A 288,358-nucleotide genomic window follows, 5' to 3' on the forward strand; every position below is an offset into this window, starting at 1 on the left:
TCCCAGGACTCAATCCAGTATGTTTGTGTCTCTCTAGTACCAGAGAGGCCACACCTGAACCTAGCACTCCAGGTATGGTCACCAGTGCTGAGGAAAAGGATCACCTGCCTCATCCTGCTGGGAATGCTTAGTTCTATTACAGCATAGGGTAACGTTGGCTTTCTTTGTCCCAAGGGCTCACTGTTAGCTCATGTTCATTTTGGTGCCCACCAGGACCCCCAGGCCCTTTTCGGTCAACTTGCCTTCGAGTTGGTCAGACCGAATCTAACACTGGTGCAGGACTTTGTGTTTCCTTTTTGACCTTGATGTTCCTGCCAGCCCATTTTCACAGTCCTCTGGAGAGCAGCGTAATCCTCTGGTGTATCAGCCACTTCTCCCTGTTTTGTACTGTCTGCACGAAATGGGCAGAGATTTGACATCAAAGGAGGTGAGCAGCCCTCCTCAGCCCATGCAAGAAGGCTGGGTAAAACCAGAAACTGGTTTTAATCAGAAATTAACCTTTTGTGTGCAACAAATTTTCTCCTTAACACACAGCAAGTCTATTTCTTATCAGTTCATTAGAAACACCATATATTTCCTTTCTGGATTATTTTCATTATCGCTGCAACCCACAATGAGTTGTAGCAGGGCAAAACTATAAATCAGTTTTTCCTGTCTTGCAGTTTTTATCTAACAAAATAGCTTAGTGTGGAAGGAGATGCATTCGCTCTCAGCACTCGGTGGAGTGAGTCTCCAGTCTCTGACTGGCACATTCCCCCTCTGCCTTCTGCTGCTCAGCGTCCCAGTGTCTCGGTCCCACCTGAGCCCTCTGAAATTTTGCTGACTCCCATTAACTCTGCCAACCTCTGAGCTTTCATCCACCCCAAAAGGCCACACTTCTGCTCTTCTTTCTTCTCTCTGAATGGTGAGAGTCCTGTTGTATGAGGATCTCTAGCAATAAACAGGAAAGACAGGAGAGTGCAGGAAATGCCTTCCCAGATTAGATCAGTGTCTGTATGTCCGGGCTCTCTGGGGAGAGCACACAAATCTTGGTGCTACCACTGTCCTTGTAGTGCCCCACACAACAGCTGTAGGATTAGGGATGTCAGAGGGTATGTCCTAGCTTCTTTTCTTTAGGATCTGTCTATTGACCTGTTGTTCATGAGGTTTTTCCCATCTGGTGGTACTGTCTGTCTCTACAACCTCTGTGGTAGCAAGTTCCCACGTTCCTGTATTTGCCATGTAAAATTTTTCTTGCTACTCTCTGTGATATATTCATTCATATTTCATTGAGTGCCCACATTACAGCTATTGATGGATCAGGTGAACAATAGCTTTTTATTCCCCTTACTATTGCCTTCATGTTTTCTAAGCTTCTGTCATATCCTTCCTCAGCCTTGTCTTCTCCAAATTGAGGCAATCCAGGCTTTTCAGTTTCTCTTCATAAGCAGTTTGCTCCATTCTCCTTGTCATTTTAATTGCCTTTCTTTATAGCTTTTTTGATTATGTTATATCCTCCTTCAGATGAAGAGAACACGTACTCAGCTGCACAAGATCCAAGGGAGCACCAAGGTTTTACAACATGGCTATTTCCGCCAGTGTGAGTTGCAGGGTATAGATATAGAAAACACAGAAAAAAACAACAAACAAAACAAACCCAAAAACCAAAATGGAAGATGCAACCAGTACAGACAGGCTGAGAAGTCCATCGATATTCTAAAATGTCTGTAAGTAAAAGCAATAGTGAAAAAGAAATAGAAGAGCCACTGAAAAGTGAAGTTACAGCCTAGTGAGCAGAGGAAGAACATGGTGCTTAGAGCATCAGAGTTTTGATATTGAGGCCTTAGGGAAGGAAGTGCTGTACTAGTTGGTGCAGTGCAGAGTGTTAAAGAAATCACAGGCAGCGCCTATGGGCAAGGAGCCAAGAGACAGAGAACAGGAGAAAGGGCTTGAGCAACTGCTGGCTGTGGGAAGAAAGGGAAATTAATTCAAAACCTTCTTTTCTGGGATTCACGGCAGTTAAAACAAGTCAATTAATAAATCAAAACAAACAAACAAATCCAAAACACAGGAGAGGGTTAAAAAATAAATCCCCTTTTATAGACAGTCCACCTTCCTGGTCTGCAAAGGAAAGAACCCAGAGAAAAATCCACCCCAAACCTGATTTTTCACAGTCAAAAGTAACTGATTGAAACGACTAATAGTGGAACTACTTAAATTCAGATTAGCACAGGTTAAAATCCCAGTGCAAATGCCTATGATTTTATGAAAGCAATCCATTTAGTCACAAGTGACTAGGACTAAGGATTAAAATCAACCACTATGGGAGAAGGCTAAAAGATATGATCTGCAATTTATGATAGAAGACAAGGCTCCTGGAAAAGAGCACAAAGACAAGGAGGTTTTACAAGGGAAGTGCATTAAAAGAGGGAAACTGCATTAGCAACAAAAGAAGGGAGTCAAAGCGACAAAATAAAGGGAACCAAATAATTCTGATATAGAAAAGATAAGGCCAGAAGAAGAGAAGAAAAGAGGAAAAGAGTGTTATAACGTAGAACACATCTTCAGTTGTTAGGCAAAAGGTCTTCAGGATTTACAAGGACAACCAAGGTGAGGGTAAATATCTGCACCATATGCCCCATTTCTACTCCCCGTGACCATCTTGACAATGTCTTTGTAGGATGGACTGGCAGTATGTAAAGCTGGAGAAAACCAGTTCTCTCAATAATGTACAAGAAACAATTATTTAGATGTCAAATACAGCTCTCAGTGAAAACTTTCATCTGAATTTCTAGGTGGAAAATGAAATAATCTCTTTCAGTAAACATGCAGCAAAAATATAAACAAAACCTTAAAGCTGCAGTTACCTTGGGTAAATGTTTAGTAGGGCTAAAGCTGTGCCCCTATATATATATTTATACCCCTGGAGTTGTCATCCACAGAAGGCACACATCCAGGTTTAGACCTGAGCAAATTTTAATGCAAGGTGTTTTTTTCTGGCTTTAGGACCTCACTTAGTATTTAAGTATACAACTATCATTACCCTTTTACTACCTCATAGTCTTTGGTAAATGGTGTTTCAGATGAGGGCGGTGATCTGGAATCCATCTTTGACACTGCTGGGGAGGCAGAGTAAGAAGGGCAGATAAGCAGATTTAATCTCCTGCTGCAAGCAGATGCAAGGGGATGCACGACGAGGGCCAAGCAGAGCCTCCTCCTCACTGTCCTTCTGCAGGTTACAGCCAGATAAGGGCACAAATAGAGAGGAAAGATTTAGATTAGACTGACAATATGGGGGTAGTAAAATATCTGCTTATTCAGTGCTGTGATGGGAAAGCACAGCAGAGAGGCCCTTTCCTCACACACGCCTGTGTTCAGCCTCCTCTCACCCCACTGGGGGCTGTGCCTAATCTTGACTCCGGCTGAGCTATTTACAACACCCAGAGCAGGGGAATCGAAGCACAGAGATTAAGTGACTTCCCCACCAGTGGTGACAATCAGGAAAGAAACCTAGATTTCCTCCTTTGCTGTTTTGGGTTTCCACTACAGGCTCTGCAAACCTTTCCTTCACTTGTCCCCCTGCTCCAAGAAAACAGCTCCACACCATTAGCAAACATTGGCATCAGGGATGCTGGGGCTCAGGCAGGGCAATTAGTCTATTTGTTCCTCTCACATATCTTTCTCTTCCCGCATTGCTCACTAACTTCTGGTGCTGGTGCCCAAAGCAGAAAGGGTCCCAATGGCATCGTGCATCTCTACTGCCTTTACCAAGCATAGTCCAAGGCTCTCCAGAGTCCCTACGTGTTCTTCTCAGGGACATGCAGGACAGATAGGACAGGCACAGATCCAGCCCTCTCCTTCACCTGCAGGCTGCATCATACAGCTTGCAGCACTGCCACAGGGACAAGGATTGTGCCAGCTGCATGGCTTGTAGGCTTATGGAAAGGTGAACTTGGTTCCTGTGTTTTCTAAATGAAAGGGGGGTTTGTTTGTTTGTGCCTGGCATGTGAGCATCTGTAATATAGTGTTCTGACGTTTCTGATATAGGTGGGCCCGTCTGAAATGTCATTATTGGAAACCTGAAAAGCCTTTATTCTTGCAATGCCATTTCTAATGCATGGCATGATCCTTCACTCCGTAATGATAACTAGCTCCCTGTTGTTTTCTCCTCTCTGTTTCACTGCTCAGTGAGCACCCTCTGATCTTGCCACTCCCCACCCTCCACCCCAAACCATGGATGAAACAGTCTCCTTCTATCTGCAGAAACATCCTTCCCTTGTTCCCTGTGTCCTGGCAGCTCCTGCTCAGTCCTGTCTCCATCGCCCAGACTGTAACTGCCTCCTTTATCTGTGCTTGCCAGCCTTTCCTCTGTCTTTTCACTCTGCCATCAAGGTCTAGAGCAGCTTCCTGTCACATTTTCTGTGCCACTTGTATCTTAACTTCTACCTCAAGTAACCTCTGCTTCTGGTGAGCATTTTCCATGTCACATCTTTCTGCAGGCCATATATCTTTCTTTGCTCCTGTCTCTCATGCTTCCTCCAATCCCACTGAATCTCTTCTTTACTGACTTGTGATTTTAGAGTTTCCTGTTCTCAGGAGCTGGAATCTAAAGGCAATATGATACAAACTGCCAAATCACATTGCTTTTGACCTTTTGATTAAAGTATTTAAGCTAACTCTTGCTCTGTTGCACTCAAAATATACATTGCACATGTTGTTTTCTCCTGCTTTTTTCTCCTTCATTATTTTTGGACTAAAACATGCTTTTAATCATTTACTGCAGTTAAGACTTTTCACAAGGAATCAGTTACAGGCTGTTGTTTTAACAGTTTGCCTCTGAAAAACAATATGTATATAGAAGAGTCAAAGAGAAGTTGCAAATGTTCTATATATTATGTCTTGAAACTAGAAAGAACGGGCATTGTATAAAAATGTGGATCTAAATTCACAGCGTTTCATGTGTTTCCATTTGCTTAGCAGAAATCAGGACATATAGTGAAGATTATGCTTTAAATATATGGACCATTGAAAAGTATGTTTTGGAAAGCAGATAAATGGAAAATAACTGTACCTGGGTATTTCCATGTTTTGTGCTCCTTTGTTTTGGAAAAGAACCATTATTGGGAATTTCCACATTCTGTGCTGTTTTAACACCAAGCAGCATCAATATCCAAGTCAACACAATTTATTATTAAATTTGCCTCTTTTTCCCTTTATGATGGGATAAAAAATGCTGTGAATAGATTAGTTTTACTGAGGTTAATGAGAGATCCTTTGAGAGTGGAAATACTGGCCAATATACATGTAAAAATTTTTGCTTTACTCTTAACACACATAAATTCAGAAAGAAAATTTTTTTTTTCTACTGGTTTGTTGAAAACTGGATCTGTCAGTCGTCTCCATGGAGAGAGCTGGATTGGAAGTTTTCCTCTAACCACATTTGTTGGATTCAGCCCTTGACCAGAAGAATGTTTTTTCTCCATCTTCAGTTGCAGCCAGAAAAAGCTCAGATGTGATGGTACACTCTTAGAGGTTATTCCAAGATTGTGGCTCTGCTGAGAGACCAAACTTCAAATCAGCTGCAGGCTCGCACGTGACTGTTGAATGGAGTTCACAAGAACATATGCAGATGTCCCTTTTGTTTGAAATCACCTGCTGAATTTGAAACATATACATGCAATAGGATTACTCATGTGATGAATTGTGTGCATAAGTTTCTACAGCATCAGGAACTTACTGAAGATATAAACTATGAAAAAATCAGGCACTCCTCGGCTTCACCTTCTGCTGCCCCACCCACGTTAGTCACCTGTAACCGAGCTCTGAGCTGATTCTAGTAGCAACTTTTCTAGAAAAAGAACATCGTGACTGGACAAAATACATCCAGGGTTAAGCTAAAACCTTTCTGTTTACGTATCCCAGTGCACAAACAGCACGTTTTAAAAACATTGCATTTCTGCATTCGGAAAATCAGTAAAATCAACTCAGAAACATGGGTGCTGGCCTATTCTCATTTCTCAGAAGCATGTACTTACCTGGTGAGAAAATATAACTTCAGGGGAGGGGAGAAAATCATGATAAGCCATCTCTACTGGCTGTTAAGCTTTTCAGATGGAGATGACAGTGGTAACCAGAGCGTCTCGCCTCATTTTTTGCTGTACATACTCACGCAGCAGCTGCAGTCAGTGTAAACACCTGAGCTGCTCACAGGGTAGCTGTTGAGTAAGAAATGTGGAGCAGTAGGCTGCTCATGAGCTGGACTCCATGGCTGGGACTTGCAGAGCTCAGGTCCCATGACATCCTGGACATACTGAGAAGGACAGTGCCCAAAAAGATCTTGGAAAGGTCACAGCCTACACATTCTGTCCAGGAAAACACAGACGGGAGTGTGTGTATGTATCTGGCTGGTTAAGTGCCCATCAAATTATTTTGTTTCTGCTGTGGTTGTGGCATTTAAAGGTATTTTAGGCCATGCTGGGATCTCTAGTTACTTAAAGCTATGCCAACCCAAGCAAACTCAGTTTCCAGTTTGCAGATAGCTGTCTCCAAACTGGTCCCTGCTGCGTTGTCTGTGGGGGCAGGTAAGTAACTCTACAGCACAGTTAACCTCTTCTGAAGCAGTTTTCTTGACCTGATCAGAAAAGCATCACTCTGAGCACCCAGTCCTGTGCTGCTGACATTGGTGGGAGCCATGCCCTCAACAAGAGGTGCCTTTGGGTCTCAGGCACCTGTTGGATCTGAAGTTAAGTACACGTGTTTACATTCCCATGAAGTCACTTGGTCTCAATCATATGCTTAAGAGCTTTGCAGAGTCGATGCTGAAGTTCAATCATGTAGTGGGTGTTTGGAGGTAACTGCAAAGACTTGTAGTGGAGAGTCAGAAAAAAAGAAAGTTGCTCTGCACATAACACCCTTATATTATTTATTCCTCTAATTAATTTACAAATCTACCTGACAGATGAAATTTTTATGTTCAGCTGTTTCAGTAGTGATCTCTCTGGATGTTTTCTTTACTAAAGTTATCCTTAGTAAATATTTGACTTTGTCCCCTAAGCCACTGCATACCGTTGTGTAACCTAATAAACCCTTTTATTTCATTAGCACCAGTTTATCTAATGTTCTGGACTAATTGAGAGTGGATTTCCAAGAAGAAAAAGGAAGAACGTGTTCACAACCAGACACCTCCTCACCTGTTTACAAAAGACAACACAGGTTCTGCAGGGCAGAAAAAATAAGGGTAAAAAATACCACATCTCACCTTTCTGCAATTTTCTCAGTCCGTATCAATTCCCTGAAGTAAAAGCCACATCATTCAGTGTTTACATAAAAATGTAAGCTTAAAAGAAAGGTCGCTGTTTTCCTCTGCCCTGCAGGGATTACTGGAGCAGAATCTGCACTTTCATGTGTGGAGATCGCCTCCTTCCCTGGGCTCTGCCTTAGTAATCAAGGGAAGTGACGATTGCTGTCTTGTTTATAGCCACTTTCTTCAGCAGTGTGCCATCTTTACGAGGAAAAGGGGAAACAACAGGAAAGGCAAAACACCATGACAGCCAGTGTCTTGCTGTGATCACCTCAACATCCCTACCATGCAGCAGCAGTGGGTGATTTTGGGCAGTGAGTGCCCGTGCTTGGTGTAGTCACTGCATTTACCCACTGTACCCACCTTGGGCTCACCTCCAGATGGTTTGGTTTTCTCACTGCTGCTCTGTGGTCTCAGTTTAATACTCAACAGGACTTTCTGGGCTACACTAGAAAACTATGGGAATACAATGCATGGCACAGAAAAATACACGTTTTTTTCTCCGAGGAGCTTTGTGCCTAGGTGAAGAAAAGACATTAAAAAAATGGCTCAAAACCTCTGGAGGAGGGATAAGAACTTGATCCGGCACAAAATACGCTACAGCAAAATAATTCCTCCAAGTCCCTTTGATTTGTCTTCAACAAAATTTGAAATGGCAGCAGTAACTCAGAAATGTTGCACGTGGACAGTTTCTACAACGGAGATTCTCTACAACGAGAATCAAGAAACTGGGATGACTGTGCAAAACTGGTACGGACAGTAGGGACAAGACCATTCTTTAAGGATTTTCCCATAATTTGGTCGTTTCTGAGGAGGATTTTCTAAGCCATTTCTAAAGGCGAAGACCTTTAATAGCTTAGCCAGTCTTTTAAGAGTCATCTTCCAAACAGAAAGTCTCTGAAAGGCTCTTCCAACCCAGTTAATTCTATGATTCTATGATCTTCTGAAAATCAATCATAAATTCCTATTAAAAGTTCATGAGGCTGCTAGGCTACAAGCAAGGACACCAAAAACACTGAGGAAAAGGGGGAAAAAATGATGATAATAAAATATGTGTCCTCTTTTGACTCTTACCCACTTCTGACTCTCTTTCAAGGTCAACTGCAGATCCAGTGAATGAGCTCATGTTGTGCCTCTGCAGCCTGGCACCACTGCCAGGACCTCTCTGAGAGCCCAGACTCAACACAGCTTCAGCCCCACACTCTGGCCCTGCAAAACTTGCCCTCAGCCAGCAAAAGGTGTGTGGCCAGCCAGGGACCAGCACCAGACGCACCCAGACAGCTCTATTTTCTTCCCTTTTCCTTTTCTCTGTGAACTCCTGGAATGAGTTTGCATATGGTGGAAAAAATGCAAACAGTGGGGAGAAGCAGCCAGGGACATCACCCTCCCTGTCACCCTCTCTGCTGGCACTTGGCTGTGTGGCTGATGGTTCATGCCAGCTACCCAGGGCTCATGTTGGTACCCAGGGAAGTCAGAGGAGCCCCTGATGAATTTTTAGGGTAATCCGTTTTTTCTTGAATTAAAAAAGGAAAATGTATCATCTGTACAAACTCAGTTAACACAGGCTCGTAGTGAGAGGCAAAACCTGCTTTGATCAGAAAACTGGCTTGCAGTGAGTACAAAATATTTCACAAACTTTTAAACCCATTTCTTCCTCCCCTTTTTCGTTAATGGGCATCTTTTATCCTATCCTAAGCAACAGCAACAAGACTAATTAGTTTAATAAGTACAACAAATGGTTTTATTGACAAAAAAGAACCCTTTGAAATATACATTACATTCACAAAGGATTAAATTATACCTTATTATCCATTTTCCATAAAATAAAGATTACTTTGATAAATCACAACTAATGTTATCTTTGGCTGATAAGAACTCTGTACTTATTTGTGTGGCTTCTATAAATAGTGTGTTCTGATTTTTTTTTTCCTCACTAAATATAGTCAGTGATACAGTCTGCTAGGCATTTTCCTGCAATTTGACAATACCACATCTGTGAACTAGGCAGCAAATGAAAGCTTCATTGTCTGAATATGAAACATGCGACTGTCTCTTTCTTTTCTGTCAGCTGCTCTGCAGTAATCTATTAAACACCTTTCAGCCATATTTTGCTCCATCAAGGTTTCCTTACTGCCAAAGCAGGGTAGTCAAAATAAACTCTTTCTGTTAAGAGAAAAGCCATTGTGGTTCATCTTTCTATTGTAGGTAAAGTCTGTGTGAAAACTGTAGCATGAAGGGGTCATACCCTCATTTAGACCTTAATGTACACAAAATATGTACAGTAATGTACATAAGAGGGCATTTTCAGATGTAAAGGGCTCCTTTGTTCTTTGTCTTTCCTTAGCTTTGCACCAGAGGATTCTGCAGATTGCTGAAGATCTATCCACACCATCTCTGAGTGGACGAACAGTGCATTGAGGACCAAGAAAGAAGCAATGTGTTGGGTTTACTTCAGAGTTGCTGTGCAGTGGACAAGAAGAGAGACCTGCCACATGCCTCTCCTACCCTTCAGGACACATATCCAAGGTCAAACTATATTAATTTCCCATTTTTTGAAACTCTTTCAAGAAACACATTTGCTCTGAGTTCAACTACTGCTTTGTATGCCCTGGGTGACTCAAAGCATCTCATTTTACTCCAAATATTCAAGGGTTAGAATTGGTGTAGCAGTTGCAGGGTTGGCTTGAAATTTAGTTTGCAAAGTTCTGAAGACTGGTGGGGAAAAGATGTAGCGGTTCTGGAAACTTTTAAAAAGTAAATTCAATATGGGAGAGAGTTCAGTTATATGACTCTTGAAAATTCTCTGAACTGTTCAAACGTAACATCAATTTAACATCCATTTGCAGCCTCTAACCCTACCAGAGCTGTTTTGGATGGGTGCCCTCCTCATAAGCAAATGTCTCTTTTTCTGCATTTTCCCTCAGAAGCAGGTGACAGTGGATTTCAAATATACCCACACCCATGTCTGTGTTGCTTTCTGGAGGGTGTGTTTCACTCATGGAAATATGTCTAACCTCTTTGTTTAATTTTCAAAATTTTATAAGCTTCCCACCCCCTGGGTTGCCCACAAAGTGACTCAGCAAGACAAGCAAAGGGATCAAAGAACAGATAGAGTTTTTTAAGTTAATGGAAAAGTTTAGAAGTTCTGAAACTATTTTTCTTCAACACATATTTCAAAAACATTAATAAAAATAACTACAACTGGGTCTAACAGACAAAATGCAGTGCTAGAGTCATAAATCTTAGAGAACAGGGAGGAGCACTCTGAAATGCTGCAAAACAAATATATTATCACCTCTCCAAACCTCCCTGAGCTTCTCTTTTCCTATAATACAAAACAAAAAATCACCATGGCTGGGCTGCTCTGTGCTTGTTGTAATTAAAACAACTTTAATATTTTATTTCTATATTGGTGTGAACATTTATAAAGCAGGGAGGAGAAAACTGGACACATAGGAGTGAACACATAGGCATTGCCACCACTGCTGATGAACCACCTTGGTTCCAACCCAAACCCAATTCTGTACCTTGCTGTTTCCTGGATATTTTGTGGGTAATAAAGTCCTGAGATCCTGAATCTGTTTCAGGGACTCATGTATTGAAGGTCAGAGATAAGGTTCCTATATAACAAACGGAGGAAAATTCAGACCTTGGAGTCCTCAAGAGAGCCCTCGCTTTTGTGCCACAGGGCCAAACTCCTCCTTGCTTATTTTATCTCCTGCCTCCCATATTTTGCACTCATTTATGCACAGCTGCTAAATTCAAGAGAAGAAACACACCTGCCCCATCTCAGACTACACAACATTCATAGGGTTGGGTGCTCTCCAGGAAGATGGGAGATGTCAATTCCAAATTCCTTTGGCCCAGAACCCAGCTCTCCTATTTCCCATGAAAGTGTTGGTCGCAGCAGACAATACATCTCAGGGCAGGGCTGCCAGAGTGTCAAATGCCAATAGTGCTGCCTATGGGCAGTGCTCAAACCCCCCTTGTTTTCCCATCTCCCCCACTCACATCACTGCCCAGCCCAGAGTAGCGGAGTCACTCTCTAAGGTATGGCCCTCCACACAAAGTGTTCCAGGACAGCAGCAGAAGGGCTGACTGACTCAGCCCAGCCAGGGGAGCATCTCTTCATGAACAGAGATGCTCAAATCAGATCTCTAGTAACTGGTCTGACCATGGGCCAGGTACTGGCACTCAGAAGGATTCCATTTACTGCAATGCTTATGGGTCATCCAGCTGAAGGGTCATCCACCTAATCAGAGGACTGCAGCTTTACAGTTCCTGGTGTGGAAATCCTGGAATTTGTAAAATAAAAGGGTCAAAAATACCAAGCTAGAAAAAGCAGGTCATAATCTAATCACATTTTCCTTCCTCCTCTTAGGAAGGCAAGCAAGAGGAAATAACAACATGAAAGACAGAGTCAGTAATCAAATGTTTTTATTGATGTCCTTTCTCATTTGTGACCATTGGTCACTTACTTTAATTGCACAGACCAAAATAAACAATTGACTTTAATTTGCCTAAATTACAACTTCTATAGCTTTTGCATTTTTATCAAGAAAAGACAAAATCATGGGTAAGTCTCTACATGGAATCAAAGATAGGAAGCAACTTCTTACTAATCCTCATGCAAACTACTGACTGATTATTGGAGACCAAGGTTGAGTGTAATTTCAGAAGAAAGTTCACTCTTATGAGTATGTTCATCTAATATCAAGCTAATTTATAGTCCTTTCACAACCAATGTAATTTTCATCTATTAGATAATAATTACAGGCATATTAAGCAATATTAACATTATTAAACAACAATGAACAGCCGCCTGAATGTATACTATGGTAACGCAAAATCTGAGTAATATAAAGTGCATTACCTGGTAAAAGAGCAGAATTTTGCATTAGAGGTTTTCTAAGCTTCTAGAATTTTTTGTCTTAACAGGTCTAGAGATTTTAAACAGAAGAAATCAAACATTCATATTTACAGAAAGATTTATGCCTGATCCAAGAACTCCAGGGACACTTTCACTTTTAAATCTTTTTCTACTTTTTCTACTATACCAACAAATTACACCCATTTGGAAAAGGAGCTACTGCTTTACTGTGGTATCACTAAAGAAGCTGCTTTCTGAGTGCACCAGATGTATTTTGTGCAATGAGTTTTCTGAGAGGCTAAAATGTATTACTGCTGCTCTTCTTATATCTTGCTCTTTTGCAAGCATATACTAAACTGCAGACTTAGCTGCCACTAAGTATATATTTTATATGTGGAATATTATTACTAATAAAAATAAAATGAGTTATTCAATATGAATGACTGCTCATCTCTCCCTTGATACATATAAAATAAGCCACATCTAATGTGAGAGTAAACTCAGGCCACTGTTACAACTCTGAGGCACTCATACAACAGCAAAGAGGGGTATAAATAAGTGAAATGCTTCTAACAAAACAGTTAGCTTAAATTATCTTTAAAAAACAAATGAATAAAAGAACTAGTCACAAATTCATAACGCTGTTTCCTGAAGGTTTCTCTTTAACAATACTTTCCTAAAAGAAGACTATGTTTAAGGAAGTTGCAGAAAATTATCACAAGGCCCAGCAGAGAACAAGTGTCCTACTTATTTATCTTCGTCTTTTCCTATAATCAAAGCCCCTGCATCAAAACTCTACAATGTCAGGGTTTCTACATGGAGTAGCTTCAGCTTTGCACTAAAGGAGGAAAGAAATGAAATCGTCACTTATGGCTTTCTATGCATCAGTCTGGAACACCTGCACACCCTGGCTCTCCCAGGTGAACTTTAATATAATTTTTAGGAGAACTGCTGCAGACACATGAACCATGAAAATATCCTGGTGGATTATGAACTGAATAAATACTTGTACTAGAGCAGATGGACTTTTTCTGTGCATAAAAAGAAGTAAAACAAAAAACATAAACATGTGAAGGAGAAATGCCCATACTGCTGTGCAAGCCACTTTCCTAACCTACATTGTTATTGGTCCCAGCCTTAAGAGATCAGCAAGTTCCAACTGAAACAAGGATTCCTACTGAATAATTGCACTAAACCAAAATCCTTCTAGTAAAACAAAATTATACAAATAATTTAAAGCATTAAGTTCCAGGTTAGGTACATGCATGTAGTACAAACATTTCTTTTTCTTACAGAAAACACAGATAATGGATTCCAAAAAAAGCCACACAAGTTTTGACTCAAAGATTTAATCAAGAGGAGTTGCAAAAGAGCATCAAGTATTCTGAAATGATTTATGAGCTGCAAAAGTAATGCATGAGTCATTCAAAGTGTATTACTTGTATTAAAATTTCAGTTATCAGTGTTTACTGATGATAGGCTGAGAAAAAGAATGAAAGAACAAACAATGGAGCAAACAAAATATTGGTGAGGTCATAAGACACTGGTTAAATCTGTAGCTGAAAGGATTATGTACAGCAAGGAAAAAGCTTTTCTCCTTTTTCAAAGAAATTGCACATTATCAAGGTCCATTCCCATCAGAGAAATAACATTAAAATAATTTTTAATCTATATTCTATTTTCTGGCCTATACAAAGTATTCAAAGATACAGGAAAGACTAGACTTCTGCCAAGCAGATTAAACAAAACTGCATTCCTACATACTTTAACTATACAGTTACACATCGAAATTCAAAGCAGAAAAACAATTCAATGCAAATACAGAATTATGGATTCTGATAGATGTGGAAGAAGCAAGACTATGAAAGGAGTGCCTGAACTTGATGAGGAGATCGGTGTAGTATGGTTTCTGGATCCTTATATTCATTTGAAGGATCCATCACAGCTGCATATAACTCACTGTAAGCTCTGCAGACCAGTTCTGTTGACTGTTTTATTATCTGCTCTCTAAAAAACAAAACAAAACAACATAATTTGCAAATCATAGAGAATATAACTCTACTACATACAAGGAATTAAAGACAGATGTTAAAAATGCACATTAAAAATCTGTGTGAGTTGCATTAAAAAGCGCTTTTACTTCAACTGTGAAAACAGCTCAAAGTTTCAAAAGAAAAGGCTTCTTTCTCTCTTTGCATTGCACAGATAAACTCACATATGATCCTGAAAACCATGAAATTACCTTTTTTATTTCTACAATGAAGCAAAAACTAGTAGAGGGTTTAACTTGCATACATTAGTTTCCCACCTACGATCCACTGCATCTTTTAGAAGACTGATAAACTTAGTGATCTACCTTCTACCTCCTGTGGTTTCTGACTGTCCCTTGTAAACACACAGTTTTTTTTCATCCACAAGCAAATATATTCTACGTGCTTTATCTTGACAGTACCTGATCACATAATCAGTCAACAAGGAGTGATAGAGGTCAGAGATTTTAACTCAACCATTTACCAACAATGCTATGAAGTCTGTGTCCTGTTATTTTTCTGGAGCTAAACGAGTAACAACGCAGAGACACTGAATGCTAAATTTAACTGGAAAGTTTAATATTTTTTGAAGACAACCTAATAATTTTATTTTACACTGTCCATTGAATCAGTTTACTTTAATCATCATGGTGATGTGTTTACAGCTGCAGATACATTTTTGTCTATCAGAAACAGTAGTTACAACTATTTTACAGCCAAATCCATGCAAGTGGAACAACAGGAGAAGGTGAGGAAACCAAGCTAACCACAAATCCAGATTCAGCCTGGCTGTAATATGCAGCAAAGGAACAAAGACACCAAAACTGCATCCACTAAAATCAGAGCTGAGTTCACCCTCTGGAATTGGTAAGTTGAAGATATTTCAAAGATCAAGAACAACAAACTTTTTCTTTATAGGAAACAATAAGGAACAGAAGCTACGATAAAGCAGATTAAAAGACCAAACCTTCATTTTATTCTGACACACAGTATCCAGTTTTTCAATACACAGCATCATCTGCCAGTATTACTAGGTTATTAGAATACCTGAAAAAGGGACTGGCTTTATCATAGCAAATCCAAATCCACTATTATATAAGGGAAATATATTCAGGGTGTTCAGGTAAAACAACTGTCTCTGATCTCAGCCTGGGATCACTAAGCTACTGTAACATGAAATCTTTCTTAAGAAAGCATGGCACATGGATTTTGTATAAAACTATTGTATCAAATGAATAAATAAAAAAAGTTTGTTAAAATATTCCAGAGGACTGAACAGCATCACACAAGTCTTTCCATCAAATAATGTCAGCGTCATTAATCAGTACATTAGGATTTCAGTTGCCATAACAACATGATACATTTTAACACTAACACAAATGGCAGCACCTTCTAAAAATAGTAATTTCAGCATTCAGTTTCTGTGATTTAACACAAATGAAAAGAGCTTTTCAAAACCAACAACCATATAAATACATAGGTTAAGACTTTTTAAATGGGCAAAGGAATTTGAAAGACAAGAGCATGTCCTTGCAAAAGCTGGAAGGAATGTTCTTCATAGTCGTAAAGCTTAAATGATACTGCCAGTAAGTATGTAACACACTGGTCCCTTATCAGAAGCATGTGTTCTGATTCTGAGAACAAAGACCTCAAAGGTTCAAGCTCAGCCACTGCAACTGTGGATCACATTATTTGATTTCAAGGAAAATGTCTTCAGAATTGAAAATTTCAACTACTATATGTCAGCTGAGTTGTAGCAGCTGAAGCCACCATCCTCACGCAAGGCTTCCCTCTTACCTCTCAACTGCCCACTGCTGCAATGGGTTGCAATGAAAATACAAATTCGGTTTCGACTTCACTGAGGGGTTTATAAAGCTTATCAATGGAATAAGGCAAGGAGTGCCTACATGATTAGTTTATCTTGGTTAATCTGACAGAAGATGAAGTTCAAGTAATTCCACTGTGCCTGAATCTTTATGGTATCATAGAGTAAACCTCTTAAAATTGATTCTGTGTTAGCAGTGAAAAGTTGAGGCTTTCAAAATACATTTACTGTTATTTATGACTTTTAAATAGACTCACATTAAAAAAAAAAAAAAAAGAGCTAAAATACAGATCTAACAGCTTGACACCAAGAAGCAGAAGTTGCAATGATTCACTGACATTACTGCCCTGTTTGATCTGTACAGGAGCAGAAGAGCTCTCACTCAACAGGGTCGGTTCTGCCAGCTGAGCTGCAGGAATGGTAAACGGAGACACCCAATGCCTGCTGAAAAGCACCAGCATTCCCCATGCTCAGCCATGCACCAGCTCTATAGAATGACAGTGGAAGTCTTTGTATGAGGAGAACCTGAGCAATACAGCACGAGAACCTGGCAACTGGACTAGCTGATTGTTGTAGGTACCTTCTGACTGAACTGTCCTGTTCAATTCCCAACAATATTTATTTTTCCCTTGACATATGTCATTTTTTAATTGCAAGATGCTGTAACACAATCCAAGGGAACAGGTCTTCGTAATGAAACATCCAACTACTATTGCATTATGCAAAATACTATGTGCTAGTCGCAATTTCTGATACATTCTGTTACCTGCACTCTTCACAAAAGTGTGAAAAATAATGTCAAGAAAAGTTTTTGATCAGTGCAGCATATAATTCTCTGAGTTTAAGTACTACAAAAAGTCTTCATGTGGTTCACATTTAATTGGAAAAATTTCGTGGCACTTTTCCTAGCCTTAAGGTTCAGTTATAACCAAAAACAAGAGAAGAGATAAATAATAAAGTTCTCACTTCCATACTTCAAAGAAGAAATCACTAAAAAAAATACATTAGGTGAAAAGTAAAATAATCTCAGCACAATATTCAGTGAGACAGTATGCCAATACTCTACAACAGAAGACAACAAAGTCAAAAATCCTAGAACTGACAAAGCAGTGGGGATAAAAGAAATCTTGGAGAATTACATATTTCATCTGTCTTTGGAAAGCTTACAAAATAGTTCTAAAACAATTTACAACTGAGTTGACAAAAAATTGCCAACACAGCAGAACATGTTCAAAATAGATGAATGTAATTCATTTTGATGGTGTTTATTAAATCTAGAGTAACTACTTCAGAAAGTTACAGAATTACATACTCCTCACTCCTTGTTCAAAAAGAGGAGACAGAACAACACTGAATTGTGACCTGAAGGACAATGTAAATACAATTACACTGGTAATGTAATGATGAGTGAGTTCTCATCATGATCCACTAAAACCTAATCAAATTCATCTTTTTGATCATTGTGCAAGCATAATAGAAATACCAAAGGTAAGGTACTTACTTCACAGTAGCACTCAGAAGGAAATTCAGCTGGGACATTAATAGACTATCTGGAGCAGACAGATAGCGATCAAACTGAGCCTGGGAGGGGAAGAGAATATGAGAGCAACATATTAACACCTTCCTGTTATATAAAAATAGGTAAAAAACACAACTTTCTGAAAAGTCATTACATTAATAAAGGTAGAAATTAATAGACCAAAATAAATGTCTAACTTCAGCACATCCACCTCTAAAACTTTGTTTCTGAGGAATAAGGGTGAAGGGTAAATAAAAAGAATCAGTTTTCATAATTATCCATCTAAGCTTCCTGTGCAGCTGGTGCAGATATACACACATCACTGAAGATCAGACCTTGTCTATTCAGTGCAGAGGGAATACAGACACTTCAGAGAAAAATCTACTCTGTCCAAGTTAGACATGTCGTAAGATTCTTTTCACGCTTTGACAGGGAATCACTGCTTATGCTGGGAAAACCAAGAGCAAATCACCCACTTCAGGCTTCTTGAAACTGCTTCTAAGCCTCCTTCTCCCCCGTCATGTAATGTAGTGAAAAAAAGTGCAGTACTTTGATTCTAGTTGTGTGGAGAGGAAAACACTGCTGTCTTCAACAATTTATTAGAGAAACTGTGGATGCCCCGGCCCGGCAAGTGTTCAAGGCCAGGCTGGATGGGGCCCTGACCAACATGGTCTAGTAGAAGGTGTTCTAACCTCCTTGCCATGGGCAGGAAGAAGACGGTCTTTGAGGTCTGTTCCAACTCAAAGCCTTCTGTGAATGTATCGTCAAATGTGTGACTATAGAGAAGATGAAACCAGTTCTTCTCACAGATGAAAACATGAGGAATACTGAATACATAGTACACTAACGAGAGTTTTGATTAGATAGTGAGAGGAAAAATTCTCATCAGAAATGTCATCAAACACAGAATTGGTTACCCATAAAAACTGTATAATCTCCATCCTTTGCATTACATACTCAGGCAGGGCCCTAGGCAAGTTTATCTAATGATGGCAACCTTCCTCAACACTGCATGATTATTCTCAAGCTGGTAAACCCTAAAACCCACATCCATCCATCACTTAAATGTGCAAAATGTAGGCAAAAGTGACTAATGAAGTCACAGTTCTCACAAAGTATTTTTTGGGGGGAATTCTGCCCTTGTTTGGAAAGCAAGGGAGCTTTTCACTGAGGGGGTTATGGACCTGACTAGCATAGCTTTTGCAAGCTGGGACCTGGAAAACTCCCAAGTATAATTTGGAGGCAGTGAATCTGCCTAAAAGTACTCCCTCCTGGTTTAAATCCTATCAGTTAAATCTATTGGTTTCAGAAACCAACAGATTAGGCTGATAAATGGGATTTATGTGGGTTTGATTTCAACACACTTGCTTCTATTCTGGTTAAAGTATGTTCACAGAAGCTGATATTAAGTAATGAAGAAAATAAAACAGTTGGATTCTTCTCCTAACTATTTAAGTGAAATTATTTGTCTACTGTACCATTACAGATAACAGAACTGCATATATATATATATATCTATAATTTAAAGATAAGGTCCCCAAGCTACAGCCTTTAAAGTCCTTGTTGATCTACAAGGCCATGATAAATAGAAAATATTTTAAATGCAAAATTTATAAATTTTAATGAGAATGCATGCTGATCTAAGTAAAACACTGAGTGCTCTGTGACAGAGCTCTGTTCATCCAACCAGCTTGAGAATCACTGGTTTAAAACCTGAAAAGAAAAAAAGTAGCTACACTTACACATTAGGATTCAACATAAATTAAAAAAAAACCAACTTAAAAAAATTCTTTAAAAAAGTCCTTTTTTTCATGGGGGTATACATGCACTGCTGGATGAGTGGGCCTTTACAGTTAAACTTTCAGAATAAAGCTCAGCTTGGCTAAGGAAGAAGAGTGACAGATCATACATTATTGTCTACTGAACTGTGATATTGCTATCTATGTAAAATAGCCTTCACACACACTAAGAAAAAATATCAGCTGATAATTTGCTTTAAAATATATTGTAGCTTTCAACTTAAAAAATATAACTGTGACATATACCCAGCATCTAACTTCTGAGTGAAGCTGAACTATTTGCATAAAATCAAAGCCTTAGGACTAAAATTATAAATGATAGCAAAACCTATATTTCAAAGCAGAAGCAAAAAAAGAACCTTTGGTGATTAAAACTAATTAGAGCTAAGTATTTGCTTTTAGCAATTTAAGATGACTCATGGGATAGCATTCTTGTAAGTAACGTTCTGCTTCTCAAGGCTTAGAAACTCATATTCTATTACTACACCTTCAGAAATAATCCATGTATTTATTACTTCAAGTGGTCAAACTACTACAACTTTAGAAAGTATTCACAGACACGTCATTTAGCTATTCTTAAGGAGCAGGACTGGTTAGATGAATATCTAGTACACCACATAATTAACAGTATTCTTTCCCATGTCACAGCATCACCACCATAACATGAAAGTTTAAAATGCTTACCATTGCAACCTTCAGGGACACGGAATCCATACTTGACAAATTTGAAAGAGGACCCTAAGAATCAGTAGTCAAACAAAAAAAAGGTCACACTAGCATGTAGAAAAAGATAAACAATACAATCAGTTCAGCAGAACTTTTTTATTTGGTCCTGCTACAGGATTTTAGATGTTTGGAAACTATATCCCCATATCAGTATTGAAATGCTGTTAACAGTTCATTTGTATTCTACCACTCTCAAAAGCTGAAAACAGAGTTCTTAATATGTCCTTTCAAATAATTTTCTTCCTTCTTCACCATTAAATAAGGCCAAAACTAGCCTTCCACAAGGTTTAGAATAAAAACTGACTTGCAAACTGGCCACATTCCCTTGGTGTTCCAGACTTACAGAGGACAACTTTGTTCCATTTATCTGTACTGGGACCACGCAGAATTCAGACCTGCTTCCCAGTAAATCTTCTGTGCTGGATGGCAATTCAGTGTATAAATAAATGTTGTTTAACCCCCTAGAAAGTTCTGCGACATCACTTCTGCAGCCAGACAGCTGTACAGATATAAACGAAAATTGCTACATGCCATTAACAACCTGCCCTAGTCGACTTGAAATTGGTTTTAGAACAGGAGATAGGCTCACAAATAGAAAACTAAGTTGAGTTATTAGTCCGATTATTTACACATTTATTTATTCATCTTTATACATAAAAATCTGTTGAGTTTGGGCATTTTATGCAAAATTATTAGCTGAAGAAACAACATAAAGCTCTCAGCAGAGTTCTGCTTTCTCCAGAAAACACTGATCTTCACTTTCACAAAAGATCACAAAAGGACATAGACGCAGCTGGGAAGAAGGGCTATATTAACACCTACAGACACATAGCAAATGTGCTTCAAAAGAAAGGGAGAGCATGAGCTCTGAATTCAAGTTTTCAACTCCCTCTAAGAAATCTCAAGTTTTCACTTTGAGAATCTCACTGCCTCGGTACTAGAATAGCTACATCAATGAGTAAGGACAAAAGAAGAAACTTTCAAATTACTATTAAACTCTTCTGCCAATTTTTCACAGAAGAAAAAAAGCAGCAATTACCTAATGCATGCAGTTATCTATTGACTCCATGTATGGTGCTATAGCAACCAATGAAGAAAGCTGAATGCCACATGCACAGCAGGTCTGATATGTTCTAGGTGTTATGGAAGTAGTGGTATACCTACCCAATATTTGTCTTTTAAAGCCAGCTTGACTTAGACACTTTTTGAAGTGTATTAAACTACCTACACAGTTATTCTGAGAACATACAGGCATGGAGTGTGTCAATGGTGCAGCAGAGAAGGACTGCTGCACAACAAACCTGCTGTAGTTGCAAGGTGCCTTTGTCCTATAGTCCTGGTTCCATGTAAGAAAAACCCAGATATTACTGAGGTTTTGCTTTCAGAGGAAGCTTAATCTGCAAAGATATTAGTACCAAAATTCTACCGGTTGGCAAGTATGTGGTACCTCATCAACATGGAAATTATAAAAGCTTACCTGTTCTGGTTTGTGTTGCTGCAGAGCATTATAGATGTAACTTAGACCAGCTCTTGTTAACACATAGGAAGCTTGCTCATTTATGAGTGTATCTAAATGAGCTTCAATCTGAAATTTTAAGCATAAAGTATTTATAAAAAGTGAGCAGATTAAACATAACAAGTTCTGGGGTTAAAAGAAGTAGAAACAAGTAAGTAAAAAAAAAACAACAAATAAGGAGAGTGATCAACAAATAAAGAAAAACTAGAGCATAATTATTTTACCCATTTACACCTCCCATATTACAAGGAGCCAATAATAAAAATGTAAAGAATTCTTTCATGTCTGACTAATAAAAGAATATAATTTTTTTTATTTGTGAATACAACAGCACTAAGAATGAAGAATACTATAGCCCTGATCTTAAAAATTCCTACATAGGAATTATTTTGCTATAATTCTTTGAAAATATGTGATAAAAAACATTCAACTCTTATTGAAAGTATTGACAATAGCATGGCAATTCTATAATGAACAAGAGACAGTCTTTTATAAGGAAAATAAAACAAACTAAATCATAATCAATATTGATTTTAAATTCAATTTTCATAAACATTTATTTGAAAAAGTTATCTGAAAGAATAGCAGACAATGAAATTAGTTATCAATTTTTTTTAATTATCTCCATAAGAAAAAAGGTTATAAGAGTATTTTACATACTTAATATAATGTTCACTTCGCAGAGAAAACTAATCCCTAAATCCAGTCTCAGTAGCAGCAATCATTTTTAAGTTTGAGCAGTCTCAGTGAGACATTTGGGTATATATACATTATTATTTAATTTTTACAGATAACTACCCCACATTTCTTTTTTTTTTTCTTCCAATCCTAAAGAAAAGATTTATAATATAATACCATCTAGTAAAATGTAAGACTTCTTTGTCTGATATTTTAAAAGTTCACCTTTTACTTCCTAAAATTGTTTAGAAAAACACACCTTCCTTTTTAAATCAGGAGGGAAATCTTAGTATTTCAATTTGGAGATTTTAACTGTCTTACTGAGAAAAAAAAAATCTTTCTCCTATTAAATATGTCATTTTAACTTCACTTGAATAACCTACTTATGTATAATCTTAAAGATTTTTTTTCAGTCTGTTCCTGTATTTTAAAAACGTTTGAAGAAAGTAAATGGTATTAAATGCATACGTTTCAGTTCTACTGCCTATCTGAAGAATAAATCAATTGCAACATTTACCATGAAATAAATGCTGATAACAGAAATTAGAAATACCCCAGACAGTTTGGTGAGGTTGTCTGGTAAGGTTTGTTTCAGAACTAGAAGGTGCTAGAAATTCTGATTAGGGGCAGAAGGTGAAAAATGGCTTGCAGCCCATCCTTACTCATCCCTTAAAATAAGAAGTAGTGATTTTTTTTTTCAAGTCCTCCAGCTCCAAAAGCTCTCCTGAGATATACTGCAGACCTGTTCCCGTAGCAAAATAAAAATGGGCAGTGACCAAGTTTTCACAAGTCAACAGTTTCTAAACTCACATTTCCATTTCAAAATGATACCATACATGAACTACTATCCTGGGATGTTAGGGGACACCAAACAAAAGAGAGGTAGAAAGCAGGACTGAAGTAGTTACGTCAGCTACACTATGTTCTAGTACAAAATAGATGATGATCTAGTACTAACTATTTGACTGAGCTTTCAACTCCTATTTGCTTCTTCTCACACAGTTTGCAGATAAATATCAGAATGATTAGGATAATGAAAAGGTTCACTGATCTGGGTTTATCTGCAACTAACCCAAACAAACCCAAATCTTTTAATAATTTTTGTCTGTTTAAAATGAAAGATGCTATTTTGCTCATGGTCTCTGATAAGAAGCCCTCTTACCCCATTTCCCTAATTTAGAACTGACCCGAAGCCAACATTATCAAAGACAAATATGTTCACATCACAACTTACAGTCTGCAAAAATCAGTAATAAGTTCATTTTCTTTTGGGGCTGTTAAAGCTTACCTGAAACTGCAACATTTCTAGACGTTTGTCAGTGAATTCAAAGAGAGCCAAAGTAGTCTTCATCATATAGAGCGAATTCACCATGAAGGTTGCCATATCAGCTGTGCCCAAATTACTCGCAGACACAGTACACATCTGTAACAACGGATCTAGCACACAAGACAGAACCTAAAATAGCAAACACAGAGAAAAGAGGGAGGGGAGGGAGGAAATCATGTCACACAAGGTTTCTAACCTCATTCTGTCTCTATCATGTATTTATTCCCCAAAGCAGAATAAAGAGTAATGAGAGTTTCCAACTGTGAAAACAGTTTTCTACTGGATTTGTCAGCAGGTGATCAGCTATCACAGTGATGGGGAAAGTGTAAAAACCTGAGAAGAACAGATTCCAACCTAGCAGGAGAAAGAGTAACCCAGATTAGATAATTGGTAACTGTGCAATCTTGAGGAGGTATGTACTTAATGGAGTAGTAATTGGATAAGAGAATTTAGATACTGCGTTAAGAGTAGCACTCCATACTGTACTGTAATTATCCACTTTGTTAGTCACCTTCTTATTCATGTTACAAACTCTGGTTTGGTGGAAAGCTCCAAAATGGGACCAGACAAAAAGATTAATGTTCCACCTGTCTTTTGTACACTGAAATTAACTTACACATCCTTTCCCCAACCCCCTCCTCCTCTTCACACACATAGAGCAGTCAAACATTCTTGTACCTGCACAAAGTCAGCCTGACGGGCATCCAGTGGAATAACAGATGAGTCATGAGACGCCAGAACCTCCCGTAGCAAGTTAAGTGTCTGATTTAGTGCAGAGCTTGGACCAAGATCAGGAGGTGGGAGTTCAACCTGAAGAACAAGATTATCTGTTTTGGGGTTTTTTATTAATTTCCTTTACAGCAAACACCATCCAATCTGTTAGCACAAATGCAACCAGCTAATAATAGAAATACATGTAGTCATGCAGAGAAGAACTTCAGTGTGATACTGGACAAATCTAGCATGTTTCAGACAATAACTGCCTGCAATTTTCAGCATAACCACCTCATTTGGTCACAAACAAGCAATGCTGAATTTATCCTTTCATTCAGACTATACCTATTTTATGATCTGGAGAAACTCAAACACTACTGCCTTTGGTAGTGGAAAGAAAATACATTTACTAGATTAGGTGCCAAAGAGTAGTCATATTGTTGGCACCACGGAGTTCACTTTAAGCCCTCCTGTGAGCCCTTGAGAATCTAGTGCAGGCAGAGCTTTGGGAGATCAGAGCCATACTACAGCACCACCCCTGTGATCCCAGGTCTGAGAGCTGCAGTCACAAATGCAACAGTCTTATCCCTAGCAAGTTTGTACCTTAAATTGTAAGTACACAAATGAACTGTACACATGTTAACTCAAATACACCTACATAAACTGCAATGAGACTGCACAAACCAGAATGCAGGCCCACATCAAAGACAAGAGGTAAGAATTGCAGATGTTTTAAAAAGAGAAAGAAGGAAAGTTTATGTATATTAGAGAAAAACCACACTTTCCAAGTCAAATTATGAAAATTGGAGCAACTGAAATGGACTGAAATTCTATGCTATTTTTAACACAGGCTCATATACTTTGCCCTTTTCTTTGTCACAGGCAAATTCTCATTTCTCTTTTTTCCAACACGTATTTCTCAGGTTCCACTCCAAACATAGCTGCATTTTCTTGTCTCCAATGCTGCCCCAAACCAGCTCCCTCCCTCCAAATCCCTACTACTACCTAGGCTGCTCACCCTGTTTCCTTCTGCCAACAATATGCTTCCCACCTTCCCGCCCCTGCCCATCCAAGGGCAAACATAGATCTGGCGGCATCATGTTGGAGTAAGGAGATCCTCAGCAATACACAGTAAGTTAGCAATTAAAGGCATAATGTCTCCAAAAGGAGGTAGAGAGAACTAAGTTTGGACGGGACTGGCCCATGCACAACATTCAAGGTGTCTGGCTGCAGCAGTGGAAGGCAGTGTGCACTTCTGCAAAGATTCCAGCTCAACAAGAAAAGGCAGCACCTTTGGATGGACCTCCAAGTCACAGGCAACATATTCCATACCTTCCCAAATGAGAAGTACTGATGAATAGCACAGTAACATGCGTGTCTCAGTCTTCAAGGGGGAAAAATAAAAAATAAAAATAAAAAATTAAATCAAATGGGCAGAGGCTGATGGCCGAAGAAATCAAGGAGTGCACAACAAACATCTTCAGAGTAGACTATTACAGAACCTTCTGGAAATTAATCTGTACCTGATGAACACACCACCAGAGAAAGGAAAAAAATCCTCTCTCTCTTGAAGCCAGGCCAAGCTTTCACACTTTGTGTTTTGAAACATTTGAAATACCATACACGTCCCCACACTGCTACCCAGACAGATCTAACAAAAACTTTTTTTCATCCTTCTGAATACAAAGTGTTCCTCTATTCTCACTTTCCAAGAAAGAGTAGACTGAGTTTGAGGCACTAATGGAAAGCTAAATCTAACAGGTTCAGAGAACAGTTGTTCACCCTAAGCAGTCTTGAAAACATAAACCAAATATTCTCGCAATGAAGTAACAGTAATTCAGAAAGAGGCACTTATTCAGTGCTGATCAGTAGTAAAGTTTACTGAAATTTACAGCGCTGAGTGACTTTCTTCTTGTTTCTTCTTTTTATTATTAGGGGTATTGATTGTGTCCTGAACACACTGTTCTCAGACTTGAACTGGACCGTGATCAGGGATATTTTGGCGTTAATTTGAGACTAGAGTTTGATAGAGTTTTCACTTCCAACACACACATAGATCATGGCAATTTCAGGCTGCTTTGCACAGAATTTTTGTCTCCTGAAGTAGCTAGTGCTTAGAAGCTCTTAGATTAGCTTAATTTTTCATTTAGTCTGTTCTTTTTAAATCCACAGTCCTCTAGATATGAGCAAGGAACAACATTATGGAAGAAGAAAATACGTCTAGGGAAAAAGGTCTAGATAACTAGATTCTATTTCAGTTAGTTTTAAATTCCTGACTACTGCAATAGAGGAAGAATTATTAGTAAGTGGAAAGAAAATTAAAGTAGTGCTATATTAATTTTGAAAATTCTAACTTTTTGCACATGAATACAGAGAATTTCAGAATTTAGTAATTTCAGATTTAAAAAGGAAAATGTTGCCCTGAATGTTCTATCTTCACTAGGAGATCATTATAATTGATCCTACTTACAGAAAAACAGGTTTGAAATACACACTAAATTTTACTTTTGAAGTATCTCCTTCAGATGCAAAGCAGACAGGAGCTAACTAAAACACGATCAGTAAAGTTCTGCAGCAGATAGTTCAACAGAAATAAAACACACTCTAACACAGTATTAAGTGTCTAATCAGTTATAGCTAGTAAATCAGTCATACAGAAATGAGGACAACCAGCTCTTCAGTCTTTCAAAGAAAATGAGAAGAAATTACAAGAAAAGAAATTTTACATTCAATATACAAAACTGAAATGAATTCTCCTAATATTACAATGGGCACTAAAAGTTGTACATAAGCTCTAGAACAAAAATTTGTATCTTCTTTTAAAATTCTGCATATTAATCAGTGGGGAACAGTTACTAATTCAGTAATCTTCTTCCAAACATATAATCCAGAGCAGATTTCTTGGTCTACGAGAGCAAGTACTCAAAGGATGTCTTAAAGAATTTAACGAACAGCAAAGAAAAATACAGAAAAATGAAAAGGAAGTATCAACAATCAAAAAGAGGATGCATATATGTTGTTTCCCTTTCTCATTTACAAAAAAGGTTATATTTTAAAAAAAGGCAACTTTTCTTCCTATTAAATACAGTTAATTTTATTAAGGACTAGAGCAGATATTAAGGAGAGTAGCTTTGTTAAAAAGCTTATACGTGGACCTGAAAATACTGCACCGGCAATCAAAATTTTATATGCTATGCTACTTAAATATTAGAGAGTTAACAGTAGAGAAAGACACAGACATACTGGAGCAAGTCAAGCAAAGGGTCACAAAGTTCATGAAGGGAATGGAATACCTCCTACACAAGAAGAGGCTGTGTTCAGTCTGGAGAAGAGAAGGCTCAGGGGGAATGTTATCAATGTATATAAATACATGAAGTGAGGGATAAAGAAGACGGAGACAGCCTCTTCTCAGTGGTGTCCAGTAACAGGTCAAGAGGCAATGGGCACAGAATGAGACACAAGAAAACAATTTTTTTACTGTAAGGTTAGTCAAACACTGGAGACAGTTGCACAGTGAGGTTTTTGAGTCTCTATCCTTGGTGACATTAAAAACTCAGCTGGAGTCAGTTCTGGGCAACCTGCTCTAGCTGACACTCTTTGAGCAAGATGGTTAGACTAGATAATTTTTAGAGTTTCCTGCTGAACTCATCCATTTTTCAATTCTGTGACAGTAGTATTAAATAAAACAAGATGGTAATTTAAAACAGAACTCCTCAGAGAAAGCACTGCTTGGAGTAACAAACAAAAGATTGCCAGCTTTTTTAAGAGCCTGATCAGCTTTGAGTATAGACTCTTAAGAATGCCACTGGCAGGGCCAGATACGAAGTACTACAGCCTGGAACACTGAAAAAATGCACCTGAATGTTTCATGCTCAGTTAACACTGAGCGGTCCCAACTACAGAAGTTCATTCTCCCATTGAGACAATATTCACCAGCACTCCAGGAAACTTAAGTGCACATCCACTAGAGAAGCTTCAGAGCAGCTGTTCCAAGCTCTTTTGGTCCTCTTAGGATCCTAGAGAGGTCAAAAAAGCAGAATGCCTAATGGCATGCTTTTCTTTTCAGCTATCAAATTGGTCTTGGTAGAAAAGATCACCAGTTTTGCTTTGTTTGTATGGATCCATTCAAAACCATTATAGCATTCTGATCGCAGCAACGTCAACCAGACTCACACAATCTGCCCCATATCTGGTTTTCCAGAAACCTAAGAGGTTTCATTCTGACAGGAATTAAATTATGAAGGACAAGTTTAAATTATTCCCATGCAATGTTTTAATACCTCTTCCATGGATAAACTTAAAAGATAATGCAATCATAGAATTTAATGTTCATACATCTACTCTAAAATGAACAGTATTAAGGAATAACAATTCAAAAACTTGATCTGGGGTACTCAGAGTCTTCTAACAGCTCAGGCAGCAGATGACTGCAGTTTGGCACAATCTCTCTTTAGTACCCTTATAACTCTCATTCCATTTCATTAAATGTTTGCAATTATTATTTCCTTTAATAATTGTTCTAGAGCACTAGTGAAGCCAGAGGAAGGAAGGACATGTGGGCTTGGAAATTCCCACTTTCCTAATTAATCAGATGGTCCAATAAAACACGCTGACACAGGTTAATTTAACATTCTTGTTAAAATGCTTCACCAATGGACTCATGATTTTAAATGATAACTCTCATGTGAGAGAACTGAAAGAACAGTCCATCGACTCCAGTCCATTAGGTGCTTTGAACTTTACTCCCAGTTTCATTGGAACAGTTTCTGTTGTTCAGACAATTATGTTCATTTACTATTTTCTCATGGATTTATAATCATCTGTTAAATGGTAATCTTAATGGGCTGTTCTTAGGTCCAGACATTGAGTACACAAAGGCAGAATCCTGAATTCCTAAACATTTGATTCATTAGTGAAGGCTTAAAAGAAACATATAAAAGGATGCATAAGGATTGTAACGGTAATTCTGATCCACTTTACTAACATGATTAGTAGACCCATTGCGAGGTCCAATAAAGCTAAAAAGCAACAAATATAAACATGCTTTTTCAGCACAAGGACATTAATATTGGCCAAAAAGCATTACAGTTGAACCAAGAACAAACCAATTGTTACCAGAGCTAGGAAGTACCAGCAAGAGTGTCTAACTCTGATTCTGAAGGGTAAGAGCCAACAGTGCAAAGGGGAGACAGTGTTTGCAGTAAGAGCTGATGCACCAAACCTTCAGTGACACAGGAGGTGGCTGGTGATGCACAGGTTCTGTATGATGTCAGTGTTGAGCTCTATGACAGCCTGAGAATCTCAAAGTTGTAAATAGCAATTTAAAGCCTGCAACCAAAGTGACTCTGCAACAACTGCTACCGAGCTTCATGACAGATTTCAAGGAGTATCTGACCAAAGAGACTGCTTTGTGTAGTGCCTTTCTTTAATAACAATGGACTTGCTTACAGGCAGTATGCTGAATATTTCTGTTACATGGATTTCGGCTCCTACAGAGCTACCTGAAAAATCTGAATGTGAAAACCAGAGAAAGGCTTTTTCAGAACAAACAGTCTGAAGTTGAGAGTTGCTGACTACTTTATTTGCAGATTACAACCTGGATGCTTGAGATTTTCTTATGTAATGAAAAAAAAAGTTCATAGCAGAGTGCTTCTGGGCAAATCAGTAAGTATTCTGAAATAACTAGGGATTTCCCTATATCATTTACACTGATGGCTTGACAACCAAGAGAGACAATACTGATCTAAGACTGCTTATAAGCTTCCATACACCTCCACACTTGACACTCCTTATGTAATATAGGACTCTTCTCAAAAATAGATGTGAAGAGGAAGCTATTTTCTTGTCCTAGAAAGAACAGCCTGAAATCTCAAGTTTCCCATTGTGCTTCAGAAATTAAATCCCAGGCAGATTGAAGGCAATGCTCAACTCAGGATAATCAATAATCTAGGGAATTAAATTGTCTGTGGTGATGAGGACATCAGAGTCAAATTACCATCCTGTCATTCATCTACATCCGAAGAATGGGATCTTGAGGAGTTAGAATATTTAATAAAACCTGCTTTGTCTAAAAAAAGTTCCCAACTAACTATACTTAAGAGAAAGATTTGCTTTCTATCAACTACTAGATAAAATATAGGAACTAAAAAAGCTAGTTATCAGCAACAACAGATGCTACAGAGGGAATACTATCATTAAAATAGTCTAACTGACATAGAAAATATTCACCACTTTCCAATGATCTAAACAAAAAGGGCACTTAAATCTACAGAAATAAAAATATTTTTAAATTAAGAACATCCTATTTGTATTTTAATCTATTTCTGGAGTTATTCAAAGTGCCTTAAGAATCATATTTTAATCAAAGTTTTGGACAGCTGATATTATTTTCAACAGGCTTATCAATGTCTTAAGATGCAAAATGTAAGTGGAAATAAGGAACCATGATTTCCAGACTGTCCAGGTGAAAAGTAATTTACTAATTTTACAAGAGAATATTTTCTATGTACACAACAAGAACAGCAATGATGTCTCTGCAATTGCTTATATAAACACAAAGGAGTCTGTCTTCCAGAGGTTTAATCTTTAGGAAAATAAAATTTAAAAAAAAAAAAAATGCAGTGCATACATAACTGGCAAAAAGCTGGTAAATAAGACTGGGATGAGAAGGGAATCACACTAATACATATAGACAATTTTGGTCTGAAAACACATTAATAAAAAGGATGGTAAAAAGCAACTTTCAGTTTCCTCAAAATATAAAGGCATTGTGACATTTAGTATTAAATTAACAAAGACGTGAAAAGGCATAACAGCTGCTTATCTGTACATTAGCACACAAAAAACTAAGTAACAAGAATTAAATTTATAATAAAATAGGGTCTTTATCGCATGGAAACTAATGTTTCTCCGAGTGTAATTCAACCTATTAATTTTGTGGGTTTTATGAGGCAAAATTAATGTCAGTCATGAAAAGACATCATTCTGTCAGTTCAGTAGTCCACTCAAAGGGTAATAATATAAGGTGCTATAGAGGACTGTCAAACTCTCAGTTACAAGAACAACACATCAGAACAGTAAGATTCCTTCTCAGAGTTACCTCGTTAACTCCTGAAGCACAGAGGTTAATAAATAATTGTGGAAGCCTTTATTACCCATACATCTAACAGTCTTTTAAATCTCTTTAATCTTTTGACCTCAATTACATCCTGAGGAAAGACTGTCATAGGGCACACAGGCAATGTAATATTGTCAGTGTTTCAGACTTAATTTATAAATGTGCTTATGAGAATGAGCAATATTATGATCTTTTCCCATTACATGGTAGGCTTGGTATGCCATTCATTACTTGTAATAAAACACCACTGAAGGTGGCACTACCTTCATTTAATGCCAGTAAAAGCAAATTTGACTAATTTATAAAACAATGGCATCATCTAGGGCCAGTTACATCCAGGCTGGGGGCTGAGGGAAGGGGAACTAAGAAGGCAAAGAGGATTATACAACCTTCCCACAGTGACAGTACAAAGATCACACACTATGAACTGGGGGGATCACAATTCCTTTCATCACTCTTCTTCTGAATTCTATCCATTTCCAAACTTAAAACAGTATCACCCAAAACAAAAGCACAAAGACTGTGAGTTACAAGAGTAGGAAAATCATGCTTGAGCCTGTTTGAGTACAGATGTAATACCCAGTAGGATAAATAAATAGAAAAGAGGTGAATACAGAGCTGTTTTACAGTTTCAACCAAAAAAAAAAATTTTCTTTCCTTAAGTACTTTGTAAGCAAAGAGGAGTTATACATTTTTGCTAAGGTCCACTGCTGATTTCTTTTCACAAAAGGGAGAAATAGACAGATATTTTATTTTGGCTTACATATTAGGAAACAAAATGTTTTTCTGGTAAATTCATGTTGTCCCTGCATGTTTTATGAATTCAGATTTAACTGACCATTGTAGAAGCATTAATAGAAAAGGAACTATTATTCCAATGACACTGCATTCAAATGGAAATACCCCATAGCAACAATGTACTAAGTCGACTTTAGTAGTGTGGAGTGTGGGTGTAACCCACTGAACGAATGAAATCACTGAAAGGAGTCACTGGGATATATGGGAGAGAAGAAAAGGAGGAACAACCGTTTCTTTGAGAAAGTCATTCCTCGGCCCCTGCAGAAAGACAGGAAATTGGGACCAGACACAAGCTGTGCTGAATGAGAAAACTGGTTTGGGACCACAGAACAACACTGACAAAACTCAGAAAATCTGGCTGAATGGTCAGAAAATTACAAGGTTTTGCCGAAAGAATAGTTTCTGTAAATCTATGTGGTTTTTTGCAGTTTTCTTGCAGGTTAAGTAAAACCAATTTAAAAATGCATTTACAAATAATACAACAATGTTCATGTGGTAAAACTACTTTTATAAAAGCCCAAATTTTGTTTTTACTTAGCTTACCATCTGGGATATACCCTGCAACTTCAAAAAAGGAATTAAGCACATGAGCAATTAACTACTGATCTGATGATGCAGTAATACAAATTATCTAGCTCAATCACTTGACCTTGCTCTATTGTACTTGAAAAAATTTCTTCTTTTTGTTGCCTCTCATAGATTTAAAAAATATGCAAAATGCTCTGCAAGCAAATCCTGTTAACAGAAGTATTTTAGCCATATACCCACAACACCCCCACTATTAATAGAATTAAAACATACAGCAAGTTTTTAATAGAGTTCAATAGCTAAAACATTGAAACTACAAAACTTCAACTTCAGGAAAAGCTGACATATAAAACACCTATTTATCTAGTAATCTCACTAGACAAAAGGGAAATGCAAGTGCATTTTGAAACATGAAAGCTGTATAATTTTGAAACAAACCTTGTCCATTAGTTTACTTGCATGAAGACTCAGGCTATTGAAGAATATTTTCTTGCTCAACAAATGCATCTCTTCAATTGTTGTCAACAGTGTGGCTGCACTGTTTCCTACAATACCACTGAAAACAAAATTAAGATTACTTAATTCTGAAGGGAGGACAACATGACAGAGTCACATACTTAAACATCATTTAAAATAAAATAATTTTCAAAGTTGAAAATTTACAACAAATAATTGAAGGGAACAGTTCTCCATATTGTCTGAGAGGTAACTTGACTGTAAGAACAAGTATTATCAATTATGTCATTAAGCAGATACTAAATACAGGCTGTCAAACTTGCAAAACTTTTTTGTAGAATCCTAAAGCTTACTGGATTTTTGTTTTGTTATGCTGTAAATCTACTTCTGTTATAGAAAACAGGTTACATAAAGAAAAAAGGGTTAAGAAGTATTCTATCATACTCTCCTTTAGGGATAGCATTTTCTCTCTTCTCCTGAGATGTTAGGCTTCTCCAGAAATGTAAGAATTCACGCCTTGCTCTTCCTAGTGTCAAGCTATCACACTTAGCACAAATATCCCATAAACCTTCAATGGCACTACATGACTATGTTCCTCTCACAGATATACTCTCCCTCTATCTAAAGTAAATGTACTTTTAAGCTACAAAATGGTAGTGAAAATTCACTGTGTCATAACAGGACCTGTAGCTTGATTTTCAGATTCTAATCTTGTATTTAATAGATCATTTCTTAAACTGCTTTTTCCCCCCTCATTAGTGAGGTGCACTTCATACAGAGGAAATTATTCAGCTGGTAGAAGGTACTTCAGTGGTCTTTAAACAACATGTTGTTAACAAAGACCAAAAGACTGCCTAAGACATTCCATTTTAAACATTACATTTTCAACTACACCAAGCTTTATAACCACAGGGAAACACTAACTTTGGAGGCAGAAAAATGACAACAAAAATATTTCAAGCTTTTTGGACAGTAAAATTTGGAATAGGTCTTATAGGTGTTCTACCACAGACATGTAGTGCCATCACAATTCAGAATTTTAAATAGGATGGGAGGTGCCCAAGAACCATTTGTCCCAGTCTGCCCAATACCCAAACGTCTTTTCAGACAGAGAAGCTCAAGTAGCAGCAGTAATGATTCAAATTCTCTGCAGCTCAGTCCAGGACTGTGAAGGATGATTTTTCTGCTACTTCTGCTTCTAACCAACAAACTCCTGCATATGCCACAATGTATGAAAACAGCAGCTCTGGTTTTCGTCCATTATTTTCCTCTATTCCTAGTAGCATCTGGAAGATTGGAAGGTGATTGGTGCACCTTCAACATTGAGGTAAGGAATGAGGCAAACATTTTCCCAATCGAAAAATGGAAGTGCATACTTAAAAAAAGAGTTATCAAAACACAGTTGTTTAAATAAAAAAAGAAAAACTGAAGTTATAGGGATAATTTTAACATTTTCTACAAGGGGACTTGACTTTGTAATCTTAAATGTTTTGTAGAGTTTTTTGTATATGATTTGAATCTACATAGAGCAATAAAGAAATAGTTTCTGTGCAAACTGATGCTATATTCCAAAGCAGATTTGGTATGAATTGAGAAATGACAACAAGTACATGGTATCTGCTTGATATCACATATATTTCTCCTTGATAGTACTTGTTACAGTACAGAGCAAAAACTAAGCCATAAAAGTACTATTTTTAGTAGATAAATCTTCACAAATACTATTAGGGGAAAAAAAGGCATTTTTAACATACTTTGTAATTTTGCATACCTGATTGTATGGTGGTAGAACTTGAGAAGATTAGAAATCTTGTACAGTAAAACTGCTCCTGGCTCAGCAACAATCACCTGTTCAATTCTAACCTGCAGCATGAACAAATACAAGCATCCTCCAGGTCATACATTTCAAAAAGCCAATCTCTTGCAATATATGTCTGATTTTTGAAAAGTAAATTCAACCAGAAATAAGTTTAAAAAGAGAATGCCCAATTAACCGTAACACTGGACTTGAACCAAATTGCTTCTGCATTGCCAAGCATCTGGGCAGAAAACAAGCAGGTGTATGCATTCTTTAAAAAAACTCACAAACCCAAAAAGCCTTCAAAAACTCCCATTTCCCTACAGATTTCCGCTGCAACTTGTCATTGAAAATTTAATAACGAGATCATTTGATGGACCCAGGACATACTGGAATATTCCCCAGCACCGAACAGCACGAACAGCTGCAATGCTGCAAAATCACTACAGTACAACAATAGATTGTTCACATCATGCAGCAATTCAGAACATCAAAGTATTAGGTACTTCACCCAAAAACCAAAATTTCACCTGGATGAATTCTCTTCTTCACTTAAAGAAGAGTGTATATATCTCCTATCAGTATTTAATAATAGTAGACTGTTTGTAACACTTATAACATTTATTTATAACAAAAATAGCGACTGTTGACTATTTTTCTTAACCAGGAGATAGTGGCTACACAGCCCAAAACAGTGCTGATTTGGACAGTTGATGTCTTGTCTCCACAGTACACACATTCTCAACCCACTCATAAAAGGCTGCCCCAGGGTCAAACTTCGTGCACTTATGAGACAGAACAGACAGTGACTTATCAGGGCACTGTTCTCCCACGTGCCTGTGTGTGAAAGGGCTACACCAGCCAACACTCTCTCTCCCAAGTTATTTACTGTTCAATGGAACAGGATGTTCTGCAGTGCCTTCTTCTCAGAGGCAGCTGCAGGAAGAACCAACTAAGATTATGCTTCCTCAATCCTCTCCCCTTGCATTTAATATACAGACCAAAACCAAGTAATACTTTCAAACTCTTATTCGCAATGGTCAATGCACAAAGTTTATTTCAACAAAGGTCAACTTTGCCCTTCAATGTGTCTGTATATACAAAGGTATATATACAAATACTTGTCTCCAATGTTACCTCAAAGGTCATTTGGGCATGGGTGCTGAGTCTATTCTAGTTGTACAGCAAAAAAGAATACAGCAGCCAGGGAAAAAAGAGGAAAAATCAAAACACTGACTAATCAAAAAAAAATATCAATAGCTAAAAATAAAGAAAAAAACTAAGAAATAGAAAAAGAAGACGCAGAAGGAAAGGAGAAAATAAATATTTTAGGGTCATGAAACAAAAATAAGAATTAAAAAATAAAGCAGGAAAAGAAGAACTGCTGCTTCCTACAGAGAAGTCTTCACTGCACTAGAGAACCAAAATTTTTAAGTGACTCAACATAACCTGCTCAGGGAAACCCTGGTCTTGGAGCTCTTATAATTTATTCAGCCTATGTGTCCTGATGTTAGCTGACCATAAAAGACTATCTGATGACTATGTGAAGTATCAGAAATATTATGTTTTGAACTTATCTTAAGTGTGTTACAGAAAAGATGACAAGCTTAATTTAAATGTTTTTTGGGATTCTCCTACTTCCATCTAAAACGAGAGGTCTGTGGTAAGATTTACCACTGGGGAGTATTCAAGATTCACTTGAATGCCTAAAATACACACCAACTATCAGTGAGAAATGTAGAGAATTTATATTGCATGTAACCATAACCCTTCTTCAAATGTAAGGAAACTATACTGTATTGTACATTCACATGGAAAGGCATAAACTGGTGTGAAAATGCTACATAATTCTCTAAGTTTTTAAAAGTGTTTGTGGAAATTCTATGACTATGCTTTTACTGAACTACTCTATAGTTCAGTATCAACTCAAAGTGACAGATTTACAAACATCAGCAGAAATCCACAAGAAAAGCAGTGTATTGTGGTGCCACACAACTACAACACAGAGCGGTTTCCCCGAAATCAGTGAAGTTATTTTTCTTATTGTGGACAATCTCCAGAAAGAACAATGTATTGTAGAAAAGATTCCTTCAAACTGAATCTGTTTTTTTGTTACTCTGAACATGGTGGCTTGCAATTATCTATCTGCATTGTACGAATTTTTTCTTTCCCCAGGGGAAACAGTAAGTGCTCCATATTTTACAGTGGGAAGTCTAAACTGGCAGTGAATTAACGTAAGTTGCATTATATTAAAACACAGAATACAATGGGAAGTCTTTAATTTTTCTCTTAGTTTTTTTTTAATTACTATTATTATTTTTATTAGCATAGTAAGTAATTGACAACAATATTTCAGGGGATGTTTCTACAGAAAGCAAAAGCACACAACTATAGAGTCTGGCAATCAAAATGGAAGATATTCTGTACTAAACTGTAAAAACCTCAAGTATAAAAACCTCAGATCAAGACCAAAACTCCCTCTTACTTACACAAAGGTTTCATTCTATTCCTAATTACTTCACTGGAATGCACAGAAATACATCAGCATTCAGTATTAACAGAACTAAAGCATACAAGAAGAACACAAAGTTTGGCAAAAATCTTACAAGGAAACAAAGCTGTGGTGATTGTTTGTCTGTTGTGACAGGTGTTTTCCAACATGTCAGACACTAAAGGCTGTGAAGGATGGTCATAATTCTATGGCAACAGGCACAAAACTGAAACACAGGAGGTTCAGTCTGAATATCACGAAACAGTTGGTTTTTTTACTGTGCAGGTGACTGAGCACCAACATAAGTTGCCCAGAGAGGCTGTGGAGCCTCTGTCCTTGGAAGTATTCAAAAGTCATCTGGACACATCAACTCTTCTGTGATCCTGTGACATTCTAAATGGCACTTTTTTGATTGTTACCTCTGTCCAAACCATTTTTTTCTTATCAGAAACTTACCTATAGTATCCAGAAACCACCTGTTTACATTGGAGACTAAGTATTTGTCAGCTGGACATAGTTGTTACAGGTAAAGCATTCTAAGAGAACTTTACTGTAATATTACTTAGCATAGAAAATTTTATTTTAAAAGCACTTGGATTTATACACTGCACAGTCAGGCAATTACTGGTATAACCTTCATTAATTATTTTAGTGCTTATATGAAGCACATCCAAAAAGTAAGTCTGACAATCATTTGATGGATCATTTTAATGACTCTATCAAATGCATCCCCTAATCTTACACAGGCTGTAGCTTGAAAAAAAGACAACTATGGAGGAAATGTGACAAAAATACAACAAAATCAGGGTAGCATAAAAATGGTAATTAGGAAAACAATCTTTCACGATGTCTTTCAAATACAAGAGCTGGAGTTACTAAACAAACAAAAAAACACAAACCACAAAAAGAGTTGACTTTCCACACAGCAGAGTTAAACTGTTCACTTCCCTCCTGCAGGAAATGTTGTGAATACCAAAGTTTTGTATCAATTCATGCAAAAAAAAATCTACTAAGGTCTATTAAGTAGAAAGACAGAAGTAAGCTCAGTAAGTCCTTAGTATATTCACAAACAGGCAAGGAAACTATCCTACAGAAGTATCATGACACAACTGCATAACCTATATACTCTTCCCTAAGCATATGTTAACGATCTCTATGAAAAATAGGGCACTAAATTAAACTGATTTTTGATTTGACCCATTACTACCTTTCCCATAGACTTATCTCAAAGCTAGATTTTTGTACATAAGCACTCCTCAACCTAGGAAAAGAAAAACAAAATCAAGACTCAAATTTAATATTCTAGTATCTCTCATTATATGACTATTATAAGCCAGCTATCTATGAGCTTAAGCAATCTTTAATTTGAGAATCATAAAACCCTTCAGAAGCTGAGAATCTAACTCTCAACCAAGGGCAATGAAAATACATTGAAGAAATGGGGGCACAAGTTCTGAAAAAACATGATAGAAGAGTTTATCTATTTAGAGTGTGAAGGAAAACAAAATACTTCACCTTCAGAGGCCTGCAGACACCTTCTGTGATGTGCCCAACTACTTCTTGAATATTTTCTTCCACACCTATAGTTAATGCAAAGACATGCTAAGATTATGCAAATGTAATTCTCTTTTCTTCAAGACTGTAAAACAAATAAACAAACGTAGGAGGTACTCCTCCATAAAAAGCATTATGAACTGTATGTTCTTTTCTCCACACGACTAGAAAACACCTCCACTGTACTTCAGATCTAGCCATTAAGAAATAGCTGCATGACAAAACAGTCCTAGAGTCATTACCATTTGCTATTCAATTGCCTCCTAATGAAACATAGTGCCCGTGGATTTGTGGGAGAAGTAGCAAGGAGAAGAGAGGAAGAAGCAGCAAGGGGAGGAATAAACGATCTAGCAAGAAGCTGTCACAGTAAGGCTCAATATTAGCACTTCATGAAATTAAACTAGGAAGAAAAAAAAACAAAAAACCAAAAAAACCAAAAAACCAACCAGGTCAGTAAGATGCTCAGGGATCAACAGTACGTACCATTTTGAAAGGCCTGAACAGAAATACATGTGCCTGTCAGTGTTTGGTACTGAGGCGCTCACGGCATCGTTACAAATATAGTGACACGTGTACCTCCACACTGCTGCGTGCTGCAGCATTAGCAAACGCTTCCTCCCCAGCAGCAACTGAAACTCGTCTTTCACAGAACTATATACATGAGAGAATACTGCCTTATCTTATCATGAAACACAAATGAATTGTTGCATAGCAACCAGTACTGTCATAAATCAATCAAACTGAAAGCAACAGATCTTCAAGCTCTCACTTCAGTAACAACTCAGAATAGATTTATGGAGAAAGCAATACTTTAATTCTAATTTAAAACTTGTCAACAGGAGTTCATCTTCAGATGGGACCCATGCAATGAAAGTAAACAAACTGACTGTGACATGTGACAGAAATCAGGTGACCTGAAACTATATTTTGCTTATTTCAGACTAAGAGATATTACCTCTGAGAGTAAAAATAATGAAAGATCAGAGCTCTGTGCCAATGCCTCTTTACACCACACTTCATCAAAAGCCACATAACCAGTAGCAACTGAATTCAGCGTGGTGGCTCTAAGAATTTTAACATACTAAACTGATAAGGTAATAAAAATAGGTTAACATACTTGAGTACTCTTATCAAGGCAGAAAGCAAGATTACAAACCACAATATGCATGCTCTCCGATGTAATGGCTAGCTCTCATATACTCCCTAACAATTTACACATTTTTTTAGTAGGAACAGTCACACTTTTACTGTTCATCAACATAACAAGCACCTAGCACATATTTGCAATAGTGTATCTAGACCAGATTGACTTAAAAACAAGTTGTTGGGTATGAAATTTTTTAGCTCTAAAAATATACAAGTTCAAATACCAAAGGACATGGAATAACAATCTTGGTATACCACCTGCTTGTGCCTTCGCATATATTTTCATGTCCAATTAGAATATTTGGATTCCACAACCAGCGAAATCTTCCAGCAGAATGGGTTATATAACTGGTGCAAGTTTGACATAAAAGAATTACAGAATAAACAATTCTTAGAGACCCAAAATAACTTTTAGAAAATGGTTCATAACTGAAGATACGCTTCTGACTGCTTGCTACACCATATATAATCTTTCTCTGTGTATCCTTCTATAAAAGGAGAAGTCTTTCTTGGACTTCGCTTAGCTTCTGTTCTCCATCTGGGTTCCTGTAACTCCATGAAAAATGGTTTTATACTGCATCTCAAAATGCCTGCAGTTCTCCCTTCCTTTCAAGTACAAGATCTCTCTAAGACCAGAAGTCTCCTTCCAGCAGAAAACCTAAGCTCTGAAGACGAGAACCAGATGCTTCATCCTTGTCCAGCAAAACAGTTAAACTTTTCTGAATGTGTTTTCTATGCTTAAAATTTTAACTGCATTTTTGATTACATTAATTTTAAACAGTTAACATTTAACAGTTAACATTTGCGAACTTAACATTTTATAACTTTTCAAAAGCAATTCTTGAATACTCTGATTATGGGCTACATAGTTTCATCATTTTAAAGTAAAAACTGGGATGGGAACATTTCTCAAAAAAAACATGTTATTCACACAATTTTTCTTCCAGTGGGACCAAATCCACTTCTACCATACCAATAGCTTATGTGTGGCTTTTTTTTTTTCCTGAGAAGGGAAATTTTTGTATAGCTGTGATTTACTTACTCCATAGTCCTGAAATTACATAGAGCTTACAGATGAATTTAAACAGAAATCTGAACTCAGAACAGATATACATGAATTAAATAATAGAAGTGGTTCTATCTGCAAAAAACTACTCAAGTTGAAATGAAAGTGAAAACATTTGACTGACCTAACTGCAGATCACCACTTAAGTGTCTTATCTATGGTAGTTGCTTGGGCTACCTTCAGAGGGAACAATCAAAACCTTAGTTTGTGATGAAAGCCTCCAGAAATGCTTACATTGGATATTAAATTTTGTTGGGAAGACTGCCTTCTGGAGATGCAAATTTCTGTCATTATCTATAACTGCAAATAAACAAGATGTCCACTTGTTAAATGTCTAAATGAAATCAACTCTTTCTGCCAGAGCCTGTGCAGACAGACACCTAAAGACTGCACAACAGCACAGGTTTTCAACTTGAATCTCACAGTATCATAGATGCTGTACTCACTGATTAGTCACTACCAACTCAGGACTGTATTTATAACAAGCATATAATCTTAAGGTATTTCATGGATGCACTGCCCATAAATGTTTTTTGTTAAACCCAGTGGTATCCTGTTAAGTATTGTTTTGTCTTACAGATCTTACCACATCACTATCCTTGTCATCAAAAAAATTTCAGAAAGATGTAGAGGAATAGTTACAGACAGCACCTCTCAAGCTTTGCAACTCCCAGTATGAAAGTTAAGAATCTGTCTTTACATTTCTTGAAAATTGTACAACAATGATAGCAAACCTTCTCCTGCAAAGCTTAGGAAAACGTATTTTGCCTTCAGACAGAAATATTGAATCTCTTGTTTATACCAGTCTCTCGGGAAAAAAGTTTTGGCCTGATGATTTTTTGTTGAGAATTTTTCTCCCAAACATTTATATTCCCTGTATTATCCAGTATCTTGCTCTATGGCCAAAATGCTCTAAATATATCTAATTACATGGTCATAGCATCTCAGCCTGACATCCTGCCAAGAAGGCCAAGGAACTTAATACTAAACAAAGCACTATACAGAGGTGTGAGAATTTCAAAACAAAATGCAGCCCTGTGCAGCAGCAGCAGCCCAATCCACAGAAGAACCAGACACAGTAACATCTCCATGGGGCCAGCTTTTCCTGAAGGACTCCCTAGTTACAGTAGAAGCATCAGTCAGTCATCTACAAAGAATTCTCATGTCTTTTTCTTTACTGTAAAACTGCCTGCTTTCCTGTCTCCCCAAGATACTGTCAGCAGACAATATTAAATTCCCTTCTATAGTACACTGTAACTGTAGTCACAAAACAACAGCATTCCTCCAGGATGCTTTACAACAGTTCCTAAACAGCATCCTTTTCCAAATAACATTAGTTAGGAAAGCAAATTAATACTTACAGTAGGAAGGAAAATCAGAATACATATTCACTTTAAATCACAGAGAAGGATTAACTGAGACACAAAATCTGAAGAGCTCACCAGATGCAGATCAAATGTAAGGTTTTACAATGAGTTTGTTACAATGGAGTACCCATGCATAACTTATTAAAAATGTCTTTGTCTGAATCTATGGTGGTAAACCATACTAAAGCTTCTATTGTATAAAAGGTCTTTTAAGTATAGGTCCAATCTACGTAAAGCAAAGGGGCTGAAGACTAAGCATGACAGTCTCCTAATGTTCTGTTAATGAAGGAGAAATCTGATATTAAAAAGCTTCACCTATCTACGAGCAGCTTCTTTGACCTCCATAAACCTGTAATGATGTTATATGACAGATGAAAATTCCACTTTACTTGTAGCCTAGAAAGAAGAGACCTGAAGGAACAAGGAATGACATTTTAAAAAAATAATTAAATAAAACAGTACGGTATAACAGGAATCCTCAAGGTAACAATAAGCAATGACAATCTTTTCAAGGAGGTACGTAATCATATACATTGCAAACAACTTTTGAACTCTCAACTACAACTCTAAAATGTCCCTTTGTAAATTTAATGTAAACCTATTATAAGCACAGTGAAATCAAATGAGTGCATTTTTGAATACTCTTCTTTGTTACGGGCCTTCTTTTAGAAACATGTAACCACTAGCTACTCTGAAATTTCCAGGAAAAATTAAGCTCAGACTTGTAACTGAAGCCCAGCCTAAGAAATTAATCACAGTTTCTGACTTATGACAGACTTACTTTCTATCACTTCCCGATTTATGTTTTAAAACTAGTACTACCTTGAATAGTTACAAGCTTTAACATAGCTTCTAGGTGTTCTTTTTCGGAAGCTGTAGCTTGATGCAACCAGGCCAGCATGTCTCCTACATACCTACACAAAGACAAAAATTTCTGTGTAAATCAGCGGTTTATGGTGTCATTGAGTCAAAATGGCAACAAGGAAAAAAAAAAAAGACTACTTTGTATATATTCTTGGAGTACTGTACCTCAGAGGATCATGAGAGTGCATTTCAATAGGGCGGGGAGTACCTCCCAGACCTCCTCTAGTAAGAGCATCTATAAAGCCACGGACCACAGCACTCCTTCTAGCTGTCCCAAACTCATCCAATGTGTATCTGTTATTGAAACATGAAACTGGGTTAAAGACAAACCAGCTCCCCTCATCACAGCTGATTAGTTCAACTTTACAGCTAATATGAGTAACCATTTTTATAGTTCTAGAAGTCTTGCATCAATGTTTCTACTATAAAACATTCAAAACCATCTGATTTTCTTGACTCCTCTAAACAGATACTAAACACAGCTTTGTCTTGACCTCCCTGTTCCCTAACCCCAAACAAAATAAATAAGTAAATAAGTAAAATAAATGAAAAAGCACTTTTTCCGTTTTTGTACACATAAGCCGCTTTGACAGATTTGGGACTCCTGTTTGCATACAGTCCAGCTGACTGACAGAAGCAGCAATTCACTGCACTGCAACACAAGGCTTCTTCCTTCTTCTAGGCTACCCCGTGAACAGTAAGTAGCAAACAAAGTTATTGTCATTTGATAAATAGCTCACTGCTTTTAATCAAATGAGTCTTAGCTGCATATTTAATGGATGAACAATTACAGCCCAGAGCACATAATCTCAAATGGTTTGCTGGTGGCAGAGGAGGTACCAAAAATTTACACACGGTTCATTTCTGGAGCAGGCAACCCTCCTGTTGGCGTTGAAGCACAATAGCAAGGAAAGAATGGGAAACGAGCACTGCTAACACTCCTGTTACATTTGCTTAGAAGCAGGATTTTTGCAAGCCACAGAACACTTCTACTTTTTTTTTTTTTTTAAGTAATTTAAGCCTTTTGAACAATACATGTAAATTACAAGGGAAAAAAAGAAAATACAAATTACAGTTTATTTTTCCAACATAACTGAAAAAATGCCATAGAGTAAGCATGTTGTCCCTTACCAATGACACCCAGCAGATGAACAAAAATAAAATATTAATAATAATAAAAAGAAGTTAATCACTGACTGAAGATAAAGAAGTACTACATTCACATTTAACAGAGGTGGAGAACAAAATATAAAAGAAAATAAAATACTGTTTCAAAACTGTTCGATTAGATTTCTACTCTGCTATAAAAAGTCCAAGGAAACCTTCAGTTATGTTCTTTTTAACCTGTACTATTATTTGAAAGAGGAGGGGGGAAAAGCACACTGAAGAATCTAGAAATGTCTGTTTAAACCTTCTTCTTTATAAACTGCACATGTTAACTCAGGAAGTAAATACCTACAATTAATAAAAAAAAGTCTAACAAAAAAGGTTGAATAAATTACTACTTTCAAAACTAATGCAATTAAGAGTGGAAGAGATCTGGGATCTGACAATGGCCCACCATCCAGGAGGAGAAGTATTGGAGTGAAAAATCTCAAGTGTCTGTAGAAACCAGCTACACTTTTTTTTCTCCTCTCTCTAATGAACAGCTATACAATAGATCATTAAAAATACAGCAGTGAAACAGATCTTGTACTATTGTTATTAGTTTTGAGAACAGCATTTAATAATGATAATTTTATTTTAAAAAGGAAACTACAAATTTTCCTTTTGCTCTCAGTAGAACAGGGTAGGTATAACCATTATAAAACCCTGCATCTTAAAAAATTCAGTAATAACTATTATTTATGCTAGAACACAATATTTACTACTATGTTATTACACATACTCATGTTTGGGAAAGAAAACAACATTTAGATTCTTTTTAACCCAGCTTCAATTTTAAAAAACACAGTAATGATCACTGAGGAAAGAAGAGGTAGAAAAAGAATTTGAAAACCTGAGTGGATGATGAAAAAGGAACAGTGCTTTGAGCTATGTCTCCATTCATTTTCTATGAAACAGTTTTTCTGTTAGAGCCAGGAGAAATGTTTATTTCAGACACCTACTAACTGCAGTTCCCAAAAGTCCATCCATGGTAAATTCTGACGCTTTTAGTTAACAAGACGTAAATCAATATAAGAAAACAAGAATTTGTAGATTTATTTTTAAACTCCTGCCCTTCTCCATCTTACTCAGTTTCACCCAAATGAATCACAATCTGTATCAGATGCAAGGGCAGTGATCTGGAGGAAAAGCGTCTAGTTCACACACAGCAGTGTTTATACGCAGAAACAAACAAAAAAATAATTTAAAATTACTTTCTTCTGTGACTTAATTTTTACATTTTGAACTCAGCACTTTCTTAATTAATTAAAGGCACACAAAAACTTTTGGAGGGAATAAACTACGTCTTGAGATTTAAAATGTAAAGCAACAGTATGGCAATTTTGATAATACTGCTTTAGCAAGTAGTTAAGTCTGATAATCTATGGTGAGGAACAGTGTGGTTGCATGTTTACTTTTGCCTTTCTGGTAGAAGAAAGGTCTTACCTATCAAGTTCTACCTTTATTAATACTACTGCTGTTGTTTCTCAGAAAAATGTCAGAAGAAAAATAAATTCTCTTTTGTAGATTCATTTTAAACTAGCCAGCTGTGGATTTACATAGAAGATGGTTTTTTTTTCTTTTTTCCCAGAAACGTTAAGAAAGCAAAACAATGATTTTATGAAGTTTCGAAGTATCATAATTCAACAAAACATTTATTACGGAAAATAAAACTGTATCTAAAAAGAATCCTATAAAATATTGCGAACACAGTTGTAACTGATCTTTTGCAGCTGTGAAAGAGGGCGTGGAGGAGAGAATGCAAGAAAGAACTCTGCAATCTCCAACTATGGCACCACATCCAACAGCTGGGGAAGCTGAATGACATCACTTATCCCTCACATTAATTAGCAGAGATGACTGAGCATGTCAAGATCTGTGCTTGCTCTCATGACAGAATTTTGAAGGTCCACTTTCACTATGCATTTTTCCTGTGAGGAGCTCCATGGAGATTTACGATGTCACACACCTACACCTTTGCACATCTGACACTGTAAAGACTTGGGTAGCCTTTGAAAGACTGCCCAGTACTCTGCTATCGTGGATACCTGTGGTTGAAAGTAATTTGCAATAGTTGCAAAATGTGATGAATGCATTAAAAGAATCCCAAACCAGAACAAACAACCCAAAACTTAAAAAGCAAAGAAGTTTAAGTGCCACCTCTTCAGGTATAGTCACTCTAATAAAAACAGTTCTTACAGTGCCACCTCGTGGTTGTCTTTACTAAGTACCGTATTTAACAAAGTCCCTGAAGCAAATTCTGAAGACTAGTAGTATTTTATACATATAGATATACAAGTATCCCTACACTTTAAAGGTCTATATGAAGTAGTTTTTAATAGACTACTGGACAACTCATAGAAGAAGACATTCTTACTACCGAGGCACTTCAGTAAGAGCTAATCAGCCTTTAGAAATTTTTTACTTTGGGAATTTAAATGAGATAATCACATGCTTTGGAGAGTGTTTTTTACTTCACAAAAACCCTAGAATGAGCATAGCAGAAATTCACAATTCATTTGGATTAAAATAAAAAGTCTGACACTTTACTTTCATTAGAAACTAGTAAGTTGGAAAAAGGTCAATAACATTTACTGTACCATAATTATGTCAAGAAGACTTCTAAAACTAAAAACAGTTGAAACATGATTTTTTAAATATATTTTTATGTTTTGTTTTCTTTTTTTTTTTTTAATTTGACACAGGAATAAACTGCTACCAGCCTTGGCACTGTAATTTATGCCCATCTTCAAATTTTATAAGCTCAACATTTCTGTTAAAGATAACTGCAAACCTTTACTTACTTGTACAGCACTGGTCTATCTTGTAAGGCTTCCATGGCTTGAGCAAGAACTGGAGAAACGTCACATGATTCTTGTGTCAATGTCCTGCATTCATCTATAAAATATCAACACAGATAAAAGCATATTCTTTACACTGTAATACATTTTATAACAAGCTGTAAAACAAGAAAATTATTTAAAACCTCAAAGGTTTTTGATTATAAATTGAAGTCTTTAGAATATGCTACCTGGGCTAGTTAGCGTTAATATAATTAAATTTCCCTGCAAGCAGTACTGTAAAATGCATATCCATCACAAATTTCAACAATAATAATGTTTAAGGGAAGTTTAGTATTTGTTTGTGCCTACATACAAATGGTGAATCATTCAACCACCAGAATTCTGTTGGGCTCCTTTAGAACTGTTTACCATGTTCCAGGTGAACTATTACGAAAAGAGAGAGCAAGTATTTAAGCAAGCTGTGGGTTTGTTTTGTTGTTCGTTTTTGTTATTTTTTACCTTTCCCCACATTAACTATATAACTATATCTTGTATAATCCACGCAAGAATGTGGAAATCACTATAAACTAAATCAAACATTGGCATAAAATTTATGACTTTTCATTAGGGTGAAACCACAACTATTATCTGAGGTTTCAGCAGCCTCTGAAGAACACCAAATGAATATAAAAATCACGGTGCATAATTTTTTTTTTTTTCCAAGAAACTTACTGTCAATGTCTTTGGAGAAGAGAGAACTAATAAAAAAGCATCTCCATTTCACACTTTCAAGATGTTACACTGAACACAAATGCCTAGATCCAGAGTACGTAACAAAAAAATAATTGCCTATTATCAGTCAAAAGAGCATCCTGCTCAAAGGAGGTGGGTTTTTTTTAAAAAATTTTTAAAAGTAATACACCACTCCTCCAACTAAACTAGATCTTACTACCAAATGGTCAAAGATAACAACTTCACTCTAACCCGCACAGAAATAGAATTGACAATTTGTTTGGACTATCAAACTGAAGTAGCCACTCTCTGGAAAATCATCTATTAAAAATACAAATAAATAATACACTTTTACAGTGATGGGACTGGCCCAAAAAAGGAGAGAATCTCCAATTACCTATTTGGGTCATAAAAAATCATTCACTAAGAAGGAAACCAAAATGTTAATGTATCTTGGAAAGGGTTTTTGCTAAGTTCAATCCACATGAAGGAATTAAAGCAATCATCATAACAATATTCATAAACATAAAAACATTCTTAGTCCTACTTTGAGTCCATCTGTAAAGGCGTTCATAAGATGTCTCTTGCAGTAAAGCCATCTGTTCCATAATTTCCAAGCTACAAGACAAAAAAAAAGTTCATTTGCAAATACTATTTTAGGTAGGAAAGGCACGTGCAAGTCAAATAAAAGACACCATTGTGATTATTATGACAGATTTTAAAATGTTATTATTAGAAGTTTTTTGTGAAATACTCTGTACAATCACATGAAGTAAAGAATGAGACGTTTTAACTTCTGCTTTTAACTGTAAATAGTTATCTTGCACTCATTTAAGTAGCACTCACCCTGCCCTTTGCTGATTTGTCCGGAGGAGAATCTTGACATCATCATGAATTTGCTTTACTCGTCCTAAAGCCTTGAAAAAATCCTAAATCAATTTAAAAATAAAATAAAATAAAAGCAGTGTTTAAAAGCAGTAACTTCTCAATCAAATCTCTAGCACCCTATACTCCCCATTTCAATCCCATACTTATGTTCCTTGTGGGTCTGTGTCCCAAAAGTTGCTTTTAAATTACACACCCTGCCTCTGCCACCTCACTGCACTTTAAGAGTCTCAGGATTTTTTTAGTTTCCCATTGCATCAAACTTTTCTTCCATAAAACAAAACAAAAAGAAAAAAATGCAGTAAAGACATGTTTTTAACCTGCCTTATATAGTATGTGTGTGTTTCACATTTATTAGTTAACAGTTTGAGGAGATTTTGAGAACACTACTACACATTACATGATCTCCCATTAATGTTGGCAACTTAGGAGCAAACCGAAACACTAGAAAGTACAATGATTACAGGCTGATATTTGTTCTATTCATAAAATAGGGTAACAATTTCTTAAAAAACATGAAACATTGCAATAGAATGGACTAAGGTTTTCCAGAACAATGTTTCCCCCCAAATAATTCAGGAGCGGCAGTGAAGAAAAAAAAACCAACAAACCCTAGAAGAGATGGACATATAGCCAAAAGGGTTATATTGTTACTGTTTCAGACAGCACATGAAAATCCAGTAACATTTTCAAACACATCTTGTAACCAAGTCATCTATCAAACATCACGGAGGAGACCAGCTAATTGAGATACAACTGTTTGTTATATCTTCTGTGATATGAACAGTTTGCCTCGGGAAAGTAGTTTCATTTTGGCTCATCACATAAAAATAGACATATTCTAGGTGAAGTGGGCCACTGATTTAACCTACTGCCTTGCACCAATTTTGTTGAGTGCCGTGTTCATAAAACCCCAAAACACTTTTCCTTCAGGAAAAAAAAAAAACCCAAAACAGAAACCTGACTAAAATGTTTTAAGCATGCTGATTGACTCTATCAGAAGGGAAATGCACACACATCATGCTAGTGCAGTCTGCCAACTAAAGTAGCACAACTACTGTATCTCAGTTACCTTCGCACATTTTTTAGACAAAGTATCAAAAAAGCCTAATCCTCGTTCTGCTGCAAACCAAGCACTGAATAACTGGCACAGCATTGCTGTCATTGTTCCCTGCAATGTGCTTTCTAGAAACCTGAATGTTCTTTCATGGCAATAGTGATAAAAAAAGCACACAGCAATTACTCAAGTGCACAATCATTTAACACATTCCATTTATGCTTTCATTAGCACTGTTTATAGTTATCAGTTCCATATCTTTAGTAACGCTTTAACTGCAAACAGGATGCCTGTGGAATAGAGATAGTATGTCTCAGCAGGCAGTCTAGATTTAAGTGAAGGTTTCCATGCAATTACAATAATAAAAAAATCTATTAAGTATACTCAATTCTCTCACTATTCAGTTTGCTTTTACTGCAGAACAATGTGACTTCTTATTCAAACCATAAACATATTCCAAAAACAGTTTTGGAAAATGGCTAGAAGTGAATCAGCACCTAATATTTTCATCAACCAAGTAATACTGAGGGAAAGCCTCAGCTTGTATTGCTTCAAGTCACTGAATACCTACACATGTGAGTATGCAAAATGTACACACACGTGCACAGGAGCAGTACTACACATTACTGAAGAGCTGCGAGCTTCTCATTTGCCTTATATGAGTGTGGTGAAGTTTCAAAACATCTTCATTGAAAATTTAGACTTCATAAAGGTCTTTTTGAAGTGTAGAACCATGAGAGATCATTTGCCCCTTAAACTCATTACACAAACCAGAATTTAATGCTGATTTTCCTTCTCTATACTTTAATCTTTAATCACATATTTCAAACTCATCAGAAATTCACCGTTCTGTTAAAAGGTACATTCTTCCATAAAAAATTAAATTGCAAACTGCAAATAAGATCTCATGTACAATTCGGCTAGGGCACTTCTACATTTTAGTTCAGGGCAAAGCTTTTAATGTTCATTGAGCTACCTCAGTAATTGGCTCATCTTTCGTGCCTCGAAGCAGGTTCATTTCATCTGGTGTCAGCTGGAATTTTGCTATGAATGCATCTGCAACTTGTGCTTTCATTTCTAATCTCTGACTGTAATAAAACAAAGTGAAGAGGACATTAGCTTTTATGCTTATCTCAGACTTATTTTTCATTTTCGTACTTGTGGAAATATAATCAGTGTCAGAACTTGGTGTTATTAAATTATAATAGTACATTCCTGCCACCAAACACTTGAGTTGCTGCTTCACATACAGTTTTCTATTAAGCTTACATAGGTTATTCAGTAAAGACAATACTAAGTTCTTTAAAAAAATATTACTTTAGTATTTGTATCACAAGTTATCTAATTCAGATACTTCGTGCTTGTACAGTTGTAATGCTTGCAATTATTTCCTTTCAAATTCACCAAGGAAAGGGGGTTTATGTCTCTGGGTTTTTAGAGAGACACAAAAAAAAGTTGTAGCACCCAAAGTGAGAAAATTACCATTAATCTATTTTCTGCAGACCAGGTCCATTTCTTTGTAACAACATACAGTTGGGACACAAACTTACTAATCTTACAAGCAATCACAATGCAATGGCTAATTCTGTTGTTGACTACCCACCCTGAAATAATGTACAGCAGGGATGTAATATGCAAACACCATCTCATGGGCAGCATTGCAGCATTTTCCTGCACATGTTTTGTCACACACCTTTATAACCACAGAAGGACACAGATGGCATGGGTTGAGATTCCTGTAGCAAAGGAGTATTTGCATTCCAGCAAATAAAGACTACTTTTTCAGGACATTGAAAAGACACTAATTAGTTATTAGAAATCCTTAAAAATCCACCTATCCACTTAGTTTCTCTAAGTCAACTCTACAATTGCAAACTTAGGGTCTCCATGAAGCTGAATGTTTCCTAAGGAAAGAACAAGAGCGATGGAGAATGATTTTGACCAATTAAACAGGCAATGGCAGTAGCTGTATCCATGCATCATAGCACCTTCCAACACAGTGGAAGAAGAATGGAAAAACACCATTTTTAACATATTCTGTAAATTTTCAGTAAGAAGATTATGTGTTAAAATCTGAATAAAGGAAGTCAAGGTGTAAGAGGAAAAGTACCAAGAGAAGCGATCTACAAAACATACATGAAACAGACAAGAAGATATTCACAAAAGAGTATTTTTAATTCAATATTAGGCCTGTGATTTCCTGAGGATAACTATGCCTTTCTAGCAACAGACAGAAGATGGATCAGGTCCACTCTGTAGTAATATATTCCACCAGTGATGGCCATGCTGCTTAGGCTGCCTCAGCCATCCCTGTTCATCCCTGCCCTGTACTGCCTGATCCTGCTGTGACAGAACCATTCTTTATACTGCCATGTAGTGAATCAGATCTGGGAAAAAATATGGCAGGAAAAACAATAAAAGTTTTTATTTTAGGGGGTGGAGATTACTTGTATTTGCTAATTCAGTGTCCCACAGTCTGTGCTCAGGGTGTGTGGGGTACATGCAACTTCTGTACATGATGCACCTCTGCTGTATTAAGGGGTGTGTCAGCACCATGAGTGGCCAGACACAAGTTGGCAATGACTACTTAGTTCACTGCTGCTATGAAACTGCTCATCAAAACCACACTTCTGAACTCTTCTGGGGTATAAAAAGGAGGTCATTTCAGTCAATCATAGTCAGTTACAAATAATAACATTAATCATAATGATAAATACTAGAACCCAAAAAAACCCTAGAGGCATATGACAGCTACTCAAATTGAAAATCAGGCAAGAGCACTTATAATTTCATGCAGTGATGCTGTTTTCAACTGCACATTCCTGTTTCATTCCATTGTGCTGAGCAAGTCTAATCCCTGAAGTCGCCATCAATGGATTTGATTGAAACAATAGACAATGTAATTTAGTGAATTAGCTGTTAATAGTTGTTTCAAGTTTCTCCTCTTGTGATGGAAATCTCAATTTAGTATCAATCCACAAAGCTGAAAATACCGACACTGGATTATTCCTCCCATTAGGGAAGAGAAGGAAGATAGGAAAGAGAGAAGAGAAAGCAAATGCAAGGTCTTCTTTGGTTTCAGTGGAAACAAATCTCCCATAAACATAGGAGTAGTTGGGGTGCTATGAAACTTTTCTGTTCTTTGAACCTGTTATCTCCTGAGTGTATAAACTTTTAAGTGCTCTTACAGAGTATTTCCTCGTATTACTATCTTCTGTCCTTTAGATTTTTTGAATGTATACTTCCACCAAACTGGAGGCAGGTAGAAGTCTGATTTTAAGAAGTTTGATATACTGGGCGTAACAGTTTTTTCAGTTTTTTGTTGGAATTGTGGTTGCAGTAAACTTTCAGAGAATAAGGAAGGACTCTTCAGAACTGTAAAAACTGCATGCACATTAGTCCATGCTGGAATTCTGTGTGGGGTTATAAAAAATGAACGACCTTGCTCATCAATGTCTCTCCTTCTGCAAGTCGTCACTCTTCACAGTCCTCCCTCCATTGCTTTTTTGCTATCACAGAGAACAAGGTTCAATCCAACACTGTGCGCTAAAGACATTCCCATCCCTGGCCACATCTCGGGCTAACACCTGCCATAACTGCTCACTGATGCACTCTGCACATTCCCAATAATTAACTTATATAAAACAGAGTCAATACATTAAACTCCAGCACACTAGCAAGTTAAAAGTTTCACAAGGTAAACAAAAGATATCAACCTCAAGGGGGCAGCAATGTTTCACCGCCCTCTCTCAAGAGAGTGACTGGGAAGTGGTGACCAACATTTATCCTAAACAAAAGCATGTATCTGAACTTTGACAAAGCTATTTCTTTTGGGCTTTTTATAAAGAACATGCTATTTCAACAAGCTGCTTGCTTTCAGAATCCAGGTTAGCCAGCTCTGCTTGTGACAGCTACAAAAGTTGCCTTGGTTATCAATCTGCACGAGAAAGAGATCCTATATCCTAGATGATGGACCAGGAACAAAATATGTAAGTTGGACATAACCTTGATCCTTAACCTGGCAGTAAGGGGTTATGTCCTCCAGTATTACTGAGACCAGTACACTCACACAGCTATTTAATTTCTACTTAAATATATATATATATGTATTTCCTCAGACATAAGCTAAGAGGTATTTAAATAGATTTTCATCAATCTTATTAAAGCAGGGAAATGGATCAACATGTCATTCAAGTTTACTATAGCCAATTCACTGCAATAAGTGCCACACAAAACACAATGCAGGTAACAACAAAAGCTAGAGTAAGGTCATCTTACATAAAACCCACTGCAGTTGGCACCTGTGCAGACACCTGAACATTTCAAGACGCACTGGTCTTTGTACAGACACAATAATTTTAAATTGTGTTCTAAGCAGTGCAGTACAGCTGAGGAAAGGCCACACTGTGCTGTTATCCCAAAGTTGTTTTTCTTCCTTTACCAAAGTCATCCCTCCATAAAGGCACAAAATTAACAGATCATGGGAATGCTGCATTGATGCAAAGGGGGAAGTGCCGAGTGTTAGCAGACTTTGGAGTTTGGGCAGGGGACGGGATTCCAACAAAGAGCAATTTCCCCAGTTTTAATCGTTACCAGGGAGACAGAATTCTTTTGCAAGAGAACTGAAAAGGCTGGGAAAAGTATGCACTTCGTGCACTTTTCCCTTGAATCAAATACAAACGTGCACTGTTAGTTGGGATTATCACCAACAGAGCTCAAAAATGAGGTGGAGGAGAAGCAGAATTTTCCAAAGTTATTTTATTATGCTACCAAATGCAGCACAAAAATCTGCTCATTCTAGGATGAATCAGAGCAACATATACTGAATTACTTTCCATTTGTGATACTGAGGATTCAACACATTTTTAAAGCCTCAGAATGATGGAGTATTTCTATCTCATAAAGAAATAACAACCATCTTCAACAGACTTGTATAAAGTCTGCTTTTAAGCAGCAGCTGCAAAAATTACTTTTCTTTGATGGCTTTTGTGAAAGGCAAATATACTATATAACAAAATAGACTATATAACAAAACATTTGCACACAAGAAAGTGTTAGGAAAGCATTTTTCAGTACCAGGTGCAAAAATGCATTTCTATATGCTGAGAACAAATGTTTTTATTCTGTGTTTTATCTATCAAACACATCTCTTATTAAAGGAAAACTAAAATACTGTGAGAAGGTATTCAGGGACCAATTCAGTTAGGATGTAACTATGAAATTTTCTCAATTCAAAAATAGGGAGGCACAGAAAATAGAGCAAATTGTCTAACGTTTCCAGGATACAGGAAAATAGCAGTAATAGTAAATAAGGCTTTAGTGAGAGCTCATCGGGAAAACAGATCACAATCCTGATCATCTGTGTTCAAGAACAATGAACTCCCATTAGACCAGAGCTAGTAGGATGATCATGGGAATAGAAAACCTAATTTAACACAGGAGATGAAGGAAGCTCTAATTAAGATAAAGGACAATATGAGAAAACAGTCAATTTATATCCAAGAATTAGATTGGAAATTACAGAAAGGCTTTTCCTGGAAAGAATGAGCTTTTGGGGAAAGTGTTCCATGATTAGCAATACATACAAAAAGTAAATATAATGCATTAGTCATGTGTTGAACCATTGATGAGTTTGTAACAGTCATCATGCAAAAAACAGGTGGCAGCAGGAATGTGGACTTGACCTTCTCCCATCTGTAATCCCAATCCTAAAGACAGATAGCCTGCAATGCTACAGTCCTGTCATCTAATACATTCTGCTCAAAGAATAAATAGGTAAAATCAAAAAGACTAAAAAGTTAAGCAACACATCTGCACCCAAACGATTCAAATTATACCAAAGAGATTATTAAACACTAGAATAAAAAGGCTTATATACTGTAAATAAATTAATGGAATTTAGAAATTTTCTACTTTCGTACCAATTAGGTTTCCTATAAACATGGGTATGTATCTACAGAATACTCTGGACAAATAATTCATATTCAGAACTTTGCAGCAATCACATGATATATATATACACACACACTGTGACACACACTTATTAGGTAAATCAGTGTTCAGCAATGGTTAAGATACAAGATATGGTTTCTAAGTTGTGCACAGAGATTAAATTAAAAAGAAGTGCATTTCCATCTTATAAAGATGAGCTAATTGATAGGAAATTACACCTGATTCACAGGAAATCACACCAAACAGACTAATTTCTTCAGCTCATATTTTATGAAATCTGATATAAAGCCACTTCAAGGGGGCCTGCTTAGTCTGGCTTCAAATCTGCCATCAAATTAAAAAATGTTGCCAAAGGCATAAAATTAAAATACTTGTCTACATCCACCTGGAATAAGATCAGAACAAATGAGCTTAACCAGCAGCAAAAGGAGAACTAAATCAGAGTAGGAAAACAATAAAGAATCAAAATCAACTTCTAGTGAAGACCATGGGCTCTCTGTTCCTAGACTTTTCTTCTAAGAACAGATTAAACAAACATGATTCAGAAATGGTATCATGTAACTGATTCTGCACTTCCAATGAATGTTTCTCAACTTGTAAAACCACACCCCCTTTCATATGAACCTCACGTCTCAACAGAGGACATGGTTACCAGGTAGAAAAGCGGGCAACAAATAAGGTTTTGCACTTCCTCTGGTGAGAATGTGACAAATTAGGGTTTTTTTTTTAATTTTCAGATCCATTCTAGTTAGTTTTATTCCTCTGTTACACCTTGTTACCTATGCTTTAACTTGGTACAAATAGGAATGAAAATCAGCCTCAAAATTTCAAGTCTTCACCCTCCCCCACACATCCAATTATAATTAAGTTTAGGCAATCAATGCTTTTTCTCATGAAGCTTATTCATGGGAATAAATGTAATTACAAGTTTCAAAAGGTCAAGACATGAAATACATCTCATGAGTGCAAACCACCAGATCACCACTTTTCTTAGCATTTGCTGATAAAATCAAACCTCTCTAACCTGCTACTAATAGTGCTGAACTTCCTGCATCACATCCAAATTGACTATGACAAAAAATATATTTCTTAGAAAAGAAAAGGAGAAAGGCATCACCAACAGACAAGCATGAGAGATCAATAGTGTAGCACTACTGAAGCAGATGCCCACTACGAAATATTTTTCCTAATACTTTTGAGCTTGTGTTGAGCACAGAGGTGACAGTCAAGTCATTGACTTAATTCCAAGAATGGCATTTGTTGAATCTGAGTAAAGAACAATTCTGAATGTAATACAATTAAAACAAATTGAAGTAAACAGTGTTACATTCCTGTTTAGGATTCATACTTAATGTATTTTTAAAAAGTGAAACAATCCCCTTGCTAAACAAACTGGCTTTTTTGCAATCAACATAACAAGAATTCTGACATCAAAATACAAGTTTTGTTCTGAAACACAAATTTTGTGTTTAAGAACACAATTAAGAGAGGAGAGCAAAATGAGAGAAGGTGTAAAAGTGTTCTAGTGCATAATCTCAATCAATGCTCTGACCCATGAGCCTGACTCAAAAAATATCTGTCCAAGCCATTTCCATTCTCATTTTTTCATAATAGTTTTCAGAGTATTATGGTCTTTACTTCCAGAAAACTACTTCTAGCTCTCACCATTTTTTTTATTTCTGCAGACTTATTTTCAGTGAGCCCCCTGAGCACATACACACACTCACATAATTGTCCTTACTCAATTTTTTAAGAATTAATATCGTACCTATTACCTTCTAGTCTGTCTCCTCAATTGTTACCTCCACAATTGTGGCTAACCTCAAAAACAATCTTGCATATCTTACCATTAAGTGGCTGGGGGATTCACTACGAAGACAGGCTACCAGCATTCTGCATATTGTATTTTGGAACAGTTATTTCTCTGGTTTGGGAGCTACTGAATTCCAGGATGCTTGTTCCCCATGCAAGGTGAAGTAGTTTAGTATTGCAAGTAAGTTTTCAGCTTAATAATGGCCAGTCTTCGCGAGCGAAGATCCGGGGAAGGTCTTTACACCTTCCAGCCTGCGCATTGGATTTTTTAGGTGAGACACAGTGTGCGCGGAACTGAGCCCACCCTTTAATCCTAAGGTTCATCTGCCAGGGCCAAGCGAGTTTGGACGGTGGCAGCGAGGTCCTTAGGACGTAGATGGATTGCCTACAGGGCTAACGAGCTCCATCTGCCCGGGGAGTGTCCCTGACCGGGAATCGAACCCGGGTCTTGGCACCCTTAACCACTAGACCACCAGGGGCTCCCTTTCAGCTTAATACCAAGAAAGAAAAGAAGTAACATCTAATGACAAGAGAACCAACAACTCAGAGGAAGCTATTATTAAAATCTCACTTCAAGGAGCAACATCCTTTTTCTGTCAGCCTACTAGCAATAGCAATTAAACAAACCTACATCTTGTAAAACAGCAGTTTGTCTGAAAACAAAATAATCTCCTCACTACTATACTTAAAAAATCTAATGCAACCTGAAAGCAGTATTAGTGTGCTCAAATAAATGCACAGAAATCTTGTGAAGATAATTAAATGGAAGTGGATTTTTGACAATTCCCAGAAATTGTCTAAATTAACTACCTCAGTTTTTCTTTACTGTAAAAGTTTGTTTTGAAATACATTAAAATGAACATCCTATTCAAGACGCTAGGTTACTGAACAGTAATAAATTAACCTTATGTAATGGAGAGATGAGTTGGACGTGTTGGACTACTTTATTTCATTTTACATGGTTCTATTACATTGTGATAAGTCTCAGTTTTAAGGAAAAAAGAAAAGCTAAAGTGAATCAGATAAATGCTAAGCATAATAGAAGACCATAATAGAACAGGTCCAGCTTTCATCTCTACATTTCAATCAGACAGCATTTTACGACAACCCTCAGGAGACAGAGAAGCCATGCCCTTACAGTTTCACCATTTACTCCTTTGTTGGCTTAAAAAATGTCATCTGTTGAGTTAAAGGAATCAGTAATTTAAGACCTGTATTTTTTCTGACTGTAAGCAAGACTTCAGCTTTTAAGAAACCCCGAACGTTTGGTAGCAGATGCCTCTTCACATGCCTGATGTGAACCAGAGGGATGCATCAGAACAAAGAGTCAATTAACAAATTAAAATAAGAGATGATTACAATGCCCCAAAAGGAACAGAGCAACCCTTGCATTGTATCTTTTACCTAAATTTTTCCTAAGTTTACACAGGGAAAAAAGTTTATTTTGATAATAAATGGCACTATGAATTTTCCAAAACCACCAGACTGCAGAATCACAAGTTCTTGTGCACTCAGAGGTCACAGAGACTCTTAGAAGGACAGGCTACTTCCTAAACTTTTTTCCTCTTCACACTAGTGGGATGTTCTATCTTTTAACAGAATTAGCAGAAAGTCTTTTAAGTAAACTATGGTGCAAGTAAGGACTATTTGTGGAAATGCTGCTGTACAGCCTGCATAATCTCCTTTAATGGAACTTACTCTATACTTCTCCTCTAATGGACATACACCACTTGGGATTGGTCTTGGTATCTTCCATTCTCCTTCTGAACAAGGCATCAAAGCAGATTTCCTTTTCTTGAGACTGTAAAATATATGACCACTTCTCTGTCCTATTACATTATATACTCGTATCCAAAATGACAAATTTTCAAAGACTTCACTTCTGCTCACTTGCATAAATTGTGCCTCTACTGAATCCTTCACTTTATATGAACCAGCATTGCATTTTACGCAGTTATTCTACATTCAGCCTTTAAAATGTGTATAGATTAGACTCCAACTTCACATTCAGACTTCCACAGGACATAAACTACTTCCTACCAAAGTCCACAACATGAACCTACTGATTTTGAAAGCCTGCAGAGAGCTATCCAAACTTGTAATTTCTACTAGAAACTTATTACTGGAAATAATTATTTCTAACCTCCAGAAAACTGTATATAATTTTCATAAGAAAGCTCATAAAACAAGGAGATTCGTTCTTCTACATCGAGAAAACCTAAAGCTGTAAAACCTAGTCGTAAAAACATCTGTCATAGGCCATTATCCTCTTCCCATGAATAAAAATACTGAAAAGAGTAAAATACAAATCTTTTCTTCCACAGGAAGCTGGAGAACCAAGGGAAAAAGTAATAAGTGTTAGGCTCATTAAACAGCACTTCTGTATTTTACAGTTAGCTTTAAATATGGAAGAGTAGGTAAGAATCCAGCTTTTCATTCCCTCATACAGTCCCTGAACCAGAGAGTCATTTCCACTGGATATGAAGCATTAACAACAACAAGAAGCCTGTCAAACTGATGAGACATTGAGTTGGTACATATCTGCTACAACACAATATAATTTACATTATCAACTGACAGTAAGTAAAGCACATCCATATCTAGCATGCTATGTCACTGTAATTGATTCTTTTCCCTAAAAAGCCAATTTTTATTGAAATAAGCAATAACATACATTCTTACCTTTTTGGATCCTCTAGCAATAAACTGAGAACGCAATATTTTTATTCCAACTGAGCTACAAACACGGTGTTAAAAAAAAACCCAAAGTCATTACTCAAAGATAGGAGTGGCAGGATAACATCTAGAAGAAAATTCCATCAGAAAAATAAGGTGGTATACATACTTTTCTGCCTGGAGTTTTGTGGTTTTTACAATCAAGTCCTGGGTTTGTTCCTTTGCTGCCTAGAATACAATTAGAATTATGAAGCATGTGAAACACAAACATCAAATGCATTACACCATCTTTAAAATCTGTAATACTTTTGAAGCTTTCCAACTATAAGCAATCTAAAGAGTGTACTGTTTGAAACAAAAGGCCTTCTTTAAACAACTATTCATTAACTCTCCCTATTTCCGGGCAGGAAAAAATATTATTATCCTTATTCATATATATTTTCATGTTTATATACATTTATATTCAAAATACAGAAACATTATAAGTGTTAGAAATAGTTCTGATTATTTTGTTTGTCCATCAACTGCAAGTTGTTTGCTCTTACAAAATGAAAAATGAAAAAAATTCCTTTGGATGCTAAACTGTCCAGAAGCAGTGTCCATCCAGACTTGTCAGACAAGATGATGAATGCAGCTCTGCTAGTCTAAGCAAACTTAGCTCTACAGTCCAAGCAGCTGACAGAGCTGTAAGGACCAAGAAAAATTATTAAGAAAAATATCTTCACTGAAAATGTGGTTGGGCGTTGGAACAGGCTGCCCAGGGATGTGGCTGAGTCACCATCCCTTAAGGTATTTAAAAGACGTGTAGATGTGGCACTTCAGGACATGGTTTACTGGTGGACTTGGCAGTGCTGGGTTAGTGATTGGACTTGATGACCTTAGAAATATTGTCCAACATAAATGATTCTATAATTCTAAGAGCAATACACTTTTCAATTTCACCACAGCCCTAAATATTCAGTAATGACAAAGCAAGGGAATTCATGCAGAAACAATTCTGCATCAGACAGCAGCTGCATGACTAAAGGGATTGCTGCAAACCAAGTTAAAGAGTTCTGAAACTTGCTGCCCAGCAAAAAGATAAAAGACATTTGGAATTGTTGGCTTCCCACTGGATGCCCCCAATGATCCCTTAGGCAGAAAAAAGGATGATTTAACAAGAAAATATCTTGCAATCCAAATGCATTCAGTATAGAATAATATTGCAAGTGAAGAGGTGGAAAGGGCTATAAAAATATTCTGCGTGGATAATTTCAACACTGTATTAGGTCCAAATTACAGCGTTTGCCAAAATGAAGATGCCAGTCTTGACATCCCTGAGAAGGCCAACAGAAGTACGTATGCACACTGGATTTTCTAAAGGAAACTAACATGCAAATTTCATAAAAACTCAACAGAATTTACTGAACATCTAGTAGTTCCAAAATAATTTAAGATATCTTTAAGCTTTTCCTATCTTATATAAACAATTATATTTAGGGGTTTAATAAATTCATAATTTAAGCCTTTTGACTATGACAAAAAAAGACTAGACCTGAACTATTTAGTACAGGAATGTACTAATTCCAGACTGGTTTCTGCCATCACCTCCTTCAGAGCTGCGCATTTTAATAAACAAAAACAAAATAAACAAAACAAACAGAAACATCTCCCAACTGAACAAAGATAAACAAAAACCCAAACAAAACCCAAACAAATGAACAACACAACCCCCACCCCCCAAAAAAAAAAGACATTTGCTTCCTTTCCAGTATTTTCTGGACAGAAGTACTAATTACCAGCAATAGTGCTGGTAGGAGAGCAAAAAGGAAGGAAAAGTGGTTTTTCTGGATCTAGTTAGATGTATCAAGAAGCCGATTTATATTTACATGCATTCAAATACATGCCAGATATTGTCACTATTTTATGTATGAAATGTAAGAGCTTACATCTAACCAAACAAGGTAACCATCAGAAACGAGTCAGACATGACAGAAAATATCAGAAAGCTGGTATTTGATGTTTATTGTATATCCAAAAAAAAAAATTTTTCTCTTCCTCCCCACCTCAGTATACAACTAAAACTTTTACCATCCTTCAACCCCACTTTATTCCATTTCAGCACTTGCCTCCTTCTCTCCCTTTCAGCCACTGCATTTATCAAGTCACTGTCCTAAAACCATATTTGACAGTATATGGTTATTTGAATCAGATGGTATTAGAAATTTACAAAATAACAAAGGTAAAAAGTTTTCTGGCTTATCTAAATAAGACGCCTTTATATTTGTTTATATTTTCATGTCTTTACATTTGTTCTGCTTTTCTTAGCACACTTTTCTGCCTTATATGCCAAATATCCTCCTCTTTATATCTTCTATTTGCTCTACTTAGTTCATTTATGTCTTCTTATTCAGCTTAAGCAGATGCCTGCAAGTCTTTGTGTCCTATTACAGTTAAAGTACCAGAGTATTTCACAACTGAGTGCAAATTTATGAGCTTATGAACTTGCTTTACATTCATACAGACAAAGAAAACATGGATTGAATCAAGACAAGTTACGAGTTCTACAAGGCTCTAGCGGAAACCTCCTGTGGGGCACATAACAAAACTACCTACTGACTTCAACAGAAAAAGAAATCTCTGCAGGGTGGTTGTGCTCTGGGAAAGAAAAAAATCAGAGACGATAGTTACACTTCATGATCTAAAGGTAGAAAAGAGCAAAAATCTGCATGGACACTTGACTCATTTCCACATCTAAGAGTTTAGTCTAACAGTTCCTGAACTGCACTAGGGCATACATCCACATTAACAGTGTTCAAAGAGATCTGAGACCTCTGAGGTGCACTACCCACTTCCTTCCAAATCTGAAAATTAAGTCCTGCACTTGGCTACATTGTAGTCTCACATTTTTTTGGTGCAAATTCATCAAGCTATAAGCATCTCTACAATGACTATGAAACCTATTTATCTAAGCAGGAGGACACCTAAGATTCGCACAAACACATAGGGAGAGGAAAACACAACTGTTTTCACAGGATTTTTTAGTGGAAGATTCTCATTCACACACTATAACTTATGTGCTATATGCAGAACATAATTGGTGAGACAAAATATCTACACTTCAGCATCTATAAACCTTTTATACTCAACACCGCATTGAATATTGAACTTGTACACTAAAACCAAACCAAATTTAGTAATGTATTATAAAACACAAGTTTCCTCCCCATCCAGAATATGGATTCAGGATTAAAGGAAAATAAAGTTGGTTTCGAAACAAAACCAATACACTAAAGATGCACAGCACTTGTTTCCCTCTTCATATTACAAGATACTTTCTTATGAATGTAGCTGAGGTATTTATACAAACATGTAACTCGATAGACACAGTCAATGCAAAAGGAATCTTAAAAGGAAATAAACAAATTAACCCTTTAATTTCACACACATCCAATCTAATAGAATATTTCCTCTCCACTCACATACAAGTGGATATTACATTGCTATTCTCAAAGTAGGTATATTGCTGCATTTTGAATTGCAATTTGGAAAAACTTAAAATGACTTGCTCAATATATCTTCTGAAGAAGAAAAAAGAAGCATATTAATATCCTAAAATAACATAATATGCATACTATGGAAACATCTCCAAAAATAATTGGTTATCCTTCTAAAAGAAAGTAGTCCTATCTGAGAAATTAAAATACACAAAGCACATCTATTTCTATATTACCTTCAAACGACTGGACATGTCTTCACAGCAGCTGCTCATCGCTTGCACATCTTCGTTTATACTCTCAAGTTCCTAAACAAGTTCAAATAAAAGTAACTGCGTTTAAACTCAGAAATGCCATGTCCAGGCCCAGTTCCATCCCACCAAAATTAGATGCCCAAGCAACAAGGAACATAGTCGCTCTGGGTTCCCTGTTAGTCAATGCCGAGAATGCACCTCTAAAGATCAACATTCTCTTGGGACTTTTAACTTGGGACTTATGAGATATCATGAAACATAATATCTCTCTGCACAACATTTTCAACAAATGAAACAAACGAGGAAACGAGTTTACTCTAAACAGTATATTTGTCCTGGACAGTCAAAATCTCTCTTAATCCTTCTTTTTTTTTCACTTTAGATTACACAGCAGATAGCTAGTCATGCTGCAAAAATGCTACCTCTTTAACTTGTTTGAATATGTGCACAAATTCTTCATTTATGGCCAAGCTCCGTCGTTCAATGTCTCCACGCAAGTTTCTTCGGGTGCGTAAACTATTTTCCACAAAAAAGGTCGAGAGAGCCTTGAGTGCTTCCAGCATTTCCTAGAATATATATATTAAAAAAAAAAAAATCTTAACTTTGCACAGAGTTACAAAGAAGCAGGTTAAATAGTCTGTAACCATCCCAAGTTCATGGTCTTATTAAAAATAAAGCAAGCGTAATAAACGGTTTTAGAGGAAAAACTACCTAAACACACTGCGGATCAGTTGGCAAACAACTGACATAATTGCTGAGCCTTTCTTCTTCTAACAGACAACTCTGTCTGCTGTTTTAGAGCAGCTTTAATCAAGATTACTCCTATAAAGGAATGACCTATTCACAGCTAGAAAACACTGAAACGGCAAAAAAACTTTAGAAGTGCCCTCCGAGGCAAGCGATACAAACCTCCCTACGACCAGAGGGGATGAAACAGGAGCGCGGCATGTCGCTGGAGAGGCGAGACCCAGCGCTGCGTGTAATCACTGCTGCAAGCGGCCGCCCGCGGCTCCGCAGCGGAACTCAGCGTACGCCGGGACTCGCCCCCCGCCGCGGAGCCTGCCGGGGCCCGCCGCCCCTGACGGCTCATCCGGCCCCCGCCCCGTCCCTCAGCCGCCGGCCCGGCGACCGACCGACCTTGTCGTTGTCCAGGCGCGTCTCCAGGATCTTGTTGAGCTTGCGGGACAGCGGGTTGGTGCCGGGGCCGGCCGGGACCCCCGTCCCGGGGGCCGCGGGCGGCGGCGGCGGCGCGGCCGTGTCGGCCATGGCTGCGGCCCTGTCCGGCCGCAGCGCCCCGACGCGGGCCGGCTCCGGCGGAAACGCGCTCCCAGGGCTTTGGTTCCGGCCTGCCGCAGGCCGACCGTAGAGCCAGGCGTCACCCGGCACAAGTGGCACTGAGGGGGATAAATAAAGGATTCTGGGTTGATGCTAAGTGAGAGGGTTCACTTCCTAAGGCCGAATAGCTGTATTTGTTTGATGAAATAAACGCTTTCGTTTTGAGCACGACTAGGAAAGGAAGGAAAAATAAATGGGATCTCTATCGCACAAGCCAACAGCAGTAGCTGTAGGAGTGTGTCAAAATGAGGAGGTATCTTGTTTCGGCTGTGCGTTTACTGACACAGAGGTGAACAGCTGAGGTCTCCTCGCAGCTCCAGAGCACAGAATCACAGAACCAATTAGGCTGGAAAAGACCTCTTGAGATCACTGAGTCCAACCTCTGAACGAACACTCTGACCATGGCACTAAGTGCCACATCCTGTCTTTCCTTACACACCTCCAGGAATGGTGACTTCATCGCCTCCATGGGTACCCCATCCGTAATCACCCTTTCTGTAGAAAAAAAAAAAAAATCTTCCTAATGTCCTACTTTGTTTGACCTCCCCTGGCACAGCTTAAGGCCATGCCCTTGTGTCGCTGGTTGCCTGGGAGAAGAGGCCACCCCCCCCACCTGGTTACAACCTCCTTCCAGGCAGCTGGAGAGAGTAATAAGTCAGCACAGCTGCCTCTCGCTGTGGAGTGTAGGAGACGTGGCTTTGGCAGCTGGGGCCGTGGTACAACCTGCTCCATGGCAGTAGCGGCTTCTCTCCCTGGACAGGGCCCTGGGGCGACGCTGCTGTTGATGGTGTGGGCCAAACACCCGCAGGAGCCTGGCCACGTGCCCCACTCTCATGCTGCAGCCATGGCACGTCCCATCTCAAGCACTGAGATGCGACCGAGGGTTTTCTTTTCCAAAGGTACACAGATAAAGGTAAGATGCCATGGAAAGAAGACGACTAACAGCACACAGCTGTTATGTAAGAAGACAAGAGTCCCATCATGGTATTAACTGTGAAAACAACAGCACCTTGCATATGCAATTGAAAGTCTGTTTCCATTTGTCTGGTGGTGTGTGGATTATTCATTGCTCTTCTGAAAGCCCTTCCTGAAAAGAACTGCAAGTTGATATCAAATAGCCTTTGCCTTTATGACCAAGGTGGACCACTGAGCTTCTAAATGTTTTTGTTCTTTTAGTTTGAATCATTGATCTCAAGAAAAAATTTTATAACCAGAGCCCCCCTCCTGGAATCTTAGCATGATGGAGAGAGTGATAGGATATTTTTCTATTTAATTTCTCTTTGTTTGTTTACTTCCTTACATGGATCCTCTACATAAAAGGCCAGCTTTTTGGAACAGCCTGTGTAGTGCCTTTTTTTCTACCCTTGCCTAGTCAGGAAGTAGTGTTTCAAGTATTTTCAGACGTCTTGTTTCCCTTAGTTTCTCTTTCTCCATATTACACTGATGTTATCTCCTTCTAGATGTCCTTTACTTCTGACTAAACTTCCAGGAGCCAGAATCTCACTTCTCCATGTTAGAATTCTGAGATAAAACAGCCCGAAGTCATTACAGGTGTGAGCAATTAATATTTAAGCACGTCAAGAAAATACTATTATTAGAAAGATCCCCTCCCACCTATCAGCTGGATGTTGTTAGCTGTTTGAGCAACATTTCAAATGCTGTTAACCTGGTGAATGAGTTGACAGAGTGAAGGTATGCCTTGAAGTCAGAAAGACTCCAACATCTGAAACACAAGTGTCAGATAAGTCACGACCACTGCCAAGTCTTGTCCAACAAGTTACTCCACAAACGTACAAGGAGCCACAAAGAATTCCCTCTATCAGTCGGTACATGCACTTTCTTTTGAAGCAACTAATTCTGTTTTCAGATGCTTCTTCATGGGTGTGCATTTTTTCAAGAATGTGTTTCATGAGCCAGAATGCTTCCAGCTAGTGTAAAACATTGGGCTGACAGGAACCAATAAGGTTTTGAAACAGCATGTGTTTATCTATGCATGTGTTCTCCTGGAAAAAATGGGAAGGAATAATCAAGGGAGCACTTTTTAACCTCCCACAACTGAAAAAAGGGCTTATCTTTTGTCCATCTTTTAGAAATGTTAGATGAAGCTATGAAAAAGAAATCTTTTCTTTTTCTGCTATGAATAATATTTGTAGGGTAGATTTTTCTCCAGAACAGGTTTTCTTAAACAAAAATGCAAATGTGAGTTAAATGAGGTCACCATCTAAAACTCAGTTGATTTTCCATGGTCTTTATATGTCACAGAGGTGGGGTTTGATGTGATATTCTTGCCAGTCTGCTTGCTCACCAGCAAACATCCTGTTAATTCAGTTGAATGTGCATTGTGGGATAAAACAATGAGGAGTTTGTGATCTGTAACCGTCAGAAGCTACTTTCCTTTCAGTTATCAGTTTTTGTGTATCAATGGCAGACAACTTGTGTAGTGTGTGAAATTTACTTCACTGTAAGTTCCCTTACCAAAGCTTGATACAGCAGTAAAACTACAGTGTCAGTAAAGAAATGTCTGGTGCATGGTGTTTTCTGTTAATTTTCTTATGTCAGTTCCTTATTGTGTTGGTTTTTGATTTTGTGAGCTTCCCCCCCCCTCCAAACAACAAGACTGTTAGACAACTCTTATTGCTGTGCAGCTGGTGAAAGTGTTCACAAAACACCCATTTGGTGCATTACAGACAGGAGCAAGATTTAGTCTGCACAACAAGGAGTGTGTGGTTGGTGGAAAGCCACTTGCTGTCCACATAGCCCAGTCTAATAAATGCTGTTGTAAGAAATGCTTGGAGGTACATGTTCTTTTCGAAGACAAAGACAGTAAGGGTTTGTAGTAGTAATCTGAATCTGCTCTGCCAAAGGCTAGGTAAGAATAAAACCCAATGGTTGAATATGTTGACTGGGCTCAAAGACGTGACTGGAACTGGTATTTCTCTACCCTGTGGTGAAAGAGGAGCGACAGAGCAGGACACAGAGGAAATGTTTTCTTAAATACAGAGAAAGAGGAATAGCCCTTGCTATGGGTGTTTTCCCAGGCAAATGAGGGCGAAAAAAGGGGAATTTTTGTGATGAAGGAAAAATAAAATGTAAAAATACATTAAATTGGAAGGAATGAAGGATAGATAGACTAATACAGAGCTTGGCTCAATATGCACAGAGGACAGAGGAACAGGAAAGATTATGAAGTGAAGTCAGGGAGGGAATAACAAATGCCTATAATTAGCTGTATTTTCTACAGTGTAATAGATAAAAAGAATTTGATAATACTACTTTGGATACAGTTGACAACTCCTGATGCTTTCAACTGCTGTGAAGAAGAGTATCTGCAGGAAGCTAGCTCTAATAATAACTATGCCATCCCTGTGAAAATGACAATAGCCCCCTATGCTGCAGCCCCTATTGAGGATCAGGTGAGTAGAACTTGGCTCTGCTGGGCTCTCCACTGCACACAGCATGCCCCAAAAGAAATCCACCACTGCCTTATGTTCTTCAATGGTTCTCTGCCCTGAAATTATTCATCAGTTTTCTCCAGTATTTTGATGCCTTTTTGTGCTATGGTTGGGATAGAAAATTCATCTGATAGGCAGAAGCACAGCAAAAACGTTCTGTGTCTTTGGGTCAGCTAGAGCTGGATTTTTTAATAAATTATTTTCTGAGAGGTTTATGTTGTAGGTATTTTTCACCAGATGAAATCAACCCATTCCTTCAATTTTTCAAAAGCTCAGACAGTGTTGACCCCATTTTGCAAATTAAGATACGACTGTGAGTGATTTGGCCAAAGGTCACCCTGACAACAACCTGTAGTCATGTAGAGAAATCTGTCTGTCCCCCTTGAAGGTCCAGAAGAATGTACAGTGCTGAAGTTTTCGGTTAGCTCATGCTATCTCACTTGAGGATTTATTGTTGTGCCTCACAGTCAGCAGGAGTGGTTATAATATATGTGATGCTGAATCAGCCACCTGGTTGAGGAGCTGTAAAACTCCTGTTTGTTATAACTCACTGAAAAGATAACGCTAGCAGTACACTATGCACTTTAATGCATACCAAACCCATGAAATCTTCCTGTTCATCTCCTGCTAAAAAAAGCCAGCCATTGATGTCAAGAGAAGTATTGTGTCAGCAAAACTGATAGGGTTTAGTCTAAATACATTTGGCTCTAGAATGCTACAGAATACAGGACTTCGCTAAGGAAGTGGTTGTCTAAACTGTGTGACCACATTCCCAGCAAGGTCAATAGCATTGCTCACTCACTCAATGAGGGCCCAAATTTCACCTAAAATAAAGAAACAAATTGTTCAGATTGTGGAGCCAGGAGAATTAATATCTGCTTTATGGCTGACTAACTGCATCACCTCAGTGACTGAGGTGTCTCTATATATCTCTGGTATAAAGCTTATTTTCCCTTGCATATACTCATTAGTATGCTGATGTGATCTGTAATATAGAAGATTACTCTTATCATTACCATTACAATAACAATATAGCAGCAAGGAGGAATATTTTTTCCAGAAAAGAAAAGTAGAAGCAGGACAAAAGTAACACATCATAATGATATATGTCAGTCCTGCTACCCTTTTTCTTCAAGCAATGACTGCCTATGTCCTGCTGGCAAAAAGTCTCTGAAATGTGTTCTGGTTTACAGATGAAATAAAAGTTACCCAAACAACTGAACAAAATTTACAACTATTCACCATCAGACAAAGAAACAGTACCCTCGACTGCATCCTGATCTCAGCTGAAGTCAGTCTCTGGGAGAGAAGATCTAGAGAATGATACATAAATTACTGAGCAATACCTTCACATCAGCTGATCAACACAAGGCTGTCTATGGGAACATGACATGGCCATGACATGGATCATGACAAGCCAAAGGTAGATCTAATAAATCATAAGAATGATGGCATTAGAAAAATGCCTTTGGAGTAAGTACATCAGCAATACAATTTTTAACAAAGACCATAAATTCTACAAACTTGGCTGAGTTCCCTTTTTTTGACAGCTCCTCTTACTGCTGTATTATAATTCAGCATTTGGATTATAATTTGACCCTGGGGGTCAAATGTCTATGTTTTATGGATCTCAGTCAAATTGTGTAGTTTTTAACTCCCTTGACTTTTCTGGCATGTTTCTTGTGAACAGACTGCTCATTGCAAACCCTTAATGGAAATCCAGACACTGCCTTAAGCCCCCACAGCCAGTGATGAGCTATGACTGTTCCTCACTGAGGTGTTCTTGTTATTTCCAGAACACAACCACTGTGTTCACTTTGTGTTTACAGTTCAAGTCACTGAAGACACATGATAAATGTATCATACATTGCTGCCATTCAGGATTCATAGAGGACTCCAAGATAGTATAACTCCACATGGCAGGACAAGAGATGCATAAATGTACAGTGAAGTGCATTTTTTGCGTCCCTTTCTTTTTTATTTTCTCTGTTATGTTGACTGGCTGGTCTCTGTTTTGAAGCCTATTTGACTTTTCCAAAGCTACTTTTAAACTCCTGTTAGATAGCTTTTGCCCTCTTGCCCTTTTTGCATCCGCATGCACTTACACTTCTGCACGGAGGCAGGGTAGTATGACTGGCTTCTCTCAGCTCCTGCCAATTTCTTTACCACAGTCGGTATCAAAGGTACAGTCCTTAGTGTTAGTAGCTGCTATACTGGACCTGGTGGCTGTTGATTGGGATGTAATTGCACAAAATGATAGATTTCTCACCTTGCTAATCCAACAAATCCTCTGTGAATATTTGTATTGGCATAGAATGGACAAGAGTATATGGTCAGAGACATCTGCCAGGTAGAAACTTCCTTTTAAATTGCAGCCCACAATTTTGTCAGGCAAAAGTGAATCTGGAGCCAAGAAGCTGAGGGCACAAGCAGTGGTGTGGCACGGAACAAAAATGGGACAGCTTCACCACAAAAGCCACTGTCCTGTGAAAGAGCACTTTAGGGATGTTGCTTGTAAGAGTTACAGAAATTGTATTGATGATCATGGCCATTTTCATAGCAGTATTACAACATCAACATCATTTTACAGGAATGGGTCTCATAAATAGCTTTTCCTAGTGCTCATAACAATTCTCTTTGGGTGAGTTTAATGGAACTTTATTGCTACTTCAGGAAAGGTAAAAGTTTTTAAAATGCCAGAAGACTCACTCTCTGACATCTGTCAGGAGGGTAGCAAAACAACTTGCCAGCAACTCCAGCGTGGAGTTACCTAATATCTTTGGATTTGATTCTTTCTGTAAAGTTGACTCAGAAGTGTCATCTGGGCTTGCCTCAACCATTCATCTTCGTGTATGAGCTCATGCAGCTCTTCCAAAGCCTTGGCGAGATGCCATCACCCTCAGAGATGCTGGAGAGCTGCTGTGGATAAAAATAACTTATTACTTAATGGCTGACACTGGATGCGGTCACTGCAGATGAGTTGCAAAGAATTTTTTGCAAAATACCTGCTCACCTCCAGAAGAAATAGATTTAAACCTGCAGTTTCTTTCTAAAATTATCTTGCATCCTTTTGCCGATGGTCATGTCTGTCTTCATGGCATTATTACAGGACTGCCATTCCCATGACTGGTGCACTGGAAGCAAATAATTATGTCCCCAAGGGAAGGCAAAGGTTGTAGGAAGCAACCTTGTTTCTAAACTTTGGTATCTGTGGTGCATATTTGTCCATTTGCAATCTGAAATAGCGATGGTGGAAGGAGTCTGGGCAGCTCTGCCAAGAACGGACAATGGTGTGACCTAGCCTGTCCCGGGCCCACCAGCAGGAGGGAGCACAGTGATGGACTGGATAGTACTGGTGTCGCTCTGTGATTACACTGGAAAGAAAAAGCGCAGTGCTTTTGCTGCTCAGATGAGAGTTTTGACAATGCAGGAGTTCTCTGTTGGCATCTACTGCAGCTGAATAGGTTGGTTCAGCTGGTGTACAAAATGGTGTCAACAGCTTTGTGAAGCACTCACATTCCCTGGCAGGAGCTCAAGGAGCATTTCCAGCAACCTCCAATTACAGTATTAATTACAAGAGATTATCAAGTTCCCCAGAATAGGCCCCAAGCTTACTTTGGCATGCAAACTAGCAAGGACTTCAAGGACTTTCTTGTCCACATAGGTAAAGCTCTGTTCAGGATATCATAACTCTAAATACACATCACCCATCACTGTCAACCTTCCTTAAACAATGCCATCTTAAAATATTGTTATGCATGCAGAATACATGCCTTTCAAAAAGCAAATGTCATGTTGAGTGAACTGCCAATCTGGAGGATTTGAAAGGATATTTTTATGTTAATTTTGATGATTCTTTCTACTTCTGTCCCATACATGTTCTTTTATATGATAAAGTCTAGAGTCCTAATAATATAGCCACAGTAATATCTCAAAGAGAAGCATCAGGTGCTTTAAGCAGATTGCAGATTACAGTTCCAACTGGCAAAATTAGCGCATTGTCTTCAAGCAATATATGTGTCTCACTGCAAAAAGTTTATGTCAAGAAGTGCCCCTGCTGGCATGGAGCTAGACTGTCCTTTTACTGGTGAAAAAGCAGATTATTTTGCTGTGGTGTGATTGCTGATCCACTGCTGATATAGGGAGCTCTTAATATTAAGTGGCCTGATTCTCTTCTTGCCCTTTTCAGCTTGGATGTCCAAAGACTTGGAGACAAATTAAGTACTTCTGGTAGAACACATCTCACCAATCTTCTAACACCTAAAAGTCAGCAGTAAAGTCAGTAGCTTAATAGCCTACTAGAGAATGAAAAGAAAGGTACTTTTGGAAGACAATCCATCCTAAGATTCCTAACTAATCCTCTCCAATGACTGCACAGAAATCTTGTATGATGGACTGTTGACTTAGACACTTAATTAGTTATTTTTACCCCTATTGGTCTGGCTGTGACTTTTGACTTCTCTGCAAAAAATTCTAAGAGCATGTCCCAGCTTCAGTGCTGCTAAACTGAAATACTGTGTTTGAATCCTAGTGTAACCCCAGGTTCTCCTTAAACTCATGGGGGAGGAAGTAAAAAAAAAAAAAAAAAAAAAAAAAAAAGAACAAAACCAGGAGCTTTTACAGTCAAAAAATTAAATGCCTTAGTTTCACAGCAAAATGATGTAGTTGGTGCCTGTAGGCATGTGACATACCATCCAGATGTATGTCATTTAATTGACATATCATGGACTTGTCCATTGCAAAGGTAGAACTGCCCAAGGGCTAGGTTAATTTTTTCACCTGAATCAGAAAAACTTTTACATTTTCATTCATAAATCAATGGTGCAGTCTAGTCCACACCTGCTTCTTCTGTTCACTCTTCTCCTGTGTCTCCTTGCTTCATCAATTTTTTCACCTCCTCTCCATCTTCCCATGCAAATCCATCTCTCAGAAGTCTACGTTTCACTCTATCACAAATATGCCTACTTCGAATGCATTATTCACCTTCTCAGACACCAATATTTATCTAAATTTCTTTTAGTGCAATGGGATTTGGACACAATTTCTCTTATCAGTAGTGGAGATATGCCATCATACTACCACAGGGATATCAGCTTGTGTCTGATGCATTGAAATGAATAGTTGTTTTACAAGAGGCCCGAGTATGAGCAGGAATACATGTGTTGAGCTCCATTCTCCAAAGTGTCAGGCACTGGCTTGAGAACGTGCTAAAGTGCTTGGTGATTCACGGACAAAATTTCTGTGTTTTACAAGGCTGAGCCAAAGTTGCCTTATTTTTTTCAGTCACTGAAGTTAACAGAAGCCCTTGTGGATGGGTATTGCAGCATAAATTAACTTCAGTTCAAGAAACAATATTTTTGCAAAGAAAGAAGAAAGTCAATTTTCATTGCATCAATAAGAGAGGAAGGATTCATTGCCTTCCAGAATCTAAAGGAAGAGAACAAGAATTAATTTCCTTTTGCTCACTGCCTTAGTGTCATTCTGCCTCATTTTTATCCAAATGGCTAAGGACTCAAGCAATGGGCACTTTAATCAGCAGAGCTAGCACAGAGTCCTCTCTACTCAAACATGAAAGTGGCTTAGCAAATATCTAGCTTCTCTAAGGCCAGCTTATGGTGTATATTTGAGTAAAGAACTTTTTCTTTTAAAAAAAAAGTCGTCAGTTTAATGGGTAATTTCCCTTGAAAATGGTAAACTGCAAATTAAATGGCAAAAAGCAATTAATTATTGAAATGATAATATCCTTGTAAAGGTTAAGAGGTAATATAAATGAAGTTCCTGTGAGCACATTAATGGAATTACTATATTCCCCCTTATAAGTGGCAACTGTAACGACCTTGCTAATTAGCTTTTTCATTGGGAAAAGGAAGAGTGAAATATGTAGTTTTATTGCAAAAGCACAATCTATGACTAGGTTATTTTGTTACAACATAATATGGAGAGAACTTGCTCTTCCCAGAGAGGATTAAAGAATTGTTCCCAGAGAATGAATGGGAGATGAGTGAAGCCCACATAATCCAGGACGAGATGGTTAATGATCTGCTATGCCAGTTAGACATGCACAAGTCTATGAGCCCTGATGGGATCCACCCTAGAATACTGAGGAAACTGGTGAAAGAATTTGCCCAACCACTCTCAATCATCTAACAGGAGTCCTGGTTAACTGGAGAAGTTCAAGCTGACTGGAAAATTCAGAGGTGTAACGCCCATCTACAAGAAGGGTCCAAAGGATGATCCAGGGAACTACAGGCCTGTCAGGCTAACCTCAGCTCCCAGCAAGGTTATGGAAGAGACAGATCATCCTGAGTGCCATTGCATGGCACATGCAGGACAACCAGGGAATCAAGCCCAGCCAATGTGGATTTTTGGAAGGCAGGCCCTGCTTGACCAACCTGATCTTCTTCTATGACAAAGTGACCTGCTTCATAGATGAGGGGGAGGCTGTGGATGTTGTCTATCTAGACTCCAGTAAAATGTTTGATGCCATCTCGCACAGCATCCTCCTAAAAAAACTGGCTGCTTGTGGTTTGGACGAGATGGACTCTTCAAAGTGTAAAAAACTGGCTGGATGGCTGGGCCCAGAGAGTGATGGTGAGTGGAGCTAAACACAGTTGGCCGCCAGTCCTTGTGGTGTTCCTCACGGTCCAGTTTTGGGGCTAGTCCTGTTTAACATCTTTAATGATGATCTGGACATGGGGATTCAGTGCCCTCTCAGTAAATTTGCAGATGACACCAAGCTGGGTGGGAGTGTTTATCTACTTGAGGATAGGAAGGCTCTACAGAGGGAGCTGGACAGACTTGATCCATGAGCTAAGGACAACTGCATGAGGTTCAACAAAACAAAGTGCCAGGTCCTGCACTTGGGTCACAGCCACTCTATGCAACAATACAGGCTGGGACAGAAGTGGCTTGAGAGCTGTTCAGCAGAAAGAAATCTGGAGGTGCTGTTTGACAGCTGGCTCAATATGAGCCAGCAGTGTGCCCAGGTGATCCAGAAGGCCAATGGCTTCTTGGCCTGAATCACAAATAGCATAGCCAGCAGGACGAAGGAAGCCATCATTCCCCATGTATTCGGCACTGGTGAGGTTGCACCTCAAGTGCTATGTTCAGTTGTGAGTCCCTCACTTTAAAAAGGATATTGAGGTGCTGGAGCGTGTCCAGTGACGGGCAGCAAGACTAGTGAAAGGACTAGAGAATACGTCTTATGAGGAGAGGAGCAAGGGAGCTGGATTTGTTTAGTCTTGAGAAGAGGAGGCTCAGGTGGGGACCTCATCAATCTTTACAACTCCCTAACAGGAGGTTGTAGTGAGGTGTGGCTGGTCTCTTCTACCATGCCTGCAGTTGAGAGGATGAGAGGAAATGGCCTTAAGCTGAGACAGGGGAGATTCAGATTAGATATTAGAAAATTTTTTTTCACTGTTAGGGTGATCAGGCATTGGAATAGGTTGCCTAGGGAGGTGGTGGAATCACCGTCCCTGGAGGTGTTCAAGAGGCATCTGGATCTGGTGCTGGGTGATATGGTTTAGTGCTTTAGGGGTTACAATGGTAGTTCTGGGTTGATGATCTTGGACTTGATGATCTTAATGGTCTCTTCCAATCTTGAATATTCTATGATTCTATGAAGCTTCTGATAGAAACAGGAAAAAAATGCACTTGAATAGCATATGAAAACTACTTGTAATTTAGAAGGGGCCAGAGCAAAAGATGAACACTGACACACAGACCAAGATAACACCTCTCTTCAGCTTGCTGCAGTTTACCTGTGAACACAAGGTATGGCCTGAACATGATTCAACCCACTGTGGCTGAATAGGTGCCTACTGCTTCACAAAGGGCCCTGTGCAGGGCAGGTGGCCTGGGCTCTGCAGTTCAGTCTGTGTCTCAGATACTCCTTGTGCAGTATTGTTAATACCTATATATGTATTATAAATATACATATATAATACATATATCTTTATTATAAATACAGATATATCTAATAAATATACACTTTGTAGGTGTATGAATGCTGTATACATACTGGATTTCCTATTGACAAGCCTTTTAGAGGCCTTTAAAAAATGAGCTTGTTTCTTTCATCACTGAGAGCGTTTTGGAATTGATACACTGGAAAGTGGGTTCTGCATGGGTTTCTGACAAGAGCTCGCATTACAATTTTTGTTTGAATGAATCTGTGCAAAATTTCAGAGGTTCCAGCTTCCCAGAGTCCCTGAGATCTATACGACACTCAGGGCGATGGGGAGGGGAGGAAATGAGGCTCTGCCTGGAAAATGAATTGGCCTTTGTCCCCAAAGAAAGGATTTTCAGCTTTCCTTTCTAAAAAACCCAGAAATCATTAGCCTTATCCTTGGGAATGTGATCTAATAGGGTGACCTAGATGCAAGTGATTGCTGGAGCTCAGGGAGAGAGGGAGCTCAACTCTGGTTCTGTAGAAAAAGGCCGGGGGAGGAACAGGACGCTGCCTTGCACTCTGTTCTCAGACACACCTACTTTAAGCAAACTGTCCTGCTGAAGTCGCCGTTGGTTTCTGCAAAGGCACCTCAGGAGCCTCAGGACAGTGGCCCAGGGCGATTTAAGAATCCCACAAGTTTTGTGGAGAACAGAAGCAAGCTTCGCTCTCTGCCCCCGCTTTTCACACGCACGCCCTTCCCCGTCTGCAGCCGCATCAAACGCTGTGTGGGGGGGCAAGGGCAGAGCCGGTGCCAGCCCCGCGGGGCCGGGAGGTGCGAGGCTCCCCGTGCCCAGGGCTCGCCCGTCCCTTCCAGCTCGCCCCGCGTCTGCTCCCGGCCCCGCCGCCCAGCGAGTGTCACTGTCGAGCAGCGCAGAGCCGCGCCCGCCGCCCCGGGTACCCCCCGCCGCCGCAGCATCGCCTCGGCTTGGCCCCTGCTCGTAAACTGGGACCTCCTGCGGAAAGCCGATCCCCGACTGAGGCTTTAGAGTAAAAGGAAAAAAAAAATCTTCTTAGTTATGCACGTGTCGATAAACAAACTCGGGTCTCAAACGCGCACGCCATGAAGCGCAAGAGAACACCGTGGAGAGACCTGCTCTTTGTACGTTCCCCGCATCTTCGTTAACAGCATCTGGGAAAGACAGACAGATGTTCCCCTCGTAAATAAGATGACGCTATTAAATTATTTGTATTGGGTGTACATGCTTAGAAAACAACCTGCCAGGGGATGAGCATTCTTGCTGGGAAATCGCTTGTTCATCATCCAGACGTTCCTTATTTTTCAAAGTCCGCTTGGAAACAGTGGAAATTTCAGATTGAAACCATCCACATGTTTTTCCTGAGCTTGTGCAGGACTAAAACAATTCCCTAGTGAAAGAAAACGGGTCTGGGACATGTCATCCCAGAGCTCTGTCACCTTGGCAGTGTTTGTAAGGGCAGACCAGGCATTCCTCCCTTTAGTTGTGGGGCCAGTGCAGAATAAACCTCCCTGGCCTCTCCCACAGCCACCAGCCTTGTCAGTAACAGGACACAGAAGAGATAATCACTAGCCTAATTTGCTGTAGCTACTATTTTGGAGCCTTGCAAAATGCAGACCACCTGGTGGCTTTTATATACTAGATGATAAGTAATAACTTTATAAAGATGAAAGAACATATGGAGGGTTTATGGCAAATAATAAAAATTGTTTCCCTTTTTTATTTCACATTGACATGTTATTTGTATGTGCATACAGAGATTAAAAGACTGATGTTAACAACAACAGCATTATATCTAGTAAGACAACTGTCCTTCATAAATGTGCCAACTTCTGTTCATGAGTTGTCAGTAAGAGAATTTAAAAAAATTACCATCATGAGAACCACCATTAAAATAAATATTAATCATAATATAGTATTGGAGTAGAAGTGGAGAAAACATCTTTTAGTTAGAGCTAACTTTACAGGCCAAGATTCAGGTTTGGATGTAACAGTCAAAATCTCAGGAGTCTAGTTCCATGCATAGAAGAAAACATGAAATTTGTTTGACTTAGAAGGACACTATATGGATTTATCAGGATCTGGTCACTTGAATTTGTTTTCTTACATTCTTTTGAGAAATTTGCAGGTGTTAGAGTTGCGGTTCTCTTTTTCTTCCCATTTAGCTGACTTTTTTTTCCCCAGCTGCTGCAGATTGGACATAATTTCAGGCAAATACATTAATTATCAGATTATTTCCCTAACAGTACTTGTCTGTTTGGTTTTTTAGCGACTGTATTTGAATAATTGGGTTGACTTTCTGTTGCTCCAAGTACATAGCATCAACTCTATTGTTCTACTTACTCCTTTCTTTTTCATTTAAAATCGAGTACAGACATGACCTGAAGATCCAGTTTTGTAAGATGCTCAGAACCATGTTGGTGTGATCACTCTCCTGCAGACCACACAACAGAAAACACATGGTGACTTGAAAGATAAAAACCTCTTGATTCTTTTTCTGGTCAAAGACTGAAGAATGAGATGGAGGTTTGGTAATTTTCTGTCTTTATTCTGCTGTGCTGATTAGCTCCATCAAATCTGTAGGGCCAGATTAGCAGCATCTTAGTCAATGGATTGTAACAGCAGCTTAGTCAATGGATTGAGGAGAAGCAAAGTGGTAAAATCTATAAGCATATTTTCCCATCTCCCTTCTAGGGTAGTTTTCTGACAATGTATTCATGGGTGTTTGATTCAGTCTGACTTCAAGTGGTTCCAGCAGTGGGTAATCCACAGCTCAGGTTCCTTCGACCAACTATGAAGCTTTCTCACACGCAGATTCTCTTAAAATTCAGAAGACCAGAACCAATTTTAAAACTAGCTGCTATTTCAGTGTAGACAAGACCCTGGGGACCATGTATTTTGTTATTGCTCTGCTCTAAGGAGGTCTCTCTGCTTTTGTGGTTAGAAGAAAGATTGCAAATCCTGAAGCACCATGTGATAATTTTCTTTTGGATAGGTTAGATGTGGATAGAAATATTTCAGCTAACTTTCCCAGTAAAAATACTTGTAAGCACAATGATCCCTGAAAGGGGCAGCAAATGCTGATGCAGCTGAAGCATGTTGAGTTATAAACATTAGGAAAAAAATGAAATAAGAATTTGGATGTTAAGTTATATATACAATGTGTTTAATTTGTTTCTAATCAAAACAAAACTCCTTCTTTGACAGAACGGATTGTGAAATAAAGCTTATTTCCCTGCAAGTGACTAAGTCATGCAGCCAGCTTGCGGGGGCACTCAGAGACAGTTGGCAAGATAAGATGCTTCAGGAGAGATGCAGAATTCAATGTACAGTTTGCATGAGGGAAAGCAGAATGGCAGCAGCTCAGGGAGTGAACAGGCCATATAAGGGAAGCAAATGAACTGCTGTGGAGATGCCATTAGCAAAGCAAACACTGACTTGGGGACCTTGGCATATACCATGGAAGAGATAAATCGCATGAATAAATGCATGCTTGTTTGCTTCTCCCTAGGTTTGCAAAGGCAGTTTTAACTGAGAAACAGTTTCCATGTGTGAAACAGAAGTTTTTCCACAGTCATTTTAATGCCAAGCAATTTCTACCCATGTCTGATCCCCTCCAACACACGTCTAATTTAGGCATATTTATCACAGTTCCTTTATAATCCAGGCCTTTGGCTAGGGAAAGAAGGACAGACCGGGTCTTTAAACAATTGTGGATTTAATAACAGTACTCAATTCTTCTCTTTCTTTACACCAAAAGCACAGTTCAAATGACACAATAATAGCTTAGTATCCCTGTCATTTCAGGTGTTCATAAAATGAGTAGTAGGAGGTAAAACACCTGACTGAATCAAGTGAAGGCATGAGCATGAAGGCATGAAGAGGGTGTCTACACTCATCAAGAAGTGCATAGCTCCTTGCAGAAGTGGAGACCTGAGAGCTATTGCACGCTTAAGGGTGGAGGCTTACCACCAGGCAGAAAGGTGATTTAAGGGGAGGATGCTAGAATGGTATGCTGTGGAGCAGGCTCCAGCCCTCAGACTTGGGAAGGTCACACCAGCTCCCTTTCTGTCAGACACCCCCTGGGCACATCCACATTCATGTTTTGGTGTGGATCAAGGGCGTGCTTTTGAACTGAATCTCCAGAGCATCCTCACTTACCACGCTTTGTTTCACCCAACAGTGATGAGTACACAAAGTGGATTCAGATGGCACTACAGCAGCAGACAGGTGCCAGCAGTGCATCAGATGAGTTCTGAGCACTCATGGGGCTCTTGGTCCGTAGGTGTAGGCTGGACTGAACCTGAAGAAAAAACTATGGAAAAGCACAAACATCATTTAGGTTCTCAACACCATCTGATCGGATCAGATTGACCCACATTACTTGCTAATATAAATGTATACTAGGTGGATATAGCCTAGAGGTGTCAGCTGCATGCATGGCTGGTTTGGGGTTATGCCTTTATTGTCTTCCTTCTGAAGCACTTTATTGCATATATTCTAGCACTCAGCCTATATTTAACCCACTTCTTGGATTTGAAGCCCATCTCCCTAAAGAATATACTTGAAATATTAGGATGGAAGAGTTGATCATGCTAGGTACTTTCCAATCCATTTCTTACCCCTTGAGAAAATATGCATTTTCAATAGTGTTTTGATTTTAAGAGTTTGTACTATGGGGAAAAAATAGGAGTCTTATTTTAAAAATCCAATAAAGTAGCTTTGTAATTAAATTCTGAACATGGCTGTTGTTACTATTAAATGCTGTAAATGTAGACTGAGTGCAATAAACCTCACTTTCATTTAGCATTAATAATATTAATGAACAGTATTTAAATCATACACCATGTTCCAGGACTGTAAAAGAAACATTAACAAAAAGATTTTGCATGTCTGGTGCTGACATAATTTAAACCTGGCATAAAAATGTCCTGTATCTGAAGAATTTATTCAAGTTTCTGGGCGTAGAGGAAAAACCAGAATAGGATATATCTCTTTCCCCCAGAGGCAACTCCTCCCCAAAACTTTCCCACTTAAGACACTCTGGGAAAGGGCTGGATCTCCTGTCTCTTCGCTTGACCTAACGTAGCCGGGATGAGCTGCTAGGTACTGTGGTCACATTTACTCTCGCTGTAGACCAACTCCCGAACTGTTGCGATCAAAATGCTTGATCAGCAGCTCGCATGCGGAGACAGACACACAGTTCTTATCACACGCGCACCATCAGGATATTAGCCCATATTTTCCCATGTAAGGACTGAAGCCTTACCCCTTTCTTTCTAGCACTCCTTCTTCGCTGGCTTTTTCCTCCTCTCCTGCCCTTTTTCTCCCCTCCATCCCCGACTCCACCGCGCACCCCGCGCGCCCCGCACTCAGACACCGAGCCGCGGCAGGCGGTGAGGAGTCCCCGGCCGGCCGCGGGAACCCGGGACACACCACTCCGGCCCCCGCGGAGCTGAAACCGCCCTGCCCCAGTCCCGAGCGGGCGAGGGGAGCTGGGACCCACCCCCGCCCCGACCCCGCGGAGCCGGGACCACCGCCCCGCCCCGTAAAGGCTCGAGGCGGCGCCCCCGTCCTCCCGTTCGCCGCTCCCCGCGCCGCCGCCCGGCCCCTCGCCCCCGGCCCCGTCCGCGGCCCCGCAACTGCGCCGACCGCGGCGGGTCCCGCCCGGGGAGGCGGCGGCGGGGGAAGGGGGAGGAGAGGCGGCGGAGTGCGTTGCCTCACGAGGAATCAAACGGTGGGGGGGGAGAGAGGAACGTGCGGAGGAAGGGAGGGAAGGACGGGCCGGGCTGGGGAGGGTCCCGGTCCCGCCCGCCTCGGAGCTGCCGCGTCGCCTCCGCGCCGGGACCGCGGGGAGAGTCGCTTGGGGCGGCCGCCAGCCACCGGCCCCGCGCCCATGTGCTCCCGGCAGCCGCGGCGGGCAGTCTCCACGCCCGGCGTGTCCGTAAGTAGCCCTGCGCTCCCCGGCACCGCGCCCGGCCCCATCCTGACGCTCCCAGAGCCCTCGCCGCTCCTGCTCCTTCCAGACCCCAGCCCTCCCTGCACTCCCTTCCTTTCTCGAAACCCTGCCCTCTCTCATTCCCTGTACGTTGCATCCCTTGCAGGACTCCGAATCCCCGTGGCTTCAGAACCTCTTTCGCCTCCGCGACCCCTTCCCACCCTGCACAGCCGTATCCTCTGCATACTCCGGACCCTGTTCCCTCTCCGTGTTCCTTTTCCCTGCTCCGACACCTAGCTCGGCTGCCTTTCTTACCCATTGCACCGGACCCTTCAGACTCCCTTCCCGGATCCCCAGCCCTCTCATCCTCTTGTCTTCCCGCATCCTTCCCCTCCCGGGCCCCCGTCCTTCCCGTATCTCCCTGCCATCCCGGACCGCTCTCCCTTCCCACCCCGCTGTTTCCCGGCTCTCCGTCCTCCTCGTCCCCTGGGTCCCCTACACTCCCGGCACCTCTGCCTTTCCAGTCCTTCCCCACCTGCATTCCCCTTTAACTCTCGGACCCCCTTTCCTTCACAGTCTGCTCCTCCCGGACCCCCTGTCCTCACAGCCTCTTCGCCTCCCGCATCCCCTGCCTCTCCTGGAGCCCCTGCAGCCCAGCCCACCCCTCCCCGTCCCCCCCACCCCGCACCCTGCTGCGCCCTCTCGCCCAGCAGCCTTTCCCTGGCATCACCCCGGCGAGTTTTGGTTCCAGACCGCCGCCTTCCCTCGGGGGAAGCGGTATCTCTTCGTCGCCCCCTCCTACTCCCGGAGGGAGGGGAGCGGGGTTTCGGGGCCGGAGGGACGAGTCCGCCTCCCGTGAGAGCGCCCGGGTTGTGGGCTGGCAGGCTGCGGGGAGGCAAAGCTGCTGCCTCGCTGGAGCCGGCGGGGGTCCTACCATGTTGTCCCCTATTTTTAGCAGTACCTCTTCCCCCGATTCAGGGAATGATCTCCCCTAAGTGCCGTGACCCACTTTGGCTTAGACTTTTGGTGCCACGCCAAGACACAAACAGATCCTTCTCTAGATGATACCTCTGGAGGAATGGCGACCCCCCATGCCTCTCTCCCAAGTTTTTATCCCCAGGGGTTTGGCGTTTTTCAGGTCGAAATGTATTTCTGTGGATAGGCTATGAGTAGATAGGTGTACTCTTCCTCAGTAGCAGTATAGGATTTTTAATGTTATAGAAGACAGTTCTTTTTCTTAGTGTTTTAAAAGTAAACAAAACTTTCATGTGGTGCACATGGTTAATTTCACTTCCAAACTTTCTCTATGCTCCCTCCTTGTGCTGAAGTAGTATTCATTTTATTGCCTGTTCATGAATTGGATTCACTGATTGGCGTCTAATCATGCTTAGAAGAAGAAGAAGCCCCTGTAAATAGCTATCAGAATTAATTTGGCAGCAACTGTGGGAAATGATCATAAATTTACAAATGCAGTTGGAATACTAATCCAACATGAATTTAACAAGAAATACACCTCTGATATCTGGGAACAGCATGTAGGTTTCTATGACAGTCAAATGCACTTGGTCCTGAGCTTAGAGGCTGGGAGTTGTCTGAGGAGGGTGCAGAGGGGTTTGAGCTGGGAAGAGGCAAAGAAGAGGTGGGCTGAATGCTGCAAGCAGGAATATTGAGAGACCTCTGTGTTTTAATCATGTGCTGCTTGAGGTTGTGTAGGGGTGAATCCAAAGGATTTGGCAATGTCTTAACTTACCAGAAGCCCACCCAGAGTTTGGGTTCCTGGCACTTCTGAACATCAAGTGGTAAAAGGCTCCTTTTGCACAGCGATGCCAAACAACCTGGAGTGCTGGAAAAAATGTTGTCTCGTAACACTTCTTTTGGGGTGTGTTAATGCATTTTACCACTGTCACAAGGGTCTGATCTGGAACTGCCTTAGGCACGCACTCTGAGTGGTTTTGCACTAAAGCTGTGGGGCCAGGTACACATGAACATACATGTGAATGTACATGTATATGTGAAGTACATTCTCCAGGCATTGCAGGAGGAATTTCTGGCTAGCCAAGGATAAACAAGGCCTCATATTTTTTTTTTTTTCTATTGGCACTGGAAAGATCATGATGCACAGTGGGGAAAAGTGAGTAGGCAAGTACACAGGGAGCCCCTGAAGGTGGCTGCAGAGTATTCGTGGATGTGCGCAGCAGCCTGTGTCAGCTGGGCTGCCTACCACCACTGTCACACCAACCATGGCAGCTGGTACCACTGACAGGGATTGTAGGGTCCCCTTGCAAGGATGGGACAGAAAAGTGATATGTCTTATTCAAAAGTCCCGTAGGAAGGAAATACACTCTGGCAAACAAATATTTTTTTCTAATGTAAGTATTGTTGAACTCATATTTTTCTCCTTCTTTTTTGTGTTTTGCTATTTAATTAGGGACCTTTGACTTCGTGATGGGAGGAAATATCCCCCTGGTTGTTAGGATCCGAGCTTCGTCCTGTGTGAGGATTTGTCAAGGCTGAGAGACTCCGGATTATCCACAAACATCCTCACAAATACACAGTTACTTTTGTGTCTTTCCATCGTGAGGGGTCTTGGAGCAGATACAAAGATGGCCTCCAGCCTCACCTGTGCCGGTGTCATCTGGGCCTTCCTCTCCTTCCTCTGTGCCGCTGCCTCCTGTGTTGGCTTCTTCATGCCCTACTGGCTCTTAGGGTCTCAGCTGGAGAAGTCTGTTTCCTTTGGCACTTTCCGGAGGTGTTCCTACCCGGTGCGGGATGAGAGCCGCCAGATGACCGTGATGGTGGAGCAGTGTGGCCGCTATGCCTCCTTCCAGGCCATCCCCAGCGCTGAGTGGAGGATCTGCACGGTGGTGACAGGCCTGGGCTGCGGGCTGCTTCTCTTGGTGGCCCTGACAGCGCTCATGGGCTGCTGTGTGTCTGAGCTGATCTCCAGAACCGTGGGCAGGGTGGCAGGAGGCATCCAGTTCCTGGGGGGTAAGTGCTCATGCAAGGAGGGGACAGGGGCGTCTAGGCTACTAGTTTGTATGTGTGGAGACTCCCCTGGTGCTTTGGGATGAGGAGGGGGTGAGTCAAAGCTTTTTGCTGGCAAGGGCCACTTGGCTCTCTTGATGACTGAGCTGGTTATCTGGATGCCTGAATGTGGCCCAACAATACAGTGGCCTGTGGTCACTCTCTTGTGCTCAAGTCCCTGTTTTTGAGAGTTGCGTGGCAAGTCAACTTCTGTGGGCCAGCACAGTGGTTTTGTGGGCTGTAGTTTCCAGCAGAGCTTAGCTGGGATGGAGGTACCTGGAGAAGCCTGGGGGCTACAGATCCCCATGGAGTATCGTGGTTTGGCAGAGGAGAGGCTGTGTTATTTGGGAGCAAGCTCGCTCTCTCCTTCCTGCCCCCATTACTGGCAAAGCTCCCTCTGCCTCTGCTTTCTGCACCTGTGTGTATCTGGCAACAAGCTTGTGGCCCATGTTTGAAGTGTGGATTGTTTATCCCTGGTGGAGGTGGCCCACCATCTCCTGGGACGGGCTGGCTGATCCACACTGCCCACTGATGGTGTCATAGGTTTGTTGACTCCATGGGCTAGACAGTGTGTGGGAGAATTACCTCCCCTCCTTTTTCTAGCTTGTAATTGCATGGCATCTTTATAACTGTGGAGGATTTGAAGAATAAGAGACAAAAACCAGGATCCTTAAGCATGTTTTCACAGGGCAGTTTTCCCAGTAAGTCATCACTCTCTTGTCATTGGTGACATGCAGCTCAGCGGCACTCAGTTTTGCCTGCTGCAAGCACTCCGCTGCTCACATGCAACTTGCCCCCATAAGGTAATGTGTTTCCCTGAGCTGTGGGTGCTGAGGCAGTACAGGCACCATTTGGGTATCTTGCCGTGTCTAGTCCCAGCCAGGTACCCTGGCTCATGCCCTGGAGGAGTGGGCTGCAGTGGAACCCTTGGCTCTTTCCCCTCCAAACAGAAGCTTGCCCTGCAAGGCAGTCTGGATGCATCCTGCATCTGCATCTCTAAGGAAGCACAAGACAAAAACTCCACTACTTGTCCCGTTTGGTGTGGACAGCTGGTGCAGGGAGAGGGCCCTGTGCCAAGCCTCCAGCCAGGCGATGCCAGCATAACTCCCTCCTGGCTGCCAGGAGCCCTGCCTCCAACTTTTTGAGTAGTTTCTGCACTTTAGAGCAAGCTGACCCCATCACTTCAGCCTTCCTCAGCTTTGCGACCCCCAGGCATTCCTGTGTTTAATCTGGCTGACAGTTTGAAAGTGCAGCAGCTGCTGGAGAGTTAACTCTGTTGGGAGCTGTGGCTTCTTGAAGCCTGCTCCATTATACAGTTCCAGCCAGACAGCCGGGGGTGGAGGAAATTTTCAGTTCAGTGACAATCTGCAAGCCCGCTTGGTCTGACTATTTTCACTTAGAGCCATCACAGGCTTTAACCATCCTCTTTTTCCAACTGCTGTCTCGGCTCATCTGGTTTTAATTTACGTTTGGCCCCTTTCTCGTGACCATGCTCCCCTGTGTGCCTGTGGAGCAGGGCTGGCAGAAGAGTTCACAGCTTAGTAAGGTTGCTTACAGCCACCCCAGCAAACAGAGCAGCTCCAGTGGTGGGGGCTGCAGGAGGAACCCTGCTGCTCCATGAGAGTGGTGCGGGCTCAGGGTGTGCACCCTTCTCTGAGACAGGATGGTGGCTCCTGTGTCAGAAGGTGAGAGGTCGCTTCAGAACTCACCTTTGCCACCCCTGGAGCTTGTCCAAGGTGACAAGGCAGCATCCCATTCTGCCTGTTTGTCCTCAGTACGTGACAATTCAAAGAAATGTGAACTTGTCATATGAAATGAAAATTGCCAACAACTTTGCTTAAAGTTCAGAAATTAGTTACACAGCATGTGTAATTTTCCCCTCTACTGGCTTTTATGATTGTTCTCGCATTTCCAGCACTGCTGGAAGTGCGTAAGAAATGACCAAAGTGAGAACCCATAATTTCTTAACCTGCTTAAAACCCAACTGTGGGGACACAAGGTAGAGGCCAGGTGGAGAAAGCCAATAATTGGTATAAACTGAGGGGACATATTTGGGTAAAGGTCAGGTTCTTACATCCTTCATCAGATCCTTAGCTGCTATAGATCAGTATAGGTTACTTTTAAATGGCATGACTATATTCTCTCAGATGTCTAATTTAGGCACTGTAATTATTATGTTGTTTTGTATCAAGATAGCCGTGAGCTGTTCATCTTACTTACGAACAGGGAATGTCAGCTCTTTATTCCCTGTACTGCAGCTGCAGGTCTAGCTATATACCACGATGTGCACTTTGAATATGGCTCAGTGGCAGTACAGTGATTGTTGTTTTAATTGGCCTCCACTTAGAGATCTGATCAAATAAAACCCTCACAAGTACTATTTTTAATTGGAGAAAAGAATTCCCACTTATCTTTATATGAAGAAAAAAACTGGGGAAATAAGCAGCCACTGAGTGATGCTATTAATTCATCCTCTGTGTTAGGACAAGGAGATGGCTAGACGGTTTCACTTTCTTTTCATCTGAGTCATCTGCAACAATATCCTGCTGTGGCTCCTGCTCCAGTCATGGAGGATGAGTGTGAGAATAAACCATGTTTCTCTTGAAGTTAGAAACCAGCATAAAGACAGGCTCCATGTCGCTAGCTTAGGGCTTTAGTGGTGTTTCTTTAGTATAGGATCCACATAATTTTCTCAATATGATTTAAAAATACGGACTTGAGGAGGATGTAAGCCAATGGACAACGGAGTATTAGGGGAGGCCCAAGAGTAGGTGAGATGTACAAGCCACTGGAGCTATGGTGAGCCAAAACACTAAGGTTGCTAAAACTAACTTACTGCATTTTAACATTAGAAGCATTTTCACTGCTTATGAAGAGGTGGCAGAGAGGTTTGCTTACCAGAGGTGGTAAGAAAACAGACTGATCCTTTTCTTCTAGCAGTGTAAAGAAGGAATAACTCCAAGTAGGTCAGTGGAATAACACCTGTAAAAAAATAGCGTGTCTTGTGCTACCTAAACAGTGCCAAGGTTTTATGCCTGGGATTTCCCCAACTTGCATGTGGCAGCTCATGGAAGTGAATTATTCATGAGTGCTTATACCATAAACCTGCTCTTCTCATAAAAATTGAATGTCAGAACCTGCAAGAAATTGTGGATCCACGCAGAGTCAGAAGGGCTCTTTGGATATTGCTTGATCTTACATACTTAGTCTACATTTGCTGTTTCAAGATGATCCTGGCTACAGAGCATACATGTATTTTAAGATGACTCTGGGATGATACATGTTGAGTTTCTGTTCCTACTGGAAAGATTGCATCATAGACTTTTCCTCCCATTTGCAATTATGGGAACCGCTTCCATGTAAATGATCATGTGGCAGCTCTGTTGCCATTACAGCAACTGCTTATGTGAAAAAACAATGCTTTTAGCTTTTTCTAAGGCAATTTGGTGGTGGGCAACAAGAAGTAGCCAACGCCCCAAGGCCAGCCTTTTCTGCAGTGGCTGTCAGTGGTCTGTAGTCCACAGCAAGGAAACTGCTGCTGTGGTATCTCAGAACGTGCTTGCAGGACATCTCTGTTGGATTGCTTTGAAGAGCTGACAACTGAGGTGAAAGTTATGCTGTCTGTAACCTCTTGAGGGCACAATCATGTAGATGGCTACAGTCTTCACTGATAACAGTGAAGTGCAGTGTTTCCAGCTGGTTTCCTTTGTACGTTTGGAAGACTGAGGCATATATAATGTAGCTAGAACAGATTATGAGGATGTATCTTTGACCATAACTATTGAGAACATGACAGCAGGAAGTAAAGTTTAACAAATCTATGACAAATTGGAGTCTGTAATTATTGATCTTCCTTTCATTGTTCCATGGCGAGTCAATTCCACTTAAATGGAGAAACTAGAAATTTACAGGTAGGCAGCTCAGATATGACATACTAATTTGGTGAATAGTTTCAGTCTCTGAATGCAGAGCAATGATTTTAAGAACATAGCAATATTTTTAAGAACATAATGAACTTAAAGGTTAGCCAATTTTATGGGAGGCAGTGGATCAAAAGACACAAGTATTGCAAGGATGGTCCATTGAAGAGCATTACACTGGCAAGGTGAAGAGTTTCATTAAAATGATCAGCATACAGGAATGAAATCTTCACTAGCTCAGAACTCTCTTCGGCTGCATAGGACAGCTAAACCAAGCTCAGATTGTGGGTCCATGGTAATAGAGCGTGAAACAACCTGCTGGTGTAGACACCTCTCTGAACCTGATATTATGGTCCTGATTCTAAGTGTCATGTGAGAAGTGAACCCTCTCCCTAATTATGGGGTAGCCATGTGGTTTGTACTGTCATTTTTACTACTCATTGATTGCACTCTAGCAAAGCACAAGTTTTGCTATTCCCTTCAGTAAATGAGTGAAGTTTTCAGCAGTGTCTACTTTTCCTGTCCTCATTTCTCTATTTTGTTTTCCTGTGTCTCATGAGAGTGCTGAAACTCCTGAAACTATGGGCCTTGAATTGCTGGTTGGAAAATCTGGAGAGCTTTTGAAATACGGCGTGATGAAAGGAGTGTTTGGTTATTTGAGAAAAAGGGGACACAGATCCTACCAGCATCTGATTTTGTTTCTGAAAAAAAAATGTGGCCTTATGAAAAAAGCTCTCAGCAATATATGATATTGCTGGAGAATCCTCCAAACGTTCTTTGCCATTAGAGACCATAATAGTTTCCACCACCCATAGGGTGCTCAGGACAAGTGTTTGCTGGGTGCAGAGAGCAGAAAAGTAAGGAGTGATCCATCAAGATGAGGAGAATGTTGAGTGTGGGGTTATGGCTCTCTGTTGTCTGTGATGAAATCTTAGAGAAAGCCTTTGTGATTTTGGGCTGAAGATTTTAAAGAGAAAGATCAAAGGAGATCTGTAATTTGTTTGCATATTAATAGCTCAATCTGACTTTGCAGATGAGATGATACTAAAATGTAGGGGACAAAGAATAAAAGACCATTAGGTCAAAGCATTGTGGGATCATGTAGAGAAGCTCTCCCTCAAAGGATTTGCTTGGGGAAACAGAGAAGTAAGAGGAGGCTCTTGGGAGAGATGGCATCACTGAACCTAAGTTATGTTTCAAGAAATGTGGCTGGCAGTCAAAGACAGTCCATGGGTTCAAGGGGGAACAAAGACAGTCTTGGTTCTGAGACCAGCTAAAAAAAAATCATTAGGGGCTTTGGTGAGAGTAGTTCCAGTTGACTGCAGGAACTAGAAACTCCTGGGAAAGGTTTTTGTGCAGCTGGAGGCATTGACCAGTAACCATTATTTTGTCTGACAGCTGAAGTGTGGCTTTCTGCTTTCTACCTGGAAGACTAAGATCATCATAATTTTCTGCCTATAGGGAGAAAACGTAACTTGAGTAGAGCCTTGCTGGGAACAGGGAAGATCTGAGATGGTTAAGAGACTTCCAGGAAGAAAACAGTTACCCCAGACTCTTTTGTAGTTCTCCCAAGCAATTTCATTCCTTTTGTCCCACCTGCACATATTCTTCCCAGCTCTTCCTCCAATTTGTACCTGAAAAAAACCCAGATGTTAAAAAAATGCAAAAACAGTTTTTCAGTTCTCTAATCCTCTTTAGCCTAAAAATAGTTTTTGAAAGGCTATCTTTTGGGGAGGGGCAAAGGAGGGGCATCTGCTTCTGTCCAACACGCAGCCCTCTTCTTCACCTGCAAGTTAGCTGTGCAGGGCTGTTTTGTCACATCTTCCTGTCACTGGATGCAAGACTTCAGTGACTTTGCTGTGCTCATGTAGACACGTGACAGGGCAGTCCTCATCCTAGACAAAGATAAGTTGAAGGATAGGGAGTAGTCCAGCATATGTGTGCACATATGAAGACATTGCAAGAGAGGCATGTGAAAGGAACAGAAGCCTCACTGAGGTAACAGAAGAGCAAACGGCACTGTTAAATGTTGCTAGTGAGTGATTTCATGTCTTGTCATAGGCTCATTGATTCAGAAATAAAGAAGTCAGCAGAGAACACTGTGACTATTTAGTCTGAGGTCTGCTGTAGCCAAGGACAGCTTTCATACAATTTTGGTTTGAACCAGCGTGTATCTCTGAGAAAAAAACTTCTTAAGTTGTTTAAGTTCTTAACTTCTTAAGTTAATTTAAGTTTGAGGAAAGCAGGATCTCCATAAGCTGTTCCAGTGGTGAATTGCTCTGATTGTTTTTCTTCCATCATTAATGCAAATGTTAAAAATGTAGCGGTAAGAATACATCATTGCAAAAATTATGTTTTCTCATGGATTTTTTTTTTAGATCCAACATTTAGGTTGTTTTTAATCCATTTAAGCCGTGCTTTGTTGTGTTTTCTTTACCAGAACAACCTCTACAGAAGCTGCTTCACACTAGTGTTTCACATTAGTTCTCTCTACAGTTTTCTGTAGGCATCCACCAAAAGATTAAATGCAGTGTATAGTTTTGCAGCTTTGTCCCTTTTCAGCTTGACTTTGACTTGTGAAACTGCATCCTGTGACTGCTTGGGCCTATGCTCAGTCCCTGATTCCCAGCACTACAGGGTACCTTCACATACTGTGGAACAGCACAGAGTTGAATTCTTGGATTTAGATTTGGAATCCATATAAGTAAAGCAGGGAAGTGTTACTGTTTGGGATGGTGTTCAGGAGAAGGGAGTATAGACAGCAGAATTATCCTAAAGATTCTGTAGCATATGTTTTATTGAAGATGAGCCATCTCTCTCTCTGCTGTATTCAGATAGGAGTTAAAATATAAGACAAATTCAGGACTGAAGCCTAATGGATGTTGCTCTTAGTTTATAAAGGACATTACTTAGATTCCTAATCTCTTAATTAGATGCAGCCTGTCTTACTTGAATCTTCCCTCAATGCATGGGCCACCAGGTCTGACTGATAGGGAATCCAAGCTGAAAAAAATAAAGAAAGGGTGCAGATTTAGATTCTGTATATTCTTAAGAGAGGATCCTGTTTTCCATGGTTGCCTTCACCTTGCCCACAGAAGTTCCCTCTGCAGCCTTGCTAAAGACTGCTGCCCTGACAGATCTAACAGCACAGCTGATTGTGAGATTTTCCTTAAGCAGTCCTGCTGAAGGAGACCTGGTTAGCAAAGTTTGCTATTTAAGCTAACACCAACTGTTTTGACGAAACAGGTTAGCAAGGAAGAATTGGCATTAAGTGTTACTGATCCTAAAGTGCAGAATCAGTAGCTCTGAGGAGGCCATCCCTTCCAGTGAGGTCACAAGTAGTGCGGAGCAAGCAGGGAGTTGTAATGCTGCTGGAACAGAAGAGATGTAACTTGAAAAAGACAAATAATGTGGAGAGTAACTTTCATACTTAGCTGTCTTTGTGTTTCAATTTCTGTTTCAGATATCTTAGCTCCTCTGGTGTTTCAAAATCTTCCTGAAAAAAGCATCAGGACCCTTATGGCCTGCAAATTTTTGCGTGTCCTTTGAAGTCAGTGATACTCAGTAAAAATTACATCAGTATTTCTATTCTAGAGATAAGATTATTGGGTTGTGACTTTAGTCTAAAATGGGTGTGGTACTGAGGATGACTTTCTTCTGTAAGAGCCACCCTGGTGAATCAACTTGTTTATACTGAATTGTGTTTTGAAATACATATTCTTTTTTAAAAAATATATTTAATTCTAATATAAATTTTTACTAAATACAGAGGAAAAAAAATCCCCATGCAGAGCTTCAGCCTGGAGCAAATTCTGCAAGTAAAATTTTAGGTGCTTTGGAAGTACATTTAAAATGGAAATGCTGCTGTATTTGAGTAAAAAAAGAAGATGCTACTAAAATATTGAGAAGAATATTTTTACTTCTCTTGTTGTCCTATTGATGTTGAATATAAAAGGGATGCTTTGAATATTGCTGCAGCTGTGTTGCATTTAAGCAGAATTTTGCATTAAGAACAGGATTTTTGATCTAAGAAGTCCTGGAGTGCTGTTTTATTTATCTGTAGAATGAAGTTCAGTTTCCTTGCTTTTTTATCCCTTCTTTTATTAGAAAGAAACAATGATGCTCAGCACTTCTTTGGGGCTTTTCATTTCAAAAGGCTTTGCTTGCATAACGTAATGAAACTTCAGAAAACGTGAAGCAGTACAGCAAACAATCTATTTTGCTGATGTTGAGTCAGAGTAAATTCAGAGTTACTTCACTTCAGGTCCTCTACATTTGTGTTGATTAGAACAGAATCTGGGTTGGAGTTAGCAATTTTGTTTCTACATTGAAAGATCTGGCTTGGTTTGCTTCCTGAGTTCCATGAGGTGTTTGAATATCTCTGGGAACTTCATTTAGGCATCAAAATGTTTCAATATTTTCCAGTGCGGGTGAGATCATATGCCTTACAGACAGGATGGAATTGTTCCCCGTGGTGTATTTTCCAGGATTTTGTCCAGTCTGGTGTTAAATGTCGATGTAATTTGGTGGGTTGGTTTTTTTTTTCCTCATTTCTCTTAGGAAACTCGGCTTACTACGCATTGCACATGAAATTTTTTTCACAGTGTTCAACCTACATTTGCCTTTCCTTGATCATATCCTTTTACTTCTCCAATACCCATTTTTAACTTCTAAGGACTTTTACTTTGGCTTTACAAAGTACAATAAGTCAGTTTTCAAACTCCTTCGTCAATTCAGTGGAGTCAGGCATAGAACTTGAGAGTAACCAGCATATTGTTGCCATGCAGTGAGCATTAGGAAGGAGAGTGGTGTAATTAAGAAACACAGAAACTATCTGTACAACCAAAACTCCAGCCACAGCTGCTTGCCTTGTGGTGGTTATCACGTTGGCTGGCTTCCTGCTCCAGGATTTCCTTCGGCTCTCTGGAATACCTTTCTTGACTTCACTGATGTTAAGCTTTTTATGTTGCATAAGTGTGAGCTCCTAAGTGGCATTCAGACCATATGGAGATGGCCTTAAGTCACAGAGAACCAAGAAAGGACATCCTCTCCTTGGTTTTGGGATGGCTCTGTCACCACAAGACATCGCAGGTCAGAGGGGCAATATTGTGTTTGACAGATCCCTTCTAGTAGCTTTCCTCAGTCTTCTCAGGCATGAAAAATTGGGCATGGTCGGTGCACCCTGACAATGCTGGTGATAAGACTGATTCACCAGGCACGATTAGATCTCATTTACATTGTTTGTTCCTCTGTCAGTCCCCTGATGTCACAGGTACATCTGAGAACAGGAACAGACTTTTTTTTTCCCTCCAGACTGGCTTTTCCTTAGAGCCTGACCTGTTGAAATCAACAGCAGTATTCCTCCGTGGAACCCAGGGGAAGACAGGATGTGGAGCTTAGCACTGTTGCTACTCATTGTGTCTAGATGGATTTGGAGGACGTTGCTGCTGTGTAGCAGTGCAGAGACCTTCATGAATTGCCAGATTCTACCTGATTCCCCAGGTATGGAATATTAATTGCATCAGGACTAACATCTTAGAACAAAACTCTTGAGAGGATTGCTGTACAATGAGCTGAGTCCATGTTTGCCTGCATAAGCCAGATGAAGGCAGTTTATGCTGAGCCATTCACAACTCTGTTTAGCTTGTTCCTCTCTTCCATAACAATTTGCAATAAAATGTGTGTCAGGAAAGAGCCCTGTAAGGGCTGGGAAAAGCCTTGTGCTGGAGATGGCAAATTCCATTTCATGCCACTAAGCCGGAGATCCGGTGCTAAGAACACAGGAAGCTGGGAGGATAAATACTGTAACTTTTCATCTCATGCATAAGAATTGCAGTCTGTTTTGATCTAGTGATAGAGAAAAGTCATTCAGCTTATCTCATCTAACATAGTGGCTAGTCTGATTACAAGCTTCCCTGCTTGGCACTTTTTTAAATTCAATTTGGCTGCCTGTGCCCTTGGCACACAGTGGGTTTCATTAAATTTCACAGCAGTTAGTTTTCATTCCCTCTGTGACACCTTTTTATCAACATTTGACTCTAGTGTAATTTCAAGCAATTGTGGGGGTTTTTTGTGAAGTGCTTGTACCATAATAATTTGGCAGAGCAGGTAGAAGACGATTCAGACACTGTTGCAAATCTGTGTAGAAAACTAATGTATGGGAAGCCAGGTCAGCTTGCAAGTGTCATCATGTATGATCAGAGCAAAAAGGAGCTCCTTCCCTTTCTATTCTGATGGTATCAGTGAAGACTGTCAAAAGTGCAGTTAAAGAGCTTGCTGTAAGAGGCAAATTTTATATTCTTCAGGCTAATCACAGCTTCATTTTAAAAGCAGAGCTAGTGGACTGCTGCTGGATTGACAACCCAAGGATGTGAGACAAACCTGCAACCTGGACTGCTTAACAAATCTATGTGAGTCTTCTTTTCAAAAAGAGGTGAGGAAGTTGATTTGTTAGGAAAGTGTGTGTGTGTATGAGTGCAGGAATGCAGAGAACAAATGTGCTTGTTTTCCTTTTAGTATCAGATACTCAGTCTGTTGTAGGTGTGATCAGGGAATACAAGCGCCCCAGCTCTTGTTCCCATCACTGCTACCTCCTCCCCAGTGCAGAGCAACATTTTCTCCAGACAGATGCTGGGCAAATTTGTACAACTGTAAGTGGTTTTGCACAAGTATAAGTGGTTTTCAGCTGCACTCTAAGAGGCCTTTATTTGTAGAGTGACAGCCCTTCTGAAATGCTAGGCCTTTTTCAGTCTGCCAAACCTGAACATCCAAAAATAATGTGTTACGGTTTCTCAGTAATATTTTCAAAAGTGCCTAATTAAAAAATAATTCAAAGTGAAACTTAAAAGTTCTTAAAAGTGAGCTCCACATTCAGAGGTAACTCAGAGACTGACGGATCTGTACCTCACTGCAAGACAAGGGCAGTCAAGCTAGGGAGACCATAAGTTATCTTTAGAATGAGACTTCTGATTGATGAAACTTTTCATTATTGCCCTTTAGAAGGTATTAGTTCATGTCCTTTCAATTTTACTAATGGAACATCTTTCTTTCCTCTACCCTAAGGTCTCCATAGTGCCTTTGTAGACAAAGTACTTCCAAATGCACAGTTTTGAGCCTCCTTAAACACGTCAGATTTTCCTTAAACATCTCAGGAAAGCTGGAGGTTATGGACAGCTCCTCACCTTCTTTGCAAGAGAGATCTTTGTGCTCTGTAGCTCTTTGTGGGTGTCATGGGTTCAGGTGGCTGGGTTTTTAGTATTAGGGAGGCCACAGAGGTAGTTTCAGTTAGAAGCTGCTGGAAGTTTCACGGTCCTATGAAAAAAGCCAATGACAACCAGCTCCAGGAGGGACTTCTTTGGTGATGGCCAATGATAAGTGCTTTTGTGATAACGTATTTAAGAACAGAAGAAGAGAATGTTTGTTGCGCAGAAGAAATTCCAGCCCGGAGAAGAGTTGAGGAGGACATGGGATAACAGGCAGACTCCAAGGTCAGAGCAGAAGGAGGTGGGGGGAGAGGCCCGGGGAGGCCTCCCTCTCCCCCTCTAGCAGGGGAAGGACTGAGAGCTGAGGCCTCTGCTGCCTGTGGAAGACCATGGGGGTGCAGATATCCCCCTGCAGCTCATGGAAGAGCACCATGCTGAAACTGGTGGAAGGATGGAGCAAAGTCCTGCAGGAAACCTGGGGCCCATGGAGAGGAAAACCCATGCTGAAACAAGGTTTTCCAGGTAGGACTTGTCTGGAATGACCCATGGGGCAGCAGATTGAAGAGAACTGTTGCCTGAGGGGTGGATGGACCCAGGGGGAGAGGTCCATCAAAGACTGTCTCCCATGGGGAGGGACCCAACAGAAGCAGGGGAAGGACTCAGAGCCATGACCCCCCTGTAATCTGTGGTGAAGACTGTGGTGATGCAGTTTGTCCCCCTGCAGCCCACAGAAGACCATCGGGGTACAAAGACCCCCTCCTGCACCTGATGTAGGAGTAACCCACAGGACAGCAGATTGGCAAGAACTGCTGTCTGAGGAGTGGACTCAAACGGGTTGCAAACCCTCTTCCCTGTCCCCCTGCACTGCTGGGGAGAGGAGGGAGAACTTGGAAGAAAGCAGGAGGGGGGTGGGGAGGGGAGCTGTTTGTTTAAGACTGTTTTATTTCTCACTCTCTTAGTTTTATCTTGTTAGTAATAAATTTAAGTTTTATTCCCTACGTTGAGTCTGCTTTGCCCTTATCTGTCCTCATGAATTCCTTGCTGTTTTTTGTTTCTCCTCTGCTACTTTGCAGAGGGAGGGTGAGAGGGCGGCGTGGTGGGTGTCCTGGCATGTAGCCAGGGTCAAACCGACCACAGTGGGAGAAAAAAAAGTACCCACTGGAGATTTTCCTCAAGGAGCCCCGCTTCCTTGGAGGCTACCCATGCGATGGGAATGGTAGGACCTATGCTAAACAGTTGAACTTGATGATTCTTGTGGGTCCCTTCCAACTCAGAATATTCTGTAATTCTGTGATCTTTTTGGACATCAATATTTTGACAGCATTCTTTTACCAATATGGCCAGTGGCAGTTCTGAAATAATAAATGGTCAAAATACCATTTGAGAATGCAAGTCTATACAAATCTTTGAAGAGTTATATCTTCATGTTTGGTATCTCAGAAGGCTTTAAAACAAGACCACCTTTTGTTTCAAGATGGTATATTTCATTATCAGTGCTGATGAACACCTGACTTTGTGGGCCTTCAGCGAGAGAGAAACAAGACTGCTAATGGCATGTGGAATCCTGATAGACGTCTCTGACTATTTATAGGCCTTGATATATATATGCAATCTCTGGATATTTCAAAACTGATTAACATTTCTAAACCTGAGTTAAAGTTATACTTGGCATTTCAATAGTGTCAAGGCAAAATTAATCAGAGCTCAAAAGATATGCAGTCTTACTGACACACTAGTGACAGTGAAAATATAAACCACTGAGAAATATCCTGCTGAAAGACAGAGTGCAACGTGGATTTTAGAAGAGAATCTGTAAAACTGGCTTACTGCCACGGGCAGACTCTGAGGTGGTGTGTAAGAGTGTAGCTGGCATTTACAGACTAAGGTACCAGCTTAAATGACTCAGGGCTCTGCCAAGTTATATGTCCTGTAATAAGTCACTGCAAATCTTCTTACTTGTGGAACATTAACATATTAAATATGCAAACTAATCTCATGAAACAGTTCAGATAAGCAGCATTTTTAAATGCACCCAATCAAGTTTATTTTCAGTCAGTGAAGCTCAGCAAGCAAATGCTTTCATTTCAGTGGCCCTCATGAGAATGATCAAAATTTATACTTGTTTGTGATTTTAGGCTGTATGGCTGTCTGTCTTTGTAGTAAAAATAAGAAAGCAGAATGAATTTTTTTTGTTACTTTTGTTCATCTGTTTTAAATAGGTCAGTGATAATCTTTCCACATTTCAAAAGACGTTACTTCAGCCTCAGTGGAAGCTGTTAGGATCTAGTTTGAAATCATCAGATCAAATAGTGTGCCTTTTAAGAAATCATACTTTTTAGTTGTTCTGTAAAATAGAACCCTAAATGAGAGATTAGCAGTTTTGTTTTAATAACAGCTAGTATCTGTAGAAAAATATAATGGACTGTGTGTGGCTTTAGATGGGTCTGTTTCACAACAGAAGGGCAGTTTAGCCCTTCTATCTGTGGTGGAACTGGCTGTCATTTTTAGGTGGAGAGGAAGCATAAGCCATTTGTTTAATTAGTTTCGAAGCTGCAAATCTTTTGCCATACTTTTGTTCTGGAAGAAAATATCCAGTGAACACGGCAAAAGTAAATAAGAAAGAGGAACTACACAGAATCAGCTGCCACTCCAAACACTAAAGTCAAAGTACCTAGAGAAGATCTAGAAGGAGATGCAGTTTGGCCTGAAAGAGACATTAGACTGTGTTAGTGCCCCCACCTCCCACCCCAACTTTTTTTATTTTTCTGCTTACTCATTCTGAAAATTGCCCTAATTTAGACTTTGGGAAGAGTATAACAGCCTCCACTACTTCCTTTTACCTCTGAATTCAGTACACAGTCACGTATGTACTGATCTACTGACACAGTGATCTGGGTTTCATCTTACATCTGGAAACCACTCACGTCTCTCTCACGAAATCTCTTTGATTCCTCTTCGCATTTTTCCTCTTTCCTCCCAGGACACTCTTTGAAGTACTTTATGTTGTATCCAGCAAGCATTCCTTAGGCATCATGGTAGTGGTTGTTTTTATTTATATCCAGACTACTTAGATTTTCTTTAAAATATCAAAGATTTTTCTTAACCTGTAAAGATACAGGGACAATGGAGAGTCTTCTGTCTTGCAAACAGATGAACAGAGAGGTGCTGGTTCCAGACTGGGAATATAAGTCCACTTTGAAAATAGAATGGTACTGCTGTAAACCAAAGGGAGAGGTGGGGTTTTCAGTGATCTTGAAGAGTGCATAAATGAGAATGGAAAGCAAATATTGACACAGGCCTGTGGTCTCAAGAGGTTTAAATATGAATTCACAAGTTACAACCAGTTTTTTCATTGCAGCCTGTCTTCAAGTACTCACAAGTAGAGCTGAGAAGACAGGTGCATCTTTAATGAAGCTAATCAGTCTCTGAGATGGATAAGGAGGGCAAAACAGGATGGCAAAATAGGAAAGATTTGAGGAACCTTAAAACTGCATAATTTTTTTTTCCTTCAGTGTTTGAGTAAACAGTTTGATGTCATCTCCGGCAAAGGTGATTGACAGAATTCAATATTCTGAGTTATAAAAGTATTTTTATGGAAAATCTTTATCTTCACAGTGCCTCTTAGCACACATGGAAGGAATTTTTTCCCTTTTACATACAGAAGGCTTGAAACTTATTGAAGGTCACATGTAAGACTTATATTTAAAGAAGTGTTGAACAGAGGCCTTCCAAGTCTTTGGTTCAAGAGAAGCCACTGAACCAGCTGTTATGTGCCTCTTCCTTATGCTAGGTTATTACTACAGGATTATATCTCTTTTTGAGGCATTTTTGAGGAAGACAGAAATGTATACTGTCTGCAGCCCGAGCTGTTAGGTGACTGTGCAAACAGTGTTGGTCACAAGCTAACACAGACTGTTTCTCAAGGCAATTTACCCTGTTGAGCTCCTTGCTGCCATATTTAAATGCTTTTTGTAGTCTAGCTGTGCAGAAGGCGTGTCCTAACTGAAAGACACAGCTAATTTTCGTTTCTTTGTGAAGCTTTTCTTGCAATAATGAATAGTATCCCGTGGTTCAAAAGAGGTCATAGCTTCTTTTATGTACAAAGATTATATGTGCATGTTTAGATGACTTGTTTTCAACCTTTCCTGGTTGGTTGACTCCCTAGATTGCTGAAAAGCATGGCTAAGCTTGCTGTGTTTAGTTACCTTTTGTGCACGATGAGACAAGGGTCTGTGACACCTCCTATGGTCTTGAGTCACAGGCTGAAAACCACTGATAGACCATTTTAGAAAATATAAAATTTTCCAGTGATATATTTCTGGGTTAGAGCTGTTTTGTTATGTGTGAGTTTCGTTAAGGATGTTTTGTCTTTCCTGTGTACAAAGAGCAATAGTCCTGTATACTTCTGGCCAGAAAAGCAAACAAACAAGCAAGGAGTGGATCTACTGCATAGATCAGAAAGGAGATTTTGGATCAAAGATCTCATATAGTCATCTTTTGTATCTGTAAAATACATGATACCTGTGCTTTTATTCTGTTATGCAAATGCGTATTTATAAGATTAAGGAAATGTGGATTACATATTCTTTCAAAGTAGTTGTTCACGTGTTTTGTCCCACTTTCTGACTGGATATTTCACATGAGCAATTAATAGCTCTTCATGGCACTGAGCTAACAGTTCTTTGCAGCAGGCTATATGACGTCATTTTTACAAGGAAAGAAGCATGTAAGACCAGTGGTGGACTGAACATGCTTTTTAGGTTGGCACTGCATGTAGTTCAAACCCTCATGATCTTAACAACTCTTTGGATATACCTGTGTTGGGGAACATGGCTACAAAACATTGCACAAAAGCTCCCTGCATAGACACTGTCTTTATGCATTCTAACCTTCAAGCTGCAGGAATCTGAGAAGTTTTTCTTTCTTTTCTATCTTGTGATTTAAGAAGGGATGCTCAGCTGGGTACCTCAGCTGAGGTTGAGCAGTCTCACTGACATATGCCCACTGATATATGTCTCACTGTGAGTGCAAACAGAAACAGGTGCAGGCTGCCACAGCCAGGCTGGCAGCCCCTGCACCATGCAGGAGTTTCTTGGGTGAAGAGCATGGCAGCATGATCGATTGCCGAGGTGTCTGCACCTGGGATACCTGTGTGGGGAACCACAGTACTTGGAAGATGGCATATTTACCATTTGTAGGAGTGGGACTTTGATACATTGAGCAGCACAGTGACTTGGGGTCTTCGTCTGATGCCTGAAGAAGAACTAAGGCATTGATACTGCAAAACCTGCAGGCAATCTTGTGGAACTGAGCCTGCCAGGCAAGATCTAGCACAGCTGAAGTAACCCTCTGGTGTGTACCAGTAATTGGATCTCTATGGAGTTGTGACTGTAAAGAACTGGGGCAGCTCCTTTATGTGCTGTGAAATAAGAAAAAGTACCAAACAATAGAGTTTTGTGATAATGCGATTGCAAGATTAATTGGTACATGTAGTTAGTAGAGGACACAGAAAGAATTTGCATTTGTGTGTGGGAAGAATGAGTCAAAATGACTCTGTACCTGTTTCCCATTATGTACATATCACATGTCTTTAATATTTTTAGTTTAATATTTTACTTCATTGTTTTCTTGATTGTTTTAATTTTCTGAGCTACCTCAGTGTGAAAACATATCACGGAAGATGGTGTTACTCTTTATTCATGTAAGATGCTTAGATTATACTTCTGAAATTACTTATCCAGCATTTTATTTATCTTGCAATCTTAATTATTCAGTGCCTCTTCCATCTGCTTTTATTTAAGTATGACTGTATAGACAGCAGCCACAAAGATAAGTCTCCTCAGGTTAATCGGTTGCACAGAAAGCCTTCTGTGCACTGTAATAAGTTTGCTTTGACACCTGGCAATTAAGTGGAATGAACTTTTTTGTTGCTCTTCACGATAGCTGGTGTGATATCAGGCACCCAGTGATGTGACTTGGTTCTCACATGCATGGTAGACTCTACCTGGTAGGATGAAAAGGACGGGGGAAATAAGTTATAGAGTTGCCAGCTGCTTTAAACAGCCCTGTTAAGCTTCATAATCTGGCTTTGTCAAATTTCTGGGATTTGCTGCACTTTTGTGTGAATGTCTTCTTCAGCCTTTTCAGCTCTTGCCAGAGATAACCTCCTACTGAAGTTCTTGCTGCTTAAAATTCCAAAGTGTTTTCAACTCCTCCTCTAAGACAGGATTTGCTACAGAATAAAGGTATTCCTTATTATGATATTATTATTATGGTATTCCTTATTTAATACATGCCTTTTGGTGCTGTAAACAGTGGTGGAGAGACTGGAGTCTGTGCACGCCCATCAGCTGAAATTATACTCTTATACACATGTTTATTGCTAGGATAATGACACTGATTCCTGTGGGATTCTCCAGGTTCACTCCTCATGTAACTAAAATCCAGATATGCACCTGACTATTTTCCAGGTGCAAGCAGCACAACCCCAATTCCCTTTACAAAGAAAATAATTTGTCCTGTGTCAGCTTTTTTTCCTCAGCCTTGTGTTCATCTTAACTCTTCATGGACATGACTTGGATCTACAGTTACTAAGCTTAATGAAAAAAAGCTATCAAGAGTTTATCGACAGTTATCATTGAAAATATCTGTACTTTGTCTTCACAAAGATAATAGTTTGCCTTTCCTTTTCATTAATATACCTTCCTTTCTGTGAGCAATGTCCTTTAAATCAGTATTGTGACTTTGAGCCACTAATAGTTTCCAAAAGTGTGTTCATTTTGTCATTTAAAAAAGCAAACATTTTCATTAATTTAAAAGTAGGTTAAAATGTGTTTATTTTGATCAAAGTATAGAAGAAACTCCTTGAACTTACCTTAAAACAATGATGAAGCAGCCTTATTTCTCAGCGGTTTCTAATATGACTTGGATCTGCTCTGCCTTAATCCTCACCATGCCACTCAGTTACCCACTGGGAAATAAAAAGACAGCTCCCAGAGGGAAAGACAGCAAAAAGTGCTTTCAAAACTCGCTTTTTCTATGACTTATAAGAAATTATAACCTTTTTTTTTTTTTAAGACTTTTTTTAAGGTTCCTTTCTTCTTGGTCACATTCTTCTGGTGTTTTTATTAACAAACCAATGCTACCTCACTGTAATAACAGTGTTTCAGCCCGATTGACAAGTAACCATACACACTACTCACTACCCACAGACCTTGTTGAAGCTGCTTGATGAGGGAGCATCTTCCTTTTGCCATTTTATTGCAGGTTGAGAGGTTTTTTTTGCTGTTCTTGTGGGTTGCTTTTAGGGAGCTGTGTACTGGGTCTTACACCTTCCTGAGCCCACAGGGCTTTGTCTGGCTCCTTTATGATTGTTGCAGTTACCCTGTTGCTGAAAGTTGACTGTGAAACCCACCTCTTTGACTGAGGAGTTGGGGCAAGGAGACTATTAGTTTAGCAAAGGAATGACAGATGGGTGCTGTGGTGTGGCTGGCTGCAGCAGGGTGATGTGTGAGTGAAAGACACGCCTACTGGGCATGGGGTTTGATGCTATTGACAGACAAACCATCAGCACTCTCCCCTTGTGGTCCCACCACAGGTGGAGGGTGGACTGATCAGGCTGCAGCACAAACCATTTTCAAGCCCCACTAAAATATGCTGAAATGACAAATCCATGGCTATAAGGAATGTGTGCAGAAGCATGGCTTTGTGCTTCTTATGTCTTCAGAGATGGCAGGCTAATAGGAATGAATTCACTAAAGGTAAGTCATGCTCAGGAAGCGTGGACTGGAGTGGACAGTGGTGCCAAGCAGTATGGCAAGAGGCAGTGGGTAGAAACTGATGCACAGGAAGTTCCACCTGAACACGAGGAAGAATTTCTTTACTGTGCAGGTGACTGTGGACTGGAACAGATTTCCTAGAGAAACTGTGGAGTCTCCCTCACTGGAGATGTTTAAGAACCGCCTGGATGCAATCCTGTGTCATGTGCTCTAGGATGACCATGCATTGAGGTTGGACCAGATGACCCACTGTGGTCCCTTCCAGCCTGACCCATTCCGTGAAATGAAGGGAGCTGTTGGAAAGTAAATTAAGCCTGGGTATCCCAATGATACAGCAGTCATGTTGACCAGCCTGGAACTTTGGGTCTGCAGGGAAAAGACAACCAGGTGTCCAATGCCAATTGCTTTAGTCCATGTTTTAAGAGAAGAGAAAAGAACTTGTTTTCATTCTGGATAATTTTATATTTCAGACTTGCTCAGGGGCTTAATTAACCATATCCCTGACTAAAAAGCTTAATTTTTAGTTGTGAGGAGTAATAATTCCAGGAGGAGTAGTCTGAAAGTAGATGAAACTGGGAAAGACTGCCTTGCTTTCTGTGTGAGGCAAAGCAAATGATCCCTGCCCTTTTGAAGCACTTATGCTGACATTTTTGTCTTGCTCTTTGGTTTGGAGTATTTCTGTTATTGAGTTTGTTTCACATTTCTGCTCTGCAGGCTTTTTTACTCAGACACCTACCACTCCTCTCCTTGAGCCATTGGGCCACCTCACAGTGCTGTAACATCCTCCTTCTAAAGATAAAAAATTCAGAACATGTAGATGATTTTTTACCGTATTTGAACATTACTTAGCAACTGGCAGTAAGAATGAGTCCCAAGACACATAATGTAGAAAGCGTGCTCTTTTGCCAAACTGTCTGTGGTATCCTTGGCATGCTGCAGACCCATTGATGGCCAAGGAGCTCAACTTTTTCTTTACTTCCCACGATTGACTCTGAAGTATTTTAATACTCACCTGGCTCTTCAGGTTTCCATTTCAGCATTATTTGCACTTGAAATCATAGAATAGGGTGAGAGACTAGTTGGTACCCAGAGCTGTGTTCCACCAGCTTTGTGAGAGACATTTAGTTTGGAGTGTTGGCACAACATCTGCTCAGCAAACCCTTGCTTCCTACCATTTCTGGAACATTTTCCAGTACCTACAATGCTGCTCACCATTGCTTTGCTAATTTTTTCTCTTTCATACTATGTTCTCTGTTCTTCATGCTCTACCTGCTCTACTTCTGCTGTTTCTCCTCAGTCTTCCCCAAAGTGGTTAAAGGCAGCTTCTCTTTGACATTATTTCTATCCTTTTCCTTGAGCTGATCAGCAATGTCGCCTGCTTTTTTTTGTACCTATGTGCTCCAGATTATGGTATTTGTTTTATTTTTTTCTGTCTTCTTCAAGAGCTAAGCACCTCAGACCATGCCTTTCCTTTCTAGTACATTTTGGAAAAATACTATGGGCATCTAGTAGTTCCTCTCATGTTCCATTCTTTTAGTCAAGCCATTTATCGCTTGAAAGACCGGTGCAATAAATAGCAAGCTGAATGGTCAGATAGGAAAGTTTCCTTCACAAAGCCTAAGCATGTAGTCTGGCAAGGAGTGGTTGTGTGAGGATGTCTGTGTTCCTGGCAAGGGAAAGAAACCATAAGTATCACCACGTCATGATGAGGTATTGCACAATGTAGCAAGGTTCATGCTCCAGGAGGATTTCATTGTGGTAACTTGATGCTGAACCCTTCTGCTTCCCACTCAGTGCTGGATGTGAAAGCATTTGAGGACTTCTACCAGTTTTGATGTTTGTTTGTGTTTTGTGATTGTGGTTAATAACTGTACTTGGCTGGAGCAGGGCACAAAAGACTCCCTGGAGATTAGGCTTAAGAACTGCGATGTTATTCTCATAACAGTGGTAGTCTTGAAAACTAGTGCCTTATGTCCCAGTCAGCTTGAGCCAGCATAGCAGGATGCTGGGGTGCCAGGGGGCATCCTGCTCTCCCAGCCCCACAACCTGATCCTGCTGTCCACCAGCTTTCCACCACCCTGCTGCATCAGGAACTGCTCTACCTGAAAACCGACTTGGGAAGAAAAATAGTTATTTTTAGCTGAATCAATTCCACTGTTTGATTCCCAGCTTGGCTGCACAAATGTTTATGCTGGCACAATTGAAAAGATACCGTGAGAGTGGGAAGGAGCAGTCAATAGATATGAGGAGGAGGAAGCCAGGAACTGTGTGCTCACCAATTTTTGTGTCTGTGCATTTGGAGCCTTAAGGCCTGACTCAGTGGGAATACCTGTGGAGTCCTGAAAGGGCTAGTGTGTAAGTGTAACAGTATGTATAAATGCAGGTGATGATGAATGGGGAAAATTAATGCTTCCAGCCAGAACACTTGAGAAGCAGTGGCTGGAGAAGTTTTAACAGCCTTGCTGAAGCTGTGGGGAACTTTTTTTTTTTTTTTTAATGAGGATCACAAAACCAGCAGGTTGTCTTTCATAGCCAGATTTTTCTGAGTGCACACTGCAAGTGAGAAGTACATGCGATAAACAAGGTTGGGTGCTTAGTTGCTTAGAAAGGAAATCACTTCTATTATAATGCATTTTTGCAATGGCAGCCTCTAGGTTCCCTACCCTGTAGCCTATGACCAAATCCTTCGTCACAGCTCAAGGCTGCAGAACACTGTCGTTGTTCAGGGGTTAATGTGAAGATTTTAGTAATCCTCAAGGGGTGGGGTAAAAAAATGAATAAAGAAAGAAACAAAGAAGCCTCCTGCTGATAAGATTTCTGAAGCCAGAGTTTATGCACTGTATATTTAATGAGCACAGGTGAAGCAGTTGTATTGTTTCTTTCCAGAATGGTATGATCCTTGCATTCAGGAGTACTTGTCAGTGGGATTCCTGTACCCAACATTTAACAGTACTTTCTTGAGGGAAGAAAATAGGTCTGAAATTTAAAGTCATGGATATTTCTAATGCAGTTTTTCAGGCTTAATTTTGCATGTAATCATGATGCAGTTTGTCTTCCCCAGCAAGACCTAATGCCATAATACATCACAGCACTTTTCTCTGAGAGCTGATTGTTACTTAATGCCTGCAACCAGGTTGTGAAAACTTGAGGATTTTTCTCTGCAATGTATACTCTCATAAAAAAGGCATTTTTCAGAGTAGTGTCAGCTGAAGTGGTTTTGTTATTATGCTTGGGTGCTTTATGATGCTGTTAGCATCTTCTTTATGTACTACACCAAACTGATCCATTATGTCATGTTAGTGGCTTCACTACTTGATCTGCCTTGCATTCATTGTCTTGCTTTTTAAACTTAAGATATAGTTCTCTAAATGTAACCATCTTCTCTTTGTGGGTGTAAACCCCACAAAGAACATGTTCACTGAGGATTGCAATATTGAATGGTTTTGTTTAGAAAAGGGAGAATGGCAAGGATGTCTCTGTTCCCAGGAACTTTGGTCCTCTGGAAGCTTTCTGTTTGCAAATAATGGAGCAGAAGGTGTCAGAAGCTCCAAAAATCCTACCAAGCTACAAAGAATTGCATTAGTTTTCCAGAGTGCACAGAATCCATGCAGTGTATGTTATGAAGCACCACCAGTTAGGACAACTGTTCCAAATGTCTGCAAACATGAGACCCTCTTCCAGAGAGAAAATCCCAGTGGATTTCAAATCTCTTCCTTAAAATGCTTTGCAATGTTATTTCTTTACACATCTTTCCCTTTAGTCTGCTGTATATTTGCTTGCTTAAAGTCCAGTCTGATGTCTGAAACTGGCAGGTAACTATGTAATTTTCAGAAGAACAAAAATATCAAAGCCACAATACCAAAATGACAGCTGAAGTTCAGTGTGCTCTATTTTAGCCTTCTCCTCCCATTTCTAATTTGCAATGGGCTGCTGGAGTTAGCTTCAACCACATGGCTGCCCATTGTGAAACTGGTGCCCACAATCACTTGCTTTTTCTATGGAACCAGTGGGGCACAAGGGGAATTTCATGATCTCGATGACAGTGATAACAATGCAGAGTCATGTAGGGAAGCTAGAGTTGAAACTTGGCAGTCAAACAAAAAGAGCCCAGTTTTAAACCTCTGTGATAAATTATCCTAACACTTAGAAATTAAATGTGGAGTTGTTTTTGACACGTGCACAGTCACTCATGTTGGAATGGGTAATTTCTTGTTCATAATAGTTACCCGATATTTGTGTATCCTATATGTCAAGAAGGTTTACACAAGCAGTTTTAAATGCTTCATGATAATGTCTTAAAGCATGCCATAAACATAGCAGAGCAACTTCTTCACAAGCAATGACGCTGCAAAAATAGTATCTCACTGCTCTGAAAGGCAGTTCCTGAGCCTTGATCCTTTGATGTTTAAAAGTCTTCTTCAATCTTCAGAATGAATTTAAGTATTGTTAGTGCATACTTATTTGCTCTTGGGCCAGTTTTGACACTTAGCTTAAATAGCTGTTTTGCCCCTCTGCTGTATGCTGCTCTAATGTGTTTATATAGACAGCAATCTCAACTCAGACTTAACTTTCATTGTTTAGTTGTGTTCTCTTTTTCTAAATCATGAGTAGTTTCACCTCCTCTTTTAAGACAGTGTTTGCAGTCATCTGTCTCACTCTGTTAGTCTTTGTCACAATTTTGCATGAGTTTGTTGTTTTCTGTTTTAAAGATTTGCTTCCCTGAGTTCTTCAGGTGAGTGATTTCAGCCAGCTGCTGAGTTGCTTTATGTTCAGTGAAGGGAGATAGGCCTCTTCTCTAGGAGCTTGATCCCACCTACATTAGATCCCATTCATATTAAGAGACAATACATAGTTTGCTGGAGGTGCCTCTGATCATTGTGGAGAGAGCTTGGACAATTAGCTCATATAAGATGCCTCACTATTAGGTGGGTAAAGTTCAGTCAGATGAGTCCTGCCCACTCTGAACAAACTTATTTGGCAGCATTCAGTCTCTTGTAAGACTAGGGGATGATCTATGAGTACACCCATGTCACATATTGATGTGACTCTCCTCCTCCAAGATGGCTTTGTAGGGCATGAAAACACCTTGCAATCTTTTTAAGAATCAGTTCAATGACACTATGGCATAATCCTTTATCATCTGTTATGCTCCACTGCACTGAGTAAATCCCATAGGACAACTCTGGAGGGAGGTGGTTGCCTGCTGTCCATGTGGAAGGCCTGTTTCCCTGATTGATTATCCTGCATTTCACACTTCAAATCATCCCTGCATAAGAGAACTCTGCCCGATGAATGCTAATATTTGCCCTACAAGTTGTGCCTTACTTAACATCAGTCTCACATAACTAATTTTCTTACTTTGGTTTCAGGATCTTCACTGGATGACCCCATGTCTGTATATTTAAATCATGGGAGACTATGGATTTGCTTGCATGGATAGTGGCAACATCCTTTGTTCACTAATAAGGCTTGGCAATTAATTGTGAAACTTGTGTCTGCACAGCAGACCACTCAGGACACTGTGTATCGTTTAAACCCCATTTTCTGGATTAAGTAGAGGGTTTTTGGCTCTCACTCTATAGGCATAAAATTATGCCATGAATGAAATAATGTGCTTGAAAAAGAGACTCAAGTGTGATGCCTTGCCAATGTAGTTTGTAATGCCTGAACAAGTGTAGTCGAGTTTCAATTATTTATGATAATATCTTCTAGCTGCCAATAAACATAGTGTAATAGGTTTTTTAAAAGTAAAGAATTCCTAGAAATATGAGATCTTGTTACTAACATAAATTAAAACTCTGCTGAGAAGTAGGATGAGTACCCTAGGGTTTAAAGGGGTTGTTGAGTTCTTTAAATGTGTGGATTAGCAAAGTGAGAATTAATGAGCTGTTATTATTTATAGTAGCAACATCTGATCACTCTTTCCTCATAATTCATACTTCTCAAAACCTGGATTTACTTTGCTTTTCCTCAGCTAAAGGCTTTAGATTCAGTAATATTTCTTCTACAGAACCAAGATTCAGCAGTATTTTAAACAGGTCCTCCATTTTATGCTAGAATAATTATTTCCGATTTATGTTCTGTCTTTTTGCATTCAATGGGCCAAGTCCCTACTTAAAATTCATGTATGCCCATTCATGTGAAAGGGTCTGGTATCAGTTCAGAAGTAGAACAAGGCAGCTGTGGAGATACCGGAGGCCAGACATTTTCTTAGTGATCCTGACCAAGTCTCTCAGGATGCCCTTATCCACCTGCAGACAAGATAGCTGCATTCCTGGTCTGTACAGTCAAAGGAGAGAGCAGTTCATCAATTAGAGGTTGTTATTATTTATACCCTAAAATAGTTGTCCTAGATGATGGAGGTTTCATAATTTGTTCTGTGCTCCAGTATTTGGTGTTCCTGCTTCATGGTGCTCCTGCATGAACGTCGGGGACTTGCCTGAAAGCGACTTTGGTTGTGACTGCCCGCTGACAGTTATTTCCCAAGTCTTAGAGCCATTTTAAAATGCAGTATTCGTGTAAGTTGATTACATTTGGCTTTTAGTGACTCCAGTCACAACTGCAATTGCATCTTATTGGTATTGCTGTATCTGTAGTGCTTTTTTATATGGCTATTCCTATATAAAGGAACAATGACAGTGAGTTTGGCACCAGGAAGAAGTGGAAGGTGGTACACCATGACATATGATTTCATATACACCTGTCTGCAGCATCAGTGCTATCCCAGCACCTCTGGCTATGTTTCATATTGTCTGAGCCAGTGAAGTATCTGAGTCACTAGGATCCACCACTTGAGAATTCCCCTTTAGTACCGATTTGTAAGCCTTAACCTGTGATTATTTTTGGTCCATAATCTCATTAGCTAAACACTCCTGTATTGAACAGTCAGAGTCACTTATCATCCTGTAAACTAATTTATTTCAATCTCTTCTGAATGTGTTTGCTTTTGTCTTCTGATGGATGGAAGTACCTCTGTGCTTTCTGCCTCTCGCTGCTGGCATCCCATCTATTTCTGCCACTTCCTCAGTTCTGCTCGTACTCTTACAGAAACATGCTCTTTCCTTAGGTGAAAACACCCTTGATTTCTCTGCTGCCTTTACTGGCTTGTTCCTAGTCTTACTTTTGCTCTCCTTTTTTATTTTCTCTTTAGTCTTAGGTATATTTTCTTGCTCTCTCCTCAAAATTATATTTAGTGGTTTCCTTGGTGGTTTCATTCTCTGTTCGTATGCCATATTACAATAACCCTAACTCAGATATGTAGGTGTCTTTTCTCATTATTACCATTTTTATGTCTGCCACATTCATTACCAACTGGCAGCCACAAGCTTTACATACTAAATAGTTTCCCTTTGAATACCCTCTGTTTCTCCTCTCTGAAGTTTATTTTCCCCTCAGTGTATGGGACAAATTATGTGCATAACTACATTAATGGTAATGGGAACTGTGGGTGTAAATCTCCCTTGTGCTGAAAGCAGAATGGGCCATGTTTCTTGTCATTTAAGATGCATCCTGGTGGGCTTCCTCAGTGCTTGTCCTTTGGGGTTTCCCCCTGCCCTTTCCTCCTAGCACAGAATATACAACTCGCAGGGAAAGTGTGGCACAAGTCATGGTAAATTAAACTGATATCAAAATCCATTCTGAAGAATGGGTAAGCTACGGTGGAGAAGTGCAGAAAACAGACAGTCACTAAGGAGGATGAATGTGAGGTGTGCCTCGAATAATTAGATGAAACATAAATAAAACAGTGCTATGATTTGTTTTCCCACTTCATGAATAGGAGACACCAGTCCTGACTCTTCCTTACCAGAGGGGAAACATCAAGCTCAGTGGTGTTACTCCAGATTTGCACTGATGAAAGTGAAGAAAAATTTGCTTTATTTTGAGAGATAATATTGAGAGAGTTGTTGGAGAATAATGATGCTATTGGACTGACTAAAGTCTCCTATTAAAGCCTTGTATATGTCAGGGCAGAGCTCACGCTTCCCCTTTATAATAAATTAGTATCTATCCTGGAGCAAATATATATATTATGGTATCAATATATCTTATGAGTGAGATGGGAGACTGAACCATGACAGAAAGGGAACTGCAAGAGAGTTATGTGGCATGGTAAAGAGGCTCTATTGTGAGGGATAACAGATTTTAATGTAAGAAATAGTGCCACTTGATGACTTTGGTAGGGTGCTTTAGCATGTTGAACAAAGCAGCTTAACTGAAACAAAAACCCTGGCCACACTGAAGGGTATCTTGAAGGGGTTTTCTGTGTGTTTTTCTTTGGAGGTCATAAACAAACCACACACTGAATACTGCTTTTTGAACATAATGGAAGGCTCTGAGTTGTCCCATTGGTTTCAGCAGAATGAGATCGATGTGTTAGGGCTGGCTTTTCATGCAGGCACCACTGTTATTATTCTTTATTAATTTGTACTGCATCCAAGCAGGCACTTTGCAGACAGACACAGTAAGGTTCTTACCCTGAGGAGCTTGAGAGTGTAATTAATCCTAGCAGTGATTTTAACAGGACATTTCAGGCACTTGAAAGTACATACATATTGTTTCTAGAATCAGATGTAGAGGAGAGGTATGGAGCACTTCTGCAAAGTTGTGGCATCTCACCCACAAAGCCCAAACTCCTTCTGTCCCCTGTCAGCACCTCACTTACTCTGTGGTCTGTTGACCCTTTGCATTTGGGGATTGATGTGTAGGAAGGGAGAAGTCCTGCAGCTGTATAGCTGCAGTTGTGCCCTCCAAAGTGCCCCCACTTTGTAGGAAATACACAGGAGTCAGAAGCTCACAGTGGAGCTGTTCCCTCCTGGTGTTTGGCTTGACTGAGATGCAGCTGTTGTGTGGGCTCACAGACGATCTCCATGCTCAGCAGAAGATCGGAGAAAGCCGCCTGCTGCCACACCTGGACGGCAGAACACCACAATTTCTTAAACATTTTGAATGTTTTTCAATTAGACATAGTGGACTATTACTGTCATGTATGAGTTATTTTTAATAGTGCCATGGTTCTGATTTTTATTTATTCAGGACAAATTTAGTCCTCCAATAAGCAAGTACAGCTCCAAGGCAAACCTTAGGGTCAAATATGAAGTAAGGCTCTAAAGATACACATTTGGCAGTGGGATGAGTGCTGTATATGTGAGAAGAGGGCATGACTGAGCTTTTAAAGCCTTTTTTGGATTTGTTATAATTCTCTTGGTGCTGTGCTTATAGTTATATGACTGTGTAAGGATTCACATCATTTTTAGTGGATGGAGACTTGAGCCTTGAAAGTACTTTTATGAGTCAATGGCACTTCACAGATGATGCACCATTTATATTTTACTTGAATGAAGCAATTTTGAACACTGAATTAGAGAAATTAAGACTTTACTCAGTCTCAAACTGATTTGACTTTTTTTGTTTAAATTCTTCTAATTGAAAATCTAGCATTATAATCTACATTGAAATTACAAGTAATAATCATAGTAATGACATTCAGATTTTATGTAGCATTTGTATTTCTTATTAGTGGTAGTTTCCAGCTATGATGATAATGTGTGAAATAATTTTCATGGGCTCATGTGCTTGCTATGAAAATATAAGTTCAACCCGTAGTCTTTAGTGAGCACTTAGTTGTGAAGAATCTTTATAAAAAATGGCCACTTGGGAAGCAATTACTAATAATTACAGAATCCTTCATCACTGCTTTTGATCTTTCGCATGCATGGATCTGAACCCTTAATATACACGCTGCTGACAGTACAGCACAGTTCAACAATAGCTTTGATGCCAATAGGAACAAAAGGGCTTTTTAAAAATATTCAGTTCAGCAATTACTGTCACAGCTCTATTCCTTGAATGCAACTGTGTGTGTTCTTTGCAGTTAATGAATTCATATTACCTTTTAGGATTCACGATACTTTTTCCAGCACTTACAGTTTTAGATGGGAATCGTATCAATAGTGATATCCATCATCGCTAGGTGTTTTCTCTGTGAGCGTGCGGTGCTCTGTGTGCAATGCATACAATTACTTTTGAACCGTAGACAAGATAACAGTCAGGCCATTTCATGCCTTAGGCAGGGGACATCTGCCAAGCATATATTGTACTCTATCAATAGGTCTTCAATCTTTTGCATCCCATGAAATTAATTTTTCCTGGGGCTCTAGATAATTTGTCTTGTGTAATGAAAGTACAGTCATTTCACAAACAGCAGACAGAATGACTCTGGAAACTTGTATTACAGAAAATATTTGCCTTTTTTTTTTTTTTTAAAATGTGAAAAGCTGATTTGTTCAATGAGAATAGTTTTTTATCAATTTTCTTGGGACTTATGAAAAGAAAACATAGGATGAGACAAACACAGACTACTGTGCTAAGACAAAGGTATTTAGAACAGGTCTGGAATGGCAAATGTATCCGGGAAGAAGTATATGGAACATGCCATACATGTCTCATGTAAACCATGTAAGGTGAAATAGCCAACACTGTTGGCTCATTTTTGCAAGATACAACTCATCATTTTTTGTCACTTTAGATTGTGGACACCATTCCACCATTCGGTATCTCGACACCATCTCAAGAGCACTTTCATCTGTGTCAGAGGTTGGTGCTGCCTTGTGCCCAATTGCTGAAAGGTCTTCAGGCACATGGGGAAGGGCCACACTGGGTCATACTGCAGAGACACAGCCTTTGACTCATGAGGCAGGCGGTGTGCAGTGCTGTGTCCTGTGACCAGGGATCGCCAGGAGCTGGGCCGTGGCTGCTGTGCGTACCATCTATCTATCAGGGCTTCTCTGAACGTGGAGCTGGGTTTGATCACTTCTCCCACACATTAGCCCAATGCTGAAGCCTCTTTCCATCTCTAAACTTGCCTGTACCTATCTAGAAGATATCTGGGCAAAATTACTCTCTCTGTCTGGCTGCAGGGCCAAGAAATAGGAAAGAAGCTGTTAGACTAGGACTGGAAAAGGGCAACATAGGTGGGCTACACTACAGAGCTACAGAACTGTGATTATGGAGAGGGTGGATAAGGGCTATGTCTTCACTGTTTCATCCTGGGCAAGGATAAATGTCTATCAGATTTAGTACTTGGGAGACAGGTTCAAAACTAACAGAAGAAGGCAGTTCTCTGTGTAACAAGCAATGAACCAGTGGCTTTCCCTGCCAAAGGATGTTATAAATGCAAAAGTTCAAGAAGAGACTGGGCAAGTACTTAAAAGAGAGATTTACAAAGGATTATTAAACAGGTTAAGCACATGAGGTTTAGAAAATCTGTTCAGTTGAAAATTGTCAAAAGCTGAGATAATATATGTGGGGAAATGTTGTAAATGTTCACCCATTTTTTAATTTTCAATGGATATGGCATATGGCTACTGCCAGAGGCTAGAGCTGGGCGAGGCAGACCTTTTGTTTGAACCAAATATATCCTCACATAAACTACAGTGCTGGGGTAGAAGGCAGCAATTGTGGTCAACCCCTGAAGAAAGGCAGCTATCTCTTAATACCTGTCCCGGAAAAATCACAGTATTGGAAATCAGTTGAAGTCATGCATGTCTGGGGCCTTCAGAAACAGGCTCCAAGATCTGTCTGGCTTGGCATTCCTTTTAAAGCCTTTACATAATTTATTTCCAGAGGATTTTGAACGCCTGCTATGATAGCTGGAAGTTTGCCACTGTTGTCCTGCATCTGTATCTCTAGGTTGGATGTTTTGGTTGAGTCAATTCCACTTTAAATACACTTCAAATTTTAAATGGTGATGCCAACAGCAGATTAAGTCAGCAAAACATAAACAAATAGTTCTTCATCTCTGTGTTGACTCTTGTGCCACAATTCCTGATATGCTTCCAGAGCATGAAGTGGCTGTGCAGTTTCAATGACTTGGCTTATCTCCTTCTGTCAACTTAAACATGAAAAAACTCCTTAAGAAATCATGTAATTACAAGTTACACAGAGATAGGAGTCTGAAACTTGCTATATTGGGGTTCTACCTGCAATTTGTTTCTATTAAGCCAAAAAATTATGCCTGATATGTCTCCTGCTCTCCCACTTTGTCTTTTGTCATTCCCATCCCTTGATGACTTTACAGAAGACTTGTGCACTTCCTTCTACATTAATCAGTGCAGGTTTTCATTCTCAAACAAATCAATTTTTATTATGTAGTGTTTCCACTGCTGGGTTAACCACTTTATTTCTCTTTGGAAATTACTTGAAGAAAAGCTGGGATACTGAAAAGCCTGCCTATATTCCCAAATAAATTAGTTGGTTTAATAAAAAATATTGTATCTTTCTGCATACTTTGTCTTTTTGTTATCCTTCAGTAGTCTCTACTATAACAGAACTATGTTGAGAAATGGCCAGTGCAGCAGGAAGGCTATAAATGGTTTATTAAAAAACACTTACATAAACTATTCTGATCTTAAAATGAGTTCCTATTTTTATAAACTTTGCTTCATTTGGAAAATAATTTTCATTGAACTTTACAGTAAAAGATAGGTTTCTACATTTTGCATTTTCCCTCTTGTACAGAATACTGACAGATAGTCTTATCTAAGAAAATAATTTGAGATCATAATATATCTCTGAGCAAACATGTCTAGGAGCAAAGGTGATTACAGATAAGGCAATACCTTCATACTTCTTGCTTTTATTGAAAATACACATATTCTAGACCTGACCCTCTGTGCTTTGCAGAAGAGAGCTCTGACTTTGTGGGGAGGCAAGGCCACATCCTGACTTGATGATGGATGGGACCAGGTCCTTCCACAGGAGTGTTGTCCTGAGTGAGACTCCCAGTACAGAACAGCCTCGTGAGAGGCTTCCTGACCTGAGAAAAAGGAGACCTCCTTTGCCTTCTTCATGCTACTAAAATGGTAGTATGTATTATCCAACTGCTTTTACCACACTCATCAGCATACTGAGTGCCTACAGGAATTATACTTATCTTTTTTTCCCCCTCCAGAAACTCAGCAAAGAGTAGATTAATGGCACTTTCTGTTCCTCCTACTCATTCATTTGCTTTGGGCAGCAATAAACTCAGCAATTATAGCAGCAGCAGCAGCCGCAGCCGCCAGCTTCCAAACATCCAATTGGGCCAAGAAGAGAGGCGTTCTTCCAACCTGCACTCTGCTGCTCTGCCCACAGTCAGAACAAAGTCTACACCTCCCAGCAGCGAGGAAGGCAAATGTGCTAAAACAGAGGCTTGCAAACAACTCTTCCCTTTCTGCCTTGCCAAAAGTAAACACTGAACTGGTTTGAAAATCTCAGTGAGGATGAGGAACTGTTTTCCCCAATGTGTTTAGAAAAGGATCTTCCCCTTCTTTTGGGTGGAACCTTCAGATGAATAATTTTGAAGCAAAAATTCTGGAAAAAGGTGCCAAACAATGAGAACAGGAGGACAAAGAGTCACTTGTGAGGGAACACTACCTGCTCACACAGGGGCCTTGTGTTTTACATTCCACTGAGGGTATTTCATCCCCAGACTCAGTTTTTAGAGCATCCCTCGTGGTAATGTTTCATTAGCTACAATGATGAATGCTTCAAGAAGTGATATACTATACTATGCCAAAGCATTTTTATTTGCCTATATGAGTAAATTAGCGTTTTCACTGGCTTACCTTTTATTACAGAACACACACCCTTTGAATGGTTATAACTCTTCTCAGGTGAGTCAGTGTCAGAAGGCATCAAAATTGAGGTCTATGATAAATATAGGCTATGATGAACCTATTTTTACTGCAGACCTCAACAGAGTCTGCTCGATCTCACCATTAGCAGTAAAAGGATCTGCAGTGGCCACCAGCCCTTTTTCCAAACCTGAGGAAGATAGAGTTTTCTTTTCACAACAAATTATCTGTCAGTTTAGAAATCTACCAAGATTTATAAGGCCAGATTCTGGCCTCTGTTGGCTTTAGTGACAGCCCTTGACATGCATCTGCAGAACATAGTCCACTTTTCAATGAGTCTCCTTCCTTGTCTGTTGAGAGGCAGTGTTTTGGGTTTAAAATGAAGTTGCAAAGCCAGAGTAAAGACTTTAATGAACATTTCTTTATGTGTTTTGTTTCTCTTAATCAGGACCAAACCAAATTAAAAAATTTATATATTTTTGCCTCCTGGCTGGGAACTTTTGGGACCCCTTGCTTTGATAGTCACTCCTGCATCTGAGTCAGAGTTTGAGGTTCTCAGCCAGCAAGTCTGTTGACTTACTACAACTTTTTCTGAAGGACTAGTTTGGGGAATCTCTGTTGGCACTTATTAATAGAGGTTGCCCTGTGGACTGTATTTCCTTTGTGTCTGCAAAAATGCCTCAGGACAGTGGAGAGGTGTGCCTTCTGCGGATAAAAAAAATTAAATAAAATAGTATTGCCAATTGAGAAAGTCAGTGAGGCCTTTGACCTTTAGAATAAGCACTACCAGAAATAAAATAAAGTGTCAGGGTGTTGTAAGAATGAAGTGTATTACTGAGTCTAGTGGGAAGGAAGCCAGCATCTTAAATGGAGGGCACTGCAGTCTCTTGTTGATTGAAAATGACGCTGCAATGCAAATCATGAGCGATGTTTCAGGCTATTCTCTTTCCCTCTTCCCACTCCAGGGATCTCTCTGTGCTCACTTAATCAAAACAATGAGTTAGGTCTCCCAGAGACACACAGGGACCCAAACAGCCAAGCCAGATGCGAACCCGCAGACTTCTGAATAGCTGAAATCTGCTGTTGAGCATTAGGAGGAGAGAAAATCCAGAGGAATCTAATACTTGATGAATGTAGGGCATTGCTTTTTAAGGCAACTGTCTGGAGGCTGGCGGGGGGAGGGAAGCAGAATAATAATTGGAAAAGGAGTATATCAGGGCGGTTTTCCTGTCTTAACATTCCCCTCCTTCTGCCTCTCAGAAGACTTTGGAGGTGGTGCAGTGTCTCTGCTCCATTCCTTGTATAGACAGGATGAAGGATTTGTTCTTTTAAGAGCATGGACAAATTTCAACCCCTGTCTAACTCCACATTTATATATAGTGAGGATCAGCTATCTTTCTCTGTGTTTATACCAGGCCGTGAAATGCAACATCAGTTGATGTATGCTCCCTGGCCATCCTAAGGCTGATAGCTGATGTTCCAAAAGTACACAAAGAACGAAATAGTATATAAATCCCTTCTTCTAAAATAAATGTAAAATGTACTGTAACTCTTCTGTAGGAAAGAGATTTTCATTTCACCCATGTGACAGAAGGTCTGTTAAGTAACCAGCATGCTTAGAGTTTTGGAAGGGAGTGAAGCATGGTCTCTCTGGACAATTATATTTCACTTTATACACATGAATTACAGCAGAATAGGAAGGAGCATATACCTGAGGCCAAATGTCTCCATAAACCTCTGTAATAACAAAGAGGCTGATCCTCCCTGTCTCTCATTTGGACTCTCTACATCGGCCCATTCTGCACTGCAATGCTCATTATAAGCAGAAAAGCGACTCTGAATTTTAAACCACCAGCAACTATTTTGCTATAAAGCTGAGCCATTTATATTTTCTAAGTCTGTCCTCGCAGATATGAGAACAATACTGTGAAGAATAAGAAGAGCAATTGCCATGACTCTTCTTTGAGAGGGGTGAGTATTAACAACCCATTTGCCCCAGGGGCTCAATCTTAGTTGGAACTAAGGGGCTCAGTGGTTGGGTAGTTCTCTGATTTGCACAAGGCTGTACAGCAAAGACAGATGAAGAGGCGAGGTCTGAGATCAGGATTTTGTGTCTCTCCAGACAGACCTCCTTCCACCTTGACCTTGAAAATATAGAGTTCCAAATCCCTCTCCTCATATGCATTATTTAATAAAGAAGAACCTTTTCTTAAATATTCAAGAACCAGGCGCCTTGAATTTTTTCCATCTATTCTACTGTCTTTGTGACTCTCACTCAAGAGCTAAGCCTATTTAAGTTTCCTATAATGATGCATATTGTAAAAGTTTATTACAATAGAATTTAATGCCTGGGAAGCAAAAGTCTGCAGGCTAAAACATTATATCAAAGGTAACCTTTTGATAAAAAATTTTGCAGACATGGTAAATTTAATCTGACTCAACTGTTTAACTCTTCACAGTGCTTTTTTCATATCTCTCTGAGGTGCAGAAAAAACAGGCTTGATTTCCCTCCTGTCCTGCCTAATTATTTATGCAGAGGGGATATAAAGTTTTTAAAAATCCCAATGTCAGGATTTTCCATGCAATTTCCAGAGAAGCTGAAAAGTGCAGAAGGGATCAAACAACAGAGAACTGAGGGGTATGGCCCAGCCTCATCCCTCCCAGCTTCAGGCATCTATAAAACTGAACTTTTGTTTGGGGTTGCCATAGGTACCCTCTGTAGTCAGTTATGAGGAAATAGGCCACGTGCAATTAGAAATTCTCATCTAAAATGTGCTGAATCAGTATCTGCAAGTAGCTTTGCCTAGCTGCAGCCTAAAATCTCCATTCTGCTGCCTTAGCACAGGTGTTTAGCATAATTTGAGATACCCAAAGAAACCTTACCTGACCTCCAGATGCCACTCCAGAATTTCCCTTAGATCTTATGTCACACGTGCCAAGCCTGTGCAGACAATCTGAAATGCTATAGGGAATTTCAGATGGCACCAAATGCTTATGTTTAGGCAGTTGACTCAAGCTCTGATTAACTGCACTACTTGATTCTGGGTGAATAAACAGAGATGTGAGAAATTTAAAGTTCATTGTAGGCAGTCTGAATATAGCCTTTAATTTTTGTAGGATAAGCAACAGAGGAAAAGCAACTGATTTCCACAACATAGGCCAAGTCATTTAGGTAATATTATCACTTTGTGTGTCTTTTGTGTGTTCTTGCTGAATTAGATGTGACCTCAGAACCCATGCTCAAGTGAGATCTTCAAAAACCTGCTGTAGATTGCCTTACCTCGCCTTGTGTTCTCTTTACCAGCTGCATAGAACACAAGCCCGAGAGCTGGAGAAAGGATTGCCTGGAAATCAGGATTTCTTTCTTTTCTAGTCAGTTCCTGGTTGTTCGTGAATAAATATTTTCACAGCTCTGTACCTCAGTTTCCTTTTCCAATAGCTAGGGGTCATGACACTGACATCCCTTCTCAGGAGCTTTAAAAGGTTATGGAAAAGACTGATCAATTTATTTTGGGGAGAACTGAAGAGGCAGTCTCTTAACTATACTGGGATATTTCGTGAAAGAAGTAGATCTTTGTGTACGTTCCCAGCTTCAGGATGGTGCTGTGGATACAGAGTTTTCTCCTCTAGCAAGAAAATACTGCATTTTGTTATTCTGAGAAACAAATTGTGGCATCTGACTTGAAGTAAAACCAGGAAAGAAATAGTGAAATTCTCTGAGATATGATTGTTACCGCTCCCCATCACAGTTGTGATAAACCTTGATCTACCATAGGTAATAGCCTGACATTGATCTAGTGAAATCCTTGCCCATCTTGAATAAGTATTTAATTTTCTCTGTTGCTTCTACTGTGATTCAGTCCTTTACTACTTCTGTCTTCTCCTAATTACTTAGGAAACCTATTGTGTTTCTTCTGTTACTCAGAAATTCTTGTACTGAGAATTTTCATGATCTGTAGTGCACATTCTGAGCCTCAGATGACAAATCACCTATAGAGTGAGCCTAAGATTTCCCATGGCCAAATGAGTGCAAATTATCGAGTCCTAGAGCAATTGGTTCTTCTATTACAAAGTACACTGACCCCCACCACTGTCATGAATGAATACTCACTATATTAATGTAAAGCTGAGCTCAGTTTTCACACAGCATTTGACCTTGCTTCCTTATGGAGATATATAAAATCTTCTATAGGGATGAAGTTAACAGTCTCTCAGGCTGCCTAATATGGTTCTACAAAAATTATTTTAAAAATAAGGCTGTTTTAAGAAATGGAAATGCCCTTTTTGAAGGTAATTTGAACCATTTTGCCTCATGCCATGAGATTGACGTCAAACTCATTTCAGTGAAGGGAGATTATTCAGAAATCCCCAGTAAAATATGTTGTTTTCTATTACATTTTCTAGATGTTTCTGGAAACATGTTTAGGAGGTGGGTTGGAGCAATACTGTGTAGGTTTCGTTAGTCCAGCTCCCCAGTGGATTTTCTTTTCCTGAGTGGAAATCCCCTGTTTAGTCCTTTAAAACCTTTTAAAGTGCAGTGTTTTCTGGACTCTTGGTTCCAGTGGTGTGTTAGTAGTAGATAGGCTTCACAGCTAATTTTCCGTTTTAGTGGAAAGGCAGCCATTTCCAGGCTAAAGGGCAGCTCTTACATGTATGTTTAATTTGGTTGATTGACTTCAATTTCAATGATCAATTTCAGATACTTGTATTAATGTTGTTAATTACTTCATGTGAGTAGGAATCTTGCCCTCTTATGGACTTGCCTACATTTGATTCCAGAAAACGTCTGCACAAAGCCTTGTCCAGATTTAGCAGCATGCATCTTCATAGCATGAAGGTAAAGGAGGACTGGATCATGTTAAATAGCTGGAGAGAAAGGAAGCAGTAGGAGGCATACACCAGCATGTGCACAGTGTGCATGCATTCATATTCTGGGTTTGCCTGGCATCCTACCTCAAATTCCTTGGTGCTGCTAACATAAATAATTGATCTCAGCATTATGATGGAGGCTGTGAAGGACATCTGATGAAGCTTTCCTAGGGGGTAACTAAATTGTCACAAAAGGTATAAAAAGTATCACTTTGTTATATGTAATTCATTACATGAGATGATAGGCAGCGGATTGATAGCACCATCCTGCAGAGCAGTAATCTTTTGTCTTTAGGATATATAGGCATGCCATTATCATAGGCTCTTGTAACAGGGATGATGTTCAGCAAGTGAACAGGGCTCAACTGAGCTACTGGAAAGCTTCATTTGATGTGCAAATGAAAGATCCTGTTCAATAGGGTACACATGTCCCAGATGTGTGTACATGCAATTCCACTTAATTTCTGCCAGAGCCTGCGAATAACACAGTGTATCAGATAAGGACTGGGACCCCTTGAGGGACTGCTTATCTTAATGTCACTAGCTGAAGTAAATTGAGTTTTCAGTCCAGAAAAGCTTTTCATTCAAAGTGAACGGCTTTGACATGTGCTGTAGCCCTGATTAGAGAATGAACTCATGAACCAAAGGTTGACAATTATCATACCTAACCAGAATGAGCAGGAAGAAGCTTTCAGGCATATCCTAAATGCCTGTTTCCCTGAAAACTAAGCTATTAGCAAAAACAGCCAAACAAAATATTTCTTGAAAATACTTTCCTCACAAAGGTACATTAAAAATATCTTTGCACTTGCCTAGCTTTGTGGAGGAAAGAGAAAGAAGTGAGATACCATCCCACTAAAAGACAGGTGCCCTGTATGTGTCTTTCTTGCCAAACTGTGAAACTCAGAGAAGCTGTTACTGTTTCAAAGAGGCTTTGTACCTGCCAAAGATCTACTCAGAGCATCCTAAAATTAAGCCAGGGTGATGGATCATGTCTATGCAAAGAGCATAACACTTCAGATGATATACCTTGAACTCCAGTATAACATAAACAGGCCTAAGTGAAGCGGCTTAGTACAGTGGGAAGAATCAGATTTTGACATTAGAAAGAACAGATGTATGTGAAACCAAAATAATTCAGATGATGCAGTCTGCTTCTTTTTAAGACAGAGTAAAGGCAAACAACCTTTGACTTTAACAGAGTTACTTGGAAAAATAAAGAACTACTCATTTGGAATAGAAGTGAAGAAATCTGGCTCTACAACAGGAAACTAAATAAAGCCAGTTTTTCTACCCTGAATGCAGGAACTAAAAGAGTCTGTTCTTTAAAACATCTATTTTTCTGTACTCAGAGTGTGTGTTAAATCATTTCCTAGTGGCAGGCAGATCAAATTCCGGCTATGTAAAGGGGTACTTGAAAGGGTAGAAACATTTGAAGTGAAATATTTAAAGTAGATCCAGGAGGGTCAGGACTAATTTGTGAGTCATCAGATGGCCCAAAGGCAACCTGCGTGTAAGTGTTCAATTTTGTGCTTTAGTTTGTCGTCATCATAAAAATTGATTCTTCCGTGCTGCGTGACTAATATGTATAGGCAAGACTTACTGGCGGAATGGAGGTTAAAATAAAAGCTTTTGTCTGCCCAGGTAAGATAAGGCTCATGCACAAATTTACCATGCTCTCACTACTCTGTGGTAACTCTCCACAGAGTCTTTTTACTGGTGGTATATATTGCACATACAGAAGTATATATTTTGCTTAAGCTTACTGGTATAGACTCACTTGACATCAGTCTGCACTTCAGAAAACTATTTCACACCAAAGCATTTTCAGACATGCCCAGTCTAGGGGCTAAGTTTTGCATATTGGTGGATTATTTTGAATTTGCATAAAAGTAACGGGAAAGATATTTTTGGCCTGTAATGGACAAAGGTTACTTATTATAAAGTTAAAATTTTGTCATCCACAGAGAAGATGCAGTCTGAAAATTAGAGAATTAGGTTTGTATAAAAGCCTCAACTACAATAAAATGTAAAATACAAAGTAATTTACTAGGATAGTGACAGAGAAAAATAGAGAAGTAATAAGAGGGAATAAAAGTGAGACATTAAGGAATTCTGGCAAAAAATGGCTTTTATTTTGTAGATGCAGTCACCTAACATGAATAAATGTGGCTTCCTAAGCAGGGGTCAGTCTTCGTTCATTCTACCATCACAGAGGTGATGAAATGATTTCCCTAGGGAGGGCACTGCAAATGACAGCAGAAAAAACCCCATGAAAAATCACTATAAAATGTGCAACCACCACACTATCTTACAATATGATTTAACCCATTCCTGGACACCTGATGATAAGCCATGCTGCTTTGAAGTATTCTTTCTTTAGTCTTTAAGGGCACAGACCATGCCAAAAGCCAGTAGGTGCAGTGGGCCAAATGGCTTTTCTTTGAGCCACATCTTTGAGCTGGTTTTGTGGTAAAATGTGTGGATTATACAGAATCCTGATGCTGCAGGGCTGGCTGCTATTTATTTCACTAGTTTCTTCCTCTTTTTCTTTTGTCCTGCTGTGAGTGCTACTGGAAGAGGCAGAAAGTAGGGCAGTGTGTAAAGGCCCCACTATTCTCCTTCTTTCGGAGATGTATTAGTTTTCCAGTTAGTATGGGAGCTTGCTGTTTCTGAAAAAGTCAGGTTTCTCTGTGGCACGCTGAGTGCCCTTATCCACTACCCAGGACATGCCTTGAGTCAGCTGGAATGCAAAATATGCTTGTCGGGCGTTGCAAGAAAAGACTGTGTCAACACTGCGGGGTTCATGATTTAGCTCTCCAGTTACTGTTCTTTGGTTCTCCAGTTCTCTTCCACTATGATTTGGGGGTGATTGCTGAGAAAATAATTATTTTTCATGTTGAATGCTGATGCTCTTTGCTAGGCTGATAGCATGTGTCACAGGAGACAGATTCAAGACCTCAGAGGTGGTTCTTTTATACTGGACTGTCTGGACCTCTAAAGGGTGAAGGTGCTGTGATTTCATGTTCACGTTCCAAAAGATTTGTTTTTCTCTCTTATTATTCCTGTCTGCTTATCACCTGTCCTCATAATTATATCTGGCACTTGATTGAGATGGAAGAAGATGAGCAGCCAGATGTTGTCTCCCTCATGCCTTGTGGGCTATTTAAAACCTCACTCACACTTTAAGACCCCTGCATTCTTTTTTGCACCAGTTCACCAGAGACAATGTGGTGGGAATCTTGTCCCTGAGCTCTGTACACTCGTGGGATGATGCCGGAAAGTAAAAAGCCTCTGTGACAGCCTTTGCAGATAGTGAGACGTCTGGGTACTTGTTGCCTCTCTCAAGGGTAAGGTTGTCCCCACCAGTGGAGAAGTCTCTTGTGTAAGCATTTCCTTCCTTCCCTTGCCCCACCTCACATGTCCCCTGTGTCCAGGGACACAACCTCCTATATAGTGGTGTAGGGCTTGGGGAGAAAATGGAGATGAAATTTTTAGGGGCACAGTTGGGGAACAAGTCTGCAGAGCTGCCACTTTAGGGTTGTGTGATGGTTGGGCAGCTGAAAGCTCCACCTTAAAGGCTCCTGCCTTAAAACTGCTGTCATTAACCAGCACTGCCTTGTCTTATGGTTATGTACTCTCGTAAGTGTTATGGCCCCTGTACCCCAGTTTTCAAAGGTGCTGAGTGTGCTCAGGTAGCCAGTTCATTCTCACAAGTCATGGGACACACTTTTCCAGCCTGTGTTTGCACCTGTCGGAAGATCTGAATTGTGATATGGCATTTGGGAAAATGCTATTTGCAGAGCAGAAGTTATTTACCCAGCAGCAGAATATTTTGCTTGACTGAGGCAGTCTTTGATCTTTTGTTCTGGAGTTCTAAGAGTCGTTCATCTAGTCTCCAGCAGATTGGTAGCCAAAGCCTTTTGTAGGTTATCTTTAAAAACCAAGTTACTTTGGCTACCTTGAGGTCTGAAGACTCCTCATTTATAAATTAGCTGATTTTCTGGGAAGTGGATTCACATTTTAATCTGCATTTGAGCATCCACCTTGCAAATCCATTTAAGCAGCTTGAATTATTTGGCATGGCAACGGAACCCAAAAGTGTGAGTTAGCTTTTCCAAGGAGGATTTTTCACTCATGCACATTTGGGTTTCAAATACTGCCAGTGGAAAAGCAGAACAAAGAATAAGGAACTCAACCACCTAAACAGGGATTCCTCATTACACCTGGTTGGCTTTGTTTTTCAGATTGTGAATGAACCACAGAATGAATGCGCAGAAAGAAACACTTCCACACTTGTAGCCACCTATTGTATAATGAATATACCATAATTCATTTAGAAAAATGAAAATACTGGAGGGCCCCAGGCAGCCAATTAAACATTTTTTCCAAGTTCAGATAATGCCTCAAGATCTATTTTTATACCTGCTGACAAATTATGCCTATACTTTTTTTCTTCCCGAATATAATTCTTGGACAGTTAAGCACACAGTAACTTTCCATTGCTTTGCTCTGATGTTTTACTATTTCATGAGTAAAAATACAGCAATTCAGAAAGAAATGGACCAATAAGACAGGTAGCCAGGTAGGTGCATTATTCTTCTGCAGTGAGATGCCTCGTGAATCACTGCCCTTGTAACAATTTTAATTAACTTAATATATTTCCTATCAGGAATTCAAAATAACCATTTCAGAGGGAGTTACTGACTTTTTGCACCTCTCACAAACAGCAATATGCATATGGGTGAGGGAAGAGTTTAGAGAAACTGCTTTAAGAAGCATTGTGTGTCTAGAGCTTCCTCTTTCACAGTTCCCTTTCTACCTCTAGCTCCTGCTTATGCAGCATTACTAATTTACCTTGACAATTGACATTCCTTGTGTTTCCAGCAACAAAATCTGTAGTGACACAGTGACTTAGTGCTTCTGTGTTTGCTGGGAGAGCAAAGGGAATTGCGCTGTATATTGCTGCCTGACCCTCATTATGTATTGCATCTGTTCTGGCTGGGTGCTGCAAGAAGTGCTAATTCCTATCTTGCCATCTGCCTGAAATTGTCACAGTCCTTCAAGCCACAGACTCATTTTGCATTGTTCCATACATTTAATTAGGACTCTGAGAATCTTTTGGGTCCTGTGTCCTGACTGTAAGATAGAAGGTAATGCAAGAGGGTGTGCAGCCTCTCATCTGCCCTGTGGGTAGCTGGATGCCAAATCCTTCTGATGTCTCTTGGGTGGGAGCGAGGCCTTGGGTCCATGCTGTGCACAGGTACATGTTATGGTCCTGCTCATGGAGGAGCACAGATGGACAGTACGTGTAGGAGTCCTGAAGCCAGCCTATGTGATCTGGAAGCTCAGCAACACCACCAGTCCTGTCCTTTGCACTTTTTAAAATAAACTCAGGGAAAGGAACCTGCCCTTTTTTCTCTGCTCTGGGAAAATGGTGCCAGGGCTTAGGTTGGAGGGAAGGGTGAGAGGAGGAGGAGGAATCTCTTTGCTTCAAAATTCAACCATAATTACTGCCTGTCTCCTGCATGGCTTCCACCCCCACGGCTGGCACAGGCTTCAAACAAGGTTTATGAGTAAAGCCTCTGAAGTTAAATCTATATTCAACCCCACTGGAGTGAACAGGAAGCTCTGACGAGAGCAGCTCGTGTGCTGATGGCAGTGGAGGGGTCCATGAGTGGACAGTAATTAAGGCTCTGTTTTGAGGCAGAGGGATTCTTCCTCCTCACCTCTTTGCTATTGTTGCCACTGCCTTTGGGAACTTACTGCTTCTAGGCTGGCTCTTCAGTGAAAGCAGCATGGAGAAACAGCCACCAGCACCGAGAGAGTATTTTTATTTTACTTCACCTCAAGAGAATCTCCTTTGGCACTGGACACCAGTGCAGGGTCAAGCTGTCAGCAGCTCAGCAGGGCACAGACATGGCACCAGGAGGCCTGATCTGCCTTAGTCTCTCCTGAGACAAATCCCATTTATCTTCTCTCTTGCCTGCTCTGACACAAAGGATCTGATCTTACCTGGCCCCTGCTTATCTGGGCAGGTAGTGCCAGTGTGGGAGTGCTCAGAGGCCACAGCCACCTGGGCAAGGATGGAGGACAGGCACTGCTGCAAAAAGTAATTGTAAACCTTCATGTCGTCACTCTCTGACTCTGGAAATTCCTGAGCTACAAACTCTCATTACAGAATAAGGTTATGTTTTCTGCCCAAATATCTCAATATGTTTTATCTGGAGTCATAATAGTCTGTCAGCATCCTCCTTTGGCCCATCTCATGGAGTCCTGGGCTGGATGAACTTCCCATCCTGACTTGGCAAGGGATAGCAATCTGCTTTGCACCTGGCATTTCCCAGCAAAGCAGATAATAGCTAATGAGCTCACTGCTGACATTAAATATTTCAAAAGGTATTTTAAAAAAATAATGTAATTATTTTTGTATATAATTATGCGTACAACAGAATTATAATTCTGTTTTCTTCCAAAGGAAACAAAGCCATGAAAGCAACTGCATGTACTTTGCATAGGGAACTCTGAGAGAATGAATTTGTAAGCTGCAAATTTGTAGACGGGTTTTTAATGCTTTTATCAGTCAGGTTACAAATAAGAGCTTTGACATGGGTAAATGCAGGCATGCACGCATAAAATTAATGAGAAATGTCTGATAATTGACAAATGCTCTAGGTCATGCTGGTATCACTGAATTACTACAATATACTTTATAATAAGCATATTGAATTACCAAATTTTGAAAAGATCAACAGACACATGAGGTTGTCTGGGTTTTCCCTGATGGGGAATGGGTGGGAGGTGTCAGGCCCTGCTCCTCTGAAGGGTGCAGGGATGAGAGATGCACTCCATTGGGAGTGGCTCCCTGCCACCAGGACTGTGTTGTTTACTGTTGCAGGGACCACTGGGCATGGAGAGAGGCACAGATAGCCCTCTATGGGATGTGCTGGCATGGGCACTCTCCAGCATAGCACAGCAGAGCTGCTGCCATTGTTCCTACTAAACTGTATAGTTGAACATCAGGAGGTTCTTCCCCCTTTCCTCTGGGAATAATTAAGATTTTTCCTAAAGCAGGCCTGGTGAGGCTGTGGGATTGCCACAGGTCATTTGGAAACATTTGCTAATGACCTCCTTGGTCCCAGTGTTGAATGTTAATTTACATTATGAATTTCACTCAATGGCCTTGCTTGCTGCCAGAAATGCTGACTCAAGATGCCATGAGGTGAAGCTGTTGGAGCTAGCAGAGATATTTAGTAAATCTGCACAGGCTGCACTAAGCAGGAAAGAAAGGGATAAAAATTGTGCTTAGAAGTGACATCATTTGGCTTAATGTAATTTTTAAATGCTTTTAAGAACTCCATCACACTGAAGCTTCATATACTATCTGCATCTTAAAGCTAAGCTGTTAAAAAAACCTTGCATATAATATCCAGATCTAATCTTACTCTGCCAACCAGCAAGTTTCCAGGAAAAGGAGCGGGGATCTGTAATTTAATAGCATTCAGTATAATGTGCAACTGATGCCAAGAGAAGAAAATGTAGAATTAGCTGTACTAACTTTCAAGGGCCTGAAACAAAGGGGGAATGTGCATGAATAGCTGGAGATTCCTCAGATAATAGTAATGTCATAAATTAAGAATATTATAACATACTTTGTAAAGCGAAGTAATTTCATATTCCAAGTAGAGAGCAGATATAAAGAGCTTTCCTAAAGCATGCTGTAGATTAATGAATTTCAAACAGGCACATCAAAGTAAATCTAACAATAACACTGCCACAAATAAAAAATATGATGGGAAGCAGTTAAAATAAAGACAAAGGGCCAATTTTTTCTCTCGTTATTCTGATGTAAATCCAGCGTAACTTGGTTAATCTCCTCTGTGACTCTGGGTCTAGAGATGGGCTGACAAAGAACAGAATTTGATTCACGCTTACATTAAAAGAGGATAGAGCTATGAGCCAAAAAAGCCCGAGGGTTTTTAGGAGATGAGAGATCTTGAAAGCAGGGAGAGGAATGCTCTGGAGGAAATGTTCAGAAAGGCAGAGCTGCCTTTTGCTACAGTGTGGTGTAGGATCCCCATTCGCATCCCAGAGAATGCTGATCTGCAAAGCACAGGAGGAGTTACTCCACAAACCTGGCAGATCAAAAGGAACCTGAAAAGAGGGACAATTTGTGGGGGATTTGGAAATGTCTGGAGGTGGGGGAGAATGTACAGCACCCTTAAGAACACGGCTTTTCTCCTAGAGAAAGCCAAGGGAGTAAGAGGAGGGACACTCAAGGTAAGTAGTCTCTTGGGTCATCTCTGTGCGTGCTGACTGTCTCAGCGTGCAGAGCTGAAGGTGGAGGGGCTGGGGCTGGCAGTGTGGCAGCCGTGGTTTGCAGCCTGTGGTGTGCAGACCGTCTGACTGGGGCAGCCCCAGGGCGTGACAGAACTGCAGCCACATGGTGGACGAGCACAGAGACCTCCAAACTGGGACTTCCACCAGACCCATTGTGACCAAGGTGCCTGCATATGTCTCCTGTTTCCAGTGTTAACCACTTGGGACCAGCTACAGCTTTTTCTTGTGATGACTGAGCAGATGGATGATCTTCACCTGCTACAAGGCTGATTTGAGGGGCATCACTGAGTTCTATGCCACCGCTCCTGCCTCCAAGATTCCTACCTCTCCCCAGGCAGTGGAAAGGAAATGAAGGAGGTGGCTTTTGCATCCTCAGAGTCGTCAGTAATGCATGAGACTCCTGAACATTTCAGCTGGTGCATCCACATTTCAGATGCATCCACTTACTGGGGTGACTTTAGCAAATGTATTCAGACAGTAAGGTACTGAAGCCTGCACACAATGAACATAACTAAATATTTTTGCTGGAAGCTGTTCAGTTGTTACCATAAGGGAAAGCACGGTTAAGGTTGACATGTCCTCTTCCTTCTGTTAGCTTTATTCTCCCTTTTAGTGCCTCTCTCATAACAAGCACGTATACACATACATAAAAAAGAAGGCTGGGTAATGATGGAACTTGGCATGACATGCTATTTGGGTTCTGCAGCAACCTACTGAAGTGCCACTTGCCAGGTTGCTATTCAATCTGAAGAGATCAGGCAGTCAGTGTATCACATAGCAAAGGATTGCTAAAAAATAGAGAGGACTTATGTCAAACTCAGAGGAAGTATTGATTGAAGCCAGAAGCGGAGTTAGTGCTTCCTTCAGTGTTTCTAATCTGTCTAAATGACCCGCACAGAGAAGACAGCTGCAGACTTCTTACTTTTGCTCTTACCTGTAAGTGAAGAGCAGGCAGCAAAAAAAAAAAAAAAAAAAAAAAAATCAAAGGGATGTCAGATGTGCTGTGAAACTGGGTCACTGCACAGCAAATGGAATTTGCTGTGAAAATATAAAGAAAATGGTGGGTAAAAACATGAAATACATGCAGCTAATGAGAACAGCTCCCGAAGCAAAGCCTTTGGAGCAGCAGTTTCCTGGTTTACCAAAAGGACTGAACATCTGAGAAATCAGTTTCCAGGAAATAAATCAGAACCTGAGAAAATACTAAGATGTTGGCTACAGCAGTGGGCTCTTCAGTGTGGGGTCATTGTTTTCATCATATGCGCTACGGTCAGGGAGCGGATAAGGAGGATATGGCACCTGCTCTGATTTCCTCAGATTTCCTAATTTTCAGCTGTTGCAGCCAGTCTTCTGAAGGTGTGAAGAAAACTGAATTTAGTCCTCCTTTTGGGGAGACCTGCAGAAGCTTGTGCACATTAGGGCAAGGGGAAAGGACCCTGTGAGGCTTTGGGAGAAATACTGTTCCAAAGGCCATGGGGAATTTTAAAACATCCATTTTAAGATTTCTGGTAATATCCAGTGTATTGTTGATCGAACAGAGAGCTCCTTGTTAAAAGCTGTCGGCTGCTCCAGGGAACTAGGAGGAGGAAATAGGGCAGATCTTGAGCAGGCAGACTTCCCTGGTACACTGTGGGAGGTTTGGAGATTCTTCATACACTCCCTGATAGGAATAGGCAGTTGCAGGTCACGAAGCTCTTTGGGATTTGACTGAGGAATGTTGGATGGAAAACTGGGGAAATTAATTTTAAATGGAAAACTGCAAAAACTTACTTTTTCTCCTTCTTATTTTCAGATCATGGCATTTAAGTTCAGGTGTAACTTCAGGACATTTCTTCCAAGTAGGTGGGACACTACATGCCAAGTTTCAGCAATAATGAGGAGGCTGAGCTGGGAGCGCACCTGCGCATTCCTCTCCTTTAGTCCAATGCCAGGGGACTTCTGGGGTGGGATGTAGTGTTGGGATAGAGGGTGGTAAGGGTGGTAAAGGTAAGGATCTGTATGATATAAAGTGGTAGTAGCCCCCAAAAGGGACAAGGGACAGGCAGAGAATGGAAGGAGAAGTGGTGTGTACCGGGTGTCTTCACCACAGAACTAGGTCTCTGTGCACATGCAAACAGAGTAAACTAATTTTCAGTTGGCTTTCCAAGTTAAAGCATCGAGATAGAAACACACTGGTGTTATTCAGTAAATCATAAGCTGCCTTCTTGGAGGAAATAGAGCGTTAAATAGAAAAACTAAGTGAACTCTGATGAACTGGATGGCCTAGGCTTGTTCCATCATTTTTTATTAATTGCACCAGGTGGTTCACGCTAGGTCTCTGAGCGTATATCTGAATGCTCTTCTTTGTCTCTGAATTGTCACCTGGACTCTGATTACTGGAAGCCTAAGGTGATGGTGATGAAATGTCCTCCCCAGGTGTTCTCTGGTAGAGAGATTTAGAAGGAGAAGAAGGGACCACATAGATATAGAATATTTAGAAGTCTCCAGAGTGATGTACAAATGGGGTTCAGGGGGACATGGGGTTTACTGCCCCCCAGGAACAGAATGAGGCTTTTGGGATGTAAACCAGTCCCCTGATAAACCAGAGTGCCAGAAATTACTCTCCACTGCTGGCTTTTCTGTATTGCTTCTTCTTGAGGGCAAGACAGCTTTCAGACAGATTCTTCCCTGGACATGGGGATAAGTGGGTGGGGGGCAGACAGCAAATGCCCTTCTGCAGCAAGCCTGAGCTCAGAACTCCCCTGCTTTTTTTTAAGAAGAGGCTTTTTGGCATCAATTGTAGATGAACAAGTTTTTCTTTATGCCTTCAGCTTCTTTGTTACACTCACCTCAGATGCCACTGAGCCACAATGACAGTTTGTCCTTTAGATGGAGGATGTCAGTAGCCAATGCAGAATATTGATTTCTGCTGATTGCTAATGAGTAGGTTGAACTGTAACTTTGTGTGGAGAAATTGAGTTGATTCAGGGTATGGGACGTGTAACTCAAGCCGGTGGAAATTTCCTAGCCAGCGTTTAGATGTGTTCTTCTTTGGCAAAGGCAATTCCATAGGGAAAACGTCACACCCTCTCTTTGCATTGGTCTCTGAAGCAGGTTTGCATGAGACTGGTACCTCACTCTAGCCTAGGGTGGGAAATTCAAGAGAGGGGATCAGCCTTTGCATCAGAATATGGAACTATGTGACATATTCATATTTTTAAAGCAACTGCTGCTGATCTGTTGGAAGTTCATCTGCCTTCAGAGTAGTATTTACCATGGATAATGTAGTGCACCTCCAAGGATAGACAAGCAGCCACCTCTCATTCAATTCCCTGACCTTATTTTCATGGATATTATATCTGCACCAACAGCTTCAACTCCCAGCTCCTGATTTGGACATAGAAATTTCTGACCTGTCTTGAAAATATCTCTTGGCCCTTTGCTGTAACAGAACTCAACTGTGCAAAAAAAAAGAACCACAAAAAACCCCAAAAAACTGCTTTATGCAAGCAGGATGAGAAAGTCTTCTATATGAGTTTTACGCAAAAGATCTTCTGTCATCCCTTGAGATTTATTCAGCTGAATTTTGATATTTTGATGTATCTCCTCTGCGCTTTGATATATTTTTCTTCCTGTCAGCAAGTCACATCTTAAGCAATAGCAGATTCTTTGCAATTAAGCAGCATTTTAAAGAGTCAGTTTCCCCCCTCCTTTTCTCCCTCCAGTCTTCATCTGGTATTATGCTTGCAAAATCAGTGGCAACTGGGAAACTAATCCTGTTAACCTCACTGTAGGATTTCTGAAATTAACTTTCTAGGAAGGAAACTTACTTCTTACTGCACATTTAGACTTCAGAATTATTCACTTCCCTTGAGCTATATTCCTTTCATATCCCCATGATGGATGCTATATAAAACTTAAGACAGGTATTCATGTTAACAACGTTAGTCAAAAATTGTATTAGGATGTCAGTATGGTCATATGGGATAAGACTAGTGTTCCAGCTGGTCAGGATTCACCTTTTTCTGCTATAAAGGAACTTTTCAATCCATTGTCTGTGTAACCATCAAATATTTCTCCTCTTCAACTTTATAACAAAAATGAAGGGTGATCTAGGACAAAATTGATTTTTCATGTCCCTTCTGCAGGGGTGGAAAGCTCAAAAAGGTGTCCTCTGTCAAGTCTAGGTCTTTTTCCACAAAACTATGTTATTCTGTGCCTCATGTGAAAAAAAAAAGTTACTCAGGAAAGCTTGTTTGGATTAATTTAGAAACCATATCTTTTTTTTTTTTTTTTTTAATAAAGGATATTCTTTCAGCTCATTTTGTGGTTTGGTTTACTAAGGTTTAAGGAGGTAAGATGACTTTGCCAGGAGCACACAGGGACCTAGTGTGTCAGCTCTGATGAGCTCTCTGGTCCTGGTGGGTGTAGAGGTGTTGTGGATGGTTCAGTCTGTGAAAGAGCACCCGAGCTGCCTCTCTGTGCTGAGAAGGCAGGGTAGCCTGTAGAAAAACTCTGTCTCAGCATGGTGTAACTTTCTGCTTTGTTTTACCCAAAGGTGAGATATATATTACAAGTCACATGGCTCATAACATGGCAGATGTATAGCCAAGGGATGTGTGACCTTGTGCTGGTGAGGAGTCCTTGCATGAAGTGCAGTGCTGGACTGATACCTCTGTCTGCAGCCTGGTATGTGTGGCAGGAGCAAAGGAATGCAAGGTGGCTTGTAAATAAATTACATCATTTGGATGGTATGAAAGCTGGCTGAAAATGTTTTGTGTTCCTTTCCTGGAGGCTCCTAGATGTGCAGAATAGCTGTGCAGGGTCCTGGTTGTTGTAGTTGTTGCCGCAGGGCTTTAAGTTTGCTGATAACATATGTTAAGTTTGACTTACAAGAAGATGCACCAAAGGGAATTGGCAGCGTGAAACTGTAATTAAGCCTCCACAGAATATGGGCTTTTGGGGCATGTAAGTTAACACAGGGAAAACTTGGTTTGACTTTAATGGAAAAAACACCTACAGTGAACAAAGAAGCGCTTGTAATTAGCTCATCAGAAACCTCTGCATTGTGGAACTTCTTAGGTTTCTTTATGTGTTTTGAATTCAAGGGTTTACCCAGGTGAGATGTGCTTCTCAGTCAGTGACAGCATTCAACATTTATGGAGAGGACGGCTTTGCTCCTGAACATCTTCCATGCCTAAATGCCATTCATCTCTTATACGAAAGACAAAGGGGACCTGGATCACCAAATCCAGGCCCCCCAATATCACAAGCAGTCATACTGTGTGAGGACACTGGCATTGATGGAACTCATTCTCTTAGCATCCCTCTAGGATTCATTGGCAGCATTGGTTCCTCAGCATGACCCAGGAGGGGGAGGATTCACATGCAGAGGGCTTGCTGGGGCAGGACAGATGCTCGCTGGGACCCAGACACATCCCTGATGCCCCCTCCAACCCGCTTACCCTGCCAGGTAGTGCAGGAGTCTGGGGCAGGGCCCTCTGGAGCAGGGTAACTATTCACAGCTGGAGGAGGAAAATAGTTTAAATTGCTGAATCACACCAAATGCTGCAATTTATGTGCGAGGGAGATGTGGGGAAAGAGCTTGCTCTTGCCATCAGATATGCTATCTGCCCTTAATAACCTATGATCAACTCATTTTTTTGCTTCTCTTCTGTATGTAGCATGGCACTGGGAAACTATCACAGATCTGATTTTAATACACAGATAATCAGCAAGCTAGTTAATCACAGCATTCAAATGGCTCTGATCCTGCTTTGCTGTTTGGCAGAGATAAATTAGGGAATGAGAGTGATATAAAACAATATTTTAAAAGTACTAAGCCCTGATTCCACATTTCAGAGGTTATTCTACCAATTACAGTTCCAGTTGAAGGTGAAAGTCTGTTTTCCGTTCTTTGTATAGAATATGCATCCATATGTGTATGAGTAATTGACACTGCTGGCAGTTTTTCTATTAGTAAAGCTACTGTATATCAATAGAAGTGATTAACAGCTGCTTTGCCCCCAGATTACATTAGCTCATTCCGTGCAGACCATATAGCTCCTTCCTCTGTATCTCTAGGGAAGCAGAAACATCCTGATGTCTTTAAAAGAGGGCACAGCAGTTCAGGATTGTGGGGCTGTTGGACACCTAAATCTGCAGGAGACCTTGGAGCAGATCTTTTGTTTGCATCTCTGTCATTGGTGTCTTTGCAAACTTCCCCGCAAAAGTTTTCTGGGAAAGGCAGGCCTCTGTGGCCCCCAAATCTTGAGGGTACTGAATTCTTTACTTTTCTAATTCTCAAAGCATTTGCTCTGAAAAGGGCTTGGTTGTTCCAGTGGAGTTGTGGAAGGCATTGTGGGCTAATCCCACTGGATGAAGGGGTGTAAATCTTCCTTAACTCAGAAGCAAGTGGACCTATTAGTGAAAGAGCCTTTATGAGCTTTTGGATGATACTGGGACAAATTAGCTTTTCCCTTTTGTAGCATACACCTTGTCATGCAGTTGTGAAGAGAACTGTATATCTGAAAGAGCCACTAGTTTGAAAGGTAAAGTTCTTCTGAGCAGGAGCCAGGGGCATTGGCATGAGTCACTTTCGCAATGTACAGTCCTGCCTTCTCATCTCCATGGCTGGTCAGCCAGAAAGAAAAGCTGGTCCCAGTCATAGACTGTGTTTACTTCTGTACCTGATTGTGACATTGAGGTACCTTGTTTTGTTCCCTGAGGAACAAGATACTCTGATGCACCCCAGGGCATTGCCTTGGAGAAAAGAGGATATACAGAGCCATCTACAGTGGGAGAAGTGGCTTGGAACCTCCAGAACCTTGTTATTAGGTAATTCTAATAAACCCTGAGCTAGGTTTTCAGTCTGGCAACCATCAGGCCCTTTTTACTGCAGCACTGGATTTCAAAGCTTTTAAAAATACCTAAGCATAAACTCGAGACCTCTGAGAGGTTTTTTTAAGCAGTGTGCTTACTCCATTTGGAAAATGGCCCAAAAATCTCTCTGAGACAAGACCAGAATAGCATCCTTATAAATGCATGTGAGCTGGAAGGGATTATAAGGGTTAAAGAATGCTCATAGATCTCGCTAGGTAGACACCAACTTGCAAATCTGAACCAAACCCCAGTTTATAAAGTGAGTAGTTCTGGAAGGTTGATGTTACCTTCCAAGCAGTATCCCTCCAGTGCTATTGTTAATTAGTTGATAATCTTGTCTAAGGTTTTATGCTTAGGAATACCTCTCTGTGAGAGCCCAAACCACAGTCCTTACTAGTTTTAATAGCAGCTCTGTCATTGATGTCCTTTGGCTTTGGTTCAGACCCTAAATGCATATAATATCGAATTATGTGGCAACTGTACACTTTCCATGGAACTGAGCAACAACAAAGCAGTCTCCTACTGCATATTATTGAGAAAAGTGGGCTCCATAGAAAAGTAAGTGAGCAAATGCCTCCCAACAGTGTTTGTGTAATTGTTGGCCACCACCGCTGCTAGTTTCATCATAGGAAATGTTTCCTTAAAATTGCTATGCTGCTGGTGTTGACCATTCTCCAGTCACTGCCTGACAAGATTAATAAGCCAGTGACAAAGTTGTGTCAGAAAGTTCCAGCTCTGACTTTATTTACCCTTGAGGGTAGATACAATCTCGGGAGGAGCTTTGAATCCTATTATGGCAAACTGGCTGCACTGGCAGGCTGATGAGATAGAGAAACCCATACTTCCCTGTCTGAAAGCATTATTAATAATGTTTCTGAGGGTTGTTTGGCTATTTTCTGGTTTTTCTCAAATGTAAGGCCACCTACCATATGTCCTATTTAATATAAATACTCTCTTTGGGGCGTTCTTCATGGTGTGTAAGAGAGATTACTGTAAATGATTGGAAGGGATTACTTACTACTGTCTCTGGACACAAACCCTGTGACTCCCAGGTTCACATGCCAGGAATGCAGCAAATTTGCCACCTAAGGTTACTTCAGCATGTGGCAGGGACTGCTGACTGCTCCAGCTTTGACGTGAGTGGAAGCTGCTCAGACCAAACTGCAACAATGGGTGCTGGGACCTTGGTGGGGCCACAGCAGACCACTGCTGGACAATGACGCTTTTGACAAACAGGCAGAAATGCAGTTGTTTCCAGCAGCCCACACAAAACTGGATAATGAGATTTTTCCATGCAGTCCCTACAAGGGATTTGTTTGCTCAGGAAACAAAGATGCATAACAGGACTTTTAAATCTGTAAATGAGACCGTATCTCTCCTCCTCATATTTACAATATGGCTACCTCTGTCATCTTTGATAACAACACCAAAAGGACTGTTTGCTTAGAAAACAAGTCCTCATTGTTCAAGAAATTACCATTTAAATTTATTTTACTAAACCTCTTCTGTTTGGCTACCGATGGTGTGGGAGCGCTGAAACGTGCATGAAGCAGAAAGACTACTGAAGTCTAAATCAGACTATAATAAGGGAATGTCATGTTTCATTTAAAAGCTTCTTCTCACCTTCCTTTTTCTGTGCTGTCAAGTGAAAATAAAAGTAAGGTTATAACTACATGACTGCCTCCGCTCCACATTATCTGTAAGATCTCTCACATTTCTTTCCACACCTTTTCCACTCCTCCCTAGCTTTGCTGCTTGCTTAGCAGGCTGTCAGGATCCCGGTGCTCCCTCAAATAAGCAGATGACTAGCAGTGATCCTTGTTCATTATGGGGTGACAAGCTCAAGGAATAAATACCTACAACATGGAACGTTTCATGCTGCAGGGTGTCAGTCTGACTTGGTTGGGTGGAAAATGAGGTGGCCTGAGCTTCCCCACTCTCTCCAGAGCGTGAAATTGGACAGAGACTGACTCTGACAGATGCTCACCCTCTCTGGGATCTCATTGCTTCTCTCAGATCCACCCTGTCACATTGCTGCATTATGTTCTTACAAACTACTGTCAAGTCTTGCTTCTGCTTAGAGTGCTTGACAAACATTTTGGCCCAAATCCTTATTTTTATTCCCCCCAAGCCTTTTCTTTTTTCATTCTTGTATCTTACACCCTTTCTTCCTGACTCTTCACTTTTAGCTTCTTGGCACTTTTCCCACATGTATTCTTTCCCATACTTCTTGATTCCTTTTTCCTTTATATCTTCCTTGGGAACAAGCCCATTGATCCTCAAAGATTTATAGGCCATTCATTTCCTGAGCATTTCCTGAATTCCTAGTTTTCAGTTTTGGTCCAAACCCCACACTTTATGGTACCCTCATAGGGCTCCCAGGACTTCAGTGCACCCACTGGTGTGACTCTGAGGTAACAGGGACCTAAGACTATAGTTTCTTCAGGCAGGGATTTTCTGTTCCTGTGTCTGCTAAATTCCTGGACCCCAGGCTGCATTGGTGATACTTAACCTTCTAGAGTAAGTTTATTTTGGAGGAAGCTTGTTGGAGTTGGGAAAAACAGGGCTGGAAGGTGTGTTGACTTTAGCAGTGGGGACAACCAAAGGCCCAGAGCTTCAGTTCTACCCCTACCCCTCCTTTTTTAATGGATGGCAATTGTATTTGGTCTTTGGGAGACTGTATAACCATTACTAGAATTAAACATAGATCCTGAAGTTAGTAACAGTGTATTAAGTGGCAATAATATGATTGTTAAACTGAAATGAAACTCCTGTGTCACTGAGTTTACTCTTCTCTTACCACAGGTGATCACATCATACAAAACTTTACCTAAAAGGTAGACATTTTCTTTTGAGATAGCTGATTGTCTCCTTAAACTGGGAAACTACGTTGTTGTAGTCGGTGGAAATTGCAGCCAGCTAGCTCAGGGGGCCATTCACACACCCGCTCACTCACACAGCTCACAAAGAGAGGCAAGAGGCGAAGTTAGGTACAAATGGCAGTCCCAGGAGCAGCGAAACTGCTTCTAGGGAGCAACCGAGCCAAATCTGCTTTATTAGAAAATGGAGAGTTTATATAGGGTCGTTAGGGTAGGTTCTGGAATTTGGGCGGAGGGAGGGAGGAGCATGCAAATCCTCCTACAAACATTGGGTAGGGGAAATGAATATGGATAAAGGGGTGGTAACTGGGAGGTAACAGTCAGGTTTTCCTGCCAACAGGGCAGGGGGAGCCCGCCAAACTCTGTGGTTGGTCAGTACCCCATGGTATCTGCCAATAGAAGAATTGTTGCTGTGCCTGCCAAGGCAGGCACCAAGTCCTTATGGGAAGAAGGAGGTGAAAGTAAAATGGAGTCCAACCTAATATTAGGTTTTCTTCCTAAACACAAAACACCAGACATATCAGTCCATCAAGCAGTAAGTGATTTGGTCGGTGTCCCTTCCTCGCCAGCACCTTTCACTGTGCATGCCTTCCACGCTGTGAAGGATGTCTCTGCTGTTTCAGGATCTCCCTGTTCCACAAGGCTTACTTTCCACATTTCATAGGTGTTCTTATTGTGCCTACTCCCAACACTACGTTGTGGAGGTATGCAGCAAGGCCGTGAAGCCGAGCAGCAAGGAAAAGAATGTAAATAAGAAGGGAACATCCAATCATATATGAAGGCTGGTAATAATATATGGATAACAGAGCTAAGAATAGTGTTGGTATGTAAGATTCTACAGAGTGTGCGAGTGCAGTTGTGTGAGAACAAGATGTAATATACTAGATGAAGCAATAAAAAGCTGAATTTAGGCCATCATCATGAAGTGCCCAGTTTTTATTCTATGGTCGTCCTCTATTTACTACAACACTATGTCACTGAGAATGTTATATTCATGATAGGATTTTGCCTTTTGAATGTGCAGCTGTGGTTATAAAAGGATCTCTCATCCCAGAGGCATCACTGCTGCCTCCAAGATTGGTGGGCCCACCTCTTCTTTGCCTCAGGTGGCTCTTTCTTGCCACCTTCATTGGGCAGCATAAGCTTTCATAGATTCGCATTGCTAGACTTCCTAGGTACATGATGCAGCTGGAAGCTAACTTGGCCAGGAAAAAAAAAAGACAAAGAATATTACCTGACTGGATGAGATGAGCCCCACCATGCAGAGATATGAATTCTAGAGCCAGAAGCTTGATGCAGCTGGAAAGAAGAGCCCAGGGGAGTACCAGAAGAACTCTTCTGAGCAGTCTGGATTTATGCCGGGTTAAAGTGACTCTTTACTACAGCCTTAAAATTGCCTCTTTTGCTCGCCTTCACAAGAGACAGGAATGAACCAGCTGCACTTTCACTATGCTTTATCTGATGAAGCCTCTTTCAAGCTTTTTATAGAAGTAGGCAGCATTGTTCTGAGTAAAAGAGAAGCACAGTTTAATGGGAAAAATAAAAGCTGAGCACTGTATAGTTAAAGTGACAGCTATTGGCATGGGCAGGCACATGCTGAATGCTACACGTTTGTCTTTGGCCCAGGCAGCAAATAGGAGTGCAGAGGTTATGTGACACGACTGGTTGGTCTCTGATGCTGAAGCTCTCTGATTATACAGGTTTCTTCATCTGGAATAGCTGCTTGAATATATCGTTGTAAGAAGAAGCCATATTGTGCTTAAACTTCTTTAAACTGGTACACTTACCAATTTGCCATGCTGCAGGTTTTAATAAACACTTATCAGAAATATTTCATGGTAATTTTTGATCAGATACATGCAAACATTCAGTAGCAGCATTCAGTGGAAATTTCAGGAGCTTTACCACTAAAGCCTCTCAATGTTTCTGAATTCATTTGTAGGCAGACTGATCAAAAGGAAACCACTATTGGCATCTAAATGTAAAAGATTCAGTTTGTAACTGACTCAGTCCTTAATAAAGTCCAATGAATGGGAATTCTTTTAAAGGCTTTAAATAACTTTTTGTTTCTTGTTATGTTTGTTAATGTTGTCTGTTTGTTAGTATCCTGTATTGAAGCAAGATACAGGATTAACTTGACCAATTTAACATTTCCTGCTATGACATTTATTTAATGTATGTGGAGGTCCATGGATGTGCCAAACATTGTATTATTTAGGGAATATAAACTCCATCTTTAGTCTCTTGGTGTGGAGAGCCAAAGGGCTGATCTTCAGGAAACCAACAAAGAGCACCGCTTCATCCAGCACAAAGTATACAACAGCTAATGCAGCTCCATAATAGTAGACCACCATAACTTATGATTATTTGTACTTAAGCAAAGTAGCACATATTGGACCTGCCATGCATAAGAGGATGGAATCAAAGTTCAGACTAGAATTTACTTGCCAATTCAAAGTTTCCTTGAATTAGCACAAATTATAAAATAAGTTTGATCCTGCCGCAGAACAAGGTCTGGTTGGTATCTTTGATACCTTCCAACCCAATGTTTTATGATTCTGTAGAGTCAGTGCAAAAATGGAATGGAGCAGTTGAGCATTTTACCTGGCAGATCAAAAAGGGCAGAAAGATGAAGTGACACCAGGAAGTGGTATCAACAGAAGAACACGAGATAGAGGCAAAAGCACTTCCTGTTTTATTGTTTTATTTTATTTATCTCTTACTGGAAATTCTTCCTTCTCTGTAGTTCCCTCCTCTTCTGTATTTCTGGTATGCTATACTGATTTTCTGATTTGTAGTTGTGACACTTCTATTACCCTTAGCATCACCCATGGGTGTAGCTCACACAGGTGTCACTTGTCAAACAAACCCAATTGTGAAAAGGGAACAATGAAGTGGACAAGAACTTATTATTGTCTTTAAAGAGGTATGTTTGTTGCATTTCACCTTCATGGTTTTGAGTTATTCTTTCTTGCTTTTTGTTTGTGTTCTATGCAATGTTTTCTGCTTTGTTTTCCAGGTAGTTTATGAGTTTTATGCTTCTTAATTGCAAACACCCTGTATTTGGGTGTTTGGGCAAACAGATGGAAAGTCAAAACCACATTCACCTGGTGGTGCTAAGCACAGAATTCATCACTGCTAGATTTAATGTAACTCTCTTTGCAGAAACAAATTGCTGCTACCAGTGCAGCTGATGCATGCAAAGAAAATCAGCTTGTAAACACACAATCAAGAGAACTAAGACACATTTTCTTTTTCACCTTCCTTCTCTCTATTAATATATACCTTTGGTATCTAATGTCTTTGCCTGTAGAATGAGCATCTCTTTTTGTTTTCTCTCTCATCACAGCCTTGAATAACAAATACAAGCTGTATTAGCGTAAACCCTACTTGCTGGCTTTGTTTCTAAAACAGCAGCTTTTCTTATATACTGTCCACATGTTGACAGACCTCAGAGTGTTAAAATTCTGTTCTTTCATTTAAAAGTTTTTTTTTTTTCTGGCTGCTTTGTGTCAGTGTTACATCCCTGTGCCTGTGGCTGCGATAGGTGCTTTTGTTTCTGCTGTGAAGTTGTTAGGGCTGGTGCTTACTCTGCTGTCTCCTGTTTCTGGTGAAATCGATGGTTTCAGATCCTCTTTGATCTGTGTTAATTACAGAGGGGCATAAAAGCAATGTTAATTGCTTAGCTTCTAACTCTACTTGTTGTCCTCAGAAATACATTTCTCCTCCCATATTGACTTTGTGGATACAAACACATGGGTTTTATCCACTGGTGGACTGTGCCCTTGGCCAGTTCTCTGTGACCAGATTTGAGCAGCAAATTGTGCTGCTCAGTCATGTGCTGACAGGTGCAAAAGCAGGCTCCTTACTTCAGAATTGCTTCCTGTTGGGTGTGAAACCTGAGCAAATAATTCTCTTTCAAAAGAGAAAGCTTATATTGTTTTCTGGATGCTTATACCCCACTGTGTAGGAATTAATCTCTCTATTATGGGCAATATTAATAATTGACAGAGGGCAGGAAATGCAAACAGCTTTAATCTTAGCATCATACATTTATTTAACAACAGCGTATTCATTTTTAATGGCATTATGGATTTTTAAGTAGGGAAAAAAATGTTCATTCTCTCACTGGGGTGTGATTGAGGTCTTACATTCCTACATGGGAGAAAAAGGTCAGACCTGACCTTGAGGCATTTAAACAAAATCTTAAATAGTCATGATACTATTGAGACCTACTAATTCCTGTAGAAGTATCTTCAAAGGGAACTGTGATAGGGTGCAATCATTGGAATGTATTTATTGTAGGTCTCTGAATTGCTACCTAAACACATAGCAAGCAAGATAGCACCTCAGACAATCTTTATTAAGTATCCCATTTTTTGAGGGGCAGGTCATAGACTCTGCCACCATTTACTAGAATTAATGGCTTTTGGGAAACCATACTAGCAAAAACCTCCAAGGTAACTCCCAAAGTCAAACATGATATGAGTCTAATGTATTGTAGAGTCTACCCTGCTATCCAGAAATAATCAGTCTTGTATATCTAAGTGCCTCAAATATATCTGAATATATAGGTCGTAGAAAGCTTTTCTTATCAGGCTTGAACATCCCCTTCCTTCCTTTGCTAAATGCTCTCCAGCCCAAGCTGTTTCACGTAAGTCTTTTTCACTGGCACCAAGCATTCCCTGTCCACAGGGACAGGGGGGACTTGGAGGCCCCAGCCTTGTGTTGGTGCAGGTGTTTGTGAGACTGCATAGTGAACTGAGCCAGTGAACTTGTCTAGCTGAAAAAAAAATCAACAAGAAAAATAGCAAAGCAGGTAAGAAGTAAAGGTCATGGGATTCCCTGCATTTGCTCTCTGTGTGGCACATGCAAATCACTGGAGGTGGAGGAGAGGAACTGCCCATTGGCTTAAATTACATTGCTACAAGTTGTTTAAACCCATCCTTAGGGCGGAGCTCTTCAATGATGGCACAGTTTTCATTGGTCATCTTAGAACATAAATTCCTAGATCTAGGCTTGCTAAATGGCCTTCAGCAGAGCTTCTGCAGTCATGGAGACCTAGTCAAACTGTACTTGATGGCAGGTCAGCTGGAAGTCACTGTCATGCAATACTCACCAACAGCAGTTGTCTCTAAAGGGGTCACAAAGTCATGTTTAGCATCTTTCCGGCTTTGTCTTCCAAGATGACCCTAGAGAAGTTAAACCTTATATCTTGTGTCTTGCATTTTAACTAATTTGTTAATAAAACAAATGTAAAAACACTTGCCTGCCTCCAATGTGACATGAGGGGCATAGCAAACAGAGGTGGCTGGGGGCTTTTGGAGGAAACACAAATCCATTTCATCACAATCAGATGTGAGAGGCTTTGGCTCAGGTCTTTGATCTGAATCACTTGATTTTGGGACATCAGTTGCAACCTTCTAACCAAGACAGAAACTATTACCAATCTGCCTGTTGCCTGCTGTAGGGAAAGAGTGCTTAGGGGTTTGGTGTTGGCATTTCATGATTTTTCAGGAAGCAATATAGAGATAATTCTAGAGGAGGACAGGGAACAATTTTGAAATCTGAGGTCTTTTTGACGATGGAAAAACATGTTTCCAGATCATAATCCTGAACAGACAAAAACCGGGCGAGGGACAGGAGTTTTAGGTGCTGTGAGGGATGTAAGTGATGATAAGTGTTAGCATGCACACTGTGATTTTATTTTCCCGCTCTTGGATTACCTTTGGCCTGGAGATATAACAAAAAAGTCTATTGCATACTTCGGCATGGAAATATTTATATAAATGTGGGCAGAAGCAGAAGTTGCCTGCAGCTGACTATGGGTGGTAGCTTGTATTTATTTTCTGGTGGTTGTCTTAGACAAAGTCCTTTGGGGATCAGGGGCTTTCCCAGCTAGAGGTAGACTGTCAGGGCCAAGATGGGAATTGTTCCAAAGTGGAATGCGATACAGATGCTTCCAGCTCAACCTTACAAGGACTATTTCTGCCAAACTTTACTCCTATGAGTAAGCCTCCCTTGGACTTACTGTCTCCTTGGATTTCAAGGAAGAAAATTTTCATATAAGTGGTAGGGTCTTGTGCCTTCACTCTGGTTTGATGAGATGCAGAATAACAGCATGGCTGCAGGATCTGTAAAACTGCTCTAGTGCCAGGTTGTGTTTGAGTTTAATATGCTGCCTTTTGTAGCATATTAACTCAAAGGCCTGCAATAAGATTGAGCTTAAGGACATTATTTTAATGGATCTGCAAGGGCTTCGAGATCAGAGCAGATAGTGGTCTTCTCAGCTCATAGCAGAACTCAAGAATGTGCACTAAACATCTCTTTCTGTTGCAAAATTGGACAAGATTGTACCTAACATCAATTGCTTTGGAGGATGTGTGCCCCTGCAGTGACAAAATACTCTTACCCAGATATCCTACCCCCACTAAATTCCCCCTAAACTCCTGGCCACGACTGTCTCTGCCTAAGCAGGATTGTCAGTATAATTTAAAAAAAAAAAAGATAAAGTACAAACTGAGTCACCTTCTGAATTAGTGGAGAGCTGTCTAACAATAGAGAACTATGTCTAGAGTCCTGCCATTGTTACTGAGAAGAATGATTTTGTCCGGTCCCAGTTTTGCTTAAGAAGAGATATCAAAGAAAGGAGTGAAAGAAAGACCATCTATTATAAGCATGAACACTTTCATTTACTTTCATCCTGAACACTGAAATCTGTAGGAATCTTGTGTATATATCAGACATATGAATTGTATCTTATCATTTGTAACTTCTGTGTCATTTTGGCGCTTTTTCCCCCTCATTTTGAACTCCTCCAGTCCTTTTAAGCTCTTGAATAGATGTGGTGACACAATGGCTTTCCCTGCCCCCACCACTGCCATGATCTCTCTGATAATTTTGTCTACTGAACCTCTTCTGTACCCTCAGCCCAAAGTTTAAACTGGGCGTTGACTGGAGCCCTTTCAGCTGTGTTTGCTGGGATTGTACTGCTTTGGAGTCATGTTAAAGCTGATATATAGCTTAATCTACACTGCCCACAAAAGGTAATTGTTCAATTTTATTTTTATAGTGCTTCAATTTACAGCAGGTAGTTAGTTTTTGTATAGGCTTATGCATTTCAGATGGCAAAGCCCCATCATTTTAGCGCAAAGGTTTCATGTAGCCACCTGCAGACTGTATTTTAAAAATCCTGACAATTTTTGTTCTGGGTTCTGGGACAACTTTGCTACACCTGTGGTTTAATATGATATAGGATTAATTATACCCTACGGGCAACTATGCAGCTTTTGTCTTTGCCTCAGAAAGGAACGTTTAAGAGGTGTCCAACCACTTTAAGCAGGGAAGGGGGGTGATGACAACATTCTCTACATTACTGCTTTGCCATTCTTCAGCAATAGACTGGCCATGGCTATGTTGTGATGGTTCTGCCACTCCAGGAATTGCATGTGAATTTTTCCTATTTCAACTGTTAAAATTGCATTACTGGGGTCCTGGGTATATTATGAACTTAAAGACTAATCCAGCCTTTGAACACCGCCACATGCCACACTAAATTCAAGCAGATAAACCTTATGAGACACTGAAAGAAAAAGAAGTTGCTGGCTTTAGTGAGAGGCTTGGATGACAGTCACCTAGATTAGACGGCAAAGCAGCAAAAGGCAAAGCAGTTTGTCTTTTACAGGAAACTTCACAAAATTACTTAATTTAATGGTCCCCCATTAAGTAGTAAATGCTAGAATGAGAGTCTATGGGGTGTTTCTTGTTGTCTTCCCCATGCCAAAGTCTTATGTTTTTGTCTGGTGGCCCACTTCAGCATTACACAGGAGCAAACAACTGTCTGTTCTGATGCTGTAGGTGAATTTAATCTAGTATCCTCTCACCATGATGGTTACTGCATCTGAAAACACTTCTGGATGCTTCATATTGGTGCTAAAGGGAAGATCACTTGCAAAACTGTATTAGTTGGGAACACGTGAGTCATACAAAATACCTTATGCTTTTCCTTCCCATACCTTAGTTGCTGCTGAAAGGTTAGCATAAATAATTTCTTCAATGCTAGCTGTTGCTTTTGTCTCTGTATTATTAATAAATTCAATAACCAACAGCTCTAGCATGGAGTTTGTGGGTGTCCTGCTGTTAATCTCTTGCTACAGGGAAAGCAAGCTGACTATCTTTGATCTCAGTCTCCTAGCCACTTTCCAATGCATAACGAAATGTTACCTCTCATCCCATGACTACTCATTTTTTGTAAGTCTCTAGAGAGGGACTTGGTCAAAAGCTTTTGCGAGTTTAAATAAATGGCCTCTGGTGGTTGCTAAGGGACAGGGTATTTCAGCTCTCATTGTGAAATGTTCGAAATGCAAGAGTATTTGCAGGTCAAGCTTTCTCAGTCCCTCAGCCACAGGAGGGGGATTCAACTCAGCTACCTTTAACTGTCTGCATGCCAGCTGCCTAATCTGAGTTAGTTATCTGGGCTATGTCTTTAGCCACTATAGAGGGAAAGAGGTACCTCCAAAGGGCAATTCATTTCATCCTAAAGAGGTGTGTTTAAAGGTTTCATTTGCTGAGATCCAGACTTCAGCGGCAAACGTGGCTTAAGATGTTTCTGCTTCTGGATTCGCAGTTCCCATCCCTTTGGATATGCCGGTACAGCTGTTGCTGGGACCATGCTGGAAGAGGGCAGTGGAATGGATTTGTCTTATTTTTAACCTCACAGGAGACTCTCATGGAAATTAAGAATATGGTTTTGCAAGGCTGCTGAGCTGATTTAATGGCTAACTGGCACTGAAAGGTGAAGGTCTGGGTCATCTTCGCTCTGCGTCTCTCACAGGATGGTCTGGTCTTCCCTTACATGTCTAGCCATGTGTTTCCATACTCTCTCCGTGTCAGCACAAAGCTCTTGTACTTGCATGATGGACTTGTCAGGGAAACTATCAAACAGAGTATGAGCACTACCAAGCATAATAACTTTTTTAGCTATATTATGACCTTGATTTTGTTGTTGCACCTACCAGAATGAAAGCACTGGTGGTCACAGAAGAGAGCGTGGAGGAGATTGGGCCAGAGGCCACTTGGTAGTAGCGTATATTTTCATGGATGCAAAACGACTCATGAAACCAGACACTTCATTGTCACTGGATGAGAGTTAAGGTTATGTCATGCTTTAAAGCAGGTTGCCCAAGACAGTAGCCATTCAAAACCTGACTGGACATTGTCCTGGGCAACTTGGTCCTAACTGAGCAGAGCATTTGGGCTAAATGATTTCAAGAGGTACTTTCCAAACTCAACAATACAGTGATTAAGGACTGCCCCACACAAAGGCTCTTATTATACTTGTCAAATCAGTGATAGCATTTAAAGCATGGTCCCATAAATAGCTGTAATGACAGGATTGAGAAGTACAAACTGGACCATGAAAGTGTAAAAAATTGACTTGAGGGTGGTAGGGAATGGAAATCTTATGAAACATTTTTGATGCTGCAGTCAGCATGTCGTTGAGCAACCTTTATAATAGTTCAGAGCAATTTTGTTCACTCCAGGCACCTATTTCACTCCACTGATTGTAGGGGGAGACTTGATGAGCAGCTTAGATTTAATGGCTAACTCTGATATGACTGAAGTTTGTCGAAATGAGTGTTATTTTAAGCTGCTGCTTGTCAGTGGTACTTGAGGCCCAGAATGCAGCGGTTGTGAAGGATTGACTAGTGTAGCCTCAGAGAGCTCAGGGAAAGCCTTTCATAATATAGTAAAATCGTTTCACTCCTGGGCTTGGTTTTGGGTTTTTTTTTATGTTAATGTACTACTTGGAAAACTCAGCTGATCACTGCACTTTCCTGGTTTCCTGTATCAGGCTGATTTAAGTGGAGACTCCATGTGGACATCAGAAATGATGTGATAATTTGGTATGCTCAGAGGCTCTTCACTTATTTAAAAAGAATTAAGGCAATGAGTGAACCATCTATTATTTATTGATAGCTCTTAAGAAAGCACTATGGTAGATGCTGTTGCAAATAGACATATCATGTGATTGAGAAATTAAAGTCTGTGTTGACGCTTTCTAAAAATTGTTTCAAATGGTCTTTCAAAAGAAAGAGTTTCCAATTTTTGACAACTTTGAAAGGATTGCTTTGGAAGCTCTTTCTGAGTTGCATAAATGGCTATTTTCAGATGGCACCAAAAAGCCATATGAATTCTTCTACATCCTCAGATGCCCAGATGCTGTACACACTTCTTGAATGAAGAAGTCTGGAAGGTAGCTAACCTACCTTGTGCATAACCTACCTTTCATTGCATCTTTAGGGATGAATTGTATCCTTGGTTCAGTGTCTAGGAGAGAAAAGACTTAGACCTTACCTTCTCCACACCACCTTCATGACTTTCTAATCTCCAGGTACTTCCTAAAAGCAGAACCTCCTTAGAGAGGCTGCAGATGTGGTGAGTCACAGTAAGGAAGGAATCCAAGAAAAGGTACCCTTCCCTTCTCTATCTATAGAGGTCTGAATCCCAACTTTTTCTTGCCAGTGTAAGTTATAACAATACAGGGCTAAAATAATGGGCTGGGGACTCATTATCCTAGCTTTGAATGCTTAATGCTTAATAATAGTGTCTGAAATAGATGTCTAGACACACTTTATACTCAAGAGGAAGAAGAAGGCACTTTTGGGCTCTGGTTTGTCTGTCCGATTTTAATCATCCTACTTTGGTGCAGAAGCTCCAGTTTGTGTACCAAACAGTTTCTGTCAGTTGACTGCAAAGTAAGACGAGGTGAGCAGATCGGATCAGGACATGCACATGGAGCTGAGTCCTCTCTCAGTGTATAGCAGCTGTGGCACATATGTGTGTAGTCTGCCTTTCTGCATGTGTGTGGAAAGCCAGTCTCTTTCTGTAGAGATCAGATTGTTGCAACCCAGCACGTGAAAAAAACTTGAATTCAGCTGGATTTCAGGAAATGAGAAAATCAGTGTGTGGCTGGAGGAAGAACCTAAAGGGGGAGGCTTTACGGTTTAATAGCACCAAGACAAATACAGCTGCTGGCCTGTTCTTTAGACTCCTGGAAAACAGGTCCAGTCTGTTGTTACTGTGAGCGTTTCACTAAAAAATGCAAACTCCTTGCCAGGTGAGATATTTGCTTTAATGTTTCTGCACAATGTGGAGCCATTCAAATTCATATTCCTCTCTTCTATTTGTATATATTGCAACACTTCCCACTTTTTCTAAGTGTCTTACCAGTGTGCAGAAGGGTCAGTCAGTGCAGACTTGAACCAACTGAAGATTCTCCATCTCTATTTGGAAATCACATAGCTGCTGTGTCTCTACATAATTAGTTCAACACTGTGCCAGACTAATAGGACTACATAGCTTCCAGATTATATCTGACTAGCTCAGAGAGATGGAGACATCAGAAATTTAAGCATGTACTGCACTGGACTGAGGAATGTGTTTGTGATATCAAACACTTTTTTTTTTGTTCTGGTGGGTGTTGTATAAAAGAACTAAATGAAAACAGTCATTAGTGAGATGAGGTCTGCTTCCTCTGTAATGATTCGTGGCCCAGCACTGAAGTCCTAGGCTCACTCCTAAGAGATTTGAATTTTGCTGCTGCGTTCTTTTCTGCTGTAAATATCACTAACTGTATTTTGTGTAGGCAGTCTTTGTTGTTATACAGCATTGGTATCTGACCACTCCAGGCACTTCAGTGAACTTTTGTTCACTCCATTACAACTGAAAACTTGTAATAAGCAGGAACTCAAAGGACATAAATGCAAGGTACCTTTTTAGTTTCTGAGGGATTTTGAAGGACTGGTTGTTCCCACTAGCATGAGAAATGCTGCAGTTTGTCTTAATACATGGCAATAACAAAAATAATAAATCTCAGAAAGTATCTGGTTTTCACTAGCAGAAAAAAAATTAAAATTAAGTACCCATTATGAGTTTTTTAAAATACAGGGTTATTTTACTTTCACAAAACCTGGATATTGTCAGACAAGACTTTCTACCCTCAGTCACCCATAACAAACAAATGAATATGTTTAACATCTCCCCATATATTTTTACTGTTGATGGTGGAAGCCCACGAGGATCCTTGTCTCCTGACTTTTCCCATGGAAGAGGAGCTGATGACCAAAAAAACCTCCAATCTCAGACTCCTCTGAGGAGTTCCTTGGACCTTTTTTAAGCTTTGCCTATAAGAAACATTTTTAAAATGATGAATCAGCAAATTTTGTAGAAAAGACTAGTTTAGTGGATTTTTTCTATCACCTTTTTTCTGCTGAAGTCACTGGCATTGCTCCTATTTATATAAGTGGAACCAGGGTTTCATCTGCACCTGTGGTGGTAATATTGTATCTATAGGTTGCTGTGTGTATAGTTTTAATGAAAATGTTATTGTGAGGAATCTAATTTTCTTCTCCCGTCATTAGCCTGTGTAGGGAAACAGCCCATTAGCACTGTGGACTGTGATACAGCAGGTATCACAAAATCGTTTGCATTTTAGACTAATGAAGTGTTCCCCAAAAATTTGCAATCTTGTCAGTACCTGCTGGTATACTTCTGTTAGTTTGTGAAAAAACGTTAGTTTCCAGACATCCTAATTGTGCACATTTTTGGTGATGTCGTATGGAGTATGAGGAGAAGTGTATGCAGTTAGGAAGCAAAGTAGGTGGACTCCAAGGTGACATGGTCAGTCTGCATTGGAGCTGAAGGAATTGATATTTCTAAAGAATCACTGAGGAGAAGTTCATGTTTTCTGTGATAAATAGCAGTGTAGCCCAAGTGCTGTAGTTCAGTGCTCAGGTGACAAATGACACTAGAAATCCATCTGTCCAGAACAACCATCCAAATACCTGGAAAAGCCTCAGCTCCCATTGCTGCCACAGGAAAAGCTTTGCTTTGTACATGTCCCTTTTCTTTGACAGGAAAGCTCTCACTGTGAGAGGCAAAGCAATGGGTATATGGTCTGAAGTGTCCAGATGAGCAAGGCTCCCTGATAAGGATGGGCTTTGTTTCAGGTGACTTCAGCTTTCTGGAGGTCAGACATCAACTCTAAAGCTATGGTTCCTTGAATATTTCTCGTCAGTGGTGCTGCTTTATAGCAGTTCCTGTTCTGGCTGCTCATTGCTGCTCCCAAGTTCCTCCTTTTCATGGGTCAATACTGCTCTTCAAGTGGTTATGCATTGAAATGCATTAACCTAATTTGAGGGCGGGGGGAGACAATCATACAGAAAAAGCTTTGTATTTCTCTTTTTCCCCCAGTGTTTTTCAGCTGGACTAGTTCTGTTATCTGCTTCACAGAATGTTGTCTTAAAAAGCTAGGCCAACATCTCTTGAGGAGCAGTGAAGTCTGGGGAGAAGGGAGAGAGCATGGGAATATTATGTGCTACCAGTGCCAAAACTGTAAACTGATGTTTAGGATACATATCGTATCTCACAGCATGGGAGGAATCACATTCCAGAGATGCCTCTCTCTATCTGTTGGCCATACATACAGATTAAACAACTAACTTAGATGAAGGAAGCTATTCAGTTTGCCAAAACATAGGTGCCTACTCCCCATTGTGTGCTTTAGGGCATTGGCCTCTGGCTGACACTCTGGAAGAGTATGTCCTGTGCCATAGCTGCCAGGCTTTGGCAGATATCTTACCTCTGCAAAGATTTCTAAAATGACACTGAATGCGTGTGCTTGGGCCCCTGAATTGTCGAAAAGTTCAATTTTAGTGTTTCAGCTAACTTTAGTTAACTAAGTGTGCAAAGAGCTCTTGCTAGTGTATGCATGCAAAGACCACCCTTGTGGACTCCTCTCCCAGCCTTTTATTACCAAGTCTGGTGCAATGTGCAGGAAGGTTCATCAGCTCTTTCTTCTAGTGCATGATGGGGAGCAGAATCCAAAAAAGCAAATGTGAAACCAGTGCAGCCAGCAGTAACTGATAACCCACCCCTATTTTTTGTTCTAGTGACTGGAAAGGAGGGAAAATAGCTTCAATTATCCTTGTATTAAATTACTTTTTTTGTCGTCTTTGCAATGAAATAAAGGAACAGCTTCCGAGGAAGGCATAAACTCCAAAGCACAGCACTGGGGAAGTCTCACGACCTTTGCCTCTCTCCTCTTTGCTACCCTTCATATGGACATAATCTGTAGTCTTGCAAGTATGTGTCCGTGGCTTTCAGTAGCATCCCCCAGAAAGAGTAATTACTCTACTTATGCACCTGAGAAGCAATTTGCTGCTGCCCCGAACTAGCAGTAAAGTCTCATGTTACTGGCCAGTAGGCTTGAAGGCTTCACCTGTTCCCATTCTTGCCTGTCTACCAGGTCTGTAAAGGGTGGGGACATCTTTTATTTTGTGCCTACTTAAGCCACAGGAGGAAAATGAGGAGCAGAGGAGTTCCTTATTCCCTTGAAAGAGCTTGTAGTCCAAGCTGTAGTCTCAACCAGTGCACATACATTTTAGTTCATTTGTAAAGGGTCATTTTTACTAATGAACTTCCTCAGAAATTTCCCTCTTGCTTTACAGTGTATCCGTAGAAGGCCTATGAGATTAAAATCCTTGTGCATGGCATGAAAGATGGGACCTGCTTTAATTGTAATGTGTTGTTTGCTGACCATTAAATAAAGATGAAATAAATTGTCCCATTTCCTGTCTCTGAGGCTGGTTGTTTGAGCATATTACTCATCTGGGGAGAGTGCATTGTATTGCCTAGGCTGAGAGCACACACATTTATCATTAGGAACAGCACAGGGATGAGTAGCTTTCCTGTAGCCTTGTCTTTTGTTTGTGAGATTAACTTGTTTTCAACATTGCAAACTCAGTGTTATGGAACAATTCCATACTCAGTCATTTAAGAGCTGAATATGGTTTTCCCTCATGTAAAATGCAAGTTCCTATCTTGAGCAGTATACTTTTGAGATTTTACAGTGTTATTTACTACTGGAATGGTGTATCAGGCTTAAATATAGGAGAAGGCAAGGCCTTTTCACTATGCAAGTAGATGCATGCTCTTTTTGCCCCTTTTCATTGGATCTATTTTGTTTGTCAGTGAGAATATTTCCTCTGCAGAGTTTATGGACTCAGGCACCTTTAATCCAGAATCTGACATTGCCTTAAACCCTAAATCAAAGTCATTTGGTATGTAGAGATGTAAAGTCTTCTTAACCCCCTCTGGTTCTTGCCCCCACTGCAAGGTCAGTTGTCTTCATTTGGGTGTCAAATATGGATTTGAATGCATTATATTGTTAAACCTTTGGCTTTTAACAATAACGGGTTTGTTGCCTGCAATGGCAAGATGGAGAGATGGGATGAAGGAGTGTCGTGGTTTTGCCCAGCTGGCCAGCCCCTGGGGCTGAGGATGATTTTGTCCAGGTGGATTTCTGGACAAAAAGCCAATTAAAACTCTCAGTAACGCCTTTGCTAATTGCATATTTAAGGAAACGGAAGAGAAGGCGGCGGCGCAGTAAAAATTAAGAGCAGCAGCCATGTAGGAGAGGCGGCGGCGGGCCCCGAGGTGGGCCAAGGCTCCCTCCTCCCCCGGCTTGGGCCGGGGGCAGGTGTAGCACTGAAGCCCCCCTTCTCTCTTGTAAGAGAGTGAAGAAAAAACTTAAGAGAAACTGCTGCAAAAGAATTTCGGCAAAGAGATAACAAAATGTTCAAGGCCAGAGCTGCAGCAGGAGAGAGAAGGAAAGTTCGAAGGAGGGGGGCTGCTTCTTCCCCCTTTCTTTCTCTCCCTTCAGCAGGGAAAAGACTGAAAAATAATCCCTACCACCTGTAGAAGTTTGTTGGGGTGAGGAGACCCTCATGCGGCTCACAGAGGAGCTTGTGGATGTACCAGGGAGCCGAGACTTCATGAGAGGGACTGAAATGAGGCAGAGTCCTGTTGAAGATTTATGACCCTGAGAGCTTATGCCGGAGCGAAAACGGCTCGGGTAAGCTTGGGATCTCAGTGAGAGATCCATGCTGTTAGTGCTGAAGATTTGTAAGCCTGAGAAAACCTACGCTGGAGCGAGACGGCCTGGGTAGGATGTTGGGATCCAAGTGTGGGATCCATGCTAAACCCTTGTCACAGAGGTCTATCAAGGACTGTTCTCCCGTGGAGAGGGACCTCCACAGGAAACAGGGGTGGACTCATAAGCCATTATCCCTTGTAACCCTGTGGTGAAGATCCATGATAGGCAAGTGTCCCCTTGCAAGACCATGGAAGAAAAACCTTCAGGGCCTGGGTAACCCCTCAGCCTCCAGTCTTAGCCCAGGAGGGGGGTAGGCCCAGCCCTGAAGGCCAACACAGAGCAAGAAAGAAAAAAAAAAGAGTTCCAGCTATGACGAGAGTGCTGCAGAGTTATTGAAGAGACCTGAAGCTCTGAGAATGGAGAAAGAAACTGCTTTTCCTCCTTGGACTAATATAAAGGGGGGAGAAGTATTTCTGTAAATACATAGTACTTTTACTTACGTAGAACTGTTGTAGGTATAGTTCTTTAGTTTTAGCTTGCTAGTAATAAATGTTCATACTATTTTCCCCAAATCCAGTCTCTTTTGTCTGCATAAACCTTCTCTCAACTAATAGTAATTGTGTGGGGGGTGTGAAAGCAAATTGACCCAAAGCAAAACCACGACAAGGAGTGATGCACAATAGAAGTGATCATGTATTCTGGCCTGTCTGATATGATGTCATGATATAGGCTTTGATTTGTTTAGTGTTTAAAGAGATTCCATGGAGACTTCTTAAAAATGAGGTGTGGGCAGGTGTGTGTGAAAAGGAGGGAGGAGACCTTCACTACTATTTTCAGGCATTCGAGTCAGAACCTGCCACCTAACTTCCAGCTGGAGCTCCTACAGAAGCCAGGCTCCAAAAACATTTGTGGGTTTGATCCTTGTTCCATTACCAGCCATGCTACTGTGAATCCATGGCAGCAGGAGATCATTTTTAGCCTCATATCTGCACAGAGGCCCTTCAGCTGCTGCAAAGAAGAGGCCTTATAGCTTCTAGATGCTTGTGCCCATCTGTGCTTCTGAAAATCAATTATTAACAGGGTAGCAACTTATCAGTGCTCCCAGGGCACTTTTCAGAAACTCCTGGTTTCTCTGTGAAAGAGGAGAAAACAGTCCCTTTGAGGCAGGGAAGCTTTTATTCACAGTTTCACGGAGGACAACCCAAACTTCTGGTGACACAGGTGAGGAAACCTATATTCAAGTGAGGAGGGAACACAGTGGCTGCTTTGAGTCCAAGGAGCCTCCTGCCAGTTATCATACCACCAGACAATGAGTATTACATTTATTTCCCTAGAACAAAGGATCCAGATTATTGCTACTTATGGGGAAAAGGTTGAAGGCAGCTCCAGGGCACTGCGTGAAAGGAAATAAAAAAGCAGTTATAAATTATTACAACCCAATGGGAGAGAAGAAAAAGAAAAAAAGAAAAAAAAAGGCAGCCCATTGTCTTTTATTACAGCGCTAAATCAGTGAGGAAGAAGGTAGTTGGTTTGTCAAGGTGGAATCCACATTGCTTACAACACCCAAATTTGCTTTCATTAGAATGTCAGTTTTCTGATTAAATTATTTTGCTGTTATTATTTAGCATTTATGCAAATGAGCCCCCCCCAAAGTGCTAGTTCCTGCTCACAAGAAATCCTCTCTGCATGGAAGTGAAGTAGTTGTGTAACTCTCCTTCTCAAGGTGAACACAATTAAATGTAAAAATCCTAACAAAAGTAGGGCCCCAAAATCTCTTTATATAGCCACAGCGATAACTGATAATAGTTAATGTTCTGAACAAGCTTTTACCTTTGTTGTTGAAAGACAGCACTAAGGCAAACACAAGCGTAAATAATTGATCATAAACAGCAAAACCAAGGTTCAGCTAGGATATTCAACGTAAACTTTGGTCAAAAGTAGGTGATGGCCAATCTCAAGCATAAAAACCCCATCGCTTTTAAATATTTTAACCTCAGCTGCTTAATCAGTATTTTTCATATACTATCTATACTATTTTATTGCACTTTCTGTTTTTGTAATTCCTGATTCTCTGTAATGGTGTGGAACAGCTTCAGCAGATGCACATTGATAAGGAAGATTGCCTCACTGATTCCACCATGAAAAGGGAGCAATGTGTGGGCAGCAGTGGGAATCTCTTTGTAGCCAAGTACAGAAAGGAAAGATTTCATGGAAGCTGTCATGTTACTTGGTTATGAAACATGTTGAAATGTAATATTGGTATAATATAGTATAATATTGGATGGATGGTAGACAAGTGTGGAGAGGGCATGGTCTGAGTGATGGATGTCTGGAGGAGAGACAGCTCAAAAGCTCAGCTGTTCCATAGATGTAGTCCAGAAGGTGCTGAGCCTGAAGAAGTGTTAAGGCTTCCTGGAGGTCCATTCAGAGCTTTACTGAGGATACCACAACCAGTGGAAGAACCAAAGGCCTGTGGGGAATGGGTACCAGAAAGTTGTTCGGAGCCAAGAGGGAGGTGGCTTAAACCTTGGCAAAAGCTGGGTATATTGTTTCTTATTTGTTGACTGTTGAGGTCCTGAGAGCATACTTATAATGCAGGGGCTAGGATGGCTCAGTCCAGACTTTTCCTGGGAGCAAAACTCCCGGGCATACTAGACCCTCACTTAGACTGTGGTTTCCACAGGCTGTGGATATTGAGTTTTATACTGGTTCTGTTTCCCCTCCTCCCCTAAAAAGATGTACTAGAAGGAGAAAAAAAAGTAGAGTTTAATAAAAATTGTAACATGTGCTAAAATTTACTGAATAGCTTCTACATAAGGGCTAAGTAGGTAGGACTATTCAGCCTGGAAAAGAGGTTACTGAAAAGGTTATGTGACAGACTTAAAGAATAGTGCATTATAAGGACAAGTAGCAGACAAGAATAGCAGACTCTCCTATTCATTAGAAAAACTGAAGGTCATCAAAGAGTATTAGCAGGCAGTGAGTTCAAAACAAACAAAAGGAGGTGTTTCCTCACACAGGTAGTGAACATCATGCATAGCAATTTCTGAAAATGCTGAACTTATGAGAGTAATTTGTGGCAGGAAAATTCCCCAAGGGCTGCTGAGTATAAGGACATTGCCTATGGCTCAGAAAGTCCTTGAGCTGCAAAGTCTGCAAGCCTGGAGGACTGATCTTCACAAGTGTCTGTAACATACCTGTTCTGTTCTTCTTCATATGGCCAGATATGGAACTAGGGGGATCTTTGATCTGACCTAGTAAATCTATAAGTGTGGTCTTAAAGTTCAGGAAGAGTTTCTGTCCCACTGCATCTGTTTCAAAAACCCCTCTGTATGAGCGTCAGCTTGAAACCTATTTAAAGATTTTCCTGTTCTTCCACATGCACATTGCTGCTTGCTGGTTTGTCCATATGGCTGCACAGTGCTGTGCTGTGGCCTGAGAGACTGGTGAGTAGAGAGGAACAAAAATCCAGTGCTTAAGCTTTTAAAGTATGTTTGGAGTGCTTTTTAAAGCATGTTTTTTCTTTATTGTCTCTTTTTTTTTTTCCTCTCAATCACATAAACACATTATACACTGGTGAGCTAAGTGCACTGGGTTTTATTGTCTGTGTCTGTGCTAGGGAAAGCCGTGGAAAGGTAAAGACAGCATGAGCTACCATGGGGAATTCTTGGGTCCAGTGTTTTCCAGAGTGTATTGCAAGGCCTGCCAGCCCCTGATATGAAGATAGCTGCTTTAGAGCTGCTCTAATTTATGCTTATCTTTCTACAGGCTTTGGAAAACAAGTAACAGGGGAGCAGCACACTCCAGTTATGCCCTTGATATACTCCTTATCCTGAGGACCATAAGCGTGACAGCCTTATCCTCTTTGCTCCTCATGTCTGCTCCTTGAGGAGGCACAGCAAAAGGGAGAGAACGAGGAAGTGGGGGGAGTTCTGCATGGGTAGTAGATGGGTGATTTCTCCTGGCTTTAAATACCTTTGGGACTTTTCTTTCTTCTTGGATTTTCCTATTTATGAAAATGCAGCATCTAACCGGTGGGCAAAGCTCACTTTAGTTTGTCAGAATAGGATGAAATTTCTAGCATAATAGAGAATCAAGACTGCTAGACTGCTGCAGGCAGATTGGACAACAGTCCGGAGGTTTCCAGAGCTGCTTTGTCTCTGTCACTTGGAATTCCTCCATCCTCCTCCTCATCAGTTCAAGCTCTACATCCCTATTTCTTCCCTATTTCACATCAGCAAAATGAATAAGACATAGCATTCTCACAAAAATAAAATATCAACTGGGAATGGACTGAAGTGTGATTTCCCTCCTCGCCACCTTCTCCCTTACTCTCAGAAATGTTTGTGCCTTCATTCCTACCCAGCCTGCCAGGAGCAGCCACTAAGGCATTTGACTTTAAATGATGAGTCTAGCTGGAGAGGGCAAGAGGGTGGTCTCCTAAGCATGACTAGGAGTTATTAGTCCAGTTTAATTACTAGGGGAATTTATGTGGTGACCATCAGTCAAGACTTAGGCACATCAGACTGTGCTGTATAAACTGGCCTGAGCCCAAACTGCATAAGATGACTTTCATCTTAATATTATTACTGTGATTTGCTAGCTTAGTGTGTAGCTCAAACATACGCTGAAAATGGGAAAGTCAGGCAAAACCCATCAAATATCCCAGGACTGTGAATGTCAGTTTGCATATCAAATGGAATAAACTTGGATTGCCTTGGGCGAGCGATAAATTATAACAATTTGGCATTAATGGGAAAAGGTCTATCAATGGATTATAACATGTTGCCTTTGCTTAGGATTACTGAATCATGTCAAGGAATTTACAGTGAAGGATACTATGCCTGAGCCAGTTTTGCTAGTGGGATTGAGGCAATACACTAAACAAAAGCAGGCTTGTGGCACTTGTATTTCCTTCACCAAACCAGAGGCTCTTTTAAGTACTTGTGAACAACTGAGTATTGCTCCCTGCTGGGACTGACTTCTTGAGAAGGTCATGTTTGTCAAATGAAAGTGGTCAGGTGATCCATAGTAATAAATAGTGGTTTTAACTTCTCCATATGGAGTACAAAAGAACCAGAGGGAAAGACCACTGCAAAAAATAAAATGTTTAGGAAAAAATTAGTTGGTGCCCAGGCCAAAGATACAACCTGGCCCCATCCTCCCCTGGCATTTCCCTTGTCTCCCAGGTACCATAAGAAGCAGCTCTCCGTTGTTCCCCAGCATTTCCTCTTGGGCCATGTGGAAAGAATCTTGTTTGGCCCAAGCTTAGGAGAGGGGTAGGATGACAGTGAGCTGGCTCTCCATCTATCCCAGCTTCATAGGGTTGAGTCAGAGAAAGGTGTGTGAAATGTGGGCTGGACTTTCTTCCTTGTTTATTTAAGTTCTTGCCCAGGTGCTTTGGCATTGAATGCCTGTCCTCACTGAGGCCACTGCAGAAGGGACACTGGGCCAACTGGGATTGCAGGCGGGCTTCAGCCCTCTGGTCTTGTGCTCATTGAACGGGGTGCAAACTTTGGCTGAAGAAAGGCCTCTGGAGTCTGAAATTAAGTACAATTCATTTAATGACAACCAAAGACTCTTTATGAAACTCAGTGATCTGTAGATTAACAATTGTGACCAATTGCATTTTAAGAAAAAGTCTGAAAAAAAATCCCTCAGACTATAAAAAGGTACATGAACTCACCCTTTACTCTGTAAAACCACACTGTTTAAACTTGTTATAGCATTTTCATGGCTAAAAGGTACAGAGTGCACAACAGTGGCCTGTGTAGAAAAGTCCTGGGGCACACATACAGCACCTGTGAGCTGCGGCACCGATTGCTCCCTGCCACAGTGTGCCTGGGCAAGGAGATCAAACGTGTGTGTTTGGGCTGCCTGGCAATCGATGAGCCCCAATTGACAGCCCACGTTCTGACAGCTCCATGTTCAGCCTTGCCAGCAGCACAGAATGGAAAATCTGCTAAATGCCTGCCTGGTTCAATCGGGTTTTCCTATTAACATTCCTCCACCGTGTGGGAAGAGGGGAGGGGAAAGCCCAAGCATTATTTCTGCAATGGGACAGCAGTGCGTGGTGGCCCAGAAATCATCTGCTGCTAGTAGGGGAGGAGAGCAAAGGCAAGAGTAGGAAATTGAATGGAAGGGAAAAGGAGGAGAGAGGGAATGCTAGGGAGACACAGTTCACTGGTAGCTTGTATATATTTTTTATCGCTGTGTTCCCCCCAGAGATACAGTCACTCATGAGGATGATACATGGTACCATGTCCTGGTGCTGCAGCCTGAGGAAGAATTCAGCAAGAAGGGCCAGAGGCTTTTGGAACAGCCCAATGTGGGGCAACACAGGGCAGTTGGAGAGGCACAGGGTCAGCTGGGGCTCCCTCCCTCTGATGCTCATTCTCCCATCTCTACTCTGTACTTCTTTCAAAGGGAAACAAAAGTCAAAATTTTAAAATGTTGCAAAAACGACTCAAAAGCTATTTTGCGTTATGTTGTTTGTGTTATTTGTTTTTAACTGGGAGATTGTGAAGTGTTATAGGGAGAAGGAACTGGGGCTTGGAACTTGGAAGAAGATGGATAATTTAGGGAGATGACAGCTCTCCAGGACTTTCCCATTTTGCACTTGTGAAAATTTCAGCTTCCATGGTGAAAAATCTGGTTATGGCCATAGCTTGGCAGTGAAGGGAGGCTGAGTTTGTGTAAATGTGCTGTGCAGAAGTGGACTAGGGGCAGTGTTTCTCCTTACAAACTTTTGAAACCCTCTGTATAGGGTTTGCATGGCCAGGTTTTGGTAGCAGGGGGCCTACACGAGTGCCTTCTCCAAGAAGCTGCCAAGAGCTTACGCTATGTCCAGCAAAACCGATCCCACGTGGCTCTGAGAGAGATGTGCTGCTAGTCAAGGCTGGGCCGATAAGGAATGGTGGCAATGCCTCTGTGATAACATATTTAAGAAGCAACAAGTTATTGGGCAGATGTAATTGCAGCCAGAGAAGAGAGCAGTGACAATATGTGAGAGGAACAACTTTGAAGACACCAAGCTCAGTGGAGAAGGAGGAGGAGGTGCTTCAGGCACTAGAGCTGAGATTCCCCTGCAGCTCCTCGTGCAGACCATGGTGAAGGAGCTGTGCCCCTGCAGCCCATATAGGACCACAGGGATGCAGAGATCCACTTGCAGCCCCTGGAGGAGACCCACGCCAGAGTAGATGGATGCCTGAAAAGAAGACTGAACCCACGGGAAATGCCTGGGGGAGCAGGTTCCTGGCAGGGACCTGCAGAGCTATGGAGTGAGGACCCTATGCTGGAGCAGGTTTCCTCATAGGATTTGTCACTCTGTGGGGGACCCATGATGGAGCAGGTTGTGCCTGAAGGACTGCACTTCATGGAAGAGAAAAGAAGTGGATGTGCATGTGGTTATCAGGGAAAACTTCATTCCTTCAGTGACAGCAGCTCTCCTGTGGATGGAGATGAAGGTTTGTAGCATATGAATACTATGCAGTAAGGTCAAAGGCTGTAGATACGCTGATAACTATAAATTTTATGGGTGAATCCTTCCCAGCACCCTGCAGTTTTATAGTGAAAGGATTAGTACTTCTGGTCTTGCTGGAGCAATGGAGAGTGAGCTCTCTGCATTGACTGACATTCTCAAGTGGGCCATAATCTGCTCTCACATAAATAAATAGCATGCAGCTGTCACAAAAGCATTCATGGATGCAGGGCAGAAAAAGGAGAGGATAAAGATATGTGGCAATTAAAATATTTAATATTCAAATGAGCCTGTTGTCCTATGGAGCTGACCCAGAGTGTTTTCTTGTTAGGAAGAGTAAAGCGAGCCAGCTGGATGCTTTCCCTTGAACAAACTAAGCGACCTCTGTAGCTGAACTGATGCTCTATGGTGCCCTATGCTTGCATGCTGAAGGTGAATCAGACACTGTCTGGACTGCCATTGTAATACGAAACTGCAAGCATTGTCCTCAGACCATGAATCTCTTCAGCTTCCTTAAGCCAGTGAACTGACTGATTCTCTCTCCTGCTTTGCTCTGTGATGCCCAGTCAAACATGACTTTTTCTATGCTCTTTGTGAAATCTGTAAAAACTCCTGGTGTTTAAGAAGCACACACTTCCAATATATTGACCAGCCATTGAAATATTTAAGCCCAGAAACAAATAAATAAGCTTAAGAGGCTATTCTAAAGGCAAATGATCAAGAATGCACTTGTCTCAGGGTTTTTACCAGTTCGCAGTTGGCAATTTTTGTGGCTGTGGTTTTAGGCAGAACAAATGTGGATGCTACCTTGGTTAACATACAATACAATACTTATGTAATGCCAATTATAGATAAACATCTTAATTAAAAACTGAGGAAAGCATGCTTAGATATTTTCTAGAAAGTAGGATTGGAATGTAATGTGAGTCTTTAGAAATGCAATGGGGAATAACAGCTAATCTTGATGTTTTGAGACATTTATTTTGAAACAGCATTTATTTTGAAACAGCAAAGCCCTTATGCACAGGAGTAGTGCTGTTTTCAGAAAAACTGCCTACTATGTTGACAAAAGAAATCAGTGTTTGTACTCAAACACAAGACATATGACAATTTTGTATGTCTTGAAATGAAGAGCATGTTTTCCAGAAAAGGCTAATAGGCTGGCCTATATAATTATTGAAATTTGGCAAATACTTTACACAATAAGGCTGTTGTGGTCACGCAGTCATCTTATTTTCACTTGCTTCTCACAGATGCCTATTATTCAGCAACAGCTGAATTCAGACACAATACAGGCAGAGTTTCTAAGTTCCTTGCTGCTCTCAGGGTTGGGTGGGTAAAAGCCGGAGGATCGTAATGGAGTTCTGCTGAAGACAGTCCAGATCAAACAGCAGTCAGGTGCAGTGTTTGGCCAGGTATTTTCAAAGTGTCATCGGCCATATCCTCGGGTGGTACAGTCAGCGAGGCTTCACTGAGCTCTGTGGCCTGTGCTGGTTTCTCCTGGGATGTGCAGGTGCTGCTTTTCTGCCACTTTCTACAGTGGCTTTTTTATGCATCAAAAGCCTCTGAATTAAACCTCTAAGTAGCATGTAGGATGAAAACTACAATGAATTTAGGAGCTGCTACCCAGGAAGCTAACTTAGCAATAAGAACTTGATAATAAAGTGCTCGATGAGAAAGGGAACTGAAATTTGAGAGTAGTAACAGGCCAATAGTGGAGCTCAAAGGAAATGTTTGAGGTTTTCAGATGTCCCAGCTGATTTTTGATGCTGAAAAGATATCAGATAGTCAGAGCTAGCTGCACACTGGAGAGTTGTGTGAAACATGCTGCGAAGTCTGTCTTCCAGCTGACAAAACAGCCAAGCCATTATGAGGCAATCTGGCTAGCATTATATCTTTTAATGTATTTCCAGACTTTAGGTTCTGAATCTCCAGAGGACCATGAGCCTCCAAGGTCATCAGGGTTTCGACCTTTCTTTTATTGCCATAGCAACCAAAGCTGTCTTTAGTGTTTAAATTAGTTAATCAATTGCAGTCCTTGATTTATGCTCATTGGTAGCAGCCACCCTTGAAAGCTATTTCTTGACTAATATGTGTTTTTATCACAGGAGGGTGTTCCCACACTCTGGTTGAATAAGACCCTTTGATAGAGAAATTCACTTCATCATCTGAATTCAGTATCTCATCTGGGGCCAACTAATATGAATTACTATTCTAGTTTTGTTGTGTTTTTTTTATTCTCCCTGGAATCATCTCATTCCTTTAGAAGGAGGTGAGGTGTCACTCATTTGGAAAAAAGCAAAGGCTCTAATTGCTTCCATAAAAAAAAAAAAAAAAAGAGAATGCCCCACCTTTGAACTGTGTGTAAATGAAATTACAATGCACAAATAAGTTAATCACTTCAGAGAACTCTTTTGAATGAGGTCAAAATATGTACCATTTCCTGTTTAACTGGCATATTCTGATAATCCCTGATTCTTCTGAGATGTAGCATGGGATAAAAAATTAAGGGCAAGGTCATCAACTAAAATGCTCTGAGACCCAGGGCTATACATTGTTTTACTGTGTGGATTTGGGTATATTACTCCAGCCCTTTGTGACTCACTTCCCTGGGTGGTAAAATGCAGCTAATACCTACATGGCTCACATGGAATCTGTAAGTTTGAGTGGTTTTCCTCTTTGAAATCATACCTTCTTCTCTATTTCTGTTGCTGTTAAACAGATGTATCTGCAGAGGTACATACTCAGCTCTGCCTGCGCTCCAAGCTGGCTTAAGAGAGTCACAGGTTCACATGGATGGGAATGGGACCTCTGGAGGTCTTTACCCAAGTCCCTGCTCAAAGCAGTTCCTGTGAATTGTTCAGGCTGTGTCCAGCTGTGTTTTGAGTACCTTCAAGAATAGAGATCCCACAACCTTTGTGCGCAGCCCATAATTTGAGCTGACACTGCCTCATCTCTGCAGAGATGTATTTCTGAGGACTGCACTCTTCCAGCAATTCTTCTTTGTATAGTAACGTATTTTAATACTTTTGCACTTCAACCTGCTTTGTCTCCTTGGGCAATTGCTGAAGTCAGGCTTTGGCTGTCTTGTGCCTGTGCACATCCTAAGAAATTAACAATGCATGTGCTCTGTATTAAAAGTAGTTTCCAAATACTGGTCAGGCTCTAATCTGTGAGTAGAGTTTTCTTTCTCTTCTAGTTATTGGTAGCAGCTTTAAGAATGACAAACATTGAGAAAGCTAGGAATTTCATAATGACCTATTAGAAAACAAAGATAATGTCTTCTCTCAGAAGATCATTAGAAGATGAATAATGTTTTGGGATACATCCATAGCTATAGTCAACTATATTTGGTTGAAACAGTGTACACGTGCTTCTTGTAATACCTATCAATACATATTGGTTTTCCAAAAAGGACATAGGCTCTGTATTACCAAAGCCCACATTGCTGAGTGGTGAAATAGTACTCTGTACCTTAGTTTTCAGTAATGCAGAGTGAAGCGTGCTGTTTGAAGAGCAAAAAAATAATCCCTGCAGTCCAGCGTGGTGATCCTTTCTGTTGCCTTTAACCGGTGGCCCCTGCGGACACGTTTGCCTGGGCTGGCTTCTGACAACATGACCTCATCATTATGCTAAACCCATGTTCTTCCTGTCTTTACACAAATAGTCCTGCAATCCAAATGAGCATGCTCTTTGTTATTTTAAAGAGTGGCTGGTACCAAAGCGAATCATTTTTCTTTTGATTAGCATTTTCAAAGGATAACCTTTGTGAATTTTCCACAGAGGCTGCTGTTGCTGCTGAAGAGTGCATCTGGTTGAGTTTTAATCTCTTAGCAATTCTTGGCCTTAAAATGCTATTGTTCCTGGGACTTCTTGAAGTTGGGACAAGACGGCCAATGGGCACAATTACTTTTTTTTTCTGATGTGTGCATACTGTGTGATAGGATTCATGTTTTACATCCTCTGTTTATTGCCAAAGTAGCTGCTGTGGAGGGGAAGATGAAACCAAAAAGAGGCATATTTGTAATGTGCAATGGCAGTGCATCTCTGAAAGACATGGGACTGAGAGCCAGCTCAGAGAATCAATAAAATCAGAATAATTTTTATATGCTTGCTTAGGCCCTTGGGCATGTTTCCCCTGTAACTTCAAGAGGGCTTTAATTTGTATAAGTTTTGATGCAACTTTGATCAAGAACTGGAGGCTTTGCCACATGTATCAGGCACTGTCAAGTGAACTGACAAGCACTGTATTTGATACTTTGTTGGTCCTCTGGACCAACACTGTCCATTTGCAGAGGGATTAATTAGTTATGGTGCTGAGAGAAAGGATTTCAGTAGTAACTGAAGTAATTTATTGCTTAATGTAAAATAAATGAAGTGGGAGAGGGTATGGAGATTAGGATGCAGCTTGCTGTTTTATAATATTTAAGCTGATTGCAGGTATTCAGAATAGTTTGAATATCACTTTGGCACCAGTCCTGAGCCTTTTAATCTGATCTTATTTTCTGATGTGACTCTGCAGCCAAGGGACCAAGGCCCTTTGTGAAATTAGAAAAACAAGGCTAAACAGTGCTGGTACTGTGCCAGACACCGCATGGTCAGAGGCTGACAGTGATCCTCACTGTTCTGATCCATGCTGGGAGCAGCAGCGGTGCATTTTGGTTGGAGTTGGCATTTCTCAGGGCTTCTGGACACTGTTTACAAACTAACTGTAAAAACAAGAGGCTGTGGTGATCTCTCCATAAAGAAGATGTTAAACAAGAAGATTTAAGAAGAAAAGATCATGGCACCTCAGAGGAGAATTGTGTTGCACTCTTGAACTCCTTCTCGATATTTTGGTCTGAAAAGGACTGCATCTCCTTTGGGGCAACACCAGAGCACCACTAGTGTGTGTGTGATAATATATTCAGACTTTGGTTGTACAGGAAACCTTTTAATTCATTGGGCAGCATTGAGTGAAAATTGTGTGTGAAAATTGCCTAACAAGGAAAGCAGGGCAAAAGGAAACCTTACAAGTAAAAAGTAGGATTTAGTGGTTTCTCATTTCCAATAACTGGTAGCAAAGGCATAGGATGTCATCTGAAGAGTGAAACTGAGGAAGAGACTGAATGAAGGAATCTGTTTTAACAAACACATGTAAACTGCGTAAAGCAGAGTTTGCCTTTGATGTCCATGTTATCTGTTAATTGTGTGCAGATAAGGAGAGATTGTTTTACACTGATTTCAAGCTGTATTCCCTTTCATTCTCCACCAAAGTTTACTCTCAGTTTTTTTCTTTTTATTTTTTTTTTCTCTGCACTTCATCTTTTCCCAGCTTTCTCTGCTTTTCCCCTAGTTGTTCTTTATTTAAAAAAACTGCAGAAACTTCCTATTTCTGTCTTACCATCTGGTCTAACTCTACAGTGGCTCTACTGCTAGATCACTGCCACTGGAATGGCATAGCAGGTATGTACCATTTCAGGCACATAAATTTTCCAGGAGCAGCTGTTACAACAGTTGTTTTTGCTTGAAAATGCAGTTTCAAAGTCAGTTGGGATGATAGTTGTTTGGACCCAGGATAGTTAAAAGTAAGGCACAATTAGACCAATACAGTTTTTTGTTTTGTGGTGGTTTTTTTTTTTTTTTTTTTTTTTTTTTTAAGGAGAGGAATCTAATCCTTATAGCTGTTATTCCCTTTTCATTTTAAGTACCAGAATTTTATCATATAGTTTTCTCCTTTCCTTTTTTACATAGAAGTTCTGCTTTCCCTTACAGACTACCTTAACTTCCCTTCCTGAGACAGTATTCATCACTGTATATCCAAGTGTCTTCCTTCATATGACTAATCATCATCATGTGTGTTCATTTTCACTCTTTCCCTAAGAGCAGTGGGATGTTCAGTGACATCATTTTGCAAGTAGTAGGAAGAGGTTCTATTTGGGTTGTGGCTCCTTTTTTTTTTTTTTCTTACCCTGGTTTTTGGTTGTTTCTTCCCTCTCTTCTACTTAGCGCATGGGGGTTTCAATTTTTCTCTTTCTTTTCCAGTTTGCTGTTATATGTTTCAACATCTTCAGTCATTCTCCATGCATCTTCACATCACAAATAAACCAGGATCTGAGATGATTAATCGTGGCATAGCAGTTTATTTTCTCTAAGGTATACGTAGCTGAGTAAGATTTAATGGGCTTCGAAGGACAAACTCGGAGGAACAGCATGAGATTTCAATTATCTTTTTGGAGAGCCAGAGGAATTGTCAGGAAAGCAATAATAGTGATACAGATAGATATTACAGTGAGGGGAGAGGATTTACTTGGAAAAGGCATTAGGAGGGGACTTCCCTGCTGTTTGACACCTGACAACACGGGTTACTGCTGAAAGCCTCTTTTTTAAGACTCACTCTATCTGTGCTGTTCTCTTCATCCAGGATCGTTTCTAAGCAAGTGAAACCTCATAACAGACTGACTTTTCCAAATTAGCTGAAGATGGGGTTTCCTGTTGATTAATGAAAGCCCAGCAGCCAGTGAACCGGATGATGACAAAATTAGGCTTGTAAAGCACTCACTGCAGTTCGTGCAAGCCTCTGCACTGAGCAGTGTCCCTCCTACCCCTTCCCCCTGCTGAGTAGTTGCCGTGTTGAAAAGCATAACTTTTAGTCATCCTTAAAGTATTTGGGAGTTTGCCTTGAGATTGCTGAAGATGTTTTCAGGATGAGGGTCACCAAGGGGGGTAGTGAGAGTCAAGCCAGGTTTTGCCGGGGGGGTGCAAGCTTCTGTCTCCTAGGAAAGCTGAACTGCTCCCTGGGGAACTGGTTTCTCTCCTGCTTGTGGAAGCTGTTTTATTAAGTATGAAGTAGTTAAATAGTTTTGCTCTAGGATGGAAAAATAGGAGTTCCTGTGCCCAAGCAAACTACAGGCTCTCTCGCTCTTTGTCTCACTGAACAGTTATTTCTTCCATGCAAAGGGAAGCAAGTCCAAGCTCTGGGACTCCACCAGGCTGACCTCAACATGGAACAGGGGAGGCCAGGAGGGAACAAAATCTGCAGCTGAGGCGCCCTGGGTGAATGTGTGAACTGATGGGCTATTGGCCCTGCCCTTGTGCAAATGTGCCAAAAAATGAGCTTTTTGTGGTCTTTGCTGTTTTCCAAAATGCTGACACTGAAATAAATCTGGGATTTTTTTGTTTCATTGACAAATACTAAAAAAAAAAGAAAAACAACAAAAAAACCAAACCTCCAAAAAACCCCAAACCAAAAGCCAACCATAAAATACTCCCCAACCAAAACAAACCGTATTTTTGGCTTTATCTGACTTATTATATTTTTTTACAAGGCAGTGCTGTTTTCATTTTCAATTCAGTGGCCAATTGTGGAATAACCCTGTTAGAAATAATATAGGGAATTACTCAATAATTATTTCTACCTGCATTTTCATTGCTGAACTATTTCAGTTTCAACCGTGGTGCTCTCCTCACTTGACAAGCAGCCTCCATTTTAAAGCTTAATGCTGTTAAACAACATTATCATCTGCTTTTTCATTTTGTAACACTGTTTAGCACTAACGATTCATGTAGATGATGTATACAATGTGTAACAGAAAATAAATATCATGGGGTTTGCTAGAAGAAAGGTAATACAATATTTGAGATCCTTGTTCCCTGGAGGAAGGAAACTGTAATTGTTTCCAGAATGTGCTTGCCTCATGCCTTTTGACCTTCCCAGGCTGTGGGACTGAGCTCCTGCTCTCCGCTGCCTTCCCACAGCAGGCTGAATTCAGCCCTGAGGAAGGTCTGCAGCACAACCACGTCTCCAAGCAGGGAAAGAGGAGTGCAGCTGAGCCCCAGAGCTGCTGACCAGGGATGGGCTGTGAGGTACAGGTGAGTGGTGGCAGCTGTGTAGCTTTCTCTTTGGAGCAGCAGCAATGCCTTGCATCCCTGCAGCAGTTCATGCAGAGTTGTGAATATCAGGAGTTTGGGATTACCTCTTCATGGCTTTCCTCCACTCCGGCTTCATCTCTGTAGTCCCTTCTCTGCTACTCTGAGTACTAGTAGCTGCTGGAGTTGGGTGGATTCAGCTCAACAACATAGTCACAAGACTGCACTCTATCCATCAAATACCTTGAGTGTGAATTGCTGAGTTTCTGAGGTATGCTGTTTTAATCTACACAGCCTGCAATGGTTTTGGTAAAGTGACCTCACCACAAATCACAATCACAGGTGTTTTTTTCTGAAATCCAGAAGTCATAACCCATGGCCAATAATTTCAAAAGTAAGCAGTGATTATGTTGCCCCACTGCTGGTGGGAATCTTCTTACCAAAGGCTGAATTTCAGAGGCTGAGTGCCTAATGCCAGGCATAGACTCAGCTGAAGCATGTTAAGCCCTCCTCATTTCATTAGTAATGCCTCCTGCAGCGTGTGTTTCCGGATGTGCTCTTGGGGAACAGCTCTGCTTGTCGCCAATTAGTTGTCATAACAGAAATCAGGCCGTCGTTCCACGTTCATTAATTCTGGATCTTTGCACTGCAAAATCACCTGGCTGTACCAGAGGGACAGGCACTAAGCAATGGTAATATTCCTATTGAATTTGCCAAGGTGCACGCTGAATTTTTGTGCTGGCTGTTGGGCGACAGAGGACATGTGGTCCTACCTGAAGTTGCTTTAGACCCTTTGAAACAGTCTTCAAGGAAAAAGTAATGCTTTCAAAATTTTTGTCAATTTTGAATAACTGTAGGGAATTTTTACATATTACTTTATGTTGTGTGACTGTTGCAATTTTTGCTCTGATACAAGGCACCTTAAAACTGGACAAAGAGTCTTGTGGACTCATGCCCACATATAATCCCACACAGTTCTTCAAATTCTGAATGTGCAAGTAGCACTTGGTTACCACAGTTCATGCTCTTTGTTGAAAATTCCCTCCTGCTCCCCTCTCTCCCAGCTTCATGTTTTTGCCATTTGCTAAACAGACTGAGGCTTCAGACAAATAGCTTTCCAACAACAACTAGAGGTGGTAGCAGCCATATCAAGGATATTATAAAATCCTGCTGTCTGTGCTGTTTTGCTTAATCTTGACAACACAGCCAAGGGAACCAAGCACTGAACAGAAGGGATGTAAAATCTCTTAATTCGGTAAAATGACAGATAGCATGCTTTGTCCTTTTGCAGGTCTTTATGAATGGTTAAAATTATGACCAGGCTTGGATTAAGCAGCATTTCAACCAAAATATTGCACTTGGGTCCTTCAGACATTGAGTCATTTGAAAGATGGGGGAACATTTAATCTTACGCCCACACAGACATCTTCATTTCCAAAACAGGATCTCTCCTGACGTTTAATGACTCTCCAGCCTGTGTTGAAACTGAATGCTGAAAGGAAAATACATCAGTCAGCAAGGGAATGCTAAAACTCTCTCTGTACTCATTCTAACATCATTGTCAGCATCTCTGGCTTTTGAGGGTTTATACATGCTAAATATTCTGGGCAATAGTCTTTATAGTCTCAAAAATCTTTATTATGCATAATTTTCCATGTATGCATAATTTCCATTCAACTCCTCCTTTTTTTTTGTGAATGCCACATCAATATTTCACTAGCCAGTTCTTCTTTACTGACCAGAGCGAAATACTCTGTTTCTCCAGGAGCTGGTTCCCAGCCTGGCTTGGGTTACTGATTTCCTTCATGTCTGATGCCTTTTGAGAAGTCATTTGTGACTCTTGAACTTGACTCAGACCAGCTGAAAAATGGAATGAAAAATGGAAACGCTGGAAACTGCTTACTGTGTCTCATTTCAGCTCTCCTTCATAGGTGCAGTTCATCTTTGTCAAACACGACATATCAGGTGGTTCTAACCTCTTTCCTGTTTTAATGGAAAACTTCTCTCAATTAGATTTTCCGTGATTTATGGAGATTTTGTGCCAGTGCTGTAGTTGCACTTGGTCACTATTAGGGCAGAGAGTTGTCAGAAAAATAAAGGGAAGGTTTTAGATGAACTCTTAATTACAAGTGATTTTGAGCCTGGGTAATTATGTCACTTCTTCAACAGACTCGGCTGTGTCTGAAGATGTCAATAGCCCTCATGAGGATCAGAATAGCCTCAGAAGCATTTTGCAATGCTGGGACTGAACTCTCCCAAAACTGTCCCTGAATAATCAGCCCACTTTCACGTGGCAGTAGACAAGGAAGCCAAAAGCTACAAAGACCTAGTTTAAGCATGCAGCCATTAGCTGGGAGGTTCACATGGTGTTATTTTACCTTCTGAGTTATATTACATACATGCCTAAGAGAATGGGGATATCTGGGGAAAAAAACAAGGTACAGGGCTTAGAGGTGGCAGCTGTGTGGGCTTGAGGTGTCTTCTCTGGAGTTCTACTTGAATATCCGCCAGCAGAATGAGGCACCTTACAAGGTTTTCTAATGTTTATTTATGTGCCCTAGCAAGCCCGAGAGTGAAATGGCATTTGTGGACTTAAGAACCCCTGGGGTGAGCGAGGTTGCAGAATTACCACTAAATTGTAGGATTCCCTGTGGAACCCTAAAAACCTGTTCATACAGCTGCAGGGCACCTGCAAGCCTCCCTCCAGGTGTCTTACTGTCACTAGTGAGGGTAACACAACTGTTACTGCCAAATGAAATAACACACTGACTCTCAGCTTTCCTCTAACCATTATTTGTGTCTCACCAAGTCCTTGCAGAATGAGTGTAACTTTTCCTGTGGGGAGACGTGAGACCCAGGAGCAGATGTTTTTTTCCAGCAGTTTGATCTTTGCTCTTTTTTTCTGAAAAGGGACATTTTCTCATTATTTTCTCTATATTAGTTTTCCTTTTCTTTGTGAAAAGATAAGAAAAGCTGATAGGAATTTAGAGCAGAGAGTGAAGTGGCAAATGTGATATTTTCTCTAGCTGCAGGTCACTTTAAAATGTGGTTTGTAACATTAACAGCATCTGTGTGTATGGAAGACCACTGAGTAGTTTTGTCCTTTCTGTTCTTTGGCACCGACATACTACAGTTCCATTCAAGCCCACTTTTAAAAAAGACAGAAGGCTTTCTGGAGAGAAAGGCCTTTGGTGGCATAAACATAGGCACCTGTGTTGTACTGGGACCTACTGATTCATTATGACCCTGATAGGAAGGTACTCTGCAAAGCACCACTTCAGGTGCCATTTGTTGGACCCAAGACTATAAAAAGAAAGGCAATAGCATAAATAATCTTGGCTGCTGTGAGATGCTTGGGATGCTGAGTTGTGCCGTGCAGGGTGGAGCTCCAGTCTGGGTGCAGCAGTCCGTGCAGACCCTGTCTCTGCAGTGCTCACCCCATTGTAGTCATTTGAGCTCTTACAGGGTTTTCTTACAAGAAAACAACTCCATTCATCATTTCTAATGCCAAACAGAGAGGATGTTCACATGAGAACTTGTTGCTGCACTGTGAGATAAGGGCAAGGCCACACAGGTGTGTAATTGTTGGTGTGGAATGGGAGCTGCCTGGGGGATCGTCCGTTATCATCACTCAGCTGAGTCTGCCCTGCACCAAGGGATAGATGAGGCACAGCACAGGCCTGAAATAAGTCTGCGCTCCTCATGCATGGCTTTGTCAAAAAGTTCTCATTCGAAGTAGTTGCCTTAATTTTATTTCAGCAGAAGCATCGCTCTCCGCACTAGCATGTGTTAGCTAGTGCCCTGTTAAGTTCTGTAGTGGGTTCTCATGGTGGATTAGCTGTAGTTTCATCTCTTCCTTGGGAAAGGTATATCATTGTCAATGTGTTTAGTCCTTCTGCAAAATTAAACCATTTAATATGCAAAAGATAATATTTATCATGTATCTCTTGAAGCAAAAGCAAGGATGAAAAATATTGAGATAAAAAATCCAAAATGTCAGATTTTTTAATCCTATAAAACTTCAATACATTGAAATGCACAGAGTTTTAATAGATTCAAATTCTGCTGAATCAATAACAAAAACTATTGAACTTTTTATTGATATAGCATGACATGGTAGTTTCTTTTGTTCAGTTACTCCTTTTGTAGAATTTCTTGGCACAAGATTTTTGAGAGGGGAGAGAGAACAAGAGTGGAGGAGAAAGAAAGGTAGGAATGTGAGGGGAGGCGGGAGAGAGGGAGAAAGAAAGAAAGAAAAAAAAGAAGAAAGAAAAGAAATAGAAAAGTATGGAAAGAGAGAAAGAAAGGAAGAAAGGGAAAGAAAGGAAGGAAGAGAGAAAGAAAGAAAAGAAAGAAAAAGAAAAGGAAAGAAAAAAGAAAGAAAAAAACAAAGAAAGAAAGAGAAAGAAAGAAAAGGAAGAAAGTAAAGAAAGTAATTTTATGTGTTTTAGCCATAGACTATTCCAATTTCCCTTGCTCGCATACAGTGCCTACTTTAATTTTCTTCAGAGTAAAAAAAATGGCAGAAGACTTACCATGCTGAAGACACATTTTTTTGACTTTCATCATCTTCAACATATTATGTCTGTAACTACTTGTCCCTGCTGCTCAGAAGTTGCATTATTCAAATCTGAACTTTACATCTGACTTTCCTTCTAAAAATTCTATCAAATTCAGAATTTCAAGTATAAATTAATTTTTACTTAAAAGGTCAATTAAAAAGACTGGTCCAGTTTCCAAGTTAAAATACAAAAAGTGTTCATGTTTTTGCTGTATATAGAGCCAATGCAAAAAAAAAAAAAATTAAAAGATGGATTTACATGAGTGATTGGTCTCATTTTTTAATTGGTTCCACTCATTTCTCTGTACATCTTTCCCCAACTATCAGGTGTGTTTCCTTCGCATCTTTCAGCTGTGGAAGTTACTCACCAGCCCACAAGCTTTTGTTTCCTCTGTTGTATCCTAAGTGCTTATTTATTTCTCAGGGAGGTAGTTCAGCAATAGTGACATGCAAGTGGATATTCTTCCTATCTGAGTAAGGGTAAGATGACTATATAACTATGTTATTACCTCTTGTCTGGCTTCTTGTTTAGTGATGTATGACTTTTGGTTCAGTTGCTTAAATAGTTCAAGGCATGAGAAATGTAAGTCAGTGAACTATATGCCCATTTCAGTCAGTGTACGAATGTTGATAATATCTGAGTCCAAACTCTGGTTGGTTTAGAGCAAAAAAACTTGAAAGTTCAAAAATCAACGATAATTTCTCCTTCATATGCTTCTTTGTAAGCCCATATAATCTCTTGATTTCTTTTCCTTTTATTGTATAAGATTAATTTTGATCTCTGAAAGAAGAAATAAAGTGATCTGTCATTGGTATTTCTTGTGCCTGGAGCATCCATCATGAGATACAAACAAAAATAGTTCATCTCTTCTGAAAATTACTGGATACAATAGAAACCTAAGTATGTCAGGTTCATAGCAGGAGCTCTGCAAGTCTCTGTGTAATTAGCAGAGACTTAAAAAGTAAATCTAGATAGTCTAACAGTGTTTGAAGTAAGGTTAATTCTTTCCTAAAGTTGTTCTTTCTTGTGCTTTCATATTTTGAATTATGAAACTGGGGATGTAGGTAGGCAGGGCATCTGAAAGCCTTCTTCACTTTTAAAAGCTGAAGGCATCCTCCACCTGCACTGCTCCTTGTGCTGCCAGTAGAATTCTTTATAATTGGTTTGATGATAGAGCTGTGGCCCAAAGACTTGGAAGTATTAGAAAAATACAGACTCCTCGCTTCCTCATTAAGCATTTTCTTTTTTTATCTACAAATATATGCGGATAAGATGCTAATTATGTGGATCCATCTGTTGTATTTAAAGTATCATAAATGTAGATCCTACGTTTAAAGCTTCATAGAAGCTTAGTATATTTCAAGCCCTTTTTAGAGTATGATTTTTTTAGAGCGCTATTTGCATCTGGAACAAGGTTTAAGAGTCTGTGAAGGTCTGCAGGTTGCCTGTCAGATAATTGTGACTGTATTTTCCCCTCTCTTTTGGGAACATCCATGACAAAACATCTCACACACTTTGGCCACAGCCTCTACCATTTTTGTGACATCTGCTCCGAGCACATGGACTATATATCTGTTAAACACCATGGAGTAGAAATGCTTTCCTTCTTTCTTCAGCAGTAACCTGTTAACCTGCTAGAGCAGATCTTTTAGCTGAGTATTTCTACAAAATTATTTGCCATGTCTGATTTGCAGGTCCTTTGTGACATTTTCTGGAATGAATAAAGGGGACGGAAACAGCTGCTTAGTGCTGAAGTGCCCAATGGTCAAGTGGTAGAACCATGAGCTCTTTTGATGATGCAGCTGGATTGTAAGAAATGTACTGGAACTTTTCTTTCAGATTTTATAGCAGAATTGAAATACAAAGAATCAGGAAGAGATCCAGGTGACAGATTGCTACATGAGTGGGAAAATCCCAGATGTCTTCCAGTTCGAGGCAAACCCATGTAACATATGGTTTACGTAAGGAACACAACCAAGCATTTGCATTTGTCTCTTGAACGTGCACTTGAAATTGGGTATTGCTTGTATGACAGCTCTGGTGAAGAGAACCGCGAGGCAGAACAGAGGCTTTCCCTGCTCCACCTCTCAGCACAGGTCCAGACCCTGGCAGGCTTCTTGTCTTCACTATCTCTTAGAGTCATCCTTGGAGAGCAGAAAGAAAAGAAGACAGGGATATTTACAGGTTTGTAGTTTGCTCTTGTGGTCCAGCAAGGCATGCTGCTTTATGGAGGTGCCAAATACATTACAGCCATTGATAAGAAGGCCCATTAGATGATATTAGAAAACACGAGACATCTTTCAAAGAAAGGAATCAACCATTTTTCAAGCAAGGTGAACCAACAATAAATAAGGACAGGAGAAATAAATCTGTGCTTCAGTCAGGATGGGTGGCTCGAGTCATGAAAAACAGAAGTACTGAAGCATTGCAGCAAAGCAAACCAGTGCCATACTGTTCAATTGTTATGTCTTGGAGAAACCCAGTGTGAGATTAAGGGACTACAAACCGTATAATCACTCAGAACATGATGAGGTCCTTTGATGTAAATGTTGCAGGTGTCTCTGCATGGCTCTGTCCTCAGTTTTACTGCAGGTCAATGACTCTACAGGTCAACTGACTTGACCTGTATCAAGTAAGGACATGGACTGACATCAGTGAATATGACTTGACACCTACTACTTTAGACAGATGTTTACTTAACAACATCATGTACTCTACCTTAGCTTTTTGAGGAAAAATTAAGGGCAATATCCTTGTGACTCACAGTACATACATCTGTGACTATTAACCAGTAAGCTTGTTTAGAGTGTCTTAGAAATGCATATGTACTAAATGTAGAAACTGGTAGGATTTACTTGCGAAATCAATGTAACCTTCCTTTTATTTTTATCGGTCCATTTGTAATGATGGAAATTACTGTTTGCTTTGATTATTACTAGTTCATTACCTTTTTACTGAAAATATATGAATGCCAAAACAACTCCCATTACACCACAGCTCACACTCCACAAGGAAAATTTGGCTGAATTAAACCTTAGTTCAGATTCAGGATGTGAAACCCTTGAATATTTGCGATACAGAAGCTTCAAAAAAAAAAAAAAAAAAAGCAAACCTCACCCAACTTTGAGTTGTCAGATGAGAGAGAGGTCTAAGGAGCATTCTGGGAATCTTTTATTATACTCAGTTGTTGACATTGCATTGGGTACTACATAATTGGTCATAGAGAAATATTTCTTCTTGGAAATTAGCTTACAGCAAGGTAGTGCTTCCTTATGAAGTCTCATGGCTTCTGAATCTGTGTGAATTAACTTCACAGGCAAGTTAAGAAAGATTTGACAGAAGATAGGTAATGTCCATTGAAAGCAAGTCCTACTGTATCATCCAAGCACTATCAGGGATGTGTAACCAAGTCTGAACAGCTTCATTCTGGCAGGCAACAGCTATTAAAGCTGCAAAGAAGTGTAATCGATTTACATTTTGCATATTGACTTCTGCACTTTCCAAGATACACCTTCCTACACTGATGCTGTCACAGTCCATACGCCAACTGCAGTAACTCCCTCAGCTTCCCTTCTCGTGGATGGAGCAACTGAAGGGTAGCTAATACAATTTGACACACAGGCTGAGACACTCCAGGATCTGCTGTAAAAACGGGAACACATATTTTGAAAAGGTTTAGCAGAGGTTCTCCCCCCTTTGCCTGTCTGGGGGGGTTATATAAAAGACTTATTAATATTAAAATATTTCCTTTTTTCTATGTGGTCTTTAAAATAAAGCCTCTGGGGCTGTTAATATCTCTGATGTTATTGCTTTGAAGACTGCATAAAATGACTTTAAAGGAGAAGCTTTTAAAGGACTCGTCCATTTTTAACATTGGCAATCAATCTACTTTGTAGCTCTATATATAAGTGGAAACTTTGATATAACACAAGTTAAAGGCAAAGGATTTTACATGACAGTTTGAAAAGTCACGTATTTCTAAGTGCTGAACTTTCATTTGTTAGGATTTCATTTAGTGAAGGATGCTGTGTAAAACTGCAACTGTCTCACTGTGTTTGACTGAAGATTGTTAAGTGTAAAAGATCTTGTGTGTTTTATGTAGGTAATTCAATAAAAAGAAAGATGAGCCAATTCTATCTAATAGTGAGGAATCCACAATAACTTTAGCACATTAGCCTCTCTGTCAGCCTGGAAGGAGAAACTAGGCACATTATTTTTTAGAAAGCAATATCTTATTTAGAAAGCCTAGAAAGAAATGTACATAAAAATGTAAAAGGTATTTTTAGTTCCCAGTCTGTTGCAACTTACTTATGTGTTGCTCTGTGGAAGATATTAGGGGAAAAAACATCCTGTTTTGCAACATGGTTTCCTTATTTCAGTTTCTAAGAATTTAAAATTTTCTCATACTTTGAATGACAAGATTTTGTCAAGATTTTGCAGAAACAAAAGGACTGTGGGTTAAATGAAAGGTGAGCATTGGGTGGTGGTTGACATTTTTATATTGTAGATGAGAAAGATTAATTGATGCTAAAAAGAGAGGAATCTCTCAGGTGAGAGTCCCTAATCAGATTGAGAGGAAACTCATCCCTGGGAAAGAAAATTTAAACTTTTATGAAGAGATTCTCATGACCTGTAAATTTACCATCAGCCATGACCTTGCAGAGGAAGACCTTTCACCCTCATTTTAGGGCAATGGTTCCATCTTCACGGACTCACACAGAGTATTCTCAGTTGGAGGGGACCCAAAAGGATCATCAAGTCCAACTCTTAAGTGAATAGCCTGTACAGGGATTGAACCTGCAACCATTGATACTGTTAGCACCATGCTTTAACCAACTGAGCTAATCTCAGGGTTGTTAACCTAAGGAACATTTTAGAATGAGAGGGAAAAAAGTTTATGCTTTGACAAATGACAGATTGCAGCATAAAATAATTTCATTCAATTTCTTTTACTCCACCATCTATAATGGCATTTCATGCCTTTGTTGCTCCAAGGTTATTGCAGCAGCAAAAGTATTAGCACCACAAGGAAGACTGAATGATGGATTTCTTGTTTCCAGATCAGTATGAGTCTTCTGATGTTGTTGAACTAAACTGAGTCTTCTCTTACAGCATCTTTTCTGTCCTTCCCTATCACTGTTTCAACTTTTCCCTTATTTCCTTTTCATCAAGATGATAATATTTAAGTACTTCTTTTCATTAGAGACATATTTTGGGCGTTTTCACTTTCATTATTCTACAGAAAGAAATGTTACATAAGTTGGCTGCATACTTCCAAGTGGAAAGGATGTTATAATATGAATTCCATATTCTTGTATCTACACAGCTGTATAACTATCACTTATGTCTCTTATGTCTCATATTATCTTATGTCTGAAATTATTCTTTATTTGTGATACTACAGCTGTTTAGATTACTTATTCCCTTCCAAGTCTTTGAATCCTTTCCTCCATTTACATTATTCCTTAGAATCTTTCTTTTAAGTTTACAAGACACTATTTTTTTATATGTCTTGGCAACATCATGTATAAGTAAGGCCATAAACCTTTGAAATGTGACAAATAATGCATTACAAATATCCACATTGACTAAACAAGTTTTATGGTTTCACACCAGAAGTATATGGTACATGGCACTTATGTGATGTCTCAAAATTTCAAGTTCATAATTTATGAAGAAACAATATGAGAAGGAGCTGCACAGGCAGTGGAAGTAGGAACAGGTAGGCTGGCCCTGTTATGTAGGGTTGGGGCCAGGAAGGCCAAGGTGCAGCAAGAGCTGAACTTGGCAAGGGATGCAAAGAGTAATGAGAAACCTTACTGCGGCTTTTCAGTACTTAAAAGGGGAGTATAAGAGGGACAGAGACAAACTTTTTAGCAGGGCTGTTGTAATAGGACAAGGAAAATGATTTTAAACTAAAAGAGGATAGGTTTAGGCTAGATATAAGGAAGAAATTCTTTACTGTGAGGATGGTGAGGCACTGGAACAGGTTTCCCAGAGAGGTGGTAAATGCCCCATCCCTGGAAACATTTCAAGGCCAAGTTGGATGGTGCCCTGAGCAACCTGGTCTAGTTGAAGATGTCCCTACTTGTTTCAGGGGGATTGGACCAGATGACCCTTAAAGGTTGCTTCCAATCCAAACTATTCTATGATTCTATAATTCCAGTTCTATAATTCTGGTTCTAGCTGTGTTTTGAACCATTATTCAGTTCTTTGACAAGCAGATTTCAAGGAAGAAATATTAATATGGCTGATAACGTAACCAGCTTCTTAGAAAGACAAGCAGTCAAAGCACAATAAAAATTTCCTCTTCTTTTCCAGTTCTTTGGGATTAGGCTGTCTAATGAACAGACCAGCAGTGTTTCCAATGCACTGTGGGGTCCTGATCTAACCCCACCTTCATGTGTCCATGGCTTAAGCCAGAGAACAGGTCATACCCATCCTTGTCCCGGTATATAGTCAGGACACAGCAAAAGTCACACAGAGAAGGTGAAAGCTGGAAGGGAACTGCAGTCCTGTGATCAAAGGGTGCATCTGCAGACAGATGTGAATGGAGTTGTTGGGTTTGTTCGGCTGGTGATGAACACATGCGCCAGAACACAAGGCTGGCGTCTTTTCAGGTTTAAATTACATGAAATGCTGAGCACCAGTATAGTGTCTCATAGTGTGGAAGACCAAAGAAGAGAGCTGAGACAGATTAGCAGGGCAGAGTAGTAAAGATTGCTGTCACATGTTAGAGGCATTGAAATAATGTTTTTATAGCTCAGTGGCCTCGTAGCTCTTGTGCTGAATGAGCACAACAAAGCAGGGAAGGGGCGTTCCTCCTGTGCTTCTCTCTCCCCTTGCCTTCAGGAGCCAGCCACTGTCTGATGGCAGCCCTTGGATTTGATTCATGGCATCCAACATGTCACACAGGATTTATGGTATGTCGAGGGGACTGTAATCCTCTGTTTAAAGTGCCTGTGAAGAAAGGCTACATGTAAGTCAGGCACTCTGTTGCATTAGGAAATATTTATTGCTATTCTGATAGGGTACTTTCAGGTATCATAACTTCTGTCAGACCTGAGCTCTGAGCAGGGAGGCATAAATATCCAGAGAAGGCTGCTCATGCCGCACACACTCTCTTCAGCAGGATTTGGCAGCACATATGCATAACATTGGTGGGCATCCTCTCCCCCAGGACTTCTGGGGTGATATAAGAATACAGAGAGATTTGCCAACACTAGTGTTTGTCTCAGCACACCATTTGGAATGATGCAGGAAGGAAAAGGAGGAAAATGGGGAAGACCTGCCCAACTGTGGAGGAAGCTTTAGGAGGATGGAGATGCTGGTCTAACCTTGTGTTGTCATTCCTGGCAGTTGCTCCAGCTGGCCCAGGTTCTGACCATTCACCTAGAAAAAACTCAATTTACAATGAATACTAAGGAAGCTATACTTCAGAGATTAAGACAGGCCTTTTTTTTTTCCTCACCTCTGCATGTCCTAAAGTCATGTGAGACTGAGCAAAGAGCAGAAATAGAAAATAAAACTTGTCCCTCAGCACTGAATAATTCACATGATTTATTTAGCATCTTCATTGCCAAGTCAGAAAATAACACATTATTACTCTTTTTTTTTCTCTGAAATGCTGGTGCTTGCCTTGCTATCTCAGAGTAGCCTTTCAGTGTGCACCAAATATAACAAGAACTATTTTACCAGATGTTTTCAGCTTAACATGAAACAGAAACTGGCTCTTTGTTTTCCTAATGTGCTGGCGTACACTCTCTTCTCCAAGGGGAATGGACTTGGAGCCAGGTTAGTCACTCACCCATAGATGGAGTAGGGTTAATGTTCAGATGAAAACGAAAATAATTATGATTTGAGTAGACCAAATTTCTCAGGGTATGAAATAATATACTGGGCAAAAGCTATAATTCACATGGCACAGTCACCCACTAATGACATTTCTAGGTTGTTTCTGAGTGATTTCAAGACACCGTGCCATAAAATCTTAATGCATTTTATGAGAATAAGCATGTGTTTTATATGTAATGATCAGCAAGCTCCAGGGCATAAATGGAGCGGTAAGGGGCTTTCTTAGAGCATATTTTGTATGATTTATTGTGCCTTAGAATTATTTTTCTGTACTGACATTTGTGAATGATAAGTATTTTTTCTGCCTGGTAGTGTGGCTGGAAGGAAAACCATGCCGAAAATAATGTAACTTTGTATTGCACAAATGCAGTTAATACTCTATTACAAGAAAAAAAGCATTTTCAGAATGTTTTTTGTGTGTGACAGCATGCAACTGCTCAATATACAAAGTGAACTTGCACAAAGGGAGTCCTGTGATGAAGGTTTTGATTGTTCTTAGATAAGCAAAAAGCAGCCTTACAGATTTCATAATGACTCATAAATGGGCGATTCATAGCCACTAAACTGTTGGGCTCCTTGAAGGAGCTCAGGGCTTTAATTTTTATGTTCATTAGAAATATTTTCCTCCATTTTGATGGAGTTAAAGAGCAGTGAGTTAGGCACAATGGGGCTTTTATTATCAGTTAAAAGTACTCCTGAACCAACAGAGCTGTAAGGAATTGTTGGGCAGGCTTCTGGACAGTTGGTTCCCCCAGGACTATGCGGTTTGTACTAAAGGGAGCAACAGGGCCCAGGTGGAAAGGTTTAAAGCTTTGGAGGGGTCAGTGGTGTGGACACCCAAAATGAGGTGCCCCTACATCCTGGTGTGGGGTTTATTAAACAGCATGATTAAGCCTGTGAATGCACATACAGGACAACTGTATTTTTCTTATCCTTCAGAGAAAAAAACCAAACATAATTTGCTTTTTAGTATTTTTACTCTAAATTAATCTACTGAATGGATACCTCATGCTCATCCCTTGTTTCCATGTACTCACTGGAAGTTCCCACACAAATTCTCCATCACTCCATGTCCTTGCTAGCTCACCCCAGTTATTTCACATCCCATTGCTATTCAGCTCACAAAAGCTGCATTTCCTAGTTTATAAACATTCTTACTTCATCCATCCCTTCAGCTCTTGTCCCCATCACTCCTTCTCAAACTGTATCTGCTTCTTGTGACTTTTCATACATTTGATTGAAGTGATTTTGAAGAACAGATTTTTTTCTTTTCTTTGCCTATGAAGCCCACCCAGCTCATGAGCTAGCCTGACTGAGCAGTCCCAGCAGCCTGCAACACTCAGGAAATGGAAATAGTAAGATTAAGCTCATTGTGGCCCCAGCTGTGTTAATTAATGATGACTTAGGCCCAGGCCCAGAACAAGCAGATCTGATTTAGGACTGGTTCTCTCTGGATTGCTCTGGTAATGTTCAGGTGTGTTTCTCTCTCTTCCTTAACTCAAAACAGCTAGCTCTCACTTTAGCTGAATTATTTTATTCAGTGTTTTTGAGTGCTGAAAATGTAAAACATGGGTGCTTCCCTGCATGAGGTGGTAACACTGGATCCAGGCCACGTAATAATATTAATAATTATTATTACTCAGTGAACTTGATATTAAATGGGAATATCAGCTCTCTACCAAAATAAGTATAATCCAGGCTTTCATAAAGCTGAATTTCTTTAGACCATGTGCTGGTCATTGTGGAATATAATGATCTAATTAAGCTGTGCTTTGCACCTTTCTACTCTTTTCTGTCAGTCTCTCACCGAGCTCCAGATTAATTTGACTGTTTACATGCTATAAATCCCACAGCAGGTTTTGCTTTTGTGCAAGTTTGATGTTAATGCAAAGGAGCCAGTGAGTCTTGAAGAGTCAAGGCTGTTTAATTTTCCTGAGATACAACAACACTGAGGTTTTGGTGGTGAAGTCAGTTATTTTATTTGAAAAACTTAGGAAAACTTGCAGCTATGACAGGATAGCTCAAAGACTTTTGCTTTAATGAGAGGCATGCAGATGTCTGTTATTCAAAGCACGAGATAATCATCAGTGTCTGAACAAATTCAAACTGATACCAGCTTCTGCTCATTTTATTATGCAATTTCCTCTTGTTCCATCTGTCATTCATATTATAAAAAGGAAATGCACTGATAAAATAGAGGATTTACATGCTTCCTGGAAATAAAACCTCAATATCCAAACACTGGCATCTGGTTTACACCACCATTGATAAGAACCATTGTGATGTCTTTCTTAATGCAAACATGATCCAAAGCACATTAAAGTGTGACAGAAGCTTCTCCATTCTTGTAGTCCAGCTCATTGCTACTGAACCACTGAAGCCACTGCAGTGGAAAAACTGGCCCCACGGTATGTTTCCCCTTACAGCTCCAATAAACTGCATTTTGATGCTTCTGACTTGCAGCTGAAAATGTGCCTGTAAACTAGACTTCACAAGTGCATTTCTAATGCACCTGTGTCGTGCAATTGAGTTCCATAGCAGGAACCCCTCACAACAATTTCCACTTTTAGAAAAGGAAATTATGGTACAATGCAGTTTCTGAATGTTCTTTAGAAGTTCAAAGGGTAAAACCAAAATCCATTAATGAGACACTTCAGAGTTGCCAAGGTTTCTTCTGCTTCTTCCCATGTTATTGTTGCCACTGAATTGCCTAGAGTGGGCTGCATAAGATGGAGAGAGAGCCTAGAAATGAAGGGACATCCATTAAACCTTTTCTTCCTCCTAGTAATGCTTTAAATCCTCTGATGTCATCTCAATGGCTGGAAATCCATAGCCCATTTTCATGCTGAAGAAGCCTGAAACATGGCATGGGACAGCCCTGGGTCCAGATCCTGCTGACGGGATGGAGTGGGGATGTTTTCACCCACCTGAGGACTGGAACACGGTCCATGGGGGTGCATGAGGCTGCTGGAAGGGGTTACAGTTCACCAACGGCCTGAATGATAACAAAGACTCGATTCTCTGCTGCAAGTTCAAGATAGGAAAGGGGGGGAGGGCAGGGAAGAAAAAGAGAGCACGTTGTTAGGAACAATTCATTCATTAATGAACTTCTGTGGGTGGACAAGTGGGACCTGGCTGTGCTTTGGTGTTCTGCTTTGAGACCAAGCAAGCGTCTTCCTCTTCCGTTACAAAGATCTTGGGCTTATTGTTTAATGCACTAATAAATATTGCATTAAAATAATTGGCAAAGTAATACCATAAATAATGCATTTCTCCCAGGAGTTTAGGTGAAAATCTACCCCAACCCCTGCCCACATCACAACATTCCCTAAAACTGGTCACACAACTATTGCTCCTCATCTGCTCTTTTTTTTCTGGCCTGGCTTTGATGCAGTGATTTGACCTAATTTTTCTCTGTCTGTCAAATGGCTACCCCTGGTTTCACAAGGCAGAGAGCAGGGCTGCCCACCAAGCACATCCCATCCCCGGAAGTGCCTGAAGATTGCTGCCTTTTAGGAATGGTGCTGCTGTGCTCCACATCCATAAGTGGATCATAATAATCTCCTTGACTATAAAGTTGATTCCCAGCAGCAGAATTAACCCTTTTTTTTTCTGGTAAGATGAGGTAGGAGACCCACAAATAAATTTTTTGAATTTTTCTTTTCTAATAATAGCAATTCGTTTGGTCCCTGAAGAATGCAATATTCTTCCCAGGAGCTGAAATAGGTTTTACTGTATAGCAATGTAATATTTTTTTCTACTCTTTGTCCCTAGCTTCTTCCATCTGTATTAAATCAGTCACACTGGCTGACCTGAAATGTGCCGGCTAAGATCTTCCTGCACTGAAACTCAGGAAAAAATAGTCTTATTAAAATATAAAAGACAGGTTAAGGCAAGGAACCTTGTGATGACTTTCTTTTTCATATACTGTGGGCAAAATTGGAGTTTTTCATGACTCTTCTAAGGGAATGTCTTAAGCATTTAATTTCTTGCTGACGAGCAAGTAGGCACCAGTGGCTGATACCACCTCCCTATGCAGGGACAAAGTCAGCCTGCTTCTGGATACCTACACCTTGAAATTTCATCTGGAAAATGCTGTTACATAGGTCATCCAGTTTCCCCATCTCCCCTGTAATAGCTTGGGAAGATGAGTCAAAACTGAGCAAGAACAAGAGGACATAAAAATCGCTCTTGTGTTCCACAGGATTTGCACTTAGCCAGCCTCCCTCTAATGACCCTAGAAGAGGTTAGAATGGATGTACTGGAAATATCCATGAAATGCAGAAATCACACTGACTGTTAAATATGCAGGGCTTTATTTGCCCCATGAGAATTCAGCTGCAGTAGCCCCATGGTGAGCACTTTATCTGTCACAAATGCAAAACATTTTGACTTGCTTTGACCTTCTCTTGTCACCTCTCCTGTTGGTATGAGGCTGATGGTTTCTGCGGGCAGCTCACTCCTACCTTCTGATTCAAAGTGGTCTTTTAGTAAAATATCATACCACCTTTCTCTCTTTCCACTCCCACCAAAGAGCATCAATATTACAGCTCTGCCTGTAAGAACATCATCTGTCTGAGGAAAGAGATCTGGCTGAGGGATTTGCCCTAGGTAGTGGTAACAGACAAAGGGGTATCCCTGATTTCAAATGCTGGAGGAAAAAAATCATTACATAGCATTCACCAAACAAAATGGCTTCTTAGAAATGGCAAGCCACAAACTGAGGCAATTCCAGCCCAGAGAACCCTTCAGAAGAGAATACAAATCCAAATTTGTCTGTCCTCACTTTTTATGTGCCCTGCTGGCAGGAGAGTTTCACTGAGGTTCATTTGCAGCATTCAGCTTCTGCATTCAGGAGGCATTTTGACTGACAGAGAAAAACAAGCAGAGACAGATGTACTCACTAGGGAAGGCTTATATATAATTGAACATGTAAACATTTGCAAACCACTGTGGTTTTTTTTCAATTATATGAATAATATTGTCTTGACTTGTGCTCATAGGCCTGTCAGGAGTTATGTACAGCTGAGTATGAAGGAGCTCCCCCCCTAACTCACCACACCACGGGCTCAGGGTGTGTAGCACATAACTGGCAGTGCTTTGTGCACACGTGCTCTGAGGTCCTACACCACGGCAAGCACTGGAAGGTGGATGTCAAAGATACCTTTTACCATGGTTCTGCAGAGCAAAGAGAAGGTGTACCTACTGCAAGGACTTTGTGTTGTGAATATCTGCCCATCTCCTTTTTGTAGTGTGGAGGGTCAGTAAAGTAATTTATGTTCTTGGACCGTTCTGCCTTTGGAAAATATCCAAAATCAGCTGAATTAGTGTCAGCTGAGTGGCAGGGTAATAATAGGGAACTACAAGAACTCTCTTGAGAAGCAGCTGAATTGTGCACCATGAAATGTAACATTAACCAGAAATGTTCTAGAATTAGCAGTTAAATGAAACCAAAACATGACAAATGCCCACCCCCTGTAACATGCTCATAACTAGATAAAATAAATAAATAGAAATGCTAAGAACCCATAAAACCCCCTATTATATTAGCATAGTCCTCAGAAAGACTGTCATAAGGAATTAGAAAACATTGCCCTTGCCCCGCTTTGCAGAGGACTTTTTTAATGCCTGATACAGTCGATCTATTTGATGATTGTAAGCAGCGTATTTTCGATACTGCTGCTCACTGGAAGGAGTTTACACCCAAATGAGATTTGGAGGGATCTTCACCCCCAGTCAGAGTAATGAGTTCTGAGTTTTGATAATGCTCTTTGTGAGTACAGTGCCAGGGCTCAAAAGGAATATTGCAGGGAGACCACCCTTTTTACCCTGGGAGTTAAGCTCTCTTCAGTGGTATACATTGCTCACCATGGCAATGGGAATTGAATTTTCCGCTCTCTGAGCTCTCCTGGATACTTAAACCAGCCTCATGTAATACTATTGTTGCCAGTGTCATTGCACCGCTGAAAACTAAATGAATGAATAAATTAGAGCCGTGGTGTTTTGGATTGCTGAATTGCATCCAAGCTTTTTATTGCAGTCATGAACTCCTTTTGCGATGACAGACGGAATGATGCTTATTAGGCAGTTAGGCAGATCATTGTAACGAACAAACGTGAGAAGTACAGTAGCAAGGCTGTATATCAGAGAACTGAGACAGGATTATCTCTTAAGAAACCTCTTTCTAACACCAATTGCCTTTTGACTGCAGGGCCACTTCGTATTACACAACAGTTTATTCTTCCTTATTGATGCAAGTAATCTAAGTTTATGTCTCCTATCACAATCTTTTCCTCCTTGGCCTTTTAACTGCCTTTAATATAGAAGCTATTCTCATCTTGAGGTTTGTGCTCCTTCAGTTTTCAGCTTTCATCCTGTTCCTTTTTCGGATGTCTCTGAATATCCCTCAACGTCACATTTGCAGCACTCAGTTCCCTCTTTGTCTCATTTCTGTGCATTTATCTCCAAGGATTTTTTCTCAGCCCCATTTTCTGTGTTGCTCTGTAGCCACTCTCAGCCATGGGGAGAACTGCAGGTCTTCTTGGCTCTGCCCACCTCTCCAGGACTTGTACAGGTGCCAGACCACAGTTCAGATGCCCCTTGTTCCCTTGATGCATCTATATCATATTCCTGGCCTGTTTGTGTGGTTGCATGGAGGGTTCCAAACAAACTGACCTGGACTAGGATTTGATAATTTGCTCAGGATGATTTACTGGTACTTGGGAGGAGGTGGTCCTTTGCCCTTGGCATGGCACTTATGTTACCTATCAGTATGCCAACTTGGAGAGTTAATGCCAGCAGAATAATAACCCTACAAAAAGTAATGATTTTTTTTTTGGGGGGGGGGCCAGGATAGCTCCCTGAACTGGTTGATGTTAACCTGAAATTCCATGAGGAAAGGGGTAAGAAAGGGCAAGAAGACATAGATGGGAATGTATAGGGTGCCTGACTGTTCCTTTCAGGGATGGCACAACATTAGATTTGTTCACTGTGATATGAAATTGACCCCAAAGTCATATTTTGTGGCCCATTAACCAGCATAAGAGCAGGGTGCTTTAGGCAGGGCCGGTCCTGTGGTATGCCCCTTGTATTGCCACCTCTGCCACTTTAGCGCAGGCCATGACACACTGCATGTGGTGAGCTGGAGCACCTGAAAATCAACCCAAAGGTAAGAGAAACCCCATCACTCAGCTCTCCACATGGCCATATCAAGTGGCACTGAACATTTCCAGAAGGCAATGGTGAGCTGCTGTGCTCCAGAGGAGGCTGCTGTGCCTGGGGATGCTGTTGGTGGTCTTTTTGTGCTACTTGTCCTTACAATGTAGTGTTTGGTGAATGTGAGAATGGGGGCAAGTGGAGTCTTTGTCTCCTCAATGAAAGTGAAAGGTCAATATGATAGGACAGAAGACTGTCATGTAGCATTAGAAAATGACCTTGTCTTTGTGTGTACAAATATACAAAAAATTCTTCTAGGAAAGCTCTTAAATGCAGATATATTTTCCTGGTGAGACAGAGATATAAGCCTCCCTCTAACTGTTTCCCTGAAGTCACACCAGAGCAATCCACTTGGCTGTGGAGCAGTTGCCCCAGGAAAGCCATAAACCTTTATTGCTTGGAGACCTTTGAAATTGGACTGGACACACCATGGCGTTCAGCACAGATTAAAGTAATGTGCTTCAGGGAGCAAAGCACAGCAGACTACCTCAGGGAATGAGCCGCCCTTTGTGAGCAGGGACTGGATGCAAATTGTCCTTTTCCGTCTCCAATTTGTGCAGCTCTGCTGGATCTGTTAGACTCACAGACCTGGAAGATAGTGATCTGCTCCAGAGTACAGTGGGACAACCTTTTTTATTTTTAGTTTTTGATTGTTTAAGTTGGTTTAAGCATTTGTCACTTGCTAAACTCTCATTTCTGACTCTATGTTGCCCCTTGTCCTCAAGAAACAAAAAATACTTATTTTCTAAAATATCAGTTCCCAAGCAGCCATTTGCTTGTGGCAATATCCTGTTGGGTCAGTTAAGGAAGAAATGATGATGGGACAGTTGTGAGCAGAAGGGTGCAGATGGGGAGGAAGAAGCCTTTCAAACCATCCCTCAGTGACACTCATGTGTGAAGATAGCCATATTCTGGTTTCTGTTGCTGATCTTGTTGAAGTTTCCCTGACACTGCTAACACATTTTTCAGGTGGGAAGATTCAGACTCAGAGTGTAGACACTCCAACCTTTTCTTGATTAATTTTTATGTAAAAGCTGTTTCCACAATCATTTTAACCAAAAATAGCAGATGTTTACACTATCAAGTTTTGTTTTTGTTGCTGCCTGCAAACTGCAAAAAGTGTCTCATATTTAATTTATTCTTATTTCAGTTATTTAAAAGCAAACAAAAGATGCATTCATAAACTATGAGTTAGAGTATCATATCTTCATGTGACACTTTTGCATGGTTTCCCAGGGGCATGTTGTTCCCAGCTGAGGTATGTAGGCGCTGAGATTATCATAAATGGAGGAGTGCACAAAATGGAAAAGATACTGTGGATTTTGTTCGTTCCTGGAAACACAGGATCTGTCAGCCTGTTAGATTATACCTGCTTATCGCATCCTCTGGCCAGTCCCTATGGCTTCTGTGAGAGGAACACTTACCCATATCTCAGCCTCTTAAGATCATAGCTGGATTTGTTAGGTTAAATGGCTAATTGAAGGTGAGTGCTTCAGTGTGCATTAGTCAAGCCCTGTAGTTAAAACAGCAGATAATTTCTTTGTAGCTGCACACAAAGGCAAATGGCTCTGTTTCTTTTGTTCGTTGCCATCCCCACAGCCAGCTATGAAGGGCTCTGATTTAATTGCATAATCTAGCAGGGCTCAGTGGCAGGACTTTAACTTAACTGTATCTAAGGTATTTGTATTATACAACCACTCTTTCTTCTGCCTTCTTTCTCTCTGCACTTGTTCCACATTTGTGTTAAGCCACATGGGGATATCGGAAGATGCTGTAGACCCAGATGTCTGCTGGAATCTCAGACTGTAATTAGATGTGGCTATGTAGACACTAGCTGAAGACATGTATCATATAGTGAATAATGCCTAGTTTTGGTGCCAAGAGTTGTGCATTCAGGCCTTATCATGGGCTGTGAAAGTAGCTGTGCTCACTCCTCTGGGAGCATGGGCTGTGGTGGGCTATGCCCTTGGATAAGTTGGGTTTGCTTATTTGCTTGTTGCTTTGATTTTTTAAAGCGTATCCCTTCCCTGTTACATAAAAGGATAGAAGGAAATAAATGAATGAATTTGAGTTCAGTGAGTCCTCCAATAAAAATTATGTGATTCACCCGGTTGTGTGTTTTACTTTTGTTTTGGGTTGTAGTAATTTAAACCTTGTGCAAACACCTTCTCTCAAGGTCTCAAAGCACCACACAGAGGCAAGAAATCCCTGTGCCTTTTGGAACTATTATCCCCTCTTCCTCATGTAGGGAAAAGAAGGCTTCAAGAGGCAATATGAGTAACACAATAGTTGCACAGAAGTCCCTGGTGGGGACAGAAGTCGGCTGTAACCTTTGTGACCCCCAGGTCTCTGTAGTGATCTTGGTAACATTTCTCAGTCATTATGGTTGCAGCTTTTTGGCTTCAAAAAGTGGCATCATGTCAGTTAAAGACAAAAATAAAGAAGTCCATCAGGACCTTATATATGTGTATTCAACCCTGTGTCTCTGCTGAGTTGCTCACTCTGCTGTTTAAATCCTGGGAGCTGAGGGACACTCAGAGCTGCTTTGCTTTATTCCAGAGCCTTGACCTGAGCACTGGAAGTTGCACCAGAAAGGCAGTGCAGGCAGGGTGAAATGTGTTCCTTGAGCCTTGGCCCTTTCTGCTTCATTACTGTGAAAAGCCTACAACCGAATATCAATTCATTTGTATTCAACCTGGCTGTTCTGCTTCCAGACCTCCTTTCTTGTCTGCGGCTGACAGGATGTCACGAGGAAGTGACACGGCAGTGACAGTTTGTGTGTCATGGTCCACTTCTATTTGAACTTGATTTTTATCTGGTAATGAATCAAGCCACAGGAGTCCAGTCTGGGAAAAAAAAAAAATGTCCCAAGGAAGCAAGCTGAAGCTAGAAAGTTTTTCAGTCCATTTGGAAATAAGAATTCATTACAATGCTCTTTTTCCCTCCGTACCAGACCCCAGTATTCTCACAAGGTAGACTGGGCACAAAAGGGGTTTTGCATTATTTATTAGTGTGCCTCAGTCACACATAATGAGGGCTATAAAGTATGTAAGAGTTTATAATTGGCTATCTGCAAGAAGTAATCCTAAGGGGGCTGTGTAAGGATCAAATAAATTATGCTTCATTATAGTAGTTATGCCAAGGATATTAGAAAATTGTTTTTAGTAGGAGTGCCAACGAGGAAGAAAAAGAAGGAGAAACAGAAAAAGAAAACCCCTCATTACTTCCCAGACCCACTTCTGTCAAAGATTTTACAGTCTTTCCTACAGAGAGAAGATTTCAGTATTTCTCCTTAAAATTCCTGATGTGTTCAAGATGCTAAATAAGCAGTTGCCATGATACTCGTACAAATAATGCGTAAATTGAGTTTATCTAAATTGTTTTATTAATAAACTTTACTGAATTCTCCCATGCAGTTAAGCAGGAATCCCAATTCCCCACTATCCGCTGTTGGAACATCAGCTTTCAGAAATGAAACTTTTATCTCTTCCTCTCGGGAATAAGAATGCCTGCACCCTAACCTCCCCCAGCCCCCCCTTCTGGAATCTAATTATTGTTCTGATAATTCAGAACAAGGATTCAGTGGCAGTAAAATATACATGAAAAAAAAAAATAGATGAACAGCTGGTCCTGGAAGCTGTGATGGTATAATTTTAAAATGAACATTTACATTTTACAAAAGCCAGGACTAAAGAGATCTCCATGTTTCTGACTTAGTAATAGGGCTCTTCTGGTACTTCTGGATACAGTTTTTGCAACAATGAAGGTGCCCCTGGAGTACAAAAGTTAGACAAGGAAAAGTCTTGTCAGATCTAGGAGGGAGGGAACATCCCTTCCCTTAAAGCAGTTGCTGGGTATAATTCTAGTTTTCAATAGAAAGTCAAAGGATGACAGGGTTTGTCTTGTGATACAATATACTTGGGTTTTAACAATTTCCAACAGTGGAAATTACCTGTGTGTTTGTGTATTAAGTATTATACTTTCACAAGTGTAAAATATATCCTAATCCTATAACCCTTATGGGGCCATAGTTGCACCAGCCCCTGTTCAAGCCGTAAAGGGAATTCATGTTTTGGAATTCATTAGTAAAACAACATTCTGTATGAACAGTGATGTGTGAAAACTGTAGAAAGCAGGAGCCAACTGCAGGGACCAGGAGTGGATTGCAGCCTCTGTTAGTAGCTTGGCTCAGCCTTCACACCAGAAACTCACTCCAGCTCCAGTCAGGGGCTGTTTGCTGAATCTGTCAAACATCTTTGGCTTGGCATCACTTGTTATTTGCATCTCAGAAAACATAGGGCACTCATTCTGCATCTGAAGTATAAGTTGCAGGCACTCAAGCAGGAATCTGTGACAAAAACAGCCAGTGAGGAGTTGGATGTGTCACAGGAGTCAGCTGATTCTGAAAGAATGCAAACAACGGGTAGTATATGAGGGGAGTTGAAAATAAGGGACTTTTCCTCCTTGAAGGCTTTATAGATCGTCTAAGTGCCATCACTAGTGGCTCCTGCAGCCATATAACATTCCTCTCATAGGTTGTTCATTTTCTGTTTGATTCATTTTTCAGCTTCTCTGATGGTATTCTGGCAGAGCTTTTTGTTTTTGAAAGGAAAATTCCAATAGATTTTTGAAGCCAGAAGCCACACAAATCCTCTGGGAAGGAGGAGAAGGCTGTAGGGAATGGCCAGTTCTAGCAGGAAAAGAATGAATATATCAGGACTGCTTAATCCATTGTAGAGAAAAGTGCTGCAAAGGGGGAAGAAAACAAAATGCTTTCTCAGAGCTCTAGTAGGAGTTTAGCAGAGTCCATGTTTTAAGGAGTGAAGTTAAATTACCACAGGAAGATACAGGTTAGACAATGAGGTTAGAAAAGCTTCTGTTGCAGACACAGAGCCACAGGAACATAATGTCTTAGAAGGTGGTGGGATCTCCATAGTGAGAGGCTTCTTAAGAACAGATTCAGCAAATATTTCTTTTGGAAGGGACAAGTAGAGCGTATCCTGACTTTGAGGCTAAGGGATGATTTAGGTGACTCCTTCATGTCCCTTCCAGCCTGAGTTTTATTATTAAACTTTACTGAACTCATTTCAAAATGAGTTCAAATGTGGGGTCATGAGTTCATCAAGGGAGAAGCATACCCTTCTACTCAGTTCTTCCCTCTCACACACTGTATTTTGTTAACAGAAAGAGTTAAGTATGATTGAGATGTTGGTAAGTTTGTCCATATGGATCCTCTCTGGAGAGAGTAAGTGGCAGTGCCAAATTTTTCTGAGCTGCAGATGTGCAATATATTTGTAACAAACTGCAGCTGCTATCCAAAAACATATTTATCACATTTTGTGGCAAACTGAAAAATGGTATCTATTTGAAGGAAATTGACTTGATAGAGTATTTTTTCCTCTGCAAATTGACTTGATAGAGTATTTTTTCCTCTGCAGATTGGGTCAGTTACTGAGTTTGAATGCCTTCAGAAAATTCCATATTTTGATTTGATTTTGAAAATAAAAATATCTCTTTTTCTTGGTTATGTCTCATGGAGCAAACTTTGGGGCATGTAAAAATGATGCAGAACAGAACACAGAGTGTCTAACAGTATGGAAGCAGTATTTTGAGTGTCACATAATTCTCATTGGAGCTATGCTGAATCTTATCATCTCTCTTACTGAAAACAAAGTAGCTGAAAATGAGGTAGTAGTTGTTTTAAGTTTAATTGAGGAAGCCATTGAACAATTAATTTGATATGGAGTCTATTATTGCTTAAATTTAACTACATTTTTCTTGATTTTTCCACTGTAATTCAGCATAAAGGCAAATGACACCAAGTATACCTTTGTTCATGCATAGATTAATTTGTGTGCTTAGCTGCATGCTCTGCAAGTAGCCTTGCAAATACAGGGGTTATTTAAAAAGCTACTAAAAATGCTGCAGCTGCAGTAATGCAGCAGCAAAGAGTAAATTACACTGACCTCATCTTCACCAGTTCCCATGCATGTCACAACACTTCACTGTCTATGAGTTATCCGTCAGCAGGCTCTGCACTGGACAGACAGAGATGCACTTGATGGCTGCAGGCCTGTGTATCAACTGTGCTGGTGTGTACATTTTTGCAGAGCAGAAGAAGACTTAATCCTGTGAACCACCAGTGAGAATAGCATAGAGGGAAAAGTGCTTCTCAGCTGTGCTTGATGAATGCCACTGACTTTTACAGCCTTACTTATCTTACAGTGCTCAGGAGTCAGGCTGCTGCAGACTTTTACTTAATGCTTGTAACAACCTTAGTCTGCCTAGTTCGTGTTGAAAAGATATGGAGATACCTGTCCATTTATCCATTTCTCTGCTTAGGCATTTTCACTGATGTAGTATATATTTTCTTCATTTCCTCCTTACTGTCTTTCATGAGATCAGTTCATGTACTGGGAAATACTACTACTGGGAGCTTCTGAAAAGCTCTGACTAGTTTTGGCCAGCCTCCATTTGCTATTGAAATTCATATTAATGAAAAAGAATTTGCCTTATCTGCTATGACTACGTGGAGAATTATTCATTTTGGGAAGTTAGTTATTAAACTACCTTTTATTAATTGCAGTAGGCACCCTTGTGTTTCTAATAGAGTGATTTCTATTTAAATACATTATGCCATATGCCATATGCTGCTCTAGACTCTTTGAACTGTCAAGCATTTGATTCTGAGTCACAAAATGAGGGGGTGAGCACATAGATGGGTTGTCACATAAAGAAATCTGATGGCATGTGATAATGCTCAGGCTTCTTTTTATTTTTTTCTCCAATAAAGCTTGTAATGTACAAGCACTGATCATGGCTTGCCAAACAAAAATGAGCTGACAGTTAAACTCCAGAGTGTTTTCTGGAGTTTTTCAAGCATTTCAGTTCCACTCTGCAGATTCCCTCTGCTTTTAACTGGCCCATGTCACATCCTTTTCAGAACAAGTGGTGTCAATCATTTTATTGTATGATAGACTCTGGGAGAAATTACACAGAGACTCACCAAAGCTAGTTCTGAGTGGTCTAGCTCTGTGGCAGCGACTGAGGCAGACCAAGGCCATTTTGAAGCAGCAACTTGTTTCCTTACAAAAAACTTCCTTTTAAGGCCAAGCATACAGGTTTACACTCAGCAGCAAGACAGTTTTTCCTTCGATCTTCTCTTCTTCAGGTCATTTCCCATAAAGGAAGACAGAATTCATGACAGGAATTGAGACGTTTGCAACTTAAGGGGCAGAATGGGGGCAGAAGGTAGAAGATAAGGGATAAAGTAAAGTGTAGGTAACTTTGGGCTAGATTAAATTATGGATTTATATGCTTTTTAAAGGTGTTTACAGTACAGCTTTTTTCCCTTGAGATAGGTTTCTAAGCACACATCAAGATCAATAGATATCTAGGGTGAAACTCATTAGGATAGATGCTTTGCACTGTTAGAGATACCCTAGGGTCTGCAAGATCTCTGTCTGGGCTGGTAAGTATGACAGGGGACTTAGGGGAATCTTGCACTGCTCTGGAGAGGCAGCTGGAAGAGCAAGATACTGAACAGCACTTAAACTGACAGAAGGTGACATATTTGGGTGGCTAAATCCCACTCTGGGTTGATGCTGCCAGCATAATTCAATCATTGACCTACAAGTGCCTAGTGCCATTTGAGATGCCCTTGACTGTTCCACCTCCAGCTGCTAGTCCAGATGTATATGGCTTTCCCTGCTGGCTCTGTGTCATGTCTGCCAGTCCCATGTGAATGCCTTTGCTGTCTTAGGGTCCTGTGACCTTAGATGTGTTCTGGTCATAGACCTATGATTACGTATTCTTTAAGATGAGAAGAATATCTGCTAGACTCCACTGATTGTACTGACAAAGATCTCAATTCAACTTCCACTGCAGAGGCATTTTCACAGGTTTGATATGCCCTGTGTCATCTGAGGCACCTGGAAAGGAAGACCTGTGCTGTTCTGGAGCAGGTGGGCCACCCAGCTGCAATGCAAGTAGTCCTGTGTGCATGCATGTAACTTGAGCCCCAGCTGCCTTAAGCTGAGCTGCCTGCATGATGGAAAAACAGATTCTTAAAGACTTTCATGCTGAAAAGGATGTCGAAATAGTCCAACCTTCTGCTTAAAACAGGACCAACCCTGAATCATGACTATGGTAATTACTTTCATGCCTTCAAGTATCCCCTTAGACAAACAAAAGCAGCCAAGTCTGGTCGTATGCAGAGTGCTTAGTGCTGTGCCTTGTATCAGAACACTGGAGAATTCACCATCTCAGTACTCCCCCACTTACCTCATCCATGAGTATGTAATCAGTACATACTGATGGAAGCCCAAAAGAGAAAACCTGGTGATGCTGGAGTCTCTCATATCCAACTGTCCACACCCAGCACTCCTGGTTCATAGTAATAGCTACGGTGAAACCCTTCTTTTTTACCTTTTTTTTTTTTCCTTGATTTGAATCTTGATTCTCTCATCCCCTGGAATCTGTGGAGCTTCTCTCTGAAGGGTGTTCTACTTGGTACCAAATACCTGTGTCGTCATTGACTGAGAGAATGAAAATATAAGAGGAACTCTGTGATTCAGTGGTAAGGGAATCAGTTTGAAGTCTCTGCTTCAGTGAATATTCACTCTTTAATAAATTGTTACCTCCTCCAGATGCCTTCCAGCTTTATTCTGTGGCCAACCTTAGCCTCGCTTAACCATAACCAATATGATATAAATTGCACAGACAGGTCCCTGATTCTTTGGATCTCTCTAAATCCCTCTGCCTGTGAATGGTTCTGAATTGTAAATGGCAATAAAGGAGTTTTCAGTGAAATGTCCAGCTACACACTGTAATTTAGCTAGTTCTCAAATATCATATTAGTTCTACCGCATACAAAAAATATGATTAAACTCTTGGATTTCTTAATATCTAGCACCAACCTCTGCAGACTGTGGAGCCTTTACACTGCTGCTTTGTAATATCTAGTTACAAGAAGTACTTCCAGGAGTGATTTTCAGGAGTTGGAAGTGTTAGGAGATGCAGCCTCCTGGAACCCTCTGCATCAGCACCTATTTTGCAGGGCTTTGAAATCTGTGCTGGTACTTTCCTTTCCATCGCAGCAGCTGCCATGTCCCTTTCACTTGTCCATGTATCAAATGGCTCTTATTAATTCACTTCCATTTAGTAGCAGCTCTGTGTTTGATTTCTTCACTCTCTCTAGTTCACTGTTTCTTTTCGGTTTCTCACAGCCACATTTTCTGAAGCCTTCAGTATTGCTTAAAAAATGCCCAGGGCCAAACAGAGCACACAAAGTCTTGAGTCTTTGGGTAGTAATGTCACATCTCTGGGTGGGGAAATTTCCCTCTCTGAGCCTGAAACACCTCTGTAGTAATGAGCATGCTACCTCTGATCAAATGAAAATTAAAGCAGTGTGGTGCTTCGTCTGTCAGAAAACTCCCATCTGCACCCTCCATTGTCCCATGCCCTCGGTCACTGTGAAAGTGGGGGCTGTGACTCTGCCATGACACAGCACTTTGCTGGCTGGATCCTGTCAGGTATTCCTAATACCTTTTCTAGTGTTCCCCTGCCACTGGCCTTGCTTTCCAAGAGCTCTAGGAAGGAGTAGTAGGCAGGTGGCAGCTCTTCACTGTGGCTGTTTCCTGAGGTTTGGAGGCACGCAGCTACCAAGCAGGGCATACTTGTGATGTCGAGTAACACAAAATAACAGAAAAGGTCTCATTTAAGGGGTGGGGCTTGACAGTAAGGAGGAGGGGAGCTAAGTAAAGTCAAATGAAGTGAATTACAACCTGGACATCAGAACCAGAAGAGAAGGGGTGGCAGGGTTTTGCCCTTGGATGAAAACCCTGTTTCCACCAGTTTCAAGATTAGGTAGTTATTGGAGGCAAGATCTGCCAAGCTGAAGGTCAAAGTATTTTTTATTGTTCTTACACTTCATTTTGCTTTGCATTTAAGAGTCCCTCTAATGTCCTGCTGCAGCAAAGTCTGTGGCAGAAACACCTTGACCTTGAGTGAAACCCTGAACTGACTTGCTGTCTCCCATGCTGTGACCTTTGTGAGGAGGAATGGGAAGAAATTTCTTGCAGCGTAAATATAATTTCCATCTGTGTGCCCCTGAGGACCTCTGCTTGGACACTCAGGCAAGGGTGTCCCTTACTGCGTTCATTCACAATAGGCAATTGTATCCTCTCTCAAACGAGGCACTTTCAGCTCAGGCTCAGTAAGGAACCAGTCAAATGCCCCATGCTCAGTGACTCCTAAGTAAAGACAGAACTTTTGCCCCAAGTGGTGATCTTGTGTTTAAGCCTAACAGAGAAACAACAAAGAAAAAAGTGATGATGCTGAGAGAAGGTAGAAGGAATGCTTCTGAGTGAAGCGCTGGCGGCTGTCAGTATAAAGAATATCCTTCACTACCTGAGTTGAGTCTGGACTCCCATGGGCATGCAGCTGGCATGGCCCTGCTCCCCTGTTTCCTCTGTCAAGTCCTGCTGCTTTACCCAGGCTCTGGAGTTTGTCTTAATCTGTTCTGACCCGCTTCTATCACTCCACTGCTTGCAGCTCCTGAAGAGTTCTTTGAACAGGGACTTCAGAAGCTATGTCTACTGAAGTATTTCACATCACAGTTTTTTAACCATATTGTTGTTGGCTAAGGTATGTCTGAAAACAGTAGACAACTTTACATGCCAGCTCAATTTTACTTTCACACTCCAGACTCACTTTTATAGCAGGTAAATGCTTTAAAACCATTACAGCGAGGAGGGGTTTTAAATCACAAGAACCAGAGAGTCAAAGTCCGTGCTGCATCTAAAAATTGGTTTTGTTTTGCTTGTCAAGATAACTGTACCTTCAAATGACAGATGGGAATGTGAAAACTTTCTATCATGCTTGAAGATTCAGACTGGCAAAAATAAGAAAGAGAAAAAATGTGAAAGGAAAAATCATCATTAAAATGGTCTTGAAAGGTTTGACTTTCAGATTATTGTCTGTCATCTTCTCCAGATGGCCTGAATATCTGTCAGATGAACAGGATACATTAGAAATCCCTGACAAAACAAACAAACAAAAAAGCAAGGTTCCTTTTTGGTCAGATCTGAAAATAAAAGGGGAAAAAGTAGAATGTGGGGGAAATAAAGGAGGGAGATAACTTTAGGAAGATATTTCTTGCTAAAAAGTGACTGCACAAAAAGCAACCTTCAGTTCTGGTTTCATTTTCTCTCTGCAGTACTTATATCAAATCTGTCCCATTCCTTTTATTTTCTCTAAGTGAAAATACAAATTGGGTTTTTACAATAACACTGCTTCTTCCTGCTTCAGAGGCTTCCCAGAGTCCTCGTTACAACAGAGCAGACCCCTCTAACTGCTGGCCAAGGAGGCCCTATGATGCGCAGCAGTCCCTTTCACTGCATTCGTTTTGTATAACTGGCTGGAGCTGAGGATATAAAAAAAAATGAATGCATGTAGAGGGCCACCATGATTTAGTTACCATTTTAAAATTAATTTTGTAGCAGCAAGGCTGAGTCCAAAGCTAAGTGCTTCATTCACCACCTCTCTTTGTTCATCAGACCGATGTTTTTCCCCACCAGACTTACCTGAATCATGTGCTTAGGTTTACCCTATGCAAGGGAGACAGAAGGACACTGTGGAAAGTTTGGCTTTATTCAACAGGCTTTTGGGGGATGCAATGATTAAATTGGCTGACAAGAAAACCCAAGAATGAGCCATTTAGCAGTCAGGGGCGTGCTGTGCAATCAAAAAGTGAGCGGAAGAGCTGAGTCTGTAAAACAGGACTTACTAGCTATGAACTGTCAAGATAGTTACAATTAATTTATGATATGATGTCTACATGGGTTATTTAAGGCATGTCAGATCCTTGGGTGGAGGGTGCCATTGAAGCCACAGAAGCAGGCTGAGGACTGCCCACCACAGGGATTTGCAAGCTTCCTAATCTGTGCATTGACTTTTGCCAATCAGTCATGGTGTTACTGAGTGCAGTAATTTTGCCTACAGCAAAATCTGGTTAATGTCCTTTGGTTTGTTAATCCTTCTGTATTCATTGTTTGACACTTGCTTGTATCCAGGCTATTCTTGGAGATATTAATAGTATTTAATATTTTACCTCTTGGAGTAAGCTGATTGCTGCATGCCACAAATCATTTCTTTATCACTTCAAAGATGAGACCTAGATCTGTGCCAAACCACTAATATAATTACTGTCCATTCCCTGCTGCATCACCATATGCAGAACCTGTTATATGCAATAATTTTGAATCACAAGCACCACTCCTGACAGACAAGATCATCTTTCAAGTGCTAAGTGTTACTAAAATATGAGCACGCATTATACTCGCAGCAAGAGGGACAGGGAAGGCAGTCTGGACAAGGATTACTCTGAATAGTAGTTTTGCAATTTGTAGGTCTGGCCAGCTCCTCACTTAGCCCATAGGTTGGTTTTAGATCATTTTTTGAAGGCATCCAACATTCTGCATAGACTGTGCAAAGAGAACCTAGTGGCTAAATTGAACCCTGTTAAATACTTAAACCAAGCACTTAATTCCAGCTTTGGATTGCCAAGGCTGGTTGCACTCTCAGCCCTGCATCTGTCTCCACATGCCTTGCTAGCGTACTGAGCCAGCTGCAGCACTCACAATAGCAGTTTTTCACAGACCAGGGCAAGGAGCCCGTTTCATTCTCAAGAATGGATCCTCTCCAGAAAAGCTGGTCTGCGACAGTGCCAACACATCCACTGGTGCATGGTATGTCATCTAAAACAACAACCAAGTGCCACCAGCACCTCTGCTTGCTGGCTGGCCCCGTCACACTGATTGGCTCCCTCACACCTCGAAGCTGTAGTGCCTTCTGTGAAGATGACTTTTACAGACCTGCACATATCCTTCCCCTTTCAATTGCTTTTAATGACTGTAGTGGATAATGGAAGATGACAGATGATGGTAATTACAGCATGTTGGTGTTTGGTTCTTTTTCCTTTCTTAAGAAATGTTATAGGCATCCTAAGCATTTTAAGCAGCTGTAAAGATGGGTGTGGTATCCTGGGTAGCATAGCTGACTAAATGCAATAACCATAGGGCAGGCCAGAATGTGACTCTCGAGCTAAACTAGTAACTGCTCCCGATTGAAGCTGCAGAATTAACTTAATGTTTTCCACTGGGTTTGCAACCCTTGGATTTAATGTAGATCTTTCAGTGGAAGTTGCAGCTGTTCAGCAGGATCTACATCCTCTGTGATTAAATAAATTGGCTGAAAACCTGCATGAATTATTAGCAGTAAGAGTATGTAGCCTTTTTGCTTTTGCAGGGTTTGATCCACACAGTTAGTTGCTTACAAATAGGGGTGAATTGATTAGAAGAAAAAGAAGGGGCTGAGGGGCTTTTGTCCAAGTCCTAGTAACACCGTGGGCTTTGAGGCGCACTTCATACCTTCCATGTGTAAAGGAAGGAAGCTGAAATGCCAGTTCCCAGCTTCACTGCCCATACGGACTGAGAAGGCATCAGCCTTGTTGAAGTCATGTAGAATCCTGCTGAAAGCAATGGGACATGACACACACATGCTCATACATATAAATATACCTCAGGGCATAAAGCAAAACTTGTGAAACTTTTTCTTGCTGACTGTCAGGCTCTAAATCTTTGTGGAAGTCTTACTCTGAAAGCAAGTCCCTGAGTTTGGCCCAAACCTTTTCTGCAAGAAGTGCTGGAGAGCACAAGTGTTTTGTCAGTAGACACAAATCCACAACAGGTGCACGCGCAGCACTTCAGGGAAGGGTCTGAAGGTGAATCAAAATCAGCTGAAAACTAGTGATATCAAAGGAGATGTCAAAGCAACAGCTTTAAGACTTGTGGCCAGTTGGTACCAGTTGACAAAACCAGTATTTATAGGCATAAGCCTTTTTGCCAGATGGGAATGTAGACCCATGCTCCTGGCAGCACCACTGGTCTCTGAAAGGTTTTTTTTGTTCTCTAAATGAAGCGTGTAAGCTTGCCCATGGCTTTATACCTTGTCCTTTGCACATAAACTTGCTGCTGCTCGTGCTTGGGGGTCATGTGGTAGCACCAGCGAGAGGCAGCAGTTTCCCATTTGATCTCATCATCACAGTGCAGGCTGCGAGCAGAAAGAAGCTGCAGTGCTCGATGGCTGGTACTCCATAAATGGAACTCGGCACTGCTAAAGTCCATACCCAACTGGAGAGCCAGCTGTCGCTGGGGTAGGGAGACTTTCTGACATAGTGCTCCTTTGGAGCAATTCAACATTGCAGTATATTGCATTGCTAAGGAATTTTTGTCTGAAACACAGAATTTTTTTTCAGTGTAACTGGGCTTTAAACTTACAGAGATGGATGTACAGAAATGGGAGAAGGAAATACGTTGCCAAGGCTTGAGATCACTGTATTCAGTGTAGCACTGGAGGCAGAAAGAGTGAACAGGTACACATGTTTGGAAGAGGATGAGCTGTGTTTGGAGGGTGGCAGTATAAAGTGCTGTGAGCAGTATTCGTGGGAAAAAATCCAAACAAGAACCTGTTGCTGCAACAAAACCTAAAGAGAGCTGAAAACAAACAGTCTGTGAATGCAGTGTGCACTAGACACTCTTGCCACCTGAGGAGAGTAATTGGCAAGGGCTGAGTAAGAGCTTGTTCTGGGTTTGGAGGAGCAGCATTGTTATGCTAATAGTCCTTTCACTTGCCTGCAGTGTTGCTGTTGTGGTCTCCTGGAAGAATTGGGCAGAAGGCTTTCCCAGGACCTATTTGTGAGGAAGGGCTGGCTGCCATTTCATCTGGTCTAATGCAGGTGGCTGTAAGCCTGCCTTCCCTCCTACCCCCTGCATACATCTCCCTGCCCCTCGCAACAGAACGCTCTGAACATTTGCAAGGTCTCACAGACAGTCTGTTCAAGTACACAAGTTGATTGAAACCAGCCCAGCTAGGGTGGTTCACTTTTGGCCAGAGCAGCTTCTGAGCTGTGGTCTGCCTGGGCTGGCACCGGGCAAGTCATGGGCACCATGACCAGTGTGTGAAGGGATCAGAACCACTGCAGGACTGGCCAGGACTGCCCCAGTCCACTGGTCTGTGAGTATATCTCTGGCAGGCAGGTGAATTTCCTCCCTTCCCCATCCACTCTCATAATTAATGGTGGTGTTTCTCTTTGCCCCATGGGGTCCTGCCCATTCCCAGCACATCAGCCATGCTGTGCATGCCTCACCTTTCTTGCTTTAACAGTTCCAGTAAGAATCAGTTGGGATTTTTTTTTCAGAGTCTTAAGCTGTCTTTAACAAATGTAGACCCAGTTTTGGCCTAAGTTCTCTTGTCTGAGAATTTGATTAGAAGTGATTCTCATTTACATGGATTCTACCAGCTGCCGGCTCTATGACCCTGGGGGAAAAAAAGTCAAATGATACTGTGAAAGCCATTAGCGAGCACATTAGAAGCAGCCATATCCAGGCCAGGCAAAGCTCTGGAAATACCTGGCATTCATGTGTCTTTAATTGCTTTTCTCTCTTTACAGCTGTTGTGTGAATGCACCCTCTGAGAGGGGGTTGCCTCAGGGATTTCTTTTTCATTATATGTTGTAGAGAGGGAGACAGGAGCAAGCAGAGACTGCTCAACAAGAGAAAGAAGAAGTAGACTTGAGCAGCAAGAACAAATTTGAACTTAGTGGAGGAAGATCTAAGGAGCTAATATTGGGTGTAAACAGGGGCAGGTGTGCTTGGAGGAGCAGCAGAATTGCTGCTGAGCTACTTTGCTAGCAGCTGAGATGCTAAGACATTAAACATCTTTTGAAGAAAGATGAGATACCACTTCTGGACTTCAGTGCCTTGTTCAGGTGTGTCTTTGAGCAAATAAAGAACATAATAAGGTGATTTCCGTATCTTAAAGGAGCATCAGCAATATGAGAAGCTTAGATATCTCAAGAATGGAGACAGTAGAAATGTACAAAAAGCTCCAGGCCCTGAGCCAAAATCCCTCTCAGGACTCCTGTTAGCCTGGTGTGATTTCCACATTGTCTCTGTCACAACACCCAGGGCTTTTCTGCACTAGGAAAATGGCAGCAGAAGTGCTTTGCCATGGAGCACATTCTCCACTGTCAAGTGAGGAAGAGCATGGTGGCGAGAGGTCAAGAGAGGTGCAAGTCAGCAAGTGACAGCTCTGTGGCCTGAAACCTTGTTCTCTACCTAGCAGGTAAAAGGCACCACTGCAAACTTTATGAGGACATGCTTGCTTTTACAGCCTATGAAGTGTCACTTGCTCCCAGCCCATTATCTACGTAGTGATTTGTTTCCAGTCTTATAAGTAAGATCTGACACAAAGGAGGTAACATTTAGATGCTGTAATGTACACTGAAATGTTCTCTGTAGGCTGTCTGTGTAAGAAGCTTTGCTGGCTACACCTGCTTTTTGGCAGCTGCTGCAGTGACAGCTGAGGATGCAGTATGATAAAAATGCCACTTCTGCAAAATAATCATAGTGCATTGGGTGATTTTGAGCAAGGTCTTGTGAAGGGAAAGACCTCACCAAAACACACCTGTCTGGGACAGCATGAAGGCTAGAGAAAGTAAAGCATGTTGTGAATGTTAAGCCAAATATGATAATAGGTAAATGGCTCAAGACCTCAATTGTTTCAGCTGACTGACTTGAGAAAACTTTGTGGAGTGTTTACCTGTGCCATGAATTGATCAGGTGGTATGAAACCATTATTCTCTTGCTTTTGAAAGGATGAAAACCAAAGAAAAATGACAACAGATTAGCACAGCTGTCAATTTTCCTGCTAGAACTTTGGTAGACTCTGGTTGATTGTTGTTTTAATTAATCAGAAGCAATCAGTAAATACTGTGATTAGCACAGCTTCTATTTAACCCCATGTTGTGTTGTCAAACTGTATATGTAGCAGTTCTGCAGAGTAGAAGAGGAGTCTAAAAGCTCTCAGATAAAAGCTCCAGAAGCTGAGGATGGCTTTTAGTGCTGAACTGCCCAGGCTGGCTCCAGCCCATAGACCAGCTCTAAAACAGTGCAGCAGAATGCAGCAGTAGAAATCCAAATGGGTTTCAACTGTTTTTAGGAGAAGAAGAGACTTTTTTTTCCCTGGGATTCCCAAATGGCAGCTTGACACTTTGATTCCCAAATGGTAGCCTGTGTTAAAGCTAACAGTGATTGCTTGTATAAACTTCTGCTTCCTTTTCTCCCCGTAGGTTTGTTGATTGGCTCTGGTTGTGCCCTCTATCCTCTTGGCTGGGACAGTGAAGAAGTCAGACAAACCTGTGGTAACCTTTCCAACCAATTTGAATTGGGTGAGTCATCATCAGAGCATCTGAGCCACATTAGGCTCTTTCTTTGTGTTAACCATAAGAGCAGACTAGGAAGGACATGAGTTCAGGCTTGGAGAAGTAATCTACCTGTGAGTGGTAGGCTATTCATATTGCATAATTCTGGTATGATGCTAAGGCAGGGAATTTCAGATAGTTTTCTGGAAATATTTTCCAGAAGAATGTTATAAAATAAAATAAGGGAATGTATGTATGTATGTATGTATATTTTTAAGATATAAATTAGATTTAATAGTCTTGCGGTGTGGGAGCTAATGCTCCTGGACAACTTGACACAGGGGAGACAGAGACATCCCATCACTGCACAGATCAGGGTAATTCTCAATTAGTACAACTGGCTATTTTTGAATTCTGATATGCTTATGGCCTTCTAACCCAAGCCTAAAGAGTATACTTTTTTTGTTATTCACATATTTGGGAAACTGGCAAATAACACGTGTTCCCTATGTCAGCCGTCTCCCAAATAAGCCATTCATCTCACTGTTGATATCTGCACTGAGACTGAAATGAGAGCCAGGGATGAAACCAAAACAGGTTCACACCCTTGCTCTCTCTAGAAAGGGTCTAGAAGGCAAGGGCTAAGCAGCAACCTAAGGATTAAGCAACGTGGATGATCAGGATCTGCTGTTTGAATGCACATCTAGGTCCTTGTTGAGCTAGAAGGATCGATGCAGTTGCTGACACCCTACTCTGTAAGTTCTCTCTTATCCTGTGTCACTTGAAGAGGGGGATCTGCAATACTTCTGAAGAAACAGGAGAGACTGAACACCTTGACCCCCCATAGACTTGAGAGCTTTTGCTCCCAAGCCCACAGAACTTCCCCTTTCCAGCCCCTGCAAGCTAAACCTTAGTTGATCTTAGAAATTCTTTCCATAACTGTGTGTGCAGGACCTGTGCAGGGCCTGACAGTAAACCCAGTGCAAGGAATAATGGACAAAAATTATCTCCTAGGGTTAAAGGCAAACCTGCTGCATTATCTTTTAATTTTACACTGATGTTTCTGTCAGATTTCAGGAATGAGGAAATTTGTTTCCATCTCACAATGTTTTTTGTCAAGATATGAAAACGAATTGAGGTTGAAAGATAAAAAAATATTGCTTTGGGAGAGATGCTCCAGGCCACCCTTTCCTACACCATTCCTGTGGTGTTTTGAGTGCATTTGATCTGACATGGGACCAAAAATTCTCATGACCAATATCAGCACCCATCACTACAGTGCTACTGATGTTCTTATCAGCAACCACCTATAGTGTTGCCCAAGGCATGTATAATGTGCTCTAGAAGCTTTACCTTGTTATTCTGAACTCTAATATCCTTCTGCAGTATTGATATTAAATTTTCTTTTCAGTGAAGTATAAAAAATTTTTATTCACTTGATAATCGAAAGATATAAACACAAAGGAGAGAGAGCAATGAGAACAGAAATGTACAGTTAATTAGCAGGAAAAAAGTGTCCCAGAGCTGAGATTCCCAGCTCTATGGAGAGGTGTCTGAAAGGATGTAGTGAAAAGACTAGGCAAAACTCTCTGGTATCTGTTGCAGGAACATTCAGTTTGCTGCTGCCCATGGTTAATCCTGTGCAGAAGCCTGAAGTAGCTCCTAGCCAGTGCATTGAGCATCACCTCCTTTGAAAGGCCAGCTTGCCCCTCACTGGTGCATGCTGATGCCTTGGCTCTTCCACGCCGAGCATGTGAGCAGCTCTGCTCCAGCGATCCCTGCTTATTTCCCTGTTTGTTCCCAGGTGCAAAAAAGTGTTACCTTTACAGGTTCTTTCTCTGCAAACCCAGAAGGTGGGTGTCATGCCAGTCTGAGCTCCTTGAAGGCAGCACTTGGGCAGTTACAAACTGTGATCTTGAATTCCGTCATGTCCACAGTCAGAGCAGAATCTCCGAGACCACCTTCATTGTCTCGATCTTGACTCACGAGTCAGATATTCGCATAAATTGAATCACTCTGACATTAAAGTCAGTGAAGTGACTTTGTGAAAATTTCAGCTGACAGCTTTCCTTCCAGATATACATAAGGACCATAAGATGCATTGCATTAACTGTGAAGGCATGTACTGTACCGTATTTGCTAGACCCAGAGCACACAGGGCAGGTGTTATACATGCCTAGACTTGACAGCAGTGCTGGTCTCACTGATCTGCTGCAATCATATGTTAACACATTAATTAACAGATTATAACAAGAGCTGAAATTTGCTGTAGTGATTTCCGCTAGGCAGCTCTGCCACTAAACATCTCTTTTCCACGTATATTGGCAGCAAACTTAAATGCTTGGGTAGGGTTTTTTTTACTTAATGTCAGTGTCTGGTTGATGCTGTGTTATCAAAATCATCTATAAAGAAGAGGTACTGTCCGAGGGCCGTTCAATAACCACACTGCTCATCTTTCATAAATACCTCTTGGTTGGTGATAACCCCAACCCTCTAGTCTTTTCTGAATCATTAGAGACTGGCATACTCATTATAGCCTACAGGCCAAGAACGATGTTTCAAAGACTTAATCTCACTAAGTCTCAAGACAAATTTAAGTAATTATTGCTTTCATTTGAATATTTAATTTGATTAAGCCACAATGATATGCTTACTATTCCTGAGCCTGTGAAATGAGTTGTATGAGGAACCAAGCTGCATTCAAAATCTGCTCTCAGAAAATCTGAGCTGCCATGAGCCCTGCACTGGTTTGCTAATGGAGAAAACGTGGTGATGGGAGTGCTGGTCCCATACCTCCTGCTGCTGTGGGTGCTAGTGAGGATGACACTGAGAGCCTAATTCAGCCCATGTGGTTAGTCTCAAAGGAAAGAGTATTCAAAGGAATGCTGGTCAGCAGGCAGCATTGACTCCTCTGTAAGCGTGGCAGAGCAACTGCTTCAGGTTGGGCCACAGGGAATGGGTGTGTGTGGTTAGGAAAGGAGAGTGAAAGCTCACCAGGTTTGACCACAGAGCCTGGAAAGGTGAGGGGAAAAAACTTTTTAGTTTGAAGGTAGAAAAGATAATCTAGGAGCTGCGATCTGCATTGCAGGAGGATGAGAAGAGCAGGAGGCAGGTACAGATGAGGAACTACAAGAACTCTCTTGAGAAGCAGCTGAATTGTGCACCATGAAATGTAACATTAACCAGAAATGTTCTAGAATTAGCAGTTAAATGAAACCAAAACATGACAAATGCCCACCCCCTGTAACATGCTCATAACTAGATAAAATAAATAAATAGAAATGCTAAGAACCCATAAAACCCCCTAATCCTCAGTGGGTGTACTAGATAAGAAATGCTTGTCATGTCTTCAGGCACTCTGAAAAGGCATTAGACTAATAGGCACTCCAAATAGTGCTGAGGTAGCCCATATTGTGAAGAGGGACCCCCCTCCCTCCACCCCCATCAAACACACACATTTCTGTGTATATTCCAAAGCAATATTTAAAAAGGCTGCAGGAAAAATAGTCATGCCTTTAATTTATGTATAAGTGGATTTGAGTATTCTTTTCTAGAAAACCTGAGCCAATATGATGAAATGCCCAGCAGTTTGTTGCTCTCTTTAAAAATGGATATTTATTTGGTTTTTATAAAGTGAATTATGTCCAAAGGATTTACTTAAACATTTATGTATTTAATTGGGCTACTTTTTTTCAGTCAAATGAAAGTGGTTGTACGGCTCTGTCTCTGACGAAGAGGAGTTATTCTTCAACTGAAGATACCCTGCCAAGGACGACCCCATTTGTTGATTAAATGACATTCAATAGATGAGCTGCTTTGCTAATGGGGATGGGGAATAACCTCCATAAATAGACAGACAGAGACTGACGCACCTGTAGAGGGGCTCGCTCCCAGCTCTTCTCTAGCAATCTGGTTTTGCCATCATGAAAAAAAGCATAGTGATAGATTAGACCTTTGACAAATGATCCCTCGCAAATCTTATTGAGTGGTTAAGGTCATGATAGGTCTCTGTTGTGTTCCTCTGCTTGTGGTTGCCAGCTTCCTACTCAGCATGACCTCTGTGGAGGTCTTGGAGCCCTGCATCGTATCACAACATTCCATCACAGGTCACAGATGGAGCAGAATTCCCACTGAAACACCAGACTATGAACTGGAGCAATCTTCTACCACTGTTTTTAGGGTAGTAACTCCTAGAAATAGGGCAATACAAATAAATGGGGGGGGGGGGGGGGAAGAGACATTTTTATATTTTACAGCTGCACAGTTGCTTGCTCATTGACTGAGTCAAAATCCTCAGTCTAATTTGGCAACAGGCTAATGCCTGAGGTGAATACCGGAGTAATAAGTGAACAGTGCTTGAAGGGGCTGCCTTTCACTGAGAGTGGATCAAAATTATCCTAATCTTTTGTCACTGTGCAAAATGTTATCGTTATGTTGCATTATTTACACCCTGGATTTGCCTGTGGGCCCTTTCAGGGCAGCACTGACATGGTATAGCAGTACAAGGGCTGCTGACTGAAGTGTGTGAAAGTGAGTCAGATCTACAAAATCCCCTCCTCTACAAAATGAATTAGTATGTGATTTCCCAAAAGGAAGCATCGTTATAGCATATCATATAGCACACATTCACTTTCACTGAGCTAGAGGCACTAATACAATTTTTTTTTTCATTTCTAAATGTACCACGTAAGGATAACAACTGAAAAGTTGAGGTTTTATCAGGAAATTTATCTAGATATAGATGACTTATGCCCTAGGAAATTTCATCTGACCTTGAGCTGCCAATGCCCTTCCACCAGATTTATGAAATGATGTTGTGTACTTACCTTATTAACCTGAAAGAATGTAGACACGAAATTTAAGATAAAGTCCAATTTTTAATTTGAACTACTTAGAAAATATTTTTTCTTCATTTGAGGAAGTACAGTGTCACTGGGCAGTCAGAACTCAGCTTGGATGATCAGTGCTTCAGAATTTTTTATGACCTACCCCTTTCTGTGAGAGATTATTTTTTATGTCATCCATCTCCTTACCTAGGACCTACTGGTTTTTATTCTGCTGTGTGATTTTTGTGCTCAGAAGCATTCTATGAACACAGCTTGGTGTTTACTATATGTGGCTACCTTCAGAGCTCATCTCTGAATTTCATGATGCTTTTCTTTGCTATTGCCAAAGTTCTATTTGGTGATGGCATAGGTTGCACAGGCTGCCCAGAGAAGCTGCAAATGCCCCATCCCTGAAAGTGCTTAAGGCCAGGTTGGATGAACCTTTGAGTAACCTGGTCTAGTGGAGGGTTCCCTGCCCATGGCAGGGGGGTTGAAACTAGATGGTCTTTAAGGTCCTTTCTAACACAAACCATTCATATGATTCTTTGACTAAGGCAGTGAAAATGACAGGTCTGCCATCAGGGGCTCAGGTATGGCCATTGGCACACCATGTCCTGCCTACCCACTGGGCAGCTGCTACCTCAGCCTGCCCAGGATGCATTCTGATCTTGTTTGAGTTACTGTCATCCTTATAAGACTGGGAACAATTTCATGTCCTGTGTCTTCTGCAAATCATTCTAGATCCTCTCTAGTTGTTTCACTTTCTCTGGCTGTCATGCTCTATCGTTCCCTGTCCTGGGCTCAGGTGCAGCAACAACCAAAGCAAGAGCTCCAAATACACACCTTTGTTTTCTGTCTCTGGCAGCCCATCCGTGAACTGCTATGAAAGGGCTCGCCTGGCCAAAGTGGATGTCTAGAGAGCAACTTAGATGCCTAGTTCCCATCGTGAACTGAACAAGCAGCTGAATTGGTCTCAAAACCTCTCAGAAACTTCTCTGTTGAGGGATATTTGTTTCCAAGTATCGTTGTTATTAAGGTTCCCCTTTGCCACTTTTAGAGGGCTTGAAATGTTTTAAAGAGAACTGTTGACTTGATAATTACTTTTGCTGTAGAAATGTTAGAGTAAATGATCTTTAAAGCACTTTGAAAGCAAACCGTGGAGTTACTAGAACAGCATAAAACCTCCACAGAAAGCAGTGGATATAAAAAAGTCTTTTCCAGCTAGTTAATTTGTCTTAGGTGACATCATTTTAGCATCTGGCTGAGTGTTGGCATACAGTGCCAAAACAATCAAGATAAGGATTTAAAGGGTAGGACAGTTAGTTAGAATTGTATTAAAGGCAAAAGATTCAAAGATGTGTTTTTCTATGAGAAATCAATCTGAAAAAGGCAGGATTTTTTGTTTTCAGGTCCTCTGCAAACAGCTCAGAGATTTTACCCTTCATTCTTTTTTACTGGGGCTGAGCACAATCTTTACAAGCATACCCAATGTGCAGCTACTGAGTTATCAGAAGAGTGAGTGAACTACATGCTAGTAAAGAAAGTGTTCCATCAAGAAACATTTCCTCTTTTGTGCTACCCAGATAGCTTCCATTCTTAAATCTTCATAAGCCTTTGGTGACTATATCAAGGTCCACATATATTTTAAGGTAAGGGGGGACTATTTACAAGAACATATAGTGACAGGACAGAGGAGAATGGCTCAAAAGAGAGTTGGTTTAAACATTAGGAAAAACTTCTTTACTATGAGGATGGTGGGACACTGGATCACGTTGCCCAGAGAAGTTGTGGATGCTCCATCGCAGGAAGATTTTAAGGCCAGATTGGCTGGTCTGAGCAACCTGGTCTGGTGAAAGATGTCATTGCCAAGGGCAGGGGGGTTGTAACTATATGATGTTTAAGGTCCCTCCCAACCCAAGACATCCTATGATTCTAGAAGGCACTTCCCTTTGTTGCCAGACTTAGATCATGGTCATGCAAGGACCCTCTGCAGTCAATAGACATAAGTGGGAGCATCCAGAAAGAGACTCAGACCACCTGGAGCAAGTATTTGCTGCTCTTTATTATTCAAAAAGGGCAGCTGAAGTGGTTGTTTGGAATCTCTTCATAGTTAAAAGGGAGAAAAATAAGTGCTACTAGAGCAGAGTTCACCTGCTGTACTTCAAATGTTTACCTTAAGAGGAAATGCAACACAATTTTGTAAGTGACCACCCCAGGGTGCATATCCAAAGAGATGGGAAATTGATTTCAGTTCCTGCAGTAGGTGAGCTTACTGCTGACTTCCTGCAGGAGGCTGAGAGAGCTCCTTCTTAGCTGGACATAAGCCATTTGCCCTTGGGAATTTGAGCATTGTAGTTGACACAAGGTATTGGTTTCTCCTTCATTGTTCCATGATAAATGCACACCCACAGCAAATTTGAGGTTTGATTAAACAAAATTATGTGATCCTCTAAAGAAAGGAGGATTTGATCACATAAGTGAGTGTCTGCATACAGCAGAACTAAAGAATTTCAAGTTGGCGTTTTTGTCCTACTTTTTTACACTTCATAACTTTATGAAATTTTATGCATTTAGTTACAGACCAGTTACAAGTAAGCAAAATAGCTTGATCTGTACACATATAAAAAATCATATTTTTTTGAAAAGCTAAATCCATTGAGAAAGTCAGATCCCTGCAACGGACAAAGAACCAGTTTCACTGAATGCATTATTTTGTATCAGGCTATTTGCTGGGCTGCAGTTTTACCTTATATAGTGTTCTTTCTTTGTCTCACATAACTGCTTTAATCTTTTCTGGATGCATTCCAAGTTTCAGCTTCTTTTCCTGCTTTTGTAGCTGATTTCACATGACAATTTTTCATTGTAGCTGTGTCAAGAAAAAAATCCTCAACTATTTAATTTATCTTGGATTTTTTTCAAAATAATTGTGCCTTCTTATTAATTAGCTGATTATCTTTTACATTCATTTATGGCTTTCATATCCAAATCCCCATATATCCTTTAACATCACATTCTACTTTTTTCCTTGATTTCTTTTCCAACAACCTGATTGATTATATAAATTTACATTCTCTGTAGTACTAGACTCTCATGTGAAACTGTTAATTAGAACTCTTTTTGGAAGTTTTGCAGGAATTGTAGTTTTTATTTTTGAAGGTATGTAATTTGTATTCTACAGTCCAGCTAATTCTGAAATCTTTTTTTCTTCATCTTGGAAAATAGGCTGTACTTAAGGTTAATTGATTAGAGTTTGGCAAATACTCTAGACTGCAAGCCCATTGTAGTCTCTTAAAATTAACAGCAAGATTAACAGGTACAAATATTTAAGATACTAAATCATGCAATTAACAGATTTTCAACCAAGATACTTTCATATTCAGGATATTTTTTCATAAATGACAATTATTGGTTATTTTAGATGAAACCATATGTTATTTCCAAGACCTTGATAACTATATGTGATAATTATTTATAAGACATCATGAATAGAAATCCTGGTAAAATTCTGTTTTGGCAACTAGATCCTGGCACAGCTTCATGGTAGATCAAGCATCCACAGGTTTTCTGTTGCCAAATTTCTTTCACTTCCAAATTTTTCTTAATCTTTCTTTGCCTTTATATTCGAGAGGAGGAGGGGAACAAGGAGACTCATATCATGGCCTTGAAGATTACATTAGAAATAAGAAAAAGGCATGGAAGTGTTTTTTAATAAACCCATCAGTCACTGCAAAAATACCCCTCCACATTTTTCTGATTTCTTTTGATTTAGTAAATATTGTTTTATGTTCTCTGTGACTCTTTTCTGTGAATCTTCTTTTGATAGTGTCCTCACTCAACATACTATTGTCTTTGGTCCTCGGGGACCACATTTTCTCTCAATCCTCTTTAAAGAAGAGAGGAGTGTAATGTTTCCACTCTTTCATTCTTTTATTTGCTTGGTAAATGGTCATCCATCCATGTAGCTGCAAAGTCCATTATTCTGTTACTTCAGTGTTAATCTTGGCACTCTTTTGTTGCCAATCCCAGTAAAACAAAGGTGAAAACAAAGTTCTTAATGGCTGACTACAAATTTACCTGAGCCAACTTGGACAGTCCTACTTCACTGAGCAACCAAGAGATCCAATTATTTATGCTCTCTTTAAATTAAAAAAAAAAAAAAAAGGATCCAGAATTAACAACATGCTGAAGTGCTGAAGCCACAGCTTCTCACTCCATACTGACCTGTCAGGTAAAGACTGATTTGTTAAAAGCACCAGTTCTGCACAGAGAAGCAAGCTGCTGTGATGCATGTCATCTCTGTCGGAAAGATGAGCACTTCAGCTGCTGGGAATTTACTTTGGCACAAAACCAGATCTAGCCCATCTTATGAGCAAGAACATGTATACATTCTTGCATGCATCTCCACATCCTCAATGGACGAGCACTCTTATATCTATCTATCTATATATATATGTGTATTCCTGTGCATTCTTGAGGAATACAACAGCTTTTGTGCCTTTATGTGTGTGTGAAAATTGACATGGTTTCAATAACTGCTTTAATTCTATCAAGTGTTTAGGTAGTCTTGATTTTCATTTTAGAGTTTTGACATTAAAAAATGGGAAACTGCAATACTGGATTTCTAGTCTTTTATATGACAGGCTCCATGAAAACTCTGCTCTATTTGATGGTTGAATTTAAGCTCCAGTTCTGCAAAGCTCTTAACCATTTGTTTACTAATGAATACATGACTAGTCCTGCTGATATCAGTGCAATAATAATTACTCAACTCTTCTTTTTATAAAACTTCTTGTTCCTTTTAAAATGAGTGGTTTATATCAATGTGAGGAAGAAGTAATTTTACAATTTAAAATGATACTAAATTACCCAATTATTGATAACCAACAATCTTTCTTTAGGATGCAGTAGACTTAAAAAGTCATACATGTGGTAAAATGAGAACACCAAAGCAGAAACATTCACTCCAAAATATTTTTCTCCATGTGTAATACAAGATTACAAAAGGGGTGGCATTGTTTCATTTTGACACATGGCTATGCAGTGGAGGCATTCATTGCAATGGGTACCTTTGAGATGGATTATCTCTGGCCTTATACGTAACTATACTTGCAATGAAAAGTATAGCTAAGTCTTATACCCTCAGATACCTGCCCAGCTTCAGGCTCTTCTTCAGCACAACAGCTTGAAATTCTGTTCTGCTCAACATCATCCAAGTACAGATCAAGCTGTTCTATCCAAGGCCTCCCATTGCTCTTGACACAGGCTAGAAAGAATGGCCAGGTTTATTGCTGTGTTATTGTTGCACTAAGGTCAGGCTCCCGGCTCTTTCATCCGTTCTCCTGCTCTGCCATTCTTTCATTTGTTCATCTTGACCCAACTCACACTTGTGAACTACATTGCATTTGTTAGATCAAGAGCCTGCCTGCCTGCTGTGTCTCAGAGCATTAAGTAGGGCAGTGGTCCTTTGGCTAAATGGAGCGTGGTACACAGAAATAAATGTTATTCTCTTCAGCCAAGAGTGAACGTGTATGTTGTGTCTGTTGAACACATCTCTGACACTGATTCCACAGTTCTTTCCTCTAAATATGTATCACACACACTGTCCCCATCTCCCTCTGCCATGGCACAAAAGTTGAAATTACACCATGCAAAAAGTCAAATTTACTTCATTCTCTATCCTGCTTAGGTTACAGCTTTGGGCAGTGCTCCCAGGTGAATTTCTTTTTTAAAGTAGTATTTTAACATTTATTTTCTCTGCTTGGACGCATCATGATGAGAAAGATTTACATTTTCAAGATGCAACTACAAGTCTCTAGTAGTTTTAGGAACACTTCACAATTTAAAAAGACCTTTCAGATGGAGTCCATCTTTTCATGAGAAATGCTGTAGCATGTCCTACCCTGTTATAAACATGACCATTTTCAAAACAATCCAATGGGTTTAAATATCTGGTGTATTCTTAAATCTGGTTTTGAAATTCCCAACAGAAGCTATGGACTGTGTGTGTACACAAGAAAAACAATAGATGGCCCAGACACAGGTCTCTCCAAGTACTGCTGTGTGATTGGGCAAGTATCAACATCAGTGACATTGCCAGGCACTTGGCAGCTCTCCAGGGTTTCTGATGGCCTTCTCTTGAGGAAGTCGGACTCTCTGTGTGGTCTTCTGTAAGGAAGCCAAGAATGGCATTGATCGACAGAGCATAACCAGATGACAAAACCAAGTAAATCTCTCTGTCTGCTCCAGCATATTAAGGAGAGAGGCTAATGAGCTCAAACCAAGGCCACACAAGTCCTCAAGTCCTCTTGGTCATATCAGGGTCTTTGTTTCACTGAACTTTTTTTTTTTTTTAAATAAAAATTTGCGAGGCTTATGAAGAAAAAGTGAAACAAGTACTATGCTTCCTGCTGTGGTGCCAAACCGAGATCTTCAAAGTGGCCAGGAGCATAAGTGTTGCTTCCCATTAATGTCTCCTTACAAAGCTTGCCTGACAATATTCTGTAGACAGTCGATGGCCATGCTGTCTGCTTTGAGGCATGCTAATGCCTTGGACATGTTAAGATGGACGGACATCTTGTGTTTCTGGTGCCTAAGGCAGGAGTAGCTGAGTTGATAATTGCCTGAACCTGAAGCCTCGCCCTCAGGGATGCCATTGGGACAGAATATGGACGTGTCGCCCATTTCTAGATGGAAACACTGTTGATACCTTTTGTCCTCTGAAAGGAAGAATGGTTTCTGATGCTTTTCCCAGAGGTTGGGAAGGAAATGTTGCATTGATGCTTGTGCTTTACTGAGAACACTGGCTGCTCAAAGAGGGGTGATATCACCCATGGTGCCAATAAGACAGGGAGAACCTCAGTTTTAACAAGTCCCAAGCACTCAACATCAGAACGACCACGATGATGCAGACCAAGTAAACATTATTTTTAGAGATGGGCTGAAATCCTGAGGAGTAGCAGCAGGCATCTCCATGCTTTCGGAGGTCTCTAGGAAGGCCTCCTTCCTGCTGCAGCCACTGTTTTCCTGATCTTCTGCAGGCACAATCATGCCTGGAAGGGAAGCAATCACTTTACAGTCCACCATGGGATTCCCCAGCACTGGTGATGAGTTTGACTATATAGAGATACTGAGGCCATTAAATGGATTCAAAGTCATATTGTGGCACTGTTACACAGGTTAGACAGAAGATCAGTGAAGTTTCCAGCAATGATTGGTGACCTTGGATGGGGATAGGGGAATTTCTCTATTTTTTTTTATTTCTAGAATCTATGATTCCATTCCCACTGCAGCCCCCATGCAGGGGGTTGCTCCTTTGTGGATGGTCAGGATCGATGCCCGTGTGAACGGGTCGCCCACATCCATGTCCCGGGTCACTGTCACTCAGCAGTTCTCAGCCCAGTCACCGCAATGGCAGAGCTTGAACTTGTGCCCCCCGTTCCCTGCCTGAGGCGGGCACACAAGTGGGGCAGAAGACTAGGAAGGCGTTTTCCGGGTGGGCAGACGGGAGGGTGGCGGCTGATGCTGATCTGTGTCACTCTGTTTCCCTTGCAGGGACCTGCCACATCGGCTGGGCCTACTACTGCACGGGCGGGGGCGCGGCGGCGGCCATGCTGGTGTGCACCTGGCTGGCCTGCTTCTCGGGCAAGAAGCAGAAGCAATACCCCTACTGAGCTGGCCCTGGGCGCGGGCGCTGCCAGGCGCCCGAGGGGCTTGCTGAATGTCTTCTGGATAACGACGACGAACAAGGAATTTTTACGTGCTTTCTCTCTGGAGCGGGCCTCGGGCGGGATGGCGGGCAGCCCCAGGGTGGTAGGGAGGTGAAGGTTGCTCGAAGCCATCCAGTCTGGCTGGGCAGGGGCAGGCTTTCTTCCTACAAGCCTGCTCGTGGTCTGCTCCACGAAAATACAAGCAAGGAAAACTCCACTTTGGTAAATGGTGAAATTCTGCATGCACCAATTAATTAGCAGGTTGGTGAGGGGGCGGTGGTGCCTGGATGCTGAGCTGGAGAATGGCAGCCCCGAAAGCACACACACACACGCACAGATGTTGACCATGGCACAAAATGAGTAGAGAAGAAACTTTTTTTTGGTGCAAATCTTCTTTCTTTTCCTTTTTTTTTTTTTTTCCTACTTCTCTCTGGTGGTTTAAAACTCAGTGTTGCAACACTTTTTAATCTATATATTAAACTTAATAAAAGGACCAATAAGCCACTTTATCAGTATTTTGTATAATCTCTACACATTTTTCTTGTCCAAACATTTAACCACTGCTTATTCTGCCCTCTGTAACTTTTATTAAGCCTCTGTGTTTTCAACATTATTGCAAAATGCAACATAATTACTTGGCACATGTAGCCTTCCTATAGTACTTTTATGAAATGCAGTAAATGGATGTTTTTCCGTCCATTGGAAATTCCACTTAAGGTACTGTAGAGCTCTGTTAGTTACGTATGACTAACAGGAAACTTCTTCCAGGCATAGATTTCTGTTGCTGTTATGTTTAGCTCATTAATGTCGTATTGTGCTGTACCATGTTTATTATTTCAATATTCATTTTTGTAAAATATATATATAATATGTGCTATTTTATGTTTGTATTTGAAAAATCTCTGTAAATAAATTTTTCCTTGATCAATACTTGCAATGTGTGGTCATGTCAGTAGATGAAACAGTTCCTTCCCAGATTCCCACTGGAAAAATTCTCAGAAATAGTCATAACTTTTATAGCCATGCTGTATCCTTTTACCCTGTAAGACACATACATTTAAAGTTCAGTTATATTGCCTGAGGACAGACACGTATTGCCACTGGAGGCATTCTGGTGTATCCCACATTTTTGCCTGCTGCTGTTGGGTGTCCTGAAGGACTTCAGTGACACCATTCCATTTTGTCCTGGCTGCTGCAGACAGCGTTTCACACAGCACTGTATTATCCCTATTTAGACAACTGAAATAAGCCTTTGCTGTCTTAACAGCGCCGACACTGATCAAATACCTACTAGGTGGCTCCCTGCAGAGGACACTGTACAAACAATGCTTAAAAAACAAATCTTTTGTTTTCTTTAGGTAAAGCAATGTGAACTTAGAGCGTAAGGGGTTTTCAATCGTGACGTTAACTGATGCTATTTCCTTTCAAATTTGTTTTTCTGTTCTTTTTTCCCCAATGTGATATTTTTTTGGTGTATTTTTAAGTCACCACCTATGTTCTAGTTGTAGCTCTTCTGGTTGGTGGCACTTGTAGCTGAACAAATCTGACAGCATGCAGTTGCTTTGTACATTATGCTGGGCAGCCTTTTGGAGGTATGTGGAAATAGAAATGTCGGCTTACAGTGATCAATCCTGATATCACTCAACTGCATTTTATCAAGTTTCAATATAGGCTAAGCCCTACTTATTTGCTTTATGGTGCTGTGCTGTGAAAACAAAATTGTACTTTACCGCTCCCAGATTAGCCCATAATAGCCCTATCTCATCTGGCTGCACTCCTGCTGAGAAGCACACCAGCCATGCTGTGCAGACTTGCCTCCCTGCACGCTCTTCCAATGGCACCAGCAGCAGTGGGACACGGAGTTCTTCCCTCTTGAGTCCAGGTTTCAAGTCTCATCTCTTCTCGTGAGCACTCAGGACTGCGCCCAAACCTACTGTGGGAGGTCAGCAGCATTCCATATATCCTCACAATAAGGAAGAACATGCCTGTTAGGGTTGTGGATTCCTGCTTTATTAAACATGAAGGAGGTATATATACAACTTTGACTGTGGATCCCCTCATCCCAGTAAGATCTTTGTCAGGTGTATCTCAATGGAAAAATGCTGCCTTTATACATTATGTTACTGCAGAAACATGCCTTTCCTTCCACTGAAATTGTAGTTTTATATACCATGTTCCTGTGATTTAGCTATAAATTATTTGTGTTATTATTCTACATTTGACTCTCTCAAGATTATATCCCAGACCTTGCAAGATGGAGAACATTTTGACTTTTTTTAGACCTTCCTATGCTCAGGTTTGGGCTTAATTTATCATGACAAAATGGAACGATGCAATTAGTTCATGAAGAAAATTAGGGTTTTGTTGCAATGCAATACCGTTATAGCATGACTGGCTTCCTTTGAATTTGTATACAATCTCCATTTTTTAGTTTGGGCTTAAATAAAATGTCAATTTTTAATAATCAAGCCAATGACATATGCTGCGCCTGCTTTGTAGCTGTTTATCATATAGCCTTCAGCTGCTGTGATATGAATAAACCAATCACAACTTAATTAAGTTTGTCCATATTTGTGCATTTTGGTTCCGATATCCATTTTGCACTAGAATATAAATACCATTTATTATTATGGTTATCAAGCCTCACAACTACAAACTCTAATAACTTCAAACTGGGCTAAAGATTGCTTTCAATTTCATAGTATGAAGTGTCAATGAAATATTTACAATATTTACCATGTTTAATTTTCTATTTATTTATTCTTGAAGATGAGGAACTTGGCCTTGCATTTGTCAAAACAAAAGATGTAAGCTTGCACATGCTGCTAAGTCACTGAATTCTGTCCTTGCCAGTGCGGTATCCCAGGATCGTGTTAATAAATTTATTAAGCTGTATTTTAAAACTATTTAAGCCGTTTCCCCTAACAACTACATTGGGAAATTTATTGCAAAGTCTCATTCTTTGACATTATAAGATTATACGTTGAGATTCTTGATTATATGCTTCCTGTGTTTTAGGCCACACTGTTCTGGAGCTTGCTGTCAACACGGATGTCAGACGTCTTAGTCCACTCCCAACAAACACTCTAGGAGTTGCAACTTTCATCTGTCACTCCCAACTAATATAGAAGCTATATATATAGAAACAAATCATATGGTCACAGACTACTATTCATTATCATAAGCTGTCTTAGGACCACAGGATAATTCAGGTGGGAAAGAACCTCAGGAGGTCTGTGGTCCAACCTCCTGCCCAAGGCAGGGTCAGTCATGAGGCTACAACAGGCTGCTTAAGAATATCCCCTGGTCTTGAAAACCTCCAGGGATGGAGATGAACAACACCTCTGTGCAGCCTGTGCCACTGCCTGACTGCCCTCAGAGGGAATGAGTTTTCCTTATAACACATTTCTTGTTTCAACTAATGACCATTGTCTCATTCTCTCACCAAGAATCATTGACAAGAGCTCACTTCCATCTCCTGTCACCTCCCCATAGGTACTGGGTGGCTGCTGTTGGGTTATCATGTGCCCCTCCAGCCATCTTTTCACCAGGCTGAACAAGCCCTGACTTTTGGCCTCCAGACCACAGGTCCCCTTGTCCTTCTCACAGGGTTGTTCCCAGGTCAGGGAGCTCCTGGACCTATGTCACTGCAGGGGCTTCTTCCTTCACATATGCAAGACTTGGCATTTGTCCTTGTTGAATTTCAAAAAGTTCCTGTTGTGCCATTCCTCCATTCTCTCAGTGCCTATGGATAGCAGCTCAACACCTCAGTATATTGCCTGGTCCTTGCACCTTGGTGTCATCTAAAAACTTAATGTGAGCACAATCCTCCAGTTCTTACAGGTCACTGATAAAGCCATTACACAGGACAGGTTCCATGACAGACTTGTGATATCCCACTCACTACAAGCATTCAGGTCTAACCAGGAGACACAACCCTGTTCATCTAACCAAGCTTCTACCCACCAGGTTGCCTAACCATCCAGACCATAATGATCAAACTCAGTACAAAATAACTGGGAGCCTGTGTCAAATGCTTTGCTAAAACCCATGCAAACAACAGCCACTGCTCTTCCCTCAATCACAAATCGAGTCTTTACACTGTGGTGGGTCAAGAACAGCTTGTTCTTAATAAATACAATCTGACTGGAAATATACTTCATGTATAAGTTTGAGTGGGGCAAGTGGAGGTGGAAGAACTTGATGCAACTTTATTTACATAAGTTCAGTCTTTGAGAATGAGTTCCAGAGAACACATTTTGAGTAGGAAATTCTCCTACCCTAAGCCCAGAGAGCTGGTGACTTTCTTTGCCTGTGCAGCATAGTGTGCAGTGCCAAGATGCATGTCCTGAGCATTAACACAGTATTTTCTGAGAGGTAAAATGGAAGTTCTGTCATTCAAGCGTTAAGTCGTGGAGAAACTTTTCTGCATAGATATGAGGCATGTGAAAGCCCCGTCTGGAGTTTGAGAGGGCATTATGCTATTTCTATCAAAAAAGTCATTACTTTTCAAGACTTACACGTTAACAGATGACTTGAATTTTTGCTGCATCATGTAGACTTTGCTCTCTCCACAAAATACAAATAAATGTCTATGAAAAAAACCCAACCTTTAAAAATGTTTTGAAATGATAGCTCCTGAGGTGTTTTAACACCTCTATTTCCTTTTTCTTGAGAGAAAATCCATAAATCAGTGGCAACTGCAATTTATCTGTCATTCATTTAAATAGTCTGTGAAAAATATCAAACTGAATGACAAGACAGATAATCTGCACATCAACAGAAGCATTAATTTTGCTTTACATACTTAACCTTCCGGAGAGACAATGACGAAATTAGATATGTCTTTTTTTTTTAAGAAGTGACATTTAAATGTAATCCCTTAAGCAGATAGGATTTTAAATATATGCTTTTGAGTATTAAGTGCTTTTATTATTATTCTTTAAATAATGATGGATCCAAGAATATAAGGAAAATTCTGAAACAGTTTCAAGTTCACTTGTCTTAGCAACAGGAAGGATGGTTATTAGGTTAAATATAAATAGGTGTCCTTTTTTCATGTTCCTTACCAAGAAACAAAATGTTCATTGAAATTTATATGGATATTTTATTTGAGTAAAGACAGACTCTGACTCGTTTTGTGGACAATATTAAGATGTTTCAGTCTGCTAGGAGTATCTGCTAAGAATATCAGTATGTTAGGGATACTCTATGTTATATGCCGAGCATATTAAATTAAGTCATCACAAGGAAAACTATAGGAATTCTGAAAGGAACTTATGGCACAGCTTCATTAGACATATCTACACCACCAGGGTCCAGCACATTGCTGCCTGATTTCCTGGATGACTAAAAGCAAATTAATTATAAGTTACTCTGCTCTGAGCATCCTCCATCACACAGGGATATCTTGTGACCCTCAAATAGCTCCTCAGCAGGCACTGTGGCCAGAAATGAGCATCACTAGATGTACAGTCATTTATAAACTTGCATCAAGCAAGATTGTCACCCCAGTGGCTATAAATCAGTTCGGCTTGTTGGATAGGAATGGTAAAGCAATGCTAGAGCACAGAAAAGCCCCATCTCACCTGAAGCCTAAACCAAATGCAGGTCTGTTTTAGCAGGCAGGAATCTGCTGACTCACACTATCCTTGGGAATGGGAGTAAAGTTTGCTGTCACCATTGTGTGAGACCCCTGTACCAGCCTCAGCTCCACGACAGAAACCAAGGTGTTCCATGTGTTCCACGTGCATTTGAAAACTGCATGCAGCCCTGCTCTGCATACACGAATATTTTCATTCTCTTTTCATTGTCCAGGAGCTACTGGTAGCTCTGATTATATTCACACCAGTCAACAAAATCAATATTTAAGTACACTTAATAAGGAAATAAAGTAGACTTAGGCTTGTAGACAAAGCACTTCTGCTCTGGCCTGTCACCAAAGAACTGAATGTTTCATCAAGTAATGGGCAGCCAATTCCTACACAGGACACCTGAGTGGGTGGTTTTCTGACAAATTCCTCTGCCTCTCAGCCCCATAATTTTATCCCGTTCCCTAAACCTCTGCCATATGTGACCACTTTTCAAAACCTTGAGCTTTTGAAAGCATGATAGCTGCTAAAGAGAAAACAAACAGTTCATGTGAATACTTTGTTTTCTGTTAAGGATTTCAGTCATTTCAATAGGCTTGGATCAAACTCCATAACCCTGATCCAAAAACTATAGGAACCTATGGCAAATAGTCCACTGACTCAAGTCAGGCACAGATTCAATGGGCAGAATGCCATAGCTATTCTTCATCTGGCTTTGTATTATGTTTTGGTAAACTGTCCATCTTTTTTCCTATGGAAATAATACACAGACATGGACAAACACACATTTTATAAGCAAAAAATCCCTATATATTTCTTGATTTTGTACTTATCTAAATGTTTCTTGTGATCTAAGAATTACTAAAAGAAGATCCTAAAATGCCAGATCTATGTGGCATGTAATATTGGCAATTAGTATTTATTTAGGTGTTATACCTTCAAAGATTAGAAACTCCTAATAAAATAATGGTTTGTATTTATTTTACAGATAAACAAACTGTTGGATTTGGGTAATAAAGCACCTTTTTTCGCAAAGCAAGCCAGCTGTGCATCCTTATCTTGCCTGCTCCAGAGGAACAAAATGAAAAGTGGATTAACTAACGTAATGAACATTTCAAAGGATGTGAAGTAAAATCTGCTATATGGTGTAAAGCTGCAGTTCTTAGATGATATTACCAGGCTGGGTTGGTCCAAAGGGACTCTTTCTACTGCCAGATGGAAAGGACAAAGAATAGAAAGTAGAAATATAGACATGTACTGGAGGGTTTACTGAGGACTCCACTACAGCTTGGTAGTAGATGCTCCACACCTATGACTCACTGTGGCTCAGTAACTCTCCATATGAAACATTTAGATTATTTTCCATCATATTATACCACCAAAAACATCAGTGAGCTCTCTGTACAGCACCCAGGACAAATATTTCCCAATCTATCACTAGGACCCCCAAGTCCTATCCGAAAGTAAAGTAAAGTAACTCCACAGCAATAATAAGGGTTAGTAAAAGACTTGTTTTTACTGAGTGGTAATATCTTTTCATAGGGAAATGGAGAAAGGAAATCTCAGTTAAAGCACAAGCTATAATTAGGACAGGACGTTTGAAATGATGAAGTACTTCTTGCTTGGAGCTCAGTGGCTATATTAAGAATTGCAGTGTGAGATATTTGTTTTCAAGTAGCTGTCAACATATCATTTGTTTTCTACACTTCTGGGATTAATACCTAATTGTGGTGCACATAGGAATTAAAAACACATTAGAGTGCATTACTGCACCTACCTCTCTCTCTGGCTAAAATCAGAACTCACAGCAAATGTTTCACCCTTCTCCTGCGTGTTGATATCAGCAAGTCTGTATGCCTTACAGCCAACCCAGGAAGTGCCTCTTCTCGAAAACATGTTTGTGAGCAGGGTATCTGCTGAAATCCTCCACATCACACTTTCCAGCCCTTTCCTACAATTTGCTGCTGCAGAGCATGACTGTCACTTATGGAAGGTTTCAAGTTGTTTCTCACTAACTGATCAAAGAACCTTGTTTTGGGTTAATTCCTTACCAAAAGATTAGTGTTACATTTCCAAAGTAGTTATTACACCCACTCTCTTGAAGACCATTGAACAACAGGGACGTAGTCGTCATCACTAATACCTATTCTATTTTTTTTGAAATCCTGAGGGCAACAGTACAAGGAGAAGTCACACTGCAGGCAACAGATCCATGTGTGCTAAGAGGGAAGAAGTTAACTTTTGTAGAAGTAGCATGTCGAAAATAAAGCCAGCCATGCCCAGAAGTGCAGTGACATTTTAAAGAGGAATCACATTAAATGTTTAGATCTCCAATGAAATATTAATCAATCTGCATTTGTTTTCAATGTGTAGCAGTGGTATTCACCTCTCTCTGAAGAGGGACTCTGGTTTTGTCATGTATTGGTGAGCAGTTTCACAGCTCCTCAGTCTGCAGGTTGTTATGCCTGCTCATACTGTCAATATCAAGGAATGTGAAGTATAGGGCAGGTTTCTAGACCAGTCTGACTCTCCAGGGGAATCTGAAAGTTATTTTAGCTAATGTAGTCAGATCATTGAAGCATACCTTTCCAGGAGCTGATTTTGTGTGATCTGTGACTTCCAGTGTAGCTGTGCTTAACTTGCAGCTATCAAACTAGCAATCAGAGAGACCTAACAGATGCCTAGGTAGAAACTGCTGAAAAATGATAGCTGTCTGCAAGTAAGATAAGCTGAAACTTTGTTTTTAAGCAATGTTGATATGAAAATTTAAGCACTTGAATGAAAATAATTGGTACAGAAATTCCAAACACTGCATCAGGTTACGCATGTACATCAGCAGATGGCTGATACTCAGTTTTTCAGTAACTTCTGTTCCAGGTAATAGAAAGGGTTTTATCTCCTGCTTATCCAATATTAGGAAGACTGAGGTCTGATTAAATGTTTACTGAGACTTCCACTTCTCCATTCTTCCCTCCTCCTCATTTTTTTAGTCTTACAAGATGTTTAATCTTCCCTGTGGAAGCCACTGTATTCACTGGTATACTGTCACTCCATACATGGACATTTCAGGACTGTACTTTTGAAAATGGCAAATGCTTTTTACTAAACATTCAGCAGCCTATTTCATATTCAGTTTTCTTTGGGAGCCACAGTAAAACTCCCATGAATGCAGCACTCAGTGCCAGGTACTTCACTGGCTTACATAATTAGGAAACATTGCTGCCTTAGCCTCGATCAGACAGAAGATTTCAACAGTCAAGAAGTAAATGTACTTAGAAGCAAAGCCTGCTGTTCCTTTTTCATTGCTGCTCAGACAGCAGGACCATTCAGAGCTGCCTCAGCACAATTATAAAATGTTCTGAGCTGCTTGGAGCCATTTCAGTCAACCTGAACATTTATTTCCTTTCATGGCAATGCAGAGTGAAGGTGCTGACAGACCCTAAATACATTGCTCAAGATATACAGCAATTCACAACCCAGCTTCTGGGGCAGGTGATTTTAAGCTGTCCAGTGTTTTAAATATCAGAGGCATTGCTCCCTCATGCTGACCTTGGGATGATGCTTGAAATGGCTGCAACACTGTGAATGGGGAGAGAGCTCAGGAACAGGTGGTAATTTGGAGATGTTTTTCTCCTTTACATCGTGGGCTCAAAGAGAGGCCAAGCTACTTGGCACCTGATGACTGTAGACCACTGAATCATGGCACATATGAGATGAGCAAATAAAAAAAGGTGATTGAGAACTTTTCTGCGTATCTTGGACAGCATTTCTGACAGCACCAGCAGCTAAATTCCTAAAGTGATGGACTTGGACTCTGAAAGCCACCATAACTGTTCTGAATACCCACTGATCTTCAGGACACTGCAAAAAGAGGTCATCCTCCAAATAAGGGGGAAACATTTTCCATATTAGCGCTATTTTTGTCCTGCCCACTGACTTCTAGATTTCCACCTGTTTACCCCTCATCAATTTCCTTACTTCAACTTTTGAATCCCCACCATAAAGCCACCTATGTTTACGTAATGGGTTAAAAAAAGGAAAAAGAAACACACTTGTGTTGCTCAGACTTAATTGTATAAAAAAAGTTCCTCCTCAAAAATCAAGTGAGGCTAACAAATATCCTGAAGATCCTTTTAGTGCCTATGAGGCATGCATTGTGGCAACTGTTTACTGTCTCTTGAGTAATGGAATCTGTGATAAGCAATTTGTTTTGTAGGGAAACAATGTCACTTCAAGTAGCTGAAGGATATCATAATGACTTTCCCACACTGTCAGTGTTCTTTTTTATCTCTTGGCTCCTTAGTACACTCCTGTGTCAAAAATTAATAAAAGAGAAGCAGAAAATGGCCATAAACATATTAAACACGCTACTGCAATGTTTCAAGGATGTAGCTGTTGACTTTACCAATATAAAACCTAGAATCCAGTAGAAACCTATGCTTTTTGCACAGAATATGAGAGCTGGCTTTAGGATAACAGACCCCATTGCACTATTGTTCCTTAGGTCTGAGGATGTTTCTTTCCTGGGACCTGACAGAACTTGAGGTCTCTTAAGGAGGCTTTGGATTACAGGCACAGCAGGGGTTCTGCCTTGTGAGCCATGTCTAATGAAAAAAAAGTCAAGGAATTCTCAACTGTCGTCTGATCTCAGTTCAAGACTAAACCCCTGAAAATCTCGATAACACTGGGAGACTCCATAGCTTTGTTTGATTTGTGGATCAATTGCCTGTGGAGAAGGAGCATCTAAAAATAGCTGAATATGATGAAGGGACACACTGGGGAGATTTAGCAATGGAGGAGCAACTTGAGGGAGGCAAAAAGAAAATTGGACTGCCTTCTGAAGTGTTACTGCTGGTGACAAAGTGCCCACTTATTCTTAGCATCCTACAGTTCAGCACAATGACAATGTTTTGTTCTCAGTGTGAAAGGGCTGAACTTAAAGGGAAGTAACAGATTTCTCATAAGAATATATCTTACACACTCAGCTATGCTAAATTAAGGGCACTAAATGAACAATATTGAGACAGGACCTGAGGCAATGGCCTGAAGTTGTCTCAGGGGAGGTTTAGGTTAGATATTAGAAAACGGTTCTTCACCCAAAGGATAGTTGGGTACTAGGACAGACTCCCCAGAGAAGTGGTCACAACATCAAGACTGAAAGAGTTTAAGAAGTGTTTGGACAATGCTCTGGGGTACATGGTATGACTCTTAGGGAGGGTCCCATGCAGGACCAGGAGTTGGACATCAGTGATCCTTGTGGGTGCCTTCCAACGTGGCATATTGTGTGAGTCTGTGATTTCTGAGCAGTGGCTAATGGCCTTAAGCATGTGCAGTCTGAGAGTTGAGATAAACTAGTCTTGGCATTGCAAGAGGACCAGAGCACAAAAATCTGAAAGTGAGCACAGGCTGATACAACTCACAAAGTATCAGGATCTACACACACCTTACAAGCATAGACAGGTCAGTCTGCACAAATGTGAGATCTTGCATGGTTGGAGCTGGAGAGGCAGGCTGATTAGGGGATAGTTTTGGACCCAGGGTAGCCAGGTGTGCCCAGTGGATGCTGTCTCCCACCTGGTGAGGTTGATGTCAGCATGGGAGTCTAGTGGGTTTGGCTCACATGAGTGATCGTGGCTTTCTTTTTGTCTCACTTAACTCAGGCATTGCATGCTGAAAGCAGCTCTTCCAGGGTTCTAGAAAATCCCCATGTCTTTATGCAGAGAACAGTGGATATGCAGCAAGGCAACCTACTTAGCAGTCGCTGCTGATCAGCAGTTCACATCGCTACACTCTTGGACCATTCAAAATCTACCCCACGAGGGAAGCAAAGGAGCCCATTGAATATATATCTGGCCATGCATCATCTAGAAAAACAGAAGTCATTAATGAAGCTTGAGCATCTTTCCTCATGCTCATGTTGGCATATACGGCACTATTCCATTGACAGGTCTCAATGGACTTTACAAAGGTGCTTAATGGCTCTCCCCATTTGAGAGACAGGGAAAATGAGGCACTCGGGTAATCTTGCCAAGAGCTGCCTGTGCGAGCCAAAGGCAGAACCAGGCCTACAAACCAGGCTCTGTCTCAAACAGTTGCCTTTCCATGAAGCATCACTGCATTCTGGTAGGGACTCGCCTGCTTCCTCCAGATTTTATGAAGGTACCTTAACCAACAGCTTCCAAAGTTTTCCTTCTATAACAGTGTTCCTCTGAGTAGGGACATTTTCTTCCAGGTGATGTCTGACTTGACACCAGTTCTCTTCCTGGTTGCAGTTGCTTTTGTTTGGAATGAGTGATATTACAGCAGATTTGTGCTGCCAATATTTTAACAACAGGTTTACAGAAAATATATCTCCATCTCAGATTTGAAGTGCAGTATTACTTAGGCTACTGAGAAGAGAGACTGGGGATTCCACTTTTATGGTTTACCTCTGAAATAAGAACACTTTCATATAAAAATCAGGAAGTCAGCATTACTTAGCAAATAAATGCAGCTTAAGTGCTCTTAGTTGGAAGTAGTTACAAACAAACCTTCCTCCTAAAGAATCTGCTGGGCATTTTTCCAGTGATGGGTACTGGGGTTCTGGATAGACTGGCAGAATGCATGTGTGTGCAGGAGTGGACACTCAAAGGTGTTGAGAAGAGTCATTTTAGCAAATATTACAGCCCACAGGGATATATATTCTTTTACTATCTCCTGGTGTCATTATGAATCACGCAAACACATATAACACATAGGCATTATCTTTGTTTAAATTCTTGTCAGCTCTGGTCCTCACATCTCCACAGTTACATGAATTAAACTCAGATTCCCCTGCCCCCTGACTTATCTACATTGATTTGCATGTTAATAACTTTCCTTCCCTCAGTCAGTTTGTTCTACCCTCTTCTTGATTTGCTTCCACAGTAATTTTGATTGAGTTCCTTGCCCTCAGCTCTCAGTAGGGGGAGGAAACTGAAGCAAGGTGATTCAGGGGAGTAGGGAGCCCATTGTGGTGACGTTGATGACTGTTTGCTTTCACTACCATTGCATTTCACTGGGCAAACCCATGCTGTGCAAGCTGGGTCTCTCAGCTATCTCCTTGGATGTTTTGGATGCCTTCCACAGAGCAATGGATACTGTTCTACCCATCTTCCCTTCCCAGAACCCTGGTTTCCAGTATATGACTTAGGTGCGTTCCCCACTCACTTATGTTTTACGCATCCCTGAATTCTCATGGCTCCCTCAGTTCTCCCTCAGTTCTCCCCATTCTCAACAAAGGCTGGCTTTCAGGGTAGGTCTCAGGCTATCCTTACTGAGGAAGCCAGCTGAGATAACGACCAAGTGTAGAAATAGCCATTCACCCACATCTATCCCTTCCAGAAGCCATAAGACAGAACTGTCCCCTCTAAACCAAAAGCTTTGTCCTGCAAGCAACCAGTCAGCTGTGCAAGGGTCATTCTGCCTAACTGCTGGCAACTTGTGTGGATAGTCTAAGTCCTGCAAAAAACAAAGGTGTCTCTCACAACTCCCTCAGTTTTGGACCTTGAGTTCCTTACAGTGAGCAGAATTCCTCCTAGGAAGAAGCTTTACAGTGCCAGAGAGAAGGCTGGCTGTGTGCCACAGCTCCCAGCAAGTTCTGTGAAACACATGCAGCTACTGGTCCACTGAATCTGGTCCCTTGTGTCTTTGCACATTCCTCCAATTGGCTCAGAGCGTGATTTCAGAGCACGTATTTCAGGGCGGAAGGGAAGCCGCTGCCATTGCTGTACAGTTTCAATTGAGTTTTCTCAACATCCTGGTTGATTGCCAAGGACTATGAGGTTTAATTTCCCACCTTTGAGTTTCTCTCACCCTCAGGATCTCCCCATCTGCTGCATTTCATCTTGCCCAGGTAAAACTATGCTTGCCAGCCTTCTCTTTCCAAAAATACTGCAGTGTTTGTTTTGGTTCCTCCAGATTGTGCTGGCTCTGACTCCATGTACTGTGACTACTGACTCATGGTCCTGCTGGTCACCTCTATCTGATTCCAAAGTTTTCATTATCTTCTGCTCTTTGCAGCTCTGCACAGACACTTTTGCCTCATAAAACTTAGCAATCTGTTGGAGTGGCCGCTGTAGAGATCAGGTTTTATATTTAGTAACATCACTTATCAGTGCAGGATTTTTTCAGTAAAGGAAGTCTAAAAAAAAGATCGTCAGCTGTTCCTATGTTTTTGCTCTGCATAGACTGCAGAGAAAAATATTCTACTGAGATTTCATAAGCAAACAAACTGAACTACTCTCAAATTAAAAAATATCTGACACATATTCTGAAATGTTATTTGCTGAGTGCTGTGAAATGAGCCTAGAACTGTACATAGTGGAACTGAGAACTTGAACACAAGACAGAGTGAAATTAGCTTTATCATGAGTCCCCCTTGCAGGGTGTAAAAGAAGGCCAAGTCTCATTTACAGTGTTGTCTTCATGTCTTCCTGGAGTCCTTACACATGTAAGAGGCCAAGTTAGCTGACAGGATCTCAGTGGGTCATCTGCATCTGACCAGCTTAAAATAGAAACACTTTGACATGCCTCATGTTGTGGTTACAACTCAGTGATATCCCAGTTTAGGGCAAGCAGAGCTCCAGCTCTCACTTCAAAGCTTGTTCATCGTGCTGGTGGGCAGCAGGGACCAAATCTGTGGAGCACAGCAGCTGGGATGGTGGTTCAACCTCTGTCAACAACCAAGTACCACCAACTGCTTGCTTACTCAACTTCCCCACCCTGGTGGGATGAGGAGAATTGGAAATAGGTAAACCTTGTGGCTTGAGATAAGAACAGTTTAATACTTGCAATCAAGTGTAGTAATAGTGATGATGATGAACAGGACAGAGAGATGAATAAACCCCAAGAAAGACAAGTAATGTTCAATATAATTGCACCTCACTCACTTACCAATGCCCAGTCAGGCCCTGAGCAGCAGTTGGCCCCTTTTGGCCAGCTCCCCCAGTTTATATACTGGGCTGACACTCGAAGGTATGGAACATCCCTTTGACCAGTTTGGGTCACCTGTCCTGGCTACACTCCCTCCCAGCCTCTTGTGCACCTGCTTATAGCAGAGCACGAGACACTGAAAAGTTCTTGACATAGAGTAAGCACTACCTAGCAACAACTAAGGCATCAGTGTGTTAACATCTTTGTTCTCATACTACATCCAAAACTCAGCCACTAAGAAGAAAATTAACCCTATCCCAGCCAAAACCAGCACAGGTGGATGGGCTGACGACTTGTTCTGCACACATAGCATCCATGGGAAACCTTGCAGATCCCTTATCTCTTTCACATCTAAGAATCAGAGACCATCAAATAAAACAAAAGCCACAGATTAAAACTCTATCACTTGGAAGATTGCCAGACCCCATCCTGTTCTCCCATTCATCTTTTACCTTCAAGCTGGCCTTATTGCATACATTCATTATTTATCCCCTCTCTCCCAGTTCTTCACCCAGCTGGTGAGGCTTAGTAGCCACCTGGGCCAAACCTGTCCCACTGCTTCTGCTGCCTGCTCCATGGTCCCTGCACTATGCCCACATCCCAGTGCTAACTCCACATGGGGTGGGATGGTTGCCACATACTCTCGCCCTCCCGCCCCTCACTGGGTACCCCTCTGGTACCCACCCATTGACTGTACCTCAGCGCAGATTGAACACGGCAGGCGCCAGAACTTTTGGTAATTGCACCCCAAGGCTATGAAATTCCCTGACAGCAAATCACAGTGCCAAACACGGGCTGCAGCATTTCTCCCTGCTCAAGCATGTCAGGCAGCACAGTTGGCGTTTGTGCCCTTTCAATCTGACAGCACTGTGTCAGCCCAGGAGGGGGAAAGCTGTTTTGTGAAGACGTCTGCTGCCTTTTCAGCTGCCAGCAAATACAAGGATTGGGATTCTTTGCCGTTCCCTCCATTCACTGTCAACTCTTCCTTGGATTGTGTTTTGGTCAGAATTTATTGCAATTCAGGTGTCACTGGCAACTATATCCTATGTCTGGTTAACCAGGTTTCAAACAGAACAAAATTTATTGCTGAACATTGGAAATTTGTTTATCCCATGTGAAGAGAGGGAAAAAAAGGGAGAGTAAGAGATAGGCCCACTGGCTCTTAGTAGCTGGCTTCTAAGTGAAGATAAGTCTTTCTGATCAAGCCTCAGCTGATATGTTTAATTAACTCTGCTTCATCACTGTTGATAATGTTTCTTTGCCTCTGGGTCTTGTAGGGATCAGAGCCAATATGCCGTCTTTGTGAAGAGTGGATGCTGTGCCTGTAGGGTTATCCAGATTGCCAGAAATAAGTTTGTGATCATTTTCTTGAATATTTTCTGTGTCCCTAGTTAATGTGAACACTCCCAGGTCAGCAGACTTTCATTGTCAGACTGGACATCCTGGTATTTCTTCCCTGTCAGAAACTTACTGGACATGCAGAAGAGAAAGATACTGGAAAAGGCCCAGTGATGAGAAAGAAATGGAAAGGTGAGCTGAGGACCTGAAAAGAGCATGGGGATGTAGCTACGAACAGTGAACCTTTGGTGTCTGGTCTGTGGATAGTGTCCAAAGGACTGAAAAATGAAACATCTTTAACAACAGCTGGAGTAGGGACTGCCGTTCCTTCAGGGCTTTTTTTAGGACACAGGCAATATCTCAAACAATAGCAGCATTGCCAAGGACTCATAATGAAACCAGAAGAATCATATTGTTGTCTGTCAAACATTTCCAGTGTACCAACTGTACACTGGGCTGCACTCTTAATATTTTCTTTGCATTTGTTGGGAAATACAACTGTGCCCTCAACTTCAACATGAATTTGCTGAAGCTGAGTGAAGACGATATTGTTAAAAACTCAGATGGACAATTCTTGTCACGTCTCTAGTTTTTGTTTCCTTTCTCTCCTTGGTCATCCAAGAAAGCAGCAACAATTCCTTTAGTAATCATGCACATGTTTGTGCTGGGAGAGGACCAGGTGCTCTTCATCATGCTTCAGAGTACGGTGAGACCAGGTTTGTGTGGCCATGGCAGGGCATAGCCTGTCTCCATGCGAGGCTCTGTAGCTACTGGTGGGATTCACCTCCAAGGTGGGCTGATCTCCAGCCTTGCCAAGTCATCAGGGGTCTCTAAGTTTGTCTCAAGGTTTCCTGACAACCTTTTGATGCACGCTGAAAATCGAGAAATCTGGGTAGAGCAGGTAAGAGTAGAAAGTGCTGTGGAGGCCTCTGTATAAAGACATAAATTCTCATTCAGAAACATCATACAGGGGTAGATTAGTTTGCCACCATTAGGAGCTAAACCAACTCTGCAAATATTTGGATTCATGGCAGGAGGTAAGCCCAGGGATTTTGGACTTCAGAGATGGGTAGGCTAGCAAAGTCCCTGCAGTTTTAATCTTTCTTCACTCTGTCTTCGTGGTGAGGGATTAATCGCCATACTATAGCTTTTCTATCTAAGAGCAAGAAATGTTATTCACCTGTCTCAGAGAAGTGTTCGTGAGGATTAACAGGGATCTGGGGCTTTTATATGACCTAGATTTGAGGTTTTTTAAATGACCCAAGGCTGAGCATGAAATAAACCTGGCCTTACTACATGCTCCTATTTGAAATACTCTCATCAGAACCATGGTGTTTTGGAACCAAGTTGGGTTTTTTCTGTCCTTGTTTTTCTTGCTGTGGAGACTGATGGGCTGTATCACTGCCATGGTCCTGGCCCTCCCCTGAATGAAGGCAATATGTTCTCTGTAGCCTCCCACCAGATAATTCAAAATACTCAGTGCATTGGCATCAAAGGTTTGGCAGCAAGGAAGGAGCCAAGAGGTTTGGTTTCCTTAATTCTACTTAGTTCTGATCTTAGTCCCACAGGGAGTAATGGATTTGTGGAAGAAGTTCTCTACCTTAATAGTTTGGGGTGAATATTTTGCATTGAATTGGCTGCCTATATCACAGTGTCTGGGAGTTTCTTCCCTTCTGTGTAGCTGTCAAAGCTGAGTCTTGATGCCAACGTGCCCAGCAAGGACAGGCAAATTTCTCACTTTCCCTTGTTCCAGTGCATTTTTGCTACCACACCACAGTCCCTTCAAACTGGAGAGGTTAACCAGCTGCCAGCCTAGATTGAGACAGCAGGACTCAGGGTGTGGCACCAGCCCATGCTGAAAGACACCTATTGATGAAATGGTATTTCGTAGCCAACACAAAAAGGTGTTAAGCCCTTGAGAAGACCATGCTCTGACTGAAATCCCAGGCACTAACACAGAATCATAGAATGGTTTGGCTTTGGAAGGGATCTTAAATATCTAGTTTCAACCCCACCCCCCACCATGGGCAGGGACACCTTTCACTAGACAAGACTCCTCAAAACCCCATCTAGTCTGGTCATGAACAGTTCCAGGGATGGGGAATCAATTACTTTTCTGGGCAACCTATTCCAGTGTCTCAACACCTTTATAGTGAGGAATTTCATCCTAATATCTAATCTAAATCTAACCCCTTTCAGCTTAAAACTATCTCCCTTTGCCTGTCACTCCATGTCCTTGTAAATATCTTGATGTGTGTTCAGATGGGCAGAGAAGATTCCTATTTCTGCACTTCAGTACAACTGTACAATAAACACAGCCTTTTTAAGGACTGAAAAGCCTCAGAAGGAAGTGTTAACTGACAAGCTGTCCCACCTGGTCCCTGTGCAGCAGCAGAGTTGTGCCATGGAAGCAGGAGGATTGCTCACACTTCATTCTTCCTCCATAGTCCTTCGGGAAATCACTCAGTGTGAAGAGCCTCTCCCATCGTGCAAATTCTAAAGTATGGCAGTAACAGTAATCTATTATGTAGATTTTATGGTTCACTTATACAAATTAGTGAAACCTCAGCCTTGACTGTGGTTTAAAATAGACTCAGAAATAACAATACAGCAGTAACAGCAATAAAAACAACAGCAGCAATAATAATAATAATAATAATAATAATGAATTGATAAAAAATTATCCATTAAGGTTCCTCCTCTTTACAAGTACTGGATAATAAAAAAGGTATTTTTAGCTAGAAAATTATTTAATATTATTTTGCCTTTATTCTTTATGGCTTCAAAAAGGCTAGTAATGTTCACAGAGTCCTGCAGCATTTTAAAACACAGAAAGAAAACATTTTCTTCTGAACCATCAGATTACTCTTGTATGAAAATAAGTATTTAGATTTGTGTTTTTCATTTTGTTGAAGATTCTGTACATTAACACATCCCCCCTGCAGAGGAAAATGTCTCTTTTTAATAATGCAGTGTACCTGAAAGTCCCTTAGGAGGAAACTCTTGGCTTGGAAGTTTCACTGGCACTGTAAGTAACTTATGGAAATACGTGTCCGTACTGTGGTGACTGTAGTTAGGACTCTCCTTTTTCTGGACAAGCTGAATCTCATGGAAAGTTGAGTCATGCTGAAATCAGTTGCTTATCCAACTTCTTTAGCTAGTGCTGCTAAAAAACTTTTACAAAGGACTTCATGTGTAAAGTATTCTTCCTGTATCACCCTAAGCAGCTGTCTGTCTTTCATCTGCCTTACCCCAGCGACGTCTTTAAAAAAATTTACTCGGTTTACACCAGGCCCATTTCTCCTCTGCTTTCTGATTGATGCACTCTTCTGAAAAGGCAGGCAAATCCTCACAGGACAAGTGGCAGCATTCTGTGAATAGTCATGAGTGAACTTCCTCACAAATCTAAGCAACTGGACTTTCAGAGTACTTGAAAAATGCAATGCCTCTGCCACTCCTCCCAATTGTTATTACCTTTTTCATGCCTATGGGCCACATGTGGCAAGTGGCACACAAGGACGGTTTCCGGCCTCCTCCCAACCAGAAATATTCCATACATTTCTCTCAAGGATTGCTACTTTTTTCACTTCAGGAAAATATATTAGAATAATTCTTAATTGGAACTAAAATAAATATATAAAATACCATTTTTACCCAAAGACATAAAAAATTGGAGGAATCACTGACTGCATACGTAAATTTTCTTTTCCTCTGAGTATTTTTTTGTTGTTGTTGTTAAATCAGCTGCGTATTTATTAGCTCAGCAAAGGTATCCTAGTGCTTTGAAACTCCTAAATGTTTTAAAGGTATTTCCTCCCATTCGAAGAACTGACATGTTTGAATTGTCACCAAGCAAGGATGGATGGGTTCATTAGGAAGAGCTCACAAATACTTGGATGCAGGAGGTCAAGTTAGAAGGGGTGGATGCCTTCACTTAGAGGCATGAGCCTGAAACCTGGCAATTCAGTAGTGGTGGCAGTGTAAGCCTCTGAAACAAGGGCACATATTAGGGGTAGAGACAGCAACAATAACTTGGTTGCCGTGGCAAGTAGAGTAAACGTTACTGGTAGCTATGGATGGCATGTCTGCAGCTCCCCCACCTTTTGTTGCTGGACGTGCTTTCCTACATTTAGAACACAATAGAGAGAACTAGTTTGAGTATCAGGCTTGATTAATAACCCCTTTTCTCTGCAAAACTATTGTTAGCCACATTCACTAACTAATCTTTATTATGGCTGAATGCTGCAGAAGCGTGTTGTCATTCCTAACTGCAACTGCAGGTAGGTAAACTAAGACAGCAGTGCATAGTCCTCAGCATTGCAACCAATTGTGCAAATTACAAGCTTTTGATTCATATATTCCTATATTCCTCATAGTAGGAATCATGTCACTTAGAGTAAGTGTCTCAGTGATAGATGTTTACTACTTAGATAATTTTCTTTGATTCAAGTGAAGAGAAATAGGCTTTTCAAGGGCTTGATCTTAATTTATCTCCGTACCCTAGGCTGAAATTAAATGATTCCCAGTCTATACTCCTTGGGAGTGCATGTTTCTAAAACAGATTGACTGTTTATCAGGTTATCTCTGTATCTGGTCACAGACCCTCCATTTGTACATATGAAAAACCTAGTCAGTGTTCCCAGGTGCTGACAGGTACCTTTTCTCAACAGGCTCCTTGGCATGGGTTTCATTTGTGACAACCCACAGTCTCCCAGTCTTTGCCCAGGCACAGTTCTGGGATTGACATGAGCATGGGGATGTTGTCAGTGGGAGGGCTGAAATGGTGATGAGAGGCCTAGTGAAGCAAGGAGAGTGTATCTGCATGGGCATGGGCATATCAGGCTACTTGGACTTGGGATCCATATATACTTCTGACCTGTGGGCCTAGAGTTAGTTTTTTATGTGCTCGGATTTCTTGAAAACATGGCTAAAATTGTAACAGCCCTCTATCTGATTGGGTTTGACATGCTCAACTCTATTTCCCCGTGTGGGGGTCTTTGAGACCATGGCACATGCTTGTCCAAGAAAAGCAATGTCCTGTCATCCTTTCCTGAACTCCCCATCACCTGAGTGATGTGGAGCACAGATGATGCCAAGTGGCATCCTGCGGCTGTGCACAAACACTGTCTGTGTTTGTGGCACACAGACTCACCATCGCAGTGGATCTGACCGTCAGCCTCCGTTGGCTTTGACATAGAAACAATTCAGTGCCTTCTGCAAATGGCATCAGATCCTTGAAATAGGCAAACAGACACTATCTGCCTCAAGATGTCTCATTTGCACTCATCTCTCAAGAACTGCCATCAGCTTCAGTTCTGAAGTTCCACACACATTACAAATGTTGTGGTGCTGTTAATTTGGACTGCTCTGGCTATTCCGGGTCTCTGACCACACTCGGGACACCTGAACGTAGCAAATTCCCTAGGCAGACTTTTCTAAGATGTGTAAAGGAGCACATTTGAATTTCTCACTGCTATTTTCCTTGACCACCTTGCCTTTATATCATGAGGCAGTGGGTGGGAATAGAAGTTCTGGCAGTATGTTACTCATTATATTATACATCTTTTATCCAATTCTGGGACATCATTTTGGGGTTTATTCCAGCTCCTGTTTTTGTGTCATCCCCGTCTTCAGGGGCACCTGATCATGGCTATCAGGCAGGGGAGGCAGGGAACCACTGACTGTTCTGGTGGTTAAAATTGAGGCAGTTAGCATTCTGATTCTCTTCAATCTCCTCCTTTTAATTAGTTGCTCCTTCCTAGCCATGAGATTCACGGACTCTACATGGGCTTTTGCCTTCACATATACTTAATTCGTCTTCTATAGATGTTTACTCTTTGCGGTTAAAAAGTGTTTGTCCTTTGAACACCACCTTGGATCTTACACTCTAACTTATGCTTCCATTTGCTGGTTTTATTGGAATTAGAGTTGTATATATTCAAAGAATTTTTTCAGGCTTGTGCAGCTGCATCCCTCATGCAGAAAGCACTGTGCATCCTCCAGGATGAGAAGTGATATATAAAATGAAGTGTGATATGTAAAGTTTTCAATTAAATACTCTGATTAATGTTTGATGTTAGAATAACGTGCTCTTCTAAACATTTTAAAGTCCTTTTTCTCCTTGATTTTGTGCCTAAGTCAAAGGTGGACTCCTAATGAGAATAGGAGTCACTAAGGAACACAAATCTGGTATTCCTTTCTCAAGCTATATATACTTTTAACAACTCCCATGCTACAGCAAAAGATTTCTCATCCATTGCTTTGCAGCACACGATTTGCACTGCCATGGGTTAGCTAATTAGCTGTTGATGTATTTAGAGTCCACATCTGCAGCTTTATTAATGGAATGAAAGCCACATGAATTTTTTTTTTTTTAGTTTTGTTGCTTTTCTTCTAATACAAGGCCTTTACACCTTCCAAATTTTCTATTTTTATCCTATTCTCCACAGCTTTATGTGAGCAATTATTGCTTGATGTCTGTAAAGTTCAAATGCATACCACCTGCCATAGCATCCATTAGTCATCGCTGTTTCTGTGTCACAAATTCATTGGTGCTAAGTGACTGTTGCCAAAGTAAATAGAAAATGCAACTGGAGAAGTAGAAAAGTAGAACACTCTGTAGTATTTGTTGGTTTTGTCTTTTTTGGAGATTACTCTGTCAGCAGTCATACCAAGTAAGGGCATTTTGCTCTTTTCTTCTTTTGTTTTATGGGCTTACCAGTCCCACTGTTATAAAGGATTTTTAATGCAAACAGTTACATTTCAGCTAGTTATGGCTATTTTCAATTGTTTTCAAGCGTGTGCACACAATGAACTGCTTGGCAGAAAGCTTATTTCCAATAAGTGCCTTACATTTGTATGCTTTTAAAGAACACTGCTCCTTACTGTCTTTATCTGTACCAGAGGCCCATGTGAAAAATGGCATCATGATCCATTCCTTGTTGCTTCTCTCCTCTGAGATTACTCCAGATATGAAGCTTGAGCTTATGCTAGCTCAAGATAGAAGGAAAATGTGTGCCATCCTGAAGTTCATGGCAAAGTTCCTGCTGATGTCACGGAGGCCAGGATTTCATCCAGAGATACTTGGCATCGGCTGCACTGGGGAAGTGTCAACATGGACTGCTCTGATAATAATTTTATTTTGTCAGTGCCAAAGCATACACCCACTCTATGTCCAAACAGGAGAAGAACCCAGATGGTATCATGTCAGACTGCCATCCAGATCCATTTCAAAAGAGTTTTAGCGCCAACTCTGATCAATATATTTAAAATGTTTTACTCTAAATTACTATAATGCTCCAGTAGACAGTCCCTGGGATGGATAGCACAGTTAACAGGATATGCATAACAATCAGCCCCAGCTGAAGCAACTGGCCAAGGACTTTGTAAGAGCCCTTCCTTCCTTCCTTCTCTCCTTCCCTCCTTCCTCCTTCCTTCCTTCCTTCCTTCCTTGGGGGCAATCATGAGAAATAAGCAGAACAGGAGAGACTAGTGTCCACAACTGAAAATATGAGAAGAAAAGTCTTCTCCTCTTCCCTCCAATACCTTGCACGATTCAAGAGCATATCCTGTAAATGTCTGGTTTTCTGCACATGAGGAGACCTGCTCCTAAGGGCCTGCCCAAGCCTCTCTCTGGGCAGAAGCCGAAAGAAGAGCTTAGGGCAGTCACTGCCCTGGCTGGCAAAAAGTAGCTTTGCATCCTTCAGTGTCTTCAAACAAGGCCTAAAAGTGGACCCAGGGGATTTTAATCAGAAGCTAAAGGCTGAGAAACTCCAGGGCTGCAGACACACAGGTTTGGCTTTCTTCCACTGTCCTTGTTGTCTCTGAAGGAAAATAGATATCGACCTGGAGCAGAAGGAGAAGACATGAGAGCTCTTAAACCAGGGCTGGTTTTACTTCACTGCTTAATGAAACTTAAAAAACAATTACAATTAAATTACAATTGATTAGAGTTGAGCATGGGATTCAAAAACATAAAAATAAACAGCCTTTCTCTTGAAATCAATGTGTTTTTTTCTGAAAAAACCTCACTGTAACTTACTTCCAATCTTATATAATTTTATAATAAAATAGAAGAAAATGCAAAGAAATTCCTGGAACTTCATTTTAACTTGTATAACAGACCATGATGAACTTCATAGACCAGATCCTACTTTAACTGAATCCAGGGCAAATCCAAAGCAATTCCATTTTTTCTGATTGGTTTATTTTGAAGAGCACAGACTGACTTTCCAGCATCAGTGTTTAAACTGTTTGCAGTCCAAGCAAATTCAAACTCCCCTGCAAGCTATAGTATTATTGGACATTTTCCATACTTTTTGTTGCCTGTGTGCAGAATAGATCACTATGTTCCCAACAGTTAATACTTTTTGTGGTTTTTTTTTTAGTATTCTGCACATAATTAAATACTTTAATCACTTTTTGAAAGTAAACCATAATATATACTACTAAGGCTTGGTGTGTGCTATGGATGTTCACGTTTATCTGTTAAATCTATTATATCTATGTTGTTTTTATTACTCTTAGAAAAATTCTCAACATCTTTTTGTAGCATACGTGTCTGGGGGAGGTGGAGAGTCCCCTATTGGCAAAAGTAATGCATCTTTCATCCTTGGATCCTAGCCAAAGTCTACGTAGCCTTGTGATTAATATGTTAGCTGCATATTTACAGGGTAGAAAATTCCCCTTCTGCTGAGCTTGTACTCTTACTGACATTAGAACTTTCCAGCTTTTGCTGTTGATTATGGCTTTCCTTTTTTTCCTATAACAAAAATAAGATGAAAAGTGCTCATACATATCACCACATATTTAATACAGACAAATTATTGTGTATAGAAAGATAGGTCTGACATCTTCTTACATAATGGAAACACAGGAGCCCTGTTATGCACAAGAGTGGCATTTCACTTACAGTTTTGAAGTATGTTTTTCAGAAACATACAACAATTTTTCCCTGTTTTATCTCTCAGGTTTTTGCTAATGAACAAAAACTCAGTAATATTTCCCCTCCTGTAAAATCAAACATTGGACACTAAAGAACTGAGGAAACCAAAAATAGTACTGCAAATAGCTGACCTATTTGGTGTCGGCCCACTTTTACCCTTTTTACTTAGTAACACACGCTCAGATCTTCAGATGAGCATGAAATGCCATGTAATTTTTACCAGCAACCCCAGTTACCACCAGACTCTAAGCTAACCTTGCTCTACAACTATCTGCAGACTCTCCATGCACAGAAGTGTGACCTTATAAACTTGTATAATGGCCAGTCTTCGCGAGCGAAGATCTGGGGAAGGTCTTTACACCTTCCAGCCTGCGCATTGGATTTTTTAGGTGAGACACAGTGTGCGCGGAACTGAGCCCACCCTTTAATCCTAAGGTTCATCTGCCGGGGCCAAGCGAGCTTGGACGGTGGCAGCGAGGTCCTTAGGACGTAGGTGGGTTGCCTTTAAGGGCTAACGAGCCCCACCTGCCCGGGAGTGGCCCTGACCGGGAATCGAACCCGGGTCTCGGCGGTGATAGCGCGGCGCCTTTACCACTAGACCACCAGGGGCTCCTATAAACTTGTACTCTGCATCAATAATACCGATACTTTTTTTTTTTTTTTTTAATCCTGAGAATTTAGGAAATTGTTATTACCTTGTGCAAAATTTACTCTCAAACTGTTCATGACCTGCCTCTTTTTAGTAGAGAGAAGATTCAGTATCTTTGGGACATTAGGTTATTTTAGAATAAACTTGCTTAACATTTTATGGGTTTTCCTGATTTGGTGAAATACAGAATAACACTTAGTATGTGTTAAAGCTCTGAAGAGAAACTTTTTCCATAATTGGGATTTTTCCATATTTTCAAAACAAGCTATCAGAAATACTCCTTTCTCTTTTTTTTTTTTTTTTTTTTTTTTATCTCTTGGAGTTAGCGTCATGTCACCAACCTTCAGGTGCACACATAAAAATCTGAACTAGTTGTCTGGAATCCTTGTATAATCTATAGAGAATTATGGCTACATCAATATCATTATTGATCTGGCTGTGTGGCAACAGCATGTCTGTTCCTCTCTGACTGTGAAGGGAACACTGAAGGACCAACACAAAGGTAGGCATCTGCACTATACCTCTGCAGTCTGGTGAAATAGCTTTCACATGTGACCTTCACTTTTACCCTTGCAGGTCTTTTGCACCCACAGTTTTTACTGGATACGAATGCAGACATCGCTGGCCAACTCTGGTCTTATTATTGGTTTCAATGTTTAAGAAGTCAGGAACATCTGGACATGGACATCTGTGCTGTTGATGGATATCACACTCTCTGGACCTTCCTTGGCTCTACCAACTCATACACTCCCAATAAGTGTTGAGGCACATCTCAAGAAACAGCACTGAACAAGGATTGTTCCCAACAGGTGGAGAGGAAGAGATTTTACTGTTATGAATATTAAGGGTGTCATCGCCTTTGTCCCCATGGCCATGTCTTTCTGCCTAATTTTATATTGTAGTATAGATGGAGCCCATGCATCTCATCCTGTAAGCATAAATACAGTTTGGTTCAACAGCAGCTCTTTTCTAACACAGTGTTTTATCCATTAAATTTCATCCAGCTAAGTACTCATTTTCCTAACTTGGGTTTTTGTTTTCAGATGTAAAATGTTTTGGATTAGGTATGTATTTGCTGACATCTCTGTAGGAGGTGGTAAATTTTTGACATTAAATATCAAGACAATTATTTTTGCCTATGGAACACTGTCTAATATCTGATGCAGGAAGGCAGCAATATTTTTTTGTAGGAGTATTGTCACTTTTATAAGTACCCTAGTGGTTTATTTTTGAGTATGACATCTGTCTCTTTTCTTTCTTCCGCTGAGTTTATATAGCATATGCACTTAGTGTTTGATCATTTTTTTTCTTGCTTTGTTTTTTACCTCTACCTTTCTGAATATTTACTCATTTATAAAAGTGAGTTCATCTTGTTTTTTATTGGTTGCTATTTATACTTCCCCCTCCATGTCTTCTGATACAATTCAAGATGAGAAAAAATATTGAGAAACTGTAAGTAGATTAGCTGTCTAATAGCATTTAAAAACCCTAGATCTAGGCTACTGTATAATTTTCCAAAAATCTCAGAAACTCCTTCCAGAACCTTGAACTGAGATCTGAAATCTGTGGAATGAATGACAGAGGGTCAGAGAACCACTGAGCTAAAGCCAAATCCTTGTCACACTGTGTGAGTTTATGCTAGATCTGGATTACAGTAATGATATTTGGCAAGGTAGACATGCTCTGAATAGTTAATTTCCCAGCTCCTTTAGTCCATCAAACCAGTAAGTGTCTTGGGTGCAAGATGCAGTGTTAGCACTTCACATTTGATCCCTCAACTCCCACAAGGACAGTCTCAAGTTCTCAGTAATGTGTCTGAGTACAAAACCTGTGCTATAATTGCAGGCTCTCATTTCTTTGTACACATCTTGACCTGCAGGATAGCTGATTATCCTCCACATTTCTCTCTCTGACTGTTTGTTAGAGCAAATTAATAAAATGCTGCAAGCACTACCTGTATATATAATTTAAGTAGGTCAACTTCTCTGAAAAACTGCTGAGTTCTCTAGTGGTTGGAAGCAATAATCACTATTCATGAACCTTACCGTATCACTCAAATGGCTTGTTTAGATCAGACAGATCTATTGTGCCAGCTACTCTACAAAGACATAAAAAGCACATCTCCCAAAGACTTTGCAACCAGAATTTTAGAGTAGGTGTAGTAATGGGAGGAGAAGGGGAAAGACAAAGAAAAAGCAATAGTGAGCAGCTTGACACCACTTAGTAGAATATTTTAGAAGTATTGCTTTTTGTTCACTTTTTGTGATGTAATGTGTGAAGCTAAATTGTGCTGATACAATTCACCTTTTGTGGAGTGCAGTATCTGAAAAAGAGGTGTTATTGTCAAGAAATAAAGGGATTTCTTGGTCTAGGTGATTACTGGTCTTTCCTGATTGTGGTTTATGACTCTTTACCCTTTAGGCATGGCAGATATTCTCCTTCCCAGGTAGAACAAATCTCTTTCCCTCTTGAAGGCAGGGCAGAGAGTAGTGGGAAATGCATCAGTGGCTCATATCTTCCTATATGCCTCACCTGTTGGAATAGGAAGAAGATAGATCCCTGTAGGACAACCTTGACCCTCCTGATGCTTCTGGGCAATCTATAAATTATAGATCCATGAAGTTTCCAAACTACTTCAGTTTATGACCTAGTCCTTAATAGTTAGTATTGTCTTCAATCAGCAGCAAAGAGGATGGTGATGATGACAGTGAATGTGAAACATCGCTCGAGCTGCAAACAATGCTTCTTGAAAAGAAAAAGCTACATAAGTAGCTTATACATTAAAGAAGTTGTGAAAACTTGGAAACGATGCAGAGAATAGTGACAACAACTCCTGAGGACTAAGGAAATGCCTTATAATGAGAGATGCAAGAAATCCCTTTGTTCATTACATGCAAAGCCAAGAGGCAACCTACATTCTAATATGGTAAGAAAATATTCAAGCTTCTAATATTCTTTTTAACCTGTTTCTTCACCTGTTTTGAAAAACATGGTTGTCTTTCTGTGTTTTGAGCCCCAAGCCCATGCAAAGCAACAAGTACAAATCACATGTGCTGTCAGACTGATTGCTGAACCAAAAAATAATAAATCCAGAATCATTACCAAAAGCAATTTTCCAGTATATGTTTGATACGTTGTACAATGGACCCTCTGCGAATAATACCCAGAACATGAGGAAAGTGATATAAATGTCTGATAAGAGCTATAAAGATAAAGCACTGTGCAATAAAGACCAGAACTGTACTGAACAAGCCAGCTGAGAGCAGCCCACACAAGAAGCAAGAGAGAGGTCATCTCTTGTCATTCATGAAATTATGCTGTAAATCAGAGTCAGAGGGTGGCAGAGAAGTCCAGTGGAAGGTGTTCGCAAGTGCACTGAGGGGGAGTATCTTAAAATTCTGAGAGATGAAGTTGATAAAGTGTGTTTTGAGGTAAAGGAAAGCATTTAAAGTTCTTGCAACTCAGCAATTGAACTGAGTTGTGGCTGGTATGGAGGGGATGAGTATTGCCTTGATTTAAGAATTTCTTTACTGTTTGTTTTCTTGCTGGTATTCCCCACAGAAATAAAATTAAATTGTTCAGCTTTCATATGAAATGAAAGTTGAATTATGCTCTTTTCCTCTGTATAGATAAATCCTCTCTACTAGGACTCTTACCAATTTGGAGCACTTACCGGCAAAGTTCTTCTCTTCAGAACATCTCACATTCAGATGATGAAACCCTGCAGCACAAATGTGAGGCACAGAAGAAAATAGCATTACCCACATGTCTCTGACAGTGGGTCAGAAAGATATATGTAAAGGCTTTATCATGGCCACAAGACAAGTAAAAATAAAATGGGACTGGAATATCAGAGTTCCCTCTTCTCAATCCTAAAAGAAAAGCCAATGAATATGGCCTAGAAGAACCTGCTATAGGTGGAGAGCAAAACTGTATGATGAGCTGTGGACAGTACTTTTAATACTTCAGTATCAGAAAGGATGATCAGGGCTCTGCCAAGAGCCCTGTCAGGATCTGCTCAAAGGTTTCACTGGTGACCTGTATAATGGACTATAAAACAGGACGGTGACATTTCATAGATGAGCTGAGAAGGGCTGCAAAATTTTTGGAAGGTTAACCTTCCAAAAATCTTGACAAATCGATTCAAAGAGAGAAAATAAATAGAATGGATCGATCGCAGCAAGGACAAGCTTCACTCAAGCAATTAAAGGGACAACCCCTGGAACATGTTAAGGAAAAATCAATTTAACTGGGCCTGCAGAGGCTGAAGCAGGGGAAGAGCCTTGGATCTGCTGGCAAGTGTAAGAACAGCCTTCAGGTCTGAAATGCCTACATTTCACTCCCTCATGTTAGGTCTCCAGTTTTAATACTTCTCTTTCTCCTTAAAAACATCTGTTTGGTTAATTTTCATTCCTCTAGAAAAGCATGGTTTCCCTTGAAGACTCTTGTCCTGGAGTTTTAGTATTGAAAGGAATTAGATTCAATATGCTTATAATGACTGTTTTAAATCCTTTTTTTTATACCAAAGTGCAGCTGTATAGTAAGCCCCACTTTGCAGAACAGGCATAGAATTGCACACTAGTTTTGAGTGACTCCCTTCTCTGACTTGCTGCCAGAACAGAGGACACCTTTGAAACATCATGTCAGAAGTTTCTTACAAACTGTATGGAATCAGGATCTCAGACTACACCAGACATAAATTCTACTAAGGCTTCAGCCTCTGAGTTTACCATCTGTTATTTAAAGCATGAGAGTTGTGTCCTCTAAGACTTCAGCCAAATCTGCTGCAGTGCAGTGTAATTAAAACCCTTGTTTGGGAGAGGGGTGGGCTGATTTTTGCTAGCTGGCATGTAGCTAGGAGCATGGTTCTGTTCCAAAAGCTACTGTAGAGCCACTTGAAAACTTACATTGCCTGAGGTTCTCACATTCGCTGTGGTTATTTCTGACACATATATGGTACAATCATCAAAAATGTGAGAAGCATGTGGTAAAACTGGCAAAATCTTGCTTTTCAGGACATTCATTGCCCTTTCTGCCTGCAGCCAAATGAAGAAGAATATGCCACAATAGAACTACCACCAAGGAATTAAAGTTTTTTAATGGCTTTTCTTTATGCAGGTTGCATAAAAGGGTTGCAGCCCAGGGCAGCATAGGCAAGACACAGGGTCAAGCACTGATGCACAAGACGTAAAAAGTAGGTTTGTTTTCCTCAATTTTCACTGTGCTAAAACTTGAGCCAAACCTGCTTATGAGGATGTGATAGTGGCAGGAGGCCCAGTTCTGATAGTCAGCTAAGCAAAGCATACTTCTACCCATATCTTGAACACCACATATATGAATCATCAAAAACATACTTTAAGGAGAAACAATTCCCCAGCTTTCACACTTCCTGGCTTCACTGGATGGAGAAAACTGATGGAGTTGCCAACTGCAACCTGGGAAAGTTAACCAGCTTTATAGAGGAGTGAGAAAATCTGACAGCATGAATTTTCAAAAGCATGACTGTTTATATATAGGAAACCCTGGGAAAAATTCTTGTTTTCTAAAAACGAATTTCTTAAGATTGTTTAGTGGCAATTATTTTCAATAATGTGCTGGATTCTGTTTTCACTGAAGTTTTGTTCATTGCTTTTAGTATTCACCCCAGACTACTGAAGCATTTGTTAAGTCAAATGAAGTCCAAATACTGGGATTTGGAAGAGCAAAACAGAGTTATCAGGTTTTCATATTCTGTTATAGATAAGTGGCAAGTAATTTCCCAAATACCTTGAAGTCAAGAGAGAAATTTTAATGTCACTGTATTGCCCTGCAGGTACTTTTATGTTTTGCTGACTACAGCCTCCAAAATCTGGTGTAGCATGCTAAGGGCAGATGGTTGTAAAATGTTAGATACTTCTCTGAAAGAGAGCAACTTCTTTTAGTCTTTTCAAATTTGCTGTCAGGAAGCTAAAGTTGATATCAAAGGGCTAGAAAGAAAGAGCTCAGTCATTTCAAATTTGGGACTGGAAGCAGACTTTATTGTGTGGATGGATTAGTGTTTGGAATATAGCATCCTGGAATCTAGAGAGAACAACTTGGAGACAACAGATGAAAATAACAATGCTGCGTGCCAGAAACCAAACTTGCTTGTTAGTTAAAGCACCCTTGTCCTTCCCTAACAGTCACTTTTAGTAATGCAGTAAGGGCAAAAGCAAAGTTGTTCGAATAGTACCCTCCATAGATGCATTTTATAACACAGAGAAGATTTTTTTCTGATAATAGCTCTTTCTGATAACTGGTTTATAATTCTTTAAAATGTATACATTTTGAGAGCTGCTAAGATAATCATAAAATATGGAGCAACATATTTTTATGTTTTGTATGTCTTAGCAACAGTTCCCTGCTTCCTGAAGATTTTTGTGAAGTAACACTTAGGCATTCTCTAAGTAAGAAACTAATATTCCATACACATAAATCTCTGCACTGACGTTATCTGGAGAACACTATTACAGTGAAAAACCTGAGGTCTCCAATATTGGGGAGAAAGAATATACATTTCTATGTCTCTGTCATAGGATAAACTGTCCCTTATAACTTTGGGACTCTGCAAAGGAGCCCCGCACTATCAGAGACGTCTGAAGGCAACACATGCTAATTAAGAGTCAGAGTCCAAGCCTGCAAAACTTTGGAAGTAAAACTGTGCTTGACAAACACTTTAAGCCAGTGTAGATGGTTCCATCCTAAAAAAGCAGCATTTTGTTTCCCTTGGCCCCTTGCTGTTCTTTCCCAGCCCTGCAGCTTTTCCACCCCTGCAACATTCTGGGTCCTAGGGGTGGGAGAACTTGCTCCAATTTAAAATTAACGTGTCAAAATGGAAAGGAAAAAAAATGAGATTAATTTGGTATGAGAAACTGTGAGGAGGAGAACAAGGGGCTTGGTTGGTCAGGTAAGACTGCAACTTTTATTGACAGCACCCTTGCCAAATGTATGTGGGCTCTGACTGCAGCTATTGGCACTTGGCATAACCTGTCACTTCTGTCTCTTTGGCAGCCATTTCTCTTTGCTTTTTAATAACAGGGGAGATTTAACCTCTACAGAAAAGGCCATTTCCATTCCTCCAAAGAGAAATGCCCTTAATTTACTTTTTTACTTTAGTATTTTTCTTTCTATAACTTATTAAATGTCAGACCAAGACAAGAAGTGAAGTGGTAGCACCAGATCTTAGTTCCTTTCCACTGTTCACATAACCAGTATTGATTGCTAAGAACAGCCCCTGTTGCTTTGCTCATTTTGGAGATATAGATATTACTCTCCATGCAGTTTTAATTTCATTTCCAGTGAGTATGTGTTAGCCAAGGTAAACTCTTCCCACAGTGCAGTGAACGTGACAAAATAAATATATGAAGCTTATGGCTTTTTTTTTTAGGCTGGGTGCTATTCATCTTGCTGAAAAAACAAACAAACAGAACCCTCTACTTTGCAGAATACATTTTCAAGCTGACATATAATTCTTATTTCTCTAATGTGAACTCTACAAAGGAGCAATTGGTGTTGAGTAGGAAAATTTCAGTAACAACTAAGTAGACTTGCAGGGTTTTCATGGTTGATGGGAAGGACTAAAATGAAAGAAGTTCTGCCCAAATTAATATTTCTCTGTCACATGGAGGCCTTGGCTATTTCCTCCTTGTTCATACGGTCTGCCCCTGGGTTAGCTTTTCCTCTGGGGTGTTCTGAGACCTTCTGTGGTCCACAGACAGCCCCAGTATGCTTCCCAGTGCCTGGGTACAGGCCTTGGACACAGCCTGTTGCAACAGCAGTCTCAAAGACACCCTTATCAAATCTTCTAGTTTGTACAGTCTGTCTTTGGGATGTACGGGACTTTTACTCACAGACTGGGAAGAGGATTCCTGCTTTAACTGACTCAAGGTTCACCTGCAGTTTGTGACATGGCCTTTTTCAGTACCAGTACTTCCCTGAAAACAGCTCTCCATCATAATCCACTATCTCACTTCTTTCTGTTCTTATTGAGGAAGGGTTAACATCGAAAATACAGGGTGGCAATTTCAGGCAGATGCAGTTTCAGTGTATTACTGCATGCAGCTCATCAGAAATTTCATTTTCCCTCTAGAGATACTCCCCTGATCCCTCACAGCACAGCAGTCTCAAAAGAAATCTTGAATTTATCAGCAAAACAACTAGCGACTTCCTTGCAGCTAGAGAACCTGTCTGGAAATGGAAATAGTTGAATTGAACCAGCTGCATAGCACCTGGAACACTTTCACTGCAGCAATTTGTAGCAGAGGAGAAAATTGGGTGCTATTCATCTTGCTGAAAAAACAAAAAAACAGAACCCTCTACTTTGCAGAATACATTTTCAAGCTGACATATAATTCTTATTTCTCTAATGTGAACTCTACAAAGGAGCAATTGGTGTTGAGTAGGAAAATTTCAGTAACAACTAAGTAGACTTGCAGGGTTTTCATGGTTGATGGGAAGGACTAAAATGAAAGAAGTTCTGCCCAAATTAATATTTCTCTGTCACATGGAGGCCTTGGCTATTTCCTCCTTGTTCATACGGTCTGCCCCTGGGTTAGCTTTTCCTCTGGGGTGTTCTGAGACCTTCTGTGGTCCACAGACAGCCCCAGTATGCTTCCCAGTACCTGGGTACAGGCCTTGGACACAGCCTGTTGCAACAGCAGTCTCAAAGACACCCTTATCAAATCTTCTAGTTTGTACAGTCTATCTTTGGGATGTACGGCACTTTTACTCACAGACTGGGAAGAGGATTCCTGCTTTAACTGACTCAAGGTTCACCTGCAGTTTGTGACATGGCCTTTTTCAGTACCAGTACTTCCCTGAAAACAGCTCTCCATCATAATCCACTATCTCACTTCTTTCTGTTCTTATTGAGGAAGGGTTAACATCGAAAATACAGGGTGGCAATTTCAGGCAGATGCAGTTTCAGTGTATTACTGCATGCAGCTCATCAGAAATTTCATTTTCCCTCTAGAGATACTCCCCTGATCCCTCACAGCACAGCAGTCTCAAAAGAAATCTTGAATTTATCAGCAAAACAACTAGCAACTTCCTTGCAGCTAGAGAACCTGTCTGGAAATGGAAATAGTTGAATTGAACCAGCTGCATAGCACCTGGAACACTTTCACTGCAGCAATTTGTAGCAGAGGAGAAAATGATCTTTTTTTTTTTTTTTTCTTCAATCTATCATAAAAATGTTACAATAATAGTCCCACTTGCTGAATTCAGAATTTTGTGCCAATGGCTCTCTGGAGGCCCTGGGTTTTGCTGTGTTTTGTGGGAGGTTTTGTTGTGTGGGTTTTTTTGTTTCATTTTGGGTTTGGTTTTTCATTTGGTTTGGGGTTTTTTGTTGTTGTTGCTGTTGTTGTTGGTTTTTTGTCCATAAAGCAATGGTGAACTCCAGTGTCCTCAGAGAAGCAACTAGGCTAGAAAGTTCTTGTTGTCCAAGTATCACAAAGAACAAGTCTCTGGGGGAACACAGCCGGTCCAACCAGGTCTGATTGTGACCATTGTAGGGGTAGTGGTGGCATGAATATAGCTTTCTCAGCATGTCTTGTTCAATGATCTTTTTCATTTACATAGTCCAAATATGTTCTTTACTCCAAAGCAGAAAGGCCACTTCAACCTCAGACTGCATTTAGTTATACCTCAATTGTTTCAAACAGAAAAAGCAAAGACCAGCATTTCTGCAAGTACCCTGCTTCACTGCCATTGGGATTTCCTTCATTATAGACTTCCCACAGGTGACATTAGGATGTCTAGGAATCAAGACACATTGACATAGTGAATGTTCCCTGGAGAGTTATCTAGCATTTTCTTTCCAAATTAGGATGCTTAGCATGCCTGGGACGTAGAAACTAGAACTGCACCCATTGGTACTGCAGATGTTATAAATACAAATGGATAGTCAAAAGTTGTTAATTTTTATGTGCACGAAATGCTCACACAAGAGAAGAATATAAACCAACCATAAAACAGATGCATGGCTTTTTCTGATGCTGTGCTCATAATATTATACCGAATGCTGTGAAGTTCTCTTTTTCTCCCACTTATTTATTTATGTGCTTTCTAAACGTTTGTGTATAAATTCAGGTCTTATTAAAGCTCTTGGTTGAAAGCACTGGCTGTAACAAGCTCATGAAGAGGCTGGCACTGCAAAAACTTTCCTCTTGACATCTTTTGGAATGCATCTTTATTCAGGTCTGAGATATTCTTTCAATTGCAATGGGACTGAATATATATCCTCCTTTAAAAAGAAAACAAACAACAAATCCCTTAGTTCTCTTGGGAGTGAATGAATACCTCATTTTTTTTGTGGAAAAGGAGCATGAAGAAATTCTGTGTCATTCTGAATATTTAAATTTTCCACTTTTTCTAGAGATAATGCTGTTTGGGCAAAATAAATAATTTCCTGAGGAAATCTGACTTTCCTTACTACATCCTTCTGCCTTGCTAATTTTCTTCTGAAAAATACATCCCAGATATATTTTAGTAAGAAGTGATTATACTCTAAAACAAAGCACTGTCTTCCCCTGAAATGTTTTTGATGTGAGCAATTTGAGGTTAAAACGTAGTGTAAATCTTCTTTTTGACTGAGCTCTGTGTCTCATCTGAGTAGATAGAGCTCTCATCATCTGCCAAGTACCCTCATCCAAGGGCAGAATGAGCATCTTAGGCATTGCAATTGCAATTGTAATATGTGCCATGGCTCCACGGGCAGATGCACTTCAATGTCACCTTAATTTCAAATAAAACCTTTCAATTTGAAAACAGCAGAGCCTTTTGTTTCCATGTATCAAAAAAAAAAAAAAAGAAAAAAAGAAGAATCCTCTAGAGAGTTTTCAGATCTGTTTTCAGAGCTTGTTCTGCTCTTTCATCTTTTTGACCTGATTTAAAAGGGAAGAAGGTGTCAGAAGTGGTGGAAAAGGAATTCCAAATTCTTTTTAAGCACTCAGTGTCTGCTCTGTAGTGCCATTGCTCATCAACATTGTTTTCCTTATCCTAACAAAATTTATACAGCCATTTCAGTGTGTTTTGCTGAAGCAAAGACTGTAGGACTTAGACCACGTGAGAACAGATAAAGATATAACATAAAATCCCACCGATAATGCAATGTTGGACTACAGTTGTTCCATACCTAAGGCAGCACACTCTCACACAGATTGGAAGAAGTCTTGACATTTCCCATAGATGGTTTTCTCAAAAACAGTCATTAGCTGAAGTGTGAACTCTAGGGCTCAATAATATTCACCTCATCTTTTTGAGAAGAATAGTTCTACCTACTGTCAGAGTAAAGGAGGTCAAATCTGTGCCCTGTAGACCCATGCTGCTGGATAGGCTGCAAAGACGGATTTTTTTTCTTCCTATATACCTATGGGTGAAAATTCAGTAGTTGGCCCAGTGAGGTATTACTTACCTGAACACAAGTTTGAGATTTCAAAATTAAAGGGCAAGAGGTCTGGTCTGTACTCTAATTCATAGATCAATTACAGTGTGTGGACCAGAGCAGAAGAGCATAGCTGGTAAATTATCCTGTCACTGAATGAAAGAGTGCAATAATGAGGCATGCTGTTACTTGTAATTTGTATTATACAAGAGTTAGCACCATGCCCTGCTATATTAAATTTTTACTCAGACAAAGTGTATTTAATAATCTGTAGATGAATAATACCCTCAACTAATATAAAAGAAAATAAGATTTATGCAGTTCTTATCATCTCTGTCTTTATACCTGACTAAAGGTTTCAGGTGTTCTTTTTACTGCAAGGAATGTGAATTAACATGGATGAGAAAAATGCAAATATATGCAATCTACCAATTTTTGCACCTTGCACTTCCTTAGTAATTTCTTATGTGGATTTCAGCAGATATTTCATCTAAGTTGCACTAATAGCATTTGACTGAGTTTGTCATGTTCTGCCTTGCAGTATCACAGGCAAGTTCTGTCTCTTTGATCATATGCACAATTTTATATTAACGTGAAGGGAACATGGTCTTGGAAAGCAGCACAGAGGAGGGGTTCAGCTGGTCTGCCAGCACATGGAGGTGCTCTGGGAATGGCTCTCAGGACTTTCCATAGCCATAAGCTTTTATATTTTCCATAGGGTCCCTGTCTTTATAAAGATTATGCTTGTGAGTTATTGTTTCCACAGATAGCAAGCCATGCAGATCAGCCTGGTCACACACATACAGCAGCTGTTGCATATATCAAGAATTATTTTCAAAATGCCTATATGGAAGTTCCTCTTTCTCTCCATTGATTATAGGTAACAAAGATTACCTGACCCTTAAATTGCTAAAGCTGAATGAAATAAACATGACTGTTAATTCAAAGGTGGAGGATATGGTGGGTTGATATAACCCAGAACAAAGAGTATAAAAACAGACCAAAGGGCTTCCTGTGCTTAATTCTTGTTAGAGTGAAAAAAGGAGGAATAAAAAGAAAAAAAAAAGAAAGAAAATAAAAAAGAGAGAAAAAACAACTAAGAGTCAATTTAAAATGCCAGTAGTAAAGAACTGATCACCACCCTTGATATGTCATTCCATTCCTTAATTACTCACAATTAAAACTTGTTCCTCAACTTCACCCTTCAGCCTTTAAATGACTGCCTGACAGACTGAAGCAAACATAATCAAAGGCTCCATCCCCTAAGAACCCATATAATTGTGATTGTATCACTGTTTGCCTTCTCTTCAGTAGACTATGTAGACAAAAGTCCAGGACCTTTCCTCTGTAAGTTGAAACTAAAGGCATTTTTCAAATTCTGGTTGGAATTCTTCTCGTTTAATTCGAACTATGTATTATGTCACCAGCTCATCTAATTTGAATACTGAGACTTCAAAAGTGAAAGGATAGTAGGTGTCAAATTGGGTGAAAGGAATTGTCCTCTTAGGATTTCCATCAGTTACTAGGGATGTTACTAGCTACAGGATGAGCTTAAACTAGATGCCTAATCAAGGCTAGGTATATATATATGGTGTACCAAACCCCCAAAATCATTCCCCAATAGACACCCAATTCTGGGTGATTTCTCAGTCCTTCTCTTCTCTATTAAGCAGCTAAGAAAGAGGCCACAAACTTTTAACAAATTAACACACAAATTAAAACGCTCCGGGTTCAGAGAAAGCATGGGAAAGTTCTGATTCAGAAAATTGCAAACATCAAAATAATCATTAAAAATAGCTATATAATGCAAGTTTGCACTCAGCCATAACCATAGCATCTCCCCTGTGACACCATAATGTTAAATATTCAATTTCCAGCCTTGGAGTGATTTGTTTTATGTATTTATTGAATAATACTGGTATGCTGATAACCAACTTTATGGACGGTTATAAAATCTTTCTGCTGCAGTTAATTTTCTTTTAATGTTACAAATAATAATAATAAAGGACAGACTACTTCATAAATCAGCAAGATTCTTCTCTCTTGTTTCATGAAAAAAACCCAACAACCCAATTCAGACGATAATGTCATGCCAGCTAGATGTCCACTGGAAGAGGCATCTTTCATGATGAGATAGAAGTGTCATTTCATTCATTGACAAAGCTTTTGCTGTGGTCTCTGCAAAAGAACCTCTTACCTTACCACTGAACACAGCTGTAAGCTTTATAATATATGCTGCGACTGCCCAGCTCCAACTCCTATTGTAAAAACCATCAGTAGAAATCTGATATGCAAATGTATGGACAGTTTCTTGTCCTCAGGCTAAGTGTGGCAAGTATTTCTTATCAGGAATTTAGTGATACTTAAAGATTACTTGCCAAGCAATTCTTCATAACATGGGTGAGGGGAACTCACATGCCCTATCACAGCTCTTGAAAGTTGAGTGTAAGGCTTGTTTAAGCATACTGATATGGAAAACTTTGGGGTTAGAAGGATCATAGCGATAAATATGAAGCCCCAGATTAAGGCTTCTATACAAAGGTAAAATTGTCTTTCTGTGCTTACAATCCAGTCCTGAAGTTTTGCATTAAAGTATTGAATTCATTTTGTGTTCCCTTAGTTTTGGAGCTTCTTGTTGTTTGCTCTCTGTAACCCAGCTTCTTCTTTGGAGTCTCTGCTCTCCAGGAGACAGTCCTTTGGAGACCTGACTTGTACCTCTTGTTTTTGGGAATACGATGGATTCCACCTTTGCAAGAAAACCCAAGCAGCCCATGCCTTTGCCCCATCATCTTTTTTGTCTTCGTTCCCTCTCCTAACACCTAAATATACCCCTGTTCTCTCCCTGCTGGACCACAGCATGTCCACAAAGACAGAGCTAGTCCTCAGCTTCCCAAGTAGGAAGGAACACCTCTTCACAAAATTATAAATTGCAGAACATCTCAAGTTGGAAGGGACTCATGAGTCCAACTCCCTGCCCATCACAGGACTACATAAAACTAAACCATATGACTAAAAGTGTTGTCCAGATGCTCCTTGAACTTTACAGGCTTGGTGTTGTGACCAGTTCCATGAGGATTCTTTTCCAGTGCCTGGCCACAGTCTCAGTGAAGAAGTTTTTCTTAGTGTCCAATCTGAATTTTCCCTGCTGCAGCTCCATTCCATTTCTTTTTGTCCTATTACTGATCACTATAGAGAGGAGATCAGCACCTCCCTCTCGACTGCCCTCCTTGGGGAAGGTGCAGGCTGTGATAAGGTTACCTCTCAGCAATGAGGGCATCCCTCAGCCTTCTTTTCTCTAGGTTGAACAAACTAATTGACCTCAGCTGCTCCTCATTAATCTTGCCCTCAAGACCTTTTCACCCTCTTGGATGCGACCACTGGACACACCCTAATAGTTTGCTGTCCTCATACTGTAGTACCCCAAACTGCACACAATATTCAAGGTGAGGACATACCAGTGTAGAGAAGAGTGGGACAATCCCCTCACTCAACTGGCTGGTGATGCTTTGCCTGATGGACCCCAGGACATGGTTGACCCTCCTGGCTGCCAGGGCACTGCTGACTCGTATTCAACTTGCAATCAGCCTAAACCCACAGATCTCCTTCTGTAGGGCTTCTCTCCAGCCTCTTGTCCCCCAGTTTGTATATATAATCTTTATGACTCCACACCAGGTGGAGAATCTGGCACTTGCTTTTGTTAAGTTTCACACACTTGGTGATTGCTGAGCTCTCCCTAGTTCATCTGTCATCAAGGCATGACTTCAGTAGTGATTTGTAAGGAGATAGAAGTTCCTGCATGGAAAACATGCCTTTCATGATTTGAACCATACATGATCTTACCCTGAATATTCAGCTGGCTGCTGACCTAATTTGAATCCTGTAACAGAGCTGCCTTTTAGACAGATTCAGTTAATTTCAGTTTAGCAATGGAAAAGTTGTGGATCTGAGCTGTGTAGTCACCTGAGTGATTTTTACATGTGGGATAGAGAAATAGGTGTTTTCAGAGGGCTGGGCATCCCACTAAATCTAAGACAATTTTTAAGCGTGAGGTAAGTCTGCCTCTGCAGTGCTTTACAGAAAAATTTCAGTTACTTATAGGGACTGATGCCCAATATCCAGTGAGGAAAATATTTCTACACTCCTTGGCTTTAAGTACCTAACTACACAGCCTACAAGGTTAGAGTGTGATTCTTTGGATAATGGTGTGGAATACCAGTCTCTTCTGAATTGCCCTCTGAGGAAACCGGTCTCTCATCCTTGATAATTTAATAGCTAAACTAGACACTGAACATTATGATTTTTGTGTCTTAGGTGTCCTGGTTATATGGCAACCATGAGAGTGCACCTTTGGCCAAACTATATGGATGAAAACTTATTTTTGTGGCAACTGAAGATGTAAGTGTTTTGTTCTTCTGAGTTCCCTACAAAACAGATTTGGTTTGTCAGATATGCAGGAGAGCTCATCGTAGAGCCTCTGCTATGGATAACTAGTTACAGGGGAGAAGGAATCCAGCCTCATGCTGCATTACAGGGCTAACAGTGAAAAATCCTGTAGCAGCACCATGTACCTAAATTGAACATGGTAGCCAAAGATACTGTGACTCCAGACTGCCATAGTGCTCAATAAAAACCTCCAAACATCATCTTGAGCAGAAAGTCTTTTTGTAGGTAGGATAGTCTGAGAAGGAACAGGTTTCCTTGGAAGCATAATGGGCCATTTCTTCCCATTGAGAGTAAAACCTCTACCACTGAGTATCATTGAGGTTACAATTATATTTTTGCAAGGCAGAAAGATTCACTGCTAACTTTTTTCTCCTACGCTGAGGACAGCAATAGGCAGTGAAGTCTTTCAATCTTCTGGTAGAAGCTGCAGACTTGCAATCTCAGGAGCAGGCTCTTGGTCTCTTGGTTTTAGTGTACTATGATTGCATTCAAATGGACATACGGATAAATATGAAGACAGTGATTGAATGGAGAGGTCTAAGCAAGTTGCAGCATTTCAAACTGCTTAAGTGGTCATGTTTACCTTTTATTTCAGCTCACAGTGCAAGGAGATGGAAATAGAGAACATACTGTGAAGTAGATCACTTTTACATGTGTGTAACTTACCACTTCTGAAGCAACCATAATACCTAAAATAAGATATTTTGAGGTTCCAAATTCAGAAAGTGACTGTTATTGCAAGCATCTGTGAGCTTCAAAAGCCAATAGAGAACAGCTGTATTGCAAGGAATGTAAAAAGCAGATTTTGTACATCATGAATATTTTCCTGTTTCATTTTTTTCCCATCCTGCAGAGCAACTTCTGGTGTATTTTGGACCTACTTCACTTTTCTTAACCAACTAAATATTCAGTGTCATAGGGACATTTCCCTCAACCCATATGTGTGTCCCACTATCCAGGTTCTAGAGACAGCTGCTTTCTAACCCAGTAAATATTATTTATTTATTTGTTTATAGGAAGAGGAACTGCTCTAGGTGGAAATAATAAAATTAACATCAGAAATGAATGGTTGTTTCTGAAGAGGAGCTATTTTACTGAACAATTTCTTCCTATTCCTGCTCCATCTCAAATTGTACACACAAAGTTCTGTGTTTAGAAAAAATATCATCCAAAAAGATATTTCTGAAAAATCATGAGTTTATGAAAAGGATTGTCACCAAACTCTAGTAGACAGAGTATATATATGAGCTCAATATAACATTTAATCTGGATTTTATTGTAGGTGAAAACAGATTTGCTTAAATGTAAGAACAGGAAAAAGATGAGACAGCAGAAGGCTGTTGTGTAATGGTGGAATTTCCTCTTTAAATAGCACCATCGTGTTCAGATTGAGCTGCAACTTCACCTCCTAATCTTGCTTTTAGTTGAAATCTCTGTGTAAACAGACAAACCAGCTACAGAAGGTTGGGACGAAACATTATTCTCCAGTTATCAGCTATGAAGATTTCTTGCACCATCTGCTGAAACACTGAACACAGACATAGTATAGTGTCCCAAGTCCTGTTTGAGATGCAGGCTGGTTCTACATGATAATTCTGCACTACCTATAGGGAGCAAATAAAATAAAAAAGTCATATCCTAGTCGAAATATCAGTATGGTATCAAATGCCTTTTAGACTTGGAATGCAAGTTTTGCTACATATAATGTATTTTCAGGCCCAAGAGGTAGGAGGAAAGCAATGGCACACAGAGAGGCATATCAAGACTAAAAAATTTCTAGGCTGGAAATTGTCACATTGGTGACTGTCCTCCCTGCAGTGAGCAGCAATTTGATGTTCACCTTTGATCAGTTATAATCAAGACTATTTGTTGGTTAGTGTGTACACGACTCTGGTGTCCTGCAGAGATGTAAAGGGCAGTTGTGTGGTCCACAGTCATGTGAAACTTAACTGAAGAGTAGTGAGGTCCAATAGCAATTAGACATTTCTTTTGGACTTGACCCGGGAATGATTATACAATCCAAAAGAGGGAAGCAGTTGTCTCCCCTCCATTTACCTCTTTCCTAGTCATTTTAAGAAAACAATATTTAAAAAAAAAATACAGTTTAATAAGCTCATGCAAAAAGTAGGGAACCAGGCTTAGTTACAGATATCAGGCTATCTTTGAAGCAGTGAAACTGGTGACTCCAATCACAAAAATGCTTCTTAACTTACCAGTGATACTTCCGTTTCTTCTATGACACAGTCAAACCCTGAGCAGAATCTCTCCTTTGAACAATTAGGCATGAGGAGGAAGCAAACCATCTTGACTACCTCTTGCACAATTCATTTGCAGCAGTACTGGTATGTATGGCATTGCCTATGCGCTTTCATGTGATCTGCTCAGGCTTTGGGTGCTCTCTACATGCCTCTTGGTCATGTGCAAGCTCTGTATGCAATACAGGGAGTCACTGAAAGTTACTCTACTCTGTGTACTGCATCACGTTGAGTAAAACTGTGAACCTTTGCTGTTAAAAAAGAACACATGAGAAACAAGGAGAAACCAAACAGCAGGTAAGACTGTCTGCCACTATTTACCTCCTGCGTCCTGGTGCTCCGAGGAGGCAACAGAATTCCATAGTTAATACAGAACCAAAGTGATCATAAACACATTTTTCCCCCCAGGAGTAGGTATCAATAGATAAATAAATATTAACTGTCCACAGATACCTGTCTTCCTATCTTTCTGCAGATAATTTTATGACTGTGGTGTTGTGGAGTGACCCATAGAAGTCATATAACTGTAAACCTGGTCATCAATCTGAACCATATTTATTTTGTATCTCCCAGGAAGATCCTTGGATCTTAGAAGCACAGTTTTTCACAGCTCCTCTACTCAGTTATGCTTGGAAGCACATGGATAAATTAGACTCAGGTTATTTCATGCCTGAAACACTGTCCTGATACACTACAGCAACTCTTACAATACCCTTGTGATCTATCGTATCAGTACACCTGCCATACATTTACATTGTGACTGATTGACTACAGTGAAGATGAAAAACATTTCTATAAATCCATGCGCTAAACCAAATGCCTCCTGTTACTGTTACAAGTACTAATGCACATTGAGGAATATCCCAGATCCCTTCAATTAACAAGCATGCATGTATGTATCTGTACATACACATAAATACATGCCTATATATAAAGGAACATAAAAAGAATTAATAACCTTAGGTTTCACTCTTCATTGTAATTTAGCCACTGGCTATTTTAAGGTAAATTAGAATTCAGTCATCAAGCTCTGATACCATGGGAAATTCGTATATGTTTGGGTCAGTACCCAACCTCATACCTGTGATTCAACTCAAATGTTTGGGTTTATTTCCCTAATTTCTACACGTTTTCTTGCATCTCTGCTTCCCAGCTAGAGACAGAAATAGAGGTGAGACTGTTGAAAAATTTAGGGACTGCTTCCTGTTATTTCTACATAAGTGGGCCCTAGTTTGGCAAATATCCACAAGACATTTCCAAAACAATTGACACACGATTCAGATAAACAGAAACACACTTACTTTAAGAAAGGCATCTGCTTCAAAGCCCACCTAAACATGTAGTTTTTCAAAGTTTAAGCATTTACTTTTTGAAGTTGTGATATAGGTGATATCTTTAAGTTTACAGAAAGCTTTGAACACAGGCTACAGTGTCATACAGTGAAGGAAAATACCACACAAAAATGGGGAAACAGAAAAGAAGTCTTCAGGATACTGTCAGAATTTCTTCTACCCTCATTATCCCTGCCAAGGCGTATAGTGCCCAGTGTTGAGTGCCACACTTTGTGAAGGTGGGGATCCAAAAGAAGATTGTCAAGGGGGAAACACTGGCAATGATTAAGGGTGAATGAAAAGAAGACCTACAAGCAAAGACTGCTGGGGTAAATCAAATTGTTAAATCCAGAGAAGACTGAAGGACAGGAACAGCTTTCAGAATCACTGTTGCTAGTGGTAGTAAAGAATACCCAACTACCAGCTCCATAAACCACCAGGAAAAAGGTACTGATGGATGGCATCACCCTCAGGTGAAGAAAGGACCAGATAACCATACTGACAGATCTGTACCAGCAGTTAACTGAACATATTATTTTCTGGAAAACCTGCTTCTGTGTATGTAGGCATCCTTCCTTTCCCTAAGGATCTTCCATTTCTAAAAGTGCAATAACATATTCTCCTCTGCCTGGAACAAGATCTTGCCTTCAGTCCTCCCCTGTACTTTAAAGTGGAAAACTGCATGCCACCATGACTCTGCATCTTGCAAAAAGTCTGGACAGTATGTAGTAGGAAAGAAGAAGGGAATAGTGTGAGTAGTTTAACAACCGAAAAAAAGATCATTTTGTTTTTAAATTCTTTTCATCAGGAAAGACTGAGAATAGATTGTTCACCCCACAAATAAGGATTTGGGGCATTTTCTGAATAACTAGAATATATGCAATTGAACAATTAGCAAAATTATTTAAATACAGCCCAGGTAAGCATATTGAATATAAGGCTTCAAATGGAAGAGGTAATAATGGTGGCTGCATCTATACTGCCAAATTAAATAAGTGCAAGAAAGAGCCTGAGCTCTGATCATCCACAATGCTAAGTAGTTATCTTTCTTCCTGTGTTTCTTTGTCCCTAATGCTCTCCCTCCAAGAAGAATCTAATGTGGGAAGAGCTAACCCTAAATAGTGTGGACTGAGGCCAGTTGGTGCTTCTAGACTTTAGTAATAAGGATCAGTTCTGGCCTTTTTCCCTTCATCGCTATTGACAAGCGCTATGGCCTCCTCTCTTATTTTGTGCATGACAGCTTAATCCCTTTTGAATTTAGTCCTTTATTTAAAAAAAAAAAAATATCGAAAATTAACAAAAGCCAATTTCCAATAAGTAGTTCCAGTTTTCAAATACATCTCTTCAAAATGGTTTGGCCCAGTAATTCAGACTTAAGGATTTATATATATATACACAGACTTGAAAAAAATATTTAAAAATCACTAATTTACACAGTCCTTCTCTTCAAAGACCTTTCCTTCAAGAACCTATGAAAGCCTGTTTGTGGAAATGTAGAGCGTGTGTCTTCAAAACAACACATTACTTATTTTTTCCTCAAAGCACTGAGAGTTGAAATTTAAATTGATAGCTAGAGTTTACTTACACATGTGAGGCTCTGGGCCTCTCTAAGCTCACCTCTGACAAGTGGAAGTGGCTCATAGAGCCTGTAGTGTTTGTGCTCTGCAGAGTGTGATACCCCAGGAGGCCCTGAGCTGACACCACACTAGTAATCTTTGATACAGATAGCTATTTACATTTCTGGACTGCCTGTTTTAAGTGTCCACTAAGTCCTTTAAAGTTAACTCTGGTATCTCTGCATCATGTTGGAGCCATTCCTGCAACCCTTTGCTGTCCTGTGTTTTGGGCTCTCCAACTACCCTGGGCAGCCCCTCTTGACCCTCCTCAAAACTCTCCCTTTCCATTGTAATTCCAGTTTTGGCTGGCTATGTCTAGCCCTGGGAGGAATAATACCTTCTAGGCTTACTCAGGATATCTGGGTGGGTGGATAGCTTCTCCCCTGGAGCAGAGGTGAGAAAAAGATATAACAAATCTTCCTCAAACCCATGCAATTAATGCTGCCTTATCTCTATAATAAATCAGTTGTCCTTGGCTGTTCAGTTCTTTTAAAAGGCACTTTTAGCCTCCTTTTATTTAACCTTTTGCATTCAGACAGGAAATTCAAAGCTGAGCAGAGAAAAACATGCAATCTCTAATATATTTCCTGTTCAAATGTCAACATTTTCCTTGCTGATTATAACAAATGGTGTAGTATTATGTATAATGTTAGTTTGCCCACCTTTTCCTTTTTTTTTTTATTACCAAGCTTTCCAGTGTACTGATGCTGCAAACCCCTAATTAGCTCATATTTTGCCCCATTTTTCATGAGCCTGAAAATGTTAGTGAAAGCAAGACTCTTTCTGATCTTTTACAAGTCAAGGCTAGGGCTTGAAACTGGTATTAACGGCTTCCAAAGGAAACTACATGCAGCTCTGTGAAACTGGAAAGCATCCCAGCGGCGAACTGGAAGGAGGAACAAGTGAAAAAATAAGGAAGAAGATGAAACATTCTTTAATGATATCCTGAAAAGGAAAGGAAACATTCTGGCTCCTTGGGGGTATGGTCCTTTGGGGAAAATGTAAGCACAACTACACACTCTTCCAGCAAACATCTTCTTCAGTAGTACATTGCTTTCAAGTCAGCTGCTTCCCAGGAGCTAAGCGTTGAGTGAGTTCCCTTGATGTGCATGGATGTTTTGACAGACGTGGGTGCTCCCAGGGGGAATCGAGCAGGACCCTCCAGGCAGCTAGGGCTGCTCTCTGCGACTGTTGACTGTGGAGAGAGGGAGCTGGTTGTGCTCCAACCAGGCTGTAGGCATCCATGGGCCACGTGGTGGACATAGGCACCTCATCCTCACCTCAGTACCCCTAGTAGTACACTGAAACTGAGAGGATGCTGGGGATCCTTTTATTCATTGACTTTGTTTCTGGACAAAAGTGATGGGCTTATTCAGTACAACAGGTTGTATATTTTTCTGTTCACAGGGAGTGTTAGATGAGATACAGGGTGGAGCTCAGATCTGTGACGCTTTGGTGGGTGAGTTAATATGCAATAACACTGCTATAGTGAATTTTGGGCATGAAAGGAAGGAAGAAAGAAAGAAATCTATGCAGCAGAGCATCTTTCAGATGCTCCTTATGAAAACAGGCCATCTGGCTTCACTGCAGTACATTTGTTAACTCTCCAGCCTACTACTGTTCCCCTACTGGGTGACACATGCTGAATCTGTCACACAACTAGAACAAAATTATAAATAAACAATGGTGTATTCAAATAAAACAGAACTCTCCTGAAGTAGGCTTATAGGAAGGAAAACGAAGCCAAGAGGCAAATCGTTGTTCTTTTGTGTGCAGGATAGTAGGTCCCTTGTTCAGCACTGGAACAGATACTCAGATCTCCCTGGAGAAAGATGCCTTTTGCTGAGTGATGCTTCATAGAATCATAGAATCATAGAATTAACTGGGTTGGAAGAGACCTCCGAGATCATCAAGTCCAACTCTTCATCCAACCCCACTGTGATTGACTAGATCATGGCACTCAGTGCCACATCCAGCCTCGTCTTAAAAACCTCCAGGGATGGTGAATCCACCACCTCTCTGGGCAGGCCATTCCAATGCCTGATCACTCTCTCTGTAAGGAACTTCTTTCTAATATCCAACCTAAACCTCCCCTGACAGAGATTAAGCCCATACCCTCTTGTCCTATTGCTGATTGCCTGGGAGAAGAGACCAATCCCCACCTGGCTACAACCTCCTCTCAGGTAGTTGTAGAGAGCGATGAGGCCACCCTTGAGCCTCCTCTTCTCCAGACTAAACAATTCCAGCTCCCTCAGCCTCTCCTCACAGGACTTGTGCTCAAGTCCCTTCACCAACCTGGTTGCTCTTCTCTGGACCCGCTCCAGCACCTCAATGTCTTTCCTGAATTGAGGAGCCCAGAACTGAACACAATACTCCAGGTGTGGCCTCACCAGTGCTGAGTACAGGGGAAGGATCACTTCCCTGTTCCTGCTGGCCACACTGTTCCTGATCCAGGCCAGGATGCCATTGGCCTTCTTGGCCACCTGGGCACACTGCTGGCTCATGTTCAGCCTCCTGTCAATCAGCACCCCCAGGTCCCTTTCTGCCTGGCTGCTCTCCAGCCACTCTGTCCCCAGCCTGTAGCGCTGCAGGGGTTGTTGTGGCCAAAGTGCAGGACCCGGCACTTGGCCTTGTTGAACCTCATCCTGTTGGAGTCAGCCCAACTCTCAGCCTATCCAGATCCCTCTGCAGAGCCCTCCTGCCTTCTGGCAGGTCAACACTCCCTCCCAACTTGGTGTCATTTGCAAATTTGCTAATGGTGGACTCAATCCCTTCATCTAAATCATTGATAAAGATGTTAAACAGGACTTGGCCCAGCACTGATCCCTGGGGACACCACTGGTGACCGGCCGCCAGCTGGATGCAGCCCCGTTCACCAGCACTCTCTGGGCCCGGCCCTCCAGCCAGTTCTTAACCCAGCACAGAGTGCCCCTGTCCAAGCTGTGGGCTGCCAGCTTTTCCAGGAGTATATTATGGGAGTCAGTGTCAAAGGCTTTGCTGAAGTCCAGATAGACACATCCACAGCCTTCCCCTCATCCACCAGGCGGGTTATCTGATCATAAAAGGAGATCAGGTTGGTCAAGCAGGATCTGCCTCTCCTAAACCCATACTGGCTGGGTCTGATCCTCTGTCCATCCTGTAGGTGCTGTGTGATTGCACTCAGGATGATCTGCTCTATAACCTTGCCAGGCACTGAGGTCAGGCTGACAGGCCTGGAGTTTCCCGGGTCCTCCTTGCAGCCCTTTCTGTAGATTGGCGTGACATTTGCCAACTTCCAATCATCTGGGACCTCCCCAGAGAGCCAGGACTGTTGGTAAATGATTGAGAGTGGCTTGGCAAGCTCTTCTGCCAGCTCCCTCATCACCCTAGGATGGATCCCATCTGGTCCCATGGACTTTTGTGGATCCAGGTGGCTCAGTAAGTCACTGACTATTTCTCTGATTATATCTCCTTCTCAGAAGTGTTGCAGATGCACACTCAAAGGTATTATTGCTGGCAACCACTTGGGCATGTTGGTATCTCACCCACAGTTGTGGTCCTATTTTGCTGTTCCCTGGCATGTGGTGAGAAACAGCTTGTAGCACTTCAGGTTTCAAGAGAGATGAGGGCAGTGAGGAAGCAGAGAGATGAAGTCCAATATCAAGTTGTTGGGAAGAACGGGGAAAGAGAGCTGGAGATTCTAGTTCAACATCTGGAGTATGAGATTGTATTTGCATCACCGTTTGTGGGGATTTTGTATGCTGCCTCAGATACTGAGCAGTCCTCTCCTTTTCTCTTAAATAATCAGAGACCTTCTCTGGCATCAAGAGACTGTTGGATATGAGAAAACCATCTGAACTGCAAATTCACGCAAGCCAAGATGCAAGATAATTACTTAGGACTTCTTGACTCTCAATCATGACCTTGTTCAGAAAGAAAGTAGAAGAAAACTTACATGACAGGTCCCTGACAGTGAACTCCATCTGTAAGTCAGGCTTTGTATGCCTGTGAACTGTATGACAGTGTAGTGATATGTTGTAGTGACACCTCCTGTGAAAGACAGAAGAAGCTTTCCATTGGCCTGTGAGTCAAAAGGCCGTATTAACCCTGGATGCAAGCCACCATTCTCTGTAAGAAACAGCTTTCTCTAGACTGAGAAGGCAACAGGCCATGCTGAACGGGATATTCTTTTGTTTTTTTCATTCCCTAAGTCTATATCATTCAATGCCTGAACAAATAACGTTGGGAAACAGTGCAAAATTATTGCAAGTTAAATTTCCCAGTGGATGTGGCACATTTGCACAGGCTGCAGTGTTCAAAGGCCAAAAGCTGGGTTGTTAAAAGATTAAAGACTTATTCTATTTCAGACAATCTTCAAAAAACAAACACCCACTGAGTCTGGTTTTTCCCAGTTCAACCTTCTGCAGCTTATTTGAAGTCACAGTATATGACTGGAATTGTTTTGGATTCATGTTCATGGGAGTAAGAGATAAGCTGGGCTCATGGGGATAAACAGATGTGTCCTGAGGCATAATTAATGTCAACGGTGTCTGTGTGTGTGTGTGTGTTTGTGCATGCACAAATCATACAGTTAGGACCCCTCTCCTCCACATTTACAACTCCACAGACAGGTGCACACACAAAAGGTTGTATTGGTGGCTTAAAAATAGAAAATTAAGAAGAAAGATGTAGGAGCTATTGAGACTGCTGTGCTATTCCACGGAAAATTTCAGCTGCTTTCAGAGCAGTCTGCCATCAAAAGGGATGGCCTGCTACTCTGCACAGTGCTGGTTCCAGGTTTCTGCCCACTAAAGCTGATCACAATGTCACAGAGAACACAGAAAAGCCATGATTGTACAAACAGTCCCAGGAAAGTCAGGGGAGAGAGGCTGTTGGCAATTGGTGCTGTTGGCTATTGGTGCTATTGGCAACAGAAGGGACTGTGGTGGTGGGCACAAGGGTGTTGTAGGACTTCACCCTCATTTTGACCTCCTTTAGACCCATTTGTTTCAGGAGAAACTCCCACAGGGTCACTGGAGTTCCAGCACTGACATATACACCCATGCTCCCAAGAAAACCCAGGCAGGGTTAACTACAGCACACACATGCAAAGGTTTCAGATGAACTTTTTTAATACTAGCCACTCTTTCCAGTGTTAAATTCAGACTTGGAAACATCAAAAGCTCCCTATGAAAATCTCCAAAGACCATAATAAAAAACCTGGTAAGGAAAGTAGATATCCCCATTGTCTACATTAGGAGCACTGCATCCAGCTCTGGGGTCCCCAGCAGAGGTAGGACATAGATCTGTTGCAACAAGTCCAAAGGAGGTCCACCAAATTGGTTAGAGGGATAGAGCACTTCTCCTAGGAGGAAAGAGAATTGGGATTGTTCACCCTGGCTTTGGGCTGACCTAATTGTGACCTTCTAGTACCTGAAGTGAGTCTACAGGAAAGATGGAGAGGGATGTTTTACAAGAGCAAGTAGTGACGGGACAAGGAGAAATGGCTTCAAAATGAAAGAGAGAAGGTTTAGATTAGATATTAAGAAAAAATTCTTTGCTATGAGGGTGGCGAGGCACTGAACAGTTTGCCCAGAGAAGTTGTGGATGCCTCATCCCTGGAAGTGTTTAAGGACAGGTTGGATGGAGCTCTGAGCAATCTGGTCAAGTGAAAGGTGTCCCTGTCAATGGCAGGGAGGATTGAAACTAGATGATCTTTAAGATCCCTTCCAATCTAGGCCACTCTATGATTCTGTGAAATATCTCTCTTAAGGCAGTATAATGCACTCACATACTGATGGTGAAGCAAGCTAAAGCCAGGAAACTAAGTTAAAATCAAAGTAGAGGAACAGGCATCTCTGGATTTGCTGCAAGGCACCTCCATTGACATGATACTGTTGGTGTCACTCACGTACACTCACCATGGATTTGGGAGACTTGGGGCTGGGGCTGTTCAAAGTGTGCAGAGATTTCACAACTTTCACAGTCCTGGAAAATGTTCAGACCTGCAGGCAGTGAGGTACATTGACAGAGAACAAGTTGCTTATCTCCTGGGAACAAAGCAAAGTGGGCAGAGAGGAGCCCAGACAAGAGCTAAATCCTACAGCATAGGGCAATAAATACATTTTCATTTTGACCAGGTAGTAACAAAAAAAAATTTCATTCTCCTCCACTTTAAGCAAACAGAAGAGTCTTGCAGAAGGCAAGAGTGACCATGCTCTTCTGAAATGTGACTGTCAAATGGCTCATGCTGCACTTGGGTACCTCCACAGCCAACAGCAGGTACCAGAGTACTTAGGCAGTCACCTAGTTTTTTTAGACTGTGTTCAAAAAAGGGATTTCAATACAGCCCTTTGAACTGTCATTTACTTGTCACTTGGGCCAACAGGGGAATTTACGCCACTGAATCCTTGTGTTTCTCCCTGCCAACAGGAGCAACATTGAGTGTAACACTGAACAGAATCTCAGATCCAGCAAAGCGTGTTCAGGGACGTATGTACACATGAAAACCCATACCCTAACTGGGGCTCCCTGTGTGCCTCCTGATGCTGGCAGGGAGTGTCTTTGGCAGGAATTAATTTGGTTTTCCCACAAGGAGCCATGATTCAAACTTCCCCTGAACCGTCACAAGTGTGGCAACAATCTCCTTCCTCTTGCATAGCAGACAAGCCAGGCAGCGGCTCCTGTCAGTGCTGGAGTTTTATATCTTTACCACACCAGGGGCTCCTTGCACAGAGTGTGGCTGCCAAAAGCCAAAGCTGCTTTGCATTATTCAGGTCAGAGTTCACTCTCTGGTCTGTGGGGAATCAAACTCCAGGATCAAACACGTCTCTCTGTTTGGCATTGCTCCAACAGACATGCAAGGGAGTGTTTTTTGTGTAGAGACAGATTTGTCCCTGGGTTCCCCCCAGGAGAGCTGCACAGCATGCTCTGGAAACCATGAGCAACAGGCATTCTTGTTGTAGTGAATTCTATTTACCAGATTTAATTTATTCAAATAAGAAACATATTCATCCATTTCCTACTTTATATTGTTTATAAAATCAGTGGTGCAGCATCTCCAGAGAGTCATGAGCCAACTGCTGCACATGACCTGCCTGGGGATTCAGGCTGCAACAGGAAACTCAGCTTGGAACAAAAATTCTCTCTTAAATGAACTTTTGAAACTGGATCTACATTGTGAAATATTTGGATGTTGAGCAATGGAAGAATGTGGAACGTAAACACTATCAACTGCTTCCTTTGAGCGTTAGCAAGCTTCAGCAAGCAGGCTGGGTGGTGCTCTGGTACAGGGCACACAAGGAGGCTGTTCAGAAAGCACGGCTTGTAGGGGTGCCTTTGGAACACGCTGGTTTAATTGTACTTCCTGATAGGTGTTCCTTCTAGTTACTACTGTGGGTGAAGCATTTGCTAGGGAAAATTGATAGTAATACCTTTGGCTCCTCAAGTCTCTATGACAGTACTTTCTTTCCTGCCTATGATTTTCCTAGGAAGTAGTACTTGATTGTTGAGAGGGTGTGTTCTTGTCATCCACTACATCCTGAATGTTCTGCTCAGAGAAATCTAATTTAATCAGGGATTACTTGGATGTCCTACTGAGCCCCCCTAGGATTTGACTTGCAGGTAAAGAAAAGAGGGCATGCACTTTATTGGTTCTAATTCAGTAATGGTTCAAAGCTGCAGGGAGTCAGCTGAGACCTCAACAAAATATCCTGCTGCTACACTAAAATGAGCAGAAAAACACCATGCCCTTCTGGAAGCAATTCTAAGCCAGCAGCTCAACAATAAAGAAATCCTCCACCTTTTTTTTTTTTTTTTCAAATAGTGTCCCAAAACTTCTTTTTACAAATGATGCAGATTTCTACATTTTACAATTACTAGCTGTCAACAGCAGTTTTGATTTGTTCAAGAGTAGCTTGCCAAGCAAAGCCTCAAGCAAGAGTGGGGCACTGCACTGCTTGCAAGAAGAGACTGTTAGAAAATTTCTCTTCAGTCAGGCTCAGTGCCAGAGCTTGAAACTAACTGTGAAGTTTAGTGTCATCAGAGAGCTGCAGTGACACCTTTAAATAGCAAATCAGTGATGAAGAGGATGTGGATGTGTCACTGTTCAGCTGTAATTCAGTAAGCACTGGTGACACTGGGCAGCACAGATCCCACCAGAGATAAGCCACCTCAGAGGTGCTCTAGCTCACAGGAGGGTTATGGCTGTACTGAAGACCCTTGACAATTAGTCTGTTGGTTTTGCTATTATGAGCTAAGCAAAAGGTGGTGTGGGCAGACAACTGAGTTAGCTCCTCATACTATATGTCTAAGATATATGTAGGTAAAAAGTATGCATAGATCTAAGACAGGGATAGAAGAAAGTCTTTTTCATTTCCCTACGATAATCATACATCGTTGCTGTCCTACCGACTCTTGATTTATTCTTGATTAAGCACTTAGATATCTGTCTAAATTTAAAGCATCATCTCAAACAAACCTGGGAACAAACTGACTGTGATTTTTCACTGATTAACTTCATACAGTCACCTGAGCTCAGGATTAACAGCTCACTCAATCCATTGCTTTTCTAATGTTTGAGCCTCAAGGAGTTCTAATCCCGAAGAGCCTTCATCCAAGTGTAAAATAAGAGACAAAGAGGTGAGGACAAGCAATGAACCCTATAGATGAATACAGTGAGCAATGGCAGTTTCCTAATCTGTCTCTGAGACACCCCTGTGAGGAGTCTGAAGGAGTAGGAAGTGGAAGTTTGCAGATACATGGGATGAAATCCTTGTCAGCTGAGAGACAACATGAAAGCACATGGCTGCACACTTTGTGGAGGCATGTCTAGGAGAGAATAGGAAGATGCTGACACTTAAATACCTGAAGTCAATGCAACTCTCTGCATGCCTAAAGCTAGGCAGCAGCTGAAGAGCATTGGAAAGGTAACTGTTTACAGCTGTAAGAACTGGAGGAAAAAGTACCCTTGAGATCTCACAACATTTTAGCTTTCAGCTTCCAAGAATACTTAGCCTCATCACTGTTTTTATGCAGAGTTGAGGAGTCTCACTGACTTGGGTTCTCCCATCTCCACTGACCATGAATTTGGCTCTGCCATGCCTAAGCGCTCTGCCCTGGACCATCAAACCACTTCTGTGTGTTTATTTTTGAGCAGCTGAGCAGTCCCATTACCTTCACGATTCTTGTACGATACATGCTTTCATGGAACTACTGTTACCACAGTTATCTCTGTTACTTTTCATCTCATTTTTTTTCCCTTTGCTGCCTGGCCTTGTCCCCTAAACTCTCTCAGTTTTCTGATAAGGTATGTACTTTTAAGTGTTACATCTTTTTACTCCTCCAAGTTTGCATTTGCATAGACCTTTAATTCACAGTGAAAGGGTATCCAATAATTAACCAACATCACTTCCTTCTTTATTATTAAGGGAAGACAGATCTCTGTTTCATAAAACTGAGCCATCGTTATGGTGCTTCAGAATGTACTCATTAAGAAGAATTATACAGACAATTAAAGACTATCATTTAATTCCTCCTTTTTATTCATGGTTAGGAATGTGAATGAATTACATGTGTAAGTTACTGACATGGTTCTGCATGGATGTTTGGTCTAGCATATTTTACCAGACAGCTGCCATGTTGCAAGAAAATACTGAAATAATTATCTTATTTTCCTCACTGTTTATCACAGATGAATAATTTCTAGATATTTAACAGATCTGCTACGGATATAACAGCTAAATTTCACACCCAGCATGACATTATTCAACAGAGATATTGTTTGGTAGGAGGATGTTTTTGTTTGTGCATTCAGCCTTGCCTCCACTGATCTAAAATTAGATCTTCTCTGGTATTCAGTGCCACTGTTGTATAAAGACTGGCCTGAAAACAGGAGCTAGTATCTCTTTGGTGTCTAGCGACTACCCTAGAGTCAGGTAACATTTTGAAGCTCCCTTACTATCACAGACTAAGATGTCCATGTCCATCCCTCTCTCCCATTTTTACTCCTAATCCTACTGTGTGCCTGATGCTTCATAGGTCTTTGAATGCATAAAAAGCATTGAGTTTGTAGGTCATTACTCCGGTATATTCTTCTTCCATGTCGTTATTCAGTTGGCTTGCAATCTTATTGCTGTTTTCAACTGCAATACTAAAGTTTGTAAACTCTCCCAGTGCATGACAGCATGCAAAGAAATCTCTTTTTGTCCCCCTGATTTATCAGGTGATCACACTTGTCCGCTGAAGAGAACTGCATGAATAGATTTGCTTACAACAACAAATAGTCAGACCTGCTCCATATGAGAGTAGTGTTGGGATGATTTGTGACCATGAGTTCAGGCATGAAGGCCACCAGACTGGCTATCAACATGAAATGTGGTACTTGTGGCTTTCATGTGGCTACCCAATGAAAGTGGCCAGAAAAGTGGTTGCTGGAGTCCAAATGATTGCAAAGCTCTGCAGTTTGTCCACATATCAAGTAGGCATACTTTGTGGATCAGAAAATGAAGTGAGAGTAATAAATTCTCTAAAAAACATTTTGTGTCAAATCTGGTGGCTGTTTTGGGGTGTTTTTTTTCAATTTTATTTTTTATTTTAAATTAAATCTTAGTTTCCTTGCCAGAGCAATGCCAATTTCTGTTCTCTAAGAGTTCAGTTTCTCTTAGGAAGTACTGTGAAGATGAATGATGGGAACCCTGGAGCATGGATTCTATTGCATTATATTTTACAACAAAGTACTAATGACCAGATCAGTTTCTAGACTGATATAATTATTTCCTTGATCCATACACTGTTTCTGCATTCGGATGTTTTCCTACCCATACACTTTTATGAATATTCTGGCAGCAGTACAAGTAACTCAGAGCTGAACTTGGTCCTCTGTAAGTGCCTCTACAGCACAGCAATGCAGGAGTGCCATAAGCATTCTTCAGCCTTGAGTGTAGTTACCTCCACAGTAGTAACATTTAACACAGGCAGTCATAGCAGGTGGTCTAGGGATGGTCAAAATATATTCTGAAGCTATGAATTATTGCAGCTATTAAGCCATGAGGTGACAAAAACAGCAGTTAAGTCTGTATCTGGAAGTGACTCCATCAGTCTGGACAATGACAAGTCAGAGCTGAATGCAGGCACAACAGGCATCAGCAAAAAATTGCTCCCTAGCCATGCTGTATAAAAGCAGGCATCCAGGGTCAAGAAGTGTTAGTTGGGCAGCATAATATGTGCCTTTCTCAGTCCACTCATAAAATCTACCCTTGAAAATGGATAGTTTTTCAAGGAGCACCCAGTGAGAGGTCTGGAACAGATGGTTTTAAGCACTATATTTGCTCAGTCAGTGCTTCCTGCTTGGAGCTGTGTTGAGAAGCAGCAAAGGTGACTCAGAGGTTTGCATGTGGCTTGTGATTTCACTTCACACAACCCACCGGCGCATGACTTCTTTTTCCACATTATTACTGGGTTATGCTACAGTGAATGTTAATGAACCACAATGAAATGATTCCCTACACCAAGCAAGGAAAACCACTATCCACAAATTCCCCATTTTCTTTCTCTTGCTCTATTAAAATAATTAATCACACTGGGGAAAAGCACACACAGGCTTGCTGAGAGGTCACAGTGAAATGATACATCACAAAGGCTATAAAAACATTATACACATGAAATTACCAGCACCATTAAAAAAAAAAATCACTCTGGAAAATAAACCAGAGAAGTGAAAAACTCCACTGACACACAGTTTTAATATTTGTCAAGTGAGGGACTTCAGCAGGGAGCACAAGGGCTGTGCGGGAGGGGTTTTGGTGGTCAGGAGAAAGCAGCAGATGATACTGGAGAGAGAGAAAGATTTTACCATGATGCATGTTGAGAGTTGGCATGTTGCACCCTCACCAGGACTGGCACAGCTACTGGCATCCTCCACCAAATGGTGGGTGGCAATACAAGTGACAGCTGGGCATGTCTTGTGACAGCCAGGATGGTCCTCAAGAACATAACCAGGAGAGATATTGCCTGATGCTCACATTATTTCTCAGCTTAACATCTCCATACACTAGCAAACAAACTTTTCTGCTGGCTGGTAAAGAACTACAGCACCCAGGCTTCATGAGTAAGAGTGCCCATTGTTGCTGAAGTAGGTCAGCGAAGAGCAAACTGCCAGGTTGGACATGCTGTGTTTCAGCGGGTGAAATCTGTTCCTCTCCCAGCTCCTGCTGTTCCTAGGAAAGGCACGGAGGGCACTCACAAGTGAGCTGCTGATGGTGCTGTGCTGCTGCCAAATGATCTTCCAGCTCAAGCGCAGACAAGGATCAAACCCCTTCCCAGGGGTCAGAAAAGGGAGTGAAGCAGAGTTGCTCACAGCCTGGGGCTCCTCAAAGAGGGGGAGATTGACACTGAACTGTGTAGTGGGGAAGGATTTGTCCAGGTGTCTGCAATGAGTGCCACGTTCACTTTCCAGTGATGGAGCAGTGTCACAGCAGTATACATAGTCACTTTCTGACTGCTGAATTCCTGCCACTCCTCATGCTGCACAGCTCTGGCATGGAGTTTGCCTGCAGTAGCACTGCAGGGCAAATGGATCGGACAGTCTGCAAAATAGAAAAAATCCATGGTACACCACTGCAGTGAGAATGCATTCAAATGCCTACCCTCAGTTTATTTTATTTGCTGATGGAAATACAATTTTATTCTGTGCACTAGACCTGTCTCACATAATTTGGGCATTAAGATGGGAATAATCTAGGGGACTGTCATAACCTAATACTACCAGAGCCAGACATAGAATTTCATGCATGGAAGAGAAAACTGATTCTATCTAAATATATTTTCTCCTTATAAACCTGGCTCTCTTCTAGTGGGCCTTGAGAAAAGTAGGAATAATTCTGGAGCAAATCTATCTATTGCAAGTGCTAACTTGAGGCACTAGGTCAGAAGCATTTACTAAGACAGCCTTTAAAGCATGAAAACACATCAACTTAAAATACATAGTGAGTAACAGGACACAATGTTTGCAATCATTTCTTTATTACATCATGTGTCATCATTTGCTCTAATTGAGTTCTGCTAATAAACAACAATTTTGATCCTGTCTGCTTTATGATTTTTCCCTCTAGTCAGTCAAGAAAAAAGAATGATATGGTAACAAGAATAAAATTAAGATTATATGGCTATGTAAATAGCTGGAAATTAGCATAGACTAAGTTAGAAATAAATACATACACGCATGACTTACAGAAAGGAGAAAATGTACTCAGAATGCAAAATATAGCATAATTTCTGTTCATAGGATAACCCTGGAGTGTTATACTCCTGGAGCGTGGGACTCTAGCAGGAATAGGCAACAAAGTTCACTCTGTGAAATGAGTTTTAATTGAAGAAATACAGAAGCAGAAGAGAAACTGCTGATGAAATGATAGTGCATCCCCAAAGGAACTTCTACTGAGGATAAACTAAAAGGAGTTAACTGTTTGGATAGAATCCAAATAAACTTTATGTTTCATATTACTTGTTTCTTTTTTCACCAGGGAAAAAAAAGCCAACCAGAGTTTTTACCTTATTAATGGAAATCAATTAGAAACAGTCCAAAAATCAAATAGAAGCCAAGTGAAATATAGAGCTGACTAGAAGCTCTGAAGGAAATGTTCTTTGTCTTAACTAGGCTATTAGAAAACAAAATATAAAAGCAGTAAGAGCTTCAAAGAAATGCAGTGGACCAGGTCCAAATCCCAGCAACACACTGGGCTGGAAAAGATTCACTGGACCGTCTAATTTATTTAACACTTTCAATTCCTAAAAGTGCACCAGTTATAAAAAATGCAGCGTATATTAAAAACCACATTACATTTATTTGAAATTAATGAATGGTTGTTGAATTTGAGCTCCTAATTTCCTCTTAAAAACCACCTAGTACTACTGGAAGCTAAATTGTTTGGGTTACTCAAAGCAACGGAATGCAAACCAAAGAAATCTTGGACAGATTAAGAGTAATAATGGCTATGGAAAAAAAAAATTACTCATACAAATTTATGTTTAATTCTGCTGGATACATCTTTGTTTCTTGTAAATGCAAGTTTTGTCCTAGTTTTAAGGACAAGATGCTGAGGTACACTCCCTCTATGTATAGAGCTAGAGTTGCTCTGTGTCCCACAGTGTATTGGAACCAGCTTCACTAAGCCAGCTACCAGTGTGAATCCTGAGACAGGGGTGTGAAAAGGAAGAAAGATATGCTTCGGGCTTTCTGCCAAGGTGTCCGAAGGTGATAGAGAAGAAGAATTCTCCTCTCCCATTCCTCAGAGACTTTTCCTGCCTCCCTCCCGTCACATCCTCTGCACCTGTAGGAAAGTGACTTCTGGCGTCTTGAGATTCAAAGTTGTATCCCCTTCAGAAGAAAATCAAGAGCAAATTCTCCACAGGTAAACTGGCTTGGGTGCATTGGCTTCACTAGAGTTACACAAACTAAACCATCAAACTGCAGAGGATATTGAGCATTTAAAATCCTTCCAAAATATTTTGAAAAGGTAGAAAACTGATAGGCATGTGTGATATGTGTGAAGAGGGTGAAGTCTGAGGATGAAGAAGATGACTCAGTGGGAAAAAAGCCCACAGGCCGGTGGGATCAGGAAACACACCTCATGCATACGCACGGCGATGTACCCGCACATCCACACCAGTCTGTTTTCTGTGTCACTGACAGCGCCAGGCCTGCTTTGAGCTCAGGCTGGTGTATGAGCTCAAGTGACCTTAATTCACCAAGGGAAGAAAACTTTGTACCAAGATCCACAAATCAGCCAGATGGCTTTTGAACCTGTGCACTGGACTTAACCCAGCAACCTGGAAAACTGTCACTGGCTCTCAGGGCATCACTGATGACCAGCAGGACAGAGATAAAGGGAAACTTGCACCGTCTGCAGATGAACAGGAGAATTTCCTCTCTACTGCTGCCAAGCCAGCACTTTTCATCAGCATCCAATCAGCGCCAGAAATGCCTTAAAAGAAAAAAAAGAAGTTCTTTGGAGCAGAGTCCTTTTGTGTATCATCCCAGAGCACAAAGGGGCCCCTATCTGTAAGGAGGGCCTCTTAGATACTGACTCAGAATAACAAATTATAATCATAAAATAATTTATAGTATTATTTTTGTAAGTAGGGATTTTCCCTGTCTTTCCCTCTGAAACTTGCCAAGGTAGAGGTAAAGAAAATTACTTCTTTGCTACCACTGGAAAAACAGAGAGAGAAAAAAAGTCTTTTTGTTGTTTTTTTTGCTTTTTGTTATTGGAGGACATACCAAAGAAATGAAAAAGAATGTTTATATTCCCACAGGCCTTTGTGTAGCTGTGAGCATATCAAAGGCAGGACAAGAACTTGGAGAATACACAGAGATGTAAAATCTAGGCTCAGCTTAGCCTCACTGTTGTGCAGAGACAAAGCACCAGTCAAAATATCTGTGCCAGTGAGTGTTTGCAAGTACAGGTGAAAGCAAGAGAGATAAGAAGATGCAGGGAAATAGGAAAAAGAGAAATAAAATAGATGGCTATTAGGGAGAGACTAAAAAAGGGAAACAGAGAGATATTTAGTCACAAAAAATGTTAACGAGTTTTGTTACAACTGGTGCAAGTATTTCACTTACAGATCTTTTGTTGAAAAATCATATTAAAACAAATGTTTCAGTAATTTTCTTCTTTTTAATGAAGCCTAAACTCTCAAAACTATCTTGGAATTGAATTTACCCCTTTCACATGTTGGAGTAGAAAACAGGAAAAAATCTAACAGATAATGAAATGAAGGAGAAAAGAGAAGTGACATAAATGAAGGGAAGAAACTGCAAATCTGAAAATTTTGATAATTCTGATTTTCTGACAAAATTGAGCAAAAAAAGTGTTCCTGTTAAAAATGAACATTATTCTCAATTATTCTGCACAGTGCCAGGCTCATTTTTCAGTGACATCTTTGTATTATTATATATTACATTCATTACAGGAGAGCCCAGAGGTTCTCAAGTTTCTGTCATGCTCAGTAAGTACAATATTTAGGAAAGATTATCCTCATCTTAAAGAATTGACAAGTTAACTAGGGACAGGATGCAAGAAGCTGATGAAGAACATAAGAAGAGAAGATGGAGAGGAGGAATGAGGTAAGATACCACAGTGAGAACATGAGGAGCACAGCTGGAGAGATTTATCATGTATTTCACAAGCACCTTCTCCTTTGACTTGTTTGTCCATGATCAGTGAGTACAGTGGACTGAAAAGGGAGCTGAGGGTGGTTGGCTCACAGTACATGCAAGAAATTTGGTGGAGCTCCACCAAATTGCACACAAGTCACTCACTGCCAGGAAACATGTCAACACTGAAGTGATCACACTCTGGAGAAAGGCAAGAGGTTGGATTAAGCAGAGATACAGCATAATTTCTCCTCACGTATAAGTACATTTTCAAAGCATCTAATGAATCAGGGAATGCAGCAACTTGTAGGCATGACAGGGACACTTCTAACGTCCCAAGAAGCTCTGGACTGCCTTCCATGAGCCACAGCCTTCTGCTTCCCTGTCACTGATGTTAGAAGCTCAGCTGTCAGGGACAAAAGCTCTTAAAAGTCTGTCATCGTGGTTGTGTCAAGCTCTCAGTTGTTCTGTGGTAGGTGGGCTGTGGTAGGTGGTTCAGTGGCCCCATCACTTGGCAGTGGGAGACTTTTACTCTAATTTCTCTATATAACTCTACACGGTGTGAGGAACAGAGACTCAGTTTCCCCATCTACACCAATGTTTTTTAAATTCAAATGCTCACAAATTGAGACCTTCCTTTTATGTCCATTTTTGTTGTGTTTACCTTGGGCATATCATCTACTGAGTATGAAAGTACTACTCCTTGCTCCCCAAGAATGGGGTCATGCTGCACTCATTTGTAGGAATCTATGCCTTCTCCTCACTCCAAGTGCCATGAAAGGCTGAGGACTCTTCTTTCTTCAGCTTTAGACCAGCGGTGCACCTGTACCACCAAGACACTACCATGCCTGGTGCACATCAGGGACCATCTTCTCATGCACAGATTAAAAAGAAGAGGGAGGTCTCATCACCATTTACTAGGATTGAACCTTCGCTATCTCCCTATGGGTAGAGGACAACCACTGCCAGCTACTTTGGAAGCAATACTTTGTCTGCTGGCTACAAAGAACTACAGCTGCCTATAGCAACAGAACTGTTATCCTCTGTTCAGAGACAGACCTTTTACAGAAGGGAAATTCTATTATTTACTGGTCTGGGCTATTTGCAGGAAAATATCTGCTATGGAACTTTCCACTATGAGTAAAAGGCCTCAAAAATGTCTCTCCAACCTCTTTTATTTGTACTAAACTACTCTAACACATATCTTGTCACTTTCCTAAGAGTTGAGAAAGACAAAATCAGAAAAATGTATAGCAAGTTAACTTTTTTTTTTTCCAAGGACTCAAAGTATGTGTGAAACAAAATGTTTTATGGCATTTGTCTGAGATTTCCCATGGCTGGTGAAACTCCCCCAGTAACAACTGCTTAGAGTATCACTGTCCAGAAACTTCAGCATTAGTAGATTTATGCCTTTTCTATTACCTTCAGCAATAAACTGCTTTTAAAAATCCTCTTGTTCCCTAACTACAAATTGAATTTCAATAAATGTATGTAATATAGTCACAGGAAAGCATGAGACAGAGTTGTGTGCAATCTTAAAATTTTACATGCAGTTCTCACTACCTCAGAAGTTTGGATCACATATTGTCCTGCCTTAATGTATCTGCACTCCCTGGGCTAGGCAAAGCAAAATACACCTGAGTCGAAACTTTCTGCTGCAGTCAAATTAAAGGCATAAAAAAATAGACTGACTTTTGCAGACAAGAAGAAGTACTGCAATGGGCTTGTGACCTTCAAATTCCCTGACTGGCTGGTAATAGGAGAACCCTGGCCTATACTTGAACATCTTTAGGGTTGTCATAAACGGGAAGAAAGATCTCTGGGAGCCTTGTGCTACACTGACATAGCTGGCACTTTTCTAATTTCTTCAGCCTTGTCTCATGAGGTTATACAACCTTGTCTTGTGACAACCCATATCTGCTATATTGGGAGAATTTGCTGCTTCAAAGAAAACATGATTCAGTGTCTTTCTGCTCCTTTTACACCTGCAGTCTAGCACAAAGTATCGGAAGGGAACTAGGCTTTTAATGCCAATGCCTGAATGCTATTAGATTAGTTACATTGTAGCTCTGCCCATGAAACTCCCTACTTCATCTCTGGCAATTCCTCACCTTTGAAAAGTCCCTTCTTCTTGTTATTACCTGTATCATGGTAGAGGCTGAATAACTACATAGCTTTAGCACTTTTTCAATAGGCATCAATCTTTAACAGAGACCCCCACCCAATGTTTCAAAGGGCCAGTGAAGGCCCACTCACAGACACAGTCCCACTGATGTCCATGAGTCTGTGATGGTTAAGTAAGATGTGTGCCCATCATCAGTGCTTCAGAGGGGTGGGCTGAGCACTGTCCCACTGTCTTCTCCTTTCCCTCTTCCTATACAGCATGCCACTATGAAGAGTTTTGTCAGCAAAGCTTTGGAAAGAGGTTCTCAACCTGTGGCCTCTGCTGAGGGGTTATTGGTTAGTCTGGGAAATTACAGTTATACAGTAAAATGTTTTAAACTGATAAACTCCCTCTAGTTTCATGTATGGTCTGGAAAAAAAGAAGGCTGAAACTGTCTGACCTGTTTGAGAACCAATGTTTTAGACAACAAACTCCCACTGACATCAGAACAGCTGCAGTTAGGAACTAAGCCCAAGTACAGCCTTGCACAAAGGTCCTGTAAATGAATGCAGCTTGTATTTTGCCAAGGCTCATCATTATCCTGCTACTAAAATGGTGATTATTGTGGTCCTGCCATGTATCATGAAAATAATATACAAGCAGTATCAGCAGACACTGCAGCTTTCTTCAGTTCTGAGGATTTGGTTGTGCCGGAGGCAGAATTGAAGTCCACAGGACAAGCAAACTAATCACTTATCATGCCGAATACAATGGTAAACCATAGTGTCTGTGATCACCCTTCTTGCCAAAAGAGCATGGAAACAGTCGTACGTGCCTGAAGCTATGTTTGTGGACAACGTCCTTCACTTCACCATCTGCAGCATCACATCCCTCTTGGAAATAATAAGCTGGCAGCAACTGGCACCAGAATGCACTTATATCACCCCCAGCTCCTTCACTGGACAGCATTTCACCAGCTCCTGGGAAGAAGGATTGCAGTGAGGCCATTGTCACCATTGGCTGACATAAAGAAAATCAACACTGAGGGTAACATTTTGCACTTCAGGACTAGGATTTTACTGGTGGCCATGAAATAGTCAATGCCAACCTGTAGTCCAGCTTCCCATTTCAGAAAATGTAGCATAGTACATCAGACTCCACAACTGTAGGTAAATTCTGACTTTTAATGGCTGCTATTACATATAGTACTTTCAAAATGATTTGTTGATGATAACCCAGTAAGTTTCACATTGGATTTTCGAATAATTTCATGACAACTTTTCCTCTTGATTCACACATAATTCTGGTATTTCTTTGGCCAAAAAAAGATAAATTTGTCTCAATTTTGACAAATCATTTTGAGTTTGGCAAATAATGAGAGCTCATGCGTTAAACCCCAAAACTCACATATTCAGTCCCCACTGGCTGAATCTTTCATGACACAAGGAAAGGATATAGAATAGATGCCATTACTGAAGCAAGGGTCATAACTCAAGAGCTTGGAAGTGGTAGAATGTCTTAATGATACAATTG

The 288,358-nt window shown here is 40.7% G+C and overlaps 2 protein-coding genes and 2 long non-coding RNA genes across 5 annotated transcripts; 2 read left to right on the forward strand and 2 right to left on the reverse strand.

The window, feature by feature from the left end:
• Nucleotides 1-11,699: 11,699 nt before the first annotated feature.
• COG6 (component of oligomeric golgi complex 6) lies at nt 11,700-65,531 on the reverse strand. 2 transcript variants are annotated; one of them, XM_050331660.1, is made up of 19 exons: nt 65,379-65,531; nt 64,664-64,807; nt 64,224-64,295; nt 60,681-60,739; nt 51,048-51,159; nt 48,976-49,058; nt 48,677-48,747; nt 47,419-47,512; nt 43,634-43,762; nt 43,427-43,518; nt 38,987-39,051; nt 34,954-35,045; nt 33,165-33,282; nt 24,248-24,379; nt 23,531-23,698; nt 21,526-21,633; nt 20,007-20,060; nt 17,506-17,585; nt 11,700-14,156 (listed from the first exon to the last, which is right to left on the reverse strand). In XM_050331660.1, the coding sequence occupies exons 1-19, from the start codon at nt 65,505-65,507 to the stop codon at nt 14,009-14,011; spliced, it is 1,950 nt and encodes a 649-aa protein (XP_050187617.1). In that variant the 5' UTR covers nt 65,508-65,531; the 3' UTR covers nt 11,700-14,008. The 2 variants fall into 2 exon arrangements, with proteins under 2 accessions (XP_050187617.1, XP_050187618.1); XM_050331661.1 differs by lacking the exon at nt 65,379-65,531 and adding an exon at nt 65,151-65,285.
• Nucleotides 65,532-78,672: 13,141 nt separating this feature from the next.
• On the reverse strand, nt 78,673-82,300 carry LOC126648546 (uncharacterized). The gene is made up of 3 exons (XR_007630826.1): nt 82,224-82,300; nt 81,116-81,269; nt 78,673-79,531 (listed from the first exon to the last, which is right to left on the reverse strand). It is a non-coding gene; the product is annotated as an uncharacterized LOC126648546 (long non-coding RNA).
• A 458-nt stretch (nt 82,301-82,758) lies between these two features.
• On the forward strand, nt 82,759-222,999 carry LHFPL6 (LHFPL tetraspan subfamily member 6). Its single transcript, XM_050331664.1, has 4 exons — nt 82,759-82,898; nt 85,321-85,880; nt 209,466-209,564; nt 221,915-222,999. The coding sequence occupies exons 2-4, from the start codon at nt 85,496-85,498 to the stop codon at nt 222,031-222,033; spliced, it is 603 nt and encodes a 200-aa protein (XP_050187621.1). The 5' UTR covers nt 82,759-82,898; nt 85,321-85,495; the 3' UTR covers nt 222,034-222,999.
• LOC126648547 (uncharacterized) lies at nt 91,620-97,969 on the forward strand. The gene is made up of 3 exons (XR_007630827.1): nt 91,620-95,338; nt 96,167-96,269; nt 96,899-97,969. It is a non-coding gene; the product is annotated as an uncharacterized LOC126648547 (long non-coding RNA).
• Nucleotides 223,000-288,358: the final 65,359 nt, after the last annotated feature.

The sequence above is a fragment of the Myiozetetes cayanensis genome, unplaced genomic scaffold (assembly GCF_022539395.1).
Source record: "Myiozetetes cayanensis isolate MyiCay16 unplaced genomic scaffold, myiCay2020 scf5-8, whole genome shotgun sequence".
NCBI lineage: Eukaryota > Metazoa > Chordata > Aves > Passeriformes > Tyrannidae > Myiozetetes > Myiozetetes cayanensis.

Excerpts from the sequence above, each read along its gene's own strand:
- COG6 (XM_050331660.1), bottom strand. The coding sequence starts at position 65,507 with ATGGCCGACACGGCCGCGCCGCCGCCGCCGCCCGCGGCCCCCGGGACG. Across the intron at positions 51,160-60,680 it reads ACAAAACTCCAGGCAGAAAA|TCAGAGATTAGAAATGAAAG; the intron begins GTATGTATACCA and ends GTTTTATTACAG. Across the intron at positions 20,061-21,525 it reads AGCAACACAAACCAGAACAG|GGTCCTCTTTCAAATTTGTC; the intron begins GTAAGCTTTTAT and ends ACTGATTCTTAG.
- LHFPL6 (XM_050331664.1), top strand. The coding sequence starts at position 85,496 with ATGGCCTCCAGCCTCACCTGTGCCGGTGTCATCTGGGCCTTCCTCTCC. Across the intron at positions 85,881-209,465 it reads AGGCATCCAGTTCCTGGGGG|GTTTGTTGATTGGCTCTGGT; the intron begins GTAAGTGCTCAT and ends TTCTCCCCGTAG. Across the intron at positions 209,565-221,914 it reads TTCCAACCAATTTGAATTGG|GGACCTGCCACATCGGCTGG; the intron begins GTGAGTCATCAT and ends TTTCCCTTGCAG.